This window comes from Sceloporus occidentalis, unplaced genomic scaffold (genome assembly GCF_023333645.1).
Source record: "Sceloporus occidentalis isolate IW3139 unplaced genomic scaffold, rSceOcc1.0.p SCAF_3, whole genome shotgun sequence".
NCBI lineage: Eukaryota > Metazoa > Chordata > Lepidosauria > Squamata > Phrynosomatidae > Sceloporus > Sceloporus occidentalis.
In genome coordinates this window covers 57340302-57590457 of record NW_028316983.1, presented here as the reverse complement: position 1 = coordinate 57590457, position 250156 = coordinate 57340302, and the positions used below count along the sequence as shown (strand labels likewise).

The 250156-nt window shown below is 41.2% G+C and overlaps 2 protein-coding genes across 7 annotated transcripts in view; one reads left to right on the top strand and one right to left on the bottom strand.

Moving 5' to 3' along the window:
* Positions 1 to 13434: 13434 nt before the first annotated feature.
* On the top strand, positions 13435 to 133700 carry LOC149315983 (transmembrane and coiled-coil domains protein 2-like). 6 transcript variants are annotated; one of them, XM_089514529.1, is made up of 6 exons: positions 13435 to 13478; positions 14735 to 14953; positions 50948 to 51463; positions 114858 to 115792; positions 124249 to 124384; positions 129211 to 133700. In XM_089514529.1, the coding sequence occupies exons 2-6, from the start codon at positions 14765 to 14767 to the stop codon at positions 129520 to 129522; spliced, it is 2088 nt and encodes a 695-aa protein (XP_089370655.1). In that variant the 5' UTR covers positions 13435 to 13478; positions 14735 to 14764; the 3' UTR covers positions 129523 to 133700. The 6 variants fall into 6 exon arrangements, with proteins under 6 accessions (XP_089370655.1, XP_089370658.1, XP_089370657.1 ...); XM_089514531.1 differs by having other exon boundaries at positions 13456 to 13478; positions 14739 to 14953; XM_089514532.1 differs by lacking the exons at positions 124249 to 124384; positions 129211 to 133700 and adding an exon at positions 123378 to 123987.
* Positions 133701 to 229711: 96011 nt separating this feature from the next.
* Positions 229712 to 250156, bottom strand: part of LOC149315982 (NUAK family SNF1-like kinase 2) — a 21486-nt gene continuing 1041 nt past the window's right edge. Inside the window, exons 2-7 of the mRNA XM_089514528.1 lie at positions 241411 to 241531; positions 238676 to 238827; positions 237193 to 237258; positions 233650 to 233769; positions 233181 to 233313; positions 229712 to 232303 (exon numbers count right to left, since the gene is read on the bottom strand). Coding sequence (XP_089370654.1) covers positions 231162 to 232303; positions 233181 to 233313; positions 233650 to 233769; positions 237193 to 237258; positions 238676 to 238827; positions 241411 to 241531 — 1734 coding nt within the window. The 3' untranslated portion in view covers positions 229712 to 231161. The remainder of the gene's footprint in view (positions 232304 to 233180; positions 233314 to 233649; positions 233770 to 237192; positions 237259 to 238675; positions 238828 to 241410; positions 241532 to 250156) is intronic.

Sequence of the window (250156 nt, the reverse complement as noted above, 5' to 3'; positions counted from 1 at the left end):
ACGACTTGAATGCACACAATAACCATAGAAAATTGTAACAAAGGTGTTGATTTCATAGGGTTTTTTTTATTTCACAGGTGTTTCATGTGTAGATTTTATGGGGCACAAAGGGAAGATTGGTCAATTAGGGTTTGGGGATCCATAACTTACAGTGGTAATTATTTTCAAATGGTAACTCTTAGCTTAGACATTAACTGTAGCATTTGTAGGAGTGTATGTTGGTGTGATATGTCTTTAAACAACAGAAAAAATATTTTGATTGACAGGTAACAGTTGACTGGTGATAGCTAGAATTTATTATTTATTTATTTATAGTATTTATACTCCGCTCTTCAGCCAATAGGCTATCAGAGCGGCTTACATTTTTTAAAATTAGACATTAATTAAAAATAAAGTAAACAAGTTATAACTTTAAAACACTGAACATTAAAATTTATTTTTTCAAAAAAGCAGTACAACCCATTAAACAACGTAGCACATTATTAAAAAGCCTATCCCATTCAGTTTCTAACAGACTGGTGACGCAAACATGTTTTCAGCTGACAGAAGGAGATCAAGGAGAGAAGCATCCTGGCCTCCCTAGGGAGGGAATTCAAAAGACTGGGAGCAGCCACTGAGCAGGACCTCTCCCTTGTTCCCACCAAAGAAGCCGGAGAAGGTGGACAGAGAAAGGGGTCTCTCCAGAAGGTTGTACAACTCTAATAAAGGGAGAAACGGTTCTTCAAGCAGCCTGGACCCAAGCTAGATTGGGCTTTACCACCATTTAATTCTACACAAAGCAAAACTCTTTTAGCATAAAAAACTTCTTCAACAAAATAGAAAAAACAAATGAGCATCCTATTAAATATGCCAGGAACAGAAAAATTAAAAGCTTACCTATATCGTTTCAAAAAGTTACACAAGCATCTATCAGTCATAAGGGTGAACTTCTCGCTAGAACTGTAATGGACCAGACATGGTAAATTATTTTACAATAAAATGAGATGTCTAAGGAACTTAACTTTTGCTCAACACCCCAATAATTTCAGAGAATGCAGATGTAAACTGATATTAAAAGATTTGAAAGACAATATACAGTTGGACCTCCTTATCCATGGATTTTTTTATCCATGGATTCAAGCATCCACAGCTTGAAAATATTAAAAAATGGTGTAAATTCCAAATAGCAAACCTTGATTTTCCATTTCATGTAGGGACTCCATTGCTATGCCATTGTATTTAATGGGACTTGAGCATCCACAGATTTTGTTATCCATGGGGGAATCCTGGAACCAAACCCCAGTGGATAACAGGTGGAGAGCCAAGGTGCCCTATTGGCAGAGGGAGTTACCAAGGAGATCTTGGGAAAGACTGTGAATGACCACTTCACTGGCTTTCTCCCCCCCCCCACCCGCCCGATATTCTCCAGGTGACAACCCATTGCAGTCTGAACCCCCTGCACCCCCACTGTGTTGGAGCCAACCATATCCAGGCAGTGGGTCCCCAAGAATCATCCAAACACTGCTCTGTTATGACTGGCTTTCAGCTGTCATGTTCATTCTTAAAAGTAACTCTCCAAGCTCTGTTCCAGAGAAGCAGGAAACAATTAGGTCTTCAAAGGACATTTGCAATGGCTTTTTGCCATTTCCTTCATTTATGTGCTCTAGCAGTTCAGACCTCCTGTGGAACCTCATTCATTTTACATTTGATGGTAGAAAGTGCCACCTCACTTTATAGTGCCTCAGCCTTTGCAGCCAAGATCAGTTCAAGGCCCCTACTTTTTAATCTCTGAAGGCTTGTTTACACAACCAAGTTTCAATGGTTGCTATCTCAGTTATTTCAGGGTTGTCATTCTGAAGCATCAGCCCCTGACTACATCAGCATGGAATTCACAGTCATTTTTAGATTACTTTATGGACCACAGATCCCATACTATTCCACAACCACCAGAGATAAACCCTCTGATTGTATAGATATATACTTAATCCTAGATGAAAGGGAGATAAGAAATCGGTTACTGGTGATCTTGCTAGTATTTCAGCTCACTTTAGCCTCTTAATCACTGAATCAGCATTTTAAAATTAGAAGTTAAAACGGGTGTGCAAGTGCTTTGAACTGGGGGAGGCAATTTTCTGCCATTGGGACCAATGAAGTTCACAGAAATTGCCAAAACATGACAAATGAAGAGAAAAAGAAATAGACTTTATCCAGTTGAAGAATTGATGGGTCTGAATAGTTAAGAGGTAGGGGAAGAACAATCTATTTAAAAGACAAATGAAACTGCACCTTTTGTAGGTTTTTTTTTTTTTTGTAATATCCCAGGAGAGGTAATTTTCCCCATTGGCTCTCTGTTTGCTTTTTGGCCAAAAAAGGAGGGCATATTGAGGACTGTAGAAAGCTGCAAAAACACCTTTTAGGAGCAAATGCAGTCCCAGGGCCGCATTTTGCCCATCCCTGGACAAAAAACATGTTCAAGTGTAGCTAACTAAAAATAATTATTTGCCTTAATAACCATCTGGTAGCTTAAAATAAGATGCCCTATGCTGGTCCAAGGGCTTTTGTCACTTTTGTCTTGTCTGCTCAGAGCTATGTAATTAGTGTGAAAGGATTTTATTAATTTCATTTTCCTTCATATTTAAGTCACCAATTTTGTCCAGCCCAGCCCTGTGACAAAGTGTGGAATCACGATGGCAAAGACATACTAATCTTGACTATAGTCTAAGGATAGGCAAAAAGTAAATATAGATGTACTGGTAGATCATTGGGGACTTTGCACTAGATCAGAAAGGATTTCCGACTCACTGTTTAACAATAGCAACAACAAAATGAATCCCCTTCCACTCTCAATTATACTGATGAAATGAAGAACACGGGGGATAATATACTGGTTGCATGTAATACAGAATGCTGTGACCTCAGAACAAATTCCTAGGTTCAAAAAGCTTAATTGTAAGTACAGTTGACCCTCCAAATTTTCAGCTTGATTTTTGTGGATTTGATTATTTTCAGATTTAATGTTTTCTCTAGGAATCTCTAGGTCTTCCAGTGCAACTCTGCCAGAAGTTGACCATAGAGTTATGCTGGAGAACCTAGATGTTCCTAGAGAAAACATTTCTCTAGGCATTTGTAGGTCCACCAATATGATTCTATAATCAACTTCTGGTAGATGTTGACCACAGAGTTGCACTGGAGGACCTGGAGATTCCTAGAGAAGTGTTCTCTCAGGTAAAAAAGATAGTGTTTTTTTATTTGAGGATTTTCCACATTCACCCCTAACCCCAGCAAATGTGGAGGAACCATTGTATATGTCTTTTGCACCAAGATCTAGCTGATGAAGCTTTGGTGCATTACAGACCGCCTAAAAGCGGAGGTCTGCCGGCAGCGCTGGTTGCTGCATCCGGGAACCGCAGCGGCCAAACCACGCGATTCCCGGGCGCAACTGAAAAGAAGCGCCAAAATGGTGCTTCTTTTTGTGCCCCAGAAGTGGCGCCGTGAGGCGCTAGCCGCGCACTTGCGGCGTCACTTCCGCCGCATGACGTCCGGATGCTACACGTCCGCGACGTCAACATGGTGGCCCCCGTGTGGAACGGGCACCACCATTTTGTGCTCGCTCCGCATGTACTAGGTTTAAGGGTGTCAGGAAGTGATGCCCCTTCCTAACCCTAGTACGCACGGAGCGCATACTTTATGCCCATCCGGAACAGGCCATAGATATCTAATTTTTAAAAAAAGATCCCCAAAGCCTGAAGTCTCCCTATCTCTGCTGTATTCCATTAGGAATAAGCATTAGAGTGGTGATAGCTCTCAGCAAATAAGGATAAGCAATATTTATGTTTTGTTTCCTTTGTATTCCTAGTGTTCTAGTTAGCACTGGTTGGCATAAGTACACTTGGTAATGTTTTTAATTACAAGGAAAAGTGCACATGGTAATTTTCTCTTGGGACACTTATTCCTTTGATTTTGCAGACATTATTCAATGATATCACGTTCTTTTGGGCAACCTCTATGCGATGTAAAAGTACAAATTAAATACAATCAAGAAGATCTCCCAATGGGTAGAATTCTCTGTCCAGAAGGGCATTACCAAATGAAACACAATGCCTATGATTTTAAATTAATTTAATTTTTTTATGAGTTAAGTATATTTAGGCCCGCTGATTGTAAAAGACTCAAATTGAGATCCTAAGCACACCTTGTTACCCAAAATGTAAGGGGCCTGAGAGGGCACCCACAGTCAATATTCAAATAGGGGGATTTAATTAGCACAAGTGAAGGCTGCAAGAGGGCTTTGGGTAACCAAAAAGCCAGAGTCACACCTATGCACAACTGTTCCTTAAAACAGAACTCCAGAATGCCAATTCCAAATGTAGTTTTATTTATAAGAGCAAAATGGGAAATCAGCTTTCACACAAAATCACACATACATACATACAAGAACTAGCAATATAAAAACGTTGATAGCAGACAGTGATTTTAAGGATTGCAAAAGGAGATGCTATACCTGATTCCAGAACCAAAATTTCCAACTGGAGGGGTTCTGTGAAGTGAAATGGCTCAGAAGCTGCCAGCAAATGCAGAGGAGTCAAGGGGGAAATTCACAGGGTGTCTATCTGACCTCGACTGAGACTGAATTGGGACAGCCACAAATAGGCATAGTTATAGGAGGAAATGTTTCCTGAGGCAGTTTCACAGGAGTTAGAGTGGATTTTTCCAAGAGGAGGAATGGCCAGGTATGTTTTGAAATGACCAGACAATAGATGCAAACATCTTACACAAAGAGGTGTCATCTTCAGATGGAAGTGCCTTTTGATTTCCAACTTACTGACAAATACCTGGTGCATCACCCTCCATCACACTCTTGGGTGAAGGGGTTATACAGTTTCCAGCCTCAAAGGACCTATCCTGTCTACATGCTCTAGAACTTCCTACCAGATCTCCATATTTGTACAGGCTATCATCCTTGCATTGGAGTGCCCTTATAGTAGCTACGTGACCAGACATCCCTTTTAATATCAAATTGATATCAATGGTCAACTAGAGGTGAAGGAGGAGTATGCCATGGGGTAACAACATAATGAGGAATAAGTTCTGTTGAATGCAGAGGGACTTCCTTCTGGAAACATTTGGTAATATTCATGTTTTATACGGCTCAAATGATAGGAATTGGTAATAGAGAAAACAATACAATATTTTTTTCACATGTGAAAAGATTATAACTTCACAATGTATTCTGTAACACTAACACAATGTATTCTAAAACAGTAGCACAATTTTACAAACACAGTTTGTGTGACTTACCTCTCTTCTCTGTGCTCTGGTAAGTTGTGGGCACTACAGAAAATGAATAATGATAAAGGAGAAGAAGATGAATTGCTTTTGGATTTACTTTATCAGTGAAGATGATGTGTGAACTAAGAGATACTAACATGACATTCTTATAGTTCTTCAATTAGTGTCAATTATTTGGTTCATGTGGGAGAAGGATTTTTTTTTATGGTCCACTGGAGGGGGGGGGGAATTCGGTTATACAGTCACACCCACTTCCAGACAGCTGATCATTTAGGCTAAACATGTTCAATAATTCTTTCTGAAAGCAGAAGACACTTTAAAAGCAGTATTTCTGGTTGTCAGTTTCACTTCTGCCTCTGGTCAAACAGGATTTGTAGGGAATTTATACTGTTTTAAAAACTTGCACAACCTGTTTGATGATAGTAGGTAAGAAGAAATTTGTGTGGAAACCACAGAAAGCAACATGAACCACTTGTAACTAGTTTCTAAGCACCTAGTTTCTAAAAAACTTGTTTATCTCCATCTTTTTGTTGCAGTCCTTTCAAAGACAGGAATCTGTTTACTTTTTTAAACTATAAACTGCAGATTGGAAGCATCTAAGGCTTGACTCAGGCTTGCATCCTTTCGAGGTTGCTAAAACGAGTAGCCAGTTTGATGGGGGCAATTAGATTACAGTTGTAAACCGCTTAGAGACTGCTTAGAGTGGAATGAAGTGGTATACAAATGAAGTTGCTATTGCTATTGCTGTTTCAAGGGATGTGCTTGTCTGCCTTTCCCTCTGAAGTATGCATGAATTATAAATACAAATCTTTAATTAGAAGAACTAACCATTCTTGAACGGGACTTCCTAAACTGACAATATGTAGAGAGATCTTGTAGCACCTTAGAGACTAACTTTATGAGGGGTATGTGAGGATGGAAAAGGTCCATTTTCAGCCAGTCCTTAGATGTTTTTGCTACCCACATTGCTGTAGTCACTCTTTGCCAAACAAGGGTGAGGGCAATTGAATGTGGGGATGCTGTTCATTCCAGAAAACTGATGGAGTAATATATTCGCTTGTGGAATATAGGCTTGTGGAATGGACTTGCCACTGCCCCCTACAATTATACGTGGGGCTCTGGTAAGGTATGTGATGGGGCAGGGGTTAACAGCAGCCAGTGGACCTGGGTGAGGCAAGGGTCTTGTTGCATTGCTGTGGTCCAGGGCAAATTGCTATCTGGTTAGCCCTGAAGCAAAGCATTATCCAACTCTTCCTAAACTTTTCATATGTCACAAAATCAATGCCAAGGAGATCCATGCTGAGAGCATTTTTGTTCAGTTTAATGAAGTGAAAGTCCCTTAGGCCCTTTCATGGGATGTAATTGCTGTCAACAGGGTAGGCTCTCCTGCTGTCTCAATGCGATGAATTTAAAAGTGAATTATGTAGCAGACATTCTGAGGCTTTAGCCCTCATGCAGACTAATGAATATGCTTATAAAGCTATATTATAGCATTAAAAAAAAAAAAGACGTTTAACAGAAATAGCCCAGCCAATGATACTATCTCCTGGAACACATCTGGTCTGAGCTGGCATAACCTACAAAGCTCAAAAATCGGAAATACTCTAAAAAGGGGAAAGCTTATATATCAATCATGGTTCATTTTCATCACAGCTCTTTCCTTTGGAGGAAACAGGTCATCTGTGGTCTGCTGAAATAGTTTTGTCTCAGTGAAGTAAATCAATTTATCTGAAAGCACTGAAACCTCGTAATATGGACACAGGACGATGAAATGAATCCCTTAATTAGTTTTCCCAGGATCAAGTTGCTGCCAAAAGCACTGAGGTTTTTGCTTCAGGGGAAAAATCAAAATAAATGGAGAATATTATGATCTGTCTAAGAACAGCTCACAATAGGCTGTGATGAACAACATAGGATGATTATATTCCGTGAAGATTTTAAGCTCTTAGAAAAATAATATGCATTTTCCTTGTGAACTTTAGCCCCATTTTTAAACATTTGTAACAGGAGAGAAGAGAGATTAAGGCCCCATACAGACAGGCCAAAATAAAGCTGCTTCAGGTCACCTTGGAGATATGCTGTTTAAATGATGCATGCGTTCTAAGAGTCCGGAAACCACGCCAAAGCCATGCTCCAGTCCTAAAGACTGGAGCGCAGCTTTGGCACAGCCTCTGGCCTCTTAAGATGGCTGTGTCATTTAAACAGCATACCTCCAAAGTGACCCGAAGCAGCATTATTTTGGCCTGTCTATACGGGCCCTATGAAAACATACAGGTTTGTGCCTTTTGATTTTCATAACAGGGCTTACTACCATATGTTACCCTAGATCCAGGCCTCTTATTGCCCCTCATATTTTCATATCAAATTAATATCACAAGGGAAGTGTGTGTGTGTGTGTGTGTGTGTGTGTGTGTGTGTGTGTGTCCTAGCCACTGTGGATGCCTGACCTTCGCACACATGGAAAAACAGGTTAGAGCTTGCAAGGGTCTAGAAGTCATCCAACATGATGGGATTCTTCAAGACTCCAGCATAATCCCTTTTGTCTGCAGAGGGCAGTGAGAGGATCATGGCCAGAGGTGAGTGTTTGAAATTACCTGGGACAAGGGAACATTGGCAAATCCCATTGTCTAGTGCATTTGCAGCAACCACTCAACCATCCGCTTCCAGTCTGAACTATTCTTTTCCCCGGGAAACCATTTAGCAGAGCTTCTAATTCTTTCAAGTCTTGGTTTCTGTTCCCAAGACAACTTTTGAGTATAAATATAAGTGGAAAACAGCTAGTCTTCGGTCTAGTTTGCAAGCAGGCAGGCAGGCAGGCATTCTGTCGGTTTGGCTAGACTAGGCTTCTCACTACACCAGATAACCCCCTCTTTGCCACAGGGGATATTGAGTTTTCTCCATTCTGAATGCTCATTGATTAGGACCAAGATTCACATCAGTAAGTATTACCATTAGCAAGCCCTCAAACCTATTTAACTCTCCCACCTTTGCTCCCCTGGCCCTTGTATGTGTCCATGAGCATCTGTGTGCTTATGTGTATTGATTATTTCCCTTAATAAAAATATAAAAACCGATTTAGATTTGCTTCTGGGGTTCTGTGAGTGCAGACCTGGTATAGTTGGGTTGCCATCCTGAGGTCGCTGTTACCCCAGCCATAATTTATTCTCATTTGATCTTATACTATAATTCCCTTAAAACAAGATTAATTTGTGGGCACCCTCTCTGGACCCCAGCAGTTTGGGTAACACATATCAGATTCAGTGCTGTTCTAAGACATTTTGCTGCCAGAAGCAGAGCACTAGGTGGTGTCCCATGCCCATGCTAGGGTAAGCGCTTTATGGTTACAATCCTATAGCCTCTTCTACCTCCCACTGAAACCGAGAGACATATGTTTGATTTGACATGCACAGGATTGTGCTGTATGGGATTGTATAATCCTACATGATTAGTCAACATATGACCTATGCACCACTTTTACCCATTTTTGAGCCCCTGCTATTGAATTTACTCCTGTGTAGATGGCAAAATGTGTGACATACCTTTAAAAGAAGGCACACAAGGCACAGACAGCTCATTTTCAAGATGTATCCCACTCCCGGTAGCACTCCACAGAGATGTTGTTGCTGTTTCTGCCACCCCAACACAAGATACTATCCACAGTGTGTTGTTGTTGTTGTTGGAGAATGTAATCCAGTAGAATTCAGGGATTTGTAGCTTGGTTAGGTACTTGAACTTGCTGTCTCAGAATCTATATGAATGAAAATGTAAATGTTTGTTCAAAGTCTTAAATCTCTGAAAGTTCTTCACCGATTGCTTTGAAATTTTGACACAATGCTCCATTTGAATATACGCATGTTTTTATATACATATACCTACTATTATATAGATGTCACACTTGTGACAGGTAAAAATATGTTTTTTTCAAAAAACATCACCATCTGTTGGATGTAACAGCAACACATGCTATACTAAATATTCGATTGGCGTTTGCAATCACCATCAACAAAGCCCAGGGCCAATCTTTACAATTTTGTCTTTAGATCTAGACATGGATTGCTTTTCACATGGACAATTATATGTTGCGTGCTCTAGAGTCGACAAACCAGACAATCTTTATATCTAGACAGACAATGGAACAACAAAAAATATTGTATACCCACAAGCATTGTGAAATTAAATATTTCAGAAACATGTGCTTTCTCTTTTCTTTCTTTTCCATTAAACCAGACTGAGCCACAGCAATGTGTGGTCGGGTACAGCTAGTTGTAAATAGGCATAGATAAACTGCACATATCAGGATTCCATAGAATGGGGCCATGGCATTTCAAATGAAACGATGACACTATAGCTGTATAGTGAGAATGTAAAGGCCTCTAGGTTTGGTCTTCCCAAGTCTGAACTTATAGCCTACTGACATTGACTGCCATTTATTACATGTTTGTGTTCTGCCTAAACCATCAGATATTTTAAATTAAGAGCCTGCATAGGTATAACAGTCCCCAAAACAGAAGTGAGCAGTAGTAATCAACTTCTTCCTTAGGAAGCATAACAACATCAGTATTGCTGAAGTAGCAACTGCTTCTGTTATAATTAATTTAGCTTTGGCAGCTCATATGGTAGAAGAATATTAGATAAATACAATGTTAGTGCTTTTCAATACACAAGCCAAAAAACCAAAAACCTACTGCTATATATCAGATGACAAAGAGGTGATCGAAAGGCAATACAATCCCATGAGGCTGTTATAAGCAGAACACTGAATCATATCGTATTAGCTTCAATGGTAAACTATTTTCTTATTGTAGTTCTTTGTACGTTCATTCATTTCATTTATTATGGCAAATAGCATATTATGCTTTGCTTATAAAATAATACAGATTAGGCTGTATCAAATGCAAGATGGAGATGGGCTAAATCAGTGCTTCTCATGCTACTTCATGTGGGGTGTCCCTCCCCATGTACCAGGAACCAGCACTATATTTGTGCACATTGGATACAATTGCTTCTTTCCTTCCTGGAAACTTGTCAGGGACTAGCAGCCAGCTAAGAGACTAATACCAGTCCAGGGACCACCACTTTGAATAGTACTGGGCTAAACCACAAACTGCCTCCAAGCGTGGAAAGCACTTTTTAAAAAGTACAGTAATTCATTCTTCTTACAGTGCTAGAGAAATGACGCCTTTGTGATGAGGCGGAGGAGGAAACAACACACTGTTCCTTGTTAGCTTCTCTTACTTTTTTGGGGAGAAAAGAAGAGAGAGAACAGCACAAAACTCGAAAAACAGTCACTCAAAATGCCCTTAAAAGGAAACTTTACAAAGCCACAAGAAAATGTTGCTTGTTATACTGAAGCAACAGTAACAACAGCAGAAACTCCACTTAATTCCCATTCATTATGTTACTTTTGATGTGCCTAAAAATATTAATTTGTGAGAGCTAGCTCATTACTTTGAAGGTATGAACTGCCCATACCTGTTCACTGGGATTGTTGTTAAGCCGGTCATGACTGGAACTACGATGAGGGAATGCAAAACTTTATCCACAGATCCATTTTTTAACTGAAAAAATATTAGTAATTCAATTCTGAAACAGATGGAAAATCCAACAGAATTAGTAGATTCTTCTCTCTCTTTTCTTCGCAGAAAAAGCATTTATTTGGAAAGAATGCTTGAAGGAAAGTGGGTTATTGGCTGAAATGAAAGGGATTATTTTTGTTCTGCAGATTCATATCCGTGACCTCCTTAATAGAGTCTATCCATCTAGCATGCGGCCTACTTCCCTCCACCTTTCCCAGCATTATTGCCTTTTCCAATGAGTCTTTCCTTCTCATGATGTGTCCAAGGTACAGCAGCCTCAGTTTGGTCATCTTGGCTTCCAGGGAGGTTTCCGGCTTGATCTGCTCTGAATTATGATGATGATGATGATGCTTCAAATGGAGCGCCTTTTGGAATTGTATATTCATGCTACTTAGTATAATAGTATATTATTATTAATAGCATTATTATTCTACAAATGGAGGGACTGTTATTATTATTATTATTATTGGACTTGTATATTCATGCTACTTAGGATGATAATAGTATAATAATAATAATAATAGAATTATTATTATTATTATGTTCCAAATGGAGGGCCTGTTGGAATTGTATATTCATACTACTTAGTTTAATAATAATAATAATAATAATAATAATAATAATTCTATTATTATTATTATTATTATGCTGCAAATGGAGGGCCTGTTGGAATTGTATATTCATACTACTTAGTTTAATAATAACAATAATAATAATTCTATTATTATTATTATTATTATTATGCTGCAAATGGAGGGCCTGTTGGAACTGTACAGTATATTCATGCTACTTAGTATGATAATAGTATATCATTAATAATAATGCTGATAATAGAATTATTATTATAATTTCTAATTGGTTAACCGGCCGAACCCAAAGGGTGCTCAACAATGGCTCCTTTTCATCCTGGAGAGAAGTGACCAGTGGGGTCCCACAGGGCTCTGTCCTGGGCCCAGTGCTATTCAACATCTTTATCAATGACTTGGATGACAGAATTGGGAGCATACTTATCAAATTTGCAGATGACACCAAATTAGGAGGAGTAGCTAATACCCCTGAGGTAAACTTCAGAATAACCTTAATAGATTAGAAATCTGGGCCAAAGCTAACAAAATGAATGTCATCACGGAGAAATGTAAGGTACTGCACTTAGGGCAGAAAAATAAAATGCACAGATATAGGATGGGGGACACCTGGCTGAATGAAACTACATGTGAAAGGAATCTAGGAGTCCAGGTAGACCACAAGTTGAACATGAGTCAACAGTGTGATGCAGCAGCTAACAAGGCCAATGCAATTTAAGGCAGTGTCTAGATCAAGAGAATAGTGCCACGCTATTCTGCTGTGGTCAGGCCCCACCTGGAATATTGTGTCCAGTTCTGGGCACCACAATTTAAAAAGGATGTTGAGAAACTGGAGCGTGTCCAAAGGAGAGTGACTAAAATGGTGAAGGGTCTGGAAACCATGTCCTATGAAGAACAATTTAGGGAGCTGGGGATGTTTAGCCTGGAGAAGAGAAGGTTAAGGGGTGATATGATTGCCCTGTTTAAATACTTGAAGGGATGTCATATTGAGGAAGAGCAAGCTTGTTTTCTGCTGCTCCAGAGAACAGGACCCGGAACAATGGATGCAAGCTCCAGGAAAAGAGATTCCACCTGAACATTAGGAGGAACTTCCTGACAGTAAGGTCTGTTCGACAGTGGAACCCACTCCTTCCTCGGAGTGTAGTGGAGTCTCCTTCTTTGGAAGTCTTTAAGCAGAGGCTGGATGGCCATCTGTCAATGGGGATGCTTTGACTGGGAGTTCCTGCATGGCAGAATGGGGCTGGATGGATGGCCCTTGTGTCTCTTCCAACTCTATATGATTTTAATGCTCCCAATTGGGGGGGGGGGGCTGTTGGAATTGTATATTCATGCTACTTGGTACAATAATAATAATAATATCCCAACATATTCTAGTCATGTAAGCCGCCTTGACTGCTGCAGCAGAAAGGCGGGGTATAAGAATAAAGCTTATTTATTTATTTATTTATTATTAATAATAGAATCATCATCATCATCATCATCATTATTATTATCATCCTCTTGCTCCCAATAGAGGGCCTTTTGGCCTCCCTGCTGGGCAGAGGGAGGCTGGGCCTGGAGGGCGTGTCCGGGAAAAGGAGGACGGGGCTGCCCCCTTCCCTCCCCCTCGTTCCCATGGCAATAGGGGGCTGGGGCTGGAAGGAGGGAGGGAGGGAGGCTGCAGTGCAGCAGCAGCAGCAGCAGCAGCACCACTTCTCTCTCGACAGCTCCTGGGCGTCGGGCGGGAGGCGGGCGCTGCGAGGCGCCACGGGCCAACCAAGCCTGAGCAAAGCCCGAGGGGCCGGTCCCGCCGCCCGCTCTCCAGATCGCCTCCCCTTCCTGATTGGTGGAGCCGGGCTGTCAGTCAGGGACCGTCAAGCCGGCTGCTTTGAGGCGGCGGCGGCGGGTGGGTTAGGCTGAGAGGGGTTTGCTCTTGAAGTGGGCACAAGGCTCAGCAGCAGCAGCAGCAGCAGCAGCAGCCTCCTCTGGAGATGCCCTCCTCCTCCTCCTCCTCCTCCTCCTGGGAAGGGAGCCCGCTGCAGCCATGGCAGGAGCCCTGCTTTCCTGAGCAGTGAGTACCAGGGCAAGGCTGAGGAAGGGAAGGGGAATGCAGCATCCCACTCAGGGCCCTCTTCGCCCAGAGGAGGACCAGGCTCTGCCAGATGGAGGACAGATTCAAGGGGGAGACAGGAAGAGATATCTATATATATGGAGGACAGGAACCCTTCAGAAAAGCAAAGCATCAGCCCATGCTGCTCCAAATGGAGGACCTTTGGGAATGGCTCCTGGAGCAGGGGAATGAATGGAGGAGGACGGAGCAGGGGAATGGAGGACGCCCCCCTCTTGCATGAAACACTCCTCTGAATGTTTCATCCCCTGTTTCTTCCCCTGCTCCAAATGGAGGACCTTCTGGGATTCCTCTTGGGCAAGAGAAGGATGGGGATGGAGGACAGGTCCTGGAAAAGGAGGACGCCTTGTCATCCTGAGCTAAAAGACGTTCCTACAAATGTCCACCTATGCTTCTTCGCCCTGCTTCAAATGGAGGGCCTTTTGGGATTCCTCCTAGGCAGGAGAAGGCTGGGAATGGAGGACAGGCCCTGGGAAAAGGAGGACGTCTGGTCACCCTGAGTTAAAAGACATCTCTCTAAATGTCCATCCATGCTACTTAGTCCTCCTCCAAATGGAGGACCTTTTGGAATTGTATATGGGAATGGAGGACAGGTCTTGGAAAAAGGAGGACACCTGGTCACCCTTAGCCAAAAACATTCCTCTAAATGTCAATCCATGCCTCTTCGTCCTGCTTCAAATGGAGGACCTTTTTGGATTCCTCCTGGGAATGGAGGACAGTTCCTGGAGAAAGGAGGACGCCTGGTCACCTTGAGCTCAAAAACACTCCTCTAAATGTCAATCCATGCTTCTTAGTTCTGCTCCAAATGGAGGGCCTTGTGGGCAGTAGAAGGTTGGGAATGGAGGATGTGTCCAGGAAAAAGGAGGGCATGCCTGGTCTTTTCTGGCATCTCTGCCATCCAGAATCTCCTTCCAGGCCTGGCCTTTCTCAGCTTGAAGAGCGACTGGGCAGCCAGAGTTAGGGCAGGCATGGCATAGGACCCTAGAAAGGCTGTCTCTCCTTCCCCTCTTGCCATCCGGGCAAGGAGTGGGGATGGAGGCCCCTCTGCCCAGCTCCTCCTCCCTCTCTTCTGCCTGCCAGCCTTTCTGCATCTCACAGGTGAAAGGGACTAGTGGTGATCAGGCGCTGTGTGTGTTTTCTTTTCATCATCTCCCTCTCTCCTCCTCTTTCTCCTTTTCATCTGCCATGCCTCCCAAAAGCCAGCCAGCCAGCAACACTTCTCCCCCAGCATGAAGAGGTGCAAGTCGGATGAGCTGCAGCAGCCGGAGGAAGACTCTGCTGGGGCGGAAGATGCTCCCAACCTGCCCAGCATGGAGACCAAGCCGGGGGATCCAGCTCCTGCCCAGACGGATTTGGGGGCCTCCAATCCAAACCCGGCGTCCCATCCTGTTACCCGGAGTAAACCTCCTGATTTAAAGGTAAGCTTTTGTGCCTACCTGTCTTGCTTTGCTCTGCCTTCCCCCCCCCCCTCCTTCCTTCTTTTGGAAAATTGTTGTTGTTGATGCTGCTGCCGCCTGGAGTCAAACACCTAATTGTCAGCTGGGAAAGGTTTAAATTATTTAACTGCAACTGCAAAAATGTCACAGGCATGTTATTTGTGCATGTATGATTTGATCCAGTTCATTGATGTTATGAATCAGCCTTTTACACAACGGTTTTCACACTTAATATGTTGGGGTTCCATTTCTGTGCCCTCTTTCTTGAGGAGTTAATCCCACTGAATTAATCTTCATTTTGAGTAGACCCATCCAGAACTGCTTTTCTGGTTGAGAACTGCCAAGTGTAGTTGTTGTGTTGTCCAGTGGATCCTCCCTGGTCAGGATGACTGGTTGTCATTTGCTGTGTGTGAAAACCTCATGCCCAGTTGCATGTCACGACTTGAAGGGACAAAACAACAAAGCATGTCATCTGGTACTAGACAGCTAATAGCAGAACCATTTTTAGTGAAATATAAGACAGATGTATAAGCCAAGGTGGCTGAGGAACGCAGCTTCATCAAGAGGTGGCTTATTCTATTATAATGGATGCTTCTGTATCTTATTTCTCCAAAGCCTCTAACACTGAATAGTCACAGATAAAATACTGGATATAAATGGACCAGGTACACTTACATCTCTGTATTATAGGGCATGATTTGATGTTTCCTTTTATCTTACATTCCTCAATATAGCCACATAGTTGCACAATATACCCAAATAAATCTTAATTAATTAAAATTGGATCTTATTCCCATGTAGGATCTTATTCCCAACTATCATGTCAAAGAGAAGCAATGTGTTGTAATACCTAATAAGGTTCATATGAGATACTTGGACAAGCAACTTCTGTACGGAGGTTTCACTTGGGGCTCAGAGGTTTCCCAGCATTCACACTGATTTCTTTGTATATAGTCAGTCACTTTGCTTTTGTAAAGTAAGTGATGTTTATTCACTTTGGTAAACCAGTCTGAAGTGCATAAATAGACTAGAGATGTGTGTGTAGGTATAGTAAGTGAGACCATAGTGTTTTTGTGTGCTGGGGGGGTTTCTAATCATCGATGACAAGTAAGATTCAACTTCAAGTGATAAGAAAGGAGCGTTTGTAAACTGGAAGAAGGTTTTCCTGTTGCTGATTTTAGCCATGGGTTTGTTTGTTTGTTTGCATTTTGGCTAGCAATTTTTGTAGCCTTATTTGTGAAGTTACAACATTGCAATATGAGTTTTGCTTAGTGTTAGTACTTGTCAGTGACCTCACTAGAGAATCTGTTCTAACAGAAATAATTCTACAGCAACAGTTCAGAAGGTAACTTGGTCTTGGTTTTGGCAGTCTTCTTGCAAGTCTCCTTCTACAGCTATTCTGAGGACTTGTAGCTTGAAAAGCAGGCTACAAAGAGAACAACGTAAAATTAAAATACACAAAAAACAAACTCATTTGACTTTGCACACTCTCACCTTAGAAGAGTAACTTTGTTCCATCCATAATTCCTGGAGTGCTTCCCCTGTATTCACTTCTGTGCTAGTGTGGTACTACCTCTTCCCCACTTCTCCACTAGGTACAACCTGCCTCTGCACTAGCATTTATTACCTCATCTCAAGTGACTGGGCCCACACCTGTTAAACACTTTTTCCTTTGGGCACTTTTCCTTTTTGTTACTCTTCTCCTCTGGCACTTCCAGCAATATGTGATTGCAACTTTGAATATCTATGAATCATGTTGCTTTACAAACCAGAGACATAGCCATGTTAGTCTGGAATATCAGTATGCAAAGTGATCTTTTAGCACCTTTGAGACTATGTAGAAGTTGTAGCATAAGCATTCATAGACTTGCATGTGAGAAAGTAGACCAAATCTACTAAAGCTTATGCTGCAACATATTCTACATAGTTAGTCTCAAAGGTGCTGCAAGATCCCTTTGCATTTTTATAAATCTTTAAAAATAATTTCCCATTGGTATCCCATGCTTTGCATAGGTTGATATCTTTTAAAGAGCTCACTGGTAGAGCACATGAATTATGTGCACAAGTTTCAAAATTCAGTCCTTGGTATCTACAGAACCTGGTAGCAGATGTTGTGAATGGTGTCTGTCTACCCAAGATTCTGGAGAGTTGCTTCCTAACAGAGCAGAAAATGAGGAGTTAGATGCACAAAATGACAGTATGGTTCAGTTTTAAGTTCCTACAAGTGTCAATCATACTTAACAGAAAACTGCACTTAGAAGTTTGCTTCAGTGTAATTCCACCATTTGCTTCAAACCAGTAAGGACCTTTTATTATTAAATCTGCAACTACCAAAGCATTTGGCTACAATGGGTCTTTTTTGGAATGTAAAAAAATGTTGAAGAGGACTTATGCTCAAAACATAACCTGTTGAATACCCTGTAGTAACCCATTGCAGCAACCAGTAAGGAGATCAACAAAGAATGTTTATCTCCCCTGATAGGATTAAACACATGCGCAGGGGGTGAGGGAGGCCCCTTCTCACTCCTCTTGGAAGCTTTTTCATACAACTACAAAGCAAGTACACAGATATAAACAATGACTAGGTAGGGTGAGGAGAGCAGTTTTAGGAAAGACTATTCAGTCAATTCCATTGCATTTATTTTAATGTTTCTAGGAGGTACAATGGGCATTAATAACATTATAGGAGCAACAGAAATTTTAATTAGCAAAAAAAAAAAAAAAATACAAAACATATCAGTGGCTTAAAGAAAAAACAATAGGAATAACGCCTTTCCAGTTCTTATACTTGACTGGATTACTATACAAATTGAGATTGGGGGGGAAATCCTAATGTTATTCCCCCCGCCCTCCATGAATAAAATAAAATCACCACTGTTTTCCCCGGGGGGCGGGAACATTAAATGCTGTTACATGGAAAATGTTCTTGTCTGCTATTGGCAAAACAATGGTCAGTAATAACAATTAGCACTTAGCAATAACAACACTTTAGAACAAATTGTGCTTTTCTTTTTCTTTTTGCTTTTTGTGCCAAACTCTGCAAAAATCAAGGAGCATCTGTGATCTCCATTTTGTAGTATGAAACACTAATGCAGCAAAGCAAGAAACACAGATGGCTGTAACTTCTCGTATTCAGAACTGTACTGGCTTACACTAGCTAAAAAGGGAACCTGAAATACCAAAGGCTCAACTGTCTCACACCCAAACCAATTATTAATACCAGTGATTTTCTCTAAAGTCAATAAAGTAATTGTATATAACACAAGGCCCTCATGCTTGTATATAGTGTTAATTCCCACAGCTATTCACTTACAAAATTGTGCTTCCTCAGAGAAGATATGGCTTCTAAACTGTGAGGGTAGACATGCACTGTAGTTACAAGAAAGCAGCAGGTAAGCATGTTATGACAGCAGCATAGACTTGACTGAAACAACAAAATTAATGGTTTACACAGATTTAAGTCATGCGACTACCCTGTTTAGAAATTAACCAGTAGTCCATTACTATATCTTTCATCGGGGTGTAGCCAGGATTTTAGGAAGGGGGGGATCCAGACTAAGTGCCACCATTATAATGGGGCTTGGGTGCGGTGGCGCAGCAGCACGTGCCATTCATTTTTCTAATGGAAGGAGGGTCCGGACCCCCCGGACCCCCCCCCCCCGGCTACGTCCCTACTTTCCTCATTGATACATTTATTTGTTGGTTTATATTTATACAGTCCCAGGATCACTGAGATAGTTAACAGCAAAAATGTTAAGTGCCTTTGAGAAGAAGGACTAAATGAAAGACGCAGAGCAATTCAAATGAGAACCTAAATTCTGTTAAATCTTTCTCTTTCTAGTTGTACAAAAGAAACCTTGCATACAAAGCATATAGCTTGTTAGACTATCAGTCTGAAAGAGTCTGCCTGTGTTTCATTTGGGCATCATCAAAATGGAGGGCAACTGTTAGCTCAAAAGGTGTCACAGGGCAGAAGAGAAATAGTAGGCTTCCATTTGGCCTTATAAATCTCTAGTTTTGGATTGAACTCTTCAGTCTGTTCTGCTTGTAGACCATGCCTACTCACTTGTATTCTTTTCCTCCAGACTGCCACCTTTTTGGATGTAAGATTAAGTGAGTATATGTCAGGCATAGTAAATTTATATATGAGAGCCAACATGGTGTAGTGATTTTAGTGTTGGACACCTCTGGATAATAGAGTTAAAATTCCCACTTGTGCATGGAAACCCACTGGGTGACCTTTGGTAGTCACACTCTTTTTAGCTTCAGAGAAAGGCAAAGGCAAACCACTTCTGAACAAATCTTGCCAAGAAAACCCCATGATAGGTTTGCTTTGAGTCACCATAAGTCAGAAATGACTTGAAGACACACACCAATTATATATGCTTGTCATGCATCAGTGTTTCCCTGAAACGATTATAAAAAGCTGTAGACAGCTATCCAAAAACATGCAAGCCAGTATATATCAAGAAAATATATAATCCTCTCAACAAATGTATGGTGACTTCCAAACACCTATTACTGGACAATGTTCAGCATTAGTAAATGCCTAGAGAGACACATAGCCTCTGTCAGAAACATGGTTTTAACACCTTCAGCCATCTTGTCAAGTTGTTTCCATGTATTTTTCAATATGTCTCCATCTTTGAACCATGTGATAGACAAACTATGCTAATATCTTCCACAGATGGAAGTTTTGAAAGATTTTAATAAAGATTTATTTAAACATCTTCACATATCCGCAGGATGTGAGGCAACAGATGTATGGTTGGACAGTGATGTAGCGGTAATTTCTGAAGGAGCACTCTTCTTGAAATTCTCCATATTTCCCTCCCCACTTCCCATGATAAGTCCACAAATGAACATAGCTGTGTTGATCCATATCAGCAAATTAGTTCTATTAGGTCCAAAACACACTGCAGAAATAATCCAGTTTGAGACCACTTTAACTGCCCTGGCTCAATGCTAGGGAATTCTAGGAACCGTAGCTTTGTGAGACATTTAGGCCCCATTCCCACTCGCTCATTTGCTCTGGATAGAACTGGGCAGATCCTGTTGCCCCCATACTGAATCTGCTCGGAAAGAAGTTTGTACTACCCTTTACCTCGATCGATGCAATTTGCCCCTGAAGTTCACTTTTGCAGTACCACTTTAAAATGGAGCCTCCTTTGTTGTCAATCAAATTCACTTCCACTTTCGTCAAAGGTGACATATCCTACAACCGTTGGCCAACCAAATGGGTGCTTTCCTCCCTCCTTTAAAAAAAAAAAAAATAACTGGCCTCAGTGTGCATATTCTGTCAACTTGTCAAATTTTAAAACCTCCAGGTGTGTGTGTATTGTGTGTGTATTTGGGTCATTACAGATTATGGCAACCCTAAGTTGACCCCATCCTGGGTTTTTCTTGGCAAGATTGGTTCCGAGGAGATTTGGCACTGCTTTTCCCCTGAGGCTGAGAGTGTGTGACTCCCCCAAAGTCATGGGTTTCCACAGCCTTCCCTCTGAATTCCAGCTTCTAGCTTCCTTGGTGGAGCACTCTGGTGCCACAGCAAACTACAGTTCCCAGAACTCCATAGCATTGAGCCAGGGCAATTAAAATGGTTTCAAACTGACTTATTTCTGCAGTGCAGATGCAGCCTTAGTAAAGCTCTTTAAATTGCCAAAAATATGTTACACAACTGAAAATTATAATTGCACTATTTACAACGTCCTTCGGAGTCCCATCACACAAAAGAAAAATTAGGGTTCTTTTTTTATGTACCACCCTTAGTATATGATGAACAAGGGAGAATGATTGAACCAGCAGCCTACTCCAAAGTAAAGCCGTTTTAGAACTTACTGAAATGATAGACAAGCTGACGAAAAGCAATACTGTACATGATTATGAAAACAGTAAATAATATAAAGTATGAGGTAGTAGTACCAATGAGAGCCAGTGTGGTGTAGTGGTTCGAGCATCAGACTACAACTCTGGAGACAAGGGTTTGATTCCATGCTTGGCCATGGAAACCCACTGGGTGACCTTGGGCAAGTCATACACTTTTGGCTCCAGAAAATCCTGTGATAGGGTTGCCTTAGGGTCATCATAACTCAGAAAAAACTTGAAGGCACACAGCAACAACAAATAGTACCAATAGTAGTAATAATAAGTCACAGAATAACAACTCAAGCTGTTATATCTAGCACATAAGAAAATTAATAAAATGGCTAAGGCACAACTATTGAAGAGACCATGAGGGTAACAAGCATAATAATTAAAATAGTTGGAAAGTGATTAGCATAAAACTATGGTGAAGTAATAAAATTAGAACAGATATTAAGCATTAAATCCTATCTTGATCAAATATCCACAGCAGTCTAACACGCAAACACTTTTAATCCCAGCCACAATGAATTCATATCTAACATCCTTGTAGACAGTTCAGAATTCTCATATGGTTCCAGCTAAAAGTTCTAAAAAGATCTACAAAGTATTAAAAAAGATTCTCTAGGCATATGCTTTCAGAAGATTTTTTTTAAATCAACAAAAACAGTTTTTTCTCTAGAAGAGGAGGCATGTTTCAGTCTTTAAGAAAAGCTAGGTTTTGGCATCTTACCAGTGTTTGTTCCTTATTTTATATAGTGTGTCTGTCTACGTGTGTGTGTGTGTGTGTGTGTGTGTGGGAGGAGGAGGTATGGTGCCTGGGATTTTGATATGCCAAGTAAGAAGGAGATGGGGCAAATACTTGAGATCCATGCTGTGTTTCAGTCTTTCTCTCAAGATTCAGGTTGTCATGTTAGCTCACTCAGATCTGCTGGTGCTGCTCCTAAATCCCAGGTTGGTCTGCAGTAAAATAATTACTACTCATGACTTGGTTGTGGATAAGGGGCCGACCTGATGTGTATCACAGAGACTTGGGTGGATGTGCTTAGAAGAGTTGATCTCTCCCAGTTTTGTCCACCTGGATTCTCAGTGCACCATGAATCAAGGTTGGAGGGTTGGGAGGAGGAGGGGTTGTCATCATCCATGAGTATTCAGTCTTCCTCACAAGGAAATCTATCTACCCTTGAGTCTGTGGTGGCTGGGCAATATCAGGTATTCTTGGAGGAAGCAGATTATTTGACCCATTTCAGTCTGGTTTCAGGCCAGGGTACGGCACTGAAATGTCCTCAGTCAGTCTGATTAATGACCTATTTCAGGGGAAAGACAGGGAGTGCTACCGTATCAATCTTCTTGGCTCTCCAAGTGGCTTTTGATTTCATTTACTGTGGACACACTCTTACTGGACACACTCTGTGGAATGAAAGTAGGAGGCACTGTTCTGCAGTGGTTCTGCTCCTACCTGGAGGCCCAGTTTCAGAGAGTAGCACTGCGGGATTCCTGTTCAGCCCTATCCCCCATGCTGTTCAATATCTACATGAAGCTGTAGTGGGTAATCATTAGGTGGTTTGGAGTAGGATGCCATCAAATGTAACATCAAATGTAAAGGAAATGTATCCTTCACATTTCTTGTTTTTCTCTTCTATTCTTTTATGTACAAGAATATGTTTGGAGAGTTATGACGATGTTCCAGAAGAAGACAACTTAACTATATTTGAATAAATGTAGATTATTGTACCATACTTAATAAAAATAAGCCATCCCTTGAAAACAAGCCATAGTGTGTCTTGAGGAAAAATAAATACAAGACAGTGTCTTATTTTCAGGGAAACACAGTAGTGCATCAGCTCAACCGCTGACTGGTATATCATATAGATAGCATACAATGTCTATCTTAAAAGAATTTCACTAGGTGCCAATAAATTTCCAGTCAGAATTCAAGATGCTTGTGATGATATTTAAAGCCCTAAAAAGCCTGGGACCTCAGTACCCTATATGTGCCTGTTAAAGGATTAAAGTCTGCTGGGGGGGGGGGGAGCTTATGTGTCCCACTAGTCAGGACAATACACTGTGTTGGAACATAGGCCTTCTCAGCCATGGCACCCAATTGGGGAATGCCCTCCCACTGGAGGCACAATTAGTGCCAACACTCTTGCCATTTAGGTTCATCAAGGCTTTTGGGCCTCGTTAATTCAACTCAAATACTGTTATATACAGTTAAAACATATTTAATGGTTTTTAAACTGTGTATAACAGTGTTTGGGTTCAATTAATGAGGCCCAAAGGCCAGTGCCTTAAAATCTTTTCTGAGTTCTTGTGACTCTAAGGTAGGGTTGCCATCCCTGAGGGCCTCCAAACCGGGAAAATGTAGGACATGGTTTTAAAATGTAGGACCTTTTTTTTTTAAAAAAAATTCTTGCCAGGAAATTAAAAAAAAAGGTCCTACATTTTAAAACCTTGTCCAAGGCCTCCCTGGGGCCTGGGAGACAGTGTCTCCCAAGCCCCAGGGAAGGCTTGGAGGAGGCCGTTTCCAAGCCTTCCCTGGGGCCTGGGAGACAACGTCCCCCAAGCCCCAGGGAAGGCTTGGAGGATGCCGCTTCCAAGGCCTCCCTGGGGCCTGGGAGACAGTGTCTCCCAAGCCCCAGGGAAGGCTTGGAGGAGGCCGTTTCCAAGCCTTCCCTGGGGCCTGGGAGACAGTGTCAAGGCAGTAGGCAGGCAGCCACCCACCTCCACCTCAGCCTCCTCCTCTGCCTCCACCTCCCGGGCCCAAGAAAGTGCCCAGTACAGAGGCGCGCCAGGCAGGCACCTCTGCCTCCTCCTCCACTTGGCGCGGCCTGCAACGAAGGAGGAGGAGGAGGAGGAGGAGGAGGAGAAGGAGGTGTGCCTCCTGCGCATGCCCACGCCCCCCTCCCAACCTCCCTGCCACCCTCCCCTGCCTCCCCCCCGCACACCGCCTCCTCCTTCGCCTCCTCCTTTGCTTCCTCCACAAGGTCTGGAACGGAGGAGGAGGTGGGTGGCGCGGCCACGCAGGGAGGCAGGGGAAGGTGGGTTGGCGCCGTGCGGGCCCCGAACCGGGGGCCAAACCGGACCGGGACCGGGAGGGGGCCTCCAAAAGCGGGTTTGTCACGGGGGCCGCCGGGTTATGGCATCCCTACTCTAAGGCCACCTGGGTTTCTTGAAAAGATTTATTTGGAGGGGGGTTGTCTTTGCCTTCTTCTGAGGTTGAGAGAGTGTGACTTGCCCAAGGTCACCCAGGGGCATGCCATGGCTGAGTGTGGATTTTAACCCTGATCTCCAGAGTCATGGTCCAATGCTCAAATCACTATACCATGCTGACTCTCTAAAAATATAGGTCAGGATATAAATATTTTAATAAAATAAATAAATAAAAATAAGAATAGCTGAAAACATTCAGAGACAAATTGACTCATCTCTCTATTCCGAGAGGAGGCTTCAAGTTTGTTGTTTCATACCACCTAAGCAGTCTGTAAGTCGTTTACAACTGTAAGATAATTGCCCCCAACAAGCTGGGTACTCATTTTAGCAACCTCGGAAGGATGCAAGACTGAGTTAAGCCTGAGCCCTGGCTGGTATTGAACTCACAACCTTATGGTTTGTGAGTGAGTGGCTGCAGTACAGCCATTTAATCACTGCACCACCAGAGTGATTTCCAGTCACATTCACTCCAAGACCAATACCTCCTACTTAAACAGCTTAAAGCCTTAAAGCAGAAATATCCCCCAAATTCTGCAGTCCTCTGCTGTCCTTTGTTTCATATATAGAAGACTCTTTGGGCCTGGTAACACCCCACAACCTTTCCACATCCTGACTGTGTATTACATCATTGTTATTAAAATTTTGAAGTCTCTAACTTCCCTATCAAAACTCAGAAGACTTAAGATCCTGAGATTCTCCTCTGTTCAACCATAGTACCAAAAATCAGCCACCTAAATCTTAATTAAAACAAAGACCTTGGATTCTTTTTCTTTAGTAGAAGGGTGAAACAAAGGGCAACGTATCAGAGACATACAGAGTTAGACCAAACTATTTTAAAAATAAAAAGTACAGTAAAACTAATGCAACATAAACTTTATTCTCATTCCATGGTCATGTCATAGCACTGGAATGTAAAAGAATCACAAAACAATAAAGTGAAATACAAGTCATTTAATGCAAAATATTTTTAAAAATAACTTCTTGAGTACTGTGTTTGCTCAGTGTTATTTCATAGTCAATTAAGAGATAAGCTCTCTTTTTGAAGTATATTTTTAATTGGGGGAAACATTCCTGCACAGGTGTCTTTATCTTCAGATGTCCTTCATTAGCCCATCTGTAAAAAGCAATCCCTCTTTCAACAGTTCACTTCCAATCTGGTGTATTTCATCCTCAAAGACAGACCAGCATTATTTCTGTGGGTTCATCATGACTGCAAAATTCCATAATGGAATTTATGAACTACAGTTTTCTGGAATCAGAATCTTTATTCGCTAGAAACTGTTAGCTCTTAGCTTCTGACACTCCAAAATGTGTAATTAATTTAAAAACATTTCACGTTCTTCTGCTAGGCTTATCATAGGCAACTGGCTGACCACAGTGCAAACAGAAAATTGAACCAGAGACCTTTAGTATTGCAGTATTGCTCTTCATAGGCTGTTGTCCAAAAAGCATTCCAAATCAGCACCAAACTGAAGATGTTTCGGTGGCTGGATTTTTGTGAGGCTTGAGGCACTGGCAAATGTCTGCTCTGACACCTTCTTCAGCTGGTCTTATATGAGAAGGTATCTCCATTTCTAGATAGAACCCATGAATATGAAGATGGAAATTCTCTTTTCGTACGCTACAGCTTGTATAAAGGTAAGCTCACTTGATCTTCTTGCTCCTTGTAAGCTGTAAAGTATTAAACAGTCTTGATTTGAGCAGCTTTCTGTTCACCTAAACATGACATGGGTAGACATGACTAGGGAAAAGAAGGATGCTGCCATCATCTGCCCACCCTACACAATGCCTCTCTCTCTTTTTCTCTTATGCACACTTTCTCCCCCTCTCTCCCCCCCCCCCCCCCCCGTTCCCAAGCTGCCATCCACATAGGGATGTGAGAAGTTTCCCCAAACAAACAAGTAGAAACAAGCAGAATTAACTCTGGGTTCTGTCTACTTATTCTTTAGAAATTGTGTTGCTTATATATTTTTGATTTTGGTCAACCTTATTCTTTAGAAATTGTGTTACTTATGCAATAGCTTTGCTTATGAGAATAGTGCTCCTGTTCAGTGATATGGGGAAGCTGATGTATTAATGAAATAAAGGGTTGCTCTCTGAACAAGTTGCTGTAAATATTCTTTATACTTTGAAGAAGACCCTTTTGATTGAAATGGGTATTATCTGGAAATCTATTCTATTTTATATATTATTTGATTATATTATTTTATATGTTGAATACATTTTTTATTAAATATACCGGGTATGTTTTGATTATAGCATTCTATATGTTGTATAATTTTCAACTACATTGTTTTAGTAATACAATCCAGCTTGATTTGGGTTCTGGAACCTCTTGTGTTTATTGTGATTCTTCATCAATACCTATCTCGTTGTTGTTGTAGCTGCTTCTGTTGGTGTGAGAAGTTTCACCATATTCTGTATCTCCCTCCACTTGTTTCCCCCATGCACATTCAAGATGAGGCAGGAGGAGAAAAATCTCATTCTTCAATGAGAAGGTGTGTAGGAGAAGCATTCCAACTTATTAACCTAATGACAATGTGATTGGTTCTTGTTATCCAGTCAGGACAAAGCTATTTGTGTCCTGATAGGATCTTTTAAAGATGTCCCCAGTCAATCATTTGCCAAATCAGTCATTCATTTCTTGTTGCTGAATTAGTAACACTCATTTTTTCAGCTTAGAGAGCACAGGTGTATTCAGAGTGCATTGATAGAGAAAAGAGAAGCTCAAGAGCAAACCAGAAGTAAGCCTCCTTTGTGATGTTTCATTTTTCTTTCTTTGTCAGTGAAAGTGGGCTGTGGCAGTAGGCATTTTCTTCTCTATTTTGGTTAATTTTGTCCCTTTCCTTCCTTCTGCTTTATTTGCTTTGCCCCCTCCTCTTTATTGCTTTTCTCCCATTCTTTGGAGATTATCGCACTGCGTTCTGAGAACGTTCCTATCATCACGTGATGAGAACGTTCCTGGAACAGATATTACTGCATTAGTAAACTAGAACGTGATCAGAACGTGATCAGAACTGCATTTTACCGCACAGCGATTCCTGAAACCATTCCGAGAACATATTCCACCAAGGCCGCCTCCGTCTCCTGATTGGCTGAAAGAATGACAGGCAGGGAGGCAGGGAAGCAGGCAGGCGAGCGACTGCAGTGAGGGAAGGGGTGTGTGTGTGAGAGAGAGGGGGGAAAGGAGGAGGGAGGGAAGGGAGGGAAGAAGGAGGGATCGGGAGGAAGGCAGGGAGAAAGAGAAATGGGGAGAGATGAGCCTTGCAAGTTACATCCCAAACCTCCTTTGCAAGGTTGGGAAGAAGGAGGAGCTCCATGCAGGTCTCTTCAAGCCGAAGAAAAGCAAGTTGCCAGGGAGGGGACTGGGCCAAGGGCAGAGCCCCGGCAGCCATAGCAGCTCTTTAAACCGGTTAGAAAAGAAGAGTCCTCTGCTGTCATCCCAATTCCCCATTTTGGCTGCTTGTCAGCCTTTTGCCTCCTGTGTGTGTGCGCATGTAATGTGTGCCTTCATAGAATCATAGAATCATAGAGTTGGAAGAGACCACAAGGGTCATCCAGTCCAACCCCAATCAAAGCATCCCCAACAGATGGCCATCCAGCCTCTGCTTAAAGACCTCCAAGGAAGGAGACTCCACTACACTCTGAGGAAAGAGTGTGTTCCACTGTCGAACAGCCCTTACTCTCAGGAAGTTCCTCCTAATATTGAGGTGGGATCTCTTTTCCTGGAGCTTACATCCATTGCTCCGGGTCCTAGTCTCTGGAGCAGCAGAAAACAAGCTTGCTCCCTCATCAATGTGACATCCCTTCAAATATTTAAACAGGGCTATCATATCACCTCTTAATCTTCTCTTCTCCAGGCTAAACATCCCCAGCTCCCTAAGTCGTTCCTTGTAGGGCATGGTTTCCAGACCTTTCACCATTTTAGTCGCCCTCCTTTGGACATGCTCCAGTTTCTCAATGTCCTTTTTGAATTGTGGTGCCCAGAACTGGACACAATATTCCAGGTGGGGCCTGTGAGCTTCCCTCCCCGCTTTAATTCTTGTCTGGCTCTTTGCTATGGAATTCTGGGAGTTGTTTGCTTGCTTTTGTGTGTTGCTCCAAACAGAGGAGCTTTTGTGGGTTCCTTCCTGGAGGGAAGGAGGAGAAGGTCCTGGGCATCCTTGCCATCCTTGCCTCCTGCAGGCTGCCAGCACAGGAGTCCCGCTGGACATGACACTAGAGGCCCCTGCAGAAGCAGCCAGACCCTCTCCCTCTTGCTCTCTGCTCTGGCCCCCCTGTTTCCTTCTCTCTTTCTCTCTCTTTGCCTTCTTTCCTCTTCTCTCACTTGTCCCAACTTTCCTCCCTTCCCTCCCTCCTTCTTTCCCCCCTCACACACACACACCTTCCCTCACTGCAGTCGCTCGCCTGCCTGCCTCCCTCCCTGCCTGTCATTCTTTCAGCCAATCAGGAGACAGAGGAATGAGAGAACGGATTTGAGAACAGATGAGAATATCGCACACACCTCTGTTGGAACGTTCTCATCACGTTTCAGCTCTCTGGGAACACATTCATATCTGTACCCTCCTGGAACACATTTGGAACACATTTAAACATTCTGAGAACCCGATTGGAACACATACGTGCAGTATACTCAAATGCGTTCCGTTCTCATCACGTGATGAGAACGTTCTCAGAACGCAGTGCGATAATCTCCTTTGTCTTTTTCTCCACCTTTTGGCTGGTGAACCAAGTACTGAAGGGGGATGTAGTACATAGGTAAAACCCATCAATGCAACAGGTCTACTCTGGTCAGGAGTAACAACAGGATTTAGGCCTTTCTTTCCTTATTATTTATGGTCTTCTGCGTCTCTTCCTTTTTCTTTACAGCTGTACTTACACCTCTGTCCCCTACAGGTATAGTGATGTTAGGGAAAGTAAAAGGACATATGGACATCTGCATGTATGTACATGAATATGGTGTAGCAGGATAGTCAGAATGAGGTGTACTAAGATTAAGCCCCATTGACTTCAGTGAGGCTTACCCCTGTATAACCATAAATAAAATAGAATTTGTAGAAAGGACAGATGAAGGTAGAAACTGGTGCATGTATCTGTGTGTGGGCAGGGTGGATAATACTAGAGGAAGGGGTTGCCATGTGTAAAAGAGAAAAGAACTCCTGCATTTCTATTAGTTGAGTAGAAGAGGCTATTTCAGCATGTACATCTTGTTCTCTTTTGTATCTAGTACTCTACAAGGAAGCCTTCAGAAGTGTTAAGATCTGTTAGGGGTCAGCTTCTAAATTCATTGGAGTACAAAAGTGCTGGATATGATTCCCTCCTTCCTGGGCCTCTCATTTGTTGTTGTGCATCTTCAAGTCATTTCTGACTTATGATGACCCCAAGGCCCTATCATGGACTTTTCTTGGCACGTTTCTTCAGAGGGGGATTTCCATTGCCATCCTCTGAAGCTGAGAACATATGACTTGCCCAGAGTCACGCAGTTGATTTACAGGGCAGTGCTGAGATTTGAACACTGGTCTCTAGAATCATCGTCCAGCACTTAAACCATTACACAATGCTGGCTCTTCATATAATTCTTTTTTAAAAAAATTGGATAGTATACTATATTCTCTCTGAATATACTACCCAATTGTGGTATATTGAAACATAGTTTATTTTTCAATAAAATTGCTGTCTAGTGGAGCAGAGAAATGTGGGTTCAAATTGTTTTCTAGATAGCAGACCCCACCTTTACCTTGCACTCATTTTCTTGACCATGTTACTTAGTCTTTGTTTGCCTGGTTCTGCAAAGTAGATTTGTGTTGGAGCAAACACTTGCCAGATCAAAGGAGCAGTTTTATGTTGTATTGTTGTCATTAGCTCTGTCTGTTGTCTCTGGCTCTGCCCTGACTTCTGCCCAACCAGCTGCCATTACCTTTAACCAACTTTAATCTTAACCAAGAACAACTCCTGAACATGGCAATTTAGGCTGTTCTTTTAATTGCCAGTATTAAAGATTGATTGTGGAGCCAGAGTTTTGGAAAATCATTTTAAAAAAAGGAAGTAGTTGCAATTACAGCCCCATGTGCTCTCCTGTTTATACCTGACTATAATTCACTTAGAAACATAAACCTTTTCTCCCTAACTATTCAGAAGTACCTAAAATAGTTACATTTTTTCTCACATAATAGCACAGTGGTACAATTTACTCACCCATGACAGAAAACACCAAAATACTGAGGCCACACAGATCTTGTAACTACTGTTGGCCCTTCTTATGCACTGATTTTTATATAATAAATATCAATAATAAATTATATAATAAATATCAAACCTTGATTTTCCATTTTTTATAAGGGACACCATTTTGCTATGTCATTATATTTAATGGGCCTTGAGCATACATGGATTATGTTATACATGGGGGATCTTGGAACCAAACCCCAGTGTATAACAAGGGCCCACTGTATAAGTACAATCGGCGTCCATATACACTGATTATCCATGGATGCAACTATCGACAGTTTGAAAATATTCAAAAAACAAACCTTGATTTTGACATTTTATGTTAGGGGGCTTATTTTACTATACCATTGTATTTAATGGGACTTGAGCACATAGACTTTGGAACCTGGTGGAGGGTGGTGATGGAACCAAACCCCAGGAGATACCAAAGGCCCACTATAAGTAGTTACTCCTGGGCCTTCTTTACATTGTCATAGATCCCTTATATTTCATCATCATTCAGAAGCTGGAACCTCACTGAGTGAGGCTTGATTTGATCACTTAATTGATTGGGGAAAGGTATTATTGTAAAAAAAGCATATTGTTTAGATTCCCCTCTGCTGCATAACATTCAGGCTCTAATTTTCTACTGATATGTTCGCATGGGTGAGGGAGACTGTGTTCATTTGTACATATGCTGGGTGTGGAACTAGAAGTGCAGTGTTGCATGTGTACTTCCCCACTCAAGTACCAGTTCAGGTCTGGTTGTGAGTAAGCCTTTCATATGGGAGGTGGACCAGGAGAAAGTCCTGGCAAGGAACACTAGCTGATGAATGACCTAATTTTGCCTGAGATGTGTTGGGTGGAGGGTAGTTATGAGCTCATCAACAAGATGCCTGTGTTTAAAATAAGCTCAATGAGAAAAATACATATTGAGTTGCTCCATGGTTAGAGAAGGAAGAGTTTAAAGTCTTGTGGAGAACTGTTTCTTAACTTCTAGGCTTTTTACTGATTAACAATCAATATGGTTTTTTGGCAGTGTTTTTCATAACATCTAAATACTCTCTAATTTTTCAAGTTTTTTTTTAAATAGGTATGTTGCCAGCAGCAAGTTCAGATGGAATTTCTGCAACTAAAAATATGCATTGAATGATCGAAGAGTTCTTCATGGTTTTCATGCTGAGGTGTACATACAGTGCATCTACAAACTAGATGGTTGTTTCCATCTTCAAGCAAGTTAATGCTACTTAAAAACAATAATAATAACTATCTCCACATGCTTCTGTAAATGAAGTTATTCATGTCTTAGGGCATGCCACTTCTAGAAGGAAAACAAGCATTCCCAATATGTTAGCTAATTTTGTTAAAGACATGGATAATTTAAAACAGGGCTGAGAATCATGTGGTCCTTCAGATGCTATTGAACTGCAACATTCCCAGCATTTCTCAACATTGCCTGTGCTTGCTAGGGCTACTGGGAACTGCAGTCCAGGGCCATGCAATTCTCACCCCAGGTTTAAAACATATGCAACTTGACTGGTTTAGGATTACTACTGCTTGTCTCCAAGCAATCCTTTCCCCTTTTTTGTCCCCTAATAAATGGAGAGGCTCTTGTTCTCTAATGAAATCAGCTTAATCCTAGCTGTTTGACTAAGTGTTTAGTAAAAGAATGGCTAGTATGCCATTAAATGATAAGACTGTTCGTTCTTACTTTGCCTTTTTGTAAGTAGAGGCAGACCAAAGTGGGGGTGGCTATCAGTATGGATGAAAATGTGGAGATGTTTAAAGTGTCGCTCTAGCTGTACCATGTGAATGGTATATAATGAAGTAAGAAGTTTTGACTGAAGAGGGAGAGAGACTTAACACTGTGATTGGCAACATCATGCATCATTGATGGTGGCATGGGTGCTGCCAAGTGGAGACTGTGCAGGTGTATAGACACTGATGGGGAAGCACCATCTACCACAGGTTTAAACCATGATATCAGCTTGGCTGCTAGCCTACATCATACAGACATAGTCCTTATATTTGTACCACCTGGTGAAATATGTTGAGAAAAATGTTGGATGCTCCTTTTTGGTAGTTATCTCTTCCTTCTGCTTCTCAGGCAAATATATGGAGCTGCCATGTATCATGCCAGGCTATCTGCTCATCCATTAAAGTATTGTCTACTCTGATTGGCAGTGGATCTCTAGAGTCTAAGGAGAGAACAGAGCTTGGAAATAACTAATTATAAATGATGAGTTACTTATAGTTAATTCTTTTTGTGTGTACAAGAACTATGGTATAGTTATACAGTATAACTTTATGACTGTAAATTAAAGAGGGATAACTACTTTTTGGCACTGTAATGTTCAAAGTGACATTTACTGTCATGGGGGGGTGTCCTGTGACAAGGGGGTGCGAATCACATGATTCAAGTGCTAGCTTGTTCTGGTTCTTATCATGTTGTCTCATGCTCTGGTGTGGATGCTGAGGTAACAATGAAGAGATTGGAGGGGAGCATATTTCGCACCATAGTCTCTTAGCTTTCTGAATTAATTCTCTGGCTGAAAATTCTACATGTCCATTCCTAAGCTGCATATCCCAGGATTCAATAGGATTCAGCCATTAAAGTAGAACCATAGAGCTATAACTGTGTAATATGAAAGGGCTCCAGATGTTGACACCCAGGATCTTCTCCATGCAGATAAAATGTTCTACTGTAGTATGGTTCCGCCCTAGAGATATGACCTTTCTTCCTCAACTTGTATGGGCTTGTTTGGAGACTGAATAAAACCTTGCACCCATAGTGAGAGTCATTTAGAGCAGGAGTGGAAATCATGCCACCTGGCTGTGCTAGCTAGGGCTGGTGGAAATTGTGGTCCAACAATGTCTGGGAAGCGCACATTATTCCCACCCTGGATCTGAGTAAGATGCTCAAGCAAGGTGTTTCCCTGTTGCAGGTTAGTGCTAACAATGTTACAAAACTGTTCCTTATTAAAAAAAAATTGTCATATGGGAAAATATGGTCTATTCCAGCCTTTCTTTTGCTTGTGTGCACATGCACTCTGAGTTTGTAATAGAAGGAGATGGGAATATTTAGCTAGCAAAATTACTTTGTTTGGCAGGAATATGTTTTTAGTGTAACAGAATATAATTTGGGTCCCTTACAGACCCCAAATCTTACTACTTTTTCTTTTATCTCAGTTTTGCAAACTTCCTATTATTTTACATAATTATGAACCATGTATAACTGTAGTGCAGTGTAGTGTAGTGTGATGTCAGAATTCCTTGCAAGCTGAGCCCTTAGACTTTGTGCTGAGTGGGGAAGAAAATCTATCCTACTGTTTAAATCATGGGTTCAGACATTTCTGTGGTGTAGTAATAGCATGATTCTTAATCCTATTTTCTCTCACTGCTGAGGGCCAAATTAGATGAGAGTTTACAGGTTCCATTAGAAAGCCAGTTGATTTTTTATTTTTATTTTACAGTTAATAGAAGGTGAAGGAGAAAAAATTTCAGTGGGGCTGCAGTACTGAATGCATACAGGGAAGAGAGGTTCTGCCATGATCCTGGTAGGGAGAACATCTTCCTCTATACCACTGTACTGCTATAAACTGAAGAGGGGGAAATGGTTGTACTGTACAATTGTTTTTTGTGGGTTTTTCAGGCTATGAGGCCCTGTTCCAGAAAAGTTTATTCCTGACATTTCACCAGCAGTTATGACTGGCATCTTCAGAGAGTGCTGGCATGGAAGAGAGTAGGGTATATATACTGTTGTTTGAGAGGAAGTGATTTGCATGTTAATCTGTGCATTGTTCTGTTATTGAATGGCAAGGCCTATATTTATATAATGATCCATTGTCTGCTGGGAATCCCCCTCACCTAGGTGGTTTTCATTTGCATTTGCTGGGTCTTGATTTTTGTGTTTTTCAGGACTTGTAGCCAAACTTCGGCCTGTTACAGACTGCCAAAATAAAGCTGCTTCGGGTCTCTTTGGAGATATGCTATTTAAATGATGCATGAGTCCTAAGAGTCCGGAAGTCGCGCCAAAGCCACACTCCATTCCTAAGCACTGGAGTGCAGCTTTGGTGCAGCTTCTGGATTCTTAGGATGCATGCATCATTTAAATAGCATATCTCCAAAGTAGGGTTGCCATATCCCGCAGGGGGGCGGGACAATCCCGGTTTGGGAGGGGCCAACCCGGTCCCGGTCCGGTTTGGCGCCCAAACCGGGACGGCTCCGCCCACTGTGGCCACCTCAGCCCCCACGGCGGCTCCAAGGCCTTGCTGAGGCCTGGGAAGGCTCTCCGCGGTTGGAGCTCCAGCCGCGGAGACGCTCCCTCCCGGGCCCCAGCGAGGCCTTCGAGGCGGCTCCGCGGTCGGAGCTCCGGCCGCGGGGTCCTCCAAGGCCTCCGCAAGGCCAGGGAGGAGGAGGAGGCCGCTTCCCACCGCGGCGATTGCCGCGATGAGGACCGGGCCCTGCCTCTTTCCCGGCCTGGGAGCCTGCTGAGGCTTCCTCCCAGGCCGGGAGGAGGAGCAGGCCGCTTCCCCTTGCGGCGATCGCCGCGATGAGGAGCAGCCTCCGCCTCTTTCCCGGCCTGGGAGCCGGCCTAGGCTTCCTCTCAGGCCGGGAGGAGGAGGAAGAAGGCTGGCACCGCGGCGATCGCCGCGATGCCAGGCTTCCCCCCGCCCTTCTCGGCCTGGGAGCCGGCCTAGGCTCCCTCCCAGGTCGGGAGGAGGAGGAGGAAGCCTGGCACCGCGGCGATTGCCGCGATGCCAGGCTTCCCCCCACCCTTCTTGGCCTGGGAGCCGGCCTAGGCTCCCTCCCAGGCTGGGAGGAGGAGGAGGAGGACATGGTTTAAAAATCTAGGACTTTTTTTTTTTAATTTCCTAGCCAGGAAGTTAAAAAAAAAATGTCCTACATTTTCAAACCTTGTCCTACATTTGTCCCGGTTTCGAGGTCCTCCATTATGGCAACCCTACTCCAAAGAGACCTGAAGCAGCTTTATTTTGGCAGTCTGTAACAGGCCTTCGTTTACTTAAAGGGTTTCTTCTTTCTTGTTGAAATTGTCCAGGTGTTTATGGTTGTACAACTGGTTCTAGAAAGCACCAGCAGCCCATAATCTGAGAAAGGAGGACTAGAAGGTTGTCTGACAGTGGGATGGTATCTTCCTGCTCAATGCCCCAATAATGTAATAGAAGCAGGCAGCAGGGGTACCTAAACATATGTCTAGTGGATACAGACTTGAATCTATCTCATGTTGCCTTTGTTAAATCCTCTCAGCTGTTGCTTCCCATCTTGAAAACAAGAACAAGTGGTGTACATCACATGTCTGGTATGAAGGCACACACTGATAATGTGGGATATATTTGAGGGAGTTCAAAAAATAAAGCTGGTAATTTCCAAATTGGGTTCACACTCTTCTGCAGTCTATTTTGTGCCACTCTGAGTCCTCCTCCCTTCCACTGCACTCTTTTCCCTTCCTAAACTGATCTGGGAGCAGCAGAGAGGACTTGAGGTAGAACTTGGTTAGACTCTATGGAACATAGTTCTCATAGGCCTTAGTAATATTTGGTACTGCATCTGAAGAAATGGGTTTATAGCCGTGGAAGCTCAAGAAAAAATTAAAATTAATTACAGTTGCTACCACATTTCTTTCTGCCCAGTCCCCCCACCCTTTTCCTTCCTTGTTTGTATGCTACATTTCTCATAGCTCCTGGTGGCACAATGGTTAAATGCCTGTACTGCAGCCACTCACTCACAAACCCTAAGGTTGCGAGTTGAATACCAGCGAAAAGACTCAAACTTGACTCAGGCTTGCATCCTTCCAAGGTCGCTAAAATGAGTACCCAGATTGTTGGGGGCAATTAACTTACAGTTGTAAACTGCTTAGACACTGCTAATTCAGTATGAAGCGGTATATAAATGAAGCTGTTTGTTGAGAGTCCTGACTATATGATCATAGAAGCATCTGGGGAATCTGGGACCCTTCAGATGTAGTTGAACTACATTGTCCAGCATTCTGGCCATGCTGGTTGATATTGATGAGAGTCCAACACTTCTGGAAGTCCACAGGTTCTCCATTTTACCACAGATGCTGTTTTGTCCATGTAGCTGGTGTTCTCAAAAGCTATGGGAAGTGTAGTGTCCATGTAGTGTTCCTGACATTTCTGTTACTACCAGGTTCATTAAGAACTATGTATTTCCCAATGTTTCTGGGCACCATGGGCAAGAGCTCCACTGGATCAGGCCAAAAGCCTATCTGGTCTGGAGTCCTGCTTTTCACAGTAGCCAACCAGCTGTCCATAAGAGACCCTCAACAGTATTCCCTAGCAGATGGTATTCGGAGGCATGTGATGTGGATCCAGAGGTAGATGATAGTCATAATAACTACTGCTCATCATTATTTTATACACCACTATCATGTCCCCCTACTTACTTTTAGAGCATCCAAATAACCTCAAATGTAACTTCCTTTGTAAAAGAATTCCTGCAGCCCCTGACATGTTTGGTTGCATCTTTTCTAGCTCTTCCTTTTTGCATGTTGATAGAACTCAGCTCACTATAGCAAGCTTACAGAGGTCCTTCTGGTGGAACATCACTGGCCATTAGGTTTTTGGAAAGAGAGAAGGTAGACTCTTCTTGCCCCAGTTTACTGATTATGTTAACCAGTGTGCAGTAAGACCCAGGCTTGGAATTTGCATAAGTTAACATGAGTTACTTTCAAGCACCCCTTAACCACTTAGGAAATTAAATCATTTTACTTGCGTCTATTCTTAATCAGTATGAGTTTACATGTCTGACTGTACATCTGTGGGGCACTTAACAAATTAGAATAGTGCGCCAGAAATCTTGAAGATCAAAGAATGTACCATTTAATATTTATTTCCAATTAATGAAGTAAACATGCACTACAAGCATAGGGGGGAAATTTCCCTAGTACTCACATAATTGGGCAAAGAGCAAAGAGTTTCCATTCCTAAAAAGTTTTGGAAAGCAGGGCGGGTTACAGACCGCTGCTTTGCGGCGGTCTCCCGCCGGCGCCATTTGCTCCGTGAGGGAGCCACAGCAGCCACACCGCGCGGAGCAAAAAAGAAGCTCCATTTTGGAGCTTCTTTTTGCGGCGCCTCTATGACGTCGCGAGGCGCCTGGGGCATCATAGACACCGCGCGATGTCCAGACGCACAGCGTCCGATACGTAAAGAAGCACCGCCCCTTCCTAACCCTAGTACATATAGAATACGTACTAAATGGCGGTGTGTAACCCACCCAGGTTTCCAAAAATACACACATTTTGTTTTTCATCACAGCAGCTCTATCTCTACTCTCATGAAGCTCAGTTTACATTTTATAGTGGGCCCATCCCATCTGTAGGGGTTCAGTTCAGGGCTCCCCCACAGGTGGGGAAAAATATGAGTCTCAAGCCCATGTTGGTCAAAGGGTGGCAATGTGTGTTTGTGCCTTTATTAGTGTGTGTGTGTGTTGCCTTTGACTAACATGGGCAAAGGCAGTCTGTGGGAACTCCAGTCTGCAGATGGCTAGCCCATCAATATGGCAGGCCCACTATATTTATAGTCCACATGTTTCTAGTTCTCATGGTGCAGCAAGAATTGGAAAGATGCTGAAGAGCTTGAAGTAGACAAACATGGAATAAAATTTGTTATGCATTTTCATCTTCCAGTTTCTAAAGATGTTGCAGAGGCTGACTCATGTCTTTCACATTTGAAAAGGTATGATTTCCACATACAAACTGTAGTAGTGCACTGATTCTGACCATCTGTAATGTGGCAGCTACCATGTTAATTAAAGTAACATCCAAATTAGCTTAATAAACAATCTCGAACTTGTGCTACATTTTGAATTTGCCACAAATGTGTGAAGCACTTTCTCTTTTTGCCTTAGGAGAGGGGTGACTCTTTCCTCCACCTTTCAGAATCCAAAGGATAGCAAAGAAAAATCCTTTTTCAAGTAGCCACTCATAAAACTCTAAATCAAAATGTAGTGTGAAATACTGTGTAGTTTGTTTAACCCGGTTTTAGACCATTGAATCTTTTTGTTTCTAGGACAATTTGAGGGAGACTGTTTTGGAATTTTACTTAAGTAGAGAGTAGAGGCCCACTCTTCTGAGGAGCCCTTTGTGTCTTCTCTTGTGGGATAGTGAAAGTGAAGAATGAATGTGACATGTCAATTTCTTTTTAACAAACTATGACGGTTAGAATGTCCAGTGTTCAAGCTCCTGCATGGTATACTTAAACTGTATCCCCTGGAGGAAGAGTAATCTATTGCTTTTCGGTGTGGAAGGACATTGTCAAAGTGAGCCAAGTCCCTGATGGGTTACCTGAACATTTTTGCTGTCAGGAAGTATGAGCAGGATCAGCTTGGTATGACAATATTAGCAACTGCCCTGCACAATAATTTATCAGCCACTGTCTGACTTGTTACAGTGGATTTTGTCCACTCTTTCATGTGACTGATGACAGATATGGTGCACAGATGTTTGTGCTGCACAGTGTCCTTCATATAGAATCATAGATTTGTAGAGTTGGAAGAGACCACAAGGGCCATCCAGTCCAACCCCCTGCCATGCAGGAAATCTCAATCAAAGCATCCCTGAGAGATGGTCATCAAGCCTCTATTTAAAGACCTCCAATGAAGGAGACTCCACTACTCTCCAAGGGAGTGTGTTCCACTGCAGCATTCTTCATGTGGCCTGGGTTTTGCTCCTGGGCCTTCCAGTTAATAGACTGTATGCACTGCAGCCTTGTGCGAATCAGTTCTTAAAAGAGCTCCTGAATCTGACAACCATGTGGTTGGTGGTACAGCTTAGCACTTAAATTCTAATTAATTGTATGTCTTTTTGTCAGTTTATCTGGTGATTACATTTGCATAAGTTTGAATGTGAATAATAACATTTCTAAAACATCACACTAACTTCCTCTGCTTTTAAATAATGTGCCCATATTGTGACAGGTACTTTCTTAGAAGTTACATTGTCTTCTCTGTGAAGGAAAATGGGGAATATCTCTTTTAATATGATGCTTACCACCTGCAGTTTTTATAAGCACTTGTAAAAAGCTGCTGTATGATTAATCAGAACCACCTTTTAAACCTTAATTACACTTAAAAAAAATGAGCAGTCTAGCCAATTAACTGATTATACATTGCAGCCCTAAAGGAAAATGTTTCTTCCTTGGCAAGAATGTTGTGGCTTCTGGTGCATAACCTCTCACACTTGTAGTTATTATAGTAATCGTGTTAACTATAAGTAGCATATGGAAACTGATAGAATCTTGCATCTCAGCAGCACTAAATATACTACACTGAAATCAGTAGGTTATACCTTTTCTGAGAATATCACAATACCCCCAGAGTGTGCTTGTAGCACAGACCAGAGAGACACGCAATCTGTGCAACCTGGTATCCTCTTCTATAGTATAGCTCAATTTTCAGCCCTTTTGTATGTTATGCTTTTAAGCAATTGCTGCATATTGACAAATTTTCATGCATGAAATACACCTAGCTATTAATGTAGGAAAGCAAATGTAGGCTGTTCAGAGGGGCAAAAAAAAAGCAAAATATCACACAAGCAATTGAGAACGGAGCATGTTTAGTAAGTTTGGAATGCTGATTGTTCGGCCAAGGTTGGTATATCCTGGAGAAAGCCATGGTTGGCTAACAGGCTGGAATAAGCAGGGGCACAGGGCAACATTGTGTTGCAAAACACTTCTTGTGAGTAAGTCCCTCTGGAGAAAAAAAATAATTTCAGTTAGTTGCAGCTAGCTTCTTTCAGTGGGTTTAGTGGGGCTTGGATATGATCAGTGTTAAGATATAGTTGGGCCCATAGTGCTTTCTTTCCAGTCAAGGTTCTTCTTTCTACAGAAATGGCAAAGTGCTTTCTCTTTCAAATAGTATTATAGGAGGTTTACTGAAAAACACTGATACTTTTGAACTCAGGTGTGCAACTATGGTGTGATCTTTCATTGCTGGTTTAGCATGGAATTTGTTTTAATTATTGTAGTAATTTAATTCTGTTTTAATATACTAGTTTTATACATTTTAACTGTATGGTGTTTTTTAATGTTGTAAGCCACCCTGAGTCCCAGCCCTGGGAGAAGGGTGGGATATAAATAAATACAATAATAATAGCAGCAGCAGCAGCAGTAGTAGCAGTAGTAACCATGATATATTTTTTTAAAGTTTGCGTATGTTACCAATATTGATTTCATGTGATGACTGTTTTGTTTCACCTCCAATGGTCACAATATATAAAAATGTTGCTTTTAAGTGCTTTGTTGTGCAAACATAAAAATCTGATGTTGTCACAGACACATACATACTGTCCAACATTTTAAAGATGAAAACTGGGACACATGGAGCTAAGAAACTTCAGAGTGTGGTCAAGATGGCATGTTATTAACAAGAAAGAACATAAAAACTAGGAGAGGCTGCAGAAGTTTGCATTTGCCTGAGTCTATTGGGAAGGGCAAGGTTCCTATCCACCCTGCTGAGTTAACTCAATTTGCAGCACTTAAATAGCTACGGACAGAGAGGGAAAGTGGGAGGAGAAGAGAGAAACTAGGGTCTGTTACAGACAGCCAAAATAAAGCTGCTTCGAGTCACAGTGGAGGTATGGTGTTTCAATGATGCATGCTTCCTAAGAGTCCAGAAGCCACACCAAAGCCACGCTCCAGACCTTAGGGCTGGAGCGTGGCTTTGGTGCAACTTCTGGACTCTTAGGACGCATGCATCATTGAAACACCATACCTCCACTGTGACTTGAAGCAGCTTTATTTTGGCTGTCTGTAACAGGCCTAGGACATTTTAAAAGCAACTGAAAAGTGAGATGACAAATGATTAATTGGGACAGTTTAATTGGGAAAATTGGGAGGGTATGATGTATTGTGGGAAATTGCTGTAGTGAAAGCATTTCATCGTTATGGCTTTACTATGTTAGACATATTGGACCTTAGTAGATTCAGAGCAAATCCATTGAGCTGCTGCCATCAGAAACATATATTTTAGTTATTTTAATTGGCTCAGTTATTCAAAGTGCTGAATTTGTCCATCTACAGGGCGCCCTTGCTTTACGCGGGGATCCATTCTGGACTCCCCCACGTAAAGCAAATACCACCTGTGCTCGAGCCCCATTTAAATAAATGGGGCTTGTGCATGTGGTGGTGTGGTGGCACGTGCGCACGCCATGGGCACATGCCCCATTTGTCCCTGTGGGACACACCAGCCCTTCTTCCCACGCGGCTTTCAGCATATGCTGAAATGTATGTATGACGCCGGCGCACTGTATAAGGATAAAGATTTAGGTTTTGTTAGGAAGGATCTAATTAGGGGAATTTCTGAATTTAGCTCAAATTGCTGAGAGGGAGGGTTCTAACAACACCCTCGTGAGACCGTGTCCCGTGATGTCTACGATAGGTCCACAAGAATCCCTTGAGAGATGATGCTGACACAGACTGCTCTAATTAAGTCCAAATATTTATTAAAAAGGGAAAACAAACACACAGAAAAGGGCCACACACACATGCATACACACAGTTCTGAAAGAAAGTAAAGGAGGGAAATTCGGGAGAGAGTTGAGGGAGGCAAATCTATGGGAGATACTTACTTCCGAAGGCTTCTCTGGGAACCAGATGTGGATGTAGACGATGAAAGGACACGGACGCCGAAACGTGGGGGGAAAATGGCAGAGGGAACTCAAACCAGAGTTCAGTCTGACGTGAAGCCAGGCTGTATTCTGAATGTAGCACCCCAGTGTGTGCTTTGACTGAGGCTTATATAGACAATTTCTAGCCTCTAGCTATGAATTTAATGGCTTAGCTGCAGCCAAGACAAAGGATTTAAAGACTTGGGCTTTTGTTAAACCAAGGTGAAGAATAGACTTAGCCAATGCACTTGTATCTGAACACAGTCAAGGAAGGCAAACCAATGAATAGATGGCCATTGATTTGATCACTGGGCCATCAGGTGTGAGGCTGAAAACAAACAGCCAGTATTGTCCTGGTTTTTGGAGGAGATGGTTTTTCTTGTCTAGCAACTCCCAAACTTCCTGTGGGGAATTTCCAGTCCTTTTCTCTAGGGCTCCTGCCCCCTCCTTTGCAAGCTGCCTACATGACATCTCTGCTTTGGAGCAATGGTGGTGCCCCTAGGAGGCCAGCTTGGGGTCAAAGTGAATTCCACACACACTCCAAAATTTAATATAAATTGATATGCTCTAACAGTCTCCAATTTTTAATCCCAGCTAGAGTAGATCCATTAAATCAGTGGAGCATATGTAAATGATTTATAGGTTCCCAATTATTCAAGTTGCATCTAACAGTTTAATATAGATTAAAGGTGGAAATCATGTGTTTGGACTATAGTTCCCAGCAGCCCTAACCAGCAGTTAGTGGTAAGAACTGCTAGGGATTCCCTGACTGAGGTCTAGGACTTTGCTTCTGTACACTGCACATACTGTGTAATTTGTGTAAATTTTTCATTTGCATACTATGCAAAACACATCACATTTAGACACTTGTTTATTCTAGTTTGAGGACAGTTTCTGGTCACTTGCATTAAAATGATAGGTCAGTGCAGCTGTTCATGAACATTTTCCTGATTTCCAAGGGATAATAAAATTTTAGAAAGTTTGGTTTCTAATCAGGCAATGTACCCATCATCCCAGGCAGTCTCACAGTACTAGCAGTAAAAATTTGGTGACCTTTTATGCCATCCCAAATCTGGTGTATTAGGAAGATTGCTTCACTCTTTTTATTGGACAGGGATGGCCCAGGGTTAAACCCAGCAAGATCAGGTGCTTCTGATCTTAAGAATACAAGTAGAGATACTCAGGAAGTGTCCACTGCTCCATCTAACCCAGCATTCTGTTTCCATGGTGGTCAACCCACTTTCTATGTGGAGCCTGTGAACGGGATATGAAGGCAATAACACTTTCCACTTACGTTCCCTAGCAACTGCTATTTAAAGGCATGTTGCTTCTGATACTGGAAGTAATATACAACCACTGTAACTAGTTGTGACTGATAGTCTTACCCTTATGTAACGGTTTCTGTATGCTGCATACTGTGGCTTGAACTCATAACCTTGTGAATGTTAGACAATTTGTTGGGCTTTCTATCAACAACTAATAGTCATGATACTTAAACAGCTATTCAGAATTGAGCTTGGAAACAATTATCTCATTGGACTACAACTTCCAGAATCACTCAGGGGCTGTACAGACTGCCCCAAAGGGGCGGCCTGCAGCTGCCCCTTTTTGTACCGGATCAGGGCCGCAGCAACCTCATGCTGCAACCCCAATCCGACTTTTCAAGGGCACAAAAAGGAGCTGCAAAAGGCGGCTCTTTTTGCACCCTCGAAAGGGTGCCATAGCCTCAGCGGTGTGCCTATATGGCACCCCTTTGGCACTGTGACATCTGGACGCAGTGCCAGAGGTGCACCGTGATGCCATCTGGAGTGTCACGTGACATCACGGTGCCCGGAGGGGGGGCAAAGTTGGGCTTGCATCATCAGTACGCTGCACCCCGACTCTGCCCCCAGGTCGGCCTTTCAGGCTGGTCAGTAAAGGCCTTCAGACAGCATAGCTGCTGGAAAAACATATCCATATTCTGCATCACTAGTATGCTGGCTACAGCTGCTGGGAGCTGCAGTCAAAGAACACCTGGAGGGCTGCAGGATCCTCACCTGAGCTGGATAAATATTTAGCTTGACTGAACAGCAATCTTCTTCTGTTCAGAATCCTCAAGTCACAATTGTCAGCTCATCTGCATTTGTCTTGTTATGTCCTTCTCTGTCTCCCTAAACGGAAACAATGAGATAAAGCAAGCCATGATATGCTGCTGTGAAAATAACCTATTTTTCCTTTCCTGTTCTAACTTCTGTTTTAATGTTTTCTTTTAGTTATTTTTAAAGTGTGGGAACTGAGCATTTTGTTTCCCATGAGTCTTTTCTTTAAAGGGCAAATGAGAAATCTAAATATGTTCTGTACAACGATGGCAGAAATCTGTGGATTTTGTAGTTCTTATCTCTCTACCTTACGTATACTCGGTTTCCATAGAGACTCTATAAATAGAATAAATTTCAAATCATTATGCCCCAAAGCAGCAGTTCAGTACTGTAGGGTGGGATTATTTTGGGTAGTACATTTTACAGGTAAGCATCCCTAGCATGCTTAGAGTACTAATGCTGGTTGGCTAGTAGGGAAAGTTGAACCTATTTGTTCTTTTATGGCAAAAAATTTAATGGCAAGTGTAATTTTCAAAACTTATGATAAAAGGAGGCCTAGCTATAGGGGTTAGGGTTTGGGAATGCTGAGGCTATTTTGCACAAAGCAATTGATAATAGAATAAATGTTCTTTACATTTAGGTATGCCCTGGGACATTGCTGAGTTTCTGAATTGTCAGATAAATTTAATGGCTATTCTGATGTATGGGGGATGTTTCTTTCCCTATTCTTTAATGAGGTAAATTTCAATGTGCAATTCAACATCTCATAAATGATGTAGAGTGCCTGGAAAAGAGTCACAGAGATTCAGGAAGGGATCAAAGGTTCTCTTATCCTGAGAGAAAGAATCAGTTTAAAATACATGCTTTGCATGCAGCAAGAGTTTGTTGCTGCCAGCCAGTGGAATCATTCCTGCACTATACGGACTAGCAGTTTGACTTTCTACAAAGCAAGTGGAATTTTACATTCATAAGCAAAGTGAGGCTGCATCCATACTGCAGAAATAAATCAGATTGACACCAATTTAACTGCCATGGCTCAATGCTGTGGAATTCTGGGAATTGTCATTTCTTTTGGCACCAGAATTCTCTTGACAGAAAAGGTAAAATGTCTCACAAAACAAAGCTATCTCTTTATGCTATCATAAATATTCTGATAGAAAAAAACACACTTGCATCTTGTTTCTAAAAATGGTCTTTTGCTGCTGTAGTTGCAACAGGAACACAAGTGCTGCAGCTCAAATTGTTTCAAACGATGGGAATGTGGCGCTCAGCCAGCACAATTTTCCTTAGGAATGGAGACATGTCTGAAGAAAGAGGCTGTTATTAACAAGACCTTTGAATCGTATATTGTGGATCTGTATCTGAATCCCACATACACATATATAGATTTATGCATATTGTTGGAAGTAGGGGCTTTAGCCAATTCAGCAGCACCAGTGTTTTGCTGCTGCACTACTTATAATGCAGCAGTATCAAGACTTCTGACAATGAGGAGCCTTGGATCTAGGTTCTCCTTATCTCTTATTCTCTTTTTGTATGCTTTATTCATGGACGTAGCCGGGGGGGGGGGGGTTCTTGGAGTCCGGACCCCCCCTTCCATTAGAAAAATGAATGGTGTGTGCTGCTGCGCCGCCGCACACAAGCCCCATTATAATGGCGGCACTTAGTCTGGACTCCTCCTTCCTAAAATCCTAGCTACGTCCCTGCTTTATTCCTTTCCGTATCTGAAGGCAAATACATCTGTCTGAGCAACAACAGAGCATACTTACTTTGTTATTTATTCAAGGTATTTATACCCCGCTCCACAGCCCTAAAGGCTCTCAGAGTGGCTTACAGATAGTTATTCAGATGGATCCCTGCCTTCAGGCTTACAATCTAAAAAGATGTGACACAAAAGGAGAAGGGAATGGTTGTGGGGAAGGGGATCAAGTCCAGTGGTTCTTCTCTCCCTCTGAGGCCTGGAGCATGGCAGATGGACTGGAGGGAGGGCTCTTCTTCTTCAGGCTAGCCCTGATGGAGCTGGGCCTGCCTTTTTACTCCCTCCCAGGCTGGGTGATGTCAGACCTTCTTCTTTAAGCTAGCCCTGATGGACATACACTGTACCTTGATTCTGAAACCTGGAGTGTGTTCGGCAGATTTTGTTCTGTTTCACTTTTCTGTATTTATTTCTCTCTACTGCTCCAGTGCTTAGCTTAGTCCTGTTTGCTGGCACATAATATAGGGTTATTCAATCATGTTTGCTGGTCTGTTGGACCTTCTCCTGCACCTGTTTGTCTTCATAGGCGCCCTGATCCTGTGAGGAAGTGCTACTCTCAACCAGTATATGGCATGTGGTGCCAGCTCAGAATTACTGCTTTTGTGCCATCAGTGGACTCTTAAACCCCCTGGATTTCTATGCGCACTTGCATAGATATACAGTGCACCCTCACGATATGTGCCCTTGCCATATGTGGATTTAAGCTTCCTCAGATGGTGAGTGGTGAGGGATACAATTGTGCACAGGAGTGTGCCACCATTGAAAATCAGTAGGACTCCAGCATATGCAAAATTTGCCTTATTGGCAGGTGTCCAGAACTGATCCCCCATGTATGGCAAAGGCAGACTGTATTCATTTAATTATGAAGAGAGTGCCGATGCACAATTATTGTCAGTGATCTGCTTAGGTCAGATTTTCTTAAATGCTCTTCAAATTGCAACTTCTATTGTGTCACCACTGGTTAGATTTTTCAAAAGAGCTCTTCATTGTAGAGCTTGTAAGTTATTGATGGCTTCATATAACCAGGCTCAATATGGGCTATTAATAATGAAAGAGCATTTCAGGTTAGTCTTTCTACATGAAAGGAAGACTACAAGAATCTTAGCTTGGAGAACTACATGTACAGAATTTCCTTGACATCATTCTTCAAACAATCTGATCCAAATGCCCATCTTGTGCATTTTACAAAGGCAGTTAGAATAAGTTTCCTCGCTATTTGTTCATTAGTAAATTCTATTTAATACCACTGCATTGGCCTTTCTTTTCCTCCATACAGAATATTTATCACGTGGATTGTAAAGTACTTTATTGCCTAAGAAGGTGGCTCAAAATCTTTAATCTAGATTCTATAACCAAACCATACTTCATAGTCCCCATAAACTACTGCATAGATCAGAAGCCACCTGATCTCACAAGAGAGTTCAGAATGGAAGCATAAAGTTATGGGGGTTATGGACTAGGCTGTTAGGATTTACCTTATCTCTCTCCTTTTCAGATCTCAAGATGATTTGCTTTGCTTTCATAGTCTCTACCTCAGAAATCATATGACTCCATTTTTCTGTGTTGAAGTAAAATCCTTTTCGAAGTCATCAATAAGCAAAATCCCCAAAAGAAAATCTGTAACAATTTCTTGTTGTTTGTTGTGTGCCTTCAAGATGGAAATAACTTATGGTGACCTTAAGTCTTGGCAAGATTTGTTCAGAGAGGGTTTGTCTTTGCTTCCCTCTGAGGCTGAGAAATAGTGTGACTTGCTCAAACTCACCCAGACAATTTCTGTGCCTGAGCCAAGATTCAAATCTTGGTCTCCAGAGTGCTCAACCCATTATACCATATTAACTATCCTGCCACAGTTATAAGCAGAATTTAAATCAATCAAATTCTAAAATGCTAATAGCAAATGTTTAGGCACAACAATGATTAACCATTTCAGTTTGGTTTCAGGCAAGGGTCTGCTACCAAAACAACCTTGGTTGCTATGACAAATGACCTGCTCTGGTTGAAGAATCAGAAATGCTATCCTTCTTTATCATCCTTGGTCTCTGAGTGGTTTTTGATACCATTAATCATAGTATTTTACTGGACCAATTCTGTCAGATGGGAGCAGGAAGCACTATGTTAAAGGGCAGCCTGCTCTAAGAGAGCAGGTATATAGTTTGAGCGCACTCATACTTTGACATTGGAGACCCAGAGAACTTCTGACTCAGAACTGAGGGTAGGTTTGTCTAGTCCGCCATCAGTGGACTTTCCTGGACAGATATAATTTAACCACAGTAGCTCACACACTGGTACTTCTTAACTAGTCAAGAAATACCAGTGCATGCACTACTTTGGCAGCATACTCATATGTAGGGCTGCCCTTGAAGAAAATTTAGAAGCTGGAGTAGTACAATGTGTGCGTGTATGAGCCTTCAAGTTGCCTGTCAACTTATGCGGCCCCATGAATTTCGTAGAGTTTTCTTAGGCAAGGAATACTCAGAAGTAGTTTTGCCAATTCCTTCATCTGAAATACAGTCTATGTTATCAGTGGCATCACTAGGGCTGGTGTCACCCCATACAGTAACTTACACTGTCACCTCCCAAACCACCCTACAGCTCTGGTGAGTGGGAGGTGCTGGTGGAGGGAAGGATCTGGTCTTGGTTGCCTATGGAGCAAAGACAGGAGAGGGCCCAGATCGAGGGGCCCAAGGATCACCCCAGTGCTGCAGAATGGGAAAGGAAGAGGTGAGGAAGAGAATGCCTCCACTATTGCAGAAGATTTCAGTGGCAGATGAGAAGAGAGTGGGAGGCGAGGGGGCTGTGGAAGGAGAAATGGCAGCGGGTGAGGAAAGATTCTCACTGGCCTGTTACAGACTGCTAAAATAAAGCTGCTTCGGGTCTCTTTGGAGGTATGCTGTTTAAATGATGCATGCATCCTAAGAATCCGGAAGCTGCACCAAAGCTGCACTCCAGTGCTTAGGAATGGAGTGTGGCTTTGGCGCGACCTCTGGACTCTTAGGACCCATGCATCATTTAAATAGCATACCTCCAAAGAGACCCAAAGCAGCTTTATTTTAGCAGTCTGTAACAGGCCACTGTCTGCCCTCCCCCTGTGGACCACTTTGTTGCCCTCCCCATCCTGGCCAAGCATCCAGGCACACACAGAAGCCACCCCCTCTGCTAGCCAGGACCAGGGTGACCAGACACCCTCCTTTTCCAGGACAACCTTCTGTTCTGGAGGAATTTCAAAATGTCTTCCATTTTGAACATGACTAAGAAATATGGATTTATACTTGTATTAGTGTTGTTAGCTTTTATTTTGTAATGCCCTACATTTTTCTTTAATGTCCTACATTTCATGGTGCCTTATCCTCCTTTGTGGTTATGACATCTAGTCAGTCTGGCCAGGGTACCTCTACTGTCCACCTGCTGCAGCAGTTGGTGGGGTTGGGGTGTGGCAGTAATGGCTGCCATGGACTCCTCCCCAAAGGAAAGAAGCCCCCAGCCATTACTGCTGCCGCCACCTTTTCCTGCTCATCCAGCAGCCCTGCCAGACCCAGAGGGGGTTGATGGTCAGCAGCTCTCCCTTCCCTCCTGCACTCCTGCCTTGCACTTCTTTCTGGGACAGGGAAGGGCAGTAAGAAGGAATGGAGGACAGTGTGGCCCACTGTAGCTACTTCAGGGGATGACATGTTGATGCTACCAAGCAGACCCTTCATCTGGCAGGGCTGCTGGCCAGTGGAGAAGGAGAGGAACCTGTGGTCACCATTGCTGTCACTGCTGCCTACACCTCAATTTCTTGGTCCACCTGATTGGCACTGACGTTGGCTTATGTCAGCACCAATATTAAATCATTTCTTTTTATTAAAGTCTTTGGGGTCTAATGATTTTATCCAGTTTATGTATATACATGGTTTTAATTGTTTAATTGGATACAGGATGAGATATAGATATTATAATTTTCAGAAATGTTTTTTAGGTAGCCCAAGGTGTAGGGTAGTCTACTTTATACGAATTGTATAACTTGGAACAGTCTATTCCTGCTTCATATTACTTTAAAAATGTCAGTTTACCACAACCAAAGCTATAAAGCACTAAAGCCCCTAAGACTCTGAAGAAAGGATATCTCCTACTTGCCCACTAAACCATTTTTAACAATGCATTTTGTGGAGTAAGCCATGGACTGCTTATGTACTTATACATGGGATTTGGTTACATTGCCTTTAGCTTGTCTAATCTGCATCCTGGTAAGGCTTGCTTGTGTATCGGTAACCTTATCTTGCCATGTGGTTTGGCAAAAATAGCAGAGCATACTGCTATGAGGCTAGTGAAACTCTGGCAAAATTTTATGTATGTTGAAAAAACTAAAAGGAGAAAATCCTGATACAAAGAAGAATTAATTATGTGTAGCTGGCATATCTAAACATCAATAGTTTTAAGGAATAATCTCTTGTTAAAGCCTATTAAAATGACCAGGAAGAAGGTATCAGCTTTGTGGAATTCTGTTGCAAACTAAAGTGTTACCAGTAAAAAGTGATTGTAGTACCGGCGTCAAGCCAGTCACATTTAAAACTGACACAGTTGAGTTGCAGGGATCAAATATTGCTTGCAATGCAATACAATGCTTCAAATGATGCACAGGAATAATGAATAATGCTTGTGCTTTAGCATCCTTGCCACTCCATGAGAAATATGTCTTCCTAGAGGATAAACTACATTATCACAATTGTTCCTTGTGGTATTAAACAGCACACAATTAATCACAGTTCTTGTAGCCATGAGACATTTTACAACTTACTTACCTATCACCTCCATCCACCCTCATTCCTGCCCTCCTTGGTGAAGGTGCCCTGACAACAGTTATCAACTTGGGCTAGCTGGAATAGGCTTTTTCTGGAGGAAGAGCTATAAAACATATCAGTGCAGGATTGATGAATGCTAATAGTTCTGCAAATAGGACAACCCAGGCATTCATCAGCACTAAGAGCTGGCATAGTCCCTAAGTTTGTGGCCCTGCAGTGCAAAAATTGTACTCCAGATTGCAGTGTGTGGGTGAACCTGGGCTTCAAAAGAGCTATTCCAGTTGGCAGCAACAGAAAATGTGGTTACAAGATTATGACATTATTGTGAGCTATTTTCCCCATCTGTGTTATATATTATCTGTGTTCTGCACAAAATAAATCCTGGGTAGCCCCTTCTATGATCCTTTCCCAATATTTTTCTGTTTCTTCTCTATGCAGAAGATACAACAGCTGTCTGAGGGATCTATGTTTGGTCATGGCCTCAAGCATCTTTTTCACAGCCGCAGACGGTCCCGAGAACGGGAGCACCCCAGTTCCCAGGAGTCATCACAGCAGCAGCAGCAGCACCATGGCATGTCTGATCATGATTCCCCTGACGAAAAAGAGCGCTCTCCCGAGATGCATCGTGTCTCTTATGCTATGTCCCTCCATGACCTCCCAGCTCGACCAACTGCTTTCAATAGAGTTTTACAGCAGATCCGCTCCCGTCCTTCCATCAAGAGGGGAACAAGTTTGCACAGCGGCAGTCGCCGAGCCAAGACTGGCTCCTTGGAACCACAGAAAAGCAGCCCCCACCTGGTCCGCAAGGCACCCCAAGATAGCAGCCTGACAGCAATACTGCATCAACATCAAGGCAGGCCAAGATCCTCATCCACTACAGACACTTCTATTCTTATGGCTGAAAGTGGGAATGTATACCTCCTAACAGAAGAGTCAGAATGCATCAACGACAAGGTAGGACTGAATTTGGCTTAACAGGCTGAAAGGTGGATTCTACCTTTACAAAGAAGATTGGTTTCACATTGCAAAATTTTGTTCCATTGGCAATATCAGCTTATGCCTTCCATGTCTATAGAACTGTGGATCCATTCCATATCTTAATTTGAACTTTAATGGAACTAAGATACTGAACTTATTTAGTGGAAAGAGTTTAGCACCTTGGATAGTTTTGTTAACGTTCAGACTAAAACCTGGAACCTATTTACAGGCCAGATGCAATTGTCCACTGTGTGCCTCATGTCTGACAAGGTGCTGGAATCCAGTAGTTTGCAGCATCCATATTTATACAGGGATTCACAGCAGCTTAGCCAGATTGAATGGTAGCAGTAGGAATAGCAAGTACCTTTCTATGCTGCTTATCAGTGCACTTAAGCTCTCCCTAAGCGGTTTACAATGTATAAGCCAATTGCCCCCAACAAGCTGGGTACTCATTTTAGCAACCTTGGAAGGATGTCAGGCTGAGTCAACCCTGAGCCTCTGGCTGGTATAGAACTCACAACCTTGTAGTTTGTGAGTGTGTGGCTGCAGTACAGGCATGTAACAACTGCACCACCAGGGTAGTGACTGTAATGTCTATGACAAGCACCTCTTGTGCTAAAGAGAGAGTAAGCTCCTCAGAAGTCCTTTCACAGACATGTAACCATCCACTCTGTTCATCCAGTATACTAGCACCCACACATTCCTTCATCTTTCTTCATTCATATATAGCCACTACAGCCCCTACTAATTTTTCACAAGTATAGACTGCAGCCTTTCCTGCCTCAAATCAATCCAGGAGTGTCAGTAGGGGGGCACGAGAGGTATGGACCACACCAGGTGACATTGTAAAGGGGGGGGGATGACACCACTGGTCCCCAAACATCTGCTTTCTGGTCAAAATGGGCTATGGCATTTACCTGCATCCCTTTAAAACACTGGAGATCAGTGGAAGAGATGGTGTGAGTGCAGCATGGCTCAATAGGACAAAAAGGGCCCAGGTTTTTAACTTTTTAAATATGGAATTTAAAGTTTTAATTTTTGGAAAAATATATTTTAAAATTTTGTTTAAAAGCACATATTACCAAACTTTCATATGAAACATTTGACATGAAATTTTCACATGTGCATGTAAACACAGTTAGGCCATGTGTATGATATTGTAATTTGAAGATATAATTTTAATTTTGGTAGTTGTTTATGTCACAAATGTTGCTATTATATTCAGCGATATATGGGAATTACTGTTTATGGGTAACTTTAGTACAAAAAACATTACTAAGGATGTTGTGTGGTATGGGAGGATGTCAGTGTGGGCAGGTGTGTGTGACACCATAAGTTATTGCCAATCCTAGTGATGCCACTGGTCACACCAGAACATCCTCTAACCCTCCAGGGCAATTCTGGGTCACTCTGCAATCCCTCCAGTCACCCTTGACATGCTGGTAGCAAGGCTTTCCCCCTTTCTCTTTGTATCTCTCTTCATCTCCACCCCAGGTTTTCTCTTTTTGGAAAACCGTAGCCTGAAGACCAGTGAACTGAAAAACAACTCTGCCTTCATGCCTCTGTATGGCTATGGGGCAAGGAAATGAAGACAAAGAATGTCTAGCAATCAAGCATTTGATTTTGCAGCTGCCTATTTTTTAAAACAAATTCTAAAGGAAAATGAAGGGGCAGGTGGCACCAAGGGATGTGAGTCTATGGGCACATTGGTCCCCTTGGGCATCATTGCAGAGACTCCTGGTTTGCTTGATAGATGTTCTTTCTTTCTTTTTTTAAAAAATAACACATTACTAGTGCCCTTGTAAAGAAAATAATTCACATTACTTTGCAAGTAACAAGTTGCCAGCAATTTAATTTCTAACATTTTTTTTAAAAAAAAATACTCTTAAATAGAAGAAATGGTCCTAATAACACGCAAATGACACCATATACAGACTTGTGTAAGTAACAAATAAATGGTGCTCATTGCATCAAAAAGCCAATAACATTATGGGTTGTACTATGACTACTGTTATATATTTGTTATCCCCAAAAGTAACCTATTATAGCTAATAATAATTACTCATAATGCATTTTTCTAAGTTTTAATAATGTAGTACTAAAAGAGAAGGTACAGAAAAGCAGTTCACTAGGGAAAAAAGTCATCTTTTTAGTGGCAAGGGAGAGGCCTCTGAATTTGATGTGCAGGTTTAGGAACAGAATTTTTAGTGATTTCTAACAAGAGCAGATATAACCCCTTTTTATCTCTTGAAGAGTTGTAGTATTCAGTAAAGATGTGTATGGTCCATACTGAGAAACTGGTTAGTCTAGACAAAGTCTTTCATACTTCTTGTTCCTGTCCTGAGGTCAGTAGAGAACTTCTAAAGAGACAAGCTTGCCAAGATCCACCATAAAACCAAGCTATATATAGCACCTATGCAAAGTCTGTTTTCTCACAACAGCAGCTCTGAGTGAGATTTCTTTTCTTTTTCTTTTTTAAAAGAAAGCAATTATCCATACTTGTGAGCTGAATTCTAATGCAGGGTAAGCACCCCATCTTTATTGGGTGAACATAATGGCTTTGGTCCCTGGAAGATGCCTGGACACGTTTCTAGGTGAAATGAAGGTAGTGGATGTGTCTATGAATAATCTGAATGAGGGGATTTAGGGGAGTTTGTGAGGAGACCAAATAAGGTCTTTCTTTGGAGCCAGCAAGATCAGGATAATTTTGTTTTAAAGTATTTGTTCTATAAAATGTAAGGCTTGTTGCCTTGGTTATTTTTTTAAAAACCTCAAGTAACTCCTGCAAGGCTAGAAGTGAAAGTCATGGGACTTCTCATGAGGAAGTGCTTGAACATTGTTTCTTCAATTATCCAATCATTTCCTCTGCAAAAGGTGAAGTACATTTCTGGATGGATCATACACTGAAGAGATGCAGAGAAAGTGATGGGAGAATCCTATTTCATCATTAATAATAAATAAATAAATAAATAAAACTTTTATTTATATCCCGCTTTTCTATGACAGGACAATCAAAGCGGCTTACAACACGTTAAAATCCACATTTACAAATTTATGCCCCAAATTCCCCCCCTTAAAACAGGATTAAACAAATTACAGTTAAAACATCTATTAAAAACACAATAAAAATACAGCAAGGACAGAGCGGTGGGCTGATACATGATGTGAGGGGCAGTCATTCTGTGGCCAGGCACTTTTATTCAGGAAAGGCCTGCCGGAAGAGATCCATCTTGACAGCTTTTTTAAAGCTGTCTAAGTTGGCAATTTGACAGATCTCGTCTGGCAGACCGTTCCATAGTTTAGGAGCAATTGCAGAGAAGGCCCTCTGGGAGGTAGCAGGTAGTCTGGTTTTTAAAGGCTGCAATAGTTTCCTCCCAGAGGACCTGAGGGTGCGGGGCGGATTATATGGAAACAGGCGATACCTCAAATAGGTTGGATCCGAGCCATGTAGGGCTTTAAAGGTTATAACCAACACCTTGTACTGTACCCGGAAACTAATAGGCAGCCAGTGAAGAGATTTTAAGATGGGTGTTATTCGGTCACTCCTAGTTTTTCCGGTGACCAGCCTGGCTGCCATATTTTGCACTAGTTGAAGTTTCCGGACTAGGCACAAGGGTAGCCCCATGTAGAGCGCGTTACAGAAATCAAGTTGTGAAGTTACCAGTGAATGTACAACAGTTTCTAGGTCTTTTACTTCCAGGAAAGGGCGCAGTTGGCGTATCAGCCGAAGCTGATAACAGGCGCTCCTGATCGTCACATTCACCTGATTTCTCATGTGAATCGAAGGGTCTAGGAGCACCCCCACACTGCAAACACAGTCCTTTGTGGAGAGTGTGACCCCATCTAGGACTGGAGGTTGCAACCCCATACCTGGTTTGGGGGTCCCTACTGTAAGTACCTCCATTTTGTCTGGATTCAGCTTGAGTTTGTTTTTCCTCATCCAGCCCATTACCGCTTCAAGAAACTGATTGAGGGGAGAAATGCCATCTGTTGTTATAGCTGCTGATTGGGACATGGAAAAATATATTTGGGTGTCATCAGCGTACCATGTCTGCGAATGATTTCCCCCAGCGGCTTCATATAAATGTTGAATAGCATCGGGGACAGTATGGCGCCTTGAGGGACGCCACATTTAAGCTCAATTTTCGAGGAGCGACTCTCCCCGAGCATCACCCTCTGGAATCTACCTGAGAGGAAGGACCGGAACCACTGGAGTGCAGTGCCACCGATTCCTAACTCTCCCAGGCGTTCCAAGAGGATATTGTGATCTATTGTATCGAAGGCCGCTGAGAGGTCTAGAAGCACCAACAGGATCACGCTTCCTCTGTCAATGCCTAGACAAAGATCGTCAGCCAGAGCAGCCATGGCAGTCTCCACCCCATATCCTGTCCTGAAGCCAGTTTGAAATGAGTCTAGATAATCGGTTTCATCCAAGATGACTTGGAGTTGAAGGGCAACAGCCCTCTCAATCATCTTGCTCAAAAATGGCAGATGGGATACTGGCCTGTAGTTCTTCATATCCAGGGGGTCCAGGGAAGGTTTTTTCAGGAGCGGTCTAACAACCGCCTCCTTTAAGCAAGTTGGAACACAACCTTCCCCAAGGGATGCATTGATGACATCTCGGAGAAATGCCATCGAGACATCACCCCCCTGGACGGCCAGCCATGATGGGCAGGGATCGAGGGGACATGTAGTCTTCTTCACATTTCCAAGAATCTTGTTCACGTCCTCGGTATTCACAAGCTCAAACCAATCCAGTTTAACCTCAACAACGGGTTCACTGGACACCTCATCAGTCGATTCTGCAGCAATCCCGGCATCCAGGTCGGCTCTTATCTGAGAGATTTTATTTGCAAAGTAGTTGTTAAAAGCATCACAGCAGGCTGTTGTTGGGTTAAGCAAAGGGTTCTGCACAGGTGGAACCTGTGTCAGGTCCCTTACCACCCTAAACAGCTCTGCTGGACGGGACTCCACAGATGCAATACATGCAGAGGAGAAAGATCTCTGCGCTGCCTGTATCGCCTCTCTATAGGAATGAAGAAATTTCCTATGATGAGTTCTGTCAGATACGAGTCGAGTGTCATGCCAGTCACACTCTAGTCACTGTCCAACCCGCTTCATTTGCCTCAGATCTTCAGTGTACCATGATTTACGATTCAGAGCGGGTTGGAAAGTACGCTTGGGAGCAATTGTGTCGATGGCCTTGGCGATATCGGTGTTCCAGGTATTAACCAAAGCTTCGACAGAATCACCGGCATTACCAACCAAGGAACCCTCTAAGGCTTTCTGGAATCCAATTGGTTCCATTAACCTTCGAGGGCGGACCATTCTAATGGGTCCTCCACCCCCAACGGGGTAGACTGTGGCTCTTAGTTCAGCCTTGACCAGGAAATGATCCGTCCATGACAGTGTGGTGGTATTAGTTACCTCCGCCCACGGATATTCCTGCTCCGTATTGAAGACCGCATCAAGGGTATGACCTGCGCAATGTGTTGGCCCAGAAACCAATTGGGATAGGCCCATGCCTGTCATGGAATCCATGAACTCCCGAGCCGCACCTGTTTCATCCAGAGGTTATTTGAATGTTTGGAAACTACTTGAAGGCATGGAGCCACAAAGCAGTCACAACATTTTGTGGAAAGGATGTTCCAATAGTAACTTTGCAGAAGAGAGGACCTTTGAAACATATACTATTCCATAACTTCTCAGCATGCTTACAAACACAATCTTTCATTAATGTCCTGAGAAATGCAGTTTTTTGGGACTCCTGAGTCTGTAATGAGGACTCAGTAGCCATGGGAAACACAATTCCCTACATCCCCTTGTACCTAGGATACTGCTCTGGCAGAGGTCTTACACAATGTGGAGGTACAGTGTCAGGGTCTTGATTACTGTGGATTAGGAAGGTAGATGCCAGGCTGGAACCTTTGTCCCAGGTAAGTTATTTTGCCTTGCCTTTGGATAATGATTAAATAATGCCCCCATACCTGTGTTGTTTCTCTTTCATTTTATCAATTAATAAGCAGATCATAAAAAGAGCTGCTTCTTTCTTAGGCTGTGACCCCATTTTAGATATTTTTCTTATTTCATGCATTTGGATTTGTTTGCATTACTACAGTTCATGACTTAAGTCCTCTTCTGGGTACTGTGGTCTTAATCCAAGAAATAGTCCCAAGTAGAAAAGGCCCAAAGAAGCAGTTGGATTTATATAAGTGGTATAACTCAGCAACTGATTTCAGTTCAGTAGTTGCACTCTAATTGAATGCAGCAACTGGATTTAGGTATAAACTCCCAGTTTTAATACACAGTTTATTTTGTGTGCTACACTGATTTATGCTGGGAAACTGTGTTCTTTTTAGAAGGGGGATAGAATGGTATATTTATCTATAATATACTTATGTCCATGTTAATTATTATTTTGAATAGCCAGGCTGTGTTGTGTGTGTAATTATTATATACATATAATAATTATATATATAATATTAGTGTATATATAGCAACATGTAAAAGAGATACAATCTTATAAATGGTGCTGATTATATACATGTGTTTGTACACACCTATGTGCACATGTGCACATATGTTGAGATAAGAGGAAAATATTCTATTGGCAGGAATGAGAACTGTCTTCTCAAAAATAAAAAAGATGAGTAGGGATGTTGCAAAAAATAAAATAAAATTGGGTCATATAGCCATCATTTCCTCTTAGTGAGCTGTTATTAAGGCAGCATATATAAGACAATGGCTTTTCGGTTTCAGTATTTATACAGAAAATTGTGCACAGTTTTGAGGGTTTTAAGAAAAATTGGCCAGCAAGCTGTGCCACTTCCAGGCAGTGAGCTTATTTTGTACCAAGCCCTGTTCATACTGCTTGCAAAAGTGATTTTTCCTTCTTAAGCCCTGAATGGGATGGGGTGGGGGAAAGCCCTCACTATAAATTTATTTGGGGCATGCTTTGATCATGTAGAAAATTCTGAGGAAAGCAAGTTTCCTTTCATTGCATTTCCATACTTTAGTCACTCACTTCTCCTTCTTCCTAAGAACCTGAGCTAGCAAACCCTGATTTGTTGTGGCTTTGCTTTTGAGATTTAGCTTTTTCTATATTTTCAAAGACCTGAAGCCCACACTTCAGATTCCTTGCTCTGAAAACATAATTCTCCAAGTAATGTAGCACAAGGATCTAGATCCATTTTCTCCTGTACTTACCGTATCTCCTATTGGTGTCAGAAATAGTACCAAAAAAATCTTGATCTTCAGTTCTTTCTAGCTTTGCATCTCACAAAACCAACAGCTGTGTCTCCCTGGGGACAGGGGGAATAAGTATCAGGACTGTAGAGCTTCAGGCTCCTGCCAAAATGAATTTGAGCTTGGAAAACTGTCAAGGGTGCCAGCTTGCATATGTGTCTGGGAGAGATACAGAGAGGCAAGAACTGCAATTTTAGCTAAATGTTTTAAAGATGGTAAAGTTGCCTGACAGAGAGGGAAAGACACATGCAATCCATATGTGTTTTTGTTCATTACTATTGTTAAAGTAGCTGGGTACTCGGGTCAAAATCTGAGCCCTATTGTGTGCTAATGTATTACAGCAGTCTCTTTCCATGGTCACAAGTTGCTTCTTGGTAATGTACAGACATATGGCTACTATCTTTAATAACTGTGGCAGGTATGCTATCTATTTTCAGCAGTTTGGCCCACACCATGTGGCCAGAACTCACTCTCTCTTTATATCTCTCTCTCTTTCTCTCTCTCTCTCTCTCTCTCTCTCTCTCTCTGTGTGTGTGTGTGTGTGTGTGTGTGTCTTATTTTAGAGTTGTGTTTAATACATTTTGAAATAATGCAAATGGAACAAATACTTACCTGGCATATAAAAGATGGGGATGGGGTAGGGTGGAGATAATACTGTAAGGCCTCTTTATCAGAGGTTTATTTAGGAATGAAATGAACTAGGCCAGGAGATGCTTGTAATCTGATTTAGTTAATTTAATCAAACTAGTGATGTTTAAAGGAAGACTGCAATTAAGAACATGGATTAGAATTAACTGGATTTTCCTGGGTGGCAAGAGGGGCGGCAGGAGGTCCCTTGATTCCCACTCCATACTGTTATTCAGTAATCATACTACCAATGCTGAATTTGGACTGGTACCCTAATAAGACAAGTATAAATTGCTCCTGTTGCTCTTTGGAAATAATTGTATGTAGCCAAAGCATGGTGTGCATATTTAAATCAGAAGGAGGTTCACTTCATTCCTGAGACCCTTTTTTTTTTCTTTACCCAGTGGACTGTTTGCTTGTTGAGGTATAGATTGCAAATACAGGGATCCACAAAGAGACAAGAAGCATCACAGATCAACATCTAAGCACGAGGATTGTTTTACCTTTTTCAAACTCTCTTTTGTTCATAGTTCTAATTGTAGGGCTCGTTTCAACATTACTTTCATCCCACTGAGGAAGCTGATGATAGCCTCATCCTGATAGCTGCTTTGCCTTGCTGCTTTATCCTGTGTGGTGATGTATTGTCTCCTCTTGCTTTTCTGACTTGTGTGGAGAGATCCCATGGCAGTGTTCCTTGGGCTGTGTAGTTATTGCAGCAATTAGAAATTCTGTGAGGTGTAAAAGAAAATTATGTGCTTTTTGCTATACATTGTGAGATCATCATATGAATGTCATCTTTCTCTACACATTCTTCTGTGTTACCACTCATTACTTTCTGGAGTGAAGAAATGGAGCCTAAGCAGCGAGTAACATAGTTAGCTTGCCTTGTCATACATAGAAATTGTTATATTCAGTAACATGAACTGGACTAGCTGGACTGATGATTTAACATTAATCCTTTTTTCAAGAAAGAAAGAAAGAAAGAAAGAAAGAAAGATGATTGACTGCATCCTGCTGTGTGAGGGTCCTTTCCCCCCATATATCTATAATAAGTACCTGCTCCACATTTATAAAACCTGGTCACTTAAAACTGCTTGCCCAATGTCCAGTGAAGGATCAACTCACACCATCACAGGAGCATAAGGGCTCTATCTCGACACTCTTCTTACCATCTTCAGTAATGTGAGCTAAGAAGTTTATCACACGGCAGGCAAAGCGTCCAAATCCCATGGATAAATGGGGTTTAAATCCTGGGAATATCTTGCAAGAGCAGGATTGTTTTCAGACATGTTGGGTGATTTGACATTAACCCAACATTAACCCATGCAGAAAGCTGCAAAATCGCATTGCTTTTAAACCCCATTTATCCACAGGATCTGGGTGCTTCCCTCCTGTATGATAAACTCCTTAGAGTTGCCAGGCTTTCAAAATAGCAAGAAAGGACAGTTGAAATTCATGCACTTAGGTGATTGCCTCAAGTGAAGTCACTAGCTTTTCGCCAGTGTTACAACAAAATTCATCTACCAATCTCATTGTTTTCTGTATGTAGAATGGGGAGGAGTGTTGTTTTGTCCTTCTCAGTAAGTGCTAAAATGTCTTGGGCTGGCCCTGGGAGATAAGGCAGCGTGCTGGTAAACAAGGGGCTATCTCTACTGGTGTATCTGGGCTAAGAGAGAAAGGGCCTCAAGGTTCAGCAGAGGCGTAAGTGTTGGTTGATCAGCAGCATACAGTTATTGATAGGCCAACAGCAGACACCTTCACATTGGGCAAATATGTCAGGAGGTTGCTGGAGGTTGTGGTATTTCTTGCTGTAGTCCTTGGCTTTTTTAAAAAATCCAAATATTGCAGCCGTCCTGAACTGTCTTGTGGCACTTTCTAGCACAGGCAGCAACATACTATTCCCACCCTCAAGTGCAGTTCTTTTTAATTCTGAGACATATTGGAACAAACAAAACAAAAACCCCTATTTCCTTTTCTCTGTCTTTTTTTAATTATAAAAAATAGAGTTATAGTACTACAATTCAATGAAATGGCACTTTTGCATTATAACATAATAATATTAAAAAAAAAAAGGGGGGGGGAGAGAAAATGTACCCTTCAGACAATAGGACCACACCAGCAAACCATAATCCAGTTTTTAAAGAAACTTTGGAATAGAAAGAATTTGCTATAAATAGGTCCCTCCTGCAGAAATTGGAGTGGCCAGATATGAATGTGAGAACTGGAAAAAACTGTCTAAAATCCAAAGAGCTATGTCACAAGAATCTGTATTTCTTTAGACCAATTTGAAAGAACCAGTATCTAGCAACAGTAACTGGTATTCTGCTCTTGTCTCCACTATTTCCCAGTTCCTTTCATATGATAGTGACTGTACCTCTTCTCTGCATGCAGAGGTTGAAGCACCATTGAATGGTATCCCATGCTGCATTTATTAGTATATGTTGGAGTTGGAGCTTCTGAATCAGATGCTGAATTCCCCAGCTTCTTTTGTTTTAACCCCTTGGCATCTTGAGATTTTTAAGGTACCAGTCATATGATTTGTTCTTTCTATATCACCTGAGTCCAAGAGTTCAGGGTGAATAACAAAGGAGAACCACTTGTGCAGATGGAATAAATATTTGTTGTCGGCTTAATACAAGCCATGAAAAGCCAAGAGCCTTAGAAACTGAAATGAACCAAGAAGGAAAGAAGTACCTCTTCTCAGCTGTGCAAACTGTTTTTGTTTTGTTCAGACAAGCTTTTGAAAGGGTTTCAATTTTATGTGGCGTATGTATTTGACTATGGACATATGTATACACACATAACTTGTATTGCTCACATTATTATGTGATGCAATCTAGATATACGAATTTTATTTTATTATTTTATTTTATTGTTAACTGTCTTGAATTATTTAGATGTTAAGGCTGTATTTAAAAGAGCAAAACAGGTAAAATAATGCCCCCAGAACAACCAGACATCATTAAGAAATTATCAGCTTTCACATAGCCTTTAAAGGCAGATTCAAGAGAGTATGCTATCATGAGCTATCTAAATGAGTGTATGGGCTATGCATATTTGTAGACACATTTATCATAAATCAAGAATGGGGGAACCTCTTTAGTCCAAAGGCCAAATTAAATTTCAGAGCATTTGGGAGCGGGACTGCATTCAAGTGATGGACTGGGCAAGGGGCAAGAGGTTTGAACCATAATTACTAGCATATTTTAGTTTAAAACTCTTACTACCAGAAGCGAAGAGGTAAGAGGAGGGATTTTTAGAATGGAAAGTGGGGAAGTATACACAAGCTGGCATCTTATAGAACTGGGTATAGGTTCAGGTCTCTCTGAGAATTCCTTCAGTGCTGAACATTGATACACATTACTGCTGTAGAGTAAGCTTTGTTAATGGTAAATGATGCAGCAGGTGCTACAGAGCAGAGAAGCATTCTAGCCCTTTTGTTGATAGAATCCAGCATCCCCTCACAGCCAGTTGTAGAATTGGGCCCCTAAACAAACGCTACCCAGACTTCTTTCTCAATCAGTAATTAAATGAACTCCCCACAAGAGCCAACAGAAGATGCGTTCCCAAGGGTTATATAGTGTAGGACAAAGCAAGAAAATCAAAGTAGAGAAGCATGACCCCCCCCCCCCCCATAGCTGTGAGAACAAGTAGCTTATTAATAGTGAAAACTCTCTCCCTCAGTCCATTCCCAGCCTTCATATCTTTTCCCGGCCTCAGATTGCAAGGTATCAATGAATGCAAAAAGTATCAAACAAGGTCACAAATACAAGTTTGCTCTTCCATGCCACAGGATAGCTGCTAACATCTGGCCATGATGGCAACAAGGATTCCAAAACCCATCAGCTTGGTGGCAGAGGCCCAGTCCACTACAGCTGGGAAACCACCCAATTATGGCATCATGGGGAAAGGAGTGGCATCACTTTGGGGACCCCAGGAAGGCTAAGTGGAAAGTCCAAAACCTGTCTGCCCCTATCATAATGGTACATGTTAGAGAGCCACAGACCTGTTGAATGTTAGTCTGTGAGTTGTTTTGGCATGATGTGTAAACATTAAGTGGCTCTAACAGGTTACAAATTTAATGAATAGTAATCCCAAGTGTGAATTTGACAAAACTCGAATGAACATGTGTCCCATTTGTACATGTGGCTGTTTTGCCATTATCTCATATTTGGATGCTGAAATGCAAACTTCTGTAACATGCGACATACAGAGCTATTGGAGCTGGGAAGCTAAAAAGTATGAAATGAGCAACAGCTATTCATGTAAATTAGATTTAGCACACGGTAGGCAACTTTGGTGGGTATATGGGCCAAGTTTCTACCCCAGCGCTGCATGATTTGATATGCCCTGGCCCCTTCTGGTGATGGGCATTCTTTAAACATTTGACATGATGTCATATAGAAGAAGAACCAGAGGATTTAAATTACAAGAAAAAGAAATCCCACCTAAATATTAGGAAATGTTTCTTGATGATAAGAGTTGTTTGACAGTAGAACAGATAGCCTTAGTGGGTGACTGATAACTTCATGACAGGGAGTTGGACTTGCATTCCCTTTCAACTCTATGATTCTATGAATTGCCAAAAACAAACAAAAAGCAAAATCAGAAGGCGATGGAATGCCAAAAACTTTGGCTTTGAAATACATGCATTTTTCTATGTTAAACAGTATTTATGCGGGCACGAGAAAATGGCCTGGCTAAAAGGTGAACTGGCCTTCCCAAAAGCAACCAAGAGAATCAGTTCATTCTTTTCTGCCAGAAAAAAAGTGCAGTCTGAGGTAGTCTGAGTGGATGCTGGGCTGCTTACAACCTCAGGGCCGCACATTACAGTTAATCTAAAATTGGTTTTAAAAACACTCTCCAGTAATTGACTCAAAACATTGCCTACAACTATTGTGCCTTTATTCCCTTAGCTATATTGACTTCAGCAACAGCTTGTTAGGCCATGGGAGAATAAGGGGGAAATAGTTTCTTGGTTCCCCCTCCCAGCGCTCTTATGTCCTTTGTGGCTGAGGTGGTTTGGATGATGGACATGGACAGAAATTTCCTTGCTTGAAAGGGGGGAAAAGGTCTTGGGTGACAGGCTCCTGTTCCACACTGATACCATTGAGGAGCACAGCGACCTCCTGGCAACCTCAGTTATACATTCAGAAGAAAAGGATCCAGAGGAGAGAGAGAGATCATGACAGGCTGCAATTGTTCCTTGAGCGGTTGTAATGAATTTCTTTCTGCATCAAGCTTAAGCATGAAATGTGAGCTTGAGACTTTTTGTTGCTTGATGGAGTAATGGAAACAATAGCACCTGCATTTTTCTTCTCTTATTTCACTTGCCATTTGGTACACAGCAGTGTCACATACAGCCGACACACAATAACACATAATACACCTATAAGGATACAAGAAAAAGACTGATTGTGTTTTACCATATGTCTGTTACAATGTCTCTGTGCAATGATTGGCTGTGTTGTTGTTTTGTAAAAAGGGGAAAGTATAATGGAAAATGATATTTTTGGAGACAAGTTTAAAAGGATATCTATATAGTTTTCAAGTCCCTTTCAAAGTTCACCTTTTAACCAGGCCACAAACACTGTTTCCACAAACACCGTTTAACATAAAATGTTCCTCCAGAAGGGTCCAAAGCATAACCTGCATTGCCCCTTTATGCAGATGCTTACAGCTACTGTTGCTGCTATTGCATTTATATAGCACCAGGGCTGATTTGAAACTTTACCGCTTGAGGAGAGGAACAAGATGCCCCCCTCCACTACTACTGTATATAGAAAAATCAACTTGTCATTGAGTATTTCTTCAACATGAGTAACGAGGTAGCATCTTCCACAATGCTAGAAGGCAGCAGGCCAGCCTAGCAGAGAGCTCTCTCTTCCACCCTGCTGTGATCTCTCAACTTCAGGTGCCTGGGGTGACTCCCGTACTCTGCCCAAGAGCAGGTTGTTGTTATTATGTGCCTTCAAGTTGTCTCTGACTTATGGCAGCTTATCCTAGGATTTTCTTGGCAATATGTTTTCATAGTGGCTTTGCCATTTCCTCTAAACATAAGAGAGTGTGACTTGCCCAAGGTAAACCATTGGGTTTCTGAAGAGGGATTTGAACCTTTGTCTTCCAGAATCTGAGTCTAACACTCAGACCACTACACCACACTGGCTATCCTGAGAGTAGGATTGACACTATATAGTGACACTCATTGCTTTATTGCATTTATATAGCACCATCAATGCATGTGGCTTCTAAAGAATAAAGACAAGTACCTGTCTCAAGGGGATACTATTTGAATTAGATGTAGTGCCCCAAATCCTGTTGGGAAACTATGGTAGCATAGAAATAATTGCATAAGCAGTTGCACTTTCTGAGAGGTTGCATAAGTGTAGTCCCTAGTACAGCCAGCTGGCCCACTAGCACATGTATTACTCTCTCTTTGACTTGGTGATTGGAAAACAAGTGCACCATTGCACAAAGGGTAAGCTCAAGACTTTGGTACTGGTGGAACAGTCACTTGCGTAGCTATGGGGTTTAGTGTAATTGCACTGATGTGTATTTAAACTAAACTAAAAGTGTATAAGGTTTTCACCAGAGGAAACAAAAATGGAGGGAAACGGAGTCAGGGATAAACAGAGAAAGTATGAGTTTGTTTCAGTAACATGTTCTTAGGTTTAGTTACAGTTTGGAACTAGCAATGAACAGTACAAAAGACTTCGACTTCATTTTGTAAATTTTGGCTGAACTCAGTGACATTTACAGGTAAGTGTGTTTTAAGATAAGATAGCTTAGTGATATTTACAAATATATTTAAAAGTAAAATTAAAATACCTTAGTGATATTTCAAAAAAATTATATTATTAAAATAAGATGATTATTTCAAAATAAGATAGCTTACTGATATTTCTGCTTTATTCCATATGCCATTTTGATTTCCATTCAGGAGAAAAAGAGATATAAATAAATAAGAAAATAAATAAATAAATAAATAAATAAATAAATAAATAAATAAATAATTCTACTCTGAATCTGTAGCATCTTTTAAAAATTTGCTTATGCTATTTTATACTGTATTTATTGTGTATGCCATAATTTATTCTGTTTGTGTGGAATGTTTGCAAAGTAACTTCGTCAGAAGCCCTGTCATCCTATGTTTTGTGTTTCCATTTACGTTTCCCTAAAGCATTTGTGGTAACTTTGTAGCAACTAAGCTTAAATAGTTCTTTTTCTAAACTGTATCGGGAGGGATTCTACATGTCACATAATCTGTACAATTCCAGTATATTCAAATACATAGCTGTGTTAGTCTGGAAAATTAGTATGCAAAGGGATCTTATACAGTAGTACCTTTGAAACTAAATGACAGAAAGAAGCTGGTAGTATGAGCTTTTGTAAAGTCAGTCGATCTGGGTGTAGCAGTGGACCTGATTTTTCAATATCTGGGATCCATCCTGGGATCATATAATCTGTGGATGAAATAATAAATAAATTAAATAAACAAATACAGTGGACAGGATGAAAGTCAAGAGACATACTGGTTCCTGATGCTTTTGCTGGATAGTTTGTCAAACTGGAGGTGGGGTATACTCAGTTCTGGATGAGATATAGTCTTCATTAAAAATAACTTGCATTCTATCTAGTTGTGTCAATGGATGCCTAAATGCTTCTGTGCCTTCACATGACATTTATCAGCTGACATTTTGTGGTCATAGCTTATTTGTTTTGAATACAGAGTAGATTTTCTACCATTTTAATGACTCATATATCTTAAGTATAATGCATAACGGGCAAAAATTCGGCTGATACATCTTTCTGATGTACAAGGTCATTGACAGAGGAAAAAAATGACACACCTGCTATTTGAAGGTGACAAATTCATTACTTGATGGTTAATAAAAGTTTAATACAGTGATTATATAGACAGAGCCTAGCTGAAGAGCTTGTAGAATTAGTGAGAGCTTCTTGTTCTCTTAGTTCTCAATACTTGTGATATTGCATTAAAATGCTATTTTTTAGGACATTTACTGGGTCAGCTCAGAGGTAATTCATAGTTATTTCAGTAAAGCTTACTCCCGGGTAAATCGTCAAAATGGCAGCCACAAGTGGACAGCCAGCTACATTAAAGCTGGGGCAAGTGTGATCTATTAAAATTAGCATCAAGTTAATATGAAAGTTCAAAAGTCAGGTCCTGTTTGACACTTCAAAGTATAATTCATCTCATTTTCTTGGAGAGGTGTTAAAATGAGTGTAATTTTGTACCAATAAAATTGTTACCTAAAAGTTTCATAAATTCAGGCTTGAGATTCATTTATTTATGTAACTTGAAGCATGTCTAGTATCTGTTACCAAGGCAGTGATGAACGTACACAAGTTGCAAAGGGTTAAAATTAAACCACTGGGGGGAGGGGAGTAGAATATAATAAAAATCCCTTCAACATAGACAAATTAACCTAAGTAACTAAATATTTTTGCTTTTAGATATAGATCAAAGAAATACAGATATAGATCAAGGAAACTGTGTTTAGAGATAAGCTTCTGATGGGACAACAAGTTGATACTGCCATTTCTCATGAAATATCTAGTCTGCTGCAAAGTGACATGACAATATAGAGACCTTTGGGTCAAATATTATTCCCTCAGTAATCAGCCTTAACATGAGAGAGAGCATTCTGTTTCATGTGCTCCACTATAACTGTGCCAAACATATGCACCAAGTAAAAGCATCAGTAAGGTAGCTTAAAATAACACACACACACACACACACACCAGTGAATAATTAAGCTTGCTACAAGTTCGTTCCTGTGAATATTCTTAAGGAAATGGGAAGCTCTTCTCAGTCATCTAGGTGTGTGCATGCACAAACCTTTAAATATGCCCCCCAGCTGATTCTATAAAGGCGATAACTCTGTGATATTGACCTGTATAGTACTGTATTATTATTTTTTTGGAAACAGAAAATGAAACTCTTCTTTTGAAATAACAGTACCAATCTCTTTGAACAGTGAAGGCTCCTGTTCCTACACGGGTGGGTGGATGGATGCGTGTTCATGCACATGCAGACACATACATGTGTTCACATGAAAATGGAAGACAAAATGAGGTTATGTATTTATAGTTTGAGAGTTTTGAGGGCTTGAGTGTCATTCTACCCTCAGCAACAGTATAGGCTAAGTAATGTTGTAAAGCCACATATACTTGTGCTCACTCTCTGTTCTTCCAATTCTACTCATGTTGTTGCTGTTGTTGTTATGTGCCTTCAGTTAACTCCACTTAGGAAAACCCTACCACAGAGTGTGTGTTTTTGTGAGACACATTCAGAGTAGGCTTGGCTCTCAAATCTCTGTGCCACACTGGCATAGAAGTGCACTATTTAATCCTAAATTATATGTTTAAATGTTTGTGCACACATGAAATCAAACATGCTCTAAAACTCACACAAAACACACAATCTGTAACACTAAGGATGGTTTGAGGCAGTGCCATAAATAAAAGACTGTTTCACTGTGCCTACTTTTTTTCTCAGTATTTATGACTTGAAAGACTATGCTTCCCATTCTCAGTGCAGTGTGCACTGACCTTGGTTGACCTAGATGACTGAGAAGAGGTTGCAGCAGTAAAGAAATCTGACTCTATCTCTTTTTCCCCTCCTGAGAGGAATTTGTTACATTTGCTTTACAGAGCTTTCATCTATGTGCTGGTGCTTAAGCTTAAGTCTCCACAAGAAATTGTCTGTTGGGGCAGTGTCTTTTGGGGAGATAATTTCCAAATTTGTTTAAGGGATGGGGAACATGTAGACATCAAAACGTTTGGACTACTGGTCCCACCGCAAACAATGATGGGGGATGTTTGAACATCTGGAGGGCCATCTGTTTCTCACCCTTGACTTAGGGAAAGAAGGAAGGACAAATGCAATTCACAAAATCTGGGAAATGTGCAGTAAGCATATTTTTTTGCATATAATATCTTGACACAAGTTTGTTGCTTTCATGGAAATTTACTAAGATACATGATTGCGGTAATATGACAGAATATAGGAAAATCATCAGGTATAAATTTATCTGGTTGTACTTTCATGGATTAATAGAATCATTTTAGCTCTAGCTGTGCTGCAAATATAAATCACTTTAATTATAATGGTTTCATCCATGGAATGCTGAAGGTTGTACTTTTGTGTCATTGATGAGGCTTCTCTGTTAGCAATTTTCAAATCTAAACATTTTTGGTAGGGATGGGGAATGATGTTTCTTCAACTAGATTAGGATCCCAATCCTGTTGTCATGCTTAACTAGAAAACTTGCTATGCAAGGTTCCAGTGATAGTAGGGCCAGCCCTATATGTGGGGCAGAGAACAATAATTTATCGCAATCAGTTTTTGGCATTGTGAAAAGGCATTTTTATTTATTAATTACTGATATATTTTTCCTATCAAGGAAGGAGAGACATATTTGTGGAATTTTCTGCCTTAGAGGCAAAATAAGTTGATTGATATTAGGCAGTGGCTGCATGCTCTGCCTTGGGCAGCAAAATGTTTTGATCCAACCTTCAGTGCTAGTGAAAAGGCTTGTGTTGTCATACTGCAGTTGGAAGCTGGTCATGGGCATTGATGCTATATGCCAAGTTAAGCATTAAAGTCATAAAATTGGTGAATCAAAGGAGGAACATACCAAAAAGGTGGAACATACAAGAATGGAGCCATCATCAGGTCTTGATGTGTTGTCATAATGACTACAGACTGGGCCCATAATGCCTATTATGTGGTGTTGTCACAAGGAGGACCTCCTTTTCCCTTTAGAGATGAGTAGTGCAGAATTATTGTCTGTCCTTCTTGCATTAAATGGAATGCCATGGCAGTTGATTTCATAGATTGCCACTAGGAAGGGGATAAGCATAGGGGACGGGATGGCTTATAGTGTGCTAGACCTTAGATATATCAATAAAGTAAGTCAAAATACATTATTTTACTGGATTAGGTTTCGGGCTAATATTCTGCTGGATAGAAGGAGGCTCTCCATATTATAGCTGGCATTCTGCTGCTTTTTAAATCCTCAGTATTTCACCAGGCATACAAAGCAAATACAATAGTAATTTGAAAGTAGTACTCATATGAATGTGGGATGACTCCTTGAATGTTCCTGGTTCATTACTCCCTATGTTTCCACATGGTTGGCCTTTGGGGCCTTTGTTAATTACTATGAATTATCCTTAATGGCACTCTATACTTGACTGCCTAGTGCCATGTTAGCCACTTTATGAAATAATCCTACTAATAGCAACAGACCCATTGAAAATTAGAAGTATCTCTTGGCACAGCTATTTAATAACATCTTGAATTTTGAACCATGCAGTGAAGCTTGCTTCTCTGGCATCTGGTCTCCCTGGCCCTCAGTTGGCAATCATTTAGATTTCCTACCCACCTGTTGGATCAAAAACTCTGTGTACTGTATAAGGGAGATAGCTAATTTAAGTAGAATTTCTGGTAGTTGGAAACCAACTAAAGTCTGTTCAGTTAAGCTTCTCAGGAGACCATGTTTTGGCAAATGGAAATAACCAAATACAAATTCTAATCTGCAGTAATAGGTCATGTGAGTCTCTGATTCTATGAAAGTTGGCATCTTCCATCAGTCTTTATTTTATTTCTAATATGATGGTTTCAGTGGCATGGAAGAACTTGATGGACAATGTCACAGATTGTCTGTCTGCCCTTTGAATGATGATGATGATGACAATGCAATTTATTTATATTCTGCTTTTTCGCAAGGAATCAAAGCGGATTACAGCAGTATAAAGATAAAACATGGTACAGTAAAAATTACAATAAAACACCCTCATCTCCCAACCCTCCCCCCAATGATAAAAAGATAGTCAAATTAATAAAAAAAGATTAAATGTTAAATTGAGTTAAAACGATCCAAGCAAGTTCCCTAAAATTGTGGGTAGAGTTGGGTAGGAAGATGTCTTCTTCTGGGTGGGGGAGAGGACAGGGGCTGATGGCAGCATTAGGGGAGGCTAATCTGGAAAGGCCTGACGGAAAAGATCTGTCTTAGGCGCGTTACAGACCACCCCTTTGAGGCAGCCTGTAGGTGCTGCTTTCCCCGGTGTATCGGGGCTTCAGCTGCCACAACGGCAGCCACTGAGGCCCCGATCCGCCGCTTTGCAGGCTGCAGGGAAGCGGCAAAAGGCCGCTTCCCCGCAGCCTGGAAAGGGGTGTCCTTGGGGCTTCAAGCCCCAAGGACACCCCGCGGCGAGGGGGAGGAGGAGAAAGGGGCCCTTGCGTCTCTGGGTGCAGCTGTCTGAACGCTGAGCCCAGCGACGCAAAGCAGGAAGGAGCTCTGAAATGGAGCTCCTTCCAGGGTTGCGCAAAGGGCGCCATAGGTGCCGTGGCACGGCCCCAATACATCACAACCGCGCTGCCTCATTTGAAGGTGGTGCGTTCATGACGTATTGATGGCGGCGGCCGTGTGGAACAGCCGCTGCCATTTTGTGCGTGTGGAGCACGTACTAGGGTTAGGAGGGTGCGGAAGCACCGCCCCTTCCTAACCCTAGTACACACTCCGCGCGTACTATATGGCCCGTTTGTAATGGGCCTTTATGACCTTTTTAATGGCCTCCAAGTTGGTAATATGACGGATCTCGTCTGGCAGGCCGTTCCAGAGCCTAGGAGCGGCAGAAGAAAAGGTCTTCTGGGTCACCGCAGACAATCTGGTCTTCTTAGGTTGAAGCAGGTTCTTCCCAGAGGTCCGAAAAATGCAGGAAGGATTGTGTGAAACACATATTGTTACAATTTAAGTTACTATGGCCTGTTATAGACTGCCATAATAAAGCTGCTTCAGGCCTCTTTGGAGGTATGCTGTTTAAATGATGCATGCATCCTAAGAATCCAGAAGCTGCACCAAAGCTGCACTCCAGCGCTTAGGAATGGAGTGTGGCTTTAGCGCGACCTCCGGACTCTTAGGACCCATGCATCATTTAAATAGCATACCTCCAAAGAGACCCGAAGCAGCTTTATTTTGGCAGTCTGTAACAGGCCTATATATGGTAAGTAAAATCTAGTAGAAGTAAGTCCCTTTCAATATGATTAAAATGTTTTGAGTTCCTAAACAATTCAAAATCAGTTATGAAACCACAAGTTGCTGTTATTTCTAAAGAAATATGGAAATAAGACCCTTGCTTGTTGTCTGTTAAAGTTTATTTTTATTAAACATCTTTCATAAATTTGCTTCTTTGAGCTGTGTAAGAGAAACAACTTCCCAGTCCATAAAGGAAACCGAATTGTTCACTTTGGGGTTGATGGTGAAAAGGTAACAACAAGTACTGGGAGTGTAAGATGATAATAGCACGTGCGGGCAAACTGTTAAAAGAACAATGCCAGAGTTCACACTCCACTCTGCTCTGTATCCACCCGGCTAGAAGCAAGTAGGCAGATTAAATGTTCATTATCCCAGCTCCCTATGTAAGTGAGAAAGAATAACCCTCTCATTTTACTTTGATTTGGGAACAGCCACTTAGCTAAGATTTCTGTCTTAATTTTCAAACAGAAAAAAATTCTCTCCCCTCCCACCCCCTCTCCATTCCAACCCAATGCATAATACTCAATGACATAATCAGGGGCCATCCCTAGACCCTGGCACAATCCTAAACTGGAAACCCTGATTAAGATGCTTGAATACAATAATAGACACAATTTTGAATTGATCACAAATGTAATAGTGGCCAAGCAAACATAGATTGCATCAAAAAGGCAATGCTGGCTCTGTCATTAGTCTGAGGTAGGCAGGCTATCTAAGGCAGTAGATTTGGAATGGCCATGAAGGAGCAGCAAATGGTTAGTTATGCCAGTGGCATCACTAGGGTTGGTGTCATCCCAGTGCTACTACGCCCATGGTATCACCCACAGGCAGGCAGCTACCCTGTAGCTCCAGGTTGTGGAAGTTGCTGGCAAAGGGTGAAATCCAGTTTTTCTTCTGCCCCCCCCCCCCCGAACAAAGATGGGTGAGAGGGGGCCTGGATCAAAGCCTCAGGAATCTCCCCAGTCCTGCAGAAGGAGAAAGACAGGGGTGCAGAAGAGGAGGAGTGCGGGATGAGGGAGGCTAGTATCACACAACTACCTCCTTCATCCCACCCAGCTGCTAGCCCATTGGATGCAGGGCATGACTTTCTGCTCAATTGCACAATGGATTGACTGCCCATATGACAGTCAAGAGGTTTTGACTCTTCCATTGCTGCTTTTTTCCTTGTCAGTGTATTGGAGAGGATGGTATCATCTCCTCATCATGTCTGTCAGTTTCATCTGAGATGAGGCCCATCTTGTTGAAGGTCTTCCCTAGTTTTATCTTCTCCCAGGCGCCCAGGTTCTGGGAACGAGCTGACACCTGGAGTTAGGCCTCTCTTGGTCTAACTCTTCTTGATTCTACATTGTGAATTATAACATTAGCTTAGTATTTTCAACCCTATCTGGCAATGACTTTCCAGAGTTTTAGGTAGGACTGGAAATCACTTGTATTCCTTGGTGGTCTTCTGTCTGAGTGCTAGCCATACCTAAACCCACTCGGCTTCCGAAATCAGATGGGACGTTTTCATTGCAGTATGGGAGTGTTTACAGTTGAGGGTGTTCTAGTAAATCATTTAATTACATATGTGTGTCTAACATGACTTCATCCCTCCTACACTGGCCATCTTAGATGCAGATGTAGGTGTGACTACAACAAAATATGGGTGGCAGTTGTATGTACTCTTCTGTCCTATTACATGTATACTTCACCTGAGTTAGCCCAGTATATGCTACACTGTATGTTACACTCACAATGATAAAAAAAAGAAAAGAAATCTGAGTTCATTGCATAATGGCTTAAGTGATAGAGCTAGATTAATCCCTTATATAATTGTCTCAGTAAGAACTTTGCCGAGTTGTTGATATTTGTAATTAAATCTCTGCCGCCTGCTTTATCCTAAACCATTTTAGACTGTTTCATCGTTCAAACTCAGTTCTGTTGATAGAGATCTCCCTCTGCTGGTGGTAAAAATAATGCAGAGTTATTTTTATACTGTGGTTTCACCAGTTGTGCTAAATAGGTGATAGAAGGAAAGCAAAATGATGTTTTGACTGACTAATGCAATCTAACCCTTGTGTCAACAGTACCATAGACAGGAAAACATGGGTAGCTTCAGCTCCTTACAGCACTGTTCATTCACCTATAGTTTAACTTTTAAGTATCTTTGAATTTATTTTACAGAAAACCTCTCCTGGAAACCCCACATTGAAGCTACTAGAACAACGGCTGTGAGATCTATTGGAGCAATCCTTAGATTTTACAATCAGGCTGGGGGTCATCTGGTTGCACCAGCTCTAAAAATATTTCAGAGTAAAGTTATAGCCCAGATCCTTTATGGCGCTGCTGTGTGGGGATGGGATGACTCACAATTGGACAAACTGGAGACACTCCAGAATACATTTCTTAAGAAATTTATTGCAGTTCCACCCGGGGCACTGGCAGCTTTGGTTCGGGCAGAGGTTGGTCTCCCTCCTATCATAGCTCGGGCCCATTTTATTTTATTTAATTACTGGAGATCTGTAAATGTCTCTTCGGTTAAGGTTTTTCCTAGGTTATGTTTCCAACATTTACCAAACTGCAAAGTCTGGAGATTAAGATATCATAGGTTGCTGGAATCATATCCTGCTCTAATTGAAAATCCCTCTATCCGGAACTCAAGAGAGAAGCTTCGTGAATACATTTTTAACCATGGTGTGTATCTGGATAGACAGGCTATCAATAATTCAAAATTCTCTAAATGGTTTAGATTATATAAATTGGACCATCAGATGGCCATCTATCCAGGAAAGCTTACATTTCCAAAGCTTAGGCAGGCTTTTACAGCTCTCCGTTTTCAAACAATGCCATCAGCCATGATTGATGGCAGATATTCACACACACCTAAGGCCTCCCGCTTATGTATCTGCGGGGCACCAGAAATCGAGGACCTGCCCCATTATCTGCATTTCTGCTCTCTTTATATTGACCCAAGGACTAAATTTTTGGGATCTTTCTTGTCCAATTTACAGTCTAATACTATTACTGAAAAGATTTTTTATCTTCTGTAGGATATTGATACCAAGGTAACCTATAAGGTGTCATTGTTTACCTCAGCAGCAATCAAAATTCGGGCTAGAGTCATAGCAGACATTGCAGTTGATTGCCATGGGGACGATCTTATCTAATCCATTAAGTTGTTTTTAATGATGTTTTAGTTAATCGTTTGGAATTGCTTTTTTAAATCTAAAGTATAAGATTCGGATGTTAATTATTTAATTAACTGATGTAGCATTTTGCAATACTGAAATTTTGTGATTGGTTTTAAATATATATTATGCGAATGGCCTTTGGCTTAAGCATTAATAAACCTATTTACAACTTCTATAGTTTATCATTTTTCTCCTTAAACTATTCTGCAATAGAATACTTTACAGACTTCCATTATTTACAGTGGACTGATGATTAGCTTGTTTTGCACCTTTTCCTACATCCTAGTATGCTGTAATCAGCCTGGGTATAAAATAACTTGGAAACGGCAAATATAAGGCAGATTTTTAAAAAAAGGAATCTACGAGGAACTGAGAAATTACAGACAGTCAATATAATGTCAGTCCTAGGATGTTTGCAACGTACAGTATGGGTGAACATAAAATTATCAAGAATATAGAAAGACAAGTCCTGCTGAAGAAGAATCAGCACGGCTTCTGCAAAGATACATTTTTGACTTAGTTTTCTTTTAGAGTTCTTACAAGTATGTAAATGGGAATGATCTGCTAGACATTACTTACTTGGATTTCTTAAGTCCCTCAGCAAAGTCCCTCAGCAAAGATTCTTGAGCAAACTTAGAATACATGGAATAAGAGCCAGTATGATATAATGATTAGTTTGTTTGGGATAAGTTTGGGATATCCAGGTTCTAGTCCCCAATGAGCCATGAAACACACTGGTGGCTCTTGGGCTGCTTGTCTGCTGTCTACCTGACCTACCGCACAGGGCTGTTGTGTGAATAAAGTAGGAAAGAAGAGAGCTTACTTCCTACTAAGAGATGTATGTTGCTTTGAGCTTATTGGAGAAAATGTGGCATAGTAGAGGTTCCTATGTTTCAGTAACTGACTAAAGACAAGACAGCTGTCAATAGGAATAAATGATTTCAATTAAAAACATTCCATCTTGCATAACATGGGAGGTATATAATTTCTAATAGTTGAAACATTCAATTATAAAACTAAATTAATTCATGTTACAATATACACGTGACAAGGACTAGGCTTAGGTAGTGAAGTGGTCAGATTTGGGAGACAGGACCGATCTTTTGTCCTTACATTGTTCTGCATAGCACTAATACGCATACATAACATTATATCTATAGTTTTATGACTTTATTTTTGCAGACTTTTTTTTCTTTTAAAGAAAAGAGTCAAGTAGGCCTTTCCATCAATGCAGAATCTGTCTTTTGAGCATCAGTATTCAGGGATGCATTGTTACAGTCCTTTCCATGTTGTGAAAGTGGGATACTGGGGACAGGATTAACCTACAGCAGATCACATCACTAGTCTGTGCAATCAACTATCTTTTATCGAACAGTGGCTGAAAACTGCGCTTTGAGAATAAAACACAAAATCCTTTGTGAATTATTATTATTATTATTATTATTATTATTAAGCTTTATTTATATAGCGCTGTAAATTTACACAGCACTGTACATAAAATCATTTAATTAGACGGTTCCCTGCCTTCAAGCTTACAATCTAAGAAGACACGACACAGAAGAAGAAGGGAATGGTTGAGGGGAAGGGGATCAGGTCCAGCATTCTTCTCTCCCTCTGAGGCCTGGACCAAGGCAGATGGACAGATGGAGGGCTCTGTATCTTAAGGATAGGCCTGATGGCATTGGCCTACCGTCTCTCCCCCTCGGAGGCCAGGATGGAGCTGGATGCCTTCTGGGAGGGCTCAGTTCCTTTAGGGAGGCCTGATGGCATTGGCCCACCCTCTCTCCCCCTTGGAGGCCAGGATGGAGTTGGACACCTTCGGGGAGGACGCAGTTCGGCAATATATCTAGCCCCAATCTTCATTGCTGATGCCTATCCTGCTTCTTCTCCTCAGCCTGGCTTTGGGTATCATTGCATACTAGCATAGGTTTTGTATTCATTATGGGAGGAGGACCTGGGAGACTGGGTTTCAGCATCAGCAACTGCTATGTTGTGCTGATTGGGCTCTTTTGAGATCAGATAGCACAGCATTACTATCAGAGACCAGCAGGTGATGCTGCTGCCTATAAGAAGAAATTGCATGGTGGTGATGAGGGATACAGATTTCCCATTGGTACACCAGACCACTGCTTGGTGACTGAAGCATCTGCCTTGCCTAGGCAGAGTGGCGCTGTGCACAGAGTCCAGAGATGGGAGTGCTCAGAAGTGTGTGTTTGTCGGGGGGGGGGGGGGCTGTAGGCATTTTCATTATCTCACTAATCTCCCCCTTGGTGACCTGCCAGCCTTTCCTGGAAGAGAATGACAGAAGGGGATTATTGGAGACGGAATCACCCATCTCTCTGGGCAGCTGCTGGGGGAGGAGGCAGGGATAGAAATGATTGGTGCTCTACTCAAAGGCCCTAAATACCCACTGGCTGTTTCTCAGGCTAGATGGTTTGCAGGCGCCGCAGGATTAACAAATGTTCTGTCCTGTGTGGTTGGAAGAACTGGTCTCTGTGGCTGAAGTAAGATTTTTCACTCTGCCTTTGCAAGAAGGGTTGCTGCACATTGGGACCCCAAGCAGGAATTGTACATGGTGACGCCACAGAAGAGAAGGGTAAGGCATCATATGGAATTACACAGCCTTCCTAATCCCACGAGATGGTTCATACTCAGGTGAGTACTAATTTTGCATCTCCACTCTGCACTCTGTGACTGGCATTATTGAAGTGCATTGTTCAAGCTTTGGAATGTGCATGATGGATGAGATCGACAACAACAGAGCAGGGGGTTGAAAAGTGGAACAAAGAGATTGCTGATCATCATCAGTTGTGAACTGGTTAGCAGATAATGTTCTGCTTGAATTCCAAGCTGAGAAGATTGTAGGTGCCAGAGTGGAAGAATTTTTTTTTAATGGAATTAGAACAAAAACAAAAAAATAAAATGAATTCACTGGGTCCCACGCCACTTAGAAAGCATGCTTCATCAGCAGGATTTGTCAGGGGCTATGCAGTTGTTGAGATGGAAGATGGAGGCAGAGTAGCTTTTTCTTTTTCCAGCCCACCAAGATGGTAGGTGGGAAGAGCGATGCTTGGTGTGATGTGGGTGTGCTGGGAGTGTAGGATGATTGCACCTGTGATGAAGCAGGCTGACTGTGCTCTCATGCGGGTGGAAGAGGCAGAGCAGCTGTGCTGATCTATTTACAGTATTTGCCTGGCTCTGGTGGGAGAGAGTAAGTGAACTGTGGCTTCATGTCCTAGATTTTTTTAAATTAAAAAACCTTCCTTTTGCTTCTGCTCAAATGAAGAGGGCCTGGAAGAGGCTTATAATGCAATGCTGCCTGCACTCTGTGCTGCAGCAACATCCTAGGAAGCTCTTCAATTCACTGATGAAAGTTGTGAGGCAGTCTGAACAGTTAGGGAAGTATCGACAATTGTAATTGTCTTGCTGTGTCCCTAGTTTAAGCATTGCAATTGATAGGAATTGCTCAGATCCAAAAGGGAAGCTCTCTCATCCCTTTTTATTTGTCCTTACCATTTTGTAATTTGGGAGACACTCCTTTGAAATGTAGAGATACCATTCTCAGCAGTGGTGAGGAATTATGGGAGTTAAATTCTAGAAGAGCAGAGTTGCCCACCCCAATGTAAGGTATCATTATGATTCAAGTAATTAATTTATTTTCCTACCTCATGGACTCCAAAATAAGAGGTAGAGAGTGCTCAGGTCTCCTTAAGACCATGCTAGCCTTCATGCAAAATAATCTAGAAAAACTTGATCCCCAAGACTTTTATACCTTTGAGCATCTTCAGGAATTATCAATCAGAAGTGTACTGAATGATCATTATTTTACTATTGCTTTCATGGTACTCAGATTGTTACAGCTTCAGTTGGAGGATGACAGTAATTATTATTGTTTTACTGTAATGACTTACGAATGTTTTGTAAAAGCTTACCTACAAGTAGTCAATACTAATAAGTACTTGTCTGCCAGCATGCAGCCTGCCCACCTTAAAAACAGTTCTGGGGAGTCTGGAATTACACCTTTGGCATGGTCTGTGGCCCCTGGCAAATGCAAGAACTTTTCTTGCTAAGCTCTTTAAACATATTTCCTGACTGTCTTGTGTCTTTTTTTGATGGAGTAGCAGTAACAGGAGTAGGAAAGGTGTTGAGTCTAGTTTAAATTATAACTCAAATAAAGTATTTCCAGCTCCTTTCATCAGTTTGGTTTTTAGAGTGAAATCTCTCTTCCTCCCCAACCGCCAAATACTTATTTTGGTTTCATCTCTGTTTGCAGCTGTGTTTATCATGTAACACAGGATACCATCCTTATCTTTACTTCGTACTGGTTCTCAAAGCACATTATTGGCAGCAGATCTTGGGTATTTCAGACAGTGGTCTTTCCCAGCATTAGGGAAAGACAAGTGCTAGATCAGATTGGCAAACTGTCGTGTCCAGCATTCTGTTCTGACAGCTGGCAACAAGATGCTTATAGAACTGATGCAGTAGCACCTTCTTGTTTATGTCATTTGATATGAATTGATATGAAGAGTAATAACCACCTCTGATTTCTGGAACATCATATTTGCTAGTCTGAGTCATAATGATTGGTAGCCTTTTCCTTCATGATTTTGTCTGATCTCCTTTTAAAGAAGTTCAGGTTGGTGGCAATACCTGGTAATGTGAGGAACTCAAGGTGGGTTTTTTGCATACAAAGTTTGGGTTTTTGTCTCTAAGGCTCTCATCAGTGACCACTCTTCCCTAAGGAGATTATCACACACAGCTTTTAAACAGCAATTAAAAAAGGAAAATAATAATAATAATCATCATAATTATAATAAATTTATTTATTTTTCCCACCTCTCCCTGTGGATCGAGGCGGGATAACAATCTAATAAAACATATACGAAATGCACTCAATAAAATACAACAACAATAATAATTCATATACAATTAAAAACTAACTCTATCACTATACAAAATATAACAATAAAATTGCAAAGTAATCATCGTCAAAGGGGTGAAATATTAAATGGGTGGATATCCTATATATAATCAAATGGATAGCACCTTTTTGTTGCACAACTTTGCCTCAGACCAATAGCTGCTGTGTCTCCAAAGCATGGTTAAGGCATCCCTTCTCATTGAGGGAGGAAACGAGTCAATAAACTCCCAATTGTGCTGCAATCCCATTAGTCCTCAGGGCAACACACCACTGCTGTAACAGTTCCGATATTAGCAGTCACATGGTGTCAGTGTATCCTCTTCTCCTCCCCCTTGCTATTCCTGAGCGGGCTCATTCATTCTTTTCTTTCTTTCTTTCTTTCTTTCTTTCTTTCTTTCTTTCTTTAAAATCTTAAATTGTATTAGCATAATTCCAAAATTTCTTAAAAAAATAAAATTTAAAAAATCTGAAAGGCACACTGGGTAGGCCATAGGGCAGGGGTTAAGGGGCAGTGCAGAAAAGAGCACGATGGCAGAAACAGCCCCAGTCATGCTGTTGCAGAGATGTGTGATAATGTCTGCTCTCAAATGGAAAATGCTTCTATTTTCATTAACTAATATTATTGTGGTGTGAACGGGGCTTGTGTGATAATGTCCTACATGTGAGGTCACTTACCTGGCTTTTGATACTGTGCTGCAGCCATGCCTCCACTCAGTAGGTGAATTTTGCCAAACTTTATCTCCCTGCATCCCCCCAGGCAACTGTTATGTTATGTTGTATGTTAAGCTGCATATTGCTGAAGTTAATTTGATTCAACTCTAATGTTAAGCAGGAGCAAAGGACAGTGATTTGCAAAGTCACAAGATACAGGGGAATATTTAACCAAAAGCGAGAAGCTGCTAGGTTCATACAATGTATATTCAAGAGAGAGGTACATATACAATCTCCTTTTCATCTTTGTGTTAGGATAAGGGTTAAGTAATTCCCCCCCCCCTTTTTTTTGGTGCATTTTATTATTTGGTTGCTCTCTTAGTTGCATATTGGTATTTGGCAAGCTCCTAATCAATACCATGGTTGGACTGGGTGGCCCTTGAAGTTTCTTCCAACTCCATTGTTCTATATGAAACCATGGCTTTAAACCATAACAGAGTAGAAGCATGGGGGGGGGGGGGGGGGTTGGCAGCAAACATACAAAAAATGGAACAATATTGACAGTTGCTGCCCAAGTATGTCATGTAAATTTGGGAAGCAATTCGTATTTTTCAAGTCATTTCTCAGATTATGTCTTTTATTTATCTTTTGTCTTGTTCTCTGACCATGTTTAAAAACAAAATGGAACCTATTTTTACTTATGGCATTTTTTTCATATTAATTTTTCAGTAACCTTTCCTTTACCTTCCTAACATTCTTTTCTCTGTTGTTACACTTAATTTCTTTTCCTTTGTTGTCTCCAGCAGAACTGAAACTTTGGTTGTGTACAACATAGGAATAATTGCACCCCCTTCCAATGCAGGTTTATGCAACATGTGTCTTGGTAAGGTTAAACACCAAGAACTTCCCAAAAACTGTTTGAAGATATCATATTCCTGAACTGTCTGTTTGTTTATTTCTTTATCATACTGGTATCATACAGTTTCTCCAGGGTTTTCAGGAATTTGCATGAGTTTATTGCATTTTATCTTTCATAGCAACCTACTGAGGTTGGCTAATGTTATAACCATCTGGGGTTTGAATACAGGCTCTTCAGTACAAATCTAATACTTTCAACCTCATCCCAAACAGACTAGATTTTGATCAGATTTTTTATGTTCAATTCATGTTTTCTGCAGAAATGCAATTTTTGACAAAAATAGTGCAAGTGATAATTAAAGATCCTTTCTGGTTCTGTGTGTATATGTGTACAGGTAGGTATGGCTGTTTTGCAGAAGTGGGACTTGGGAGAAGCAGGTTCAAGTCTCCACTAGGTCATCAAATTTACTGGGCGACCTTGGACCAGCCACACACTCTCAACCTGACCTACCGTTTTGAGGATAAAATGTGGAGTAACAGAGCTGGCTTGAGCTCACTGGGAGGAAAGGTGGAATGGATGGATGGATGGGTGAATGAATGAATGAATGAATGAATCTATAGGCTACAGTAAAAAACTTAGGAAAGTCTGCTATGCCATTTGCTCTTCTGATGAAGCGACTTCTAAATTTTCTGTTGTCATAGTTTTCATCCTTTTCTCAGACAATCTCTCTGTCTGTATTATTTTGGCTGACAAAAAATTCCATAGACTGTTTGTCACTGCACTTCTTCTTCCAGTTATGATGGTATTTGGTTTTTAACATCTGGACCTGCTCACTTTTTTTTGCTACAGAGCAGTGATTCTCAACCTTTTAAAATCATGAATCTATATGAGAACCAGATGAAAGCTATGGACATTCTACCCAGAAAAATGCAAATAAACATATTCACATGGTATGCAATAAATTGTTTTACTGATTTGGAAATTGATTTACTTGAAATAGTCTAGTCTAGAATGAAATGTCAAATCTAAAGCCAGTTTAGTGTAGTGATTATTCGTCAGATTAACTGAGGGTCTTGACAGACCATTCCCTTTCCTAGCTGAATCGGGGCTGTGGCAACCTCACGCCATGGTTTCAATCTGGCCTTTCAAGGGCACAAAAAGGAGTCGCAAAAAGTATCTCCTTTTTGCGCCCTCAAAAGGGCGCCATAGTTGTGGCGGTGCAGTTATATGCCGCTCCTTCAGCGCGGCATCATATGGACACAGTGCTGGAGGAGCATTATGATGCTGCACGCCACGTGAAGTGGTGTGCAGTGTCATGGCACCCTGGGGGTGGAGTTGGGGCATGCATCATCTGGACATGATGCCCCGCCTCCACTCCCCAGGCCGGCCTTTTACACCTGTCTGTACAAGGCCTGTGTGACCTTGGGAAAGTCTCATGCTCTCAGTCTCAACCCCTGAGTACTGACGGAGGAGCTTCAACAGAATAGAACAAATTCTTCCTATAAAGTCTCATGGTAGGTTCACCTTAGGGTTGTCATAAGTCAGAAATGACTTGAAGGCTCACAACAACAATAGCTTGTAAGCATGTAGAGTAATACTAAAAATGCATAATTCTGAACATGTTTAGGCCTCAACCCACAGATTTAGAAATTTGTCATGGAGGAAGTTACAATAGAGTAAAGAGTGTTATTTTAAGCAGTCTGGTATTAGTCTAATAAGTGACTTTGACTGTTGTTCAGGGGTGTTGCTAATGGAGAGGAATGGGGGCTTTTGTTTTATTTAATTCCCCCTTTTTAAACAGTTGTGTGCTCTCATTTGGCTATTTTGGAAAGGAGATATTCATGCAACAGTTTGCTTAAATACTTTGAACTTACCTGGAGTGTAGGCTCCCCAGCGTTCATTCACAGAACATGTTATTTTAAAAAATGTATGTTTGTATAGCTTTGAAAGAGACCCAGCTTGGTCCAGTGCCTTGTCTATTGGACTGGATACTGAGAATTCCTGCTCAGCCTTGGAAACCCACTGGGTGACCTTGGACAAGTCACACTTTCAGCCTCAAAGGAAGGCAAAGGCAAACCCCCTTCTGAACAAATCTTGCTAAGAAAACCCCATGATAGGTTTGCTTTCGGATTGCCATAAGTTGCAAATGACTTGAAGGCACACAACAACACAAAGAATGAAAAAGAATACATTTTCAAAAATTATTCAAAGACTAAGTTCTCAGCAAATTTCACGGTGACAGGGAAAAGGAAATCAAAGGGAGGAAATTTACTTCTGTTGAGCAAATTGACTTAGATGATATGTATAGGAAGGGAACACATATACATCTATGGCTGGAGGGAGGATTGGCAGTACTGATCTGGATTGTAGCAGAGGAAAGGGTTAACTTCCCATTTCTAGAGACCATGAGCTAAATCTATGTTAATTCTTATTTAGAATATGTTCATCATAGAAATAAATGGAACATATTAATGTAAGTACCATTATTTTCATTGGGTCTACTCTAGAAAGGCCTGAAATTAGCCCCATTGTTTCTATCCTGATTCCCCTACTCCCACCATGTTACCATTTATTTTTAAAAGAAAGAAAAGAAGATATTTGTAGCAAAGATGGTTGTGCCATGAGGCAGGATGAAGTCACTGCCTTAGGTTCAGATACAGCAAACTGTTACTGAATTTACTACTGTTGTATTTTAATTGCCTGGCACTTGTGGCGTTTTCTACTTCTTGTGCCAAAATAACTTGGCTGGCTTTGGGTACTATGTACTTAGGCTTTGGACGAATTTACAGTACCAAATTATTATAGTATGATTCCGCTAACTGCCATGGTTTCATCCTGTGGAGTCTTGGGATTTATAGTCCAGGTTGGAGCATTTAGAATTGCCTGTCAAAGAGTTCTGTATCTCACCAAGCTACAGATCCCAGGATTCTATAGGATGCTGCCTATAAAATAATAGTGCTATAGTTGTATGAATGGACCCTTTGTATATATGGATGAATGGGAGTAATATTTGCTACTCACTGTCAGGTAGTAAACTATCTTGGGCTCTCCCTAATCTCGATATGTCATGTGTCATCTAGCCTAGTCCTTCTAAAATATTTCATTTTATTTTCATGCAAGCTTGCTTACCTTGGCTCACTTGACAGCATAAAGTTGCTCTAACAGAAATAACAGCAAGAGCTGTACCCCACTTCCTCCCCACCTTTTCTCTCCCCCCCCCCCCTTGAAAACATTGTCATCATGCTTTAAAGAGTCTTTAGTCATTAAACATACCAGAAGCATGGCTGTTTCAAACTGTGGGCCACTTCTGAATTCTTTAAAGCCTCTAAAGCTGGATGCTAATGGGCCAGATTTAAATAGTGCAGCTGGGTGGAGATGTCACTAGAGTTACCTCATGGGAACTAAAACTGGCTGGATACTGTGTACAGCCTTCTCTTCAGAATGTTTCAGAAAACATTCCATATACATGTGTCCCATCATCCAGCAATGAAATACAATCACATTGCCTCTAGGGTGAAGCACGGTGTTTTATTTCAATTGGTTCAAGGAGAGGAGAGTATGATCGTGTTCCATTTTTTCTTTACACCAACCAAATCTGTTTACAAAGTCCTCAGCAGGAAAAGTTGGACCCAAAAACCAAACTAGGAAATAGAGATGGAAAAATATATGCTCATGCAACAGTGAATGTTTCTCTTACCCTCTGCTTTTTCTATTGACTTTTTTTTAAAACTTTGGCCAATTTAGGTAGGGTAGCCTGAAATATCTCTGGAAGTCAAGATTGATTAAGACAAGACTGTCATATGAGATTTTCAGATAGGGGAAAATCAGGGAAGAAAAAGGCATACTACCAGCAAAGTTGCATGATTGTGCTGAAGATTTTCAGACAACGCTGCTCTTATCCAGGACTTAACCCAAGAAGATGCAGGAAAGCTCCAGCAACAGGCCATTCTGGGATTTCTCTGTGAATAGTTTGTTGCTGGAGCATTCCTGGATCTTCATGGGTTAAGTCCTGGATAAGCGGAATGTGTTTGAAAATCTTTGGCACGATTGCGCAATTTTGCCTTTTACTCCTGGCTTTTTTCTCCCGTCTGATAATCTCTAAACTTTGGCCACGTTATGAGAAGGCACAACACATTGGAAAAGACAATAATGCTAGGAAAGGTGGAAGAATGTAGAAACAGAGGAAGACTGCATGCTAGATGGTTGGACTGTATTAAGGAGGTCATGAGTATGAATTTGCAGGACCTAAGCAGAGCAGATAGCGAGTCTTGGAGGTGTCTCATCCACAGGGTTGCCATGAATTGGGATCAACTCGAAGGAATAATTGTTAGTTTTATTGTTTTATTCTATACTCAGTCCAAGGATCATTACACATCTCTGTATTATAAATTTTGCTTATTGGTGGGTTTTCTTAGCAGGAAGATTATAAGACTGTGGAATGGCCTGCCTGATGAGATCCGTCTACTTACATCCTTAGACAGCTTTAAAAAGGCTGTTAAGACGGATCTCTTCCGGCAGGCCTTCCCGGAATAGAGAACCCGGCCTTAGAAAAACGTCTGGGAAAGATACTGCTGCTCCCACTGGTTGCGTGTTGGTATGATGTTGTTGACCTTTTGGTCAGTTTTTAACTTGTATGTTTGTTTGTTGTTGTTTTTGTTCTGTTTTTTAAATATTGCATTGAATTTAATACTTTTTTAAGGAGGGGAGGGTACCAGGGATTTTATATGTCTTGTATTTTTAACTTTGTTAGCCGCCCCGATTGTTCTCAGAGGGGCGGGATACAAATAAATTTTATTATTATTATTTATTATTAATCAACCTGAATTGATTTGGATTTCCTTTATGAAAATGTTGTAAATAGAACTCTACATTCCCCTCCCCCATTTATTTGTTTGAAGCATTTTATTCCACTTTTTAGCCAAAAAAGGCTCTTATAGTTGTTCCAAAAATAAGAGTAGTCTTGCCCTCCAGTGTTTAGTAAAATAAAAAGGCAGGGCACAAAAAAGAAAAACAAATGGGTAGGAAACAAGAGGAGGAAAAGAAAGCATCACTTCATAACAAAAAGCCAACTACATTAGAAACAGTTCAAGTAGAGAAGGAGGCAAAGATGTCTGGTCTACTGGCAGATCCAATGGATTGGTTTTGCTTCCCATCTCTCCAGTGCAACTTCCTAGAATGGATGACATCAACCCCATTCCTTGACAAAATGGGAACAGCAAGTAGCAATCAAATTTATGGTTTCTTTGTTTAATGCTAAACTGTACTTTGGGGCATTACATATTTTCAAGCCCAGCTATGAAACATTTTGACTTTCTGGCCAAGATCCTACTGAATACCAATGGAATGGAAATCCCACTGGTGTAGTAATACAAAACTGCTTGAGCTTGTTGCTACGGGCGGGGCGAGGGGGGCACCATGAAAACATTGCCACCTCCTCTGACATTTTCCATCATTCTCATTTCTAGCTTTGCAGAAAGTGAGACACTGAGAATCGTTCACACATACAACTCTTTTTTTGTGTTCACTTTTCCCTTTTCTTTGGATGCCTAAGCTGTATTTCTAACTTAAGTGCTCAACTGAAGCTTTCAGTTACTGCAATGCTGGAAAACTGAGCACTGCAGGAAAATTTAATGGGGGCCAGAATTTCTGTTGGTGGGCAGTGTTCTCATTTTGCTCCCCCCACTCCATAGATGCACTCCTGGAACTGTCACTGCCCTACATGCAGTATTTGGTAATTGCTGTTGGGACAGGACAACTTCTGCTTGTCAAGGTGGGACTTGGATATCTTGGAGTATGAGCAGCAAAAATGTCAAAAGCTATGGTTGGTTGTATAAGTGGTTTACACCATGGGATCTTGGCTTCCATCTTCATTCAAGATCCTCTGATACACTATAACAGTGACTTGAAATAGGTGTCCTTTTAATCACAGCTACCTTCATTTCTGCAGCTCTTGAACTCCAAACTTGTCTGCCTTTTTTTCCAGATCAGTTGACTACCTCAAAAGCTAGGCTAGATTTCTGTGAATGTGATTGTTTGTGAGGTTTTTGTTGTTGTCGTTGTTGTTGTCCTGATTACTGAAACATGACCTTTCCCCTACTTCAGCTAGGTTTTAATGTGATAGACTGAGGTTATTGCAGGCTGCATGTGTCTTTAAAAATAGGAGGCATGTGGACTGGCTCTATAAGTTTCCAAGGACTAGGCGTGTTTTAGTTTTGAAAAGCTTAGGGTGCTTTCAATGAGCTATCTGTGCTTCAGAGTCAGGCTTGTCATTTCAGAAGGTCTGGCAGCATTTGCTGCTTCTGACAAGGCATTTTCTGTTTGGTTGGGATTTAGGTGCAGCAGTGGCTCCTTCCTTCATGCCAGTTGGCTTTTGACAGTGTTGGGTTTCAGGAGTTTGCTGTTTCATGCCCTTTTAGAGACTGGGTTACTTAGAACACGTCAGAGTCAACAACTGTTCAGGGAATGACAAGTGCCTTAGAGATGTGAAGGGTCTGGACAGTTCAAGAAAATCTCTTTGGACACTGCACAGGAACCAGACTGAGTAAATTAGAGGAGAGAAGCTTTCAGGCTGGAAAGGAACATAATGGTGAAGGCAATAGACCACCCGTGGGAGACGTTTTGAAGAACAAAAAGAAATGCCCAAGCATGGTTGAACTTTTGGACTAAGGACCCTGGTGATCAAGGCTTACTCTTCATCAACACTGAAAGTATCCTTTGCATTATCTGCCTGTATAGCTTGGAGAAAGGGAATTAAACTGAGATTTCTTTTACTCTCTACAAGGAAGGAGAAATTTGTATCCAAGAATTCTTAGCTGTTTCTAATGTTGAGAGAGGTTGTAGTTAGATGAGTTAGTAAGAAGCCAGATGCTTACAAGGGCTAAAGTCTGGGATTTGAGAGATGGAAACAAATTCTTTGGAGGCAATATCTGCCAATGATCATAAGCTTCTCAGCGTGTTTTGCTATGCCTCTGTTTCGCATCTAGGGTAGATGGTAGTGATTGGCCTCTTTCTTTTGTGGTTAAGAAATATGGATACTATAGCAATGGCTTCATGTATTGCTATGTTCATTGATCAGACCAGGACTAGCTCTACCATGTGGCAGAATGAAACAGCCATCTCAGGGAGCAGATTTGGGGTTTCACAGAAGTGCAGCAAATTGTTTGTTATTTAAATGGCTTGGGTCCAGGGTACTTGGAGGACCGCCTCTCCCCATATAGTCCACCTCGCACACTCAGAACATCTGGGGCCAACCTATTGGAGGTCCCTAAGTCTCGTTTTGTAACGACCTCACAGAGGGCCTTTACTATCTTTGCCCCCACTTTGTGGAACAAGCTCCCTGTACAGCTTTGTTCCTTTGCATCGTTACTTTCTTTTAAAAAAGATTTAAAAACACACTTATTTCGGCTGGCATTCCCACTTCAGTAATCCTGTTATCTTTTGCCCCAACTACCTTAAAGTTGTTGTCTTATCTTTGCCCTGATATTTTGATTGTTTGCTTCCCGTCCCTACTCCTCTAATGATGTCTTAATTTTTATATGTAATATTTTAACTTGTATTTTATTGTCTTCTTACCTGTAAGCCGCCTTGATCACATTGTGGAAAGGCAGGGTAGAAATAAAGATTATTATTATTATTATTATTATTATTATTATTTATCCGAGTTATACTTTTACTGCTAGAGATAGGAGGAGGTGCTTGTAAGATTTTCTACCTTATATACCAAAATAACATGATTGAGTTTAAATACCTGTATGTACCTTGTGGGGAGGCCAACAAGAGAGTTATCACAAATCTGGATTCAAAGGATGAAATCATAGCTATGTGATTTGTCCCTGCTAATTCTTTGTTCCACATTATGGTGAGATCAGATCACTTCCTTAACTGAGAAGGATTGGGCTAGCAAACAAGAGGAAAATAAATTAGTTGTGGCCTATAATACCAATTTATTTCTTTGTGCACAGAGATTAGGTTGATGGAAATGATTTTGCTTTACATTTAATAATACTGTTGATAATACAAACTAATAGTTACATAGGAGAATTGAAGTTTTCAAATATTTAATTACTATTATCATAGTAATCTTTTCTCCTCTGTGTAATTTTATTCAAAGAATTGTACACTTGGTAGAAAGAAATGCATCGAAAGGTATAAAGCTATAAACCCTACTACATAAATACTGTTCTCACCTGAACAAGAATAGAAACAAGAAAAATAACAGTGAAGACAGACCCATACTCATTTCAGCAACTGTTTGTGATAGACTTCTGATATTCTCATCATAGAGTGAGCAGGTGATAGGGTGGGACAGGATGAGAGAACAGCTTACCTAATGTATCTACCAAATACGTCGAGAGATCTTGTAGTACCTTTGAGACTAACTGAAAGGAAGAAGTTGCCAACTTCTTTCTTTCAGTTAGTCTCAAAGGTACTACAGGATCTTTCTACATACTGATTCTACAGACTAACACAGCTATAGCTTTGTATCTGGAAAGTGTGTGACATTTGGAACCAGGACATTCCAGCTCACACTCCTAAAATAATTTAGGCTATGTTAGCTCTATTGTCCTCAAAATTTCAACTAAGGCCCAAAGCAGATGGGCCAAAAGGACTGCACCGGACTGTGGCAGCCGAACGGGCCTCATCCTGACCTGGGCCTCTGCCACAGTCCTGAACTGGGCCACCGGAAGGAGCAGATTCTATCCACTCTTTTTTTTGGCCCCGTTCTTCTTGTTTGGCTCAGCATTAACTTTTTCAGGCTGTGTTCAGGGCATGTATCATGTAAATGGAATACCCCCAATACAGCCTAAAGCCATGTCATTTTGCCCCAGCATTCTGAGCCTTCATCAAATGTTAGAAGATGCTATTTCTTTATATCTTTTCTTCTAATCATTTGTTGTTACTCAAAGCAGTGAAGTCAGCAGCTTGGTAGAGTTATATTTCATATCCATGCACATTATGCCCATATGGTTTAAGACTGTAGTTCTGAATTCCATCTTCAATTACTTTGCTACATATGTGCTTTTTCTTATACAGTGGTCCCTTGGTATCCACTGGGGTTTGGTTCCAGAACACTCCATACATACCAAAATCCATGGATTCTCAATGGTGTCCCTTATCTAAAATGGCAAAATCAAGGTTTGCTTTTTGGAAATTATATATTTTTGAATATTTTAAAGCCATGTATGCTTGAATCTGTGGATAAAGAATCCGTGTATATGGAAGGCTGACTTCATCTGCAACTCTTGTCAGTAAATTTAACATTCCTCCAGATCAAATTCTTTTTTCATCAGCTAGCACAGAGGGAATTTGTTTGCTTTCCCCATTTGTTTGATAAATAAACCATGCTTTGTATCATATATTATACAGTCAGAAACAAAGCCAGTTCTGCCATTAGACAGAGTGAGGCAGCTACCTCAGGCAGTAGGGACTGCGAGTTGGGGAGGAATGACATAGGATTGAAGTGTAGAGTTATGTGTGCCATTCGCTCCTGAGCTAACATTCTTCTGCCATCATGTGTATTGGACAATGCTATCCCATGGCCTTTGTTAAGGTAAAATGCATGTACTAATCCAGGCAGTTTCTGTATGGTAGAATGAGGATGGAGCACTTTGTTCCAGGTAGCACAATATGTTGGGCTCATCCCCAGCAAAAATAATATACTTCGATTTTCAGGCTGCATATGAGACAGGTCTTTTCCAAGTTCAGTCAAATCATGTGAAACACTCTGAGCCAGTTGGATAGAAATATTAAGATAAACAAAGTTCTTTTTAAAGGTTTTGTTGATAAAGGCCAGTTGACTATTCAGATGAAGGTGGCAAAATTGTGATGGATTTATATGTGGGTGTATGCATTAGGGATCATTGTAATTTCAGTCTTCACATTGGTGGAGAGACAAAGGTGAGAGATGGTGTAGGGCCTTTATGTATATTTGAATTGAAAAAAGTCACAAACATAATGTAGCCTGTGGATCTTTTATTGCCACCACTGCAGAAAAAAATCTATTCCACTTGGAGAATGCAGTTCATTTTTGGCAGCATCAATCAAATGTGGGCAAGTGTCCACATCTTTTCTCCATGATTTAATAACAGCCACAGACCTGTTTGTTTTTATTTTGGTCTTGCTAGAGAGAAAGATACCTGGTAATACCTTCCAGCTTTATAGTGTCAAGAACAACAGAAAGTAAACTAGATTCCCATGTAATGTACACATGGGAAAATTTATACAGGAAATATTGCACCGGAAAAAACAATCTCAGCAATTTTTGTAAGAAAAATCCTGGGAGAATAATACATTCTGATGAACTCCTCCTGCTGCCTCTTTCATCTTTGTTCTACATCTAGTTTCATCTATGTGGAATAGGACTGGGGTAGGAAGATGAATGAATTATAGATTAAAACCTGCAATCTCAATGCTGACTTTTCTTGGTTATGCTGATCAAAGGCTTGTTCTCCACAAGAAGGAAGAAAGAGACTAACCACCAGTGACAGGTTAATTATTCATTTCTCCAATTCAGGTTTTGGATAAATTGGTTTATGGCCAACCCAGGGGCCTTGAGGAGTGTGGTAGGAACCACTTTGCACTCTCATTAGCTAGAAAACCTTCTGAAGATGCACTTAGGGCCTGTACAAACAGGCCAAAATAAAGCTGCTTCAGGTCACTTTGGAAGTATGCTGTTTAAATGACACACACATTTTAAGAGGCCCAAAGCTGCACCAAAGCTGCGCTCCAGTCCTTAAGACCAGAGCGTGGCTTTAGCACAGGTTCTGGCCTCTTAGGACACATGCATCATTTAAACAGCATACCTCTAAAGTGACCCAAAGCAGCTTAATTTTGGCTTGTCTGTTCAGGCCCCATATGCACATTAGTTATCCTGTGTGTTAGTCTGGATAGTTTGGATGTTTAAGACCAGGTTTATAAACAGATGAGCAATTATATAATTGTATAAACTGCACACTCCCTCCTCCTGGCTGTAGATGTGTTACAAATGCTCCACAATGGTCTGAATAGACAGAAACCAGTAAAAATACTACTAATGTATTTACAAGGTGATTACAAGTATAAGAGTGTGATATTGTGTATGTGGCACAGGAAATCATACACCTGGTATTATATTCACAAAATTGGGATGCTTTTGTTCTGGTCCATGTTTCTCCTGATGCATCTGTGGCTAAATGACTCTTGAGAATATGTTCAGCATGGATTTCATTCTGATTTTCCCAGCTGAAAATATCTTTGATTCACATTCCACAATTCTAGTTGTCAGAGCTGTCTTTCAGGTTTCAAGTCGCATCTGAGTAAGTTGTGTTGCATCATTGGCTTTTTTGAACCTTATTTGGGGATCTGTGGATGGTGATGTACTGGCCCTTGCTGTGTGACAAAGGGCCATATTGGATAGTAATGGATAAATGCTTTCTATTCTATATGTCTGCCACATTTGTATGTAAAGATGTGTGTGTGTGTGTGTGTGTGTGTGTGTGTGTGTGTGTCACAGTATACTCTAAAGATGGAATATTGTGTTGTTTTGGCTCCAAGACTGTATCCCGTGTTAGCATGGACCTGAAGGCCATCTATGCACAAATACATACGTACATGCAAAAATCCATACAGATAGATGTACACACGCTCACCCATGGACATCTCAGTTAATACAAATACACACACACACACACACTAACCTCTTAATCTACACTGAGATAGTTCTTTCTCTGCCACTACTAACAATGGAGAAATGCTACTCTGTCAGGACTGGTGAAGGTGACAGGAGAAATTAAAGTCTCTCCTAGGCTCCTGCAATTTCTACCAAGCCTACTATTTCTCCACTGCTGCTATCAGTGCAAAACTGTTTTGGAGATAGATGGGAAAGATTCCAGGAGGCAGCCAATCAATACTGAGCACAGCCAATTTTTCTTTTAGATGTACAAAACTTCTAGATTTAACCTGGAAAAGTTAAAATTTGGTTTAGATACCGTGAGGGTTATTCCAGAACAGGCTCATGACTCCAAAAAGGTTGTGTGTATTTTAATCCTTAGTCTCTAAAGGTGTCACAGCCCTTTTTGTGTTTCTGTTGCATAGCTCTGTTGGCTACCTTGCAGGAATTTAGCCACCATGATATTGCTGACCCTCTGATTATTAGAAAGAGTAAGTGAACGAGGGTGACTCTATAGTGTTTTGACCCTTAGGAAACTTATCATTGTCAGTCTCTGGGTTAAGGGTTATCAGGCATGACTGACTACATCTAGACAGTTCTTGAATTAGTCCAGCATTTATTGTTCCCATGGTACCAGCATAAGATGCATTCATCCTCTGCTCCCATTGCTGGCTGACAAAGGTTGGAATGGACTATGCTGACTGTATTGCTGGCTTCCCATGCCAAGCAATGATCTCATGCATTCCTTGTGCTATGATGCCTAACCACAGGAAGCTGGCCAGCAGTGCCTTCAACCAACTGATATAATAATGATGAAAAGGCAGATAAGGATTTCAGAAAGAGTAAGCAGCTATTTCAGCCTGTTGCAGCCACTATGTGAAAGGCTTTGTTGATTTGCTAGCAGGTCTAAGCATACATTGTCATTTCCAATATAGCTGGGCTGTGTACAGCAGTGATGACAAAGTTTCCAGGACTTTCCTTAGCATATGGAAGTCTTTAAATAGCCTCCTCCTAAATCCCAATCAGGGAGCAGCATATCCTCATGCTTGCTAGGTTATCTGGGTTTGTAAATTTGAAGGAGTGAGTCACTGTTTTGTCATTCTAGAGTTTTGGATCAAGACCTTTTTGTCTAGGCTAACCATAAGCTTGGCACCCTCTTATCTGGTGGACCCTGGTGCTGATAATGAACCACTGCTTTGCTTTTGTTTCAGTTCATAGAGACAGGAAGCATCAGAAGTTCAGGCTATATATTAAAATGACCCATAAATGACCATTATGTGTTTCTCAATACCAATCAGCCTTTTGAGGGAGGTGCCAAAGAATGTGAAAACCACAGAATTTAAGCAACAACAAAAGAAACCATTTTGAGACTATACAGACAGCACAGCCACAATAAAAACCAAGCTGGGAATTATGTGCTTTGGGATGAAATTAGAAAAATCCCGCCTCCTTTTTAGATGGTTTGATCTACCATTATTTGTGGTGATCATCTTGAGAAGCAAACGTTGCTTCTATTTTGCTAATGAGATACAAAGAGACTAATTAAAATAATCTGCCCAAGGTCACTATTCTTGTTGAACGACTTGAGTTGATCTGAGCCTTCTGTATTTTGTACTTTGCATTTTAATGGCAAGAGGTAATCCAGCAACAGTGAAGCTCTCCAAATAAGCACAATACACAATAAAGGTCTGTGGGACACTGCAGAGAAATATTTATAGACCCTTAAGCACATGGGGGACCAGTGTTTACATTTTTATACAGACAAAAGAAAAAAAAATACTACCCAGTTTGGAAATTCTGCTTGTTGTTGGATAGCTTATCTAGCTGATCAGCAGCATTTACCCCTATGAATCTATGTGGGGCTTTCATGCTTCATTTCACAGGCAGAAGCATAATATTTTTGTACCCTGGTTTCTAGGCATTTAGATGGAAGAATAGTTATGTCCTTTTTCTTCAGTTGATGTGTGCCCTAGCACACTAGAAGATGAGTGTTCAAAGTGCCAATGAATACATGCAGAGGAGCTAATCAGTTTACAGAGATTTAAATCAAAAGCATTATAAAATGTCATACAGTATTAACTGCATAGTCGTATGAGCTGCTGCTATTATCCCATCTGGGAACAGGACAAACATGCAGCTATATTCCAAATAGTTGTCAAACTGCAGTTGCCCTGACTTGGGAAAAAGAATATCACGTATGCCAGTAATAATAAACTGTGGCTTGAGTGCTAGGAAATGCTTTATCCCTGAAGTAGTCCTTTCTACTTGTGCAACCAGTGATTGCACTTTTAAAGATTTTATAAAAAGGCTCCAAGAAGGCTTGATGACAACTGCAAAAGTTTGCATGTAAAAGAAGAAAGAAAGGAGGATGCAGAGGACAGGCAATCTAGACATGCTTAGAACGGTACTATTTGGCAGTCATGTCACAGGACCTGACGTTGACATCCAAAGCAAATTTCAGAAGCCATTGCTAAAAGATATACTGCTCTGGTTGAGACAATTTTTTACTCCCAAAGCAGAAAGATTTTTTATTTGAAAAAGTGCTTCTGTTTGCAGTCCTAAACACATTTCACAATTTTTTTACTTATTTATTATTTATTTAAAAATAGTTATATCCCACCCTATATCCAAGGTTCTCAGGGTGTCATACAATAAAATCAATTTAGGATAATAAAATAACAAAACAATAATTTTAAAAGACAAAATATAAATCATTTATCACTTAAAAATAGACAATTTAAAACTGGTTAGAATAACGTAAAATAATGACAACCATAGCACGTATGCAAATATAATATAATTAATTAGGCCCCGAAGCTTTAATAAAAACCCATATTTTAATTTGTTCCTGACAACAGGGTTGATGCCAGTTGGGCCTCTGAGCTAAGGTGATTTGATAAGCAGTTTGCTGCAGATGAGAAGACTCTTTCCTATGTCCTCCCCCAAGGTAGTGTTCCCACCAGTGGAACACGGTAGAGACTCCTTTAGTAAACTATTGCTCTTGTGAGGAAGCTACAGTGGACTCAGCAATGCCTATTTCTGAGTAAACTGCCTGCGATTTGGATAATTAGTCACATTTTACTGCCCATGGATATACACACACGTTGACAGGGATGTCCTATAAGATCTCTCTGGATTTTTCTCTTGTTCTGTGTCATCAGATTTTCTGTCTGTTACTCTCTTTCCAAAAAAGTAGATAGACAGCTGGCTGAAGCCAGGGCTGACTGGTAATTTTACTTTGCTGAATGCAATTGTGAAGAAGGAAAAAAACAAACACCAAGGAGACAGAACAGGTTCCTCCTGAGCCTTGTATGTTCTGTGTTCCTCTGGGTTCACACTGTTCTTTGCAACACTAGCCAAGGCTTATTGTACTTGGCTGCTGATTCAGAAGCCTCAGTTCCCCAGAACCAGTCTCAACACATATGTCTTCCTCATCTTACTTGCTTTTTTTAAATGGCTCATATTCCTCTGACACCCAACTACCAAGCCTTGCAGCCCTTAACTGAATTCATGACAGGTGGAAGAGAAGGTGGTTTTTCCTGTGCAAAGATTGCACAGTGGGGATTGTTACTAAAGCTGCTTCTTATGCCAGAAATGCACCCATCAGAGTCTGATTCCTGTCCTGGGAAAAAGATACTGCTGCTGAACTCATTATTGGGAGTATTTGTAAGTATAGCCCTCTTTCACTCTCATTCAATAAAGCAATGTGTTTCAGGGGCAGTGGTTCACCCAGGAACAAATGCTGGCATGTGGTTTTATGGCATTTTAAATGGGAAGCAATTTTTAAGTTTTTCAGAACAGCAGGATTCAATATTGTGAACTGTAGCTCTGGTTCTTAGACTGTCAACCCAGCTCTCTGTGGAATGGCAGTCTCAGGACCCCAACAGACAGGCAAAAGGGATGGGTTTTCTTGATCAGGAAGCAGTTTATTATCCAAAGCCAGATATAAGTATGCACAAGGGTGTTTCATTATAGAAAGACCCTTTGTTCTTGCAAAGCTGATATTTTTATACTGTTATTTGTGGTTACAATAATGTATGCATAATCCACATTTATGTTTGAATACAAGCTACAATTTCAACTCCTCCTATATTGATTACATATTACACTTCTACGTGACATGCACAAGTTTATTTGGCACCCCAGGTCCACACCTTGGCCAGCTTTTTGGGTCAACTTGATATCTTCCTCTTGATATCTCCATCCTGTCTTCACAACCTCCTTGCTTTATATTTGGTTGAACACATCAATTTCTACAACAGTCACCCATCAAACACTTCCTTTTCTATCTTTCTTAGCTTAAACTAGTCTCTTGGTGAAGCGGATCCTATATTCCATTTCAAAACACAGACATCTCCAATTTTCATACTTTGAAGCTAGCAAGCTCAGCAAATTATCTCTTGTTCAGGCCTTGCCTTTGAAGCTTCTGGCAGCTGTCTAGTTCCAAAAATTCAAGGTTGCTGTGATAGCTATTTTTTAACAAAGTTGTCTGAGAAAAAGTCACAAAGATCCAGGGTGTGTTAGGCCATAGAAAATGGCTTCTTCAGACTTCATTTTAAGTATCCCCTCTCACAAGACCAATGGAGCCAGCCTTGGAGAAAGTAAAGGTGTGATGGTGATTGGAACATACAGATCTTTGGATCTGTCATGACTATGGCCTTGGTCCTAATTAAACTGCCCTTTTGCTATATCAAAAGAAAACTGTTCTTTCCACTACAGCACATTTCTCCTTCTTGCCCTCCTAGAGAATTTGGATCAGTTTGACAGCTGTTGTGGTTAAACTAAACTACTTGGTCCTTTTTGTCCCAATATTTGTGAGCTCAGATCCTTTGAGTGAAATGTATCAGGGCTTTCCTTTAGCATTTGGAAATGTAAAGATCAGATGAAACTTTTAAAACGTCTTAAATACATTTGCAATGTAAAATGAGACTTGGCTTAGTTTTGACAATTAGAGCCTGTATTTTCTGATGCTCTTACACTTTTGGCTGATCTTTTCCCCTTGCAGCAGACCTCTGTGTTCTGAAAAAGCCTAATGGAACCCTCTCTCTCTTAAAAGGGAAACATGCCTTAAGCACACTATCTGAGCATAAGTTGTTCAGCCCTGTTTTGAACTTGCCCTGCTTATAAACAAACTGGCTATTGCTGCCATTTCCAACCTCTTCTCATTTTGCAGAAAAAGGATGCATTCAGTACAGGAAGTCCTGCCTCCGGAAAGCAGAAGTGCCGCTGAAAGTCCCACTCTGCCCCCCCCCCCCCCCCGCACTGGATAACACTCGGTGCAGGAGTTCAGATGTCTTTGAGTTTCGGTACTCAGTCTCTAAAAGTTTCACTATCACTGGGCTAGATGGACTGAACATGACAGTTTTGTGTACCAAACAAATACTTTTAATTTATCCATATCTTCCAGTATGTGATCCAGATCATTTTACATTGCACTTTTGTACATATCTGACTGGGAATATCCTGATTAAGTAAGACTACTGAGTAGGCATGTAAATGATTGTACTATTAATCTGTTCATATGTATGGGTGTCATAACTTTCATATTTTTATTGGACACAGCATAAACATTTTTATTTTGTTGTGCAATCACCCTACCTCTAATACAGATTATTATTATTATTATTATTATTAACCTTTATTTATGAAGCGCTGTAAATTTACACAGCGCTGTACATACAATCTTTTTAATTAGACGGTTCCCTGCCCTCGGGCTTACAATCAAAAAGACATGACACAAAAGGAGAAGGGAGTGGTGGAGGGAAAGAGTAAGAGGTCCAGCAGTTCCTCTCTACCTCTGAGGCCTGGACCAAAGTTTATTTGGTCACATTCAGATCAGGGACGTAGCTAGGATTTTAGGAAGGGGCGGTCCAGACTAAGTGCCACCATTATAATGGGGCGTGGGTGCGGTGGTGCAGCAGCACACACCATTCATTTTTCTAATGGAAGGGGGGGGTCCGGACCTCAAGAACCCCCTCCCCCCTTGGCTACGTCCCTGTTCAGATGTTCCTGCCTTCCATCTGTAGCCCGCCTATGTTTTCCCATAATATTTTCTAAGTTTTTCCTGAACCCTCAAAGTTTATTGAGGTGGGAAGGATGGAGGAGCTGCACAGCTGCTTGGTTTGGCAGACCTGGGAGCTGTCACTCTGGAAACACTCTGGATGAACTGGATCCCAAGAAGCAGGAAAGTAACAAAGCAAAATGGAGGAATGCTCATATGATATCCATGCTGACTTCATGTTTTCATTTGATACAACTAGAAAATTGATAATCTCAGAAAGCAAACATTTTGAATCTGAGCTTTGGTCCACACCCAGACATGAGATTCTATTGTATGACAGGATTTTTTTTTAAAAAAACAACCACAGATACCTCAGGCATACCACTATTTTGTTTAGAAACAAAATAACTAGAGTGCAAGGTTTATGCAGTCTGTTTTTGTTGTTTCTCTACTTGAAATTCATATTCTCCTAAATTTTCTTTGAGTTTTATTTTTTCCTGTCTGGAAAAATACTGGTGATTCCATGCTATGCCTAATCTGAGTCTCAAAAGTCTATAAAAAAGAGTGTTGAGAATGAGTATTGGCAAACCTCCTCTGAATTAATCTTGCCAACAGAACCCTGTGATAGGTTTCCCTTAGGGTCATGATGAGTTGAAAATGACTTGAAGTCACACAACAGCAGCAGCAGCAGCAACAACAACAACAAGGGCTTGTTTATGTAAATGTTTTGGATGCTACCCAGGACTCCCAGGATCCTAAAACTCATTCATAATTCATTCAGTCTTTTAGGTCATCCACTTAATACAATGGCCAGATATATTCTAATATAGTATAGTTTAAGTCTGAGCCACCACATTCTGTACAGAAAATGCATTTCATTCTATCAAACTGACTTCTAATCTTACATTATATACAAGCATTTGTTAGCATTGGATACCTTTCAAAAAGAAAGCGCTATGGGTATCTGTTTAAAGGTTTACCAAATGTTCTCTGCAAAGTCACCCAGAGTTTTTCCATAACAGAGCAGGATACAAACAATGGCCTCCCAGAGTCCTAGGCCAACACTCAAATCACTGCTCCACACTGGCTCTCATAAACTAGTCCTACTGAACCCAATTTTTCAGCACTCGTTTTTATAAAGAGACTTTTGAGACTCAAATTAGGCATACCATGCAGTCACTAGTATTTTTCCAGACATTAAAAACAAGCAAAACCTAGAGTTAATTTAGGACTGTGGGTATATCAAGGTAGTTAATGCTTCATGAAGTTTTCTAGCTGTTTTTTTCCTACCTCTTTTCCCTTCAGTCTGATATGGGATTCATGACAGGAAAGACTGGGAATTTCCCGCTCCCCTGAAATATTATTTTGAAATGATATTTTGATATTACTTTATACATAGAGTGGCTACCACAGTGCCAGTAAGAGTTGTGTCTGCAACAGTCAAGGTTACTGTGTTGAGTCCATATTAGGGTTAAGCTGTTTTAAGACTGTCTGCTGTGTGACACTATTAAGCAATTTGACAGGTCTGTTTATAGTCCTGTTTGGACTGTAAACCTTGTAAGCCACAGCCAACAAGGTCAGTGAGGCTAATGGTCAGTGAGGATGGAAGCTGTAATCAAGAACATCAAGCAGTGTTAGACAACTGTTGGGATGAAGGCATTGGCTCTTCCAGGGAACTTTGGAGAGCTGAACCCCCTCCAGCTGTATGCCTAGGTTTTTTTACTTATTTTTGTCACTTAATACTCCCTCAAAACCCTTAGGAGGCATGGTGGGAATTTCTTCAGATATTTGACCCCATCTAACTGTTTGGTGCCCAGAAGAGGCCTTTTTTCCAACAAGAAGTGGCCCAAAAGTTAACTTCTGGTCACTTCCTGTTAGGAAAAGAGGCTTCTGGGACTAAACATGGAGAAATTGCTTCCACACCTCTAGGGGTCATTTGGGAGCATTTTGAGTGTGTAGTTATGTTTTGTTTTGTTTGGTCCCTGGAGGGCACAAAAACATTCCTGGGTCCACATATGGCATGTGGGCTGTAGTTACCCTACCCTGATCTAGAGCAACAGTTTGCACTCAGTTAAGTCATCAGGGAGGAGAGGTGAGAAGAAGACAGAATCTTCTCCTTCCCAGTAAGCTCAGTCAAAAGCAAATTGCTGCAACATTTCCTAGCTTGTGTGTCATAACATTTTTTTGTCTTGACCACACTTGTCCCACCTTTCATCTGTAAAATGTTGGAGGGTATGATATTCCTCAGCTTTCCCACATGTGTAAGTGGCATCTTAAAATGTCTGTTTTGTAATTTCCATTGTCTAAAACATGTAAAGGGTTCTGGATTTATTGATAGATGCTCAGCTTTTCTGCTTTTAATGCTGCCGTTGACATAAGTAATCAGTGATGATCATACTGTGACCTTTCAGGTAACAATTTCCACCACTTTTTAAATAATTTTGTTTTGGATGTGGGTATAGTTAATAATATTTGAATGTTGTAATAGAAATCAATATGCTCTCATCAAAACAAAGTTGAATATCATTTTCTCTCCAACATCATCAAAGGTGCCTGCTGGATTTTTGTAAAGTAGAACTTTTTTTTTAATTAATATATCTTTATTTTACAAAGCTTGCGTTTTTACAAGATAAATTTTTACAACAAGACATTTTTACAACAGGATAAATAAAAACATATATCAACCTATATCAACAAGCTATAAATCTGTTATATATTAGGCTTACACCTGAAAACTTTCCACAAGAAACTGTATAGTTTTATCTTTTAATTACAAATAAAAAATCTTGACTGGATTTTCTTATAAAGGTTTTTTTAAACATTGCTTCAATTCCTGGATGGCTTTTCCATCATAAAAGAGAGGGAAACCTGCCAGTCCCTCTGTCAAATCTATTGTGCACACTTTCCAGTTTTGCTATGATTACAAAATAGATCTGCCTTTTTAAAAGCACTTTTGATAACCAGATTGTCCTTTCCGTTGTTGAAAACAGTAAAATAGATTGATTTCTTTTAGGGGGTTGCTGCAAGTTCGGGATTAGCATTTGCAAATGATGCATTCCACTTAGACAGGCTTGGGCAATAATCTTAATGGTTGAAGGCTCAATATGAGGTACCGCTATCAGAGGTGACAAATTTCCATCCTGATGGAAACTACCTTCCTGTAGAAAAATGGCAAGTGTGTGAAGTTTATTCTTAGCCCATTCTAATCCATTGTATTGTCTGAACTTGCCAAAAATTGATGCTGTTGTGAAACCCCTAATTTGTGAAGTGCTTGCCCATTGCAACTAAGATTGTTTTGTATACTATTGCAGCCTGCTTTCCCCCATACTGATCCTATGCTTGAGGGTGCCTGTGTGATGGATGGATGGGTGGATGGGAGTCTGGAAGGATCCAGAGCACTTGAGTCATAGTAGGGATCAATGTACACTGAACAACCTACTGTTCCTTTTCACAGCTGGATACCTGAAGATGTTTAAATTATTTGCTTCTAATCACCAAGGGGCCAAAACAACTTGAACAGCATTTCCCTGCTAGTAGTATTCAAAGCATTAGCCATGTAATTTTGTTTAATCAAAAAGGGTATAAAAGAATCCAGTGGCGCCTTTGAGATCACCTGAGAAAAAGACATTTCTAGCATAATTTTTTGTAGATTCCAGTCCACTGCAAGCATAAGACACAAATTCCTTTTTTTTTTTTTTTTGGGGGGGGGGGGCAAACAGACAGGCCAAAATAAAGCTGCTCCAGGTCACTTTGGAGGTATGCTGTTTAAATGACACACACATCTTAAAAGGCCAGAAGCTGTCCCACAGCTGCACTCCAGTCCTTAGGACTGGAGCGTGGCTTTGGTGCAGCTTCCGGCCTCTTAGGATGCATGCATCATTTAAATAGCATACCTCCAAAGTGACCTGAAGCAGCTTTATTTTTGGCCTGTGTATTTGGGCCCATTTGTTTCAAAGGTGCTAAAAGTTTCTTTTATATCTTTTAAACATTTCCTTGGATTTGATTTTGTGAATCATGGTCCTGTTTTAATGGATTGTATAATGGAAGAGTAAAAGTGATGGCCATGCATATTTTTCATGGGATATGGAGTACCATACAGTTCATCTGCAATGGAATTTTCTTCTCCTCCCTTCTCTTCCCATGCCAGTTCTGTGTTGACCAAAATCCTACTGAATAGGAGTTTCTTCTACACAGAGCAAGTTTTTAGGGTATGCGAGACAGCTGGAGGGGAGAGGGAAATGTTACTCCCATCACCTGGTTCTACTGGTGAAAGCAGTTTTATCAGTAGAAGGCTTCCCTATACAAGGATTAAAAAAAAAAAAAAAGACTAGGGCGGGTTACAGACCGCCGAAAAGCGGCGGTCTGGCTACGCCTCCGCTTGTAGTGTCCGGGAGCCGCAGCCTTTAAACCGCGCAGCTCCCGGACACTGCAGAGAAGGAGTGCGGAAATCGCACTCCTTCTCGCACCTTGGAAGAGACACTGCAAGGCGCTAGTCACGCACTTGCGGTGTCATTTCTGGGGCGCGACGTGCGGACGCAGCACGTCCGCTATGTCAAGATGATGGCGGCCGTGTGGAACGGCCGCTGCCATTTTGTGCACGCAGAGTGCGTACTAGGGTTAGTGGGGTGCGGAAGCACCGCCCCTTCCTAACCCTAGTACACGCTCGTTGCGTACTTTCTGGCAGTCTGTAACCCGCCCAGGTTTGCAATTTTTATATTGAATTTTGATACTACTTTACTGTTTTTATTTTAATCCTTGCTTATGAGCTATTTTTGTGTCTTGTTAATGAGACATGAAGGCAAGGCAGTGAATAAGCCAGAAAACAAATACTGTATTCAAATCAGCTGAAGACACACTAGTTCACATAATCCACGAAATTTACTAAAGCTGGAAGTATGTTTAACTACACATATCATATATACTCTATAAATCAACCTGATATATAACTATACGTCAACCTAATATATAGGTTGAGGCCAAAATTATGGAATTTTATATGACTCATTGATAGGTCGAGGGGAAAATGTAGGACCTGTAACAAAAGATGTAAAGGATGAGAGAAAGGACAATGAGGCAAAGAACGTACAAAAGTTTGTGCTCACCCTGAATGCTGGATGGATGAGGAGGGAACTACAGTAAATCATGACTGTGTGGTATGTGCTGGAGGTGATCAGACACAGCCAGTGCAAAGAAAATGGTGACTACATAAGCAGTGATTATAATAATAAATTTTTAAATAATAATAAAATTTATTTATATCCCACCCCATGTGCACTCAGGCAATCAGTGCAGCTTACAGCATTAAAAATTATACAAATCATATCCCTAAACCGCCCTTTTTGGGCGGTCTGTATCCCGCCTAAGGTGGTTATATGACAGATCTCATCCGGCAGGCCATTCCATAGTCTGGGAGCGATAGCTGAAAATGCCTTTAACTTCAGTGTGATAACTTTGCCCGATTTTAACCCAGAAAAGCTGACAAACATATGCGGATGGCTTATTCACATCCTTCAAAGCCAGATTCTTCTTGGCACTCTTTTGTGGGAAAGCACCAAAGAGCTGCCACTACTGCCATTTTCCAGTCCAGTTATTCAAAAAGGTTAGAAGCCGTGCTGTGGCAGAGAGAGTAGAGTGTATCAGTGCTTCTTTTAGGTGCTTCCAGAACAGACTACACTCTTGCCTTTCGCCACTCTACTCAGAAAAGGGGATAGTTCCTTTTTTTGACAAGTTAAAGTAAAGTACTTACATTGACCTATGAATGTCAACCCAGGTTGTTTGGGTTAATTTTTTGACTAAAATTTCTAGATTTATACATGGGCAGATACAGTAAGCCCCCACCCTCCATTTTAGCAAGTATTATTGCCTAGTAAACATAATTAGGGTTGTGGACTTAGACATTCTTGATCATTTATGCTATAGTGCTTAAATTGACATTGGTTCACAATAGTTTCTTACAGCAATACAATGTTGTGAAACATGATGCAGCCACATCATGCAACTACGTGGCTGCAGTTCACCTTATAATTATTTATTTTTACTGGCCTTAAATGTGTTTGTGTTGGACTGTGATTTAGATTATTGTCATTGGGATGCCAAGATGGAAAATGAAAATTACTATCTAGTCATGGCTGATCCTTAAGACTTTAAAAGAGGTTTATCCTGAGAAATCCCATTATTTTGCTGAGGTTTTAGTACTATTCCCTCTAGTTTGATTACATAACTGTGACGTTCATTTCCATCTGTATGTTTGCTGTGTGTTCCTTGGTCCAAAATAAATTCACATCCTGTAGCTGTGCCTTTTGTGGGCTTTGATTTTTCCCCCCAAGGAGCTGAGAGTGAAGGTCTGTATAGCTGTATGTGGTATTAGTTCCCCAACCTGGAAAATCAGAGTCCTCTATCAAGACAAGCAAGCTCAGCCCACTCAAATCTAAATGAGGATTGGTTTCGTTTGTTACATGAAAGAAAAAGGTTCTCTTGGCCTGTACATATTACTTTGCCCATAGGTGTTGACGCAAGCATCTAAGAGTGCTGAGAGTGTTCATATTTCCCACTGATGTTAATGGGTGTTGAACGCTTAGTACATTGTAGGATTAAGACAGTTGAAAGAGCTGTCTCAGCATTCTTCTCACCTCTGCACTGAGGGTGAACTGAAGCTCTTCTCAAAAGGAAAGTGCTCTCTGCTACTTTCTGCTTCATGATGTTGGACAGCATTGGCAGCCAATCCTTCCAGTCCTCCCCCACACACTTACAAGTTGTTGGGCAATCCACCAACCTTTCTCCCAATTTCTTCATGATACACACACCCTCATCAACACAGTTTTATTCTTCTTTCTTTCACAAGAAGACTTATGTTACTAGTGTCCCGTGACTCTATCCTTACATTGCTTGCACCCTGTAATTCTCACCCCCCCAAAAAAAATTCACTTCAATTTCTTCCTGCTTTCTCTGTCTTCTTCTCCATCACGCTATTTCTCATTCCCTTGTGCTCTCTGCAGCCTCTGAAAAATTCTGATCACCTAGATCCCTTTAGATTGCCTATCAATTTTCCCCACCTCACTCTTCCCAGAGTACAAGAGAAGGTTGCACACAACATTTTTAAACATTTACAAAACTGAGAGATGAAGTAGTGATGGTTCCTCTGGTCATTTATTCCCCATGGCTACTTTTATCTACCCCTTCCCAATTGTGTTGGAGAGAGGATTTCTCCAAGCTAGAGAATTATGGTATGGGGCACAAATGACAAGACGAGAGAAGGGACAGGCAGGTGAAGTAGTGATTATCCTGTCATCTTCCACATTAGGATTTTAAAAGCATGTTAGGAATGCTCAGATTTTCCCCTAGCAATGCTACCAATTATACTAGTCTTCTTTTCTTGGATTCTCACCCCCTGTCTTGAGTTTGCTGTAAACAGTGTCCCTTGCAGTTTTTTCTCAGTATTCCTTTCCTCTAGCCCTATAATGGATTGTGGGATTGATAACTCCTCCTCACCTTTTATCTGCTGTTTCTGCCACCTATTCTAGTTTCCATGCTCCTTGGTCTACAGCTCCAAGGCTGAAGATACCAGTATAGATTTATTCTGAAACAGGCACATTTGAGAGAAATATACCCTGGGATGTCCCCCATGATTCTGCAACACAGAGAAATGAATAAGAGAAGCCCATTTCTGGTTATATTGGCCTGAATCTTTGACCCAGGTTCTGTATACATATGTACAATACATAGTGTTAAAACTCAGAATTTGTACACATAATGCATCATCAGCATTGCCAGAATGTGCATTGAGTAGTTTAATTCTTATTTCAGTTTCAAGTTCCTTCGTTATGAACAGTAAGGTCAAATAAATAGGGAAAGCTTATTAGATGTGGAAGTGAAGGCCCACTCTCCATTAAATCCTGCCTTGCAACACACACATACACAACTGCCTCTGTTCAAGTCTCTCATCCAAGCTGATTGGGTTTTCTCAGGCACTTGACCTTATTTGACCTTGCTGCTTGTGTCAGCAGTAACTTTGCCAGACTCATCTTGTCATGCTGACAGCTTTTGGGGTGCCCTTCCTCCCTCAGACACTGCTTGCTAAAGGAACATAAAGCTCATATAATTCAGACATTCCATGCTACTTCAATATCATTATCCAGTCAGGCTAAGGAAATTGCTTCTTTTGTGTGTTAATTGAGGGAACCTATCAGCTCCCTGGGGTGCTTTGTCTACATAGCAGGCAAGGAAAATGTATTTTTAGCTGTTTCCAAGGTTTTGTTCTAACTTGTATATTCATATTCAGCAGTCAGTCATCCATGTTCTTTCTTCATCCAAAGAAATGATACCCTTTCCCTCCTTCCCTTTCCTCTGTGAATAACTATTGGTTTCTTTTGAGGGAGGCTTTACAAGCTGTGATGCAACAGAATGGGTCCATTGCACTGTATACTGTGTGGTAATAACTGGATACAGGTCATTTTGTAAAAAAACATTCCTTGGACAGAGCTACATGTTACATTTGATTTCATGACTCAATTAAAGGATTATTTTTTAAAGTGCAGTTGTAAGATCAAGAGAAGAGGAGAGGGTTTTCCTAATCTCGGGGTGCTTTTAAACCAACTGTAGAAAAGATAGGTTCTTTCTTTTCTTTTCTTTTCTTTTCTTTTTTTGACAAAAAAGCAAAAAAAAAGCCAAAAAAGTGTAGATGTTCCTCCTTAAATTGCAGCTTCAACACTTGAATTCTATAAAAAGAAAACAGAAAAAGTCTGCAGAGTTGCAGAAGGGCTATAACTGGAGCTTCCAAACAACTTTCACAAGCAACACCATACAGCAGTAGTACTCAAACTTTTTACCTTGGGCCCCTCTTTACATCTGCATGTGGATGTCACACACACACATTGACATAGTATATGAATAAAAATATTTTGTTTATTTATTATGTGTATTTCCATTTACACATTCATGTATATTAATATTTTAACATTGTATAAAGAAACAACATTAAAATTAGAACAGTTTTATTTAAGTAGATTCAATATTCAACTTAACAGATATATAAATTTTACACATAAAAACATTTGAGAAGAGGAGGAGGGAACAGAGACTTCAAGTCTTGTCCCCCCCACCCCCCGAACAATTCTTGCACCAACATTTGAGAACCACTGCCATACAGCGTATTTACCAAGTTTCATTTTAGCCCTAAGTGCCGATGGTCATAAAATATGAAAAAAAAAATGTGTTCAGGTGAAGGATGGGAGGGGCAGGTGCACTTGTTAAGGAAGATAAAGGAATGATATCTATAGTCTTCTAATTCCTAAACTGTTCCTTTGAACCAGGACTGTTTAGAAGCTTATGCAGTGCACCTGCACCATACACGGGCTTGCCATATGCAGACTTGGCATCACGCGGATGGCGAACCCCCGTTAAATGAATGGTGCATGCACATGGCATGGCAAGCAGGAGCATACCACCATTAAAAATAACAGGGCTTGAAATCCCACAGTATTTCTTGTATGTGCAGAGGAGGAATCTGGAATAGATCCCCTGTGTAAATTGAGGGTCCACTATGTTTGTAAGGGGCTTTGTTTTAAAAGCAAGGATAACGGGTAATCTATAGAAGCTGTTATTGAGAGGAGGGATGGATTCATTCTAGACAGAGGCCAAAATCATCTTTGGAGATGGCTGGGTGTAAAGTTTCCTCAGTCCATAGTTTGGGCTCCAGAGAGGGAAGCAGTAGCCAGGCAAACGATAGCATAAGCAGGCTTTCTCAATGCACCACCAAGACTAGCCAGTGGCTATTTGAGTCAGGGGTCTTCCATGTATATCATCACCAGCACAAGATCAAGAATTGTATCCAGGCACTGTCCAACAGCCATTGGACTGTTGAGCAGAACTTTTGCCTAAGGATATACTGGGTATCACACAGTGTTTCAAAAAGCATACCCAGTAGTCAGTGTAAAACCCAACAGGTCTGGCCATACTATTTTTTCTGCCACGTGACTTGGATTCCTTTTATTGCATCCATGAAAAGTCACCTTTTTAGACTACAACTCCCAGAATCCCCAGCCTGGACTTGTAGTACAGAAAAATAACTTTTACAGATTCTACTGTGTAATCAGTGTGTTCTGTCTGGGAACCTATCATACTTCCTCTGAAGATCTCTCTCTCTCTCTCTCTCTCTTTCTTCCTCTCCCTCCCATCAAAGCATATCCTAATTTTACTTATTTCAACATAGGAAATAGGTAACAATCAGCTCAGGGGTCTCTTGATTTAGGAATTTACTGCTGCCCTCAAATGGAAATTTGAGTCCTACAACATCTAATAGGCCATAACGTCCTCAGCTCAGCCACAATGAAGACCCTTGTTGATAAATATTACGTAGATATCTTTACCACCACCACCATATGTTTTCTCTCCTGAATATATCCACAACATGTAGTTTGCATTGTCCCTTCCTCTTCTGTTTCCTAATAGCAATGTCTTCATTTCTAAAAAGGTTACAGACTGTCCCCTTAAAAAGGGGAACCAAATGACCCTGTAAATGTGCACTTCATGGAAACAAGTTCAGATGCTTCTCTGAGCTGGTGATGTTTCCTCTTTCAGCTTTATGAGAGTTACTGTTTCTGGGTTGCTTTTATCTTTACTGTAAGCAAAAGAGTTTGTATTGATGGGGAGGGGGGGATCCATTTGCTGCAGGTACCAGTTCAGTTGCTTCAGGTTGATAGAAGATGAGGCAAAACCTTTCATTCTCTTCTGGGCCCTAAAAAGCCCCTGGACACAACAGAGGAACTAAAACAGGCTGGCAGGCAGTGTTTGTAAAATCTGCAGTTCTTTTTTTTTTTATTTTAATATGCTGTGGTAAGTTTGTGGTTGCCCTGTTTGATGATGTGTGTGGGTTGTTTTTTCCCCTCTGCTTGCCTCTGTCACCCAGCAAAACACATCAGTAGGATGTCTGTATCACAAAGATACAAGTAGCCCAGGCAGATCCTCTGTTACATTTTGGACATTCTTTGGCATTTGCTTCCTTGTATTTGTCCTTTGCTTAGAGAAAAGAAACCAAACCACCATTTCTTTGTGGTTTTCTTTGCCTTAACTCAGCAGTGAGGCATAAACTACTATGAGAAAGAAGAGAGTGCTGGAACTGGATGAACATTGGAAGGTATGGTGTGAATTAAGGTTGGCTTGGCCTGGCCTGACCTTCTAGGTCAGCTGTTTCCAAAGAAAAGCTGCCAAGGATTTGGGGGATGTGGTTGGACCCACACCTAGCAAGACTGGGTAAACTGTCTGGGGCATAGAGTTGGTGAGCCCACAAAGCTGAGCGCTAGACCTAGCACCATCTCTTTGCTTCTTTGTTTTCCCAGCACCTGGGGTGAAGGAGGGGCAAATGTCTTCTGTAATCCCAATAATGGGACCTTGCGTATATAATTTAAGGTAAAGCTTTATAAAGTGGGGTGGGCAACTGCAGTGAGATGGGGCAAAATTTCATCTGGCTTTCTTCCTCAGTGGGCCACAGCAACCCAAAATGCCCCCAATCAGCTGTAAGACTAACTCAGAAATAACTAGAAGTCACATCCAGTTTTCTTTTTCAGTTTTTTCTGGAGGTTGGGGGGGGGGCATGGAGATAAATCAATTATTTCTTCCAGCTTGATCATTTTTGGTACACATCATTTAGCAACCCAACTACATTGGGTTGTAACAGTCCAGTTTTGTCAGATCATTTGGAAGAAGGCTCACTCCCACCAGCCTAGCCTTAGTGGGGGTTCGAATCCCCCTCATTCCAGGATCCATGCCCATAGAGGCATTTTAAGTGGACATGGAAGTGACACGGGTGTTAAAAATTGGGGTTGTACTTTCCTATTGAAAGCAGATTGTTTCAAAATAGTTATTTGGGAGTTTTCAGAATTGTTTTTTAGTCCTGGTAAAATAGGAATAGCATAGTGCTTTCTCAAACAATGCCTCATTAGATTGAAAGCAAGATGAATAGGAATCTGTATGCTACTATGACCAGTATATAGTATAATTTGACCCTGATGTTTTCTGGCTTTTCAAGTATTTTTGCAGACACTTACAATATTTGAGAAAATGTTTTAAGGTACATTTTCCCATGCTGGCTGATAATGATGGGAGTTGTAGTCTAACACATTTTAAAAGTATCATATTTGGGGAGATTGATTTAAAGTAAAAGAGATGTTTATTCTCTCTCTAAGAAAGATTAAGTCAAAGTGTTTCATGGTAACATTTGAAAAGTGTCTTTCAGTCTTCCTGTAAAATCTAGTTTATTCAGTGTGAATTTTATTCAGTGTGAATTCAAGCATTTCACTTGCTACAAGGGCAGAAGGTAAACCCAGTGAAGTTCTTTCATTCTATGCCGAAAACTATCAGAACTGTTTCTGTTTTTTTCTGTTTAATGGATATGCTTTTAAGTGGCATATATTGATAGTTAAATTGTTTTTTCATGTTTGTGCCTTTTAGTGAAGTGTCTTATCTTTAGCTGTTTTGAGTCCCAGGATTGGTAAAGAGTCTGGATACAAAAATGGTGGTGGTGATTTACAACTCAGGAGTGTATGTTTCAGGTAGAAGAAGAATTGCCATATAACTTTATGGCTTATCATTTGATAATTGAGTGAAATCACTATTATGTTTTAGCTGCTGTGGGACCAGCTTTGTAACCACATGGATGTGATATTTATCAATTGTATAGTGTGAATTCATTCTCAATCAGGGCAGAAAATTTTATAAGGAGATAAATCTGTAGCAAGGATGGGGAATGTTTGGCCTTCCAGATACTTTGGACTAGAACACAGTTATCTTTGGCCATGCTGAGTGGGGCTGATGTGCATATCTAAATATATGAAGGGATGCATATTTCTCCACCTGATGATACTCTACAAAGGTCCTGATGTAGGTCTTTACTCTGATGGTGAGCTATTAATACAGATATTTATTGTATTTAGTGGATTGGTTCACAGCCACTCTTGACTACCTACAGGGATGTACTCAATAATAAACATAAACCCTGCTCAGGCTTATGGCAGGGCGATTGGATCATGACCATTGGCCATATTCTAACTTCCCCTTTTCATGCATACAGCCTACAAGTGTACACTGAAATGTGTGAGGAAATAGAGAATGCAGTGTTTAAGTGCTGTCCTCCTTGCACCCACTCAGTTTGAGTGCCTGAACAGGGCTAATACGTGAGCTCAATTAGTGAGCTGCAGTTCACATGGCTGTGCCAATAAATCATGCCACCATGATCGTAGGAATTGCTGTTGACTATATCTTTGATTGCCCAGTTTAGACACGACATTTATCCATATGAACAGGCCCTTAAACTGTTCATTTCTTCTGTGTAGGAAACTTCTCTGGCACTGCACTGTTGTGACAATCCTTGAAGGGCCTAGGGCATTAGAGAATCTTCCATAAAGACAGGGTGCTATTAAAATTAGCCAGCATCTGCTGAATAAACTTCACTTTCAGCATCTCCTAATTACAAGCCCAAAGCCATTCATGTGCCACATCAGTTTGTGTAATAATTTGCATAGAAAACAAGTGGTGAGCATTTAATATTGCGTTACAAATGGGGGAGCAGTATTTTCCAAGAGTTTATGTTATGTTTTAATTCGGGAGTAGAGTCCCTAGATTGAGAAGTAGATTTTCAGTGCACATCAGGCCAGTGGTGGGTAGGCATTTTGCTTTTTAAAAACCTTCATTAATTGTAACTGTATATATTAACAATATATAATGAGTGGTTTTCTATTATTCTTGTGTCAGAGGATAGCCAGAAGAATTGTTTCTTGCTAAGCAAAATTAGAACATATAGGAGCAGTAATCTCAAAACTGTATCCTTGGGTTCTTTCTGGTCTCGCCCTCCCCCTCCCCCTCCCCCTCCCCCTCCCCCTCCTATGATAGATGTGGCAAATATTTATTAGTGGAGGGGCCAGATTCCAATTTGAGAAGGATGTTGGCACCTGGATGACAACAGTGGGAAGGGCATTATATGGAGCCAAGGATAAAGTAGAAAGGATCAAAGCCAGTTGTATTTCTTGCCATTCTTTGCTGCTAAGAATACAAAGGACGACTCAGTTCTATGCATATCTGCTCAGGAGTAAGCCCCAGCGCAAAACCTTTCCCATTTGCTCAGTTCTGCTCAACAGCTTTTCTCCTTGCTAACCACAGCTTGGTTCCATACAGGATATTAAAAATAAAATGCCTTTCAATAGCCTCTTCATCTCTAACAGCTGGTGGGTAATAACAATAGAAGCTTGTGAGCAAGGGGAAATCCATGTAGATTCCTTCACCCTGTTTTAAGATTTTACATAAGGCTCAATGCAAAATTTAACTCTTTTTTACCTGCATAATACTGTATAATCAAGCTGATTCTCAGAGGACCATGAGTCTGCTTAGGATCCCTGGATCTGTTCAGGTGGCCTGTGGAGGAAAATAGATAAAAAGGACAATACACAAATGTTGTTTGTTGTTATGTGCCTTCAAATCATTTCTGACTCAGGGCGACCCTAAGGTAACCTTATCACAGGTTTTTCTTGGCAAGAATTATTCAGAAGCAGTTTGCCTTTGCTTTCCTCTGAGGCTGAGAGAGTGTGACGTCCAAGATCACCCAACAGATTTCCATGGGACTCAAACCCTGTTCTCTCAATATCCTAGTCTAGCCCTCATAACACAAATGTTCCCACCACCAAAACCCATAAAGGTTTCTAGAGTTTGCATTCAAAGATAACATACTTTTTGACATTTCATAGTAAAACTACTAAAGCTTTCTTTCTATGAGACTCCCAGAAAACAATCAGATTATTACAAACTGAAATCAAAGTTAATACATCTCTTTAAGCCAGAATAGTCTGCAATTCTGATTGCTTTGTACTTGTATGTTTTTTAAAGCTGTTTGAATTCATTGTGTTATTGTAATAGGAATTATGCTGCATTTCATATTTATGGGTGAAAAAGAAAATATAAAAAGTTGTATTTCTTTCTAGGGATGTTTGTGGGAATGGGACTCCTCCACAGAATTTCAAAAAGACATAATTACTGGGAGGTTGATAACTGGAACATTTAGATACATTTTATTAATTAAGTGATTGAAAGTCAGATGATTGACCTAAAAGGTGATTTATTTTTTCCAAGGATTTATCCAAATTTTGATTCATGTATTTCTGCACTCTTTCTTCTTTTCTTCCTCAACCCCCCCTTCCCAATAGTTGGATAAAGGGGATGTGAGTCAAATCAGCCTGCCTTCCAATACAAGCCATGGTGATGCCGATGGCAATATTTGCCTTGACGTTCCAGATGGCAATCCAGATCCACAGAGGACAAAAGCTGCCATTGACCATTTACACCAGAAGATCCTCAAGATTACTGAGCAGATCAAGATTGAACAGGAGGCCCGTGATGACAATGTGGCTGAGTACCTGAAACTAGCCAATAATGCTGACAAGCAACAAGCCTCTCGTATCAAACAGGTCTTTGAGAAGAAGAATCAGAAGTCAGCCCAGACTATCGCCCAGTTGCATAAGAAACTTGAGCATTATCACAAAAAGCTAAAAGAGATTGAACAAAATGGGCCTTCACGACAGCCTAAAGATGTCTTCCGGGACATGCACCAGGGCCTCAAGGATGTAGGAGCCAATGTCCGCTCCAGTATCAGTGGCTTTGGAGGTGGTGTAGTGGAGGGTGTCAAGGGTGGACTGTCAGGCCTTTCCCAAGCCACACACACTGCTGTGGTTTCCAAACCTCGTGAGTTTGCGAGCTTGATCCGCAACAAATTTGGCAGTGCAGACAACATTGCCCACTTAAAGGACACACTGGATGATGGGCACCCTGAAGAGACCTCACGGACTCTAAGTGGCAGTGCTACCCTGGTATCTAGCCCCAAATATGGCAGTGATGATGAGTGCTCAAGTGCCACTTCTGGCTCAGCAGCAGGTAGCAACTCTGGGGCGGGTCCTGGTGGTTTGGGTAGTCCCAAGTCCAACACATTGGACAGTCACCACTATAATTTTGAGACCATCATAGAAGAACTGAGAGATATTAAGGACATTCAGTCACACCTTGAGGACTCCATGGAAGACCTAAAGGCCCAGCTGCAACGAGACTATACTTACATGACACAGTGTTTGCAAGAAGAGCGTTACAGGTAAGAGTTGTTAAATGAGTCTATGTTTATCTCAGATAGGAACCTGATATTCTTCATGTCATCTCTGTTAATTAGTCTTGGCATTGGGAGCTAAGTGCTCTGTTTTGCCTTTATATTGTGTTTCTTACAAGTTCATGCTATGGAAGAGTCATGCCATAGAATCATAGTGTTGGAAGAGGCCACAAGGGCCATCCAAAAATACACAATCAAAGCACTCCAGACAGATAACTGTCCAGCCTCTGTTTAAAAACCTCCAATGAAGGAGATTCCATCACACTCTGAAGAAGCATATTACCAGCTCTTACCATCACAAAGTTCTGGCTAATGTTCAGGTGAATTTTTTCCCCTGTAGTTTGAATCCATTGCTCCGTATCTTAGTCTCTGTCTGGAGCTTGCTCCATCTTCAGTATGCTGTTCTTTCATATATTTAAACACGGTTATTGTGTCACCTCTTAAACTTCTCTTTCTCAAGCTAAATATACCCAGAACCTAACTGCTCTCCATAGGACATGGTTTCCAGGCCTTTTACAATTTTGGCCACCCTGCTCTGGACATTTTAGCTTGTCAATATTATTCCTCAGTTGTGCCCAGAGCTGGAAACAGTATTCCAGATTAAGTCTGACCAAACAGAATAGAATGGCACTATTACTTCCCTTGACCTAGAAACTATATAGCCTAGAATCTCAATGGCCTTTTTTAGCTGCCACATCACACTGTTGACTTATGTTGAGCTTGTGGTCAACTAAAACTCCTAGCTCTCTTTCACATATACTGTTGTTAAGCCAGGTGTCACCCATCCTATATCTATTCATTTCATGTTTGCTGCCTAAGTGTAGGACCTTACATTTTTCCTATTGAAACTCATGTTATTTTTTGTTTTTGTTTGTTTTTTGCCTTATAGTTTGTTGACTATAGTAAAGGCTTGACTGACTGACTGACATTTTGTTAGTTTTGGTCCAGCTCTCTAATCTGTCAAAGTCATTTTGAATTTTGATCCTGTCCTCTGGGTATTAGCTATTCCTCCTAATTTGTTATCATCTGCAAAGTTGATAAACATACCCTATATTCTATCATCCAACTCATTGATAAAGATGTTGAATAGCACTGGGCCCAGGACAGAACCCTGTGGCACCCCACTGGTCACTTCTCTCCAAGATGAAGGTGAGCCATTGGGTTCAGTTAGCCAGCCAATTACAAATCCTCCTAATGGACACATTGTCTGGCCCACATTTTACTAGCTTGTTTGCAAGAATATCATGTGGGACCTTGTCAGGTTTTATTGAAAGATAAGCTACATACAGTACCTTCTCTTCATTTTCTTCATCTACCAGGTTTGTAATGATAAAAAAAGGAGGTAAGATTAGTCTGGCATTATTTGTTTTTGAGAAACCCATGTCAACTTCTAGCAATCATGACATTCCTTCTAAGTGCTTACAGACCGTCTAATTATCTGCTCTAGGATCTTTCCTGGTATCCATGTCAGGAAGACTGGGCGGTAATTGTTTTGGTCCTCTTCCCCCCCCCCCCCCTTTTTGACGATGAGGCCATTAGCCCTCCTTCAATCTGCTGAGACCTCTCCTGTTTTCCAGAAATTCTTCAAGATTAGTTTCAGTGGTTCTGAGATAACTTTTTCCAATTCTTTATGCAACATTGGATGTAGTTTATCTTGTCCTGGAGACTTGAATTCATTTACGGTAGCCAAGTATTCCTGTGCTGCCTCTTTATCTATTTTGTGCTGCATTTCACCTTCTGTTCCATTTTCTCCAGGTTGAGCACTCTTCTCTTTTTGGGAGAAGACCGAGGTGTTGAGTACTTCTGCTTTTTCTCTGCCTCCTATTATTATTTCACCATATTTTCCATGTCGTGGCCCTACCATTTTCTTGTTCTTCCTTTGCTATGGACATAACTGAAAAAGCCCTTTTAATTGTTTTTATGCTCCCTAGCAAGCCTGAGCTTGTTCTGTGCTTTACCTTTTCTGACTTTCTCTCTACACAGGCTAGCTATTTGTTTGATTTCCCCCTTTTTCCATTGCGTGTATATGTCCCTTTTACATTTTATCTTAGTTGAAAGTTATTTAGACATCTCTCTTGGTTTCTTTAGACACCTCCCATTTTTCTTCTTCTTAGGAACTGTTTGAAATTGTGCCTTACAGTATCTAAAGAAACTTCCATCCATCATGAACTCCTTTCTCTTTTAGTATTCCTGACCACAGGATCAGATCTAGTATGTTCCTAAGTTTACTGAAATCAGTTTTCTTAAAGTCTAGAATGTGTGTCTGACTATGCTTGGCTTCCCTTTCCAAACAGATTGAGCCACCTTGAATCCTATTTTGGGAGAAAGGTGGATATAATTCCAATAAAACAAACAAACATGAACCAAACAAAAGGAGAATACAGGCTCAGTCCAAGGTATTTTAATTCTCTAGGTAACCAGAATTCACAGTCATCCCACCAAAAGAAGAAATGCCTGGAATAAAAATTTATGGAGCCCCTTTCCACACTGACTGTAGAATACAATAATATATTCAACTATTATCATTTGTTACACCTCATCATAGTTGTATATGGCACTGAAGGAGAAACTCACCAAGTTTTGGGTTCAAGAATGGAGGTACAATGAATTGAAGATAGCAGTCTATTTAACAACACAATGCCAGACCAGGTATCAGCATTTAATATAAGCAATCTGGCAGCAAAGCTAACATAAATCTTTTCATTAGTAGCAGTTTTGGAAAATCTGCTTAGCAACAGCATAGAACAACATGCAGCAAATACTAGGAGGGCACTAGAGATATACTGGTCAATCATGAAACAGCAGTCATTAAGCCATAATGGAAAATTAGCAAACAAGAACCAATTAAAGACTATTCATGTCAAAACTTTTCCATACAATTCATATTGTTATTGTTATTAATAGAAAGTACTGTAACAGTTAGCCAATGGGAGGGTCAGAATGGTATAGGAATGCTTAATCTGCTTTTTTTCCCCTTGAGATTCCTTAGAGCTTAATTATGCAATTTCTAATTTTTTCTTTGATTCAAAATACTCTTCTTTTGCATGGCTCTCTTTTATTTTGGCCTTTGTGGTCAACTTCTGATCTTTCTCTTAAGTACCTGCAACATTCTGGCTAATGAAGTTCGCCCTTCACATTTGCGGATTGACTTTTGTGGATTTGATTACTTACCGATTTGAGTAATAGGTTATCTCTAGGAATCTCTAGGTCCTCCAGCACAACTCTGTGGTCAGCCTCTGCCATTTGGGGAGAAAGGTGGGATATAAATCCAATAAATAAGTAAAAATGAAATAAGAAATTGTATTGGAGGACCTACAGATTTTTAGAGAGAATGTTTGTTCAAACATTTGTAGGTCCTGCAGCGCAATTCTAAGCTCAGCTTCTGGATGTTGACCATAGAATTATGTTGAAGGACCTAGAGATTTCTAGAGAGGTGTTCTTGCAGGTTAAAAAAGTATTTTTATGCGCTAGATATCCATTTTCATGGGTCCTCTGCTCCTAACCCCAGAAAATGTGGAGGGCCCACTGTAGTATAGTTACTCTGGTACAGCAGCAGACTAAATATGTTATTAGCTTCTAAGAAAATAATCTTACTTGATGCTCTTGTGTGTTTATAATGAGAGGCAGACAGAAATCTTAAAAAATAATGGTAGCCATGCTAGTCCAAGAGTAAAAATAACATGCACATTTGAGGAATTCCTTGATTGGGGACTAACCAAAATGCCACACAAGGGTGTACAATGTTTTCAAATTGCATTTTTGTTGTTTGCAGTTCTGTAGTGCATGCGGACTTAATAATAAAGAGTTTGGAAGTAAGGTCCTTAGTTGAATTTAGGTTCTATTTATTTGCAACCATTATATTTTAATTGCTGTAACAATCATAGTATGAATGGTTGTCTAGGAAATACATGCATTTCAAATGAACGTTTGATTTAAATCAGTGATCCAAGTGAGTCTTTTCCTCTTTTTGAATTAAATCATCCTGCCTAGATGTCACTTACTTTGAAAGACTCTGCTGGAATTTCGTGCCTTAAGATTCTCTTTGATAAGAAAAGTGTCTCTGTTGCTTATTATAAGTCACAAGAGGAAATGCATTCTTGGCTAGATATTTAGTTCAACTTCTTACTTAACTTCCATCAGTACCAGTGTCTCAAGGATGCTTTCATTTGGGGGCTTTGTTAAAATTATAGCAATACAGAGTGCAATGTTCTGCAGATGAATTTTGTGAGAAGAAGCCTATAGTTCTGAACTAGAGAATTACCGAGTGGAGTGCAATGCATGTTCTTGTAGATTGGTCAGAGCTGGAGAGCAGAAATTACTTGCAGCCCTCTTACACTCCTGACTACCTAGCATCTTTGGCTTGCTTATCTAGGGTAGTCTTTCCCTATCTGATGTCAGATAGTTTGGATTATGACACCAGACAGCCTCAGATAGTGTGTCCAGTGATCAGAGATGTTGGGAATTGTAGTGGGGCCAGCCTTCACCCAGTCAACTTAATTTCATTAGTCTGTATGCCAGGGGTGCTGATGTTACAAACATGTTCCTCTTTATGTTGAATATCCACCTTGTCCTTCACTGATGTTAGAATTTTCCCTTGAACCTTTTTTTCCAGAAAGCTGGAAAATATCTTGGAATATCCTGGAAGTCATTTTAGTGACAGCAGAGATGGAAATAAAACTCTTTGTTCCAAGGGAGAGACAGTTTTCAAAAATTAACCCACTCCTCCTCTTATCATTTCATTTCTTTTTTCCAATCACCCACATCTGTCCCTTTGAGAGGCTGGGAAAGATTATGCTACAACTGAATGGCACTGATTAGGGAATAAACCCTATTGAGTGCATTGTTCTTTCTGTTTAGTAAAATATTTTAATCTTATCCTCTCTTTCAGTGTTGTATGGAAGAACATTTTAATGAGAGTAATAAAAAAACCCTTTATAACATAAGTGGCCACAGAACCATACAAGTAGTATAAAAGAATAAGCAGAATTCAAATTGCATCTAAAATTTCAGGAAAATAGAAAGGAATTCACTTGGTGCCAATAAGATGTCTACCTTTTTTTTCACAGTGAAGTAGGTGCTAAGTGAATCTCTCTAGGGAAAATATTCTATAGCTGTGATGCCACTACTAGAAGGACTATTTTTTTGTAACCAATTGCCTCACTTAATATTACAGGAGCACCTATCGGCTCAACCCAAGAAGGTTCTCCTCTAAAGATCTTATTATGATGTTTCACTTCCATAGGGACATGAATGGGATTAGGTTGTTGATGCGTCATTGACCACCCCCCCCCAAAAAAAACCCCCTGCTTTTAATGTTTTTTTCCTAATTAAAGAGCCTAGAAATGTGCTTAGTATATAAGTAAGTCTTCAGTACCATCTTAAGTTTCTAGACCATTTTCAAAGAGAGTTCCGTATACAACACATTACTGGAATTAGGGTTGCCATAAGTTAGGACCTCCAAACCGGGACAAATGTAGGACAAATTTTACCTCAAATGTAGGACATTTTTTTAAACGGAGGACATGCGAAAAAATTTGATTAAAACAAAGCAGACCTGTACAAATGGAATGGAAATCCTCCTCCTCCTCTTCTTCTTCTTCCTCCCTCCTCCTCCTTCTCCTCCCTCCTCCCTCCTCCTCCTTCCTGCTTCTCCTCCTTCCTCACTCCTCCTCCTTCCTCCTTCCTCACTCCTCCTCCTTCTCCTCCTTCCTCCCTCCTCCTCCTTCCTCCCTCCTCCTCCTCCTCCTCCTCCTCTTCGCCAGACCCAGGCCAGCCCACGTGCGGAGCAAATAGAGGAGGAGCTCCTCCTCTTGAGGCTGGCCGGCCAGTGGGGGCAGACTGGAGCTCCAACAGCCCCGCCCCCTGCCAGCAGCCATTGGCCGGCCAGCCAGCCCCAGGAGGAGAATCTCCTCCTACTTAGCCCTGCGTGCGGCCCTGCAAAAGCGCGCAGGGCTAAGAAGGTGCCGGCTGGCGGCAAACGTCTTATCGGTAGCGGCTGCAGCGGCAGCAGCGGTGCGCGGCGCGGTGCAGCACAAGGCCTACTGGAGCGTCTGCGCGCAACGGCCAGTGCAGCAGTGCCATAGGCACCAGCTGTGGCAGCGGACCAGGGGCAAACTCGGGTCCAGGAACGAACCGGGACAGGGTGCCCCCACCCAGTTCAAAAGCGGGATTGTCCCGCCTAGGGGCGGGACATGGCAACCCTAACTGGAATCCAGCCTGGAGGTTATTAGAGCATGGATGACTGAAGCCAGGGTGTCCTCCTCCATGTAGGATCATAGCTGGAATATACCAGTCTGTGCTGTGCACTGTGTGAAGCTGTAGTTCCTTTTGTCTGTCCCAAACTTTCCACCATCCAGCTTCATGGGATGTTTCCAGGTTCTGACAAGAAACCTGCTTTCACAATAGTGAAGTTTCCAAGGAGGAAAAAAGGCAGACAGGAAAAACATATGCAGAAAAAAAATATTTTGATGCATTTTTCTTTTCCAGCATGGTGTGGGCTTACATGTATTTTATTATTCTCCTTGGTGTTTTAATTAGAAAATATTATTATAAAGGGTGGGATTGTTCATGAGATCATTGGATTCAGTTCCTCTTTTTTGCTATATTTAAATTACCATTTGCCTGTGAACATAAGATTGTGTTTTATAAAGTATTGTCAGACTGTAGTTTTAGCAGTTCCTAGCTATTTGATTGTACAGTTTATAATTTCTATGTGCCTGTTAAACATGTCCCTGCCAAGTGCTTCATTCTTGTGATGAAATGGATTCTGGCCTGCAAATGCTTATGATGTAAAACATGAGTTAGTCTGTTTAAGGTACCATGAGATACTTTATTGATATTTAAAGGTGTTTTTGTGGGGTTTTTTTTTCCGTTATAGGTGGTTCTCTGGGGTTTGGTACTTTGGCTTAGACAGTGGGAGAGGTTGTCTCTTGAAAGCAGCACAAAGGCTGGCCAATCAGTACATAGCTCTTCTCTGAAAATACAGAGGTTGCTTTCTCATTAACAAGATTTTTTGCCAGTAGACTAGCATTGCCTTCAGCCAGTGCTTGAGTCCATCTGCAGCTCCTTCTGCCTTCTCACTCTGGAGAGAAAAGCCTGGATCTGGGAATATGTCAATAGCTGCTAGCCACCAAAAGAATCTTTCATACACATCCTTTTATCCATAATATGATAATATCTTTGAATGAAATTGAATTGTAAACTGTTGTGAGCTGGTCTGTGCTGAAAAGTGTAACTAAAATAAAACAAACTAACAAACTGGCTACCCAGGATCTTTTTCCTGGCAGTTTTTATGCTCGCGTAAGTTGTCATTAAGCTCCAAAACAAAGCTAGTGTTGAGGCAAGTTACTGTGCAGGATATTTTTCTTCATATTTATCAGTCTCTGTAATCCCTTGCCACTCAGTTTTGAATTTTTGACAACTAGGGGGCCAAGGAATTCAACACAAGAGTCTTCCCTAACTGGGGGGGGAAAGTGCCTGTCATAATGGTGCAGTGTTTTGTTGATATATGAAATATCTCCAGTACTGGAGATCACATCATATTGTCTCAAAAATAACTTCTGTTTATTTTCAGAGTCAAGTCAATGTTACACAGTCACTCACCACGTGCCATGCTCCACACCAGTCTTCCCACCTCCAAAATATTATCATCAACCCTCCCTAATCCCTGCATCCTTCCCTTTCTGCATTTAACCACCATTAGCAGTTGTACATGGGGTAAGGGAGGTGTGTCTCTTCTTTCCCTCCTCACAAAGGTATTTGGAAGGATTGGTGGTCCCTGGAAGATGCTCATTTCCCAAGAGCTACTCCCATTGCTAGTCAGCCCCCACCCAGGGCTCTGGGGAGGGTTCACGAGAGGAGTGGGCCAAAATGGACCTCTCTCTTTCTCTCTCCTGGGTGGCTCTGTTGTTGCTGGCTGATAAAAGTTGGAAGACAGAGGGAGACTGTTAGCAACATGGTTCAAAAAACATGAAAAACGGTTGGGGAATTGGAGAATTATTATCTGGCCCAATTTCAATTTGTGTCACAACAGAGGCTCAGAAGCTTAGTCAGGGCCAGCCCAAGACCCTTTGCTGCCTGAGAGAAAGGACATGATGGTGCCTTCCCCTCATTACAAATACAAAGTGGACTGGAAATTAAACCTTATTCTAAGAGTGGTGACTAGATAATATCCTTCACCATACCTGCCACAAATCTCAATTCACTAAGAAAGATGAAGAGCAAAGGACTGCTGCTGGCTCGCAACAGCATCTTCCTGAAGCAGATATTTCACTCTATTTTATGGTACTGCCAGCCCTGAGCTAACTTCTTCTTTGGGTCTTAGTGCTACAAGTCCCTTGAGTTCATTTCCAAGCCCAAAAATAATAGTTGGGTTTCAATGACATCTCTAGCTCAGACATGTGTTCAGACCTGACTGTTTTTTCTCCCTCTTGCCCACTGTACAGATATGAGCGTCTGGAAGAGCAGCTGAATGATTTAACAGAGCTTCACCAGAATGAGATGACCAATCTGAAACAGGAATTGGCCAGCATGGAGGAGAAGGTGGCTTACCAATCCTATGAGAGGGCCAGGGACATTCAGGTATGGAGAATGCATAGGATGATTGGACAGATGATCAAACAGTTCCAACCCATTCACCCACCCATTATCCATGAATTAAATGTAACCACTCACACCTCTATCCATTCATCCATCACTTTATTTATATCTCACCTTTCTCTCAAACTGGGATTCAAGACCTTTCTCCTCAACTGGGACTTTCAAGAGCTCAGAACAACTTACATACAAGTCCTATATAGGTTGTACTAAGGACCAGACCTTAAGCACTAGAATTATGCCATAGGCCTCCAGATGATGTCCTGAACATGGATGATTTGGATGGATAAAATATGAATGAGAGAAAAGATGCCCTTTATCCCAGGAAGAGAGGAATGAGTCCTAAAGTGAGAGTATCTGCAGAAGATAGCTTTAGATCATTTGTAAGGTAACCCTGGGGATTTTTAAGATTACAAGTCCCATGATTCATTACTATTGATCATGCTGGCTGGGCCTTCTGGAAGTCAAAGTCCAAAACATCAGGGGAAGGGAGCAAACGTTCCCTAGCCCTGTTTTAGAGCCTCAATCTTCATTCTATTCTCTTCTGTCCCTATACTGTGGACTATAACTAGAGCACAGTAGTAGAGCTTCTGAGTTAGATAGGCCTTTCCCAACCTTGCCTGGAAATGTCAGGGATGGTACCTGGACCTATTGCATGCATAGTATGTGCTCTGGAGGGCACCTTAATACTAGATGATACTTAGAAGCAATAGTAAGCTAGATGGATCAGTTGCCTACCTCAGTAATGCCATGCACTTCCTTGTGCTATTTTGTGTGTAAGATTAAAATCACAGTGAACTACCAAAACCTTATTATAAATATTGAAAAACATTGCATGGGAGTGTGGAGCCATACTCAGGAACAGACATTGGCCCCAAATCACATAGAATTGTTCTCAAACATAAAGATAAGATTTAAACCAGGAAATTATAGGCCACTTAACATTTGCTTTGGGTGAACTGGCCCTCAGGGTTGCAGCTCAGCTGTTTTGCTCTCCTTTCCACTTCTCCCTGCATGGAAGTGGACTCAGATAGCAACATATAACTTCACTCCTCTCTTGTCTTGTCTGTGCAGGCAAAGTAAAAGAGAGGCAAAATAATGAAGCTGTGGTCATGAGACATTCTAAAGGAACAGAGCTTTGTGGAAATCTAGATAGGTAACCCTAGTAAGTTAGAATAGGCCTTTGGCCTCTCCAGGGTTGCTGTAGTAATCCTTTCAGTTTCAATTTCAGAAGGGAAAAAAACCAAACAAAAGCAATGACAAACAAACAAACAAAAAACCCACAAGAATCTGTCCATCTGATGAAGTTGGCTATAGGGTTCTGCCAAATAAAATACATTAGTCTGTAAGGTGACAAGATCCCTTGTCGTTTATATATTTCCTCCTGAAATTGGCTGACTGACAACACTAGTTGTTACCTAGTTCAGAAATTGTCCTACTACCTTATCTATCGAGAGGGAGGCATGATACATGTAAACTCTGGCAGTAATGTTTTTGATCCTAAGTGCTTTTATTGAGGTCAATCTTGGATTCACTTCATTTAATTGTATCACTGTGGAAACTGAAGCAAAGGGTGCTGTGATCCTGTCCAGGTTTGTTTAGCAGCTCAAAGAATTCTGGAAATAAATTTTGAATTTTGGAAACGAAATCTTTTGTGCTATAATTAAGTTCCCTATCTACTCTCTCATAACAGCATCTGGCCTCCATTGTACTTCACCATTGTGTTGTACAAAATATGCTCTCTCTCTCTCTCTCTCTCTCTCTCTCTCTCTCTCTCTCTCTCTCTCTCTCTCTCTCTCACACACACACACACACACACACACACACACAGTGTTTCCATTAATTCTAATAGACAAAGGCATTCTTGCTCTATGAAGTACTGTATTCTTCTGCCACCATGTGGCAATGTGAGGAACATTATAGAGAGACTGAATTTCATACAAAGAAATGAAAAAAGAAAAGAAAAGAGTGTACTGTTATTAAATGGATGACATAGAAGTGGGGACCATAATTGTCTTAAAATGTTTGAAGAATTCACCAGTACTTCCATGGGGCTTTCATGCATCTTCTCTAAAGTGAGAGCTCTTTGATAAATGCCAAATATCCTTATTCCACAGATGTGCCTCAGGACTCCATGATGGCACAGACAGGCTTTTAGCTAATACAGTACCAGTGGCATCTATGTGGTACAAATGATTATGTGCATCTTGCTATGTCATTTGTCATTTCCACATCCATTAAATGTGATGTGGACTGGATCCAATATTTTCCTTCTGCTTGGGGGAAGGGCTTTGCTTTCCAAAGATCTTTCTTATTTATTTATTATATTTATTTGTATCCCACTTTTTTCCCAGGACTATGACTCAGAGCAGCTTCACAGCATTAAAAACAGTACAATTGAAAACATTTTTTTAAAGTAGATTAAAAAGGAATTAAATTATTACAGTATTAAAACATAGTTATTGCAAGAATAAAACATATTTTAAAACATAAAACTATATATAGAGGGGGGGGGGGAACTATCAAATTCTTCCTGACTTTTGGTGGTCTTCCTACATCATATCCTCTGTGTACCATTTTCTGGGGGTTGGAGGGGCTGCTGTGGTGCACAAGAAGTGGGGAAGTTCTCTTCTGCTAGCTCCATTGCATGCACCTAAATCTGGTCCATTTCATGGTACATAGGATATTGCACCAGGTAGCTGAAGCCAGAAAATTTGTACATGACTTTTTCAGGCCTCTTCTAGCATTTTTCTCCACTACAAATCAGACCATTTCTTAGAAAGCATACCAGAAACTGAAAATAGAGACATCACCCAAACTTCTAGCAATTAGAGTATCTCAGAATGTGAAGACTTCATTTAACTCCTGCAACTAGTAACCACTGGTAGACCTGTCCTCCACAAATATTTTCCACTCTGGCAACATATAACAATACAGCATCTTTAAAAGAAACTATGTAGCTTGGGCAACTGGCGCGATTTCCTCCCACAACACCATCCCTCCCCCCAATATGAATCAGGAGTAGGGAAAGGAACTATGTGAGGACAATGGCATCTTCCCATTTGCTAGTAAGAAATTTAATTCTAGGAGGCCATATCTAGTTATACAACTACGTTCATAGGAGTTAGGGGCACAGGACAACTACGAAAGTGGAAAAACCACAAATAAAAACCCCCACTATTTTTTTCCTTTTACTTTTTACCAGAGAGAATATCTCTCTAAAGACCTCTAGGTCCTCCAGGGCAATTCTGCTGCCAAGATATGCTAGAAGCGGACCATGAAATTGTGCTGGAGGACCTACAAATGTCTAGGTCCTCCAGTGTGCCTTTTGGCAGATGTTCACAACAGAATCACGCTGGAGAACCTTGAGATTCCTAGAGAGAACATATTAATCAAATCTGTGAATAATTAAATCTGCAAAAGTCAAAGCCACAAATGTGGAAGGCCAACTGTATATGTATTTTAGAGATGTTATGCACACAGAGGTACACACAATAATTTACCCAGCCTTGCCTGGGTTGATATTAATGATATCACTTACAAGTTGATATTAATGATTGCACTTGAGATTGAAATGAAGCAAAATTTGATTGGTAGCAACTAGAATCCAGAAAATGATAATAATAGCAGGCTTGATGCAAAATGGACCAATTTTCTGAAATAAGATGGACTTTGCCATTTTTTTAAAAAACTTGTGTGGATCTGTTTAAGATGTTATCCTAAATCTAAATATCAGGTTTGATCAAACTGATGCATTCCAGAACCCAAAATACAAAAATTCAAAGTATGGGTTTGGAAGGTATAGTTGAACATTCACTAAAACCTTACAATAATCTTCCTTTCAGTTCTGTTGGACAGCACACCAGTTTCAATGACTGTGATCAAGAATGTGAATTTGTATGGTATGACAGACTTTATAATACAATCAGTTCTCCACGGATTCAATCTGTTGTATCCACGGACTCAAGCATCCACGTCTTGAAAATATTCCAAAAAAGTATACATTCCAAAAAGCAAACCTTGATTTTGCCATTTGATATAAGGGACACCATTTTACTATGCCATTATATTGAATGGGACTTGAGCATCCACACATTTTGTTATCCACAGGGGGAGGGGGGTGTCCTGGAACCAAATCCCAGCAGATAACAAGGTCCCATTGTACAGCATAGATACGCACATATAAACACTGTATGGATTTCAGGTACACAGTGGTGTCCTGTCCAGATTGATAACCATTTTCTTAGTTTCAGTTATTTTTCTATGTCTGGTGTTTCCACTAAATATTAATATGCACACAAAGAGATAGTCTTTTAGAACAAATATGAAGAGGGTAGGGGTCATGCTGCTACACCTGAGGTTGCACCTCTACTATCTTCAATCATGGAAGGCCCTGAGGAGAATGTGGGTGCCATTCCTAACCTCTTTGGGAGACATCAGAGGGACCATAATGTTGATATTGCAGTGTTGCAGCTGGTCAGCTTGTGTTCCCCCTCTTTGAGCCAGAACAGTGTGAGGCTGGCAGTATGTCTGGCAAGAGAGATGGACCTGCAGCCATCAGAAGGATATAGGAAGCAGACTTAGTGTACATCAGACTTTGTTGTTTAGCCTAATTAAGTCTATTTGTAATTCATAGCATCTCTTTCCAGGGTTTTGGTCAGAGAGTCTTTCATATCTCTTTCTACCATTCTACCTGTTATGTGTAAGAGTGGAATACGGTGCCATTAGCATGGCATTGGCATCTCTGGCACAGAGCTATGGTACCCATCCCACACTTGCATTAACTTTACCTTTTTTTGTTTCTGCTCCAGGAGGCTGTGGAATCCTGCCTGACTCGTGTCACCAAGCTGGAGCTTCAACAGCAGCAGCAGCAAGTGGTGCAGCTGGAAGGGGTGGAAAATGCCAATGCTCGGGCTCTGCTGGGCAAATTCATCAATGTCATCTTGGCCTTAATGGCAGTGCTCCTTGTCTTTGTCTCCACCATTGCCAATTTCATCACACCCCTGATGAAGACCCGCATGCGTCTCCTGAGCACCACCCTCCTGGTGCTCTTTCTGTTCCTCCTCTGGAAGCACTGGGACTCCATCACCTATCTTCTGGAACATGTGCTGCTCCCTAGCTGATTCCTCTGGCAGCCATGTACGAGAGCTGCATGGTATCTGTTTTTTTTCTTGTGGAGATGAAATGAGTCTCCCAGTTGATTAATTTTTCTTTTTGTCCACTTGGAGTATGTAATCTTCACTTGCCTCCTCTGCACAGCAGCTTTTATTCATGTCCGATGTCATCCCAGCCATAGGGAGTGTAAGTTGCATAGCACTTGTAAGAGATCAAATAACTCACTCCTCTGGGATGCCTCTGCACAGGACATCAGGAAGGCAAAGGAAGCCTATGTTTTTTTAAAAATCCTCCATCTCTTACATCTTCGTCATTCTTTAAAGTAAGCAAAGTAAGGTTAAATGGCCAAGCTTCATATGCAAACAGGAATGATGATTTTTGAAAGCAGTTGCTTGGATGGTCTATTTTTCTGCCTGAGAAGGATGGTGAAAAGTTTGTTCCCAGGCACAATGATAACATTGGAAGACAAAGGTTCAGCACTGAAAGTGAACTTTTATCTCTTCCCTCCTTTTTTTGGATAAACTCCTGTCCCTTAGAATCATGCACAGAGTTCAAGGAGTAGAATGTACATATCACACCAGCTTGTCCAAGTCACATGGATACTTAACTTTCCATTCCTTCAAAACTGTTGATATACCAGCAGGGTAGCTGGGCATCTTATTGTTATGGGTTTGTCAACCTTGCTGGTTGCTTTAACAGTTAATGCCCAAGGGAGGCAGAATTTAGGAAGAAAGCATCTACCATTCTGGTGCAAATTCATCATTTTTGGTTGGCTTTGTTTTCTTTCTCTTTGCTTTTGTTTGATATCTTCAGGGACTTATAAGAAATTCAGACATTGCATCTGCGAATCTTACAATCGTGTGTGTGTGTGCGTGCATGTGTGTGTGTGTTAATTTATTGATTTCACAAGTCTGTTTCTTTGTTTTGAATCAAATGTTGGATAGGAAAAAAAAAATCTAATTGCCTTCACATCTCCTGTGTCCCTAGAGAAAATGGAATGCAAGATGGCTTTTAAAAAATCCTTGTTCTGTTCCAAATTAGAGCCCCTATTTGAATATGGCAATGTTTCATCAGATTCTACCATAGAGAACTTGGCTGTTACTTATCCCCCAATCTCTGCATACTGGAGTAAATGTTACAAATAGAGCTCATGAGATGTAGGATCACATCCTTCAGTGGAGATTTTTTTTCACAAAGTAGAAAGTAACTGATCACTTTCAGCCTTTAAGGGTCCTGGTGTAAAGTTTTTTATATGAAGGCATCTATTCACACTACTAAGTGTTCTCACTATTTTTATAGTAACTTTGCTAGGATATGGCACACTTCACAGGCTGAAAATGAAATGATGTAGACGAGGAATTCATACCTGATGATATACTGGTATTTGCAAAAAAATAATTACTTCCTTTGTTTGGCAAAAGGGAGACTTAATTGTAAGTTGGACTCATGAATGTTGTAAGTAGTATAACAGAAGCATGTGCTTCAGTACAACATAGGCTAGATCTTCTTATGTAGCAGACTTGAAGTGACAGTCTTGAGGTGACAGGGTGGACAAATTTGTTTTGGTGCATGTGTGCGTATAGCTCTAGGGTCATGTTTTTGATACGTAAGTGTTGCTAAGAACAACATTAATGCAACTAGAAATCCAGCATAGGAGCTAGAAGAATTGATAGAATTTTCCATCTAAATATTGCTAGTTACTTACATACAGGGGAAGTTTTTTACATGAGTTTTTCAAAAATTATATATTTTTTCTCCTGCAAACTACAGTTACACAATACCAGGCTTTACCGCCTCACTGTTTTATCTATTTAGATTTAAATGTGTGAATACCATGACTGTGCAATTTTGCATTGGTGAGAACTCTAGGCAGATGCCAAACCATTAAGGAAGGAGGCACTGAAAACTCATGAGCATATGCACTTTATGACACAACCTATTATAAATGTCTGGGCTGTAAGATCCTAGAATCCAAATGTTGTCCACTTCCATAGAGTTCAGAGAAATTGTGGAGAAAGAATTTTCACAAGTTCAACTCCCATCTGCAACACTACAACAAAAGAAGATGCTTTATCAGCTGAGATTCTGCCTTTCTTAAAGGCTGAATTTTATCCATTGGACATAGCAATTATCTGTTTCTCCTTTCTCCCTTTTCTGTAAATCACTTATAAATTTGCTCTTTGTTATGTAAAATCATTTCTGATTTTTCAAGGATATCATCTGTATGGTATCATCCCAGATGGCTCATTTTCAAACCCAGGCAACTACTTTTGGCCCTGAGAGCCTGCATTTTACTCATTTCTTTCACCTAAAAATGGAGAGATGAATCAAACCTAAAGTGGCTGGGCCCAAAGCCTGGAAAACATACTGTTTTAGACTGTAACTCCCATCACCCCCATTCAGTGTTGTCATGCTGGCTGGGGATGCTGGGAGCTGAAGTCCAAGGGTAACTTTCCAAGCCCTGATCTGAGCCTTAATAGAACCAACCTCTGTGATATCATCATGGAATGCTGGTATAGATTTCATGTCTTGGATGCATTGCCTTTTCCTAAGGAAATCTCTGTGATTAAAAACAAAACAAAACCCATCATGTGTAAACAGCAATCTCAGAACTGCCTTTAAATAACCCATGGAGATGTGAAGAACTCAACATTTCTTTAATGTATGTATCTATTTATTTTATATATATATTTTCCTAAAGAGTTCAAAAACAGCATACCTTTCCTGATCAGTTCCAGGAGGAGCTGGTTTTGTAGCGTAATGTGCATGGGTAATTTATTTAATAATGTCGGGATGAATGTTGAATGAGTTGGGAAAGAACTCTCAGTGACAAAAAAAAAAAAAAGAAGCTATTCCAGAACATGAAATAAAAGATTTTGGCCACAATTCATGGTGAGAAGTGTAACTCTGTGCAGGACTAGAGCTTTCATCTTTGGTTATGACCTTGTACTAGCTTTGATCCAGCCCCTTGTCACCAATGAACAGATTGTAGAAGTTTTGCAGTGGAGGGGGTGAAAATTTGGGGGAGGGATTACAGGCAAAGAGTGGAAAAGGTACTATTGGAAGCTATAATTCCAAGCAATCCCCAGGTATCATAGCCAGCGATGGTTAGCAACTTATGAGATATACAGTGCAAAAAAAGAAAAATGTACAAGCCCCAGGTAGAGTTGCTGCTGTTTTCAACCTTTAAAAAAAGTATATGAAGTTAAAGCAAATATCCCAAAAATATTTTTCACAAAAAGAGGGAAATGCATAACCTGAATGGGATTCATATTTTATTTGGACTTTTTCATGTTCATAGATTTCCAACCCTTCCCAACCACTCCACCCACCAGAAAACAGTGTATGTTTTTAAGGGATTGGATAGTTTTGTCTAGTATTTTGAATTATAGGCTGGTGGAAGAACTGGTAACTTTCTCAAGCTTGTGGGTTCCAGAAGCAAACAATGGCAATTGTCCTTTGTGGCCTTATACTCATCATTTGTGATTTATATTTATCAATCTAAACTGAACTAACATGGCATACTATCCCCCCCCCCCCCATTCCACCAGCAATCACTCATCCCCTACCTTAACAAAAATACAAATGGCATGTGGACATATCCTAAGTTTCATTGGCAACTTCAGTCAAACCTAATTTAGAACTGTTTCATGCCATCAGTCATACATAACATGACCACATTTATGGATGAAGAATTCTTGTGCCGACAACTCTGCAAGGTTTTACCTTTTACAGAATGGTATAATCCCTTCAACCACCATTTCAGGAGAAAGAGTGTTTGATCATCCTCTTAATTCATAATTGGAATTTATTTACACATGATCCTTGCAATCATGTAGTTGTCCATTACAGTACAAAAGAAATTTCTTACTGAATTAGCTTCTAGTGGTTCCATGTCCACTGTACATAGAAATGCAAGTTTAACAGTGTTACGTTTCTAGCCCTATGGCAGGTTTTAGCTGGCAAGATTGCGGTCTTCTGTCATAGAAGAAAGCCAAGTTCACCCCCCTTGGCATTATCGTCTTCTGATACTGTCTGACTGTATTTATTATGTATGCTTGAATCTTGTCCTGCTTCCATCCCATGGTATAAAATCTGTTTCCCTTTGGGAAACCCATACAAAGGAAGCTCTGGTTTCATTTCATTATATTTTTCCATTTGCCTTTTTCAAATAAAAAGCATTTTAAAACACTGGCAAAAGAAAGGTCCTTTATTCTTAATTCCTGTGGAGACACCATTCACAAGAAGGGGTATGCACTCTACAGAGAAGAACATGGCAATGGATCAGATGGTGAAAGATGAAAGTGCTAGTTTCTCACAATTATGTGGAAGGTAAGGATTAATCGATGTGTATGCCACATGTCTCTGGCCATTGTGTAAAAGCAGTTTGCCATTTAGCACAAAAATAAAGATGAGTTTTTTGACCACAACTAGGTAAGGTTACTTTTTGGAATACATTTCCCAGAATCCACCAGCCAATAGCCATCTCGGAGAATTGTAGTCAAAGGGGTAACTTTTGAAGCCTTGGAATGAGTTTTTCTTGGAGGTGAAATTAGCTAGATAATCTGATTAGTTAATTAAATTGAACCATTGATCCTAGGCATTGTAATTCTGTTTACTGAGCTTTCTGAGCTTTGGTGTTGACCTTAAGAAGAAATTGGTAGTAAGCACTGCAGATCAAGAGAGTGGCTGAGCAAAACTTCCAGGTGGTCAGGGGACAATTGACTTTTTGTCTTCCTTTGTTATCCATTTGCTCAGCTTGTACAATGTATTAAAAGTTGCTGTATTAGGTGTCTAACAGCAAGGATGTAAAATGATGGAAAGTATTGGACTAGCGTAAAGACTGTGTTCAGAGATGGTAGCAGGTCCTGATGCTGATAGAATGGAGAATAAAGAGAGGGGCTACCATGATTGTAGAATCGTAGAGTTGGAAGAAACCACAAGGGCCATCCAGTCCAATCCCCTGCCAACGAGGAATACACAATCAAATCATACACACACCAACAGATGGCCATCCAGCCTCTGTTTAATAACCTCCAAAAGGAGCCATTCTGAGGCAATATTGGAAAAGAAGCAACCGAAGAGTGGACAAAGTACATTCAACTCATGGAACCTCCAGCGCCCCTCATGCTAGTTTTAAGTGTTTGGGGGTTCTCTTCCAAACGTCCAGCAGGAGTGGCTTTGGTGTAACACAGATTCCCTTCCATTGCAGCCTGGCCCACTCACCCACCATCTGGAAACACGTGCCTGGGCACTTCTAATTTTATTTTTATTTTTGCCAGTTCTGGACCTGGTGCAGATAATGGTGGGTGCTGGGGGTGGAAATTTGGCTGCCATTTCCACCAAAGCTCTGGACCTTGAGATGTTCACATCAGATATGGCTTCTGCGCAGTTGCAGAAATCACATAGTTCACACAGGATAGGGTAGAAAACTAAAGAGATTTGTGCTACTTTGAACCTGCCCAAAGTTCCTAGTAGAAAACTGCAGCTTCTCTGCTTGCCCAGTCCTTTGATGAATACCAATGCACTGCCCAGCAATGTTATCAGTGTCCTTGTCTAAGAGATGGCTTCTTTCTAACTTCTGTGGCATAATGTCCTGCATATGTCTCCTTCCCACTGCCATTTAAATTCTTCATTTTAAATTCTTTATTTTAAATTTTTCATTCAGATTTGTTAGTACTGACATGATGACATGCTACCATGCTAAGACAAGTGGAGTGATGTAGCAAGAAGCCAGCCCCATGAAACATTCCCTGGAACTCTAGAGCAAAAGCTTGTGTACATGACAAGAGGAGTAGGAACTATTTATAAAGCACCAGAAAGTAATAGAGTGTTTTATTGCTCAGGCTATATTTCATTCCACTGCACTTGGATTAAGTACTACACTATATCATTATGAATTAGAAGCCCAAAAAGCACATTAGTTTGGGCCTGACCCCTTTGAGCATAATCAAAACATAAGTATTGGGTTTTTTTTTTGTCTCCATACTCATTCAAAACAGTTTAGCATTTTCATGCAGTTACTTTACAACTATGAGAGAGTCCATAACCATTCTCAATAAGTATATGTGAGAAGCCCCTAAGACTTCTTGGTCACTTTAAAGATACTTACACTTGGGCTATATTCCTTGTAGTGACAGCTGAGCATCACAGCACACCACCCTTATCCTCAGTGCCAATGTCTTTGCAAATATACAGAGACAGTGCTTAGGATTTGGGTGCCACTCACCAGCAGAGCAAACCATTAGGAAATTCTCTTCCACAGTTTCAGTGCTCCATTGAAATGAAATGGAGCAGCAAAGAGAAACCACTGGAATGTGTCCTTTCTTGTTTCCTTTCTCTATCTCTATCCAGATGTTATAAACTGGATTTGAGACACTGTAATTGATATCACAAATGGGGATTCTTCTTTGACAGTAAAGTTACCAGGTTTCAGGGCACTAGCTGAGGTCTTGGTGAATTGTTATGCAGTACTTCTCTGGATCTCCAGGTGGGGGGATAGTTTCACAGTGAGTCAAGGAAGAGATGTTATTTTTGTATGTGAAGTGTTTTTTTTTTTTTTTGAAAGCCTGGGCACACACACCACTCATTCTCAGCTGGCATCAGAATGCTTTGGCTCAGTGTGAAGGTATTTGTATATGTGCAACATTGGGGCAACAAAAATCTAGGAACAAAAATCTTGCTCTAGGAGCAAGAGGAGGGAAATGAGGGAAATGGTGAATGCATTCACTTTGGCTTATTGTAGTGCTGTTAGGTGGAAAATGGCAGGGTTCCTGTACTTTTAATAGTTGTGCAGAAGAGGCGATTTCAGCAGATGTTGCTTGTCACTCAAGCACCACCTGCTAAAATTCTCTAATCTCTTTCTCCCCTTTCCTTCCTCCCTCCCCAGCCCTGGAACTAAATGTAGCTTACAGAGATTTTAAAAGTTCACAATGTACAAAAGTTAAAATACAATTGAACTCTCCACGGCAGCCAGCATGGTGTACTGCTTTGGATGTCGAATTATGATTCTGGTTCAAATCCCCATTTGGCCATGGAAACCCATTGCGTGACCATGGATAAGTCACACTCTCTCAGCCTCAGAAGAAGGCAAATGCAACCCCCTCTGAACAAATCTTGCAAAAAACAACAACTAAAAACCACCTATGATAGTGTCACATTAGGGTTGCCATAAGACGGAAACAACTTAAAGGCACACAATAATAACAACAGAATTAAGAGCAAACCAAAAGCACATTTAAAAAATAAAACAACAAATACAGACAATACAGTACATTATAAAAGGTACATTTTCCCTGTGAGCAATCAGTTCTCAAAGTTATATACTGTATAAAAGGAAAAATGTTTACTTGCCTACAGAAGGACAGCACTGAGCGAGGAGGAACAGCCTAGCTTTTTGAGAAAGAGAGTTTTAGATGCTGGAAACTTCTACTGAAAAAGGGGGGCAGGATGGGGAGAAGGCCCTATCTTGAAGATCTCAAAACATGATCAGGCTCATGTGGGACAATACACTGCATTCCTTCAGATACTGTACACCTGAGCCACATAGAGCTTTATAGGTCATAGCCAGTATCTCAAATTGTATTAAGAAATGGGCCAGCAGTCAGTCAAGCAATAAGCTGTATGCTCCCTTAAACCCACTTCAGTTAACAATCTGGCAGCAGCTGTTTTGATCACAGAATTATAGAGTTGGAAGAGACCTCAAGGGCCATTCAGTCCAAGCCCCTGCCATATAGGAACTCACAATCAAAGCACTCCCAACAGATGTCCATCCAGCTTCTGTTTAAAAACCTCCAAAGAAGGAAATGATCAGCTGATTTTCCAAAGATGCTTTAAAAGCAACCCCACATAGAGCATATTACAGTGATTGAAATGGGATGTAACTAAGGCATGTGTCACCATAGCCATATTCAAAATTCAAGAATAGGTGAAACTGACACATAAGCCTTAACTGTGCAAATGCTCTCCTGGCCACCATAGAAATCTCAGCTTCCAGGCTCAGGACTGAATCCAAGAGTGCACCCGAGCTGTGGACATGTGTTTTCAAAAGTTATGTAACTGGACCCTCAAACTCTAGAGTCCAGAAAATCTCTTCCAGCCATTTCATGTATATATTATACAACATGGGGGACAGAAAATATCCCTGACAGATCCTACAGGCCAATGGTAGAACAGCATCATTTAAACAGCATATCTCCAAAGTGACTCGAAGCAGCTTTATTTTGGCCTGTCTGTTCTGGTCCTTCATTCCTTTGAAATTTGATCCATATGAAGCTGCTCTTTCGAAAGTCAAGCTTAATGCACAATATCAGCATACCAAAGTTTCCCAGCCCAACTCAGAAAGAACTTTGCAACTTTCATCAATATCCTTTAACTTCCTTAAACTTAATGGATCTCTTCAGGCAAGGGATATGATGCATATACATGCATGAAGTTATTAAAATGTGGGATCCCTTGATGACCCTCCACGCTATGTCTAAAGATAAGCATTTAGAGAGAGAGATCAAAGCACATTTCAATAAGGTAATGCCTAAATTTAGATGATTACACAAAGGCTGGTATCCTGTTAGTACATACACGTAAGTTACTCTACACATGTAGGGTGAATTATTTGGCATTGTGCAGTGGATGTATTCTGCTGACAGCAGTGGAAGCAGAGTTTCACATGGAGCAACATTGTGCATTGGAGATGTGCACTGTGCATTGCTCACTGTGCAACAGTACCCAGTCATTTATATATGTTGCACAAAGTTGCAATTTTGCATGAGGGTTGTGTAGCAGTGTGGTGCAGCATATCTCTACATGTGAATATTTACGCTATGCAGAGGGGATGCTGGATTGCAGCCACAGAATGTTTTTGTGTGTGGGATGGTAGTGGGACACAGTACTGACCTAGTTCCTCAGCTGATGACAGTTTGCAAGAGGGTTATGAAATGAGACAACAACTTGAACGTACAGCTGGAAGGCATGTAGGGTTGTCAGATTCAATAGCATGCCTATGGTTCTAACAGTTGTTCAGATGAATTAATTTCAGCTGCTTCATCGTGTCTCATATGAGTACTGCAATGGTTAGAAAAGGTTCACATATCAAAATCTGCTTTCCTGCAGAAACATTTGAAGCAGAAGAGCACTGTCCCCTAGCAAGTGTGACAAGAAATAAAGAACCTCAGCAAGGTTGAACCTGAGCTTGTGGAATGCTGTTTGTCCACAAAAGATTTGCTAGTGGCCAGCCACTTTAGAAATGCCTCTGCTTGGACCTTGAGCTGAGATAGGAGCTGCCATTTTAGCAACTTTCATTTAGCTCTCAGATTTATGGAACTAAAAATAACAGCATGGGGAAACCATCCTCTCCATGTTTGGAATAGCTTCCTGTTACATGGTAGGAGCACAGCCATCAATCAGTACAGCACATGTACTTTGAAGGAATATGACCTGCCCCCCAATATGTAGTCCAACATTCTTTCCACCTTCTCAAAGCAGATTGCAGAAGTTGCTTTTCCATAGGAAGTCAGCTACTGCAGACTACAAGGATTACCTGAAAAATCTGGGTTTGTGTCTGCATAATAATAATAATAATAATAATAATAAAATTTATTTATATCCCGCCTCTCTACAAAAAGTAATCAGGGCGGCTTACAAAGTTAAAATATACAGTTCAAACCCTTAACCCACCTCCCCTTAAAATACAATTAAACAGTGTGGAATTAAAAACATAAAACATACTTAAAAAACAATACAATAACTGTGGTGAAGTCAGAGGTCAGCAGTTAGATTTTCTTTCCAATGGCCGGAGAACTATTCAGGAAAGGCCTGCCGGAAGAGATCCATCTTTATAGCTTTTTAAAAGCTATTTAGAGTGGTAATGTGACGAATCTCATCCGGCAGGCCATTCCACAATCTGGGAGCAACAGTTGGGAAGATCCTCTGGGAGGTTGTAGACAGTCTTGTTTTACAAGGCTGTAACAAATTTTTCCCTGAGGATCTAAGTGTGCAGGGAGGATTATATGGAAGGAGGCGGTCCCAAAGATAGGTTGGACCCAAGCCATTTAGGGCTTTAAAGGTGATCACCAACACCTTGTACTGGGCCCGAAAACTGATGGGCAGCCAGTGGAGTGATCTCAAGATCGGTGTTATATGGTCTCTTCTGGATGTACTGGAGACCAATCTGGCTGCCATGCTCTGAACGAATTGAAGTTTCCAGACCAAGCACGAGGATAGCCCCATGTAAAGTACATTACAGAAATCAAGACGTGAGGCTACCAGTGCATGTACTACGGTCTCAAGGTCCCTGACTTCCAGGAAAGGGCGCAGCTGGCGTATCACCCGGAGCTGATAACAGGCACTCCTGACCGTCTCATGGAACACTCTGAACTTTATTCCTCTTTCAAAAGCATATTCTAAGGTGCAAATTAGAATGGATTCTAATTGCATCACTACTTGTGTGGGCTTGCACTGATCACTAGACAGCATCACAGTACTGAACTGGGTGAAGAGCTAAGAAATGGGTATGTCGGGGGGGGGGGGGTTGGACTACAGCTCCCAGAATCCTACATCCAGCAATGGTCAGTAGTCATGCTGGTTGAGGGATGGGAGGTGAAGCTCCAGCACAATAAGAAATATTTCTATTTATTTCAAATTGAATAAGGGAAACACTTGAAAGCTAATTTTTCCAAGAATCCTGGTTCTACTTAAATTGTTTCTCAACTGGTATAAATCTACTCAACTATTTAACTGGAATACTTTGTCCCTTATCCGGACCTGCTATAAAGAATCAGGAATGGAGTTTGATATCTTTCCTCATGTCTGTTTTGTTCCTGAACTGAGGGTGGCGGGAAGCCATTACATTTTCTGAAAGTTCACTTCATGTTTTAGTTTTACATTTTTCACTTGTGTCATCTGAACATAATTTCAATGTGTTTGTTAGCAAATACAAAACTATGTATGTTTGGTTTCCTGAAAACTATTTGCAAGAGGAATGGAAATGAGATTTATACTGGTAACAACTCAGACAAGAAACTATAGTCTTAAAATGCCTCATATATGGAATGACTATTACTGATAGTTACAATATAGGTGCAAACTCAGAAAAGCAGCTGTACAGTTTTGTTTTGTTCTTCTGTTTTAAAGGACATAGCTATACTCCTAACAAATCAGTTTTATCCCACTTTAACAAGAATTGTTTTCCTCCCACCCCCAATCTGGATACTGAAGTTTAATAAGAGGGCTGAGGTCATTCTATTAGAGAGTCCTAATCCCCTCTTTTCAAAAGCGGTTGCTATGTGTGGCATAGAATATCCACGGGTTTGCAGATAAACTAAAATAAACATTAACCAAGTGTCATGAGCATTGATTGGGAGACCCAAGAACAATCCAGATATGGCATTCTTGTCTATATGCAAAAGCCTCCTGCTGGTTTAGAAAATAGCAAGTGATGAAATTATACTCAAGTTACAACTTTAGAGAGCCAAGAACTGCATATAAGGAAGTTATTGACAGATGGTTATTTTCTTCACTAGTGCTGCCTATCATGATCCCACCTGTGGATTCCCTTTCTTGAGAAATTCAATGAGGCTTGTGCATGTGTGTGCTGAGATGCAATTTGAAATCTAGAATGCATGGTGCATAGCATGCTCAAATTACTTTTTCAGACTACAGTTCTTGGAATCTGACGTATCTCCCCATATAAACCTGCCAGAGTTTTAAGATAATCAGGGGAAGGCTGTATCTCAGTCCCACCACCATCACAGACTCACCTGGTGAGGACACAAGAGAGAGCCTTCTCAGTGGCTGCTCCCACTCTCTGGAATTCCCACTGGAGGCTCAGCTGGTCCCATCCCAGCTTTCTTTTTGCCAGCAGGCTAAAACATTCTTATTTAAGCAAGCTTTTAATGCTTATGCAGGGAAGGTTTTGAATGTTGATGTAAGTCTAAAAAATCTGAAAGACCAAAGATCCCCATCCCTGGACAAGGAAGTCACTTTCAGATCTCAGAATCTATTATTCTATGGCTTTGTTTGATGCTTGCGTGATATAATGAAAGTTATTCTGTCATTTACATATGTATTTAGTAATCTGCCCAGTACAAAGACCCAAGTTAGCTTGTCATATGTATTAAAACAAAATGCAGGTAAAACCAATCATAACATTTGAGAACCATTTATCAACACATTTAAAATCTATCTATTAAAACTAAGCTTGAATCAAATAATTTGAAAAGCATTTAAACACATAATGTAAATACATAACAAAAAGGGTGGGGAAAGGACAATACCTCTCCCACTCAATGATTCTACACCTGACAGCTTCTAAATTGTGCTTAACTTTTTTCAGGTAACAGATACATAACACATTATTATTTATCTGGTGCACAGCTCTTTGAGAGTCCTAAGATAAATATGCATGTAACCGTATTAGTAGTGTTAGCATATAGGGAGAACCAGTGTGGTATAGCGGTTTGAGTGCTGGACTGTGACTCTGGAGACCAGAGCTTGATTCTCTGCTCAGCCACGGAAACCCATTGGATGACCTTGGGCAAGTCACACACTCTCAGGCCCAGAATACCCCATGGTAGGTTTGCCCTAGGGTCACTATAAGTCAGAAATTATTTGAAGGCACACAACAATAACAAAGCATATATAAGTCTAGGTTCTCTGAACATCTGTTATATGCTTAATATTTGTTTAGGAGGTGGTGCAGGAAATCCACTTTGTTCATTTTACAACTGTACACACATGCATACATACATGCATGTACGGACCCATTAATTATATTGTAGCTGTTATACAAAGGCCAGGTCCTTGTGGTTGGCTGGCCCTTTGGTCTCACATTTTGGCTCTGAAAACTCAGAGAATGGGAAGCAAATTGCCTAAATGAACTAGCTGTACTTGTTCATTTAGGCAATTTGGGTGTGCATCGGGCTTGTTTGATTTGCACAATCATTTAGTCTTGTACCTTTTGTACACCAGTATGAATCACTATGGTCAACAAACACAGTGCCAGAACTGCCATAAGGACATGGACACAGACATTTTGGGAAAAGGATGTGTTTGTGCAGATCATTTACCTCTCCATCATCCACCAGGCCAATGGGCTACAATTCATCTTGTTCCCCCATAAGAACAATTAGCTGGTAGACATGGCAATGGCTCCAACAGGACATTGGTCACTATATCCATAGCTATTGGCTAGTGACCTTAAAGGAAACACAGTGTTATGGGGATGATACTTTGTTCAAGGATATTTCTAGGGCCACTGTTGTTAATTTAAGGAAACCCAAAAGAATGTTTGAGGAAGAGGCAGTTTGGCCTTGGCTCGTTTATGTTTTCTACTACTAGGGAGCAGAACAAGCATTTTCCTGAAACAGGATCTTTATTGAGCACAGGTGCAGTGTAATCCACCTCAAGTACAAAATAGATTGCCATTGTAGGAGTGGGGAAGCTTCAGGCCTCAGGTCTCATGCATCCCTCAATGTTTGTTTTTCGCACACCAGTTCTTCCAAGACACTCACCAAAGTGAGTGAAAATGTGAGAAAAATGTAATCTCCCAATTGTCCAAACTGATCCTGCCCCAAACCAAAATATGATGGCTTGTCTTAATTTCACCCTCACCTCCTCAAAAGCCCCCCCCCCCAAAAAAAAAAACCTGGCCCAAAATAAAGTTACTAGAATCATAGAGTTGGAAGCTGTCACAAGAGTCATCTAGTCTAATAACCTGCCATAAATCAAAACTAAGCCATTTCTGGTTTTGATGTATCTCTATATTGTTTCAGTGTGGTTCCCTTATAGGAAGGCATGAGAGCAAAAACTGATTCAACCTGTGTGTTTTTGGACAACTCTGCCTGTTTTTTGAGAAAGGAGAGAAATCTGTATGGAATCTGTGATAAATAGGTGTGTCTTTGTGTGTAGAGTTGTGGGGTGGAATTCAGTGGCACTTGCTGAATCAGAGCACCCATGGGAGGAATACAAGAATGGCTACAGGTTTTGTACTCCTGCTGCCAAGGGAGACATATGATAATGGATCTTCACTGGGAACATCTTAACTGTTTTATCACCATATGTGGAAAATGCAATGGACGTTTTTTTTCCATAGAGCTGTTATCTCAAGATGAGTACAGAGGAACAGGATGGCTAATTTGGTATATCCCACTTTCTGGAATTTAGAAGGCTTTTCAAAGTCACTAACTAACTGCCAGTTTTATCCACTAGAGGTCACCATCTTTCCAGTTTTGAGCTACAGTGCAAATTAAAGAAGGAATGTTGAACTCTTCAAAGGTAAGTGTAGGACAAATGAAAAAGTGCCTTTTAATGGCATTGTTTTCACTTTCAGTGTGATCTCTGAAAATATGTTACAGCTTTAATTTACAAAGTGCATTGCAGTCTTTATTGTGGCTTGTCATTCTTGTTTTGTGCCTTCCATTTGTTTCTGATTTATGGTGAACCCAAGGAGAACCTATTGCAGAGTTTTCATGGCAAGGTTTGTTCAGAGATGGTTTAACTGTTGCCTTCCTGACTGTGACTTGCCCAAGGTTACCCAGTGGGCTTCCATGGCTGAACAGGGATGTATTCTGACTCTGGGGCTGCCCTGATCCTGCCTTGTTACAAAGGCCTCTGTTACAAAGCTGGGCAGCTATTTGCACATATGTCCTGCTGAGCTGTCCAGCACATCTGCCAACACTGTGGGTTGCTTCACTCTGAAGTCAAGAATAAGGTGTCCAGCAGTGATTGCGTAGATAGATACCTTGTTCTGACCACAGAGCAAGCGACCGGGTGGCTCAGTAAGATGAGCCTCAGTAAGATGTATTTTAAATAGCCACGCAGTGTCAGAATAGAGGGCTCTGGATCTTCTGAGAAGACTCAGAGCAAATACTAAGGGTTTTTTAAATTTCTGTTTTAAGGGGGTATATCCTGGTTCTGGTGTTCAGTGGGCCAGATGTTATCTGGACTGTTTGTACTGGAACTGGAGTTTAGGCCATGCATCATCTGGATTCCCTGTGGAGAGGACAAGAGGACACTTTATTTGGCCCATGAAGACAGGGCCTCTATTCAGCACTCAAACCGCTGCACCATTTACCATTGTGAAATTGGGCCCAACTAGAAATAAAAACTATCTGTGTGGTCTTCTAGACATAAAGCACCCAGCTCAACTTATAAAAAGTCATAGTGGAACTATTCAGTCATTCTCTGTATACTTGGTTAATTTCTGTTGTTATTTAAAGGCAATAACAGTGATAGTTGGTGGCTTCCATGCTGAGGCTTAAGTAGCTCCATCCTATGGAATCCTTGGCTGTGTAGTTTTACAGTCTTTAGCCTTCTCTACTAAAGAGTACTGGTGCCTCACAAAACTAGAAATCCCAGGATACTGTAGGATGGAGCAATGGCAGTTAAAAGGGTGTCAAACTGTATTAATTTTACTGCGTAGTTGCACCCAGTGTTTGTAATGTTCAGCAAACCATGAAAACCACAAATAATCCATGTTCATACTAGCAACACATTAAAGAAAGTCACACACAGCTGCCAGCAAATTAAAACATCCAAGCATTATTATTCACAGTAAGAGCTTTATCAGATTTATTTTCAAAGATCAGTTAAAAGCCTTCATGCTTGAAAAAGCAAAGAGCTCTATTAAATGTTCAAGGTATTATTTTGTAGGCATAAAACACCCTCTGGTGGAAATTCAGCAGGCAATTCATTGTAGTCTTTGCATACGGGTAGAGATTTTATTATCTGCCCCTTTCTGTAAATCAGGTAACTCATTTCATTTTTTTTTTCTGCCAAAAAGTTGTACCCTACATTTCTTCCTGTTGGAATTCATTTGTTAGTTTTGACTCAGCTTTCTAATCTATTAAAGTCATTTTGAATTTTAATCCTGTCCTCTGGGATATTAGCTACTCCTCGTAATTTGGTGTCATCTATAAATTTGATAAGCATGCCTTCCATTCCTTCATCCAGGTCACTGATAAAAGTGCTGTATAGCACTGGGCTCAGGACAGAAACTTGTGGTATCTATTAGTTACTTCTCTTCAGGATGAAGAGAAGCTATTGGTGAGCACCCTTTGGGTTCATTTAATATTGGTATCAAAATAATGACAGTGATTTTAGTTAATAGCTTACAAAAAGCCAATTCATCTGAACAGGCAGGATTTATTAACAACAGGCAGGGAAACAATCATTTTAGTATTGGTTGTGGATGTGATCAGTCAGCTGTTATTTGTTTAGATCATGAGGAGGCCTTTGATAACATTTGCTGGTCATTTATTTTCACAGTATCAGCTAATCTTGGGTTTTTTGAAATAGAGGAAAAAATTATATTCAGCACCAAGAGCATGGACTATGACTAATAGTTGTTTCTCATCCTTTTTTTACATTGAAACAAGGTTCAAGCAGGGTTGTTCATTGACTTCTTCAATGTTCAGTGTGTGCATGAACCCTTAGTGTGTACTATAAGATAATATTCCAGGACCAATGGATTTGTACATCAGTTTAGAATTTTAAAATGTTCTTTTTGCGGCTAATCTTTTGTTATCCAGAAGTTGATCCCTGTTTTGATGCAGTTGTTTAATATTTTTCATAAAATATCTCAGTATTCAAATTAGCTAGTCTAAGTTAGAAATACTGTCAGTGGGAGACAAGATGGAGTGGTGTACCTAACATATTTGACAGCCAGTGTGGACACCTCCCCCAACAAAATTATTTTCAATTATAATCATGAAATAATATGATTAATGATGTTTCCACCACCACTATTGTTGCTGCTCTCTTTGTGGTGCCTTTCCTAGAATCAAAACAGAGGCTTAGAACCATGAATTTATGGAAATACAATACAGTACTTGACTGCTTTCAATTTGTTTTTTCTCCCTTGTTATGATGGCTTGGTAAAGTAGAAGGCAGCAAGAAAAGAGAATGACTGCATTCCAGATGGATAGACTCAGCCAAGGAAACCGTGGCTCTGAGTCTGCAAGACCTGAGCAGGACTGTTGATGACAGCATGACTTGGAGGTCTCTCATTCGTACAAGTTACCATAAGTTTAAGGCAACCTGATGGCAGTTAACAAAGAAACAAAACAACTGAATTTGGAAAGGCTTACTCCAAAATAAACATGCACAGTAACGTAAGTGGTTTCTGTATGTGATCAGCTTATCTTAAAACAGAATGTGGATCTGGTCTTTCCTCCCACAGTTTTGAGTACAAGTTTGATGAGATAGCTGTGTGGTATTCCTGTCACTTTGACAGATGTCCTAATAGCGCCCCCCCCCAAAAAAATGATACACTGATACAAAAATTAAAGTAAAATAATCACTATATTTTCTGAGCAGTTGTATTTTCACATTGGAACGTTTTACACATCTAAGGAAAAACCATAGGTCCCCACTTAGATAATACATTCAATACTATTGTGACTGCTATTCATTACTGTGGTAATGACACTTCCCCTCTCTCTTGCAAAAGCATGTACAATTTCATTAACCATTTGGCTTTATATTTTGTGTGATTTGATCATTTTTTTTACAGTTGTGTGCGCTCAGCATCTCATTTGGACATTTTGGAAAGGGAGATGCCCATACAGCAGTTTGCTTAAATACTTTAAATTTACCTGGAACAGTGTGTATATGTCTAGAACAGAAATAATCCCAGCTGCAGCTGGCACATTAAACTAAAAAGCAAGGTGAAGAAATGAAGCTACGGGGAAAGGCCCCTTGTGTGACAAATGAACGGCCACAGCAGAAGCTGTGAAATCTTTGGTGACGTGGGCATCTTATCTGCTAACCCCTCCCCTGCAATGTCTCACGTATGGGCACAGAACAGATGGCATACAAGGGACAGAGCTCTGACTGTGCACACAACAGGGAGCAGAGGGGTGCCTGCTCCACCCTTGAAAGGTTGGTGCTTTCGCTCATTGTTTTCATTCCATTTGCCCTGAGAACAATTCCTTCTGCTCCCGTGTGTGTCTCAGGCCTTCTTAATGACTTGCATTCCCAGTGACTGGAGCTGGCTCAGCAGGACATATTGGCTCACAACAGCCCGCCTTTGTCCCTGTGGCATGAGGAGAAGGGAGGCTTTTACGTCACCCTGGGTGGAATTCCTTAATGCCATTCAGGCCTGTGTTGCTAATTGCACCTTATGTAATAGCTGCAGCTGGGTGCCCATTGCTCCATTGAAAGAGGGATAAGTCAGAGTGACAGGGGCCAGGCTCTCAGCAAGGAGCAGGGACTGCTGAGAAGCAGCCGAGGCTTTCCTCACAGTGATGCTGAATGGTAAGAAGGGGGCAAAGATGCACAGCAAAGTCCCCCTTATCCCGGCCCACTGAATGAAGTGGTGGGCCTTCACGCCTCAACCCCCTGCTTCTCTCACACTTGGACATTTGGCCTCAAGACTCCACAGGGACTGGAAAAGCTAAGGCAGGACAGCTTTCCCCTGTTTGTGTCAGTGGCAGCTGACAGTGGAGCTGGCTACAATGCAAATCTGGGAGGAAGGGTCGGACATGGGATGCCCTACGCTCCTCTCCTGCTGTGGGGGGGGTGCTAATACAGGAGTTGACACAGTGGTTCCCAGGGGCCTGTTGTTTAAAATAGGAGCATTGGAGAGAAACTCAATAGGATCAGGCCAGACAGACACATTCCAAGGTCTTGGAACAATGGAGAAACCCCTGGGCAGGTAGAAGAATAGTGAGACAGAAGGCCAGGAAAACGTGAAGACTGGTCAGTATTGAAAGAATCATTCCTAAGTGGTGTCACATCAGCTGGTCAAATTTCTGCTGTCTTAAATCTTTAAAAAAAAAAAAAATTAAACAAAGAAAAGAGGTAGGCAAAGTTACCAAGGTAATGTGAACATAGCAAATAGAAGAGAAAAAAAACCCTCTCAAACTTCCATGAATAGACTTTTCCTAAGATTTGCTGCTGTGATGAACACTAGGAAAAGTTGCTTTTTTGACTACAACTTCTTGAATCTGCCAGACAGGTCAGCTGCATCTCACAAATACTCCAAACAGAACATTCAAAATACGTTACAGAAGATTTGAGCACATTCTTCTTTGGGATTTTGACAGTCTGTCATGACATGCTTTGTTAGAGTCCTTGACTTGTGTGACAGCGGATAACATTCAACTGAGAGGTCTGCATTTCATTTTTCTAAATCATAACAGCTAAGTACTGTATTGATATAATAAAAGTGACATTGTAATACACTGTTGGTATTATGACTCTGATGTTGGAAATTAAGATCAAGATCTTATTTGACTGCTGGCAAAATGTAAAGCTGGGGAATGAAGGTTACTCCTTCCCTAACTGTGAAATGGCAGCCAGTGGTTCAGCTGCATCTCTCCAGCAACTGACTACTGTGGGGATGCACTGAGGCACACTCCTCCTGCTGATTCAGAAAGAGGAATGTGATACCTCCTTAAACCAGAAATGTTACACCAGTGTATGGAGTTTATAATAAGGGATGGATCCCATGCAGAAACAGGATTTAAAAATCCGGAAAAAACCCACAAAAGCGGGTTGATTTTCAGACATGTTAATAAGCAACAACACAACATTAATCTGAATGGAAAGTTGACAAAGCCTGCTCCTTTTTACTTTGGGGATTTTCTGAAAGTAAGAAGGAGAGGTTTTGTCGACTTTCCATTCAGGTTAATGTCGCATTAATACTCATTAACCTTATGTCATGTGAAAATCATCCCGCTTTTGTGGGTCTTATCCATTGTCTGTTCGGGTTAACCCCCAACGTCGTCTGAAAATCTACCTGCTTTTGTGGGTTTTTTCCCCCAATTTAAATTCAGTTTCTGCATGGGATCCATCCTGTGTGATTAACTCCTATGTTATGAACAGGACTTTGTCCTTAAGGGACCAGTGCTATGGGAAGTTAAACCAGAAGCAGCGGAAAGAGTAGGCAAATTTATTTCATTTAATTTCAGTACCACCTTTCTCCTAGAGTGGGACTCATAGTAGCCCACAAAAATAGATAGTCTTTACTGGTTTCCCTACTTGTCATTTCTAGATCTATGAGTACATTGCTACACTTGGGCTTTATGACCTTCTTTCTGTGAGTTCAGTTCTTCTTCCTCACATAGCTAGAGAAATGCAAACAGCATATGGAGTCTCAACAAAGGCTGCCAGAGAAGATTTGCATACATGGAAGCTAGATTTAGGGGCTTCTGCAACCAAGCCTGTGTTATTTTGTTTTCTCTTGTTCTGTCTTTGATGTTTGATGGGTTTCCTGAAATAATAAAAATAGGTCCCCCCCCTTCTTACCTTATTATGAGTATCCCAAGCGGTTACTGATGTTTAATATTCAGAAGCTCACAGTAGTAGCCCACTTATTTAGACAGTAGAAATTCCAAACCTTCTTACATCTAGAAGACTTGGATAGTGTGATCTGTGTGATGGAGATAGTTTTTGTCTTATAAAGATGGACAAATGTTCTCAATATTAAATTAGGCCCGGGACAGACTGCCGAGAAGTGGCGGCCTGATGGCAGCCTAGTTTCCTCCACAGGGACAGCGCAGCCCCCAAACGGCACATCGTCACTGCAGAGAAAAAAGAACCCAGAAAAACTGGGTTCTTTTTCTAGCGCCACAATGATGCTGCAAGTGCACCATTGGTGCACTTGCAATGTAAGCGCCGCACAGCAACATGTGGATGCTGCATGGCACTGACGTAACAATGGCAATGCTGATGTACACGGGGTGCTGCCATTGTTATGCCACCGCACCATGCTAGGGTTAGGGACTGTGCGGTTGCCACGTGGTCCCTGACCCTAAAATTGCTGCTGATATGGCACAAAAGACTGGTGTGTACCACGCCTTAAATACTCGTTGATTTTAGAGATCAGAAATGCTGCAGTCTTAATTCTATTTGTGACATAACCCAAACTTTTTAGTAAAAGTGTGAATAATTTCTCCACGTTGAGAGCTTGGCGCCAAGTCTGATCATCATCTGATACAAATAAAATACATTTGTTTAAAATCACATGTGCTTTCATTGAACTTTTCCCTTTGCTTGTCTGAGCAAGAAGCCTTGGAAAAGCATGTTCAAGATTATTCATGAGCTCCAGCATGCTCCAAGTCAGCATTTTAGGTAGACCTCAATTATTGCTATACCAGTTCCCAGATCTTGCAGATTTGTTTAGTCAAAGGTGGCTGCCATCTGTATTCTCATTTATGTTAGGGGAATTACTCCCCCTCCTCATTGTCTCATAAATCTGCCATGCAAAAGCAGTCATGCTACAGATCCTGTTTCAGCCTTGTCAGGGAAAAGTGTCACTTCAGTTGCAGGCACCTGTGGATTACCATGGCTAAGCATGTTGGACACACTCCTCCAAGAGACCTGCCAAACATGTTTTGCCTATAACAAAACAAATTTTAGGTGCAACAGGACATACATAAAAGCTCAATAGGTAACATGTGCTCTTGCACAGCTGCTAATAAATCTAATGTTGTGAAATCTAATGTGAAGTGGAAAAACTCACGAAACAGAACACCCATTTATAGCGCCTGATTACCTTGACATTCTTTAAGATTCTTCTGCTAACATGTGGGATATGGAAACATCTTTTAGGTCTATTGTTTAATTTGTCAGTGATTTCTATAAACTCATATTAGACAGGCTTTAATAGTAAGCATCATGCCTGCACAGGATTACAGATCAGCTTTTGAGACTTTGAATAAGTGTGTGTGTGTGTGTGTGTGTATGTATGTGTGTGTTATAACTTCTATTTCTCTTATTCTTGCTCTTATCTTTAAGAGGAATATTGCTTTAGTGCTCAATAGTTAGGGGATAATTTAGTCCAGTGATGGCAAACCTATGGCACGGGTGCCAGAGGGGGCACTTAGAGCCTTCTCTTTGGGCACGCACGCTATCACCCCAGTACATAGTTCGCCAGAGTTAGTATCCAGAAAGCCAGAGGAATGAGGCACTTTGCAATGAATAAGTTGGTTTGGGGTTGCAGTTTGGGCACTCTGTCTCTAAAATGTTCACCATCACTGATTTAGTCCATTGCTGACTGAGATTTTTCCATAGGATGGAGAAACTGCTCCATCCAGACTACTTCTAAGCATGCATTTGCTTCATGAGATATCAACCTAGAATGTGTCAGAGGCATAAGCCAAAGGGCAATCAGCCAGAGTAAGTTCAAGACATTTTGCTGCCTAAGGCAGAGCAGGAAAATGTGTCTCATCCCTCTCCACAAGATAAGGTGCCTAATACCTATGGCAAGGTAAACTATTTTGGCATATGAGGTATAAATCCCAGAAACACCTCTTCACCTTCTCAACAGTAAATAATAATAATAATAATAATAATAATAATATGATTTATTTATAGCCCACCTTTTCACAAGGAATCAAGGCAGTTACAACATCAAAAAACATGTAGTACAATAAAAGTAAGTATCAAATACCATTAAAACAAGTCACCTTCCCTACCCCCCAACCCAGTCATAAAACAACACAATATAAAATAACCATTACAGTATCAATAACCTTTAATAAGTAGAATTAGCTAAACTGAGGAACAAAGCGAGGCTGGAGAGTCTACATTTGCAAGGCGGGCACCTATCTTGCTTGAGGAGGGGTGGCTAATTTGGAAAGGCCTGCCGGAAGAGATCCATCTTTGTGACCTTCTAAAAGGCCGTCAAGGTGGTGATATGACAGATCTCTTCTGGCAGGTCATTCCATAGCCTAGTAGTGACAGTAGAAAATGCCCTCTGTCTTGATTTTTTAGGCTGTAATAAGTTCTTCCCAGAGGACCAGTGTGCGGGGCGGACTGTATGGAAGGAGGCGCTCCTGCAAGTAGTCTGGGCCCAAGCCATATAGGGCTTTAAAGGTAATAACCAACACCTTGTACAGTAACTTGCCCAGAAACTAATTGGCATCCAGTGAATAGATTTCAAAACAGGTGTTATGTGGTCAACTCTTGATGTACCCGCAACCAGTGTGGCTGCCATATTTTGTACCAGTTGAAGTTTCTGAAGTTGGCACAAGGGTAGCCCCATGTAGAGTGCATTACAGAAGTCAAGTAGAGAGGTTACCAATGTGCGTACTACTGTTTCTAAGTCTCCCAGCTCCAGGAAGGGTGCAGCTGGTGTATCAAAGCTGATAACAGGTGCTCCTGAATGTCACATCCACCTGAGCTGTGAGCTAAAGCGACGAGTCAAGGAGCACATCCAAGCTGTGGACAGAGTCCTTCAGGGGAAGTGTGACTCCATCCAGAACTGGCTGGCATATCTCCATTCCCAGATTGGTGGTCCCTATAGCAAGTACTTCCGTCTTACCTGGATTCAGTTTGAGTCTGTTTTCCCTCATCCAGTCCATCACTGCCTTAAGACAGGCATTCAGAGGAGAGATGCCATCCTAAGTCACTCATCAGTCCGAGACATAGAGAAATATATTTGGGTGTCATCAGTGTACTGATAACACCCCACCCCATGTCTCTGGATGATCTCGCCCAGCGGCTTCATGTAAATGTTACATAGGGTGGGAGACAGAATGGTGCCTTGGGAGGATGGCAGATTTTAGCTCTCTTTTAAGAGAGCAACAGTCTTCCAGCATTACCATCTGGAACCTGCCTGAGAAGTAGAAATGGAACCACTGTAAAAAAGTGCCTCCGATTCTCAGCTCTCCCAGGTGTTCTAGAAGGACACCATGGTCAGTGGTATTGAACACCATCAATGGTATCGAATTAAATAAACTAACAATATTCTGCCCTTTCACGGCATCCCAGATCAGTTGTCTGAGGCAGTTGCTTCACTTTGCTTTGTGGTAGGGCCAACCCTATCCTTATCTGGTTAGTGATAGGAAATAAAGCATCTGAAATTAAAGAGTTTATACTGCTGGGGTGATGGTTTGAACTTGGTTTATGAGGCTGGTGTGATATTAAGAAAATTAATTTGTTGCTTTGTCATGTTTAAAATGTTTACTATTGGCATAAGCATGCATAATTACATATGTTTTGCTACTACTCTTAAACATTCAGCCACTCAAAAATGACTGAAAAGAGAGAAAAGAGAGTATGTTCCAAGTAATGATTTTATTATTGTGACAAGCAATATCAAAAAGGCCAAAATTGACTCAGTTGGTCTCTTCCTGCAACAGCACAGAAGGCAATGTTAGAATATTGCTTCCTGGTAGAATCTATAGGTAGAGTTTATAGGACTAGAAACTATCCATTATTGTAATACAGGCATGCAGGGACGTAGCCAAGGGGGGGGGGGATCTTGGGGTCCGGCCCCCCCCCCCTCCATTAGAAAAATGAATGGTGTGTGCTGCTGCGCCACTGCACCCAAGCCCCATTATAATGGTGGCACTTAGTCTGGACCCCCCCTTCCTAAAATCCTGGCTATGTCCCTGAAGCATGGCTCTGTTAATGAAACAGATGTGTTTCTGGATGTTACTTCTTTAACAGAAAGTTTGGTGCCAGATGGAAAGATAACATGAAATAACAAGGAAAGTCTCCTGCACCATAAATAGGTTGAGCAGCTCAATACATTTCAGAAAATAAAAATCCCCAAAACTAACAATATGCACAAGCGACATGAAACAACCCAGGTCAGGTAACCCATACATGTGTAAAGCAGAACATGTTGAACCTTCTAGAGACCACCTGAAGGCTTTTTCCAAAAGGCATCCAAGGATTATTTTTTGTCTTTCACTAGCCTCGACTTTTGTTATCCTTGCTATTTTGATGGCAACATTTATAGATCTATGCTCTTTAAAAAATCATGCTGGGGTAGCTGGTGTAGAAGGTTTATGCAGACTCTCCTTTTCTCTCTGTTTTGTTTTTCAAGGGATTCTGGAAGTACAGATGACACGCATCTGAGGAAGTAGGCTGAAGTCTATGAAAGCTCATACTACCAACTTTTTTCTTTCAGTTAGTCTCAAATGTGCTGCAGGATCCCTTTGTATACTGATTTTCCAGACTAACATGGCTGTGTCTTTGAAAGTGACACAAAGCACTTCATTAGGATTTTTTTTTTTTTTTTTACAAGAGATTACACTTGTGGAATCTCTCCCCAAACACTCTTGGGGCGTTTTAAATTCACATCACTGATATTCACACTGGGTGTGGACCATGGGTTATGTAACCATGAGGTGGTGAGGTAATAAAAGAGTTGATCTCCCCTGAGGGCTTGCTGAACATTGGCAAAGGCATCTTCCCATGCTTACGCTGTCTTCTGAGAAGAGAGTTTGTTTCTAGAATGTCACTGGAGGGCAGCACACATGTTAAACACATGAAGAAGAAATGTCTTCTGGCTCCAGGTGAGAAGTGTTTTTAATACAGACGAGTGTGCCCATAATTCCCCTTCATAAGACCAGACTTAGTTTTCTGCAAAGGAAGTAGATCAGATGGTATGATAAGGCAGCTGCAATTTTGTGCTCAGCAAGTGCAAGGCAATTACTGTGGAAGTGCTGACACAGGGTTGAGAGGAACTATTTGTCTGTCATCATCATATTTCTTTCACTAGTTTGGTAGAATAAAACCCAGCCAAAACAGGGGGCGGTGAACAGCCTTGCATCTCCATCGACCAAGCCCAACCCATGGAAAGTTCTGTCAGGGACGTAGCCAAGGGGGGGGGTTCTTGGGGTCCGGACCCCCCCTTCCATTAGAAAAATGAATGGTGCGTGCTGCTGCACCGCCATGCCCAAGCCCCATTATAATGGTGGCACTTAGTCTGGACCCCCCCCCCTTCCTAAAATCCTGGCTACGTCCCTGGTTCGGTGAAGTCTGGCTGAGAAGACAGAGGAAATTGTATTGAACATTGAGGTGGCAAATTATGAAATGAAATGAATCCACAGTTGATTGGACATTAGATTTACTAGAATGGGTTTGGAAACACCCCCCAAAATCCAAACGGTATAATTACACTTCTGAAATCACAATTCTAGTCTCACACAAGATGTACTCTCACACCCTTGTTGCTGTCATGGCAAGCCTATCAGTAAGAGACCTCCATGAGTCTCAGTCACTGGCAGCCTGCTCAGATCTTGAAAACTTTGTTGAAGCAATCAATCCCTAATGCAGTCTTCTTTTTTTCTTACTGGCCTCCACTTTCCCTAGTACTATCATGTTTTCTAATGAGCCATTGTCACCTTAAGATATGCTCAAAGTGTGACAGCCTCAATTTAGTCATTATGCCTTCAAGAGCGATCAGACTAGATTTGCTATGGTAGTGGTGGTGTGTGCCTTCAAGTTGTTTCTGATTTATGGTGACCCTAAGGTGAACCCTATCATGGGGTTTTCTTGGCAAGATTTCTTCAGAGGAGCTAGGCCATTGCCTTCCCCTAAGACTGAGAGAATGTGACTTGCCCAGTGTCACCCAGTGGGTTTCATGGCCAAACTGGGAATCAAACCCAGGTCTCCAGAGTCATAGTCCAACACTCAAACCACTACTCCATGCTGGCTCTGTAAATCTGCTAAAGATCCCATGATGGACTGCTACAAAAGTAGCATTTGTGCTGATAAAGAAACTATCCATTTCACATACTTCAAGAAACTCTTCCAGAGGAAGTAGGGTCTGTAAGTCTTAATAGTGTTAATGCTTTTGAGTCTGATGAAGGAAGAGAAGAAAGCTCATAAGACAGCAAGGGTTTGCCTGATTATTGGACAGAAAATGAGCACAAATTGGATTTATATTCTATTTGGAAATGATATAAAGCATTGAAAAAGATTCTTCTCAAAAACTCATTATCTAGAAAGCAAATTTCAGGGGACAGACCAGATTTCAGTCTTCATTCAGTGGGCTTAGAAATAAATGATGTGCTTTGGCCTTCTGATCTGCAAGCCATCAGCTGCAAAAAGACAAATAAATGGGTGCTATAGATTTGCTATCTATTTGTCTTTTTGGTAATCCATCATGGTATCCAGTCTCCTGGTCTAACACTCCTAATTCTTACTGACCAGACAGCAGCTGTTGCAAGTAATAGGGGTCTATTCTCCTGTCAATCAGGGAAGAACGGATAAATGTTTCCTTCCCTTTCCCATGAGCGAACTCTGGTGTGATAGTCAGAAACAGGATCCCTCTCACAATTCCACTTTGCACTGGAGATTGTTCACAGGAGGAGGTGGAAACATCAGTCTGATTGACAGGGGAACAGATCCTCATCACTCTCCATTGCTCACTGCAGTGGCTGCTCAGTAAGGCAGGACTGGGAGACCTTTAGAATCCCTACATATTCCCTACACTATTGAATGTATAGCAAATGTGAATACGAATCAGTTACAAATTTTTACCTCTAAGTTATACATTTGTAACTGGGATTGTAAATTCCAGGCAGCCTTGTTAGTCTTTAAAATGCCACAGCATTTTGTTATTGTTTTATTATAAGCTCCCAATAACCTTGGAGCAAGTGACAAAGGGGATAATCCACTGCTGAGCTGGTTTTTGTTTTTTTTAAAACTTCACTGCCAGAGCTTGCCAATTGGAAGTCATACAACATTGTGGCATTCCCAAATTCTCCACCTTCCTCCTTCACTCTCTAGCCAGCTTTGTCTTGGGTACTTTGTCTGTAAAATGAAAGAGCTGGTACTAAAGATAGCATGCTTTGCATTCCATGGCTGTTTCTGGGGGAATTTCAACTGACCTCCATGACAAATATTCAGTCATCCTTCCAGTCAAAATGTCTGGATGAAAAGAGGTCTCAGCAACACTAGACTCAGTTACCAAAATGAGCTTAATGACTCACCTGAAGTGGCCTTTCTTGACAAGACAGAGGTTTCCTTTGTTTTTATATGGCATTGGTCCAATGCACAGCATTTTAAGTAAGGGTGACAACCCTGTTAGAAGCTATTTGATTCTCTAAACCAGACTTCCCAAGCCTGGTGATCTCAATATGTTTTGCACTTTAGCTCCCATGAGTCTTCAGTATTGGCTGATGGGAATAACATCCCAAAAACCTGGAGGGCACAGAATTGGAGAACATTGTTCCAGACAGAGGTCAAGGCCAGTGCTTCTCAAGCTCTCTGATGTCATGGATTGGCAATTTTTAAAAATATTTGTGCCATATTACCATCTGCCATGGCCCTTGGAGGGAGAGAAAGGGCAGTCACAGCTCCACAAGACATAGCCCAGAGACAGAAGAAGAGCCCACCCTCCATTTCAACTGCCATTGCAGTCATTTTCCTGGGACAATTGAGGAGCCTATATGTTGTGATTGGTGTAGAACACAAGAGAACCGATGCAGAGGCCCCCAAGCTGCCCTCACTACTGGTGAGCCAATTCATGTAATTCCCAATCCTGGTGGACTAAAGAAAAAGAGAAAAAAGAATGTTGGAAAAACCCAAGGATCAAGGCGATAATATAATATTTTGTGTCTTTAGCAGTGGTTTATTTGATTAATTACTTAATATCTTCAGTCTAGAGCAATATTAATCTTGAAATTCCAATTAAAATCAAACACTTCATTTAAAAAAATAACATTGCCCCTTTTGATTGACAAATTTCCAACCAAATTTATAACTGAATTGATTTCAATTAATTAGTTTATATTGTTGTTAGAAATACAGTGCTTCTCACCATAGTGGGGAAGGCTCTGACTAGGTGCGCTGCTTGCCTTCCCAGTCTGAGTGCTAAGAGTTAATGGTCAACTTCAAGTTTGCTATTCTACTTTCTTTCTGTAATTTAATCTGTGCTTAGAAATGGATAGTCCTTCAAATAGAATATATGTTCAGCAGTAAACATCTTCAAACAGAGGACTAACCTTTGTCACATAAAAAAGACACATGGACCACAGATGAAGCACATCAAATTAGACAAAGAAGTGGCACAGTGGGAATTAGCTAGATTCCCAGGGAGATCAACTGCAGTGGAGCAAATGTCAGCTACAGTGAGTGGCAATACAGTTTAGGACAGTAGATTCACAGTGACAAACTACATGATAATAGACACATATACTTCACTCCTTTGCCTCTAGCAAAACCTAAGCATACATAAATGAAACAATTGTATATTCTTGCCCTGTTTGCTACTGCCTTCACTTTCTTGTCTTTCCTCTGTTGTTTTTTTCCTGCATCACTTTTTGGACTGTAAACTCTTTCAGGCAGGGAATCTGCCCAGTTGCTAAGCTCCTTGCCTGCTGGTGGACAGAGACAGCTAAATGCAAATATACAGCTGTGAGCAAGGCAGTTGATAATGATATTCAGTTGGGCTTCAAGGAACAGTCATCCCTCCACATTCGTATATTTTTTTAATCCACGGACTCAATCATCAATGAATCCGTGGATTAAAATTTTTGAAAATATTTCAAAAATTATAAATTCCAAAAAGCAAACCCTTATCTTGCCATTTTATATAAGGGATACCATTTTAGTATGCCAATATATTTAATGGGATTTGAGCATCCATGGATTTTGGTATCCATGGTGTGTGTGTGTCCTGGAGCCAAACCCCAGTGGATACCAAGGGCCCACTGTATTTTACATCTAGAGCACCACATAAATTTGTACTCCCTCTTTAGTTTAAAAACAGGACTGCTTGGTTTCCCTTTACTTTTGTTCTCCACCACACAAGATATTCAAAAGTTTTTATTAGTGCAACACATCATTTGCTAGCTTTAATCTTTGGAACAGGAAAGCAGCCATGCCTGAGGAGGGGAGATGACGGCAGTGTCCCTGTAGTGTTTGGCACAGTCAGATCTTTTTGCAGCAAGTACAGTTTAACCTAATTTAAGTCTGTGTTAACACCATTCCATTCTGTTTTAAGACCCAAAAAGACTTCCAGACTGGCTTTAAAAGATCAGTAATAACTGTCTTCAAGCTTACAGTCTAAAGTACACAACACAAAAGGAAAATAAAGTCGGAAGGAAGGGGACAAAAGCAAACTCAGGAACTAGCTATTAATAGTTACTAAATTATAATATCAAAACAGTTCAAGGAGAATAAGGGCCAAAGGTTTCCAGTTTCTCAGCTGAGATGATGGAGTGGCTTGTGTTATCTATTTTCTCCTCTACTGCTGCCTGATGGAACAGCAGCTTTCAGGTAGCAGCTGATAGAGGAATTAACCTAAAGTAACTTTTTCTATTTTATGTACTGTCCTTGTTTTTGTTTTGTTGAGTTTCTTCACTTAAAATCCAGCTTGCTTAAAAGTTTTATGATCATTTAGTTGTTCCTAGCATGGGAATTACCCTACTGTTACTCTCAGATTTAATGTATAGGAGAGGGGAAGGAAGATGTTTCCTGGAAGATGGAAGGATTGTCAGTCCAGTTTCCCTGAGGAGAACAAAGGATGGCCAAACAGTTCTGCTGCCAGGCACTGTTGGAAATCCCATGATAGATGCACTCTTTCTGGATTCAGCTTTCCATGTCATGCTGAACAAGCTATCAAACTATAAAATATAAACTATGTACCCTGGAGTTGTTCCACAAAATGAGATGAGAGCACTGTTGTGTAAGCTCTCTGAGGAATGTATCATTTGATTCTTCAGGGCAGACCTTCAAAGGCAAAAAATGGTATTTGAATCAAAGGGATAATGGAAAAAGATTACCTCCACTGTTATCTGTATAGATGGGATCATTGCCTCACCCTGTCTGAAGCATACATATAATTCTGCATGTTATAAAGTGGATAGAAACATCAGCAACAAAAAATGGGTGCTGCTTCAAGTCTTGTATGAAATGTTGCCTTCTGGAAATGCATAGCACAGTCATTTTTACCTTTTTGGGTTGAACAACCAGAACTTTACTCTTTTAGGATATAGCACCTGCTGCAATAATGTGCTGCTCTCAACACCTCATTTAAGACAGTATTTCCTGATCTGGAGGACTCCAGATGCTTTGGACTACAATGACCATCATCTATAGCCAGTATCAATAATAGGCCCAACAACTCCTTCAGATCAATCTACCACTCAGCGGCAATGCTGTTTAGAGGATTCTGTGAATTTTAGTTGGCAGGGGGATATTAACGTTTCCAAGCTCTAGCCCTATGAAAGCAATTTGATGGCTTTAGCGTTTCACATATTTGGTCTGGAAATGCTTGACACTAGATCTGCTTTCTGGATGGGCCCAGCCTACCCCCCTCCTGCCTCTTATTTGCCTGTGCTGAGTTTGCTCAAGCTACCTCCATTAAATTTCCCCATCACAGTTTTGCCTAGAGAAAAATGATGAATAATTGGGAGCACCATAACAATCCAAATACTCACCATGCTTTGCATTCCCAGTCTGTGAAGTCTGGGCTTTTTATTGTTCTCTTTGCCCACATCTCATGTTCACACCTGCAGAACCGCAAAAGGAAGGAGGGGGAGAAAATCATACAAAGGAAGAAGGCAACAGCATTCCAGCAGGCCTTGGGTGGCCACTGCAATTCGCTCCTTTTGAATACAAGAGAGCCCACATTCCTTCCCAAGGTCAGGAGCCGAGAGGTTTTGTTTGCTTTCAGTGGCTTTGGTAAGATGGGAATGAATGACCTTCTTGCAGTAGGTCCAGACTGCGGTGAGGAAGAGGAGGAAAGAGGGGGGAGGATGTTCCTGCAATTGGAGTGGTTTAGAGACAGCCCAATGTTCCAATTAGGTTTTTTAAAAAAATTACAAAGGAGTCACTGGACACCAGTCTAGGAATCTAAAGCAAACTGCAAGAGATCCTTTGGAGATGAGTTGGCAGTAGCATTGCAGGATTTTATCCTGCTTGTACAGCTCAGTCCTATCCATTTCAAATAAACCCCACTGAGCTCAACAGGGTTTATTCTCAAGTAAATATATATGGTCAGAGGGGTAAATATTCTCAGAAGAGTCCTGCATTATAACACAATAACTAGTTTTAGATGCACACATATGCACACATAGGCCTGCCTCTGAGGTTGTGTGATTCAATAGCTGAAGAGGACAATTAAACAACCAAGTTAGTCCAGACTAATACTAAGAAAACAGATAGAAGAAGTTATTTTTTGGCTTAGAAGCCCCAGCATCTCCCAGCCTGCATGATCATTGGCCATGACAGCTGGGAGACTACTTTTTGACTAAACCTGCAATATAAACCTGAAAATTTGTGCACTTGCAAGAGCTCTTTGAAAAACTCTTCAATCACACGTTCTCTAACAGTTGTTCAGAAATAGAGATGATGGGAACTGAGGAGGTTTACAAAGGTTTCCCATGTGTAAGAGTGGGGGCAATATCTTTGAGGTTCACAAAGGTAAGCAGAATGGTGGTAGCAACTGTGTACATTCTCTGGCAGAGCTTGTCATGCCTCCCTCTTGGTCAGGAATGGGCAAGGTGAAACCCTAAAGAGGCTGCTGAAGTGTAGCTCCCAGCATTCCTTATAATTTTTTATTTTAGCTAAATAATTGTTTTCATGCAATTGTTTTCATGCAACCTTCTGGAGGGCTGGGCTTAGCCTTTACCCATCTCTGCTCTTAAACATTGGTCTGAATCCAGCTGTTAATCCCAAACTGAGCTAACCCATTAAATAATTAGAATGAAGATCAAGTGTTGATTTCTGAAGTTATCATTGATTCGGTGGGTCTCTTCTAGCTGGAATTATGGCCACAAGTTTGCAAGATTTGAATTAGAGGGCTCTTGTTCACAGGGTTGTGATATATCAAAACTGAATTGATGGCACATAATATCAACAATAGATCATTAATTTCATGTGTATCTACTATTCAATCACCTCCACATTCTCACAACAGCTATACAACATAGACAAAGTCAGTGTTGTCATTTGTTTCCTTCCTGTCCAGGTTTCAATGCTCCCTTTTCTCATCATTATTCAGAAAGAAGACTCCTGTGTGCACTTTCTTAGTCACACACTGGCAAAAGCCTGAAGCTGTTGCTGGATTATCCCTTGAGTCAGTGAAAAGGAACATTCTTTAGAAGATCAACCTGTATCTCCAAACCATGTGGCTACAGAGGAGGGAACAAGGGAAATACAACCCACATGATGGGATTATGAACCACCTAGAGCCCTAAGATCTTCAGGAGAAGGCTTTCTCTCAGTCCCAACACCATCCCAGGCTCGCTGGTGAGGACCAGAGAGAGAGCCTTCTCAGTGGCTGCTCCGTCCCTGTGGAATTCCCTTCCACAGGAGACTAGGCTGGCCCTCTCACTGCTGGCCTTTCGTAGGCAGGCAGACATTTTTGTTTAAACAGGCCTTTTGAGATCTGGCAGGCTTGGTTTTATTGGGAGATGAGAGGGTTGGTCTTGGACTGTTTAATTTTAACTCTATATGTTTTAAATTTTTATATTTGTAATTTTTATATTTTTATGATTTTAATTGTACAGTTTTAACTGTTATGTTTTATGTATGTTAGCTGCCTTGGGTCCCATTTTGGGAGAAAGGTGGGACAAAAATAAAATAAAATAAATAAATAAATAAATAATAAGGGAAGAACCTGGAAAAGTTACCTTTTTTAATCAGAACACCCAGATTCCCCCCATCACTAAAAATGGGTCAAATATGATGCAAAATGTAGCACCCCCCCATACCTCCAAGACTCCCATGTAATATAAAAATACAAATGAAACAAATCCAGCCCAAAAGATATGATGTCACTTCAGGCCATGTCAGAGCCATGGTTGTTACACCAGAGGGGGTGTGTGTGCATGGGTGAAAAAATGGCTGCCACACCATCTGCAGTTGCCCACCTCTGCCCTTAACTGTCTTGTTGTCCTTGGGTATGTATGCTAGAGGCCACTATCCTCTGTCCTCTACTATTTTAAATTTACTACTGATGAAGTAAGATCCAGCTATTACTCCAGCCAGATGCTAAGCTTAAAATGAATGGGACGTATACCACCTCAATCTGCTAAGTGTCTTGAGCCAGCCCTGAATGAACCCACCATTCATTTCATCCAGTATTGGGTATCCTTTTCTGTGTGTCTTACCACGATCACCTGAGGTTTCACAGACAGGGCACGGGAGTCATGTTTTCAGACATTGCACCTCAAATATGGTATGCCCTCCTTCAGAAGGTACCACTGGCTTGGTCTTTCATTTTATTTGTTTATTTATGGTATTTGTGTATGACGTTTCAGCCTGCCAGGCTGACATGTGTACATGCCTTCAAATTGCCTTGAATTTTATAAGGTTTTCATAGGGGTGAAGCAGACGGCCCTGATAGAGTGGTGTCCTGCCATCCCTTTCAGCGTTAGATCGGGGCTGCAGCAACCACATGCTGTGGCCCCGATTTGGTGCTTTGATGGCTTTAAAAAAACGAGCAAAATGCAGCTCTTTTTAGAGCCAGCAAAAAGGCGCCCTTACCACCATGGCAGCACTTTCCAGCACTCCTTTTGGCATGCATCATCTGAACAGCACGCCAAAAGAGCGCCGTGCTGCTGCCTGCCATGTGGGTGGGCAAGCAGTGTGATGTCACTGTGGGGGTGGCATGGGGGCATGCATTATCCAAACACCACGACCCCATGCCACCCCCAACCAGCACTTCAAGCCGGTTTGTATAGCCCCTGAGGCAAGGAATACTCAGAGGTGGGTTTGCCAGTTCCTTCCTTTGAAATATAACCTATAGCACCTGGTGTTCATTGCCAGTCTCCCATCCAAGTACTAACCGGGGCTGATCCTGCTTAGCTTCCAAGATCAAGTGGGATCTGGTATCTTGAAGGGAAAAACATAGATAAAAATATTTAAAACAAACCACAAAACATTCTTTAAAAATAGGCTTGCATCCTGTTCTTGAAGTACTGTGGTTAAATCTAACTCTTTGAAGAAGTTGCTGCAGATGCCTGTCATAGCATTTCTAGCTACCAGAAAAGAGCTAGACATGCTCCTACACATCTCCTCATTCTCTGTCAACATGGAAATATCTGTGTTGTAGGATGGGCAGGCAGCTGTGTTTAAAAGGTAGGTTTTAGAGGGTAGCATATCAGGAGATGTAGCTGTATCTCCTGATGCAGGATTTTGGCTGAAATGTAAAACCAGACGGTTAAAACCAGGGGTAGGCAACCTTTTTGAGCCGGGGGCCGGGTTGCTGTCCCTCAGACAACTGTGGGGCCGAAGCCGGGGGGGTTGAGCTTTCACCCTCCAGGGGCGGGGACGCGTACCGGGGTGGAGCTTCCACACTCCGGGGCGGAGCCGCATGCCGGGGGCGGAGCTTCCACCCCCCCGGGGGGCAGGCCTCCTCCTCTTTGCTGGCCCATGACGGGGCCCCAGGCCCTGTCAGAGGCCAGGAAAGAGCCGGCGGGGGCCACCAGCACTGGAGGCCTCCCCCTCTTTGCCGGCCCTGTCAGAGGCCAGCAAAAAAGCCAGCGGGGGCCACCAGCCCTGGAGGCCTCCTCCTCTTTGCCGGCCCTTTTGCCGTAGCTGGGGCCCTCCAAGAGGGCTCCGGTGGCGGCAGCGGGCCTCTGGGAGGCCCTTTTGCCGTTGTTGGGGCCCCCTTGGAGGGCCCCAGCGATGGCAACGGGCCTCCCAGAGGGTCGCTGCCGCCACCGGAGCCCTCTTGGAGGGCCCCAGCGACGGCAATGGGCCTCTTGGAGGCCCCCAGCGATGGCAACGGGCCTCCCAGAGGCCCGCTGCCGCCACCGGAGCCCTCCTGGAGGGCCCCGGCTAAGGCATTGGGCCTCCCAGAGGCCCGCTGCGCCGTCGGGCCTTGGCGAAGTCTCGTGCGACCTTTCTTGTGGTTGCACGAGTCTTCGCCTCTAGGCCGCCGCCATTTTGTTTTTCAAAATGGCAGCAAAGTCTTGCGCGACCTCGGGGAAGGTCGTGTGAGACTTCGCCGCCATTTTGAAAAACAAAATGGCGGCACCCGGGAGCTGGGAAAAGCCGCAATCGGCGGTGGTGGCGGCAGGGGCAGGCAGGGGCCGGCTGAAAGGCCTCTGCGGGCCACATCCGGCCCGCGGGACGGAGGTTGCCGACCCCTGGTTAAAACAGTTAAGAAAGTTCAAGGATCAAAGGTCATGGGGAACAGCATGCCAGCATACCTGCCAGAAGCTCAAAACAGATGAAGCCACCCTATCTTTCTTTGGCAGTGAGTTCCACAGTCAACAAACTGCTCCGGAGAAAGCCCTGTTATGTGTACGCACCAACCCATCCTAGCAGGCTACTGGAACATGCAACAGCATATGATTGAAACATGGCTGTTGGAATTTCTTTTGTGATGGATGGCACTGTTAATTAAAGTATCTTATTTTAAGGAGGATTGGCTCATTTTATTAACTTGTCATTTTTCCCTTTTCAGCAGGCTCAAGGTGGGACTACTGCAATCTATCCTACTTTGCATTACTAACTTTTGCGATTTTCACAACACTCTGATGTTGCTTGCCTAATTGTGTCTTGCTTTTCATCTGTAACATGTTGCTGGGTTTGTCATCCATACTGAAAATCTGGACTCATGATGCATTTTCCCCCAGCAGGTATCTGGATACTGGCAAATTTTGAAGTTTACATGATAGTTCAGATGTCGTTTTCATTTAGCAGTCTCCATTTTTGTTACGATTTCCATGTTGGCGGCAAATCTATGCTCTTTTAACCCGCTGATGAAGCAGGCTTATCTTCTGTCCCCTTTCTTTTATTTTTGCTGCCCATAAATGCTGAGCAAGGGATTCTGGAAGCAGCTGTTGCTACCACCTTGCTTTTTGAATACAAGCACACATGGCTACTGTAGGACCAGCTAGAAAGAATCACACTCTTTCCCAGCTCAAGATTGGTTTATTGCACATCTACTGCAGAGATGCTGCTCCATTCTGACACCCAAAGTCTTTTTTCAGCCCTCCTTCACCATCCTCCCTATGTATGCTGATGCTAATTTTAAAAAATCCAGCTTGACAGAAGGCAAGAAAGAAAAGGAGATATGGAGATATAAAAAGACTTTATAAAAAGCAGCTTTAGGGTCAGTCTCTTTGTTAATGGCTGCATAGGTATGGTGGTGATGCTATTTCCTCACCTTGTGAAGACCCCAAGTTGGGAAAATGCTGTGCAACAACTGCAGATGTTCCATTTGTCAGTTTTTTTGCCTCCATGAACTTTATAATGTTCTGCAAGGCTGGCATTGGCAAACCTACCAGGGGTATGTATAACGAGACCAGGTACGAGGGAGTTAATGCTATCCTGATTGTAGCAGAAACTTTTCTAACAGCTGGCACATGCAACCTTTTCAAAATGTAGAATCACAGGCTCTCCCTCTGCCTGCCTGCTCACCATGCTAGGGTGCATGTGACTGATGTGCCTGTGACGTCCCTTTTGTGCTGGGGGACTGGTTTAAAGAATTAAAGATGGTTGCTGGCTAATGCCACTGAAAACCCTACTGTAATCGCTAGCATCTATCTTAGAGAGAGATGAGACACATTATCCTCTTAGAGCTACTCACAATAGAGGCAACCAGGAAGGGTGGGAGCCCTTTGAGATGCACTGCACCCCATCTTGGTTTCTACCCTCCTTTTTATGAGCCAGCTGGAGCAAGTGTTATCAGATTCAAAGCAACAGATTCCCCCCCCCCCCCCCCGCCACCCAAACAATTGCATCTCTTGCCCAGGCTTCCTGTGCCTGGCTCGATCCTTCCCTGGTGTTATTGCCCATCACTGCCATGTCCCCTGCAGGCATGCCATATCTGGATGATACCTGATCAGAAGACTAGAGAGGAAGGAAGCATTAGGTAGAGTACAAAAAAGTTACTTTTTTGACTATAACTCTCAAAATCCTCCACCAGCTTGCGCACCAATGCCCCACAAAAGTTATACTTCCGACCTTTGGATCCTGCATTCCAAAAATGTAACTCTTCTGCTCTCTTGGACTCAAGAGTATAAAAAATACATTTTCTTAGCTTTTATTAAAAATAATGGATGTGTTATACTTCTGAACCATCAGGAAACTGAAAAGTTTGCTAACGTCATCCATCTTTGCAGCTAATCCTTGTTAGTATTGTGAAATTCAGCTAACATGCCAGAGTACTTTCACCTTCATTTCAAATGAGTTGGCATTTCCCATACCTTGTATCATATTTCTGTTTTTCTCAGAGCAAAATCAAACACACACACACACACACAGCAAATGCATTTAATATAACTGGTGGTGGTGGGTGTTTTTCATCTGAAAAGAGTCAGTGAACCCTTTCCATTAAGCCACAGCCTTGATGAAAACCTTTGCTTCTCCAAAGGTACTGTTCCTTCACCTCCCTCATTGGGGGGTGGGAGGGAGAGGGCTACTTTTCTTCCCTACACATCATATCCCTCATTCTGATCACCTTTCTGCTATTTTCAAGGGAAAAAGTAGATAACATTGAGTTGAAGATTTTCTAAACTTATTTTAGAAGGTGCTCTTAATGCTCTTACAGAGATTCTTTGGGTGGTAAAGTGCATTAGTTCAAAAAGCATGGCAGGCCATCCCTACTGCATTGGTCACTTTGCAGAGTGGAGTCCTCTTCCTTGGCCCTAAAATTCAACCCTGAGGGCACCACTGAATTAGAATTATGTATATGCTGATGGCCAATTAACTCACCTGTTCCCTGTCAGGTTCATTTTCTTTCTTTTTTTCTAAATCATAAAAGAAAATAACAAAAGACAAGCCATTTCCCATCTCTCACCCAGTCCAGGCAAAATCTAGTTCTGTTAGGAACATCCTGGTCCATGCCCTAGTGATCTCACGACTTGATTACTGTAATGTCCTCCTGGCTGGGCTTCCTCTTTCTCACCTCCGTCCTTTAATCTCTGTCCAGCATTCAGTTGCACGCATTATCACTTCCACCCACCGCTCTGACCACATCTCTCCTGTGTTGGCATCCCTTCACTGGCTCCCTCTCCCTTTCCGCATTCAGTATAAGCTCCTGCTGTCGACATTCAAAGCCCTCCATGGACTGGCCCCTCCTTACTTACCAGACCTTCTTTCTCCTCACCTTCCCACTCGGGCCCTCCATTCTGGTAGTCAAGGGTTCCTGTCTCAGCCCAGGATTTCCTCTGCCCCATCTCGGATTCGCCCCTTTTCACTTGCTGCCCCTCACTCCTGGAACATTCTTCCTCCACAAGCAAGAGTCATCACTTCTTTAACCAGCTTCAAAACGGAGTTGAAAACCATTCTGTTCAGAGAAGCCTTCCCAGGCATCGCATAATTGTCGCTTACTATCTGATGTTCTGCTGTTGACTGTTTATCGATCCATTTCCTGTATTGCTATGTACTGTATATGTATTATCCTACTTGTGAGTATGTATTTTCCCTGGATAATGATTAACCTTCCATTTTGAAGCCAAGTCCTCCCTCCTGTCCATCTGCCTTGGTCCAGGCCTCGGAGGTTGAGAGGAACTGCTGGACCTCTTACCCTTTCCCTCCACCACTCCCTTCTCCTTCTGTGTCATGTCTTTTTAGATTGTAAGCCTGAGGGCAGGGAACCGTCTAACTAAAAAGATTGCATGTACAGCGCTGTGTAAATTTACAGCACTTCATAAATAAAGGTTAATAATAATAATAATAATAATAATAATAATAATAATAATTGTACTGAGTCAGATCTTTGGTCCATTTAGCACTAGGATTTCAGGCAGGATTTATTCCTTTTCCTCATGTTCCCTGGTGGTCTGGCCACAAAACTGCAGTTAGGCAGAGCACTCAAAAGAAGAGTGTAAGGGTCCCAGAAGGGGAGAATGAGGTGGGAGGAAATACCACCAAAGTACTCTTTGCAGGAGAGTGCATGTGCGCATGTGATGTAGACTTGAATTCATTGACTCGGACTCAAGTCAGCCTCAAGTCACGTCAATGACTCGGATTGGACTTGACTCAGCAATAAATGAGGCACTGACTCGCCTTGCTTTGACTCGTGAGTTGTATATTTTAGCACATTACATGCCATATTTGGCACCCCTCTCTTTCAACTCCTCAAGGTCAGGTTACTGAGGCAAGTAACACAAGATGTGGGCCTATATAAAGCCTGCCCCAAGATCTCTAGTCTTGATCTGGCCTAGCAACATAGAGGGCTGTCCCATATTGCTTTTTGAAAAATCTGGCAACCCCAAACCCGCCAACATTTCACAGATGAAAACTCGGGCACATATAGCCAAGCAACATAATAGTGTGGTCAAGCTGGCAAAAGTAAGTAATGCAAAAGAATGCAGAAGATAGGAGAGGCTGTAATAGTTTGCTTTACAGGAAAGGGGAAGATTTTGCCCTTCTTCTCCTTTCCCCACTGCTTTGTTAATTGAGAGTAAACTAATTTTTCACTGTAAACTCAGTTTGCTACAACTAAAAGAGGACAGAGGAGCAAAGAGGGAAAAGAAGAGGGAAACTGGAACTTTAAAAAAAAAAATTGAAAAAGTGGAATGACAGAGAATTAAAGCAGATTGTTCCTGCCAAGTTGGGACAGTTGGAGGGTACCCAGCCCTAGCTGACCTCTCCCCAACCCAAACTTCACTAGGGTTTGGATCTACTCCCTGCCATGGTGTGCTTGAATGGTGTTATTTAGTGTACTAGATGTGCCGCTTTGGCACATGCACTCTACATGCCATGGCTGTTCTGCCTTTTTTGATCTCTCAGAGGCTGTGGCACAATTGTCTCTGTGTGTCTCATTGCCTATAATGGGCTTGGCATATGTCCCCTCCCAAGGCTTCCGGTCCAACAAGATTTACCTCATGGCAACTGAACTGAGAACATGGGAAGTAGCAGACTCCTCAGTACATGTTGCCTTTCTGACACATACAAAGTCACAGTTGACACAGAGTGAAATGCTCTGCCTAATTGACGGGGACCCCTCTGCATGTCAGTGTGGTGAGGTTGAGCAAGCGTTGCACAAAATGGAAAAGTCCATATAGCCACATTGAGGCTGCTTGCATGAATCAGGGCTGAATGGGACGGAAAGATGGGAGACACAGCTGGTTCCACACAGGCAAAAGATTCACTGGAAAATGATGAGGAATGCAGGAGTCACAGCAGTGCTAACTCAAAGCTGGAGGCTGTTCCTGCCTCTTATCTGAGGCTAAACGACAGCTGTTTATGTCTTATCTGAGTATGCCTGTACAGTGTTTCTCAGACTCTTGTCATTCATATGTTTGGCTCCCAGAAATCCTAGCCAGTATGGCCAATGCTCTGGACTACTATAGTGTAGTGGTCTGAGTACTGGACTATGATTGAACAGTGTTTGAATCCCAGCTCAGCCACATAAAGCCACTGCTGACCTTGGGTAACTCACACTCTCTTGCCAAGAAAACCCCATAATAGTTTTGTCTTAGGGATGCCATAAATTGGATATGAATTGAAGGCACACAACAACAACAACAACAACAACAACAACAAATGGCCAATACTCAGGAATTATGAAAATTGGAGTCCCAAATATCTGGATGACCAGAGTTTGCCTGTACAATGCTACTAACAAAGGAGCTACTTTTCACAAAGGCTTTTTATGCCCGCCCACCTCCTTTTCTTCATCTTTTGTCAAGCTGGGAGTCTTTTTTTAGCAGCATAAGCACTGGAAGAATGGTGAAGAAGAGCTGGAGAAACACTCACTTTTGGTGTTGGATTCCAGGAGTGTATCTGCAGTTTTTTTTAAAAAAAACAACAACAAAGTTTGAGCTAGGAAACAAAGAGATTCTGCAGTAGCCAATCCTACTGTAGCTATGTGTGCCTGCCTACAACAAGCAAGGTAAACAGCACCTGCCTCTGAAACCTCTTCGTGAGCATTCATGAACAGCAAAGCAGAAAGAAGGGGGGAAAGTAGGCATGTCTTCCTCAATGGTTTGCCCCAGCTTGTTATAAAAGCATAGATCTATAAGTCTGATGACCAATATGGAAATCATTTAAAAAGACCAGGCTGGTAAAAGGGAAAAATGAACCCTGCATGCATTTTGGAAGAAGCTTTCAAGTGTGGAAGGTTCCAAATGTTTATTGACCTGACCAGTTTGCTTCATTTCACATATTGTTAACATCTTGAACTGCTCCTATCTCTATTATTTCCAAGCTATTTCTGCCTATGGTACTGGAGGCCGACCCACTGACATCAGTGTTAAGGGATGGGAAATTATAAGAATTCTACAGAAAGGTAATGAAAGCAAACAGCTTTACAAGCAGAAACACATCTATTTCATTAAATGTACCTGCATTAGGTGACATCAGGGCAAGGGCACAACTGAGTAATAAAGCCAGAACATAAGGTCCCAGGTTCAGTCCCTGGCATCTCCAAGAAAGGTGCTTAAAAGCATCCAGAGCTATTGCTGATCCTCAACAAAAGATACTCGCCTAGACAGGCTAAGTAGTTTGGACTCAGATTAATTCATCTGAATATATGCTTGCAGCAAGCCGGTTTTGCCCTGTGGCTTAAGCAAATGTACAGCCTCAACTCATCCTATCAGGAGGCGAATGAAGTCAAAGTAGGGAGTGACCTTCATGCCACAGCAAGTCAGAAGTTGTTGGTACCTGTTGGTGCTGGCAAGCCTGTTCTTATGCCAGCCCAACAAAGTACTATTTACGTATTCAAATATCCCATAGAGTACTGTGCCAGTCATAAACCTGTGAGCAGCACTTGAAAAGCTGCTGTTAAAAAATTACAAGATTAGTCCTGAAGCCAGAAAAGACCATCCAAGATATCTGTTTCAGTTTTTTCTCAACACCCAATCTCGCCCTCTTCCTCATCTGCCTAAGCAGAGAAAAAAAACTGCCAAGACACTGGGTAATTTTGTATCAGCATGAAAGTAGAAGAGCTAGGGCTTCAACCGAGTCCCACAAAGATTTTAAGGTTGTGAGCCATCTGCTCATGAGATCAGCAGCTATGGTTATAGCGTTGACATTTGATTTGTAGTTTTGACAAAGGATTTTAAAATGTGATATGGAAAGAGCAACCAACACTAGTTGGAGTGATCAAAAAAGTATACAGCTTCAGTTGTTTAAATATCTTCTTGCCTGAGTCTGAAAAGTTACTTTTAAGACAAATGCTTAGGCTATCATTTAGTCACTGCAGGAACAGCTTTATTTCCTCATAACATATTTTTCTTAATATTTGGTCCTTTTCTCCCCAACTTGCCAGCAGTTTGCTCACATAACATGTTAGAGCAGAAGAAAAGGATGGAATAAACATTCTTGCAAACAAGCTAGTAAAAGGCAGGCAAAACAATGCAGCTGTTAGGTGGATTTGTAATTGGTTGACTGGCCAAACCCAAAAGGTGCTCAGCAATGGCCCCTCTTCATCATGGAGAGATGTGACCAGTGAGGTGCCACAGAGTTCTGTCTTGAGCCCAGTGCTATTCAACATCTTTATCAATGACTTGGATGAAAGAATAGAGGGCCTGCTTTTCAAATTTGCAGATGACACCAAATTAGGAGGAGAAGCTAATACTGCAGAGGACAGGATCAAAATTAAAAATGACCTTAATAGATCAGAAAGCAGGGCCCAAACTAACAAAATCAATTTCAACAGGGAGAAATGTAAGGTATTACACTTTTGCAGAAAATATATATATATAAAATGCACAGATACAGGATAGTGGTAGGGAGACATCTGGCTTGACAAACAGTACACGTGAAAGAGATCTAGGAGATCTAATAGACTGCAAGCTGGACATGAGTCAACAGTGTGATGTGGCTACTAAAGCAAAACCAATGTGATTCTAGCCTGCATCAATAGAAGTATAGTGTCTAGATGAAGGGAAGTAACAGAACCTCTCTATTGTGCTTTGATCAGGCCTCACCTGGAATACTGTGTCCAGTCTGGGCACCACAGTTCAAAAACTATTTGAGAAGCTGGAGTATGTCTGGAGGAGAGCGACCAAAATGGTGAAGGGTCTGGAAACCATGCTCTATGAGGAGTGGCTTGGAAAACTGGTTACGTTTAGTCTAGAGAAGAAAAGATTAAGAGGTGATATGATGGACAGGTTTAATATTTGAAGGGATGTCATACTGAGGCTGGAGCAAGATTGTTTTCTGATGCTCCAGAGAATAAGGTTTCAAATGAGAGGAAAAGGGATTCCAGCTCAACATTAGGAAGAACTTCCTGACAGTAAGAGCTATTTGGCAGTGGAACTCACTCTCTTGGAGTCTGGTGGAGTCTCCTTCTTTGGAGGTTTTTAAACAGAGGGATAGTCGGGAGTGATTTGATAGTGTGTTCCTGCATGGTAGGACTGGATGATCCTTGTGGTCTGTTCCAACTCTACGATTCTATGATCATATGATTCTTTATCATCATTTTAGATTTAAAACTGGAATTTTAAATCTATAGAATTGCTGACACCATATTCTCACTTGAGGTGCATTGCTTGTATTTGTCTGGGGCTGAAGTGAAACCAATGACTTCTGCATGGTTGTTTTATTTGTGTCAAATACAATCATTCTGTAGCATATTTAAACAAAGTGAGTAAGGCATGCAATAAAGAAGTGCATTTCCCAGAATATATCTTCTGCAATAAAGATAAGTATCAACGGTCTCAGGATCAAAGGCAGACAGCCTTCGGTTTGCTTCTCCACCACTGAGTGGGTGCAAAGAGCGAGGAGGAAGGAGAAAAGCAAGAAGTGAAAGCAGTAGCAATACAGAGAGAGAAATTAAGATAGGGAAGCAGAATAGCAGATAGTGGAAAATAATCCACTGACTTTGCTGTGTCAGCACATGCTCGGCCTTCAGACAATTCCAAGCAGTAGGGGAGTGACAGCAGGGTTACTGGCCTATCTCCTTCATTTTCAGCCAGAATGACAAAACACCATGGTCAATTTGCAGAGCTTGGAAAAAGTAACTTTTTCTAACGTCTGGCAATTTAGGGGGCTGTACTGGAAATAAAATTAGCCCACAATGTGTTCTGAACCAGTGATCCATGGGATATTGAGGAGAGATTCATTCTGTGCTCAAGAATGCACCTCTGACCAGTTGCATAAAACAGGAACATTAGTCAAGGGAGCTTCCTTGATCCAATAGGCAAGAGCAGGGCAAGCTTGCTCAGGGAATAGGCTGCCAAAAGGGTTGCTCTTACTGATTACAAACCACCCTTAACAGAGCCATAACTGACTATCATGGTGAAAATTGCCCTTATTAGATCAGAGTTGGGACATTGGGATGATAAACAGACTGCATTCTGCTGGACACACAAAAAGAATAGAATGGGAATTGACATGGCACATGTCAAGTCATGCCTTGTAAGAATCTGGAAGTAGTCCAGAGGCAAGTCTTGAATTTGGATCTATGCAATCCAAAAGTGGTAAAAAGACTGCTCAGCTTTTTCTCTAGCTTGGTATCAAAAAAGTTCATTTAGAGCTTGGCAAAGTGACCTTAATGGGCTAGAATTCTCAGAATTCCCAGTCATCATATTTACTGGCTGGCGATTAAATTGTTGAAGAAACTTTACTCAGTTGTTGAATTGTGAATCAATCAATACATAGATAAATCCCATTGATTCAGGGGCTGTACAGACTGGCTTGAAGCGCTGGTGTGGGGGTGTGGTGTTTGGATGCACACCTCCATGTTGCCCCCATGCTGGTGTCACACTGCCCATCCGGCCACCCAGTGAGTGCTTTCACAGCCTTCCTTTGATGTGGTGTTTATACAACACACACTGAAAGGAGCGCTAAAAAGTGTCGCGGCAGCAAGCATGCATTTTTGCCAGCTCTAAAAGGAGCAACATTTTGCCGTTTCTTATAGAGCCAGAAAAGTGCCAGATTGGGGCCATGGCATGAGGTTGCTGTAGCTCCAATCTGGCACTCAAAGGGGTGGCAGCAAGCCAATCTGTTGGGGTGGTCTGTAGAGCCCCTCAGTGACTGTGCTCTAGCTGAGACTAACAACAGGATTCAAATGTCTGTTTTGTGATGGTCTCATTGTGTCCTGCCAGGAGGCATAGATCAAATGAAGGCAACTTATTAAATAAAACATTGGAGTTTATCACACTGAGGTTTATGCAGCTCAGATCCGGGGTGACTCCTGGTTCAGCAATGTGAATTCACGTCGTAACATGAATATTTTATCACACCTGGCTGCCCTTCCGTTGCCCGAGGAGAAATCGAATCCAAGGCAAGTCACGTGATGCGGATTCATGCAAAGCGGAGTGAATGCAGATTGTATTACCACACCAGTACATACCATGTGGATTCAACTTGATTCAAATTGGGACCCTTGCGCATGCTCAGTGGGGGTCTGAATGCATCCTGAACCTTTGCACTTCCGGGGTGAAGAAGGGTGCCTGGTTCCACTTTCACGGAAATGACAGCCTCATGTGAATGACTCTCTTCCATTTCCCCATCCCTGGCAGCCAAATTCAAACGGGTCCTCCAGCCCCCATCCATTTCAGCCACATCCACATCTATCCTCGTGTCATTCTCCTCATCCATTTCAGCTACATCTATATCTATCCTCCATGTCAGAGCTCCCATCCATTTATTATTATTATTAAGGAATTATTATTATTATTATTCACTGCAAAATAATCAGTGTAGAAGCTGCAGGTTTACTTGGAAGTAAATCCTTTGGATCTGAAGGAGACCCATTTTGGAGAATTGCAGAAATGATCCAGTTTCCCTTATTCTCCATGCTCCCTAAAATACCACCTCCCTGAATCCAATCCACTCTCCTTCCCTTTGTAACAGTTGCCTTCTCTTAGGTTGTATCTGCACTTGGGAAATAATCCGGTTTAACTCTACTTTCACTGTTCTGGCTCAGTGCTATGGAATTCTGGGAACTGTAGTGTCGTGAGACATTGAGTCTTGTCTGCCAGAGAGCTCTGGTGCCTCAGTAAACTACTAACCTATTATTATTATTATTATTATTATTATTAAAATAAATTATTATTATTATTATTATTATTATTATTATTAATATTTAAAAACATTTTTAATTATAATTATTATAATTATTCTCCATGCTCCCTAAAATACCACCTCCCTGAATCCAATCCACTCTCCTTCCCTTTGTAACAGTTGCCTCCAGTTTAACTCCACTTTCACTGTTCTGGCTCAGTGCTATGGAATTCTGGGAATTGAAGTTTGTTGTGGGGTCCTATGGAATTCTGGGAGCTGGAGTTTGTTGCTCCCCCCCCAGCCTCCAATGGGCCCTTCATTGCTCCCATTTCTCCCCCCAAACTCCTCCTGTTTCATTCCCTCCATCACTGTCATCTACCTTTCTGAGCAACAGAAGCAATTGGGGCAAAATTGCAGCACAGCATCATGGGAAATTTGCCTCTTTGGAGGTGTTTTTTTTTTGGGGGGGGGTGTACTGGGATAGAAGCAAAGTTGCATTCCACACCAGACCAATTTGGAGTGAAATAGAAGTGAGCTTGAATGCGAATTCTGTGAATTCACTTTTGTACTGAATTCACCAAAATGAGGAGTCACTTTGGATTCACTGCGGAAGTGCCATGGAAGGAGCTTCCATAGAAATGAATCGCATCTAATAAAACATTCACATTATGACGTGAATTCGCATCATTGGACCCGCAGTCACCCTGGATCTGAGCTGAAAAATCTCCAAAAAGCTCCGTGTGATATACTCCACTGAGATTTGTATTTAGAGAAATGTGTATTATTAATGATGAACTTCCTCTTCTGTAGTGCTCAATAGGGTTCAGAGAAATGGAGACATAGAACATTAATTATAATATAAATTCTACTCCACTTTATCCAGATGACAAGACTGCAGGGTGACCAGAGGTTCTCCTTTGCCAGGACCTGTTCTCCATTTCGACCTTCTGTCCAGGAGGAATTTCCAATTTTCCTCATAGTGTGGTTTTTCAGGACCGAAATAAAGGGTATATAATCTAAGATGAAGAAAACTGGGAGGAGGAGGGCTCAACAAGACTGGATATAAACTGATGCAGCCAGGTTCAAATCATAATATATATGGGAATGAGGTTGTTTTCACTCTCGTAAGTGTAAAAAGGAATGATAAGGCAACCTAGGCAGACTCATGACTTTCTGAACAAAAAGGGAACAACAAGAGATATGTATAATAACTAGACTGTGTCTATTCACAAGATATATATATCCAGATACATAATTACAAGACACATCAATAGTAGCCAATATATATCTAAAGAGTGAAGTGGTAACAGTCCAAGTCCACAATGTTGCTGATTTTAGCAGTGAAGGAGGTTCTACTGCTGTAACATAATATTAGAGTCCGAAATCAAAAAAGCAATGACGATGGATGATGCTTGGAACAAATCAACATGAAGTTGGAACTAATAATATTGGCTGGTAGCAGGGTCCTTATAAGTAGAATTCAGATGGTGTGTTCCATACTTCTAAATACACAAAGTTGACAATCAAATTTGTCCCATGAAGAGCACTTGTTGTTAAATAAAGGACTTTCATTTGTACCCACCCCTAATTATAATTCTTTTCTAACCAGAATAGATATCTTTAAACTTATAAGACAACTTAAGTTGCGATTTTTCTTTGGGGATTCTTCCCAAAATTTCCAACATACTTTCAAACGCCCCTCCAAGTTCATTCCCCCTGTGTGCAATCACAATATATCTACCTTTGAGGAGGTAGTATTAAGAGATGTTGAAAAATTAGAGGCTTCTTTAAGGAAACCATGGTATAATTTAAGTTATCAGGAACATTGCACCTTACAAAAGTTAGCCTCGAAACAGGAGATAGTAATCAAGCCAGCTGACAAAGGGGGAGCCATAGTACTTTTGGACAAAAAGGATTACTTACAAGAAGTACTTCGTCAACTTAATGATCACATCAGTTACCAAGCTTTGGATAAGGACCCCACTAGCTCTATTAAATTTGTAATCAAAATTTTAATACAAGAAGCAGAATTGTTGGGATACATAGATTCCACTACAGCATCATTTTTGATACAGGAATATCCCCGTATTCCTATTTTCTATGTATTACCTAAAATTCATAAGGAAGGTTTTCCTCCACCAGGTAGACCTATCATTTCAGGGTCAGGGTCCCTTTTGGAACCTTTATCCCAATATTTGGATTCATTCCTGGCACCCTTAGTAATTGAAGCACCTTCTTATATTAAAGATACCCGTCATTTCATACAAAGTATAGAGAGCACAGAGATTAATCCTGAGGGATGTTTGGTCACCTTGGATGTAAATTCTTTATACACTTCCATTCCCCATGCTGAAGCCAGAGATGTTGTAGAACTTTATCTGCACTCTAAAAATGTGAAAAACCCTCCCATTCATTTCTTATTGGATATTCTGGATATTATTTTAGAAAAGAACTATTTCAGGTTTAACACTCAATTTTTCCTTCAAATTAAAGGGGTAGCGATGGGTAGCCCAGCAGCTCCAAGTATTGCCAATTTATACATGGCTCATTTAGAATCTACATATATTACTAATCCAGATAAGAATCCTTTTCATAAATATTTACAATACTATGGAAGATATATTGATGACATTTTTGTCATATTTTCTGACAGATCTAAAGTTGAGAACTTTTTCACCTGGATGAATTCTGTAAGCCAACATATCAAATTTTCATGCCAGTCAAACACCCAGCATATTTCTTTTCTAGATGTAGAAGTTTATATTTATAATCATAAGATTGGAGTTCGTAATTTTCACAAGCCTACGGACCGTAATTCCATGCTACATTTTTCTAGCTGTCACCCTTATCATCTGAAAAAAAACTTACCATATTCACAATTCCTAAGATTAAAAAGAAATTCTTCCATTAACACTCATTATGAAAGGGCAGCTGATCAGTATCAATTAGAATTGCAGGATAGAGCTTTTCCTCCTCATATAGTCCAACAGGCTAGATACAGAGCTTCCCTCAAAGATCGCTCCACACTATTTCTTCCTTCGAATAGGACAACTGAGAACAGGATTATAGGATCCTTCACTTTCACTCATGCTGCGCACCATATTAAACACATTATACAAAAACATTGGCATATAGTTCAGAACATTCCAGGCTGTACACAGGCACCCATCATAACTTTTCGGAGAACTAGAAATCTCAAGGACTCTTTAGTGCATACAGATTTTCATGAACATGCTCAGGAGCTTTCTCATGTAAGAGGACATCACAGATGTGGTCATTGCAGCTGTTGCAAACAATCTTTAAACATAAAATCCTTTATCCATCCCATATCAAAGGAATGTTATGAATTAAACTCATTCACTAATTGTAACTCCCTGAATGTTATTTATGTGATTTTATGCCCTTGTCGGAAGATATATGTGGGACAAACTTCAAGACCTCTAAGAATTAGAATATCTGAACATAAAAGTACCATTCGAAATAAAAGTTTAGATACTTCACTTGTCACACATTGGTCACAATTACATCACTCTCCAGAATCCTTAAAATTCTTTGTTATTGAACAAGTCAAGTTTGGTACTTTTTATAGTGGCAACAAACACACTAAACTCCTACAAAGAGAATCATTTTGGATTCATAAGTTGTCATCAAACATACCCAAGGGTTTAAATGATCGGTTGGATTTAAGTTCTTTTTTATGAAATTATATACATTGGTTAATATTGCACAAATCAGAGACAGATATGGATATGGGAAGGAGGCCAGGCAGATTACATAGAGCTATATTATGCTCATAATGTATTTAGAATGAGTCGGAGTTGTTAGTTACCTTTCAATTATTATAAGTGTTAATATGCATTCAGCTATGGTTTGGGCTTACTTTATGGGACGTGTAGGATAGTATGTCTCTAGAGGATATACCTTTAAGAGAATTCAATGCATCACTTTATCACCTGCAGCCTATTGCTGAGGCAAAGTATATTATGAGTTACTATTCCTGTGAATTTGTACCAGCATCCTTTTTTATCAGTCAAGCCAAGCTGTTTAATATTGTGGGTAAGACATAATGATTCAATTTCGTTTGTTAATTATATTATATTTGGTATTATGTTGCTGATAGTAATTAATATATCTCTGATTGTCAACTTTGTGTATTTAGAAGTATGGAACACACCATCTGAATTCTACTTATAAGGACCCTGCTACCAGCCAATATTATTAGTTCCAACTTCATGTTGATTTGTTCCAAGCATCATCCATCGTCATTGCTTTTTTGATTTCGGACTCTAATATTATGTTACAGCAGTAGAACCTCCTTCACTGCTAAAATCAGCAACATTGTGGACTTGGACTGTTACCACTTCACTCTTTAGATATATATTGGCTACTATTGATGTGTCTTGTAATTATGTATCTGGATATATATATCTTGTGAATAGACACAGTCTAGTTATTATACATATCTCTTGTTGTTCCCTTTTTGTTCAGTTAGTCTAAGTGTAAGCCTGCTGCTCGTTGGTTGGAGACTCATGACTTTACCTTGACGTGAGTGAGGCTGGATTAATGAAAGCTCCCTGGTGCATTCAAAATAGGTTGGGGAGAAGACCAATTGCTGCAGACCATTGTTCTATTACTCAAAGACCTCCCACTCCATCAACCCTTACTACTCAACCTCCCTGATGGTCTTTCCCCCAAACTTAGGCTCCATCCACACAGCAGAATTAATGTAGTTTGACACAGCTTTAACTATCATGGCTCAGTGCTAGAGAATACTGGGATTTGTAGTTATGTAAGATATTTAGCCTTCTCTATCAGAGAGGTCTCATGCCACAACAAACTACAAATCCAAGTATTCCATAAAATAGAGCCCTGACAGTTAAAGTGGGACCAGACTGCATTAATTCTGCAATTCAGCAGCAGCCATACATAGTAATCCTTCTCCTCCTCTTCCTCCTTTTAAAATGTCTTTGTAGTACCAGTGTTTGCGCCTGGCTTAGCTTCTTCATTGTTTCCTCACTCTTGTTTTCTTGAACAACAACAACAACATTTACTGTATTTATTTATAACACCCTTTCAACTAAGGCAACTGAAGCACCACAAGAAGGTGACAAGATGAATGCTTGCAGTTGATGGTCTGCTGTTATGCTGGATCTTGTTACTTAGTGGAGTGACTCACAACACTCAGTTGTAAACAGTGGTGAAACAGGACATGAACAGGCATGTACCAGCAAAACATTATGGCATATGGGGAAAAAACAAAGCCCTAGCACTTCATGAAGATTTATCCATAAGCTTGGAAATCCAGCAAAATGTTATGAATGTGCTATCAAAACATGCAATCCAATTTTATTATTGCCTGTAAGGCTCGACTGGATAATTTTAATTTTTATAGAGCTGCACAGCAGAATTTTCTTTAAAAATGAGTCTTTTGCTAGCCAAGGTCAGTCACTTTTAATATGTAAACGAATAAGCAGTTTTGAAACCTAACAGGCAATAAGTTTTGATAATAGGATGGTTTGTGAATATGGATTAATGTCTGTTGTCTTTATCCCAGTCCAAAAGAGTGCCCCCACCTCTTCCATTGCTGCTTCCTGTTATTCCGCTACAATAGTCCATGGCAATCAAAAATGTAGATTCTGTTAATGTTTACAAATTGGTTGAGTCAACCTGTTCCTGTAAAGTTATTATTTCCTGCAAATGCTGTAAAGAATAGTAAATGATAATTTCCCTGTTTCATTATCAGGCAGAAGGCTAATGAAATGATAAACATTACTCTAATGCCTGAAAAACATCAACAGACAATGCATACCATGTGTAGCCTTCACAAGATGACAGACAATTTAAAACATATTTTGGGTGACCTTAAGTCTAGTATCTCATTCATGAGAAAAAGAAGTCCTCTGAGGATAAACAGAGGTCCGAGCAATCTCCACTTTTAACTGTAACCTTTAATATGGAACTGCAATTTTCAGGATTTCCCCCCCTTTTTACTGTTAAAATGTTTTGTTTAAACATTTTATTATTTACTTTATTGATTCATTACATTTATATCCTGCTTTTCATACAGTGATCTGAAGACTCTTCCCTTTTGCTGTTGAACTGCACAGCAACCCTTAAAAGCTGTGCAGGTTCAGAAAGAATGACTGGTCCATGGACACTAGGGCTGTATCCACACTGCAGAAATAATCCAGTTTGACAGCACTTGAATGGCCATGCTTTAACAACTATAATCTATCATGGATTCATTAGCAATCTATTTTTGCTGTACTCATAACTCACCAGTTGAAGGCCAATGTGTGCTAGTTTATCTCCTCCTAACCCCCAATGTATTAGATTATAGCTCCTAGGATTCCCATAAGTCATTTTACATGGGAAAGATGGGGCATATGGAAGATATGGAGTTAAAAAGTCAGTGCCAGAGCACAAAAACTGAACCAGAAATGAGTGAAATCCCACCATTGAGCAATGATGGATGCAAGTCTAGCCATCCAGCAGACCACCTTCAAGCTCAGGTGACCAGTCTGGAGATTGAGTCATGATAAATTAGTGACTCAGACAATTGCGTGCAATGCTTGTTTCCTGGGGCTTTCAGCCCAGGCCACCTCACTGCCCTTATGACCTTCTTTCCCTCAAGAGAGATAGCATCAGACATAGCTGGAGGATGATTTCTCTGTTTAATAAAGAGGAACCAGGCAGCAGGCACAGGGAAGTGAAAAACTGGGGTGAGCATTATCAGGCCCTCTTCTTGCAACAGCAACTTGAATCATTAAAAGGAGAGCTTTGCCCCAATTGCTTTGTGAGTGAATATCTTTATGCAAAGGGCTAGCTTCATTCTGAGGAATTTGGAGAAGTATGTATTTAGAAACAGTGGCGTCCCCACTGCTGGTGTCACCCAGTGTGTTTAGGGGGGTTGCTGGGGGAGCAGCTGCCAAAAGAGTGTACTTGGCCCTCTCCTTGGCATGGTGGCAGAGGTCTCCTCATGTGGCGGTCTCTATTGCCATGGCAAAGCCAGCAGAGGAGTTCTTGGCTCTGCTTTGGTGGCAGAGGTTTCCTCATCAGGAGGTCTCTGCCACTGCAGCAAGCCAGGGAACTGAACCCTGATATTCAGAGCTGTAGTCGAACACTCAAACCACTACACCATGTTGGCTCTCATATATACATTGGTAATTACAAACTGTACATAGATTTGTTTTCACATGTCTTTTTAACTTAAGCAGGAGCCTAGGAGATGTACTAAAAGGACAAAAACCTTGTGATGCTCCACAGCTTGTACATGTTCCTTTTTACAAACTACAATTTCTAGAATCCTAGAGCCAACATACTTTTTTGAACTTAAGCTTTTGGGAATGCTAGTCCAAAAAAAAAAAAAAAAGAAAAAAAAAAAAGAAAGAAAGAAAGAAAAAAGGAAACACGAAAAAGAAAAAAAGTTTACATTTTTCCAAGATCTAATAAAGACTAACATACTTATCTCTCTCTTAAGTTTTCATGGACTGGAGTTTACTTCATCCAATGCAATCTAGTTCACAACAAGTTATAGCCTAATAAATTGTACAATAATGTCCCAAATCCACAAAACAGTGATACTTTTAGTGCAGCTCTGAAAGCTTGCCATGTGTATTTTGTGAATTTTGGTTGGCCCAAATTCTTTTGTGGCTTTTCATGTTATTGTACTTTGTTGTGTGGCCATCACAGCTATCCCTGGATATGTTTCCTAATAAACTGGTTAGTCTTTCAGGTCCACAACCTTTCTAGTCTTGATGTAACAGACTAGCATGGGCACCCCACTGCAAGAAGTTGTATGTTAATGTGTTGTTATTCTGTGCCTCAAGGCAGGTAAAAAATAAAGAGGAGGAAGAGGAGGAAAGAGTATGCAACAAAAAAAAAGTCCTGTCAATCAGACTGGAAACCTTTCTGGCTCAGTGTTCTGTTCTCATATAAATGTTTATGGGAAGCCAGCAAACAGAACATTAGTCCTCCCCCCATGCTCCTCAGCAACTGTTATTTGGATGGATGCAGGAATAACATCTCAGCATCATGACTAACACCTATGTTCTGCTCCATGTTGTGTATGTTTGCTAAGTTCTGGAGCAACAACGCAAACAAAAGAAGGCTCCAGAACTATTACGCGCAATGGGTCATGTTCTTCAAACAGGTGAGTCTGGGAGGCCACCTGCCATTTTAGATTTCCCAGAGTACCCCTTAAGTAATGGTTTCAAGCATCAATGGAGTTTATCAAACGGGAGGAATTTCTCTTAAATTTGAATGAAAAGAAAGTGGGGCCAAAACGCATTCACTTAAAGTCGCTAGTTTCGCGCAATTATGTGAATACACATTGCATTTGAACTGGCTCCCCATTGCCCGAAAATAGCATGCCATTGCCTGAATTTGTGTGTGGCAGTCTATCATGCAATAACATGAAGCCCCATGATTACGTTCAGACTGACTTCCCATTGCCCAAATTTGTGTGTAGTGGGTTATCACACAATAACGTTAAACCCCATGATTGCATTCAGATTGCCATTGGATTATACTTCCAATTCCCCTTGTCTGATAAACTCCAGTGACACTCCATTTTGTTGGGAGAGACAAATGCACACCTGAAACTGGATCTTCTGGCAACTGTAGATAAGAAACCAGGCTCTCCCCACAAATCCACACTCATGTCACAGCCTTTTATTATCTGTTTTTAGATTGTTATTTGATGTTTTAACGCTGTTTTTGCTGTTTTTATACTATTTTTTAACGTGTACACCGCTATGATCTTGAAAAAGGAATAGCGGTATATAAGAATAAAGTATTATTATTATTATTATTATTATTATTATTATTATTATTATTATTAACCACTAAACCATACTACACTGTTTTTGTTCATTTTTGTACAGCAAGACACCATATTTGAGTACAGGGTGACTTTGTAAAAACAAGAAGAGCATTTTGCATCCAAACTGAATTTATTTTACTGTTCACAACACAGGCAAAACCTGAGCTGCTTTATGGAAAGCATACCATTACCTTTTATAATTTGTGGATAGGATAACCTGTTTTGGATGATGTGGATGAGTTGTGGATATGTATGTATGTTTGTTTTTTGTTTGCATTTGGTTAGATCCCTTGAGGAGAAGACTAACTTGAGACCTGGTGCAGTAAGCTTTGGCTTTTGTAAATGGGTGGGCCTATATATGGATGTGGCACATATCCTGCAATGAAGTCAATCAAATCAAGTGAGAGCATCTGGCAGCCCAGATTTATAGGGAATAAGGTCAGCATCCTAAAAGTCTCTAATGAGTAAAGAGAATCAAACCTGGTTTGCCTCCGACCTTGACAAATATTTGTGAGACTTGTACATACCCAAAAGGGGATTCAGAGAGACATTTGGGGAAAGACCACCCCTTGCAGTAACCAGAGCTAAGCTGCAATGGGGATATCTGTGCTGTCATTTTTCTTTCCTTAAGGTAGTATAAAATGAGGCAACGGTGGTGTCCTCTGTTGATCTGCTCCTTTTCTCCACCCCTGTTACTGTTAATTTTTTTCAGGGTGCACGTGGACTGGAGGCTCTTACATGATATTGTCAAGCCCAAACCTCATCTCTTGGCAATATTTGCTAAAATTTATATAAAGAAAGGAGATGAACATACAGGGGTGGGATATGACCAGGTTACTAAATGGTAAGAATTACAATTTTTGGAAATTCAGCTATCTATACAGTTGAGTAGTTATTTTTCTGGTCTGACAGCCAATCAGCTAAACTTTCTAATGTCCAAAATACTTAGGTAAAGGCTTACTGAGCAGCACCAAACAAGATGCAAGATACTAGTAAGTCAGCTAAAATGTGACCACACAAAATATAAGTCACTGAACCAGGCTAACTTGGTACTGGGAGTGGGCAGAACTGAATTTACCCAGAACCTTATCGCACTCACAGTTTTCCCGTTCCGTTCCTGTTGACAAGGCGAACAGATCAGGAAACAGGCTGACAACGAATGCTATCGCATTAAGTCTTCTTAGCGTTATGTGAACGCAAAAAGAACGATCGCTATTGCACACTGCTAACGGAGAAAATGACCTGTTGTCGTTTTTGGACCTCGTTGTGAATGGATATCACCACACAGCCAGGTCCCATCCCGATTACGCCCCGACCATCCCTTGTCTTTGCACATGCGCAGTTTACAAATAAATTTGTGCGCGATTTTCAAAAGGAGCTTGGGGCATTCTCGTTCCCTGTGTGTTCTATCCTAAGATGGATTCTCATGTTTTGGTCCTTCTCCATACCATCTCCCGTTGCCTGATAATGGAGCAGGAACGGAGAAGAAGGAGGACACTTATGTACCGCTTGTTTTTTTAAAAAGTTGCTCTCAGACATGCCCTTGCTGAGCTCATGGATGTAGAGGACGCACCCCCCACAGATCTCCTTGAATGGCTATCCACATTTCCATCACCTCAGAGATGGTGGTTACGTCCAATTCTTAGGAAGAATTGGTGGCATGAAGAGGTGATGACTTTGTGGGATGACGACATGTGGGAGACACATTTCCGCATGAAACGTTCAATTTTTTTTGATCTGGTAGAAGTACTCCATACCTACCTGAAATCTTTTTCTGGTATCAAACACTGTTTCCTGCTTTATTTTTCATATAGAGACATGTCTAGATGTTCTATAATTTTGAGGAATGAAAGTCATTAAAACATCTTGCAAGGGAACCTGGTAAAGGAATGATATCATGATGGCCCGTCATAACTGTAGGGATGGGACGGGGATGCAATTGGAATGCCTAGGATATCGCACACAGAGGATTTTCCGTTCTCATAATGTTTACTGGTGAGGGAGGATGGAAGAGAATCATCGGGGACATTTTACGCAAACGGAACGGAACAGGAACCCATTGCAAACGTCTCGGTAACGAGGCTATGCGATAAAATCCGTTCCGTTCCATTACCATTGAGACCTCAAAACATTTACAAACATGTGTGCGATAAACTCCCCAGTTATTTCCATACTCCTCAGTTCTTTAACTCACAAGACTTATTATCATATTTTGGGGATGTATAAACATATACATGCTGTCTAATCATCAACAGTGATCCTGGCATCAACTTTATTATCTATTACCTTCTTTATTTGGAATAAATGAGCCTACCCAATTGAAATACCTTACTGGAAATACCTGGTTCCACTATATATCAATATTTTAACAAAATATGGTATCTGATTTGGGTCCCATAAACATTGCAATAACTGCAGAAGGAGCACTTGGTGAGTACTGGATCTTAATTCAGTTTTGTTTTTAAACTACATCCAGTCCCAAAGCCAGACCAGACATGTTGTTAAAGGGCTCTTTGCATTTGATATGCAGAGATTTTACAATGCAAATTGCATCAGCTGTGTGTGGTATCTAGTGCATGCTTGTCAAATAAAACTATTTTGATAGCTCAACTTGTTGGAGAGGAGGAGAATTAGATCTTACTTTTCTAAACATGTACTGGAACTGTAAATTAATCTGTGGGTTTTGGAAAAAAAGATTCCATCTTATACTAGGCACAGTCTGTAAATTTTCCTTGGTTCACTTGGTGCTTGGATACATTCCAGCAGAGCAGACCCTAAATAAGATGCATGAAACTTGGTTTGATATGCTGCTTTAGTTGCTAAGTGATTGGTTTTACAGGACTGGAAATCCCACTTTCCAATTGATATTCATGAATGGATAGCTGAAGTCCTAGAACTGGTATCTCAGGACTGGTGAGACAGAGATAAATATAGATATGGAAGATGACAATGAGCCAATTTAGTCATATGGGATGACTTCCTGAAGTTCTTTGATTACAAAACACTGTCTCCTGCACTACTTCCAAATACTTCTGTTTTCCTCTGCAGTCCCTCTCAAAATGGCAATAGAAACCAGAGTTGAAGACCATCCTGTTCAGAGAAGTGTTCCCAGACATTGCATAATTGTCGCTTGCTATTTGATGTTCTTTTGATGCCTGTTTTATCGAACCATTTCTTGTATTGCTATGTACTTTATATGTATTAGCCTACTAGCCCCACCACCTTTCCTTTCTCCTTTTATGTCATGTCTTTTTAGATTGTAAGCCTGAGGGCAGGGAACCGTCTAATTAAAAAGATTGTATGTACAGCCCTGTGTAAATTTACAGCGCTTTATAAATAAAGGTTAATAATAATAATAATAATAATAGAAAGTAAAAATCTCTTCCTCTTGCCATTTTGAGAGGGTCTGCAGAGGAAAATAGAGATATTTGTGCTTGCTGTGGGATTTGGTCTCTAGCCCCCATGCAGTTGCCCATTCATGCTTTAGGTCACATTGGTAATGTGATTACAATATATATACACATCATGCCCTGATGTAGCTACATTTTGAGCTACAGAATAAGTCCAACAAAGCATGGAAGAAACAGAATGCATGTAAGACTATGTCCTAACCCAATCCCTTTGGTTCTCTTGCTTCTGTCCAGCTGATTACCTGAAGCCCTATAAAGGCACAGAGGTGAATACTATGTCTCCCCAAAAAAGGAGAAAATGCATAGCCAAAAGAAGACAAAAGGGATACACATGTTCTTAATATTTGTAAATACTAATGCATTTGGAAAGGTGAAAGCTGAGGAAGAATTACTATAATTTGAATAGAAATGCACAGTGAGGAAGACTGAGCCTCTGATTTGTATACCTGCTCAGTTGCGTTGCCTGGCTGTGAATAGTTGACAGGCAACTTCAAGGCCTGAATCTCCCTTACTGTTATTTTTAGACTGGACTTAAACAGGGCAGCATTTCAAACAGACTACTATCTCCAAATAAAGGACTGTGATCTGTAAAGTAGAGTTATAACAATCAGCCAAGATTTTAGATTGGCTACTTAGTTCAGTAAGTAACTGATCCTCTGCCCAACTCCCCCCAGTCATACCTTAATGGCCATCAGCCACTGCGAGAGACGGAGGGCTGTTCTCCTGTCAATTGGAGCACAGCAGACTGACATTTCCAACCCCTCCAGCCAACTAACCCCATTAGCAACAATCAAAAACAGAATCCCTGTTGCAATTCCTCCTTGCACCAGAGATTTCAGGTGGGAGTGGGGTAGAAACATGAATATGCTGCACCCTGATTGTCAGGAGAACAGACCCCTATCACTTGCAGCTGCTAATAGCCATTAAGGTAGGATTGAGGGGATTTTATGATTGTGGGAGACTTTTATGACTGATTTCTATGAAAGCTGAACAGAGAAGAAAGCTGACAAGAAGAATATAAACTCTTTTGACACGTGGTGCTTAAGGAGAGGTCTACAGACACAAATGCAGCCTTGAACAAGTGAATGGGTCCTAGATCAAATCATACCTAGAATCATAGAGTTGGAAGAGACCACAAGGACCATCCAGTCCAACCCCCTGCCTGAACCCTCATTGGAAGCCAAGTGGCTAAGGTGATACTTTCCTATTTTGAACATATCATGAAATATGGACACATCACTGGAAAAGACAATAATGCTAGCTAAAGTGGAAGACAGTAGAAAAAGGGAGACTGCACTACAGGTGGATTGCAAGGTATGAGCAGGACAGCTGATGACCTGTGATCTTGGAAGTCAGCACGGCAGTAACTCCTCACACAAAAATAAGAGTATGTAGGGACAACAAGGGCAGCCAATGGCTCCTGGGTCAGTGACGTGTTGAATACACTCTGGGTTCGATTCCAGACTTTATGGAAGTTGTCCAAGATACTGATCCTTATCTCCAAAGTAGAAAATATTCAAAGTCAACCATGATGGAAGCTTCCCAGAAATGGGATGAAGCTTAAAAAGGAACCACATATTCTTTGCATGCTTTGAATGAGATTGTTTGTGAGAGGGAGTTGCCATCATGACAGACCTGATGGTGCAAGAGCAGGGCTTGCAACCTCTGTTGGGTACAGGGGGGGCAATGGAGACCCACCCTCAGAAACTGCCTGCCTCCATTCTAGATCTTCAGAGTATGGTTTGGGTTTGTTGTTATTGAAGAATAGACACTATAGGGTATAAGCCTCATAACAATATAAGCATTTCTTTTCAGGATGGAATAAATTGATATGTCAAAAATATTTTGGTTCTACTGCTGCTATTCAGAGATTGTTGATATGGAAAACAAAGAACAACCCCCATGGGGCATGTTTCACCTTGACTCAGCAATTCCTCACATACCAGCATGAAGTAAAGTTCAGAGATTAAATTCACAGTGCTTTTGATGACCTTGCTGGATGGCCGGAGGGAGGTCTGTATCACCTGACTGGGCACGGCATTCAGTTCCCTCACCATCTGAATAGCTGGAACGAATGTTCACACTGTTATTTCAGGCAGGTGCATGCCTCTCATACAAGAACATACACACTGTCCTTAGGTAAACTCATCAGCTCTTTTGGTTTTTCCTACCATCTGTATGCCGATGACACCCAGTTGTATCTTTCCACCCCTGACCTTTCTCCAAGGCTTGAACAGCAAGTTTGGTCTTGCCTCACAGCTGTCTCACAGTGGATGCACCATCGGCGTTTGAAGCTCAACATGTCCAAGACGGAGCTTCTTGTCTTTCCTCCTAGCCCTTCAACACTCCTTTTCTGTCTCTATGGACAACATTTCTATTCAACCAGTCCAGCAAGCCTGCAGTCTTGGTTTTATCTTTGATTCTTCTCTGTCGTGTATCCCTCAGATCCAGACCACAGTCAAGGCTTGTAGATTGATTCTTTTTGTACAATATTGCTAAAATCCGACCTTATCTCTCCGCCTCTACTGCCAAGATCCTGGTCCATGCCCTAATGGTCTCACGACTTGATTACTGTAACATCCTTCTGGCAGGGCTTCCTCTTTCTCACCTCCATCCTTTAATTTCTGTCCAGCATTCAGCTGCATGCATTATCACATCCGCCCACTGCTGTGACCATATCTCTCCTGTGTTGGCATCCCTTCACTGGCTCCCCCTCCCTTTCCACATTCAGTATAAGCTCCTGCTGTCGACATTTAAAGCCCTCCATGGACTGGCCCCTCCTTACTTATCAGACCTTCTTTCTCCTCACCTTCCCACTCGGGCCCTCCATTCTGGTAGTCAAGGTCTGCTGTCCAAGCCCAGGATTTCCTCTGCCCCATCTAGGATTCGCCCCTTTTCACTTGCTGCCCCTCACTCCTGGAACCTTCTTCCCCCACAAGCAAGAGCCATCATTTCTTTAACCAGCTTCAAAACGGAGTTGAAGACCATCCTGTTCAGGGAAGCGTTCCCAGGCATTGCATAATTGTCACTTGCTATTTGATGTTCTTTTGGTGCCTGTTTTATTGAATCATTTCCTATATTGCTATGTATTTTATATGTATTATCCTACTAGAGAGGCCCCTTCCCCACCACCACTCCCTTTGTGTCGAGTCTTTTTAGATTGTAAGCCTGAAGGCAGGGAACCGTCCAATTAAAAACATTGTATGTACAGCGCTGTGTAAATTTACAGCGCTTTATAAATAAAGGTTAATAATAATAATAATAATAATAATAATAATAGCAGTAGCAGCAGCTATGGAGTATTCTTTTGGGGGCACTTCCTATGTTGAATAGAATTCAGACACATCTATTTTCCTCCCTGTTGTCTTGCCACATGCCAGGCAAGCAACCACATATGGACAGCCTCTGCTTTGCAACAGATGAGGGCCAGAATTCACTAAGGCAGTTACAAATGCATTCTAGGACATTACTGCATGTGGCTTTAAAATTACGATTACACCAAAAAAGAAGTGACTTTGGCAATACTCATCACACAATGACACCTGCGATTCATAGCCGCCCTATCATGAACCCATCCCTTTTCATTGACAAGAGAAATCCACGAATGATCTGTCAATTGCACAAGTCCCCAGATGTGAAATGTTGCTCCTGGGGCAGTTACACGATGGCCAGTCACATAGTGTCACTATCCTCTCCTTCCCCCATCCACTCTCCCTGCCTTGCTATCCCAAAGCACGCTGATTATCTTTATTTTTCTTTCTTTCTTTCTTTTTTACTTTCTAATTTCTGTTTTATTTATTTTTATCCCTCTTTCCCCCCAAAAAGGGACCCAAGGCAGCTCACAATATAAAAACACATTAAAACAACATTTAAAAAAAATTAAAATAGTCTAAGCAGAGCTCCACAATTGCACTGAAAAGGTGAAAACAAACAATAAAAAACCCCTAAAGGTATGCTGGGTAGGGCATAGGGCAGGGAAGTGGGCTTAAGGAGGAGGTCAGGAAGAGAGCGCAATGGGAACAGCAGCCCTGATTGCATGATTGAGAGAGGTGCAGTGATAGCTACTTTGAAAGCAGTATGTTCCCATTTTATTTTTACTAGGGTGACTGCTGTAAGAATGGGGCTTGTGTGGAAGAGTCCTTGGCCTAGGCTGCATCTGCACTGCAAAAATAATCCAGTTTAACACTGCTTTAACTATCATGGCACAATGCTATGGAACTGTAGGATTCATAGCTTTGTGGGATATTTAGCCTTCTCTTTCAGAGAGCAGTGGTGCCACAACAAACTACAGATCTCCAGATTCCATTGCATTGAGTCATGGCAGTTAAAGTAGTGTCAAACTGGATTATTTCTGCAGTGCAGATGCAGCACTAGAGTGATTTAAGATCCCTACATATTCACTATGGCCCGAAACAGATGGGCCGAAAGTGCTGTGTCAGCGCCGAAATTAGGGTTCCAGAGCGTGTTACAACCGCACGCTCTGGAACCCTAATATGTATGGATGGTGCCATCTTTATGTGGCACCGTCCATATGTGGCACGCGTGCACAACGCAAGCATGATGCCACATCTACATCTCCTGGTGCCATGCTTGAGTCATTGATATGTCACAGTGTGCCAATGGCGCACTGATGACTTCCTCCCCGCGTGCCCTGCGTGCTTTTAGCAGGTTCTTTTCGGGGCAGAGGGATCCCACATGGTTTAGTTGCTGCGGACTCCCTCTGTAGGGAAAATGGGCGGTTCCAGACCGCCCCTTTGGGGTGATCTGTTGATTCCCTATTTTAGGGAATATATTGGAACTGTGGGAGTCTCCCATGAAAGGAGGGTGGGGAAACTTTCAGAAGCAGGGTTTCTGTTGCAGCTCCTCCTTACACTGGAAATTGCCACAGGAGAGGGGTGGACACATCAGTCAGCTGCTTATCAATCAACAGGGAAATAGGCTCCTCTTACTTGCAGAAGCTGCTGCCTGGTAAGTGAAGACTGAAGGGAGAGTGAGGCTGGGAGACACTACTTAGTTATGTAACTGAAGTGACTACATAGCTAAATAGGTGATACAGAACCATGGCCCACTTTCTGTGTATACAATATAAAAACTGTATACATGCCCAGCATTTCTATATCAGCCATATATATACACAGGTACACAGGCAGAGATGGCTAAGGGGCTGGGGAATTTGGGGGACTGTAACCCAAAAACCAAGAGCCAGTATAGCGTAGTGGTTTGAGCACTGGATTACAACTCTGGAGACCAGGGTTCGATTCCGCTCAGCCATTAAACCCTCTGAGTATCCTTGGGCAAGTCACATGCTCTCAGTCTCAGGAGAAGGCAATGGCAAATCTCACCACTTTGAATATTGGGAGACAGGCAGGATATAAGAAAATAATAATAATAATAATAATAATAATAATAATAATAATAATAATACTGCATGATAGGGTGGCCATAAATTGGAAATGACTTGAAGGCACACAACACACACAGAGTCCAAAGATCAACTTTTCTAATTTCTGTAGACATGTTGCAGTAGAGAAGACTCAACTGACCCTGCACTGACCTCTTAATGTTTTTTATCCATACACATGCAGCATCAGAGAGAGAGAGAGAGAGAGAGAGAGAGAGAGAGAGACTGGACATAAACATCTAAAATCAACATTGGATTTAAGAGTCAAAAGGCATGTACCTCATCAAAGGTATGTGATTCACCTTCCTGTCATTTGCCCAGAGCAACTGAAGGCTACTCTCCCTCAAATGTCTGGTTGTTTTTTCCCCCTGACTGGAAATTCCCTTTGTGATTCAAGCACTATAATTGATGGGAGCATCAAAAAAAAGAAGACAGATGAAGTTCTGTCTCACTTGCTCCTTTCTTTTCTTCTTTTCCGGACCCACCTCAGATTGTGACTCTCTGCCTCCAAAAAGTACCAAGGCTAAGAAAAATTCTGATAATGAAAGTGTTAAATGAAAGTGCTGGCATTAGCATATATTTTATGTTATTGTTGGCATTACAAACCTTCTCTGTCAACTTTCTCTAGCTGCAATGCTGGGTGGTGTATATCAAGCATCTTATGAAAGGAGCAAGTTATAGAAAAATGAACTGAAGTACACTCACTTTTGTAGAATAGTAGAATCATGGAGCTGTAAGAGACCATGCAGCCCAACCCTCTGCCATGCTGGAATAGACACATATAGAGCACTCCCAACTTCTCTTTAAAAACCTCCAAAAAAGGAGAGCCCACCATTCTACAAGACAGTCTGGCCCATTGTCAAAGTGCTCTTATAATGTTCTTCTTAATGTTTACCATATATACTTATGTGTAAGTTGACCTCATGTATAACTCAAGGGCAGGTTCTGGGGGCAAAATCATGGATTTTGATATGACCTGTGGATAAGTCAAGGGTCAAACTTAGAGGCATGTAACAAAGGTTCTAAATGGAGGGGGAAAACACAAACTTCCAATTTCCCATCCTTACCCACAACTTTCCCCAAGGCTGATGGCTTGCAAAAAGGGGGACACATACATCCAATTTCCCTCCTCTCTCTCCTCCCTCCCTTCTCCACAGCTTGCCCAAGGCTCATGGAGATGTATTAGGATTTTGGAGCCCATTTTGGGGCTTAAATTTTTCGATGTATAGACGAGTATATATGGTAAGTGGAATCTCTTTTCTTTTCATTTGAATCTACTTGTTTGTGTTCTAGCCTCTGGTGCAACAGAAAACAAGCTTGCTCCATCTTCTAAAGAGGAAGGAAATGTGAGGAGAGGAAGATGAACCAAAGTGCCTTGACAATGTGAAGTCGAAGGCTTTCATGGCCGACATCCATAGTTTTTTGTGGGTTTTTTGGGCTATGTGGTTATGTTCTAGCAGAGTTTATTCCTGACGTTTCACCAGCATCTGCGGCTGGCATCTTCAGAGAATGCTTGCCTGGAAAGGAGTTGAGTATATATATACTGTCTGCCTTCCCAGGTTCACACAGTATATATATATACCCAACTCCTTTGCAGACAAGCATTCTCTGAAGATGCCAGCCACAGATGCTGGTGAAACGTCAGGAATAAACTCTTCTAGAACATGGCCACATAGCTAAAAAACACCCACAAAAACTATGCCTTGACAATGTTTCACTAAGGAATCTGCCGCAGAGTTAAATATCTCTGCATATTCCACCTGGGTCTGAGCCCAGGCCCTGAGCAAAGCCAGGATAACAATGAAATATGGTATGAGCAGCATCAAGGTGGATGTAAGCTCATTTATTTTCTTTACAGGTTTATTATGTTTTAGTCCAGGAATTTATAAACCACACTTCTATTCAAAATGCCTTTAACACTATGTTAAAATAAAATAAAAGATGAAATAACAAGACAATAAAACTGAGAGGAATAATGTGATGCAAGCAGCTGAAAATACAGTAATTTTAAATACCTGGTTAAATAAACTTGTTTTAACCATGTTTGGAGATTTCAAATGTTATCACCAGCACCTTTAGTTGCTGGAAATATATTGGCAGGAGTGATTGTGATTATTTCAGAAAATGTTTTTTTAAAAAAAATCTTAACAGGTTTATTATGGATCAGGGGAGAGATCCAATGGTTCTCTCATGTTTAAGTCTAACTAGCTGATGACAGGATTGCTGCTTTGTAGTACAGTCCTTATCATCATGTTCATTTAGATGTAAGCCATGCTGAATTCAAGTATGTTTAGGACTGAAACCCCAATCTCTCTATAGAGCTACCAGTTCTGAGTTAATGACTGCTGAAAACATGAACAAAATTTTGACAGTATGAGTACTCTCTGGGGAAGGAAGAGATGAGTTTCTTTCCTCCAGAAGTTGTTTAATTGCAGCTTTTAGCATTCCTTATCACTGGCTATGGTAGAACTGATGGGATCTGAAGTCTCACTACCTCTTCAGAACCACACTTTGGCCATCTTTATTCCATAACCACCAACTGTCCAGATTCACCAGGGACCATCCCAATTAATCCTCCATTGTCCACTTTTTCAGCTATTTTTAAAATGTCCCAGTTTCTCTGTCTTCCTCCTGCTTTGTCCTCAGCTTGCTTAAGTTACGGCAAACTGAGTTCACAGTGCAAGAGTAGTTTACACCCAGTTAAGTCTGATGGTGGGAGGGAAGGGAAGAGAAGCGTGGGGTGAAATCTTGTTCTTACCAGTAGGCTCAAGAAAAAGGAAAGTGCTGCAGCCTCTCCTGGTTTGTGTGTGTTCATTCTCATTAATAACTTTGGGCCATCTTAACCACACTCTGAGGTTGTGTCCTGGTTTTCATCTGTGAAATGTTGCAATACGATTCTTGAAAATATTCCTACTGGCTTCCCAGTCAAGCAGGCTTCACTTTAAAGCCTTTTGTTTCAAGGTATCCTTTCTCATGAAGCAAAAGACTTTAAAGTAAGGCCTGCTTGACTGGAAAGAAAGTAGGAATATTTTGAAGAATAGTATTCCCCCCCCCCCCGCAACATTTCACAGACAAAAACTAGGACACAACATCAGAGTATGGTTAAGATGACCAAAGGTATCTTTCCCCATGGATAGCCAGCATGGCATAGCGGTTTTAAATGTTGGACTCTGTAGACCAAGGTTTGATTCCCCACTCAGCCATGAAACCCACTGGGTGACCTTGAGCAAGTCACATGCTCTCAGCCTCAAGGAAGGCAATGGCCTACCTCCTCTGAACAAATCTTGCCAAGAAAATCCCATAATAGGTTTTCCTTAGGGTTACCATAAGTCAGAAATGACACAGAGGAACACAGCAACAACCTTTCTCATAATATTAGTGGTACAAAATAGAGAATGCCTGAAATGAATGAAGTGGGAGAGCATATGATGAAATCATGTGACTCATCTTGTATCTTACTCTTGTATTTCGAAAAGACTGTGGTGTGGTAGCAAGGGTGTCGTTGTAGAAATCATTTGTTTCCTGTTCTTTCTGTGTGGGCAGAAGGGTGATAAATGCAAGCTGACAGACATTGAGCCCCCATCAGCCCACCATGTTGGACTCCCTCCCCCAGGTTCTTTTGCAGACAAATTGTCTCATTTGTGTTGACTTGGGAGGTCCTACTTGAACTATCAAGTGGAAGGCTGAAATATGAGTGGCTCAGACTTCTCTATCAGAATGGCTGGTAACCATATTCAAGAGTTTAGGAGTGTTTAGGAGAATAAGTGCAATCTGTTGAAAGATGGATGCCCTTGCTCTTTCTGCAGGTAAAATCTAAACAGGAGAGGCAGTGCTGCTTTGTTCTGTTTCCATGGGCCCTTTCACACAACTTGGTTATAGCACTAGAATTTTATTTTAACTATTATGTCTGTATCCTATGGAATCCTGAGGATTGTAATTTAGGAACTGCAAACCCTAGGATTCCATAGGATGTTGTCATGGCACTTAAAGTGGAATCATAATGCAATAGTGCTATAATTGTGTAGTATGAAATGTCCCCATGTCTGTTCTGTGATCCTCATAGCCATAACTGGTACCCTCCAGATATATTGGTTGACAATGCCAACTATTCCTAGACAGAATGACTGACTGTGCTGGTGGAGAAGGTTGTAAGTTATAGTCCAACATATTGGAGGGTGTCAGGAAAGGTTGAAATGGGCCCCTCCACTTCTGTTAAATGGGGGAAAACTCATAGTAAGTCTAATAAGGTTACAAAAAGATGATTATAAGCCCATGTCTAGCAAAATATGTCTAGGAAAATACATCTTCATGGATCACATTTTCACATGAAAGAACTAATAATTTTAGTATTTTTCTCCTCACTATAGAAAACCCTATGAAATTTATGGGGTTGCCATAAGTCGACAGGCAACTTGAAGGTGCATAGAAACACACACAAACGAAGAAGTTTAGAAAGGGATGTCATCAACAATCTACAGTTTTCTGCTATATTTTATTTTCATACAAATATCACAATATTGACATACATTGCATTAACAGTTGACACACCTACATACACCAACTATACAAAAATCTCACATATATTAACCTCCTGATGTAAGGTTCACTAATCTGTGATAAACTGAGTAAACTTAATCCTTAATACATTTGTGTAATAGTATTGTTTTCTATATGCCGTTTACTTCTTGTATACTAACAGTCTATCATGCTCTTGTCAACAAAAAAAATTTACTCTGCCAAATATATTAAAAAGGTGTTCCTTGTTCATCCTTCTTCTTCTTCTTCTTCTTCTTCTTCTTCTTCTTTTCTTCAAAGGTTTGCTCAGCATATAAACTTATCCATTTTCCTTTCCTTCTCAACAAATTTTATTAATGGCATCCAGGTTTTTTTTAATGATTATTCCAATCTTTTTCTCTTATTAAACAAGTAAGCTTGTCCATTTCAAAATAAGTAATCAGTTTCGTAAACCAATCATTCCATGTTGGTGAATTTTTCTTTTTCCAATGCACAGCATATACTACACGTGCCGCCGAGATCATGTAAAAAAAAAAGTATACCATGATTATTTTCTAATTTTGAGTCCATAATCATATTTAACAGATAGCATTTTGGGTCTAATTTAAACTGAAGTCCTAATATCGTTTGAATTTCCCCATGGATTCCTTGCGGTTTCACAATTCCACCACATATATAAAGGAACCCGGAGCTTTTTCACACTTCCAACACGCTGGATTACTATGTTTATAAATTTTTGTAATTTTGGTTGGTGTAAGATACCAGCGGTTTTGCATTTTGAAATAATTTTCTCTAATTTCTATACGGACCGTATGTCTCAGTCTATTTTTCCATGTTTTTTCCCATTGTTCCAGGGGAATTGATTCATTCAAATCCTGGGCCCACTTAATCATTGTGGGTTTCACCGTTTCTTCATACATTTCTAATTTTAAAAAAAAATTATAAAGTAACAACACTTTTTTGGAATGTTTATCGAAGACAATTCTATCCATATCCTGCATTGACAACTCTATTCTTGTTGATCTGCTATCCTGTACAAATCTTTCATTGATTTGCCTATACAAAAACCAGTTTATCGAAAAGCCCTCTGCACAGAATTCTTCATTCTGATTTCAGTTTTGGGGCATTGGTGTTGATATCAAATTTAGTCAAATCCTTATAATTTATCCATCTTGTGGGGTAAATGATATCTTTTCTATGAAAAGCCTCATTAATTGATGTCCAAAAAGGTAATTTTTTATAAATTAAAGGTTTAAATTTAAACCAAGCTTTAATTAGAGGTTTCCGAATACAATGGTTAAGGAGCACCTTATTTACTTTGATCTTATCATAAAAGAGGTACACAATAACTCACAAATTTTGTAGATTCTCAACCATCTAGGATTGTCCTTTTCAATATTTCCTGGCACTCAAGAAACACATTTTGTGGATCATTTTTGAAAAAAATATTATTTCTGTTCTTAGGCCTTTCTTTGTTCATCATGTCTTCTCAGCATTAGATTGCTTAAGAATTGTGTCTAAATTTAAGCTAAGTTATATAGTTTAGTAATTATAATGTGACAAGAGGTAGCTCTAGATCCTTTGTGGTGTACATGCAACTGCTTTAAGTTACACTTATAGTTACAAGGCACAGCAGTTTGTAGGAATCTGATTTGATTTTTAAAAGGAATCCAAAAGTTACTTAGCTAGTTTTGAATACTGAGAAAACAAAGAGTTGATTTAAAGCATCTGTAATTATATTGGCTATTATTTTGAAACTTGGAACTATAATACTTTTAAAAATACCGTAAGTGTTCAAGGCCTGAGATTTTAAAAAATGAATTGAAACAAATACTTAGGCTATCCCCCACAAATCAGGCTGTGTACAGTGTGTTAGTGTATTCTCAATGACCTGGGAGAGGAAAACTCAGTCACCTTCTCTTTCTCATATACCAAGATGATTACTTCAACAAAATGGAATTGCCTCAGTGGAATCCTCCCAGCCACAGGCATCAAGCACACTTTCCAGTGGTTCCATTTTGTGGTGTGAGGTTTTTGTAGTGGCCCTCAACTCTGGGCTGGGGTCCTTATACAAACCAAAACCAAAAGGAAAATCTTTGTTGGTATACCCAATGGAGATGCCAGGCAAGTCACAGCGGGCCAGCTATATCTTGCTGACATGTAGTTCTTTTTTATAGCTGCTGCACGTGAAGTTGAATGTCATCAGAAGTTTGTGGTTAAGACTGGTTTGTCTGTCTGATTGTTAGAGATGTCATCTCTTGTTACACACTGTAATATGATTTTCAAAAAATAGGGGGAAATAGATGGCTGCTTGACAATTGTCTCTTCTCCCCCTCTGCAATATTGGTTTGAGCATTTTACAAGGCCATGAATCAAAGGGTAAAGGGATTTGTAGCAATGTAGGTGGTGTTGGACTCCAACGTCCAACAGTGCCAGACAGCATGGCCTTGAGTCTGGGATGATAGGTAGCCCAACTGCAAGCACTAAATAACTTGCATGCTGCATTTCTCTCTCTCTCTCTCTCTCTTTTTAGAAAAGTTCAAGGAAGTTGATATGGCTCTGCTCTCCACTTTATCCTCACATCAACACTGAATCAGGTCAGGATGAAAGAAAGCAACTTGCCTAGGTTACCGGATACGTTTCATGCCTCAATAGGGATGTGAGCCTGGATTTTCCTAATCCTAATCCAGTGCTCAGGCCACTATGTCATGCTGATTGTAGACCCCAATTGAAATGGGTCCTCTATGACATTATATTTGAGTGCATTTCTTTTTTCTTTTTCTTTTTTAGTTCTGGTGATGATCTTGACATGTCTGTTGTCCACAAGGCATATTAATAACTTCTGAATACACTATTTAGGTTGGTACTTTGGTGAGGAGGACTGAAATTTGCCACTTGTTACATTGGTGTTATCAGGACAGGACTTTGAGGCAGAAGCTTGTGCCCTCTCTCAGCAGAAAAAGTAGAAGAGTCCGCAGATGCAACAGGGCAGGTTTACCACATTCTGAATTAAGCTAACTATTCCACACTAACATGCAAAAAGGAATGCCTCCAAAATCTAGAATTTCCTAACTGTGTCACTATCATGATCCCTTAAACTAGAACCATTCCTTTTCAGGATACCACTTTAACAGTCATGGATCCATCCTACAGAATGTAGTTTGGTGAAGGACTTGCAATTCTGTGTTGCACAGCTCTAATATTCTAGTTCAGAGAAATGGAATAGAGTCTAGCAGAGAATTCTACGTACCTCGCTGAATTACAAATCTCCAGATTCTACAGGATGGGGCCATGATAGTCAAGGTGCTGTAAGTGTATAGTGTAACTATGTTCATTGTCAGAAAAGCAACATACAGTTGGATGTGGTAACTGCAGAATTTCATCTATCATCCAGTGGGCCTTTTCTTTCTTTCTGGCTAGAGTTACAGTGGGACCTTGATTTCTGCTGGGGTTTGGTTTCAGGATCCTCCATGGATGCCAAAATCTATGAATGCTCAAGTTCTATTAAATACAATGGTGTAGTAAAATGGTATCCCTTATATAAAATGGAAAAATCAAGGTTTGCTTTTTGGAATGTCTATATTTTTGAATATTTTCAAACTATGGATGGCTGAATCCATGGATAAACAATCTGTGGATATGGAGGAGAGACTGTAATTGTCTTTTTGCATTCTTCTCTGACAATGTCCCTGGCTTCAGTCCAGAGTTCTTCTGGTTCGTGGTCAATTAGGCTTAATAGTGAAAATCTTTTTTTTTTTTACCTTGTCTTTCAATTCTAAATGGATGTTCTTCAAGTTGTATTTTGGCACAATGAATGATTTCGAATTCTTCTTTAGCTTTACTCTAATTTTTTATAATAGCAATACATGGTCTGTGCCACAATCTGTTTCTGGTCTTGTTTTTACACAGAGAATGAAGCTTCTCCATCTTCTGCCTCAAATTGTCCTAGGTCCAAAACACACTGCAGAAATAATCCAGTTTGAGACGACTTTAACTGTCCTGGCTCAATGCTAAAAATTCTGGGAACTGTAGTTTTGTGAGATATTTAGCCTTCTCTGTCAGAGAGCTCTAGTGCCACAATAAGCTACATTTCCCAAGATTCCCTAGCACTGAGTCAGGGCAGTTAAAGCAGTCTCAAACTGGATGATCTCTACAGTGTGTTTTGCACCCTAGTCTGCTATTTGAAGCAGAAGTTATCTTGGGAGGTGAATACTGGGAATGGTTGCTTCTTTAAAACATTACATGGTGATTCAAAGAGAATTATGCAAAAGTAAAGCTGCTGTTGTTTAGTTTTGCACCGTTGTTTTTGAATCACCCTATATATTCTAACAACACAGTCATCAAGCAGAGATATGAGTAAGGACACTGCCTTCTATTGCAGATGTATTCCTGCATAAGGGAATGGGGAAAGGAATGTAAATAATACAATAGAATCTGATAGAGTACACTGTTGTCTGTGACTATCAAAGGAAATCTGTTACTCTTTAAAGTGTCACAAGATCCCCTCTTGTTTTTAATGGTATGATTCTCACCCACTACACTTCCAGACTCATTCAAGAGTTAAAGCAGAGTAGGGGTACTATTCCTGAATGAGCACTTTCTACTGAGTTTGCATGGTGTTTCAGCTGCTTTGTTATGCATTTCTCACCCTTTAGCTCCCTCGGTTGCATCATCCGGTTTGCAGCAAGAATGCTGTTTTTCTTCTTATCCTTTCCTGGGTGATAAAACATACTGGTCTGTGTTAAATCACAAATTCGTCAGTCAAACACAGTTTGCAAAACATAGAAATATAGAAAGGGGGGAGGGGTGAAATGATGTCTAAACAGAGGAAAATTCAGTTGTTTTCCAGTGTTTAATTAACACTCTGATTTTCTGATATATATATATATATATATATATATATATATATATATATATATAGTTCATTCTTTTGCAAAGTCATTTTTATACATATGAATGTCATGGTGCAGTTTAAAAGAATGCTTAATTCTTCTTTTTTTCTTTTCCTTTTTCTTCTTTGCCAAGTTACACAATTCAGTTCCCAAGCATGATGAGCACCATCTGCAAAGATACTGAAGAGAGGTACCAAGAACGAAGCAAGACTTTCATGTCTACTGAAATGAAAGCAAGAGCTTTTCACAGGGTTTTGGGGATCTGGCCCCTTGACTTCTATTAAAGCACCGGACTGGATCTGGGTATCTTTGGGAACAGATAAAAGGAGCTCATTAATAACAGTCCGTCAGTGAATAGAGCCCTTTCTTGTGAAGTGTGCTCCAGCCAGGGATCAGAGAGTGATGGGGGGTGGAGTGGAAGGAGGGGTAGCACCGGAAACTGTTGCCATCAAGTGAAAAGGCTGTATCCAAGGATCAGATGGAGAATGTGGGACCTCAGATTTAATTGTATTTGCTCAGCTCTCCTAGCCTACCCCTTTTATCTTCAGCAGATGTGCCTTATGCCAGGAAATATACAGCATGAAAGGTTTTTGGAAGAATCTGAGTGGTTTTAGGATGAACAACAATAAATATAGCCAGGACTGAGTGGCTGGAATCCTCTTGGTGACTTATGTTGGTATCACCGCCTGTTATGCCAGCATATGTGCTTTGGGTTTATGTGGAAGAACAAAGTCCACGTCTCCTTGAATAATGACTTCCCTTATGGGCACCACCAATCTGAAGGCACAGTCTGCATACCTATAGCCAGTTAGTTGCTGGTCGGGGGGGGGGGGGGAAAGTGGCTTCCAGACAACATCTATTTGCAGTTTTGCAATTAGGAGTAAAGAATAACCATTGCCCCCACTCCCTGGATCGCCAATGAGTAATCTGGAGCTTGAAGAGGGTGATGTCTGTTCCTTTTTCTCAGTTGCAAAACAGTATTTAAGTGGCCATTTGACTAGTATTATGCAGCTAGTGGCAACAGAAGCCCTTTTGTGGAACACTGGTATAGGTATCTACTGTGAGACCAATACAGAGTTTTAACCATTATGTCAGTTTCTGATGGGTTTAGAAAGCCATTAGTAAAAACTGGTTTAAAAAGAACCTGGAGAATGCAGCAGTAGCTGTCTTGAACCCCATTTTGGGGAAAAGGTGGGATATAAATTCACTCACTTATCAATTGATAAAGAGCTTAGCTGTAATTGAAGTCAGAATCCTAAGGCATTAGTCTTGCAAATAATGGCAGATGTAATGCTATGCCAGCTCTTCCAATTGTCAAATATGGAATACAAAGCATCCCTTCACTAGATAATGTTCAGCTATTGATCTCATTTCAAAGAGTAGTTATGCTCTATAACTGAACACAGCTCACTTGCATACAGTTATTTGGAAATTTGCACCACAAATTATTATTCCAAATAAAGGTGTATTGGGTGGCAGACTATTTCATTATATTTTATATGTCAGGGATGATGGGAGTTGTAGCTCTTCACCTCTGGCTCGAACTCACCACCTTGTTACGCACCGGCGCTGACCAGTTTTGGTCAGTGGTTAAAGCTTTGCTCTAAAGCAGCAGAGTTACAGAGAATAGGCTGAAGACCCTGACAAACTCTCCAAGCCTTCTCACTCTTGCTTCCACAGAAGTCTTCCCACTTCTTCAGGATCCAGCTGGCTCTTGTATCTTCACTCAAGACACCAGACAACTCAGTAGTCTTATATAAAAGATCTACTTTATTCTACTATATACAGCTCCAAATTATCCAATACAACAATACTCCTCACTACTACTACCCACAAAATACATTAGGATTCATAGCCATTATTATAGTCCTTGGATCATACCACCCACTCTTGTCAGTATCCACCCTGTGGGCGTGTACATCCACTCTCATTGGTTCTCTTGTTTCTACCCAGAATTAATGATTTCATCATCTCAGCCTTGACCACTTAACAATTCTCAGGTGTGTTCAATTATCCACTTTACATTTCTGTCCTTGGCATTCAGGACTTGTTAATCACATTACCTATTACACCTGTGTGGCTTCTAATTGCTTCTGCTGAGTCACCCTGACTCTCACATACATGTTTTATTTCATTCACTGTATATCCCATGTTGCTTTTTCCTTAACATTATATCCTATATAAGACTTACATCTTCCAAAAATGGAGTAATTATTTATACTAGCCAGTGTTCTGTATTGATCTCTCCTGGCCTGACCCTATCTCCAAAGCTGGCAGAAACAACATTCCCCTCTGCTCCAATTGCCAGCAAATTTGACCACCTTCTTCCCAGGCAGTTGATGTCTGGTAAAAAGGTCGGGGGTGGTAGTGTTATAATTGTGGCAATACTGTCAGAGTCATAACTAAGCAATGATCATGAATATGGAACAGTTACCTAGATTTACTCATCCATGACTGTTCCATATTCACAACTGCTATGCAGTCACAATTGTGACAATATTGCCATGATCATAATTCTCCCACCCCACCCTCCACTTTACTGGATATCAGCTGCATAGAGAAAAGGAGGTCCATTCTGCCAGCAGCTGGAGAACAGGGAAATTTCCATCAGGTTTAGAGAAGCTGGGCCGGGAGAAGTTTCTTAGTTAAATATGCTTCAGTATCCTTCAGTATCCATGGCATGAAAATATTTTAAATATATATAAATTCCAAGCAGCAAATCTTACTATCTTAACATTTTATATAAGGTATACCATTTTACTATTGTGTTTAATGGGACTTGCGCATCCACAGATTTTGGTGTCCATGGAGGTCCTGGAACCTAACCCCAGCAGATTTCAAGGGTCCACTGTACTTAACTAAACAGTGGATACAGATACTAGCCTTCTTTTTATTTTATTTAATTAATAAATATTTTCTTTATTTCTTTATTGTTTTGTTGTTGTTAACTGCCCTCAGGTCAACCCCAACTCATGGTGACCCTGTGGATGAGACATCCAAGCCACCCTATCCTCCACTGCATGCTTAGGTCCTATACATTAGGACTGTGATTTCCCTGAGTGCGTCTATCCATCTGGTGTGCATTATTCTATTCTTTCTACTTTCTTCTACCTTTCCTAGCATTATTGTCTTTTCTAACGAGTCAAACTTTCTCATGATGTAGCCAAAATACAACAGCCACAGTTTGGCTTCTAGGGAGACTTCAGACCTGATCTTTTCAAGGACCTGTTTGTTTCTCTTTTTAGATGTCCACAGTCTCCTCAGTACTCTTCTCCAGCACCACATCTCAAATATAAATAAAGACAGCATGATCTCCTAAACTGAACAAAGCCATGTAATGAATTGCTTGGATCTGGGTTCACAAACAATTGGACTGAACGGCTCTAATTATACTATTACTGAGTTCCTGCTACTCTTCAAGAGCCTAAGCAGCCATGTACAAGTTACACTGTGCCTATTTGCTTAACATTTCAGAACTTGCTAACAAAATACAAAACTGTTTTTCCTTACACTGGCAAGTTCTTCATGAAATGATGCCAAGACTCAGCTTAGTCAAGTGCAATTAGCCCTGTTGATTCTTGCCTGCTTCTTAAACTCTCTTTAAAGTTAGCTTTACCAAGTATAAGGCTGGGTTTTGCCTTCAGCAAAATACACTGTTATCTGCCTCTTTCTGTCTCTTTGTGCCAGTGTGCAGAGGTGCCATGTGCTAGTAAACAGCATGAAAGGATGCCAACTTCTGCTCCAAGGCACTTACACTAACATCAGTTCTGTAAGATTAAGTCTGGATTTATGCTGACAGATTGCAGCAAGCTTATGGTTACAAAACAGGAGTAAACATTTGGCTGCTAGTAGTAAGGTAAAAAAGGAAACCTTCCCCAAACTTCGTTTGTTTCAGAAAATCTATCGAACATAGGATCGAAGAAAATGAAATAATCCACACTTGGATATGTAAGCCCCAAAACTGGTTTCAGTGCATGCTATCCTACTTAGCAACTGTTATAAGGGGTGTTCCCACTTAGCAGATAAAACGGATTATATTGGCACGATTCTGATTCAGATTATGTTCCGGGAATAATTCGAATTTTTTCCATCGTTTCCATTACGAAAAGGGGCAAATTACCTCGATTCATTTAGACCCTGTTTTCGTTCCCATTTATTTTAAATCGCTTTATTTTAAAGCGGATTAACTTTCTCCCCATTCCCATTTGTGTCTGCAAGCTGTCAATCAAGTGCGTAGGCTTCAGACATCACAAGTCTTGGGGTTTTTTTGGGGGGGGGGGGCAGCCAATGAAAATCGGCTGCATCCGAGGCTCTTCTGTTGTGTCTCCCCAGACTAGAAGGAGCCTCTATTCGTCCTCTTCTGTGTCTCCCCATATTAACTGCCATAACTCAGTGCTAGGGAATCCTGGGAATGGTAGTTTATTATGGCACCAGCACTCTCTGGCAGAGGAGGATAAATGTCTCACAAACACAACAGTTCCCATAATTCCTTAGTACTGAGCCAGGGCAGGTTAAGGGGTCTCAAACTGTATTATTTCTACAGTTGGTTTTGAACTACAGATGAGGTTTTTTTTGTAAATTAAAAAAGTTGTTACTTTATAATTTACTTTAGAAATACACACACACACACTCACACATATACATTCATATGTGTATATATATATGTGTGTGTGCGTTCACACACACACACACAAATATGTATGTGTGTATATACATATATGTTTGTGTGTGTGCATATATATATATATATATATATATATGCATGTGTGTGTGTGTGAGTATTCATATATAAACATATGTGTGTATAAAGATTATCTGTCTGTCTGTCTGTCTGTCTGTCTGTCTGTCTATCTATCTATCTATCTATCTATCTATCTATCTATCATCTATCTATCTATCTATCTATTGTGTGTGCATGTGTGTTTGCCAAATCAGATCAAGGAGGAGAAGGCAGCAGACTTCAGTGGGGAGAGACTCTTTGGGGAAGAGAGAAGAGAAAGCTTGATCCCCCCCTCAGATCCCTGGGCGTCCAGGCGTCCAGGCTCTCCTGTGTCTTCCCATAGTTCCTCTGGAAGGAGCCTCCATTCCTCCAAATTGCTTTGCCTCCCCCATAGTTCCCTGGGCTGTCTGGGGGGCGATCAAGCAGGCATGTACTGCAAAGCCCATCTGCTGCTCAGGCAGAGGTGAAAAAATAATAGTTAAAATGGTGTTCAATGGCTCTCCTCACACATCGGTCTATGAATGTGGAGCAGAGGGGAGGTTGCAATCCACCGGGGGAAAGTCTATGCGAATTGAAGAAAATGGCGCTGGCGATGCAGAAAGAGAACAAAGAGGGTGACACCCCCAGGCCAGCCCCTTGAGCGCTGCTCCTCCTATCTCCAGGTTCCCGAATCAGACACCCTTTCGTTCTCATTCAGATACTGCAAATCGGACCCTGGGAGCAAAAATAACTCTCTTTAAAACATACTATTTTTTAAAACTGGTTTATAGGCATATTATTCAAATTATTCGAGATAATCCGATTCAGATTCGAATCTCTATGGGAACGATTCAGGGGCAATGCAGGTCGAATTCGGGCTTGAGTGGAAACGATACCCCCTAAATTCACAACATGATCCGCTTTATAGGCAAATGGGAACACCCCCATAGAAGCTTAATGTGCTGCCTGCCTCTCTCAAACTCTGGGGAGAAGAAGATGAAAAGAAGGAGGAGGAAAGTGAGGAACATCTAAGTGCAACTTTCCTAGCTCTAAGTAACACAAGGGGGGGGGGGAAATACCAGGACCTATCTAACTGCCCATTGCTCCCCCAATCAGGTTACTTACCGTGTTGTTACTCTGACTTCCATCCACTTCTAGGCTTACAGTTTATTGCACATACAGATACTCTGCCTGCCTCAAGTGCATTAATTCAACACAACTTATTTCTGTGAATGGTGTCTCCTACATTGATCCCCATGAACTTTCAAGAACTGTTCCCTCAATTTTCAAGCTTTCAATCAGGTTGCCCACTGTCCAGGCCACCCAGCCACTACCAGAAAGAAAGAAGAAGGTGAAACTGAAATATATTGGTCTCCCTTTCATAGCCACTAGTGCTAGTCCTACCATTAAGTAGAGGAAGAGTTCTCCCTTAGGGGGTGGATCATGAGAAGAAGTGGTAGGCGACACCCCCCCCCCAAGCTGCTTCTCTTGAGCTCTTCAGCCATTTCCTTTTCTTAGAAGACAACAATATATGTACCACACAGCCATCCTTGCATGCCTTAAACTAACCTGATAGTGGTGGAGGAAGATGGTATCCTATTGTGTGTGTATGTGCCTTCAGGTTTCCAATTGACATGACCACCCCTTGAATTTCTTAAGTTTTCTTAGACAAGGAATACTCAGGAATGGTTTTGCCACGTCCTTCTTCTGAAATATAGTCTACAATATCTGATATTGGTTGGTGGCCTCTCATTCAAGTACTAACTAGGGCTGATTCTGCTTAATTTCCAAGATCAGACATGATCTTGTGCCATTTGGGGTATTTGGGCTGGGTATCCTATTAGCAGAGTTAATATAAGTTCCAGCTGCCAACACAGAGGGAGCTATCATTGGACTGAGATGGGCAATGGGCAAACAACCAATAGAGGTTGCCTGCATCCACCTGACCCAACCCATCCCCTATTCTTCCTTCCTAGACCACTAGCTAGAGTGAAAGGAAAGAGCCAGGCTGTGTTGCTAAGCACAAGAGCGTGCCCACCATCCAACCTTCCTTACTACATCACCATTGCTCAGGAAACCCATATATACTTCTTCCCCTTAGGCTGGACTGTGATGTAATGGTTTGAGCATTGGACTGTCACTCTGAAGACTACGGTTTGATTTTCAGCTTGGTCATGAAACCCATTGGGTGACCTAAGGCAAGTCACATACTCTTAGCCCCGGGGAAGGCAATGGCAAACCTTTTCTGAACAAATCTTGCCAAGAAAAACCCATGATAGTTTCACTTTAGGGTTGCCATAGGTTGGAACAACTTGAAGGAACACAACACACACACACACACACACACACACAGCTATGCCCCAACTGACAGTCCAATCACCTTCTGAATGTCACTGCATCACCTTCCCCTCTGCCTCTTTTTGCAGCTGGCTTGGAAGCAAGGGAAGAGGCAGCTCAATCTGGTAGTAGCAAATGGAGGTGAGGACCCAGAAATGTGTGATGGTAGCATCACTGTCCTCACATGTGCAACAGCCATTCATGGACTATGTCTATCTTGGTACCACCAGCACAGGACCAGCAGCTGTACTCATGCATTCACTCAACTACCTACTTCAGCTCCATGAGTGAAGCAGGACTGATAGAAAAGACATACCTGTCTGTTTACCCAGCCCAACATGTAACCAACAGCTGACCAGAGAATGACAGTGGTGGCAGGAATGGTGTGCATCCAGTGCTTGTTGCATACACACATTTTAAGACTGTTCCAAAAGTTGGGAGCAGTGGCTGCTGTACTTGCTCTGGGGCTGCTCAGAATATGGGGACTAGCCCTGATCCTTAGCCTGCCCAAACCCAAGGAAAATGTGGATGTCAGGGGCTATATGCAAGGTGCAGACAGTGTTTCAGACAACACAAATAATCTAACTTTTATTTCATGGTATTTGATAAAAATACTGACACAAGGGGAAGTTTGGAAAGATGATAATGAAGCAGCATAAGAGATTGTTAGATAAATTCATTTTTGTACATATCCCTCAAATATGTCTAAAACATGAGTCAGCAGGTAAAAGCTACTTTAGGGGCATCCACTGGCTTAGGAATATCTATAGGACCCCCCCCCCCCTTTTCTTTTTCTTTTTTTAAAAAAATCGAATCATAACTTCCCATCTGCTTTGGAGGTCCTCTCAGTTTCAAAAGTGATTTAGAAATGTTGCATTTTCAGGAAAGTCCATTTGAGAAACACAAGCTCAGTTCTTTCTTGGGTACACAAACATATTGCACAGCTCTTAGCATCCCAACCACAGAGTAAACAGACATCCCAATAATATATGTTTGCATAGTGCACAAGCCCTAGGAAGCACTCCACAGGAGGAGCTTTGCTTCCCCTTCTTTACAACTTTTTCTTCAAAGGAATATTTTTGTTTCAATGAGAGCTTTCTGTGAAAGCCAATGTGATGTGTCAGCTAAGCAAGCAAACAAAAAAGAGGAGGAAAGGTGGAATTCTTAGTGTATAGCTGAGATTTGAGTTCTTTCAGCAACAAATACATTTTACATAATGTTCTGTTGTGTCCTTTCCCAAGCTAGCATCCTCCAGATGGCTTACAGCTCCCATCATCCCCAACTTCCATCACCCCCAGCTTCCATCACCCCCAGCTTCCTGACTGCTGCTGATGAATATTGTAAACCAAATAAACAATGCCCAAAGGTTCATGCTACAGAGGACATGAAAATGACCATTTTGTTGAAACGGACTTGTATCAATATTTGCAGTCATATATTTAGCAATACATATAGCTGTTTATATATTGTGGTATATTTATTACACAGTGATATATACAGTTGGGTCTTTATTGTGTTGATATGGGCATTGTAATCCAATACATGTGGAAGACACTATGTTGAAGGAAGGCTATTCTTTTGCAACAGCTGTTGGCTCCAGAGTAAATCATACTGTATCATTTATGGCCATCCTTGGGTAAAGAAATAGCATTTTTCCTTGTTAGCCTTTATCTTTTTGCATATGCATGTATGTGGATGTGATCTGAACTGGTTCTCATAGCAGCAGGCACACTTTAGCCTTCGCTGATGCATGAACCTAACAGGATTAAAAAGTAGCAGACTTTTCTTGAAAAGCTAATACTATTGTGCTATTAGAAAGAAACCTGATTTTGCTGAACAGATAGTTTCCCCCCACATTCTTTTTTGGTTTTTCTGAGGGGGTGGAGTCCAGCAGAGCTTCTTGGATTCTTAGAAGAAAGGTGTGTGAATATAAAAGGACAAGAAGACATTAACAAGCACAAGGAGATAGTAGATATGCTGTCTGTGGATATCAGGTCCTGTTACAGACAGAACATAAATATGTAATGCAAAAGGATATTTGGACTTCATAAATGGGTGTCCTATAGTAGGATAATGGCCAGTCACTAGGTGGCTTTAGACAAACTACTTTTTCTCTTGACCTCAGCCATGTATCTGCAGCAAACAATAATAATATCAACAAATAAATTCTACATTCTGCCTTGGATTACAAGGTGGAGTAATCCTGTGAATACATTTGTATATCATAATCAGCTATGGTTTGTGTTACCTGCAAGACAACAGTCTCCCATATCTATCTACTTGAATATTTGGATAGTCTTCAGGCCCTAAATGCCCTCACTGAGTGAAATGAGGTGAGTAATTCAGGGACAGGGCATTTTTAATCCTGGCACCTAAGAAATGGAACAGTCTTCCCAGAGAGATTAATCTGTTGTCACCTTTGTGGTCTTTTCACCACCACCACATGATGATCTTTTTATTCATAGAATCAAGGCCCATCAAGTCCAACTCCTTCAGCCACACAATTGGAAAAATTTAAATTTATGTTAATCTAGAATATATGTTTATGGGTAATGGATGGATGGAGATAGTGCCTTACTTTTACCTCTGGAGGCATGTCATTAACATTTTATGAAATGCAAAATGTGACTATGAAAGAAATGTGACCTCAGTTCAGTTCTGGTGCAGACACTTAATATGCTCAGAGATGTGCTTAAAATAAACAAATAAAATATGTATGTCTCTTGCCCCTGGCTGTTTGGGATTCTAATGGGGGAAAAGAAAAGTAGATCCAATGAGCCTGAGGGCTGGTTCACCCCTGATGTAGAATATAAATCAGCAGGAATAAAGCCCCTGGCTCCTTCTCCAGACTTCCCAACCACTCTGGTATCTTTAAGGATAGAGCTCTGTGTGCCACAGAGTTTTCTCTGTGCTTCTTAATTTAGCCTGCTGCCTTCTCCTGTGGTGGATAACAGTGTCCCATTGCCAGTGCTGAAGTGAGATTCAGTTAAGGTTGCTATGTCAGAACTATGCAAGGCCTTGAGATTTCTGGGCTAGAACTTGAAACATAGGGACAACTTTGTGTGATGTCACAGAGGTTTATCACACGGAGATTTTTAGAGCTTTTGCAGGTCAGTTCCAGTGTGACTGCACTTCCAACGATGCGGATTCACGTCACAATGTGAACGTGTTATCAGACGCCATTCATTTCTATGGGAGCTCCTTCCGTGGCGCTTCTGCAGTGATTCCAAAGTGACTCGTCATTTTGATGAATTCAGAAAAAAAGTGAATTCACAGAATTAGCATTCAAGCTCACTTTGATTTCACCTCGAATTGGTCTGGTGTGGAAAACCACTCTGATGTCACCCCCCCTTGGCCCCCTGCGTCCTGCTCCGTCATTCCCCTCCTCCTCCTTCACCCCATCTCATCCTCTCTGCCACCCAGTCGCCTATCCCATCATCACCTGCCTTCTCCTGCATCCCGATCCTGGCGCCAGCCACCCCCAGTGACCTATCCCATCATCCCCTGCCTTCTCCTGCATCCCAATCCTGGTCCCAGCGACCCCCAGTGACCTATCCCATCATCCTCTGCTTTCTCCTGCATCCCAATCCTGGTCCCAGCCACCCCCAGTGACCTATCCCATCATCCGCTGCCTTCTCCTACATCCCAATCCTGGCCCCAGTGACCCCCTGCCACCCATCCCATCATCCCCTGACCGCTCCTGCATCCCCATCTCACCCTCTCTGCCAACCTGCCACCTATCCCATCATCCCCTGACTGCTTCTTCACCCTGATGAAGAATAACAGCTAAGGAGGGGGCAGGGAAGGAGGACAGCATCCAGAGCCCCACTCAGCATGTGCAAGGGTGCCAATTCAAATCGTTGAACCCTCCAGTGTGGTAATACAATGTGCACTCACTCTGCTTTGCTTGAATCCGCATCATGTGACTTGCTTGGAATAGAACTGACTTCGCTTCCCTGTCAATTCGGAAGGGCAACAGAAAGGCAACCAGGTGTGGTAAAGCAACAGAAAGGCAACTAGGTGTGGTCACTCCATTGCTAGACAGGAGTGACTCTGGATCTGGTGTGAAAAAACATCACACTTTGCATTGCTAGAACAGGAGTGACTGTGGATGTGAGCTGCAACCCCCCCCCCCCCCCATGTATGATAAGGTCCACAGATGTTGCAAGAATTATTATTATTATTATTATTAACCTTTATTTATAAAGCGCTGTAAATTTACACAGCGCTGTACATACAATCTTTTTAATTGGACGATTCCCTGCCCTCAGGCCATGTCATTAAGCATGATACATTAAACATCAACCACGGTTTCACTGAGTATGCTATTTAAATGTAAAACACCAAGTCTAAAATATTAGAAAAATATATGTATGCACACCTTTCAAGACAGTGCTCTCAGCCTGATATTCTTCATCCTCACAATTGCAGAGAAAAGACAAGGACCTGAGATCTGGCAACCCTACGTTCAATTACTAGTTTAGTTGGCTCATGTATATGAAATGGAGGAGGATGCGATTTTGTCCTTCAACTCAGATGGGAAAATATCTTCAGCCATCCCTACCACTTTGCAGCTTGGTGGCGGGTGATTGGTCACACACAACATATCAATTGGGGTTTAGCTTCAAGGCCAACTTGAAGAGGGAGCTCTCACTTTCTTTGGCTCCTAAGTCACAATGGAATCAGATTCAACCAACTTGGGATGCGGGGAGGGCAGCTATCTTGGCCTTTGCTTGAGATAGAGAATTATCTCCAGCTGCCAGTTACCCATCTATAGGAATTTTGGTAAAGATGTTTTAGTAATTGTCATAGCAATATTTTTCACTATCCTTTTGACTTGAGAGTTGGCAGCCATGGGATATCATCAGGACTTGTTATGGAGTCTCAGGAAACTGGGATGTTGTTGACCTGGCAACTCTAGTTCCTACCTCCAACCCCTTCCATGGCTTCTGACTGATAAGACAATTGTGTAAGAACAGTACAGGCCCTATTGTCTACACAACTCAACATATGTTGTTAGAACAGGATTCTCACCATACAACATTTAACTTCTTTTCCAGGACAATTCTCCAAGCATATGGCTTGACCTACATTGCCAGACGGGGCATGAGGGATGTGGGTTTTTTTGTTTTGTTTTGCCCTAAAAAAATTCTTTAAAGAATTACTTCAGACATAGGCCTGGCTATGTAATTAAAATAGAATTTGATTGCATTGCTGCTCATATTAAAAAAGAATAACCAAGGGGAAGCGTTTCATGTTCCTTAAATACAAAGCTCCCACTCTAGCCAGCAACTCCTTGAGAACTGTGGTCAGCTTGGTATTTATGACCCATTTCTCAGCCAGTCACTAACAATTTGTATTCAGGCAAGAAAAATGTCCATGTTTCTCTCTTTTTCTCTTTCTGCTGGGCCATTTGGTTTTACAGGCATGTCATGGAATTTTAGCAGTCCCTCAACAATGCAATGTTATGTTTGCCAGGAGCAGAACGAAGCAGCCAGACCTCAGCCATAACATTCCTGCCCTGCCCTCCTCTCCTTCCCCCTCCTGGGAGAGAGTAAAGGAAAAAGAAAAACCCACAGACACTCTTTGTTTGCAGCTGCTCCCTCCACTTCTCAAACTAAAGGCATGGCCCTCAGGTCAACACTAGTTCACTGGAAGCCATCAAGGCTGACCAGGGGAAACACCTCCATGACACAAAATTGGCCAGGGACCCTTAGGAATAAATGGGATATTGGGCTGACTGTGAGGATCCTTAACTTTTCACCTTGTATACTGGACTGAGAATCATATAGCCTTCCAGATGCTGTTAGAATGAAACTCCCAAATTCCCTCACCATTGACTAAGGTGAGTTGGACTTCTGGGAGCTGGAGTCTAACATGATTCCTGCCCTGGTGATGTACAGTATATGCACTGGGTGTGTGGAAATGAAGCAGAGGTGTGGAACTAGACAGTCACAGTGGTTCCATAGAGTCTGGTGCATGTGCCCAGGGCTAATTTAAATACAAAACAGAAAAGCAACAATCTTACATCTTAAATAATCATATACATTTTCAGCCTAGACCTTAGGAAAGAAGTGAATAGATATAGCACAAGTGGAGACATGCAATAATGAAATACTTCCTGTAGTTTAACTCTCTTTTGACAATCTTATGCTTTTGTTGGATTGTTTTCATTTATTGAGTTGTTGGCCTGGATGTATTTTTTGTTACTGTATTTCCTTCAATCCTATTGTTAGTCTAGACTTTCCGACATTTCACAGATGAAAATGACATGTGTAGCCAAGTAACACACAAGTAAGGTCAAGATGTAAAAGTTATTAATGAGGAAAAAGACACAAGCTAGGAGATACTGTCACAGTTTGTTGTTGCCAGATCCTACTGGGAAGGGTAACATTCTGCCTTCTTTCTCATCTCCTCTACTCTCTTCTGAGCAAAATGATTGCAAACTAATTTTGCAGCAACTGAAGCTGAAGACAAGGGGGAAAGTTGGATGATAGAGGATTAATCAGAACTGTCCCTGCCATACTGGGACACTTGGACAACATGTTAATATTAATTAGAATAAGCCCACTGAATCAATGTGATATATATTGTCCCTCTCTTTAAAAAGGGAAAAAATAAAATAAAATCTAAGGAACTGTTGGCCAGTAAGCCTGACCTCTGTACCAGAAAAAAATATTAGAGCAGATTATAAAGGAATGGGTTTTTGAAGCACAAATCTGGCCAAGCTAATCTTATCTCTTTTTCAGAGCAGGTTACTAGCTTAGTAGATGGTGGGAATGCAGTGGTTGCCATTTATCTGAATTTCAACAAAGCATTTTCAACAAAGCCTCTCATGATATTTTGATTAGTAAACTGATTCAATGTGGAATAGATGGGAACATTCAAAGATGGATCCATAAATGCTTGGAAACCCCTGGTGAATGTGCCATCAACAATGCCTGTGCTTCAAACTGCTGGGAAGTGTCTAGCAGAATGCTACAGGGGCCTGTCCTGGGACTGACACACTTCAGTATTTTTATCAATGAATTAGATAATGGGTTAGAAGGAATCCCTCTCAAGTCTGTGGCTGATACAAAACAGGGAGGGCAAGTTAACACATTGGCAGATAGGAACAGAATTCAAAAGGTTCTTGATAAACTAGAAAATTGGGCTGAAATAGCATTAAATTCAACAGAGACAAATACAAAATTCCACATCTAGGCCACAAAACCAAATGCAAACTTAGAGGATAGGGGACTCTTGGCTTAGCAGGAGTACATATGAAAAGGACCTTGGGATCATTGCTGATCCTAAGTTGATCATGACACAGCAGTGTGATATTGCAGCAAAGAAAGCAAATAATGTTTTAGCCTTCCTTACTAGAATTCCAAGACAAGGGAAGTAATAATCCCACTATATTCTGTGCTAGTCAGGACTCATCTGGAGTACTGCTTTCAGTTCTGGGCACCTCCTTTTAGGGAGGATGCAGACAAGCTAGGGCAGGTTCAGAGAAGGGCAACAAGGATGATAAGAGGTTTGGAGAATAAAACATACAAGGAAATGTTGAAAGAGTTGGGCATGTTCAGCTTGGTGACAAGAGGACTGTGGGGTGACATGACTGCACTCTTTAAATATCTCAAGGGCTGTCACACAGAGGAGGGGCAAGTTTGTTTTCTGCCAACCCAGAGGGTAGGATCAGATCTAATGGTTTTAAGTTACAGGAGGATAGATTTCAATTGAACATTGAACATTAGAAATCCTCACTAAGGATAGACAGCTGGATTTCCTGCACTCAGTGGAAGGGGATTTCACTTGATGGCCTACAGGGCCCTTTCCAGCTCTATGATTCTCTGATTCAATGGGCCTACTCTAGCTAGAACTACTAACTTATTGTAACAAATTATATTATATTGTATTTATTTACTTCTTTTTTCCCTGGGAGTTTAGATAGGTTTACAACAGCAACATCATAATCAACAGTAACAAAAATGAAAATCAGCAGTGTAATAATGTAACAGAACAGCAACTAGGAGTAGTCATAGGAAACTGTATGGAGAGCAATACTGTCAAACAAAAACCTGATGGAAGGAATATGGACATTTTGTTTTTCCACTCTTGGATACAGTGTAGAGAAACCTGCACAGGACTAGGCAGTGCTCAAAGGGAGGGTAGATAGTTATACCCTCCCTGGTTATAAGTGTTGGCTGGAATCTTGTATGAGAGTTACATCTGTTAGTGAATTGTGAAGATGGATATCTAGACACTGGCAATAGTGCCCAATGCTCATCAGGACTGATGCACATCAGTGCATGATGATGCACACTGGTGTGCAATGTGTATTAGGCACTTTACAAGCTCTTGCTAACAGCAAGCCTCTACTGGATACAGACATAATGAAACTGACCAGAAATTCTCACAAAGGTACATTCACTTGCAAAGAAATAGTTTGTAGTTTGTTGTGGCACCAGAAGTCTCTGAAATTGAATCTACACAGCAGAATTAATGCACTTTGACACCACTTTAACTGCCATGGTCCAATGCTATGGAATTCTGGAATTTGTGGTTTTGTGAGATATTTAGCCTTCTCTGTCAGAGAGCTTTGGTGCCACAACAAACTACAAATCCCAGGATTCCATAGGACGGAGTTATAACAATTAAAGTGCTATCAAGCTGTATTAATCTGCAGCGTGTCAGCAGCCTGAGAGAGAAGACTAAATATCTCACAAAACTACAAATCCAAGAATTCCATAGCATTATGCCATGGCAGTTAAAGTGGTGTCAAACTGTGTCAATACTGCAGTGCAGATGCATCCTGTCTCACATTCTTGTCATGGCTATTGAGATGATAAGTGTATCTTATTATATCTGGAAGATGTAGTCCAAAAAGGTAACTTTTTCTCACTCTGAAAAATGGCAGAACAAGACTGAACCTGAAGTTGTGCCAAAGGTTGGAGCACTAAGCCAAGGAAGCTGCATGGGATATATAGATTTCTCAGGGGTGGGAATGTGGGAGAGGGGCAAAATAGGACCATTGCCATGTAAAATAAGAATTCTACCCCTCTCCCCCAACACACAAGTTTTCTTCAGTTCCCAGATTTCTTGCATTGTAGTAACTTGACATTTTAGTTGGCCATGTAGAAATAGAATTTAGGCATCCAGAGAAAGAGGAAAGGGAAAGTTACCAAAGGATGTGAACACAGCAAATATAAGAGTTCTAGATGCAAACATTTTCAGTATCTCACCCTTTCCAGTGCCATAAATTTGGGGATTAAAATTTGGGGGGGATCCTTTTTGGGGAAATGCCCTCCTTCCTCCTGCCATAGCACCACTGCTGCGATTTCTCAAGTTGTAGGAAATCCATTCTCCTCTTAAAACACTCCATGTAATAAGGTCCTTTGTGTGCGTGGGTCATCAGGTTGTGTGATCTCAAAGATATGCAACTATTGTTTTCAGTGGAGAACATGATGAATAATTTTTGAATACTTGAAAATTCAGAACTTGGGCAGGCTCTTCACAGCATCAGATGAGTCTCACTAGAAGCCAGAATGACTGAACTGAGGCTATTGTACTTTGGACACATCACATGACAATATGACTCATTGGAAAACATGATAATGCTCAGTGAAGTGGAAGACAGTACAAAAAGGGGAGGACCACATTACAGATGGATTGATTCAGTCAAACAAGCCACAGCCTTGAGTTTGCAAGATCTGAGTAGAGCTATTGATGACTGAATCTCTTGGAGGTCTCACATTCATAGACTTGTCATTAATTAAAGCTGACGTGACAGCAAATAGCAGCAACAGCAGTAATAGATTACTTGTAGTACAGAATTCCTGTGTCTCTAATGCAGATCTGAAGAACCTATGACCCTTTCTATGAGCCTTATCACACTTGACAAATCCCGCGCATAAACAGGATTTTAAGAGTAGGAAAAAAACCTGCAAATGAGGGATGTTTTTCAGACGTGTTTGCTTCAAAGAGCATGGAAATAAAGCGAACAGAAAGTCAACAAAAACGACACCTTTTTACTTTCAGTTCCCCAAAGTAAAAAGGTGTCGTTTTTGTTGACTTTCTGTTTGCTTTATTTTTGCATTACTGCTCTTTGCAAGAAACATCATCTGAAAATATCTCACATTTGCGGTTTTTTTCTACTTTTAAAATCCCATTTCTGCCCAGGATTTGTCTAGTGTGATAAGTTATTGAACTTGGATTCCTATCAGACTTTGCCAGTTCCCATTAAGGGAGCAGTAAGTAATTCAGCAATATTTAGGGAAAGGGCAAAAGTTCCTAATCACTGCTGCAACATTTGCACAGAAAGGGCAAGTTTCTTCCCACACGGTCGTCTTATGTGGGGTGAACATTTGTCCCCTAACCGCCCCCCCCCCTTTTGTTTGTTTGTTCAGGATCAGCCATGCTATAGACTCAACATTTCTGGGTGGTCTTAGTTTGATAACAACCAGATCTCCTTGTCTCTGAAAAGAATGAAATAACCAGATCTAACGGATTTGCTTCTCATGGATCATGATTGTAAAAGGAGCTGACACTGACACACACACACAAACACACACACACACACACACACACACACCTGTACACATAGGGCTTAAACATTACTAGCGCACTTTCTCTCTCTTCCTTTGTTTTACAGAAATCCCATTAAGAGAAGGCTTGAAAAATCTATACAGAGAGTTTTATGGCCTGTGGAATTCTGAGTTCTTCTGCACTATAGTGCTATAGTACTCTAGAGCCCCCTGGAAAGGAATTTTACATACCTCACTAAGCTACACACTTCAGGATTCCATAGGATCAAGCCAAAGCTGTATCAAACTGCTATAACTGTGCAGTGCAGATACATTCTAAAACAGATTAGAATTTTGCATCCCCAAGATTGTTCTGTGCGGTCTTGCTAAAGGTACCAAGAGAGAATTTGTTATTGGGCAAAGAATTAAAGAATATGCAGTAAGAGGGGCAGTTATGGAGCTGGTGTCCTGCCTCAAGCTTTCACCATTTTGTCAACCAGAGCAATGCTTCTGCAGTGTAAGTGAGGGACTTCTCTTGAGGATAAAGCAAGAGGAGGTGATGCGTGGGGCAGAATCTGGATAATGGGAAAAGTTCAAAGGCACTCAAAGAAGATCTGGCAGAAAATATTTATTATCAGAGAGGATGTCCCCCTAATCCTGCTGCACACAGTGGGGCCTGCCTGTGCATTCCCTCCCCTGAAGGTCGACACTTTGCTGAAGCCAGGGCTCGATCCTATTAACATTCCTGGGCAAGATGAAAGCAGCAGGCCAGCAGCCAGACAAGCTCCCTGAGCAGAAACAACACCTGCTAATGCCATGTGCTCAGTTGCCTTTTCAAAACAGAAGCACAGGATTTGGGAGGCAGGAAGGAGGTCTGGAAGAGGTACAGATTCCAGAAAAGCTCTGCTTTCCCTCCCTGCTTTATTGAAATAGGTGCACCTGGATCTGTTTTGCAGATCCATTTCTGCCATCTCTCTCTCTCTCTCTTGGCCTTTTTTAACCTGTGGGAAAGGGTTTGGAGCCAAGATTCCAAGAGTCTTAAATTTTAGGTCTTCGCTGGGGTGGGCAAAGTTCCTTTTCACAAAGAACGGCTGGCTAAAAATCAGAAAGAGCAACAACAATAGTCATTCTGGCTGGTACCACAGTTACTTTTCTGAATTCTCTGACCCTATCAGTATGATGATTTGTGTCCAGGGCACAGAAATAACTGGCTTTATTGCCTTGATGGAATTTTGGGACATTGCCTGTGCTGGATGGGGTTATGCTCCCCCTGAAATCTCAGGCTCGGAGCTTGGATGTGCTCCTGGATTCCACACTGAGCCTGGATGCCCAGGTTTCAGCAGTGGCCAGGAGTACATTTGCACAGTTAAAACTTGTGCACCAGCTGCACTCATTCTTTGAGATGTCAGATCTGACTACAATCACCTATGCCTTGACTACATCTCATTTGGACTACTGAAATGCACTCTACATGGGGCTGCCTTTGGAAACTGTTTGGAAACTTCAGCAAGTGCAAAACGCCACTGCCAGGATGCTGACTGGGGCCAATTATAGGGACCACATAACTTTCTTGCTGAAAAAGTGTCACTGGCTACCAGTTTGTTTCTGGACACAATTCAGAGTGCTGGCTATGACTTATAAGGCCCTACATGGCTTAGATCCAGATTATTTGAGAGACCATATCTCTCCATACAAACCTGCTAGAGCCCTAAGATCTTCCATGAAAGGCATTCTCAGGGTCCCTCCACCATCACAGGCTCACCTGGTGAGGACACAAGAGAGAGCCTTCTTGGTGCCCTTCCGTGAGAAGCAAGGCTGGCCCCCTCCTTGCTTGCCTTTCGTCAGCAGGTAAAAATGGCTCTGTTCAGGTAGGCTTTTAATGTCTAGTCATGGGATAGGTTTTATATGAGATGGGCATTGTGATTTTATTGTGGTTTCAACCATCCACAGCTTGAAAATATTTTTTAAAATACATAAATTCAAAATAGCAAATCTTGATTTTTGCCATTTTATATAAGGCACACCATTTTATTATAGCATTGTATTTAATGGGACTTCAGCATCCATGGGATTTTGGTATGCACAGAAGGTCCTGGAGCCAAATCTTTCTTCTAGTCAGTTTTCTTAACTTTTTCATTTCTGCTCTGTCTACCCTTGCCCCCTCCACGTCTACTCTTTCCTTTTCCAGGGGAGTTCAGGAATCCGGTTCTTCAGTGGAGACTCAGCCACTGCATGCTTGACATCAAGAAGTCATTTCCAAGAATAACAGTGCATGCAACAGGAAAATAAACCACTTCCAGCTCTATAGAGATGTGAAATTTCTACCATGGATTTATGCTAATTAGTTTGGCCAAGCTATCTTTCTCACAGCCCAGATGGCAGAGATAAAATTCACTGACACAGTGGCACTACAACTGTACATCCACCTTTCTGTTTGTATGTTCTTACCTTGCAGCTGAAGTAGACAAATTGTTGACCTCCAGACATTATTGGAGTGCAATAATGTTCTCATCAACCCTGATCAGTGGCTAGGACTGATGGAAACTACAATATGATAGAATGTGGAAGCCCACAAATTGGCCATAGTTGATTTATATCTGCTGCATAAGTTAGTGTCTCTAGAGGCCACATCTTTTAAAGTTGCCATGTCATATTCCTAGCTAGAAGAAGATAATCTAGTAATTTTAATTTCCACCCATTTCCTAAGGACTCCAAGATTTGCTTCAGAAACCATTGTCAGGTGTGAGAGACTATGGAGTTTTTTGCACAGCAAAAAACCTCTGGTTTATCTTTTCTGGTTTGAATCCTTTTCCTGGATGCAGCCGGGTATTATCACACCAAAGGAACTTCAAATTCCTCGCTGATGCTACCAGGTGAGTGCAGTCTGGCTGCAGCCGGGCTCCCAGGTGTGATTCGGCATCCATTTTTCACAGCCAGGAGCTTTCTGGCTTTGAAAAGTGGTGCCTGGGAGCCAGGCTGCACTTGGCTAGCAGCATCAGCAATGAATTTGGAGTTCCTTTGGTGTGATAATACCCGGTTGCATCCCAGGAGAGGATCTTCTGTAATGCATTATTTGGGATAATTTTTTCTTTGCAGCTGCTGAACAGGTGGGCATTTCTGAACATCAGCAGAGCTCTTTTACAGTAACTACATATCATTGGAAGCCAATCCATTTCTAAAAGGTTTAAATGCATTTCATGTTTGAGAAAAGATGGAACTAGATTTCTGTAACATCAGCCTGGGGTCTGTACATTTTTCAGATTCAGAACCAGGCAGGCCATTTTTCAAAGATGGAAATGATAGGACATTTACTTCTTGTTTTGACCCCTTCCTTGAAAAAAAACCCCAAACTTGTGAGGACCTAAAACAGGTTGGGGGGTAAAAATGGTCTCCAACTGCCCCAATTTGGCAGGACAGTCCTGATAGACCCTCTGTCATCCTACTTTTCAGCTGCTTGTAAAATATCCCAGTTTCTCTCTTCTTCTCCCACTTTCCCCCTTTATCTTTAGCTTACTCAAATTGCTACAAAGTTCAAAGTGAAAAAATAATTTGCTCTCAACTAACTCAGTGGAGGAAGTGGTGAGGAGAGGGCAGAAATTTGTCCTTCCCTGGAGACTCAGGTAAAAGCAAATTGCTTCATCATCTCTGAGTCTGTGTGTTCTGTAAAAATGAATTGTGTGCGAGGCAACTACATTGGATTTGTTTTCCCATAGACGTTTTTCCACAATGTACAAATTACTGAGGGTCTTTTGCCATTTATACTTATTTATATACATATTTGTAGATTGTCTTTTAAGAGATTAGGTAGTCTCCAGATTCAGAAGCCAACCTATTATAAAATGGTAGCCATCTCTTGTGCAGTTCCTGTGTCCAATACAGAACCCATTATAAGACTACTGTACTTATAGTCCCAATTACAAAGGATGAGGTGTGCTTGGAGACCTGTTTTATGTCTTCCCAAATTCCTTCAAGACAAACGAAATGCAGAAGAGATGCTGAGGGTGTGCCATCTGCTCTCTCTTTCTTTCTCTTTGCAGATTAGTTGTCATTGCACAAGCCTGTTGTCCATTGCCTGGCAACACCCAGCAAGGCCAGGGAAGTGTGACATGCAAATGACATGACACACTGCATACCACTGTGGAAAATTAATGAAGAAAGGGTGTAGGCAACCAGTGCGATTTCTGCTCTTTCCATCAGAAGATGACACCTGCCAATGTACCAGTCTTTGGCAAAAGCTGTCTCCCTCTCCTCCATCCCCAGAGTTTCCCTATTAAAACTCCAGGCTGTTGAGACTTTGCCCTTGCTAATCAGCATGTCCTCAAAAACAGCTTTAAAGTGCTTCTGAGTTTTCTTAATGGATCTGGAAGCATGTGGGGAATTCTCTGCAGGGGAGCAAATTGCACACTGCCCTTGTTAATTTCATCTGAATCAGGAGTGGAGGGAGGCATTCCAGACATTCATAGCTTTCATTTCACTCTCTGTTTAGCAGCTAGCAGTGGGGTAAAGGGAGGAGATCTGTTAAGGGTGGTGGTTTCTTTTTTATTAACCCAAGTGGAAATGGGAGAAAATGTTACACTGCTTTATGGTCTAATAAAACACGCTTGGGTACAACAACAGGAGCCACAGTATAAAGGAACATAGGAAGAAGATGGGGGAGCGGGAAGGGGGAATAGTTCATTTCTTCATAGCTTGTGAAGTGACCTGCCTCAGCTTTAACTACTGATGCTGAGATTTAGAGCTCCCTCTTTGGAAAAAAACAACACTCCCCTAAGACAAATAAATCACTAGCACCCTCTGAATAACTGAATGTTCAGCATTCACAGCCTGCTTTGAAGTCAACTCTGTCTCCAGCAGCTTACCAACACCAGGTTTTACTTTGGATAGATAGTTAGGAAACCAACAGCCAAGTTAAAGTCAAGTCACTTTTCTTGTGTTGATGGTGAAGGATCATTTTGTACAGGCAAAATGAGCAATGACATTGACTTTTTTGTAGCACTTTGTTGTGAGTTTTTACAACATCTTTCCCATCAGTTTTTCTGCTTGTTGTTAACTGCCCTTCAGTTGACTTGGACTGATGCAATCCCATGGATGAGATATTTCCAAGCCCCTCTATCCTCCACTGCTCTGCTTACATCTTGTAAATTCAGGCCTGTGACCTCCCCAATGGAGCCCAGACATCTGGCATGTGGTCTTCCTCTCTTTCTGTTACCTTCTACCTTTCCTAACATTATTGTCTTTGCCAATAAGTTGTGCCTTTTCATAAGTATATTGAGTAAATATACTTTGGAAGGTGTGTGTGTCTGTGTGTGTATCCATAAATGAAGATACACCTTCAGGTGGTTCTGAGGATGTGTGAGGAAGCCAATCAGATATGTGTGTGTGTGTGTGTGTGTGTGTGTTTCTTTCTCTGACTCTTTCTATCTCTCCCTAATTAATACACCTATGAATGGATGTGGGCAGAACACACATCATTTGGAAATTTACACACTCTGTGCACAATGTTCCACACAACAAGAGTGTCTAATACAATGCACACATTTGAGATGTGTGCATCAAAAGCTCATGCATTTCAAAAATGGTAAGAAACACACTTTGCTCAATGGGTGGATTCATATAAACAATGTTTACAGTTTGAAAAATGCACCCAAATCTTCACATTTTAACAAAATAACACTCCAAAAATGGGGTGGTGGTGGTGTTTCTATTAAAAATGTCTATATGAAATCATAATGGAATGGAAATGAGATAAGGAAGAAGTTTGCAGAAATGGACTGTGTAACTAGTGCCACTCACTTCTGCTCCATCTTATTCACAAATGCCTCTCTCCCCAAGTTGAAGATTTACAGCTCTCCCTCCAGGCTATGGCCAGGTCACAGCACATCTTCCTATATCATGAGCTGCTCAATAGAGCAAACCCTGTTACACTCCTACCAGAAGGCAACACCTGTAATTTCCTCATTAACCTTTCAGTCTCCTGCTGCCTAGAACTAAATGGGTAGATGGATGTTAGATGGTCAGCTTTCACTCTAACAAGTTCAAATCCACCTTCCTTTGATTTCTTATGTATTCAAAGCAGAGCTGTGATGTATGTATTTTTCTGGATTTTGTGAACTGCAGTAAAAAAAAGTAAAATTTTCAACATCTGGTTGATCCTTGCTGTGGTGGCATCCTAAACTGTCAATGCTACTGTTCTGTGCATGTATCAATATGTAAATTCACATGCCATTATAAAAGTTCTGTTAAATTTTTGAAAGGGGTGCACTAGTTATTTCAGGCCCAGTTCAATTTTCTTCATCTCCTCTACTCAGGAAGGGAGATAGGGACACCAGTTTCACCTGCATGAGATATCAGGTTTCATCCTGCCTATCTCCAGTTCAAACAACCATGCGGCTGATTTTGGGGAAGACCTGGTTTGAGATCATGGAAAATAACCACTTGTGTGGATACTATTGGGTAAATGGACAGATTCATCTGCTATAAAGGAAGCTTCCACTGGTGTTTTCTTCAGGATTTCTAGGTCACATCAGAGAAGACTCCACTGGTCGTACATTTACAATTTCTTACTTTGGTTTTAGTTAATCCTCAAAGTGGTAAGCCTATAGTGGCTAGAATGCTGTGTTTGAGTACATGAAATCTGTGCTCTGTAATGCTCTGCTGCAGTCTGTGCCACATCACACAGTTCTTTAGGGCTTCAATTCCTCTGAGGTCTTCAGAGAAAGGGTAGGATAAAGATATACTGCTTTATTTGGATTTCAGTGTTCTGTACTTGCAATCAGGAGTGAATATATATACATTTATTATATTGTGTGGTTGTTGCTGCTGTTGCTATATTTACACAATTAGCAGTTTACAATTTTTTTAAAAAAATTAACTAAAAACATACAAAAACTGAACATTAAAATAGGATTAAACTATCAAAATGATCTAAAACTACAATTTGTAATAGGAGGATATATTTTAAAAATGATTTAAAACTACACTTCAATAAAATAAAATAAAATGCTATTGAAAAGATAAAAAAAAACTTTTAAACAATTAAATCTAAAAAAGTTCAGCACTCTCATTCAATTCCTTAAAAACAAGCTATTTTAAGAGCCTGCAAGAACAGAGATCCTTGCCTGGTGATGGAATGACAGCAGGGAGGGAGCAATTCTGGCCTCCCTGGGAGCAGAGCTCCAGAGTCTAGAGGCCACTGAGAAGGCTCTCTCTCATATCTCCACTGCCATCCATGCTTATGATGGAGATGGAGAGAAGGACCTCTCCTGATGATTTCTAGGCCTGGGCAGGCTCACATAGAACACTGTCCACCAGATAGATTGGTTATTGTGTGCCTTCAAGTCATTTCTCACTTATGGCAACCCTAGGGAAACCTATCCTGGGGTTTTCTTGGCAAGAATTTTTCAGGGGGATTTGCCTTTATCTTCCTCTGAGGCTGAGAGAGTGTGATTTCCCCAAAGCTCACCCAATGGGTTTCCATGGCTGAACAGGGATTCAAACCAATTTCCCTAGTCACACTCCATTGCTTAAACCCCTACACCTACTGGCTCCCCAGACAGCCTGGGCCAAAGCCATATTGGACTTCATAGGTCATAACCAGCACTTTGAATTGTGCCTGGAAACAAACTGTAGCCTTTTTATCAGGGAAGTAGTATGGTCCCTGAACCTGCCCTGGTAAATACTGTGGTTGCAGCAATTTGTACTAGCTGAAGTCTAAAGGCAGCCCCCTATAGAGCATGTTACAGTAGTCCAAACAGGATGTAACTAAGACATGTGGATCTGACATCTCAAGGAATGGGCACAGTTGCTGCACAAGCTTTAAATATGACAAAGGTGTCCTGGACATCACAGATACCTGGGTCTTCAGGTTTAAAGCTGAGCCCAGGAGTATCCTAAACTTCAAGCCTTCATCTCCTGGAGCTGGGAGGCCACTACATGCTCTAGTACCTTGCCCATAAATGGTCTGTTAGGCTTGTTGCTGTTAACTGCCCTAAAGTCGACCTGTGGACGAGACATCTCCAAGATCCCATGTTCTTAGCCTCTTTGCTCAGGTCCTGCAAGCCCCGGCATGTGCTCTCCTTGATCGAGTTTAACCATCTGGCATGTGGTCTTCCTCTATTTCTGTTACCTTCCACCTTTCTTAGCATCATTGTCTTTTCTAATGATTCATTTTTCCTCATGATATGGCCAAAGTACAGCAGCCTCAAATTAGTCATCTTGGCTTCCAGAGAGAGTTCAGGCTGTTCTAGGCATTAGCTGATAATTATCCTTTATGGAAGGGTTACACATATGCATTTGTGTATGTATAACATTCAAATCCTCCATCTGCTTAAATGGCATCAGGGAAATGGAATACATCTGAATTAACTGACACAGTTGAATGATCTCCTACATACTATTAGCTCTCCAGGATGTGAAGAACACTTTAGCAATTTATGGACCAGACTCTATTTTCGAGTAATGGCAAAGATGAGAAGAAGAAAAATTGTGGAATGGACAGAAAGTGATCTGAGATCTGGTAGGTAGTTTTAGTCAGTGAAGGAGCAGTACAAATAATCAAAAATATTAGGTTCCTTTTTAATTTTATTCTCTTTATTTTATTTTTTCTTTCATAACCACAATATCAGTTTACAAAAAGAAGAGCTGCACAGATAAGAGTGTTCATGTCTTATTTTGCTTAACTTAAATTAACTTCTCTGGTGGGACAAATTAACAACAACACAGTCCTTGAGTGAGCCAACCAGAGAAGACATGGCAAGATAGTGCAACAGGTGTTTTAAATCCAAAATCTTACAAGGGGGAGATGTTTTGCAGACCATTTTCTTTCTATTTAGGAAGTCACCCTAGTTCTTTTTTTTTTAAATCTTCAACCAGCTTTTAAAACATTTGTCAAGTAGCTCACATTACTTGGAAAGGGAGTATTTTAAAATACTTAAAGGGGGAAAAAATCCCATTGAGACAAGGTAACAGACACCAAGGCAACACAAAGAGGCTTGGATCATAAGGTAACTTTATCACCATGTACATGGAAGTAGGGTTTCCTGTCTCCCCCCCCCCCCCCCTGCACTCCCAGCCACTCTACCTCACATATGAAAAGCTACCCTCCATTGCCCCAAAGAGCAACAAAGCTGGTTGTGAGACTGGAGGCAGGGGCCTGGGAGGGGGTGAGATGGGGGAAGGCAACTACTGGAAGTCTTCCCCCCATGAACTTCTTTAATTTATTTTAGGATCTAAGCCAAAGTCCAAAATTTCTTTTTAAAGGCACATACATATATCCTGTTATAGAAGGACCAGACACCTATTTCTTTAAAAGCCCATTGTGCCTACAATGTAAATCCCAGCTCAGTTCCCCTGATCCCAATCAAGGGTTTCTATTTGGTCTCGCTGACCCTTCTTCCCTTGAAACTGTTGGTCAAGATGCATTCCAGAACAAACCACTTATGGGTCTTAGAAGATGTTACAGCTGCTGTGATTTGCTGGCTTGAGAAAAGTTTCTTCTCTACAAAATCTAAATACTACAACAATCACAGCTGTAGATCTATCAAACTTCAATATTTTGGGAGAAGTGCATAGAATCAATCTTTAGCTGTCTTGAGTCTAATTTTTCCAACACACATCTGAATCTGACTGCAACTGGTCTTTCAAGTTTTCAGTTAACTGCTGTGGCTCACCTGAAGAAGTGCTGGATGTTGGTAATATGGAAGATGCTAGGTTAGCAGGATTTTCCCCTCTCCACCAGAGCTTTTTGGCCTGAGAATAGCAAGATAGTTGGACCACTGTTTGAAACTATAGTGCAGACACTCCCCACCAAAATGCAATCAAGTTTTTCAGCCAATAGCTGTTTCATTTTCATCACCTTGCCACAACATTGTTCCTCTTCAGAGGCATTTCTACCTCTCTTACCAATTTTGTGCAATTATAGAAGCACAGTGCAAACAAAATAACCACCCTAATCCCTAGGATTAAAGGTGATCATCAGGGTCTGTTTGGAGAGATGAAGGTGTTCCAGGACTCTATCAATTAAATCTTCAACTTACTGCTCCTTTGCTGGTAAATAATTTTTTTACCTTTTTTTCCTCTATCAGTTTTAGTCCATCCCCATATAGATTACAGATCCTTCCCCATCTCTCCTGCCCCACTGCACTGCCCTTAACCCATTTCCTACCTCCATCAGCTTTCTATGAACATAGCTTTTTCTTCTCTCCAAACACATGCCCATACCCTGTTGTACCACTTTTACAAGCCATTGTTAGAACATGGAGCATTCACTTCTTTACATTCCAGGAAGAGTCAAGAAGTACTGTATGCAACAAAATAAATAGTTCTAGCCAATTGCACTTCCTGCTCTGTAAGGGAGAAGACACAGGCTGCTGAGAGCCCTCTTGTCCACCCCAAAGGGAAGTGCAAATAGTTTGGACTATGCCGTTCTGTCTGAGCACAGAATCAGAACTGCAAGATCTCTCTGCATGTCTGTGCACTGATTATCTAAGGTCCCTTGGTGGCCTTGGTAGCAACTGGCTCTTCAGCTCAGTTTCATGCTCATAGCCACAGCCCGCTTGTAGACTTCAGTGACATTATCACAGTCTGTCAGAGAGAAGCAGCTATCCACCAAGGGAGTTTGGCACTGGGTTACTGTCCAACGGCGGAGCCGGCGAGCCCCCATCTCCCCCTCTGCCTCCTCTAACTGCAGCAGATCGTCTGCAGAGATGGCTGCACGCATAGGTGCTACTCCACTTGCTTGCAGTCGATCAGGCAAGTCCAGCTGGTCAAAGGACTCTGAAGAGAGAATACTATCCTCGCTCACAGCACTGGATGGACGATTACGGGAGGCCATCGGCATTTTGGGCAAGGTGATCTCTACAAAAGTGGAGAAGACCTTGGCAGGCACACCTTCAGACTCAGTGCTGCTAGAGGAGAACTTGCCATTGTGCTTCAAGATTCCTTTTCGTCTGGCATGAGCATCTCCAGAGGTGGGAGCAGATGAAGGATTGCCAGCAAAGGCACTGGCATCAAGATCCAGGTTTTTAGAGTCTAAGACCTCTGTGGATTCACTACGCTCTGGGGAAGAATAATAGCCAGACTCCCTCTTCTGAGGCTTCTTCAGGATTCCCTTCTTGGGCATGGGAGGGGTGGCTACAACACCTTCTACCTTGCAGGCTAAGGCTCTGGATGACAAGACACAAGCCAGGTCGATAGTAGATCCTGTATTCTCCTCATTCCATGAGTCAACAGGACCTGCTGTTGCTGGAGGAGGAGAAACTTGGGCCTTCTCACAGGAATTTCTCTTCTTCAAGATGCCTTTGGGTCTCTTCAGAATAGATTTGGATGGGTTCTCTGGAGGAGGGCCAGTCTCTTGCAGCACATGAGAGATGTCATTCTCCTTCTTTGACTTCTTTAGTGAGCGCTGTCTCTCCAGTGTGACACCTGGGATGTGTTGCTTGAAGAAGCAGCGTACCTTGGAGCCATTTTCAAAGAGAGGTCTAGAGGAACGGCGCAACCACTCTGCCACAGTGGCTAATGAAGACTCATTGTCATGTGAGGACTCCTGTTCCCCAATTGGCACCTTGTAGCCCCAGTTCACCCACCAGTGGCTGGCAATATCTTCAATGGTCGCTCGGCGTTCTGGGTTCACCATTAGCATCCATCGGATTAAGCCACAGGCATCTGGAAGACAAAGAAATCAATAGAAATGCTTTTATGGGTAGAGTTCTATTTAGGTCTTTCTTTGGGGGAATTTCAGTATTACAGTTGTTGTTGTTGTTGTTGTTGTTACATTTATATTCTTCCCTATATCATGGTATGCTGAATGGGTTCACTTTGATCATACTCTTTTAATATGATCACACTCTTTAAATATCTTAGGGGCTGCCACAAAGAAGTGGAGGGGGGGAGGTCAGTTTTTTGCTGCTCCAGAAAGCAGAACTAGGTCTAATGGTTTTTAAATTACAGGAGGGTAGATTTTGATTGAACATTAGAAAGAATAACTCATTCTTGACAGTGAAAGCAGTTCGCAGTGGAACTAATTGTCTAGAGATGTGGTGAGGTTTCCTTCTCTGGACATTTACAAAAAGAGGCTGGACAGCTACCTGCTGGAGAATCTCTAACTGGAGATCATGCATTGAGCAGGGGGTTAGACTTGATGGGCCACAGAGCCCTTTCCAACTCCATGAATCTGTGATTCTAAATTTAAAATAACCCCAATATAAACTTTAAAAAGCATATTAAACAAGTGAACAAGGTAAGGTCAAGACCACACCACCACCATCCATTTCATCTGGTGGCTTGTCTATGTAATGAAAATTTGAGGGTTGCAGCTGCAAATAGAAGTGCATACACTTAAAACCAGAGGTGAGGAATTTATGGCACTAAAGAACTTGATGCACTACAACTCCTATCTTCATAACTCCTGCCTATGCTGGCTGGGGCTGATGGGAGCTTGGAGCCTCTGCAGGCCTACAGCGTTCCTAGCCCTGACTTTAAAATGCTGAAGGTTCTACTAAATGCTTCATTGGGGAGATTGTCTACTCTCATGTCTACTTACCTGAAAGTTTGGTGGGTTCTCTGTAGTCCCCACTTGTGATTTGCTTGACCAGAGTCTTGTAATCATGACCATCAAAAGGCATCGCACCATGAATCAAAATATAGAGGAGCACACCAAGGGACCAGCTGTCAACCTGCAAAGACAGAAGAACTTTATTTGGAGATGCGCTTTCTTGTCACTTTTGTTTCTAGATCTTTCACTGGTATTAGCAACAAGTGAAGTCATGACAAGACCTCTCAAGCCATTGCTTTACCAAAAGTTTCTACACACACTTTATTCCCCTTGTCACCTGAGATGTTTAACAACATTATTAAATGCATTACAGATAATCAAGCTCATGATCTTATAGTAATTCTATGTTCAGTAGGAAAGGCTGAAATCTCAGATATGATGTCATGCAAGTAAAATACTTGTGGATGTAATTTGGTTAATACTGTCTTAGTCAACATTTAAGGAATTAAGCTCTTACCTCAGGTCCTTTGTAAGGCCTTCCATTGACTATTTCAGGGGATGCATAGAGGGGGCTCCCACAGAAAGTCTGCAGGAGCCGATCTTGCTGGAAGACATTGGAGAGGCCAAAATCTGCAATCTGGGGAGAGAAAATTGGTCAGTTAGTGTTGTCAGTGCAGAAGAAAGAAGTAGGGTGCATGTTTTAAAATTTAGATGGGAGACCTGCTTTCTAGTATGAAAACCTTCTAGTAAGGATTAATTCCAGGAGAAGCCCCTTACTTGTACAGAACTATTGTACCAGTGCTCACAGGTTGTTTCAACCTGTTCACCCTGGATCACATAATCATACCTTGCTTTTCTCTTCTCCAAGAAGTCTTTATATTTGAACAACAATTTGGCAACTAACTGGCTATGCATAAGGGCATGTTAATAGTATAAGTATACTTTAATTGCTATGCTTGTATTTTTATTTTTATGTTTTTTTCATTATTTTACATTGTTTAAAAGGAGCAGTCTTCTTTATGTGGTTTATTTATTTATAAATAATATCATCAGGTTTTTAGATATCTTATTGTAATTCATGTTGTGATTTGCCTTGGATCCCATGCCAGGTGGGATATAAATAAATAATAAATTCTTTGATTTGAAATCTGAACCCAGAGCTACAGGCTGGTGAACACCTTGGAGCAAGATTGTCCTTTGTCACCAGGAATGCAGTGAGGACAGACAGTTCCTTGCTTTTGTTTCTAGACGTTTGTATCAAAGCTTTCAGGCTTTCCACTTCCCTCTCACTGATTGTAGCCCTGTGCTTTTAACAAATGTATGATAAGCACAAAACAGGGCCAGCTTGTCCCAGCCAACAGCTACAGGGACAACACACTTTCACCTATGAAATGTTTGCCTGTTGGGCTCCTGTGTAGCTACCAAGCAGCTGCTCATGAAGCTCTAAAAGTACACCCAGTTCCTAAAGTGAAAGTAGAATACATTTGTTAAGCATGTACTAGACCTTTAAGGACTATCACACCCTTGTTTTACTCCTCTGCTTGTGCCACAGCCATAAGTATTTGCTGATACCACTGTTTTAATCCCTTTGTTTATGCAGCCTACAGCCAGTCAGATGAGCCAGAAGGTACAGAACATGCTTTCAGGTTTGTAGCTGTGGAACAGACTATTGTTCGGGCAAAACAAACTATGGCAGGGCTTTGTTAACTGAACAAAAATATGCACTGTGTTAAGAAGTGTCTGGTCATTCTTAAGAAAGAATAGGCTCTTCTGAATTCTGAAAAAGAGGCTTGTATTCTTTTTGGTTGTGACTCTGGCTTTCACAGTTTTCATGGGTTATGTCTTGCTTCCTTGTTCCTTATCTCTGTAAAGTCCAGGATGATCGAAGTGCAAGACAAACTCCCTGGTTTTGAGTAGTTTTCCTGGGACAGTGTTCTTCTGTCAGTTTGCCTTCTCACATTAGGAAAATGGGAATTGGTGGGTTCAGACCTCAAGGCTTTATTAGCTTCACCATCACCACCACCATGAAACCAAACACCACAGAGCAGAGATTGGGATAAAGTTGCTCTTGCTGTGTGCCTTCAAGTAATTTCTGATCTATCATGGGTTTTTTTCTTGCCATGTTCAGAAAAGGTTTGTCATTGCGTATCTGCAGTGAGAGAACATGATGTCCCCAAGGTCAGGTAGTGGGTTTCCATGGCCAGGCAAGGATTCAAACCTTCATCCCCTGGAGTCCTTAGTCCCACACTCAACTCACTACATGATGCTGACTCAACCATAATTACTCTACCATATCCTTAATCATGTGTTTGCAGATCAGTACAAGCCTTTTTTTCAGTATTACATTTTCAAACTACTGCAACATATGTCATCTGAGTAAGATATACTCCTCTACACTATGAGTAAACAACTTGGTCTAAATGCTAAGTTCCTTCTTTCTGCTGTCAGAGTAGTTCCCGCTAAGTAAACCAGCCCTTCAGCCAATCCTGCATGCTGCTGATGGGTCAGACTACAACCACCATCATCCCCAGCCATACTGGTTGAGATTATGACAATTATAGCCTATCATGTTTGGAGGATGCCAGGTAGGTCAACGCTGCAGTGTAATTTTTTTCTTTAGAAGGTCCCCAAGGAATACAAGGTACTAAAAGCATGTTACTAAATATCTAAATACAGTAATCCTCCTTGGGCAGTGGGGTTTGACTAAAGCATGATAAATTATTTGTAAACCTCAGACAGACAACTGAATTATTTGGTTTAATCAATTGTTTTCAAAAGGATTTTTTTATTCTATCTTGGAAACTACTGTTTCCTTTTATTTATTTTTTAAACAAGCCACATGAACTTTTCCTCTTGTATCTTATTCTGCCATGAGTCACCATTAGGATTAGCTCTTCATATTTGTATATTTAACAGGAGAGATAAGCTAGAATTTCTGGTAATCACAGGCTATTTTTACCTCCTTCCTTGTTGGAATATTCATGCAGAAACATATGGCCCTCCAGAGGTTGCTGGATTGCAACTCACACTAACTTTTAGCCAGCACAAGCAACAGTGAGGGATGATGGAAGCTGCAGCCCAACATCATCTGAAGGGCTACTACTGAACCATCTCAATAGCTGAAATGTCTTTTATCAAGATTCAGGTGGTAGAATTTTATTTATTTACATAACACATTTCTTTACTAGCCAGTAACCATTCACAAAACAGTTGAGTGTCTTCAGTAGAAGAGTAAGTTCTTTCTATTTCTCTCTCCAATATTTGGCCTTAACCCAGTCTTGTCTTTAGATGCATCTACATGTAGAAATAATGCAGTTTGAGACCACTTTGACTGCCATGGCTCCATCCTACAGAATCCTTGGATTTGTAGTTTGGTGAGGCACCAGCACCCTTTGGCAGAGAAAGCTAAAGACCTTATAAAACTACAAATCCCAGGATTCCATAGGACGGAGCTACAGCACTTAAAGTGGTGTCAAGCTGCATTATTTCTGTGTGCTGATGCTCCCTTTTCTGCTGACAAACTGAGCTGAACCCATAACAGTAAAGGCATCATACATGTTACAGATGTAAATCATCTGGCCCTCCAAATGTTGCTGGACTGTAAATAATAAATAATAATAAAAGTTTTATTTTTATACCGCCCTTCTTCAAATCAGGGCGGTGCACAACAAAGTTAAACAGTACAATATACATCAAAACAAATACAAGTCCCAGGATCCTTTGCCATTAGCTATGCTGGCTACCAATATTATTTGGCAGGCAGCCTGATTCCAAGCCATGTATTAGAGATTTAAAATCAGTCTTGCACTGAGCCCACAATGCCAAAGTAAAACACTGGTTACAGTGTACACTAGTTATGACATAGACTGGGGCTTTTTTTAGGGAGTTTTTTAAAGATTCTTTTTTATTACGAGATCTTCTGTTGTGCTTTTCTAATTCTGTATGTTTCATTATTACATGTAAGCAACCTCAGCTTTAAAGAAGCAAGGCCTTCACAGGGTGAAAAACTTGTAAACTCATTTTGTGTAACATGTTGATCAAGCTTTCAGGTTCCGCTCACCTTGATGTTACCATTTGCGTCCAGCAGTATGTTCTCAAGCTTCAGATCTCTGTGAACTATTCCATTCTGTTGGGAAAAATATAGCAAGTTAGTGGGCTTTTCTGGTAGAGGAAGGAAGTCAAGTCTCTCTAGAAGACTGTGGTTATTCATTCTGTCAAAGTACAGATATAGTAGCAACATGGTTAAAGGACTGTTTGCTTTTTGGTAGGGAAGGAACCTAAATGCCCTAAAGTCATCAGGTTCCATCCAATATTGGAAGCTAAGCAGGGTCAGCCCTGGTTAGAACTTGGGGAAGCGAAGCAGGGTCAGCCCTGGTTAGAATTTGGATGGGAGACCACCAATGAATACCAGGTGTTATAGGCTGTAGGATGAAAGCAAACAGGTGCTTTCCCACTTAGCAAAGGGCTTTAATATTCTTGATATGCAAATTGCATGCTGGATAGTCAAGGAGAATAATAAAGACAACTATGCAAAGATCATACTTCCGGGAGCTGAACAAAGACTGCATGGACTTTCTCCCTTTGAATGGTTCTTATGTTTAGTGAAACGAAGCTTATGCTTTGACAGTTTATGGCAGTTTCTTTGGTCACCAGGGTTTGGTGACATTGCAGGTAGAAGTAAAGGTGTTTCATCACATTCTCCTTACAGAAGAACACATTTGAGTTCTCTTCAGAGTGGCCCTGTCATTTTAAACAAAAGTGAAATTCAAGCCAGGATTCCTTACACTTTGTGACAGCTACAGGCATTTCCCTGAAGGTAGCGCTGAAGCTGATAATAACAGCACTGTGATGAAACTTCTTATGCAAACAGCTCAGAAGCTAAAACCACATGGTCAATTCCCATATTTTACCACTTAACTTTGGCACAGATGCGTAGGCCATAGTTTAGAGGTACTTTCTCCATCCATGCCTGGACAGGGTGGAGTATTTCAAGTATTACCTGAACTGCTCCATTATGTTCAGATATGGAAAATGTCTAACACCATGACTTTCAGTTTTCACTGCATTCTAGGAAGCTCTGAGGAGGGAATTCACCATTTCCATTAACATGAATCCTCTGGAAGCCAAGAATCTGTAAACTCAGTCTGCTTTATAACCATATGTGAAAGGTGTCAAAGATACTATATGGTGACCTCAGTATGCCACATATTTATATTCTCCACAATAAAATCTCAATCTAGGGATTCACTTCTGACACTGTGCAGTTACATCGAAAGAAAAAGACATGCTGAATCCTGCTTTTAAATAAATTAAAGTAACATTTGTGAATCCTGTCAGTGGAGAAATCTACCACCACCAGGAGCCATATACCACCAGGTTTTGGGGCATCTGTTCTTCATAACCCGCCAAGTGTCTTAAGTTACTCAATAAAGAGTATGCATATGTCCCAAGAGATTATTCTAGATAACTTTTCCATTGGCAGGATCTCCTGAGCATTCTAGAAGGAGCCCTCAGTATCAAATAGGCCACCAAATCCCACTCACCTTGTGACAGTAGTAGATGGCAGATACCACCTGCCTAAAGAAGTGCCGTGCTTCCTGCTCAGTGAGTCTCTGGCGCTCAGCAATGTAATCATAGAGATCCCCCTTGCTAGCATATTCCATCACAATAACAATCTTGCTGTTGTTTTCAAATACTGTAACAAACAAAGAGAAGGGGATGTCTCCATGTCAGACAAGACTGATGGCAAGCCTGTGGCCTTAGTTCCTATTCTGCCTCATGATTCTGCTTTTAGTGTGGGGCTCTACTGTACCACTCCAGTTCGCTACAGAACCATTACTGTTCAATGCTTTGCATGCCTCCATATGTAAGGCAAATGTAGGTCTCTTCTTCTTTTTAAAACACACACACACACATATATCACGAAGGCTTAACACTTGCTCTTTGAACAAAGCAATGCAAGTGATAACATTAGATTTAAATCTTGCACATTTTTACATCAAAGAACTGCCACAGGTTAGAACAGAAGCAAAGTGCAATTACAGTACAAGTAGAAGGTCCAACATTTGCTGGGACAATTGTCAGAAAGGGTTGGACACATCTTCCTAAATCATTACTGGTATTTATTTATATAAATGAACCAATGTACATGGCAATCCATCTTTGACTACAGTAATAGCTCAGATCAGAACTACAGTAGTATACTTTTCCTACCATTATTTTATCTGTTATACAAGTTCTCTGTGGATTATAATAGGAATTATGATCAATATCATACAGAATCCACTAACATTCAGACTTATGAAATGCACATCTTTCTGTTATATTGACATACAGGTTTTCCCCTCTCACCTATATTAATCTTTATAATGTTGCACTTCCCTCCCCTCCCCTAACAATAAAGATATAATACCATTAGGGAGGCTATTGCAGCAGACCTCATGTGTTGCTTTTCATAGTGCCATGGGGAAAAAAAGCAAGTGTAAAGAGTTCTTTATCCTCAACACTGGAAGTAATAGGATCTTGATGTTTTTAAGAGCATATGCTCCTAAAACACATTGTTTTGTACACATAATGAAAAGCTAAAAACAAGGAAGAAAGTATTAAAAAGTAGAGGGGAACTTTATTGCTCTAGAGCTGAATGCTATGGGTAAGTCACCCAGTTGTGCCTCAGGCTGAGGCTCCTGAGAACTACCACCTTACCACTTTGCAAAATTGTCCATTTTTGGTGAAGAATGACATTTAGGCCTGTTACAGACAGCCAAAATAAAGCTGCTTCGAGTCACTTTGGAGGTATGGTATTTCAATGATACATGCGTCCTAAGAGTCCAAAGGCCGCACCAAAGCCACGCTCCAGTCCTAAGGACTGGAGTGCAGCTTTGGTGAAGTTTCCAGACTCTTAGGACTCATGCATCATTGAAATACCATACCTCCAAAGTGACTCGACGCAGCTTTATTTTGGCTGTCTGTAACAGGCCTTACTTTTACATTAAGACTAAAGTGGCTAACATGGATGAAACGGCAGTTGCCAGTTGATTTGGAAGAAGATCTATGCAGGTTTTGTTCCCTCATGGGTTTGCCATTTGGTCTCCCAAATGAAAATTACTACAGCATTTCAATTCCAGACAGGATTTCAGGGGTAAGAAGTAAGTGAGGGGTGTAATTCAGTATAACAGAGTATTCAATATAACAGAAAGGTGTGCATTTTGTGGCATGTTTGCAACTTGTGCAATTCTTCATCCTTGAGCAGAAGTAAGGGAGTAGATTTCAGGTTTAAGTAGTAAAGTAAAATTTAGGGCTGGGGAATGCATGGCCCACTGATATCTATCTATCTGACTACATCTTCCTTCTTCCTTCACCATTGGACATGCTGCCTAGGGCTGATAAGTGGTGCATCTAAGAGCCAAACATTCCACAAATATTTTTCAAATATTTCCTCTGCAGTTTTATTGTACCAGCTATTTCTAACATCAGTTTGTGCAGAGACGCCAACTATGGTTCATTAATCCAGGGGCCAGTCAGCTTTCATTTTAAACATCTGTTTGGTTATTTATTATTTGTTAATCTCTTTTAGTTCCCACCCTTCCTCTAATGAGCTCAGATGAGTATAATGTGCTCTCATCTCCCACAAATTATACACACAACTATCCTGCAAGGTGTGCCAATTGACCGTTGGTGCACTTATTTGCTGGCAAGCAAAGGCAAGCCCTTTTTATTTAAACAGGACTTCAGCTTTTAACTGCTGGTGGCAAAATCTTTTAATGGATTGGTATTTTATGGGCTCAGGTTTACTGTATACACTCATGTACAAGCCTATAAATTTTTGTCAAAAATTGTCCTAAAAAACCCAGTGTCGGCTTATCCATGGGTCAATGTTCTAAGTACTGACCTTTATCTTATGAAAAAAGTAACCATTCCCCAACGAAAGGCAAATGTGTAATCTGTCCTGGAAGCACTGACTCCTCCCCCTTATCTATCCAGCCTTTAGTGTGAGCACAAACAGTTTTGCCTGCTGAAATCTGGTAAGTTCTTTGGCACTGTTTTTCTTTGCTTCCTCCTTTAGATCCTTTATTACATGCCTGTACCTCAACCTATTTATGGGTCATATCAAAATTGATAATTTTGGCGCCCAAGCCTGCCCTTGACTTATACATGAGGTTGATTTATAATTTATAGTCAAGTATATACAGTTGTTTGTGGAGGTCTAACACCAAAATTATACCACTACAGGTAAACAATATATCATACCAGTACAATCAAACATAAAAGGAATCCTTACCTTCATGAACAGCAATGACATGGGGGTGATTGAGGGAAGACATTATTTCTATTTCTCTCCGGATATGGATAAGGTCCTGCTCATCCTTTATTTTATCTTTCCGGATAGACTTGATAGCAACCTGGAAATTGAAAGGACCAAGAAGATTAGCAGTGGGATAATCTCCTCCCTTGCTCATGAAATCATACTAGTGCCTTCAGGACTGGGAGTAGAACAACTATGCTCAATCTGTAGAATGAATGAGATCGCAAATTAATTTCAGCTAAGAAATGGGGGAGCAAACTCTCAAAATAAAGCAGTATCAAAATTACAGAATGCAGGCTGTGATTAGTAGTTATTGCTGATGTTAGAACCAAAGTGCTGTCAATGTGTGTGGAAGCACTAGCCACTCTGTATTTTTTGATATTGATTTGGAATTGGTTCAGTACACAAAAAAATCACTTTTAAATTACAAGATGAAGTAATGCAGAATCTGATCTACTAACTACACAGACAATCCCTTAACAAACACTGTGGTTTGAGGCTAGTTTGACATCTTGACCTCAACCATCTCCCCTTCCCCATTATAAATTATGTTTAATTAGAGTAAAGAATAATTTTCTCTTATTCTTTTAAGATTAAGCATGCATCTGCTTTATTATTTTTAGAATAAGCAGATTCACACTTGCTTAGTATGTATTTTTTTGTGTTCTGATGTGTGCATGTGACTTATAAGGTTAATAGTTTCATCTTGTGCAATTAAAACAGTTCAGTTATCCCACAGTATTTGGCTGAAACTAAATCACTCCAAATTGGTTACAAGAAAAGGTTGGCATTGAAAGAGAAGCCATCAAATTCAGGTAATGCTCCCCCTTCTAAAAAAGCAGTGGGTAGTAAAATGGAACTTCCCCCAAATTCAACCAGCTGGCCAAAATGGTAGATATGTGAACCGGCAGGAGCAAACTTTCCAAAGTTTGCTCAGATTTCTTTATTATGAAAATTCCTCTACAAGGAAATGAAGGGGAGGAGAGGGAAAGTGAGAGCACCAGAGAATAGATGCAGTTAATCCCTTTTCAAAGGGACTGCAGAGACAATGTGCTCCTTGGATTGAATTTACAACAGAATCCGGCACAACCTCGTTTCTTCTATCGTACAAGAATGCGGAACAGCATTAATCCTGTAAAAGGATCCGGGAGGACACATAATACTAAGTCTCCCAGCAACAACAAGGAAAGGGAGGCCTCCCCATGCATCCCAAAAGCAGGGAAGAGTTAGAGCTCTTTCATCCACCCAATAGCCATTAACTTACAATTCCCTCTTGCTAAGAATAGGTAGGAGGAGGCACGAGGCATTGAGCAATCTCAAAAGGCGGTACTATAAGTTATTCTCTATTTTCCCCAGTATACCTACACTAGGAGTCCCTAGAAATTATGACATTTTTGAGATAGTTTGCTTACTAGTAGGAATATTAGCCTGGGATTCTGAGAAAGCACTAAGGCCAGTGTTTTCCATCCTATTAAAGCAGGGGTAAGTAATTTGTGGCCAGAGTGGCTCAGCATTCTTTACTACTGACTATGCCAGCTAGGGCTGATAGAAATTGTAGTCCAACAATATCTTTTCTGAACCTGGTATCAAAGGAAGTGTGATTTTGGCAAATATATAACCATCCATTTACACAGAAGGAATTCCATTAAATTCAGTGAGGTCATAGGCAAAATTATCGATAGTTGCTTGGCCCAAGCTATTGGTAAGAAATAGTTACACTCTCTTCATGATGTAATGGTCAAAAAACTATGGTAAAAGGTTAAGAGTATTTTCAGAGGGGGAACCCCCCCCCAGAAGTGTTGAAGGAAGTAACTAGTTTATTATTTACCCCTTCATGCAGATGGCTCCCCCATGCACAGTGTCACTGGAAATATTACTACAGCTTCCTTTCCCCCTTCGGCCTGGCCTTGAAGTCAAGAACTGCATCTCCAAAGATAACCCAAGCAGACCCAGATATCATCATGAGTCAAATCTTCCAACAAAATGTCCAGAGGGATTGAAAGCAAGCTCTTCCTTTCTTCCTCTCCTATAGCCACTAGGACCTAAAGGAAAACAAATGGCAGAAGTGATGGGAAATGCCTACAACCTTCTAGCCATCAGTTTAAACTTAAACCAGATTTGTCCCAGAAACCAGCATAGAAGTCAATCACTTTTGCAAGCAGAGAGCAGCATTCCTAACTCTGAGAATTATCGTCAGAAGGCAGGGCATCCCAGCCATTAAATCCAAGCCAGACAATTAGGAAGTGGAAAGAACAGCAAAGCACACATAAACTATCACTTTCAGTAGGTGGCCTTTGTGCTATGTTCAGGGAGTTAATTTTTAACCCTTTCTATCTCAATACCTGACCCCCTGGTGTACCTTTTGGAATGTGCATAATTGCTGTTGGGACAATATTGCAGCCTTTTCTACAGAACAGGCCAGTCTATCTTCTGCCCACTTCTAAAGGTGCCCTCATCCACCCCACCTCCTGTGTGCCCCCTCTGAACTCTGTGCTATGAATCCTTGTGTTGTTCCACGTTTCACTGACCAGAGGCATGTGTCTGGAATGCCTGGCATCTGGCCCTGGCCTCAGTTGCCCCGAAGACCTGGGCAGCAGCACTGCAAGAACCAGGCAGAGTAGATGTTGTTGAAGAAGAACCACTGAACCCTCCCTCAGTCCCAGAAAACAAAGCCACTTTCCAACAATAAAGGGGTGACAATTTGGAGCCTTGGGAGCTACTTGGGAGCATAAGGAATCACTATGTTTTGAATGGACAAGTGTTACGTGAGCAGCTAGTAGCAGAGCATGGTATTGCAACTCCCATAATCCCAGCACCAGCAGCATGGCTACTGATATATGCCCAATTTAACTCTCTCTTCACTTTCAAAAAGAGCAAGATTAAACACACCATATTTACACTGAAGTAACACAGATGGCCATAACTACCCCTTTGGAAACAAATTTACTCAAGTACATCTTAAAACATACAGATATTATATAATACACAGACTGTGTGTGTTGTATGCCTGCTTCTGTAGTGCAAGGACGTACTATCTTGGTTTTCTGTAAACTCAGTCTTATTTTATTTTTGTTTTTCAAATTTGCAACACTGGAAGCTGATACTGAACAAACTGAAGAGCAAACATTTCTAGTTGCCATCCTCCACTTGGTAATGTCCAGAAGTGCTGGACCACAACTTCTATCATCCACAGGAACTATAATGAAAACATCTGAAGGTCACAATGTTGAGGGCACCATACTAAATTATATTCTTAAAATTAGAACTTTATCCAAAATGTTTTTGAAATGAGACAGGATAACTGTTCATGAAAATATACAGTTATTTGTGGACAGTTTAATAATGCTAAAATAATAACATTCCGAGTTTTTTGTGACTACTTGTTCTCTACCATATGGCCTTTAACTTGCTGTTCCATCCATATGCTGCTATGCTCTCTTCCCTTCCTTGTCCGCCTGACAATTTAGGGATATGTTCCTACGGAAACTTAGAAACATGGCTGAAGATAAACTAATACATATCGAAGGAGTACAAAACCAAGCTATATCGTTTCGGTTTCAATGTTCTCCACTAAGCCTGCCACTGGATAGATGGACAGGCAGGTACTGAGGCTGACCCTAATGCACCCTAGCAATGAGGTGAAGAGATCAGGTCAGGGGTCTGTAGCCCCCTGACCCTTTCCTAACAGTTCAGTTCTTGAAGGGAGTGTCTGGAGGCACACAAGTGCCTATTTGATTGTGAGAATCACATCCCTTTTCAACTAGACACCAGTTAGATGAGGCATACATTTTGCAACGTCAGCCTTACCACTTCGTACAGTGAATGATGACTGTAGACGGGACAATGCACACCACCAGCCAACTCCACTTGATAAGTTATAATTTGGCTTTCAGGCTTGTTCCAAATCTGGTTTTAATTATGGTTTTGGTGAGAAAGAGATCTCTGACAAGTAATGAAAACCCGCCAGGTGCTTCAAAACCAGTTCCAGATTCGGCACACTGCCCTCTCCTTCACAAAGTATGGATTATATCCTTCTCTCATGGAGGCCAGTGTTCTCTTAATACTATTTTTTGTTTTGTTTTATAAGCAATATGGAGGGGAGAGTTCCCATTTTGGGGAGCAAAACCCCTCCTCCCCCTTTCTGTATGCAGAGCACAAGCCCTGAAGGACATATGCCCTGTTTTGCTAGCAAAGATGATAGAAATTCTGGCTTCCTGTTTGATTTGGCTGAGAACCAAAAACTAAAAGCCCCACTCCCGCTTATAGGTAGAAGTAGGATGGCAAACAGGTGCAGAAACCAATTAGCCTCCTCACTTCAGCCAGCCTGTAGTTTTCATATGAAACTTCTGACAGACCAACATGCCACGCATAATCTCTGCTTAAGCAAATAAACTAAAAGTTTCATTACGCCAGGTAACAACTTTGGGAGCAAATAAATGCACACATATGAAGTTGGAAAGTCAGGGTAGACAATTTCAGTTTCAGAAAGGTACACATATAAAAGCTGTTTGGTTTCTGAAACCACAGCACCTATGGTGTGAGAGCAGTTCATTTTGTATGTGTATCTCTGTAGCTGACACAGTAAATACAGGATTTATTTCCTTTAATCAACAGTGTTGCTAGCCAGGTTTGTTTGGATTCAGTTTAGAGACTGAGTAGACCTAGCTGTAAAGAAAAGCAGTTGACTCACTGCAGTGTACCCATTTGGACTTAGACAACTTTGGATAAATAAGGGCTGTTACAACAAGAATTGTATTTACAACCCCGTTGGATTGCAGCTCATAAGTCCTCAGTGCTGGTTAGGCTTGATGGGGGTTGCAGTCCAACATCTGGAGGGCCACAATCTACCTACCCTGTTGTTCAGGTATGGACACTGGTATGGCCCATATACTAGCAACAGAACCTGGTGTTTTCTCTACCCAAAGGCACCAGTTCCCACAAAGATTTTGCTTACCTGGCACCAAGCTGCAATTTGCATTTAATATTTCATTGAAAAGAGGAGCTGCACTATTTAGTTATTACTATTCAGCAGACAATGCTAGTATTTACCAAGACGTAATTTGTACATCAGTACCAAATAATCATAGTTGGTGTAAGTTTCTTGTTGTAGTGTACCTTCAAATAATTTCACTGTATGTTAATGTAACATTTCTAAATAGCCAGACCCTGGCCTGGTCTGCAGAAGTATATTGTGTTCCTTCACCAGGGGAATTGGTTGGCACTCAAAAACCTGGGACCCAGGTCCACAAAGTTCACATCTGCATAAAACAGCAGAGATGTAGAATAGACCCAGGATCTTGGGAGCTCATGGGCCCAAGTCTAGCAACTCTCTTGCTCTTTGTGGATTTGGTTTTCTGGAAGGCCTAAACACAACAAAAATATGACTATATTCTGGCAAGGGGCCCCAAAGCTTTTATCTGATCCTCAAGGAAATCTATGACCCAGAAAAGATTAAGAGTGATGGCTCTAAACCAGTGGATCTCAAACTTTGGCCTACAGATGTTTTGGATGTCAACGCCCAGAATCCCTGATCACTGGCCATGATGAGCAGTGCTCTGGGGCATTGAAGTGTAAAACAAAAGGAGTGTCAAAGGTTGACACTTGCACTTTCTGGTATTTGGAGGATTGTGTTTCTATTATATTTGATTTACTTAAATTAGTGCTTGGGAAAATTTGTAGAACAAATATCATTAAATAAAAACCCATAACTTAAATTGAATTCAGCAAATTTACGTGAATTCGAACCGACTTCCCATTGCCTGAAAATAGCTTGCCGTTGCCTGAAATTGCATGTGGTAGTCTATCATGCAATAACGTGAAACCCTATGATTGCGTTCGGATTGCCATTGGATTATACTTCAAATTTCCCTTGTCTGATAAACTCCAAAGGCATTTGTGATGGTTGGAAGGATGTGGCAGGGCAAGATAGAATATAGCTCCTAGTCTTTTATTTGCAACATTCTTAAAATGCAGTGGGCAAGTCTTATACAGATTGCATTAGCTTAAACTGGACATGGTGCAAAAAGAGATGTGAAGTCGCACCACAGGCTACATGGCTACCTGCAATTTTATTTATTTATTTTTTTACAATTTCAAGCCACTCAAAACTGCACAGGGAAAGGCCAAATACATGATTGTGATAATGTTTATTCTCCCCTGCAAGAATAACCAAGTCAACATGCAAATTCCCCCTTTCACAAGGAAACAAAACCTGCCACTTCAGTCAGCATGACTGGGAGCTGTTTATCCACCACCCACATCAACACTGTGTGGAGATGTGCCAAGGCTACCAAATTATTTATTCCCACACTGGTGTGCTTTGCCAAGACCTTGCATATAGGCACCTATGTGGGTTTCTGGAGAGATCACTGCCATCATGCTGCAGGCTTCTGGCAAACCACTTCTCTCAAGATGATTATATCAAAAGCCAGAAAAACACTGCTTGCAGTTTGAGGGCAAATTGAAAATGTGATTAGGCACCTCAGTGACTGCTGGAAATTTTAATTTAGAATTAAATAAGCAGGGCCAAAACAAAGCGATTGAGGTTAGGTTTTAGGTGCGTGTGTGTGCCTATTCTGATTTTCTTTTCTGCAATCCCCTTTTCTCCACCCTGTACAAGGCCAGCCAATGAGTGCTGACTTGCCTGCATCTCAAGGGAGGCCAGCCACAAAGGCAAACAGTGGCACAGACAGGCAACTCATGTCAGATCAATAAAAGCAAAGGCGTTGGAGCTGGGGGAGGGCAGCAGGGAGAAATAAATATAGCTGCAGAGAATTGGCTCGCTTTGTCCTCTGTTTTCAAGGAGAGGAAGGGAAGCTTCTGCCAAAAGGGGCCTTATAACCCATTGGCCCTCCCATTTTAAAAAGGAAATCTGCAGCCACAAACTCAGGCTGCATCCACACAATACATGTGGCAAGCTTTCAAAGCTCTACTGGCTTCATCATCAGACAAAGGTGTTAAGAATCACACAGGGGGAGGGGGATGTGATAAATGACGAGATTAGTCCCAAGCCTGCATTTTGTCAAGATGCAGCTGTTCTCAAAGCGCCTTCTCTACACATTCATCCACACTGCAGAAACAATCTAGTTTGACACTACTTTATCTGCCATGGCTTAATGCTATGGAATTGTGTGAACTGCAGTTTGTGGTGGCAGCAGAGAAAAGGATTATTTCTGCAGCATGGATGCAGCTTCAGTCAATAAGGGGAAAAAACCCAAACACACCCCAGTGGATTTGCCACCATCAGCAAAGAGACCAAGTCATCCTGGCAAGAAAGCTGAAAAGTTTACCACCTTGGCAGAGAGATAATTATCTTTAATCCCCATTACTTTTCCTCCTCAGCCAGAATGATTCACAGCAAGCTAGAGAACATTTGCAAGGCCACCTTAACCTGCACAGGCCTGTCTGTATCTGAGCTAACTTTAACTCAGATTTAGACGATTTCACTTTGCAGCCTCTTGGCAGTTTGCATCGCCACAAAAGGCTGCATTCGCACTGCAGAAATAATCCAGGGTGACTGCACTATAAATGCCATGGTTCCATGATATGGAAACCTGGGAATTGTAGTTTGTTGTGGCACCTGAGCTCTCTGACAGAGAAGGCTAATTGTCACACAAAAACACAATTCCCAGAGTCCCACACCACTGAACCATGGCAGTTAAAGTGGAGTCAAACTGCAGTGTGGATGCACATGTGTGTGTTTGTGTGGTGAAGGGGCCCCGTTGCCAAGTTGCGGCAGATGCACAAGAAATAAGAGCAGCCAGAACCAGGGATCTCTGTCACACAAAGAACTGATCTAGCTCTTCTCACCTTTCTATATCTTTCCAGCACTATCCTATGCTGCACTCATCAGAAATAACCCCCATTATTTCCAGTGGGATGTATAGTGGGACCTTGTTATTAACTGGGGTTTGGTTCCAGGGTTCCCCATCAATAACAAAATCTGTGGATGCTCAAGCCCCATTAAATATAATGGCAGAGCAAAATGGTGGTCCTTATATAAAATGGAAAATCAAGGTTTGCTATTTGGAATGTATGCTTATTTTCAAGCCATGGATGCTTGAATCCATGGATAAAAAATCTGTGGATAAGAAGTGCAGGCTGCATTCCCAGGTAAGGATGTACAGGGTCGCAGTCGTTTTGGGATGGCCATGCAGTGCACCTTTCCTTAGGGAAAACAGTGGGACCAACTTTAAATTCAACCTATACAGGTCTGTGTTGTTAAACCCCAGGTTTGGGACAACAGGACTAGAGAGGGATCCTTTTGGCAGCCTGACTTCCGCGACCTCTCTGACCCACAGATTAGCTAAGGCACTTTTGCAACCTTGTCATGATTCCCTCCTTGCAGAGAGGTAGGACAATTATTGTTCTGTATCATTAAGTATGATCAACTTTCATTATGCAATAAACATCCCAAATCCACCAAACAGTGATACTTTTATGGGGCCAGGTAAAATACACAATATACACGTTGCAAGTTTTTGAAGCTCCACTGGCTTCTGTTAAGTATCATATAGGAGGGGGCAAAAAATGAAAGAATGAGGATATTAGTCCTATTCTGTCATTTTTTGCTCCTGTAGTTCTATCTAGATAGCCCAGAGCTGTGGCTGCCTTTGCAAGGGAATCCCCTCCTTCCCACATCTCCCTCCACACATCCACACTTGTCCGCCTACGAAACATACAACAGTCCACCCTTCTGTCCAGTTCCAGACAGTCCACTCCG

Bases quoted from the DNA above. Each gene is read 5' to 3' on its own strand.
- LOC149315983 (XM_089514529.1), top strand. From the start codon at position 14,765: ATGAAGAGGTGCAAGTCGGATGAGCTGCAGCAGCCGGAGGAAGACTCT. The intron at 14,954-50,947 runs GTAAGCTTTTGT...TTCTCTATGCAG, and splicing joins GTAAACCTCCTGATTTAAAG to AAGATACAACAGCTGTCTGA. The intron at 115,793-124,248 runs GTAAGAGTTGTT...CCCACTGTACAG, and splicing joins TTGCAAGAAGAGCGTTACAG to ATATGAGCGTCTGGAAGAGC.